The sequence below is a fragment of the Pseudorasbora parva genome, chromosome 14, assembly GCF_024679245.1.
Source record: "Pseudorasbora parva isolate DD20220531a chromosome 14, ASM2467924v1, whole genome shotgun sequence".
NCBI lineage: Eukaryota > Metazoa > Chordata > Actinopteri > Cypriniformes > Gobionidae > Pseudorasbora > Pseudorasbora parva.
The window spans coordinates 26,052,547-26,340,904 of NC_090185.1; the positions used below are offsets into that span (position 1 = coordinate 26,052,547).

The 288,358-nt window shown below is 41.9% G+C and overlaps 3 protein-coding genes, 3 long non-coding RNA genes and 1 pseudogene across 7 annotated transcripts; 1 reads left to right on the forward strand and 6 right to left on the reverse strand.

The window, feature by feature from the left end:
• Window positions 1-12,107: 12,107 nt before the first annotated feature.
• On the reverse strand, window positions 12,108-15,194 carry LOC137040450 (complement factor H-related protein 1-like). Its single transcript, XM_067416094.1, has 3 exons — window positions 14,990-15,194; window positions 12,858-13,043; window positions 12,108-12,732 (listed from the first exon to the last, which is right to left on the reverse strand). The coding sequence occupies exons 1-3, from the start codon at window positions 15,174-15,176 to the stop codon at window positions 12,542-12,544; spliced, it is 564 nt and encodes a 187-aa protein (XP_067272195.1). The 5' UTR covers window positions 15,177-15,194; the 3' UTR covers window positions 12,108-12,541.
• A 64-nt stretch (window positions 15,195-15,258) lies between these two features.
• On the reverse strand, window positions 15,259-24,494 carry LOC137040452 (uncharacterized). The gene is made up of 3 exons (XR_010897902.1): window positions 24,448-24,494; window positions 16,515-16,703; window positions 15,259-15,429 (listed from the first exon to the last, which is right to left on the reverse strand). It is a non-coding gene; the product is annotated as an uncharacterized lncRNA (long non-coding RNA).
• Window positions 24,495-29,654: 5,160 nt separating this feature from the next.
• On the reverse strand, window positions 29,655-160,466 carry LOC137040451 (uncharacterized). Of its 2 annotated transcripts, XR_010897900.1 has the most exons (4): window positions 160,370-160,466; window positions 30,160-30,339; window positions 29,917-30,078; window positions 29,655-29,791 (listed from the first exon to the last, which is right to left on the reverse strand). It is a non-coding gene; the product is annotated as an uncharacterized lncRNA (long non-coding RNA). The 2 variants fall into 2 exon arrangements; XR_010897899.1 differs by lacking the exon at window positions 160,370-160,466 and having other exon boundaries at window positions 30,160-30,399.
• Window positions 100,686-114,005, forward strand: LOC137040741 (zinc finger BED domain-containing protein 4-like; annotated as a pseudogene).
• LOC137040448 (complement factor H-related protein 2-like) lies at window positions 132,596-139,224 on the reverse strand. Its single transcript, XM_067416091.1, has 8 exons — window positions 139,020-139,224; window positions 138,777-138,938; window positions 138,475-138,651; window positions 137,968-138,159; window positions 137,227-137,415; window positions 136,930-137,121; window positions 133,349-133,534; window positions 132,596-133,223 (listed from the first exon to the last, which is right to left on the reverse strand). Exons 3-8 carry the CDS (start codon window positions 138,536-138,538, stop codon window positions 133,033-133,035), a joined length of 1,014 nt encoding a protein of 337 aa, XP_067272192.1. The 5' UTR covers window positions 138,539-138,651; window positions 138,777-138,938; window positions 139,020-139,224; the 3' UTR covers window positions 132,596-133,032.
• On the reverse strand, window positions 142,490-143,672 carry LOC137040453 (uncharacterized). The gene is made up of 3 exons (XR_010897903.1): window positions 143,452-143,672; window positions 143,261-143,359; window positions 142,490-142,538 (listed from the first exon to the last, which is right to left on the reverse strand). It is a non-coding gene; the product is annotated as an uncharacterized lncRNA (long non-coding RNA).
• A 21,919-nt stretch (window positions 160,467-182,385) lies between the features above and the next one.
• LOC137040445 (complement factor H-like) lies at window positions 182,386-201,177 on the reverse strand. The gene is made up of 8 exons (XM_067416088.1): window positions 201,058-201,177; window positions 192,587-192,760; window positions 192,321-192,497; window positions 190,291-190,482; window positions 189,999-190,178; window positions 183,132-183,311; window positions 182,865-183,047; window positions 182,386-182,772 (listed from the first exon to the last, which is right to left on the reverse strand). Exons 1-8 carry the CDS (start codon window positions 201,131-201,133, stop codon window positions 182,747-182,749), a joined length of 1,188 nt encoding a protein of 395 aa, XP_067272189.1. The 5' UTR covers window positions 201,134-201,177; the 3' UTR covers window positions 182,386-182,746.
• Window positions 201,178-288,358: the final 87,181 nt, after the last annotated feature.

Genomic DNA, 288,358 nt, shown 5'->3' on the forward strand with positions numbered 1-288,358 from the left:
AGATAAATAAAAATGGGTTTTAAAAAACACATTAACATCATATTAATCCATTCACAGCTGCTGAAGCCACACAAATGAGTGCCACATAATCCCATCCAGTCAACTATGATACAGAAAACAGATTTGATATAGTGTTGGAAAATAATGATTCATTATTACAATTAGACTGGTTTCTGTCTCTTCCCTCTATCATGTTCATGTTCTTCTTCTTCTAAACAGTTCGCCCACTTGTACCCTACAGTATAATCAATGTACAGATGATGTGATCACTGATGTTGTGTAGCCTTTTCTCAACCAGAGGAAGAAGTCGTATAATCCGGCGTTCTCCAGTCCTGGTCTAAAAGTAAAACAACAAACACAATTCATATTAAGTTTAATGTACAGTCAGGTTAACCTATGTTCTTCAGTAAACTCTCCACCTCAAAATGGGCAGAAATGCCAATTCCTGATTTAAATTTACAAAGCAGCAGTCAGTACATAAAATAATATACACATTGAAGCATTATGTATAATATTTCAGCCCATAATATTAGCCAAGTACTGATCAAAAACTAATTTACCAATATCAACAGCAACCTTTTAAACAGTAGATCTTTTAGAAAGAACTAACCAGATATTTCAAAGAACATTTACTATTTGATTCCTAATATGTCCCAACTCATTATCTTCTAAAGCTACCCAGAACCATCCATGGTCTACAAAACAATGGAGAAATACATGGAGTTTATAACAACTAAATGCTTTTTCCCACACTTGTCTACTTTTAAGACAAAAAGACGGTGCAGTTTTTAAGAACTGAAGGCCAAAAGTGTAATAATAATTGTATCAAAAAGGGAAAACAAATATTTACCATTTTAAATAAATCCAAGATACAGAACCTCATTTGCTTATTTTAGGAGTTGGTACGTATTTTATCAGAGTAGAAAGAATGATCACTGTTGAAATGAATAGTCCTTTGAGAGATCAACATCAAATGTTGTACTACATATTACAGCATTGCTTCAATACAAGACATACCAATGGACTTGCGCACTTTTCTGTCTTCTTCGGGCACAAGATGTCCATCTTCCTTCCTCACCCTAAACAAAGGACTTATTTTCTTAGCTTGCTTCGTTATAAGGTCTGGTCTTTCTTCTCTTCTGTAAAACAAGAAAGTATCATTTACTCTGTGCAAATACTATTGTTTTTAAAACATATAAATTAAGACAGTTAAAAGTATGTAATAGCAAGCTATATCCTAAGAATTTGTTTGAAAATGTAGATAACTCACTTGATTTTGTGATCACATAAATTATTTACATGCAAACGGGACGTTATAAACAGTGCAAGTGATCTGATTAAGAAAAAATAATTGAATATCTGATGTCATGTGACCGAAGTGGCTTTTTGAGGCTTTTGCATCTGAACTCTTCATATACAAATACAGCTCTGGAAAAAAAATTAAGAGACCACTTAACATTTAGAAATCCATGTTAAGTGGTCTCTTCATTTTTTTCAGAGCTATATGTACGAGAATCATACGAATTTGACAACTTGTTAAATCTTGTGAATTATTAAGACTTCGGGAATATGTTATTACTGATTGAGATATGGGATTTGTAAGAATAAGTAACAACAAATGCTAAATAAATTGTTTGATAAAGGGTTCAAACCAACACATACATACCATTACAAATATTTGCTGTTGCAGCTTTTGGTTTTCTCCGTTACTTCTCCACAAACAAGAATGGGTTGAGTCCGAGAGGCCCTTTTGGTCTTTTCAGGTAAAAAAAAAAAAAGAAAGAGAGAAAAAAGTCATAATATATAATATATAGCATTATAAAGTATACTATTTAAATAACAATATTTGGATTTTACATTAAAATGCATTTAAAGCATGGTAATTGTTGTGGCTACTGTTTATTTACAACAAATATCACATTAAAACTACCAATACTGTGGTAAACGCATGACATTTTTTTTATTTATTTTTATTGTGCTTCTACTACAAATGCCACGTTGGAACTACACTAGTAATTATTATTAAATATTAACAAATGTTTAAAGGTCTATAGCACGTCACGTGACAGTGTTTAATCACCCTATTAGCAAGGTGTGTTTATTTAGAAAGCAAAGAAATGCAAAGCCTCAGTGGAGATGATGACAGATACAATGCAGTGACTGAACATGATCGATAACGACAAGCAGAAAATACTTTATATCATATATTAGGACATAATATGTATGACTACTCACCAACATGTGGCACACGTGATCTGATGCCAAACATCGCGATGTGTTCTGAATGAGACTTCTTCAGCGCGATTTCATACCGATAGAATTGCCGTCTAATGTTGACGCCAAAGGTTTCCCACTGAAAGCAATTGGGTTCCCAGTTCGTCCATCGCGTGACGCCGAGGGGTCTACCTGTGGCGTCTTCAGTGTGACGCCGGGGCGCGCGCGGCGCGCGGCGCGGATAGAGACGGTGATTGCTTTTGGGTCTTTTCTTCACACAATTCAATCGTTTGGCCTCGGAATAGTTGGACTTTTTCAATAAAGTGTGCCTGTTGTCTGTTACAGTCTGTGTTTTATATCATTTAATACGCAAATGGGTAGGTTTAGGGCGGGGTGGGGTTTGACTGCTGTTTCAAACGTGTATCATAGCGTAAATAAATGTAAATACAATTGTGCTGGCTGATTAAATTGAGAATCACACTCCAACATGTCATAATGTAAAAATTATAACCCAATATATTCCATCATAACGATAACATTCACATGCCCAACACGTCTGTTTATGACGTCCTAGGTTTCTCATTGAAATCAGTGGATTACCCAGTACGTCGAAAAATGGCGATTTAGGGGTACCCTGTGCGTCAACAGCTGACGTCAGGGTCCCTTGACCGTTCGGCAACATTTGACGAGTAGGGGTGAGACTGTGTTGGAAATAATGAGGGGGACAGATGACACATGATAATTAACTAAACACAGCTGACAGAACTAAACTAACGAGGGTGACTATGGAAACGGACAAGTGGCGGGAAACAGGTGCTGAGTCCCAATTCGCCTATTTATACTACGTCCTAAAATGATGTGCTCTTTTTGTGAAGAAAAGGTATATACTTTTGAGTGTGTAACAGAAAAGTATGCAAGCTTCGGGACATACTACTTCGCCATCTTTAACGGACTCTGTCGCTTAGTTATGTGTATCCCGTCACCGTTTATCTGCCCTGTCAATCATCGTCAGGTTCGACACAGTTCAAATCCTCCACATTCAGATTAATCTCCTACCGTATCGGAGAGAAATGTAGCCGCTCGTTGATCTGCCATGTGTGGGTCTTTGTGGGTCAGAGACTCTCCTCATGTGTTTGCAGTTTAAATATAATAATGCATTTAAAAGTTAATGGCCAAACGTGTCATTAAAATAGTTCACAATGCTGCTGCAGGTGAAATATAATGTGGCCAACACTTAATAAATATATTTTTGTCAGGTTAAATATTGATAGTTGGTCACTCAAACCCCTTTATCTAAACTTCTCTACTTAACCGGTGAACTCGCACAGCCGTCATGTTTGTAGTTTTATAATGCTTTTTATCTGTGTTTGTAGTTCTAATCAAATCCTCGTCCAACTCGCGTGGGCAATATCAGCCGTAAGAGTGCCCATCGATCCATACTTCGATTTCGGACCGGAAATAGTAAACCATCCGGGAATCTTTGGAATACTCTTTTCAACATACTACGATTTGGGACATATTAATTCTATTTTCGAATACTATTTAGGATGGATATTATGCGAATTGGGATGCAGGGAGAGAACAAAGAAACATGTGACCTAAGCAAAAACCAAGCAACAGAACAAGACAGAAATGTGACAAAAAATTGCTATAAATTGTTGTTGTCTCTTATGACCTCTTAGGAGATTGTCCTTATCTCACACTGAAAAAAAAAAATTGGAAATGTAAAAGCTGGATGTCATTTACTGGATCTTACGTCCTGGACTTTTGGTAAACACTGAATTGTTAAACTCAAAGGTCTTGATTTGCAAATGTTTGTCATGATAACAGATTCTTGGCACACAATATGTTCAACATAGGACCAGAAACTCTTTTTTTCAAGAAAAATTGCTATAATTGCTTAACTTTCAGAAAATGCTGACTCTTAACATACATGTTGAGTCATAAAATAAACAAACATTTTCTAATGTATTTTTTTTTACCTGAGTAATAACAGAGTTGTAGGTTGAGCTAAATGCAGTGATGTTTGATAAAATGTATATATATGATGGGGGTGAAACATCATGGGGGAGTTAATCTTGAGTACCTATAGAGTAGTAATGCATCCTTCATATTTCTAAAAAGTCTTTAGTTTTATTATATTTATAGAAGAAAGATACACTGTACCGAGTCTTTTCGAGAAAAAGAAAAGAAAAAGAAAAAGCGATTGGAGGTGTATCGTGTGGGCGGAGTGAATGACGAGCACGCGCAGCTATTGCGTTGGGAGCGTCTGAAAGCTCTGACATCCTTAATCATGGAGAATTTTTTTAATCCTAAATAAACCATTGAGATCAGTCAGATTTAGCCATTCATATATGATCCAGAATCAGATCTAGAGGCTAAAAAAATGACAGCACAAGCAGCAAAGGCGACTACAGCAGGACGCCTTAATGGCATATACTGGAACTGTATTTGCGTATCGCCGCCAAGGCTTGTCATGCTTGCGAGTTTGACAACATTTGTGTGTGTTTACTCGTGGTTTATGAGGACATAATTTGGTAAAATTTAATGTTAGCAGTAGCAAGCGGAACAGTTTTACCCGTCAGACTAGTGTTTACACAGAAAAACAATGGAATAGTAGCGCATTTGAATGATTTGTGCTTTCATTCTAGTTGTGTGGGAGGATCCCATACAGCCCATACAAGGCCCATACTTGAAAGAAAAAAAAAAACCTTTCCGAAACTTATGAGAAACCGGAAATAATATTTTTGGGACAAAATGTGCCTCTTTCTGTCAGGACGTTATCATTTGAAATGAAAAATGTATTTAAAAAAAAAGAAAAAAAAGAATAAGTGTTATAAATCTGTTTTGAATTAAGTTGTTTTTCAAATAAATATTTGAGCGATATCAGATTGTATTTCTGTTTTTGTTGTACTTACCCCGTAACTACATGAAACAAGAGGGGAACAAGAGCCACTTTAATTTCCAGCCCGCACATCCATACTTACCCCGTAACTACACCGATAATTACCCCTTAAATAAAAAATACTTACAGTATAATTACCCCTTAATTAAAAAATACTTACTGTATAATTACCCCTTAATTAAAAAAAAAAACAGTATAATTACCCCTTAATTAAAAAAAATACTTACAGTATAATTACCCCTTAATTAAAAAATACTTACAGTATAATTACCCCTTAATTAAAAAATACTTACAGTATAATTACCCCTTAATTAAAACATACTTACAGTATAATTACCCCTTAATTAAAAAATACTTACAGTATAATTACCCCTTAATTAAAAAATACTTACAGTATAATTACCCCTTAATTAAAACATACTTACAGTATAATTACCCCTTAATTAAAAAATACTTACAGTATAATTACCCCTTGATTAAAAAAATACTTACAGTAGAATTACCCTTTAATTAAAAAAATACTTACAGTATAATTACCCCTTAATTAAAAAATAATTACAGTATAATTACACCTTAATTAAAAAAATACTTACAGTATAATTACCCCTTAATTAAAAAAAATACTTACAGTATAAATAATTTGTTATTTTTCCTGATAGTTACCCCTTTATTCCCCAAATATTACATATTGTTTTCTTATACCTACACATACTTACTTAATAGTTACACTATAATTACTGAAAGTTATGCTGTAAATACACTTTAATTATGCAGTACTTTCTGGACCGTAGTCTAAAGTGTTACCGATTATTCTTGAAAGATGAAGCAGGTCCCTTTTTGTCTGGAGAAGGTGTTGTTAATGGACCACAACCGGTAAGTGCATTTTATTATTTAAAGGTAGGGTAGGACAGACTGATCTAAACATTTTTATCCAAATTTGTTTAAACTTTCTTTATATGTCAATCCATAATTAAAATGTAAGTACTCTGAAAAGGAGAGTATAAAAACCGAGTGACTCTAGACTTTTTAATCTGCAATAAACACCGCTCATTATTTTTGTTCAGGACTAAACAAATGATTGGCTTGGGCGACTGTCACTCTCTCTCGCTACCATGGCAACCACCGCTTATTCGAGCAGTTCAAGAGGCAAGAAACCTAGGCAAAATAATGGCAGAGAAAGAGCATTCAAAATTCACAGTGCAGGGTTTTACAGTCAGCGAAGGCAAACAATGCAAAAGGAAGACAGTACGAGAAAAGGCAATGCACAGAAAGTCTTTGGATAAACAAAGAAATCAAACGCGAGTAAATATCTGCGTGGCTTTTCAACGATGGTGAGAACTGAGGGACCTGAAAAACGACTCATTGCTGGCTGTATTTCTGCTGGACAGGTAATCTTTCATTTTGATTCTAAATTATTTTGGTTTATGTTTTCATGAAGCATGTATCAAGAGCACATGAAGCTGCCTAATATAGCTAACCTGACATTACTTAGCATAAAGTTACAATGTTATACACTTCGCCATTAGTAGAGATGATAAATACTCAATATGCTTAGCTCAAGTTGATCGCTGTTGTGTTGAATTTCGCAAAATTCAACTTTAGATAACAAAATGCATGTGTAAAAGCCAGTACACCGCATCCAGGAACTTTTTTTAGAGCTAAGTTAGCTTTAGCTGCTACTAATCAGCAATGCTTTCATCATGGAAACTCTTACATGTAAAACACTGTATATGTTATGAATCTTACACGAAATTCATCTTCATTAAAATATAATTGATGTTATTGAAAAAACATGATGGTACCCAGCTCCTTACCAAATCAAAAAAATATATTTTTTAAACTTTACCATTCTAGCTTGATAGTGAGTATTAAAAGACATCTTATTTGTTTATATTCATTTTTTTATTACATGTGATTCTGACATGATGTCACTACATGCACACCGCTCGTCTGAGGTAAATACTGCGTCTTCCAGCTGAGCGGCCAGCGCGTTTGTGTATTTTGGGGGCGTGCCTTTGGAAAAAGCCCAGAAGGGAGAAGGTGGAGTGAATGGAAATAATAAGCTGTCTTTAAAACAGTCGTGAGAGGTCTACAGACACTCAAGTTTTATATTTTGGAAAAAAAAGTTTTTTAACCAATTCCTACCTTTCCTACCTTTAAGTAGGTGCATATAACAGTTTATGTAACTCATTACACAAAGGGCAACTCTGTTTAGCTTTGTTAACTAATGTTAGATGGTAATTGAAACTAATCCGACAAACTTTTTTTAAAAGTGTAGTAATTCAATCAGACACCATCGATTGTTGGTTGTGTGTAATGATCAGTTTAAATGATTTATTATATCTGTTGTTTACTGTTTAACCACATGCTGGTTCAGCTGCAGCCACGCCAATCATTGTTCTATGTTTATGTGACGTAACTTACTGTAGTAAAGCCATGTTTGTTTCCGATTTATTGCGAAGCTATTATTCTACAGTAGTCATGTATATATGGAAATGTAAATGTGCTAAACAGTAACAAACACTGCATATCCATGGTCTTTGATCTAATAATCTGTTCAAGGAACATATTTATAACAGTTTGTAACATTTAACATTGCAATTTGTAACAGCCAAACGTAAAAGTATGTCTACTACTAAATAAACCGCTTACCATTATGAAACATCCTGCAAAAGTCTTTCCTGAGCAGGTTGTAATCGATCCTCTTAGATATTCTCCAGGTCTGAATACGGCTCAAATTGATAAGGTAATATAGACATTTTTACAATAACATTGAGCGCGTTCATCTCCCTGTTATGGTAACAGGCGAGACCTTTCTGGGCAACGTGCGCTAAGCTGCTGTCGACCGGGAACCGCTGGCACAATCAGAACTCGTTACGTTTTCTGAAGGAGGGACTTCATAGAACAAGGAAATCATCAGGCCGTTTTTAGGACAGAGGAAACAGCGGTATACAGATAAGTAAATTGTGTGAAAATTACAGTGTTTTTTTACACGCGAAACATGAACTGTAAACACAATCAAAGCTTCAAAAACACATGGAAAACGGGACCTTTAACAGACAATCTATACCTACCAACAAAATTATGAATTGTTTTTGTAGTATTTAAGAATGCTAACACACAACATCCCACAATAGCAAAAACTATATTCCAAACCTTAGATACAGTATAAAAACCTCTGCTTCAGCAATAATATCAGTTCAAAAATAATATATCTCAGCTAATAATAATTCTATTCTCACTTGACATGTCAATATGTCAATAGGGTCATACAGTAATGCATATGTAGAATTTTTTGTTCCTCTAAAGAATGCAACGTCTTCCACCCTCTTGCGTACAGCAAATCCGTATATTTTCTGAAACGGTGATGTCATCACACTACTTCCAGCACGGTGAAAGAGTTAAGGGATACAAATACAGGCACTGGGCATGTGCACATCAATATCGCGTCATTTAATTACCGTATCTACATTATTGTAAGGGTATGTTTTGGGTTGGGGTAGGTGTAGGCATTAATAAAACACATCTGTTAAGTAGCAAATGTATTTATTGTTATTTTATTGTGAGATTTTGCCTCACCTCCAACCACTGCTATACCGCTTCTGGCCACAACTCTTCTTCTCCGTTTTTAGTGTATTTCTCTGGCAGAATTACAGCGCCACACACTGGCCTGGCATGCAAACAACATCACTTTTAGTTAGTTTCGGTAATCTTGCGTATTTCTTGAAATGAGGGGAAAAAAAGATTGGATTGGGAAAGCTCTGGCTTCGTGTGGATGGGGCCTAATACAGTTTGTGATTACACGGAACCATGATCCCCTTACGAAAATTAACCCTGGTTTTATGTAGGGATGTCACAAGTACCGGTACTTCGGGGGAACCAAGTACATGTATAGCATCGACTCAAAAGTAGACTATATTCGGTCCCGCAGCTGCGTTCAGTCACGTCACGCAGGGCTCCAGACTGCAGCCGAATATACCAGTGTCTGTGTATATTAAATACTATTTTAATATTACTATTCCATGTTTTGCGTCTCTGTGTGAATGACGGGGGCGCGTGCGCACGCATAATGCCGTGTCAAGCTAAAAGTTAGTCAACTAGCTAGTGCAGTATAATAATTCAGATGTGTAACATTAAAATATATGAAATTGAAGTGGATGGATGAATACATGAAACTGAATGCTTGAGTTTTTTTTCCCTCTCATGTGGCACAAATCGAATATGACATATGAACGTGTAAGCAGGAGAAAAATATCCGATATCCTCAGATTGGGCCTCACTCATATGTGGTAATAAATCTGAAAATGAATCGGATAAGTGCATTTGCGTCTGCCATGTAAGAGGTCAACTCGGATATTCCCCAGTAAATGCGAGTCTTATGTCATTAAAAAAAAGGACGGAGACGAATGACGTCAACTCAGGTGGTCACAAACTGCGATCAAGTGCCAGTGTTGCCAAGTCTGCAGTTGTCATGCCGAATTTGGCTATTTTAACACATTTTTGAGTAGCAAATAGGTGGGTTTTGCTGTGAAAACCTGGCAACCCTGTCAAGGGCTCTCCTGTTTTTCTCCACCTTATGAAATAAATGTTTTGCTGATCTTTAAAAACCTCTTAAGGTCCGCGAGGACGTGGACGCACTGAAGCTCTCTTTCTAAAATTAGCTCAAAATTACTATCAGATGTAAGTAATTACCTTGACAAACTATACATCATTAAACAGATCTAAGAACAAAGTAAAAAATGTTTTACCTCTGTTTTATTCTGAAAGTCTTATAGTGACCGTAATGTGTTAATATGTGCCAGGAGTTATGAATATGATCTTGGGCGTCGCTACCTTTTGATTGTAATATGCGCGTCATTTACTCCCATTCATAAAAAACTCCTCTGTGGTCGTCATGAAGACTCTCGACAAAACAACATCCCTCAGGGCTCCAGATGTGGAGAAATATTGAAAGATTCTCATATGATCGAGTCAAATTTCTATACATTATTTATTTAATCTTTATCAAAAATCCACGGATGTATCATTATGAGTACAGTAGACTGTGATGTACTGTTTTCAGTTCACTCTGGCAGCCGGAGGGCGCTGGCCTGACAAGCCAGACCCACATCAAGATGTTTGGTCTGGAAACTCACCATTGACAGCTCAATCTGAGGGGCGGGATAAACGGTTGTCTTTCAAAGTCCCTCTGCATGCGATAGGATAGCACTACAACCAACCAGAGCAACGAAGGTGAAACGGAGCTCGTTGATAGATTAAACATTCCGAACACATCTCCCCCTTTTAAGAATGACTTCAGTGCCGTTCTTTGTTCTTTTCTCAGAGAAAAGCTTAACTCCAAGTCTTCCAGTGTCGCGGTCAAAGCTGATTCGAAAGACCGCCGTTCGCCAGCTTCTGTGTTTACTAGAAGCACGCAAGCAATTTGGCTGTCGTCATTATGTTAAGCCCCGCCCACTGACTCTATACACGATGTGATTGGCCCGACCAGAGTTTGGCGTTTACAGCTCAGAAGAGTATTGAGAGTTGCTAGACAACACTCGCGTCAGATTAGATTTGCTGCCGCTAGGGTGCGTCTAGATTTCTGGGCTAGGAGGGCGCTGGAGCTGTACTAGTGAACAATTCAGTCTATATGGAAAGTGCAGAAGAAGAAGAAACCAGGAACTATATGACATAAGACAAAGCTGCCAGAGATCGTTAGATCGTTATTTCATGCAGAAAGACACATTTGAAGACAATAAACACACATTTGCGACAAAATATGGTTGGTCTGTGTTGTTTATGCCATGTTGGGTGTTCATAATAGATGATATTTATAATGCAATGCTATTCCACATAGCTTTTAGCATTGTGTATTTTCTGTCAGATTTTTTTTACCCGAAGTTACATGAGATCACAGATTGTTATATAAAACAATCGACTTATAAAGTATAAAGTGATATGAAGCAAGTTTTGAATAAAATGTGATTTTAATCTTATAAATTGTTGTTTTGCTGGTGTGCTAAGCTAACATGCTAGCTTGCCCTAGATGCACCTGCCACTGAGTAAATACTTTATTTTTATGAACATTTTTTAAATGTAAAACTACTGAAATGCTTAATTGGACGAAATGCATTCGATAGAGTCTCAGTGAGGGTAAAGTGAGAGGTTTTAATTTAGAAATGAGGTTTGAATAGAACAGTTTGAATAGAGAGTCGTTAGTAATTATAATGCAGACAAAAGAATAATAATTGGAGCCATAACCAGTCCGCAGAAGTGTGAATGTGTGCCGGGGAGACAAACTGAATGGGGCAGTTTGCACCTCTAAACAATAGAGGAAATACACTGAATGAAAGCTCAGAAGACATGGCAATATACATCAGTTGATAGTTTAGAGAAATCTCAAAATAAAATCACATGAAACGATCTTGTAAAACGTTTAATAAAATTCAGAGTTTTAGACTGATCATCTTCAGATCTGAAATATAACATGGTCAGACTTGTGGCTTTAGCTGTAGTGCATTTCTAGATTCTTCCAAGGCCAACTTCAGTTTTTGTTCATCAAGATATTTCATACAAATAAATTTCTAATAACTTTACAAAACTTTGAAGCTTATTATAGCTATTTTTGATTATAAAAAATGATATAATTTTGACTTTCAAATAAGACCATAATTATGCTTTTAGTGCAAAGGATTCACAAACTGTATCTGTTTTTGTCTGAGTATACATTTCTTGGGATTTTTAAAAAAAAGTTGGGATGTAGCTTAACAGGTTAAAGATGTGTGGGTCGCTTTTAAAAGATGATGTAAGTGGGACATCAAAATGTGGATATAGTCACCAATATAGAAAAGTGCATCAAGACCTGCAGTGTAAATGCAGGCAAAGAGATAAACCCAAATAACTTTGAGATGAATTAATTGGGTCACTTAAAATGCATTCATTCATGATGTTGAAGTTTGTTTAACTTAATTGATTCATGTCGAACCAATATACACAATTAATAAAAACATATTTTTATATATGTTTATTATTGCTCTGTCTCCAATAAATCATGATCATACTACATATAGACATGTCAGTGGTCATATGTTAATAGCAGAAAACCCAGAGCAAAAGGAAAGTTTAATAACACGTGTTTCTTTCCCCTCATATTTGAATACTTAATTATTTGCAACTTTCTCTTTAGTTTTACAGGCTTTTTGCAATCAAGTTTTGAAAGGTTTTTCATTGTACTCTCTATAATACACACGTTCACTTAGCTCATTGTCATTTTTATACATGCACATTTTAAACATGTTGATTTGATTAAATCATTTATTTAGTTTTAATTGCATTCAAAATGTAGAATCGAAATTTGGGAAAAAAGGGTTTATATTTTGATTTGCTTCATTTGTTTTGGCTTATTAATACAGCTGATGCATCAGTGATGTTTTATTCTCCTTGTCACTCACACTGAGGTAAAATCAACACTCCATCATTACATATTTGTATTAGCTCATTGACTGTTAAGTATTTCCCCCTCTGACATGCAAAGGTGACTCTATCATGATGTGATACAAATATCTTTTGCCGTCCGCCCCATCGCAGCTCTATACCTCTTTTATCCATTTCCTCCACCGTCACTGTACAGGGCTCTGAAACAAACACATCTCACTGTCAGTGTTACAATATTCATTCATTGATTTAACTTCAGTTACAAGATACAGTGTGAAAAGCCTCACATGTCTTTGATGTATGTGGTGTAGATGTTCATACTTACTTAAACACCTAATAGTCCCTCTCCATTCACCGTTTTCACAGGTCAAGTATTTGGTGTAGGGGGGATCCTGAACCAGTGTGTATTTATTAAAGCAGATGTATTCAACTCTCTCCTCTGAATCATATTCCTTTTTTATCATTTCTATTGTATCTGCAAAGTCCACATTTGGGGGTGGCCCACATTTCCCTGAGGACAAAGCAAAGTTATTTTTTATTTTTAGACTTTTTTTAGATCACACAAAAAAGGCAATTGGCATTAATAAATCTGAATATCAGCCACATGCTTTTTTATCCACCCTTATTTTTGAGAATTTTCTGAAAACGACACACCCAAATAAATGTCTGCAGCTCTTAAAACCCCTTGGTCTATATTCATAAATCTAGACTTATTTTAAACTAGACACTTGAAATGTTGTCACCCAAGACTCATAATAACTTAAAGTAGTATAGGAACAGAGTAATATACAGCCATAGAGCCATTTTTTATTGAAATTCAATTATGATACTTTAATGTTGCAAGTTAGAGACTCCAGGGAGTCAATCTATAGAACAATAATGTAGGAACTAGATTTTAAAATTATCTAAAAATGGTAAAAACCGGAAGTGACATAACGGGAGGGAGTGCGGTACATTTCAACGATAGCAACACAATGAAAGTTTTTGATGATGAACAATGAAACAATGAAATTATGAATGTTTATTAATAATAATATGACAGACCACAGCCATACAGTTATGACACACAATTAGAGACAGGCCATATAGCGTTATTGTGTGATTCATGTTTTATTTCGTGCCTATTCACAGATAGTGTGAGGATGTACATGACGTTATGAGTATGTATTTGAGTGAACTTGAATGTGCATACATGACATGAATAAAATATTTACATTACCAGCACATCATTCAAAACTTTTTTGAAAAGTGTGAGACTGTATGCATTTGTGTTAATGTACAAACTTTGTATTCATCAATGTTGAAACTGATTGCCATGCTAATGCTACATAAATATGGCAGACCAGCAATCGTTAGCCTCCATTGGGACGATTTGGGCGGCCTTACAACCTTTTGAGATTAAATATAGCAGATTTAGTATTTTCTAAGTTTGATAAGGATGATCAGTGAAAGTTATGAAAAACTAATCCTGTGGCTTTCAGTCACACACACACACACACACACACACACACACACACACACACACACACACACACACACACACACACACACACACACACACACACACACATATATATATATATATATATATGTGGCCCCACTTTATATTAGGTGGCCTTAAGTACTATGTACTTACATCAAAAAATAAGTACAATGTACTTACTGTGTTCAAATTGTATTGCAAAACACGTTTGCTGATATTGAGGTGGGATACGGGTAGAGTTAGGGACAGGTGTGGTGATAAGGGTCAGTTTAAGGGTAGGGTTAGGTGTAAGGGAAGTGCCAATTTGTAATTACAAATGTAACTACAGAAATTAATTACAGACATAATTACATGCAGGTATTATTTAAAATGTACAATGTAAAAACATGTATGTACACAATAAGTGCATTGTATCAAATGTTTAATTAAAATGTTACTACATAGTAGTTAAGGCCACCTAATATAAAGTGGGTCCATATATATATATATATATATATATATATATATATATATATATATATATATATATATATATATATATATATATATATATATATATATATATATATATATATATATTTAGTGTACCCTACAATTTATTTAATGCATTAATTATCAAACATGTACTAACATGTATTAACGCTTCAGTTATTCATGCATTAATTCTTATGACTCGTTTCTTAGTTCAGGATAGCTCCTCATTAGGAGTTCATATCTTCACTAATCATGAGTTTATGTTGAATTAACTATTAATTCATGTATTAATACATGATTATTCATGTCTTGTTATAGTAAAAGGTTACCCTTGTTATTTTTTTTTACTTTCTTCCCTCCGAGTTGCTTCTTAGCCCAAGTTAAGAGAGACTTGTGTGACGATCAATTACCTACCAAAGTTGAGCATTTATTTTATTGCAAACACTGATAGTAAAACTCTAGACTAGTATTGACTATAGACTAGTAAATGTGAACCTTACCTCCTGCACATTTAGGGAATGGGGCGTTCCATTCTCCATTTGCCAAGCAGCTGATTTGTCTCTGTCCTTGTAATTCCAGTCCCTCCCGATCACATGAAAGAGTTATTGTTTCTCCAGGTCTGACTGAAACCTCACGCCCCAGGTCTCTGTCTGATCTCATGTTTGCTGGCAGGTATTTAACACACATTATCTCTAAAGAACAGAAAGATCTGATCTATAATCATCCTCCATGAGAACAACAAATCAATCTTTGAACTATCTTTGTCCAGTCTGAGGCTTTACCGTCTGTGATTGACAAATGATTTCACTTTCTCCGTTTAATTTCAGCCCCGGTCTATTGCATGAAAATATTAACCTGTCCCCACGTTTACTGGGACCCTGAATATCAGGGTATCGCTTAATTGTTAAGTCTTCCACTGTGTTTAGAGGACATGTTACCGCTAGAGAAAGCAGACATTTGATCACATATTTATCCACACAGAAGCTTTTAAACTTTATGTGGCCCAGTGTTTAAGAGCTATGTTTCTAATTTACAATGAGAAGTGGTTTAGCATAAAAATCAAATTTTTGTCATATTATATTGCACAATCAGCATTACAGCCAAGAAAAACTGCTAAAGATGGAGTATACTATCGCTAACAACCTTATTAAAAATCAATATGATGCATATCCTGACTAAAGTAATGTAACTATTAATCTAGCACAGATGGATTACAATAAACCAAAACACAAATTCTACATTTTCATATAAAGTTGCATTTATCCATGTAAAACTCGCTGCCACAGTGCTAGTGCAGAGATATGCTGTTGCTAGATTATTCTGGGTGGATGCTAGGATATTGCTTCTTGGCCCAATTCAAGAGAGACTTGCATGCCAATAAATTACTTACCAAAGTTGAGATTTTATATATGAGCATTTACAGTGGAGATCAAAATTAGAGAACAATTTAGAAACAATAGATTTTTTTCAGAAAAATTGTTGATATTCATTGGTTGAAATTTGAAGGAAGATTAGCTTTGGGTATACCATTGTTCTGCTAGCATGTTTTACAAAATACTAAGGTACTTAACCAAAAAACTTTATTTTGTCAAAAACACCATGATCAAAATTAGAGAACAATAACCAATGCAGCACAAACAAAACAAAAAAACATTACAACTAAAATTTGATGCTTACTAGCCTAGAAATGGTCTCGGTTATGTATGTAACCCTCGTTCCCTGAAGGAGGGAACAGAGACGTACTTCGGAACTGACCGACAAATTGGGATCTGACTTCAGATACCAATCTACTTCGAGTATGTAAAAACGAGCCAATTGGAGATTGGCATGTGATCCACGCATTCCACGCTCCACCCCGCAGCGCAGGTATAAAGAAGGAAGTGGAATGGTAGATCAGCGTTTTTTTTTTGCTGAGGAGCCGACTAGTGACTCGGCCTCCTAGCAGAAGCTCTGTATAAATTATATTTCATATGAGTAATAGTGATGCTTGCAGAAGGACTTGACTAGTATACCTGTAAATCTCACCTTTTACACATCTAGGGAACGGGCCTCCCCATTCTCCATTTGCTGAGCAGCTGATTTGTCTCTGTCCTCGTAATTCCTGTCCCTCCCGATCACATGAAAGAGTTATTGTTTCTCCAGGTCTGACTGAAACCTCACGCCCCAGTCTGTCTGATCTCATGTTCGCTGGCAGGTTTTTAACACACATTATCTCTAAAGAAAAGAAAGATCTGATCAATCAATCATCCTCCATGTGCATAACATACAATGGCACTAAAAAAACTCATTTGATTATGATTCTGTAGAGATCATTTGTTAAGAGAAAAAACTATGTAGTGCAGAATGAGTCATCCAGCATAAACCAGAGAAAACGTACTCGGTTACTTTCGTAACCTCGGTTCCCTGAGAGAGAGGAACGAGTATTACGTATGGGAAAAACTCCTTTTCTCGAGAATGTGAAGCAAAACTTTTAATAAAGGTATCTATGTAAAGCGCATCGAGCTGCACGGCCATAGCCCAGCGCGAGGAGCGCTCTGATTGGCCGGGCTGCGGCAACTGCAGGAACCTATGGTGAGGCGGCTGAGAGGAACGAACCAATGGGGCGCGTTCCAGAAGCCCGCCGAAAAAGGTGCTTATATTTGCATACAGGAGGCTATATAAGACCCTAATTCGCCATAGGTGTCAGGTTTTAAGATCGACTGAAGCGATACCTGAGAAGCATAAACACGGCACGGAACGTAATACTCGTTCCTCTCTCTCAGGGAACCGAGGTTACGAAAGTAACCGAGTACGTTCCCTTTCGAGAGAGGTTCCTCGTATTACGTATGGGAACACAATGTAAAGCGCCGTGTGTGCTGACTGACCCAGTATACCCAAAGCACATGTTATAAACCCCCGAGACACCGACAGAGGCGGCTTATAAGGGGAATGAAGAACCGGAAGAGTCGGTTCGTTTGAACAGCTGATCGGACATAGTCGGATCTTATGATGAATGAATAGTGCTTAAGGACTAATGTGTACAGGCCAAAATGTAAGGCAATCTGTTTGCCAGGGTCAAGATAGAGCCTAGATGGAGAGAAGCCCTGCTTGTAGAGCTGGAACCTCCAACTTGTAGAATCTGATAAAAGTGGACGGAGAGGCCCAGCCTGCCGCCGCACAGATATCTTCCAAAGAAATGTCACACGACCAAGCCCAAGATGAGGCCATGCCTCTAGAGGAGTGGACTTAAATGCCTGTAGGACAGGTTAGGTCCTGGACCTATATGCTAGTGGGACTGCATCCACTATCCAGTGTGAGAGACTGTTTCATGACAGCACAAACTTTAGTGCGGCCACCGAAGCAATGAAGAGCTGATCCGACTGCCTGAAGGGGGCGGAGCGCTCTAGATACAATCTCAATGCTCTGACTGGGCAGAATAGGTTTGCGTCTTATTCTCTCTGAGACGCGGGTTAAGCAGTGCAAAGACCTGCATACTGAAGGGGTTGATAGCACTTTCAGCATAAAACCATGCCTCGGTTTGAGCACAACCTTGAAGTTGCTGGACCCAAACTCAAGACAGGAAGGGCTCACGGAGAGTGCAGGTAAGCCACCCACTCGGTTAACCGAGGCCACAGCCAGCAGAAAAACGGTTTTGAGTGATATGTGCTTCAAGCTCGTGTTCTGAAGTGGTTAGGAGGGGGAACCCTTCACGGCCTCCAAAACCATGGCGAGGTATAATCCCCAAATAGGGACCGAGGTAGGGGCAAGGCGAGCTGAATCTCCTGGCCCCTTTAAGAAAACACACAATAAGATCACTTTTCCCTAGTGAATGTGCCGCGATAGGAGCGTGGCTAGCTGCTATGGCGGAGACACACACCCCGAGTATGGAGGGGGGACGACCCGCATCCATTAGCTCTTGGAGAAAGCGAGCGGTTCCGCCAGTTCGCATGAGTGTGCGTCGATGTTTCGCGTAGCACATTGGTTAGAAAACCACTGACCACTTCAAGCAGAGCTGCCAGATAGCAGGGGCTCTAGCTTCCGAAATAGTGTTCATAACTTGTCAGAGAGGTTCCCGGATACCGTTGATGGGCCATACGTGGAGGGCCCACAGCTCGGGATTGGGATGCCAGACCTTCCCTTTCATTGGCAGAATAGGCATGGGGCTGTGTCTGACAGCTGAAACAGTATGGAGAACCATGTGCGGTTCTTCCAAAGTGGGGCTATTAAAAAGCACAGGCTGCAGCTGGATCGCGATCGGAGGGAACATATAGAGGGAGTCTGGGCCAACATGGGCCAGGGCATCCCTGCGTTTGCAGAAAAAATATTGGGCAGCGTGTGCTGTGCAAGCTGAATTGTTTGCGGGTAAAGGGACCATCCCCCTGGGGACATGGGTCCTCTGGATAACATGTCCGGACCCTGATTCAGAATACCTGGCACGTAAGCCGCCCTTAGGGAGCTCAGATTGTGCTCTGCCCATAAAAGGAGATGCTTAGCCATGCAGTGAACAGAGTCTGATCTCGGCTGCCCTAGAGATTTTATGTACATTATCAAGACGTGGTGGTTCTTATGCCGTAAGTCTTGAGTCTATGACAATGACTGTACTGATAAGCCTGCCCCTCGAAGGCGAATCTCAAGAATGGCCTGTAGTGGGGGTGGGGGGTTATCGTAACATGAAGTATGCGTTTTTCAGATCTATCGAGAAAACCCAATCCCCGGGGCGAATGTGCGCGAGGATTTGTTTCACCGTCAGCACCTTGAAACGAGCGTGTCATAAGTGCTTTGTTCAGATGCCTGGAAAATGGGCCTGAGACCGCCACCCATTTTCGGCATGAGGAATTAGCGACAGTAAAAACCTGACTCGCTAGCGTCGGGTGTACTGTTTTCGCCGCTCTCTCCTTTAACAGTCTCAATGCCTCAGCGAGAAGCACGTGACTGACACTGCTTCTTACAGAGGGCTCGACCACGGCTTGAATCGCGGGGTCTGCGAGCAAAACTGTAGCGAGAACCTCGTTTTATATGTTCAACACCCAATATTATATACCAGGAATGGCCTGCCAGGCCTGGGCTCGTAAACCCTTACGCAACAAAAATATATTTCTCAATATATTAGTTGACAATATATTTCTCAATATATTAGTTGACAATATATTTCATGTGTCTCAATATATTGTGAAATTTACATGGTAATATATCATATGATATATTATATAATAATATATTATATATGCAAGTTATATATTGCAATATATGGGACAATACTGCAATTATTGCCGTTTTCATATATTGAATAAATACATATCATTATACTATTCAATATATTGCTATGCATATTGAAATATATCCTACAATATATGAAATTATATATTGGAAGAGTCATCGTATATATATGTAAATATATATGTAAAATTATATGAGATAATATACCTCAATGTACTGGATAATATAATCAGATTTATATGGGAACATATGTCTTATACAATGTCAAATATATTGTTTTATATTACATAGTATATAATTATCATATATATTGTATACATGGTAAATATGAAATAATCTAATGTACACTGTCTGTCATATATTTTAAAATATAACAGATTAAAATATAATATAGAAATTAGGGCCGCGACTCGATTAAAAAAAATAATCTAATTAATTAGAGGCTTTGTAATTAATTAATCGCATTTTAATTGCATAAATATTTGACCTGAGAACAATGAGAAGTAATTTTTCACATGTATTTTTAGTATACCATTGAATAATGACTGAATACATAAGCTTAATCAACAAAATATTGTTTATTTATTTCAGTCCAGCAGACCAGTGCATGTTTGCCAGTTTAGCAAAAGCATTTTTGTGATATTTGAGGCTCGATGTGCTGCGGTGATACGGGAATTCCTTGTTGTATAGCTTGCACACAACCGTGCTCTTGACGACGCTTCCATCCTTTCGTTTTTTAAAACAAAATTTCCCATCCACGAGGCCAAGCAAAGCGGTCTCATTAGCTTCTTCGTTCCATAGCTTCGTTCATGTTCACATGGTTCGTTGTTGTCGTGACTCCGGAGCATAGACAGTAAAAGCTCCGGAGCGCTACTTGGTGTTCCAGTATAATTGGTCCGTCGAAACTCATTCATTGAAAAACGTTCCGCGGTGCAAAAATAAGTGTGGTAATTTTTTTTTTTTTTTTGCGTAATTAATTAACGCGTTAAAGTCACGTAATTATCGCGTTAAAGTCACGTAATTAATTAATCTTAATTAACGCGTTAAAGTCCCGGCCCTAATAGAAATATTTTCTAAATATAGAAAATATATTGAATGTCATGCACCATCATATTTTCTAAATATAGAAAATATATTGAATGTCATGCACCATCTGATTTGGGCTATTGTTAATCAACCTCTGTAAACATATGCAGGAGCTTGCTTAACTCACAAAAAATACTTTGTTTCAATAAACATACATGAAATAATTCAGTTTTGTTTGTATATCAATGTATTTTAATATATGAATCAATATATAGCAATAGGTTGTCCATCCATATATTGCTATATATTTTCAAATATATGAGGAAGTTTCTGATACATTGAAATATATTTTCTAATGTATTGCAATATAAATTCTAGTATATTGCAATATATTTTTGTTTCGTAAGGGAAGCCAGGGGTTGAATTAGATTCGGGGGCTGGCCGCTTAGTAATAGGGGCCTGTTAGCCGGGTTGCTTGTGCTGTAACACTGCTTGTAACACTGTGGGGATAGTGTTAGTTTTGGCGGTGCAGGCTTTGCAGTGGGCGCACGCCTCACATTTATATTGTGTGTGCGAGAGTGAACTTTGTGAAAAGTGCTTGGGTGCAGGAGTGCAGACTGTAAAGTGGGCACATTTCCTACATAGAAAGCTCTTTTGTGTGTAGTGTAAACAATGTGCAGTGGCGCACAACCTACGTAGAATACCCACGGTGCAAACCAGTGAGCAAATCCACAGGGGTAAACGCACACAGCATTAGTGTGCAGACGAGCGTGTTTAATACAGGCTAGTTGACTGCAATATTTCATCTCCAGTCACTTAACTTAAGGGAACTGGGAGAATGTAAGGAAGTGCGGGTGGTATGTGAGCCATTCCACAATGCCGTTATGCTCTAGTCTAGACTGAAAGCGCGCATGCAGACAAGCGTGTTTGACCACAGGCTAGTTGACTGCAATAAGGCTAGTTGACTTTATATGGTGTAATCCGGCCGCGGCGGGATTTATTTGTGATTTTGTGAGGCTGAATTAACAGTGCTTATGTAGGGGTGCACACTGTGTAGTGGACACTTTGTCTACAGTGTAAAAACCTTTCCAGCCGCCTGAATAAAGGGGACTGGAAGTGATAGAGTGAAAAAAGGGCTTAGCTTGGCAGCCATTTTCCGACGCCCTTATGCTCTGACAGTGAGCGCGTGCTATGACGTAAGCCGCGCTCTAGTCAGCAACGCGCTGTGGAAGGGGCGCGCGCTATCATGACAAGGCAGCCATTACAACTTCCTTGGCAGTAAGCGCGCGCTGCAGCGACATTGTTCTTGACATACCCAACAGCCCGAGCTCGCTCGTCTAACTTACTCTAGTATTCTCTGTCCGCAGCGCTTCAGCACGGCGGCGGTAGAATGAGCACGGCGAGAGCTTCGGCTCGAGTTTGTTTATTCACTCTATTATTCTCTGTCCGCGGCGATAGAGCGACAGGACGAGAGAATTGGAAGCGTGAGGAAAAACTCTGTCCGCGGCGCTTCTAGCACGGCGAGAGCTTCGGCTCGAGTTAGTTTATTCACTCTAGTATTCTCTGTCCGCGGCGATAGAGCGACAGGACGAGAGAATTGGAAGCGTGAGGTAAAACTCTGTCCGCGGCGCTTCTAGCACGGCGAGAGCTTCGGCTCGAGTTTGTTTATTCACTCTATTATTCTCTGTCCGCAGCGATAGAGCGACAGGACGAGAGAATTGGAAGCGTGAGGTAAAACTCTGTCCGCGGCGCTTCTAGCACGGCGAGAGCTTCGGCTCGAGTTTGTTTATTCACTCTATTATTCTCTGTCCGCGGCGATAGAGCGACAGGACGAGAGAATTGGAAGCGTGAGGTAAAACTCTGTCCGCGGCGCTTCTAGCACGGCGAGAGCTTCGGCTCGAGTTTGTTTATTCACTCTAGTATTCTCTGTCCGCGGCGATAGAGCGACAGGACGAGAGAATTGGAAGCGTGAGGTAAAACTCTGTCCGCGGCGCTTCTAGCACGGCGAGAGCTTCGGCTCGAGTTTGTTTATTCACTCTAGTATTCTCTGTCCGCGGCGATAGAGCGACAGGACGAGAGAATTGGAAGCGTGAGGTAAAACTCTGTCCGCGGCGCTTCTAGCACGGCGAGAGCTTCGGCTCGAGTTTGTTTATTCACTCTAGTATTCTCTGTCCGCGGCGATAGAGCGACAGGACGAGAGAATTGGAAGCGTGAGGTAAAACTCTGTCCGCGGCGCTTCTAGCACGGCGAGAGCTTCGGCTCGAGTTTGTTTATTCACTCTAGTATTCTCTGTCCGCGGCGATAGAGCGACAGGACGAGAGAATTGGAAGCGTGAGGTAAAACTCTGTCCGCGGCGCTTCTAGCACGGCGAGAGCTTCGGCTCGAGTTTGTTTATTCACTCTAGTATTCTCTGTCCGCGGCGATATCGCGACTGAACCAGAGAAGAGGAAGACTGAGGAAAAACTCCGTCTGTCCGCGGCGCCTCCTCAGCGCGACGGTATAGTGACGAGAGCTTCGGCTCGAGTTCGCCTATTCACTCTAGTATTCTCTGTCCGCGGCTGTAGCGCGACGGAATGAGAGAAGAGTGGGAACAACTCTGTGGCAGCGGCGGAAGAAGAGCCGCGGCGGCGGCAGAGTGAAGAGAGCTTCGGCTTGAGTGTGCTCATGTCCTCTAACATTCTCTCTTTCCGCGGCGCTATTCAGCGCGACGGGACGAGAGCAGAGGGAGAGTGAGAAGAGCTCCGTCTTTCCGCGGCGCTTAACGATGCGGCGGAATGAGAGAGTCCTCGAGTAGAACAAGCCTGTAAGCTCTAGAAGTGGCGTTGCAGCGGCAACACACACACAAACACATATAACACTCAACATAGACACAGTTTAAAGGATATATAACGCCGGATGGCGTAGCTGGAACGGCAGAGAAGGCGGAGAGGGAGTCCGTCGTCCTCAGCTGCAGGTTCCGCTGGTGCCTTTTCAACGGCGGTGCTTCTTCCGGAGACCAGCGAAGGTATCGCTGAAGGAGATAAAATCTGACACCTATGGCGAATTAGGGTCTTATATAGCCTCCTGTATGCAAATATAAGCACCTTTTTCGGCGGGCTTCTGGAACGCGCCCCATTGGTTCGTTCCTCTCAGCCGCCTCACCATAGGTTCCTGCAGTTGCCGCAGCCCGGCCAATCAGAGCGCTCCTCGCGCTGGGCTATGGCCGTGCAGCTCGATGCGCTTTACATAGATACCTTTATTAAAAGTTTTGCTTCACATTCTCGAGAAAAGGAGTTTTTCCCATACGTAATACGAGGAACCTCTCTCGAAAGGGAACTAATAATGTTTAGGCAAGGCAAGGCAAGGCAAGTTTATTTGTATAGCACATTTCATACCCAATGGCAATTTTAAAGTGCTTTACATAGAAATTAATTAAAATAGTGGTAACATATGCATGAGAAAAAAGAATAAAAAATTAAAAACAAGCATAGTTAAAACAGTTGTATATATATATATATATATATATATATATATATATATATATATATATATATATATATATATATATAACGTTTAACAAAAAGTTTATCAGTTAAATATTACAATATCATATTAATGTAGCATTAGCATATTAATCTGATGCTATTCCTAATGACTGATTGACAAATATCTAAGAATCTCTCTTCATTTTTACCTACACAAATGTTTTTATTTTTACTCATCTGTAAGAAGGTATCATCATTAATCAAAACCTCACCTTCACATGTTGGCGTTTCTTCCCAAATTCCATCGAGGCAGAAAACGTCTCAGGTTACGTATGTAACCCTAGTTCCCTGAGGGAACGAGACGCTGCGTCGAAACGCTGTGAGAACGCCTCTGCGTTAATGCGTCGTGAAGCGCCTGTAGAACCATTCCATCGGAAAAAAGATCGATCGTCGCCGACGTGATGACGTCGCCGACGTGATGACGTCATCAACCGGAGACTATAAAAGGTCCGCGAACACAAACAGGAACTAGCTTCTGATAAAGCCTGAAGTAAGTGATCACGGACACGCCGGGAGTATGGCAGAGCGACGCAGCGTCTCGTTCCCTCAGGGAACTAGGGTTACATACGTAACCTGAGACGTTCCCTTTCGGGGAACTCGAGCTGCGTCGAAACGCTGTGAGAACGCTTATACCCACATCGCCATAGGACCAAGTGTCTCGTATGTGTGAAGCCGAAGCGCACACGGTTACGAGAGTACCTGTGCCCCAACTGTAGATGCCAGGTCTAGTTCATAGAACCTGACGAAAGTTAAAGGAGACGACCATCCGGCCGCGTTTACAAATATCGTGGAGGGACGCCCCCGACAAAAGTGCTTAAGAAGCAGCCATACCCCTGGTTGAATGCGTCCGGACAGCCAGTGGAGACTGCTGCCCGGCCGCCTCATAAGCAAGTGAGATGGCCTCGACCACTCACTTGCTCATACTCTGCTTAGATACTGGGGCCCCTTCTTAGGGGGCCCGAAACAGACAAACAGCTGATCAGTTTTCCTCCACAGGCCAGCTCTGTGGACATAGTATCTAGTGCTCTAACAGGGCACAGCAGATTAATCTTCCTGGTCTGACGTCGTGAAAGGAGGAGGACAGAATGCTTGAAGAGTAATGGGGCCCCATGGGCTCGTAGGAACCTTGGGGACATAACCCGGCCTGGGATGAGAAAACCCCGGCGCAAACTCTAGACATGAGTGCATAACAGGCCTCAACCTTAAAGTGCCACGGAGGAAACGTGTAATCAGAGGGTGTCTTCCCAAGACACTCCACCCAAAGGGACGTGGACGGCACCCAAGGCCGCCACGTACGCCTCTATTGTGGAGGGGGTCAACCCTGCCGAGAACCTCGCCTGCAGAAACTCCAGCACTGTACCAACCGGGCAGTTAACTGGGTCCCACTGGCGTTCTCTGCACCATGCTGAGAAAGGTTTCCCTTTCAGAGCGTACAGTTTCCTCGTGGACGGAGCTCTGGAGTGAAGGATGGTCTCTACGACCTCGGCCGAGAGACCTTCCTCTATGAGCCTAGCCCCCTCAGAAGCCAGGCCCACAGTTTCCACATCTCTGGGCGTGGGTGCAGGAATCTCCCGCCCGCCTGAGAGAGTAGATCCCTCCTGGTCGGAATCTCCATCGGAGAGCCTTCCAGGAAAGATATCAGGTCCGAAAACCATACTCGGGTCGGCCAGTACGGAGCCACTAGGAGTACCTGGGCCCCGTCCCGGCGTACCCTCTCCAGAACTCCTGGAAGCAAGACAATCGGGGGGAAGGCGTACAGAGGTAGCCTCGGCCACCCCTGTACCATGGCATCCACCCCAGCGGGGCTGGATGGGTCAGAGAAACTACTGCGGGCAGTGAGAACTGTCCGCCGAAGCGAATAGCTCCCATATACCTTCCATAGGAGCTCCACCACTTCTGGGTGGAGTCTCCATTCCCCGGGCCTCGGCCCCTGCCTCGACAGGCTGTCTGCTTCCTGATTCAGGACCCCCGGGATATATACTGCTCTGACTGACAGCAATTTCCCTTGGGCCCACAGGAGGATCCGATGTGCCAATTGTCCAACGGACGGGACCTCAGACCCCCCTGGTGATTTATATAGACGACCACCGATGTGTTGTCTGCACATGGTGGCCCCTTGAGGTCGGGCAGGAACTGTTTCAATGCAAGAAACACTGCGAGCATCTCTAGCCGATTTACGTGCCAGTGCCGCTGATGTTCCTGCCATAGACCCTGGGATGAGCGACCACTCATGGTCGCCCCCCCAGCCCGTGAGAGAGGCATCTGTCGTTAGCGTTACGCGACGAACATGAGCCCCCAACACGGGACCCTGAGCGGGTTTTTCCACATGACCAGAGCACGTAGGCATCGCCGCGTGACTTTGATCGTGCGGAGCGGATTTCCCCTCGGGGAGAACCCTTTTGTTTTGAGCCACCACTGCAGTGGCCTCATGTACAGTAGGCCAAAAGATATCACGTTGGAATCTGCTGCCATGAGACCTAACAGTTTCTGGAACCGTTTCACAGTGACGGATCGGCCTAGCTTCTGTTCTTTGGCGGCTGCCAGGATCGATGCTATGCGTGTTGGCGATAATTGCGCCCGCATAATTACCGAGTCCCAGTTCACACCTAGAAAAGTGGTTCTCTGAGCCGGAGAAAGCACACTCTTCTTGGCGTTCAGCCTCAACCCCAGCTTCGACATATGGGCGAGAACAGCATCTCGATGCTGAACCGCCATCTGCTCTGTATTCGCTAGAATCAGCCAGTCGTCGATATAGTTCAGTATGCGGATGCCCTGTAGACGCAGCGGCGCCAGAGCTGCATCCACACACTTGGTGAACGTGCGGGGTGACAGTGCTAGACCGAAGGGAAGTACACGATATTGGTATGCCTCTCCCCCGAAGGCAAACCTCAGGAACTTCCTGTGATGTGGAAGGATGGAGACATGAAAATACGCATCTTTGAGGTCTATGGTGACAAACCAATCCTCCGATTTGACCTGCGCTACAATCTGTCTGAGTGTAAGCATCTTGAATTTGAGCTTGGCCACCGAGCGATTCAATAGCCGCAGATCTAATATCGGGCGTAAGCCCCCATCCTTCTTCGGCACGATGAAGTAACGGCTATAAAAGCCAGACTCCCTGCTGGGAGGGGGAACCCTCTCTATAGCCCCTTTTTGCAGGAGTGTCTCTACTTCCTGTGCCATTACCAGAGCCTGCTCCGGGCCCACCTCTGTAGGTAGGACACCGCAGAAAGGAGGTGGCCGACTTCTGAACTGAATGGCGTACCCCTTTTCTATTATCTGCAGGACCCACTGAGATATATTCGATAGACGTTTCCACTCGTCTAGAAAATCTACTAAGGGAACCAGCCTCTCGAGGCTGGCCTCTGGTGTATTTTGAGCAACAAGCACAGTGCCCTGAAGCGGCGGACCGGCAGGGAACGACTGACTTGACTGCTCGGGAGCCCCCCGAAGGGGGAGCGGACCACCCTCGAGTGGCCCGCGGGGACCGTCTGCGCCCCGGCATTGCGGCGGGGTTGGCAGCGCGGCCCCCAGAGGGCGCTGCAGGACAACGGGTACCGTAGGCAGAGGTAAACACCGTTTCCCTTCGGAGGGGACTACCCTCAGCGTCCTTTTGTTTCCCCTGCCCTCCGAGGAGGGGGCGGACCACCCTCAGGTGGCCTGCGGAGACCCTCTGCGCCCCGACATTGCGGCAGGGTTGGCAGCGCGGCCCCTTGAGGGTACCGAAGGAAGACGGGTACCGTATGCTGAGGTAAGCACCGTCTTCCCACGGAGGGGAAACTAAGGGAACCAGCCTCTCGAGGCTGGCCTCTGGTGTAATTTGAGCAGCGAGTGCAGTGCCCTGAAACGGCGAACCGGCAGGGAACACCTGACCTGACTGCTCGCATGCCCTCCGAGGAGGGGGCGGACCACCCTCAGGTGGCCCGCGGAGACCCTCTGCGCCCTGACATTGCGGCGGGGTTAGCAGCGCGGCCCCCTGTGGGCACCGAAGGAAGACGGGTACCGTGTGCTGAGGTAAGCACCGATTTCCTTCGGAGGGGAAATGCCAGGGACGATGCAGCTGAAGGCGAGAGATAGCTCGCAAGCGTCTCTTCGATCTTCGGCATCGCCCCATAACCATAGTGTCTCAGCCCAAATATATTACTATATGCAGATGTATGTGGGCTGAACACTCTATATGATACCGCTTGTTTCCTCCATGACCTAGACACCTCGGTGTGCAGGTCAGGGAAGAATGGCAGGACGTTGATGCTTTGCACGAGAGGGCAGGAATCGCTCATCTAATTTCGTTCTCTCTGATTTCGATGGGATTCAGATATTTCAGCCAGCCAGTCATTTCTTATTTTTATATTTAACCTGGCCACAGCTCTCGTGAGAACCTCAACTCACTAGCGGGTGACTGAAGTGGCGAGTCTTCAGTCGCGATGCTCTCAACGTCCACCTCCTCAGAGCTGGATAGTTGGAGCACCGGTGCCCCGCCCAGGGAGGAAGAGACCGCAGAGCGGGCTTCCAAACCCCGAGACGAGACACTGGACGATACAGGTGAGGGCTGAGATAAGGCCGGGCCCGTCTCAAACCCCTCTGTAAAGTCCACTTTTTTTTTTTTTTCACTCGCAGGGGACTGAAGTGGCGAATCTTCAGTCGCGATGCTCTCAACGTCCACCTCCTCGGAGCTGGATAGTTGGAGCACCGGCGGCTCTCTCGGGGGGGAAGAAACCGCAATGCGTGCTTCCAAGCCCCGAGAAGAACCGCTGGATGGAGCAGGTGAGGGCAGAGATAAGGCAGTGCCCGTCTCAAACCCCTCTGCAACATCCAATTGTGAACCCCACGACTGCAGCCTCCGCTCTGCCTCGGCAGCAGCGGGACCAGAGCCGCGGGGAACACGAGCCGAGGCACCCTCCTCGAAGAGTGCCCGGCGGGAGCGCAGCGTTCTCAGTGGCATACGCTCACAGTGCTCGCAAGCAGCCCCCTCGAGGGCTGCCTGGGCATGCTGCGCTCCCAAGCATGCAACACAGAGAAGATGTGTGTCCCCGCCCGTGATGTAGCGTGGGCAGGGAGGAACACACTTTCTGAAATTGCTGCTTTCACTCGCCATTTCTATCTATTTTATTTTCTCTTTTTTCTGTTAATATATGAAATATTTAACAAAAGGGTGGAAAATCTCTGATAATAGACAGACAAAAACACCAAATAGACAGACAGGTTCACACAGATCGCTTACTGAAGGCACAGAAGCTAGTTCCTGTTTGTGTTCGCGGACCTTTTATAGTCTCCGGTTGATGACGTCATCACGTCGGCGACGTCATCACGTCGGCGACGATCGATCTTTTTTCCGATGGAATGGTTCTACAGGCGCTTCACGACGCATTAACGCAGAGGCGTTCTCACAGCGTTTCGACGCAGCTCGAGTTCCCCGAAAGGGAACTGTGCTTTTCCCATTCATTGAGAATGACTTTTGACACACGTATGTTACACGAGATCCCTCTGCATAAGATTCTTCAGGTTTAGATGTTATGAATGCATTTTCCACCTTTGGAGGAACCTTACAATGCACATCTACTTAAAAAAAAGAGCATTCATGAACTCCAATAAGACTGAGATTAGATTGTCGATAGACTCTATTGTCCACTATATGCTGTCGCTGCTCCTCACAAACATGCAATGAGAATTGAGAAGCTCACCCTCACAGACTGGTGTCTCCCATGTACCATTGACACATTTTATCAAGGGTTGAGTTGGTTTAAACCCTGGAACACATTCCACTTCAACAGGTCCTTGATCATGACTGGTTTGCTTTAGTTTTCCACGGTGAACACTGGGTAAAGCTCCACATTGTCCCACCGCTGTAAAGACAGAAAACAGGGAGCACATTTCAGTACACTATCATTCGTCTAACACCTGAGACTGACAGTAATAAAACTCACGGATGCACCGAGGTTCTTCAGACCAAGAGCCCCTGCTGCATGTCACTGAATCCCACCAGTTCCCAGAGAATGTTTTATATCCCGTGTTGCAGGAGTAAATTAATTTTCCTGTTGATTCATCCCTGTTGTTGTATATCAACCCATTTTCCACAGATGGATCAGGGCACACGTTTTTATTTGCTGCGAGGAAACAGTTTCAAAACTTTTCAAAAGTCTGATTACATGTTTTTGAGTTATCATTGTGAAGATGTAATGATTTGATTGAAGTTCTATTATCTGTAATATACATTATCTATATAATATCTGTAATTATATATTATATAGAACGACGTGGAGAGAGCATGGAGCTGTTGTTTATATTGCTGTTTCCTGTATGTGTAGCTTGTAGAAGTAACATTAACGTTAGTTTGCTGTTTGAGGGAGAAAAGTTTCACAGGCGTAGAGTTACACAGTTTTGTCTTTGTTATTTTACTAAAAACTATTTATACTTTAAACTATTATTTTTATTCCAGTATTTATTTAAAAAATACTGGTAAAGCCTTATACTGATTTTTCATCCTCTGAATTAGCCTATATCTGTTTTTTTATTATCATTAAAAATATAACGTTATATAAATTCAGAACAGGTTTCAATCATGTTCATGTCAATAATGTTCATCACAGAGAAAAGTGTAGCTTTAATGATAATTAATCTGTATTTAAATGTCATTTTTAATGCAAAGATGACATTATGTGAGATATCTTTGTCATGACAACTTTAAATGTTAATGTTTCTCACTATCACTAACAAAGACATCTCACATAAAGTCATCTTTGCATTAAAAATGACTTAATTAACCGAATGACACTGAATGACAATTGTCATAAACATACATACATAACTCCTTCATATTCATGACGTGTCATTTCAGTCTGATGCACACCCCTTCAAGTAAAGTGTTAGCGCTTGTTTTAATGTCTATAGTCTCAGCAGTCTCAGCAGCAACAACAACAGCAAAGGCAGCAAACCCACTAAAGGATTTATTTAGGAATTTAAGATTAAAAGATTTTACCATTTTTTTTAAAGGTTTTAGAAGTTAATGTTAAAAATCTTGTATAATATTGCTGTTTTTTGTTTTGTTTTTTTGCTTGTTTTTTATTTTTATTGCATAAATGTAACTGTTGTATATTTGTAATTCAGTTTTTGCCATGAAAATAGCCACAGATACTGACATGACGTTAAATAAAACTATTCAGTACTGTACGTAACGGGCCACGTTGATTTTGAATAATGACCATGTCCTACCTACACAGTTTACTATAACAGCTGTTATAGTTTTTACTATTCTATATAACAGAATCATAAGTATAACAGTTTCTAATCCCAGAGTTATTAATAGGTGGAAATACATATATATATTTTTACTTTTATGAAATATTTGTTTAACTTTTGACCTTTTAAAGGTTTCTTTTTCAAAACTGCATCACAGCATTTGCTGCCATATCAATACAGAAACATCCGTATTGAAACACTGTGATGTGTCACAATATATTGCTGTATAGATATTTTGAGCACAGCCCGATTAAAAGCCTTGTTCCATGTACCCCTTTTATTTTAGCACCTGCCCCTCCTGCACGGCCCTGTGCTTTGAATAAAGTGATCTATGATCATTGGATGATAATATGGTCAAACAATAAAAAGATAAAAAATTCTCTGCAGAAATCAAACAAGTTTTACTCGGCATAATGACACTGATTTAATAACCAATAAACTAAAAAGCTTTCGCAGCTCGTTCTGTGTGTTCAAGTGTAATGTCCTCTCGTCGACATTCTGAGAAGCACAAACAAACGTTACACATAGACGAAAATAGGAAAAACATTCAGATAAAGAATAACAATGACAATTACTTGCCTTGACATCGGCCACAGTTAAAGAAGAACAACCAAAAGACGAAGCCGAGGAGTTTTACAGGAACTCTCATTTTGAGCTCAGTTCACAAGTGCCTTTTTTTGGTCTGTGTCTGATAATTTTGCCTGCTTGGGGATCAACAAGTTAATCATTTACCAAAGTCAAAAAGGGCTTTTTCTTACACCGGATCACTCGCAAGTAATATTTCCTGTAGATTAAATAAAAAAATGTTATCTGATGCCGCTGTTCGTATTTGCCATTAAGACACACCAAAAGAAAAGTTACTTTAGAGAAGTGAAACATCTAGAGTCCTATTGCAGCACAATTGCTTGCCATGTTTGATGTTCAATTGCTTGACATTCTTTCAAAAGAATACAATCAAAGTTATATATATATATATATATATATATATATATATATATATATATATATATATATACAGTCTTGTTCAAAATAATAGCTGTACAATGTGACTAACCAGAATAATTAAGGTTTTTAGTATATTTTTTATTGCTACATGGCAAACAAGTTACCAGTAGGTTCAGTAGATTGTCAGAAAACAAATGAGACCCAGCATTCATGATATGCACTCTCTTAAGGCTGTGCAATTGGGCAATTAGTTGAAAGGGGTGTGTTCAAAAAAATAGCAGTGTCTACCTTTGACTGTACAAATTCAAAACTATTTTGTACAAACATTTTTTTTTTCTGGGATTTAGCAATCCTGTGAATCACTAAACTAATATTTAGTTGTATGACCACAGTTTTTTAAAACTGCTTGACATCTGTGTGGCATGGAGTCAACCAACTTGTGGCACCTCTCAGCTGTTATTCCACTCCATGTTTCTTTAACAACATTCCACAATTCATTCACATTTCTTGGTTTTGCTTCAGAAACAGCATTTTTGATATCACCCCACAAGTTCTCAATTGGATTAAGGTCTGGAGATTGGGCTGGCCACTCCATAACATTAATATTGTTGGTTTGGAACCAAGACTTTGCCCGTTTACTAGTGTGTTTTGGGTCATTGTCTTGTTGAAACAACCGTTTCAAGGGCATGTCCTCTTCAGCATAGGGCAACATGACCTCTTCAAGTATTTTAACATATGCAAACTGATCCAGGGTCCCTGGTATGCGATAAATAGGCCCAACACCATAGTAGGAGAAAAATGCCCATATCATGATGCTTGCACCTCCATGCTTCACTGTCTTCACTGTGTACTGTGGCTTGAATTCAGAGTTTGGGGGTCGTCTCACAAACTGCTTGTGGCCCTTGGACCCAAAAAGAACAATTTTACTCTCATCAGTCCACAAAATGTTCCTCCATTTCTCTTTAGGCCAGTTGATGTGTTCTTTGGCAAATTGTAACCTCTTCTGCACATGCCTTTTTTTTAACAGAGGGACTTTGCGGGGGATTCTTGAAAATAGATTAGCTTCACACAGACGTCTTCTAACTGTCACAGTACTTACAGGTAACTCCAGACTGTCTTTGATCATCCTGGAGGTGATCATTGGCTGAGCCTTTGCCATTCTGGTTATTCTTCTATCCATTTTGATGGTTGTCTTCCGTTTTCTTCCACGTCTCTGGTTTTGCTCTCCATTTTAAGGCATTGGAGATCATTTTAGCTGAACAGCCTATCATTTTTTGCACATCTTTATAGGTTTTCCCCTCTCTAATCAACTTTTTAATCAAAGTACGCTGTTCTTCTGAACAATGTCTTGAACGACCCATTTTCCTCAGCTTTCAAATGCATGTTCAACAAGTGTTGGCTTCATCCTTAAATAGGGGCCACCTGATTCACACCTGTTTCTTCACAAAATTGATGACCTCAGTGATTGAATGCCACACTGCTATTTTTTTGAACACACCCCTTTCAACTAATTGCCCAATTGCACAGCCTTAAGAGCGTGCATATCATGAATGCTGGGTCTCATTTGTTTTCTGAGAATCTACTGAACCTACTGGTAACTTGTTTGCCACATAGCAATTAAAAAATATATGAAAAACCTTGATTATTCTGGTTAGTCACATTGTACTGCTATTATTTTGAACAAGACTGTATAAAATGTTCTGGCTAATCCAAGCATTATAATGGCAGTGAATGGCAAAATGGTCTCCCAAAAAGTGCACCCATAAGTTATGAAAGTAATCCACACGGCTCTGTAGGGTTTATAAGGGCCTTCTAAAGCAAAGAGATAGGCTTTTGTAAGGAAAATATACATATTTATATACAATAAGCTAAAAATGAATATCTAGCTTCTGGCGGAGTACCTCCAATATTCAAATGATGAAAAAACTGGTGTGATGTATGATGTCAGACGTAGCATTAGCGTTTTGAGCTGTGAGAAGCATTGCACTTTCTGCATAAGTTCAGAAAGTTAGAAACTCCAGTGTTCGTCTGAAAGAAGAATGTCATGCACTCCTAGGATAGCTTTAGGGTGAGTAAATCATGCGCAAACTCACGGTTGCCAACTTTTAACTTTTTAAAGTTAGGTTGGAGTGAGATTTTGAGTGTGTTTTTAAGTACAATACAAAGCAATTCATTGGTTTTGTTTAACACTGAAACAATTTTTGAGTTGCGTTTTGGTAAAAATAGCTATGGGTAGCGCCAGCTGATTGCCGAGTGCAACTATTCTACGTCATCAACCTAGAACACAAAAAAATGGCGCCGCCCATGGTCCAAATATAAATTCTATTTTTTAAATAACGTAGATCTTTCATGGGTTTTCTACTACATATTTCAGTAAGAGACATCATGTAGGTTATATTAAGCCATACAAGTCTCAACACCAGGGGATCCCTTTAAGATGGTGTTACGTGCTTAATTGGTTTCCCTCCCCCTTTCGTTATTGGTTGTTTCTCCCCTTCGCTCTGGTTTGCTTGTCTCTCTTTTGTTCTACTGTCATTCATTTTTAGGTGCTGTGATTGGTTGCTGATCGAGATTACTCCGTATGATGGACAGGGAATTGGACCAATCATCTACTGCGCTTTAATATAAAGGACACCTGGTGGAACAGAAGAAGGAGGGGCGGAGCTTGTGTGTTTGTTGGCTGGCTGTGCCAGTTGTTTGTTGAGGCTACTGACTTAGTGGTGGTTCGCTTGCTTTTGTGTTTCTTCAGAGAACCTGTTCGATCCAGTGCCGGACCGGAGAGTAGAGAAAAGGGAAGTACGTCACGTGACATACATCTTACACACACTTAGGGTTATGTTCTCTGTTAAACACATTAGGTAAGGAGCGGGTGCAACTTCCTGTATGTTTTTGTTTTTAGTCAGTGAAGCTTAGTTATGGCGTGTTGAGCGCTGAAGATCTCTTTGTGTTTCTTTTCTTTTTAGTTAGTGTAGAGGGAGGGGATTAGTTTAACGGGCTTTGGTTTTGTTGCTTTGTTTATTTAGCACCGCTCGTTTTCCTTCTCTCTTTGGTCTGGTTTAATTAATTAAATCTTGGGTTTTCTTTTGTTTGTTTTTTCGCTTGGTTGTGTATAGATGTAAATATTGGTGGATTATTTCCTTGCAAGGAAATAGGTTGTGAAAATAAAGCGAACCACTTTTAGAAACTGCTACCTCGTTGTCCTTGGTTCATTCTTCCCATTTATGCCCCAGAGTTCAGAATGAAGAGTTTATATTATGTGCGTCCTCTTCATACCTCTATGCCAACAGGAGACGTAACATAATTTGGGGGCTCGTCCAGGATCTCTCCGTATCGGGGAAGTTCCGGTAATGAACAACTTTTTGTTTTGTTCTGGGGATGTGTGTGGTTGAGTGAATCAAGTGGTTAGTTAATATTGTAGCATTGAGTTTTGTATAACGGGAAGCCGTATACTTGGGTTTTGGTTGTAACTTTTGGTTATGTCGTTGAATGTGAGTGCGTTTATTGAGAATCCATCATTGGATCTTCTTGAGAAATGTCGTAAGGATGATCTCTTAGTAATAGCTGAACACTTCCAGATCTCAGTTAGTCGGCAGTCATTGAAAAGAACGATTAAAACTGTTGTGTTAGACGGTCTTTTGGAATTAAACGTATTGAGTTTACCAGAGTCGGTTAGAGAAGCAGATCAAATCAGTGAGGGAATGACGACTCGTGAACGCGCTGATGCTGATGTTGGGGAGGTTAGGCTTGTTGAGGCGGAGGTTAAAACAGGTTTACCCCCATTTGAGCCATTCTCCCCGTTCACGCCGGGTTCTAGAGAGAACGCGCAGGTAAAAATTCGTCTTGCTCGACTCCGTATGGAGGCGGAAGACAAAGCACAAGCCCGACGCGCTGATTTTGATCTGCAGCTTGAAATCCGGCGGATGGAGATTCAGGCTGATAAAGAGGTAAAACTACGCCGGTTGGAGTTAGAGGAGGGGAAGCTGTCTTCTAGGTCCACTGGCATGTCTGCTTCGGAGTCACCTGGCCGAAATTCGACGGAGCGTGGTTTGTCTACCACTGCTTTTGATGTGAGTAAAAACATTTCATTCGTGCCGCTGTTTAGAGAGATGGAAGTGGACAGTTATTTTGGTGCATTTGAGAGAATTGCGGGGTCGTTGAAGTGGCCAAAGGAAGTGTGGACGTTGATGTTGCAATGTAGGCTTGTGGGGAAGGCTATGGAAGTATTTTCTACGTTGTCTATGGAAGATAGTTGGAAATATGAGACCGTGAAAGCAGCTATCTTGCGCGCTTATGAATTAGTGCCGGAAGCGTACAGACAAAAGTTTCGTAACCATAGGAAAATTAGCTGTCAGACGTTCGTGGAATTTGCAAGGGAGAAGGGAGCATTGTTTGATAAGTGGTGCACCTCCAGTAATGTTGATGATCTCTCGTCTTTACGCGAATTAATGCTGCTTGAAGATTTCAAAAGGTGTTTGCCCGAACGCATTGTTCTGTACTTGAATGAACGGAAGGTGACGGAAATGTCTGCAGCTGCGGTACTAGCAGATGAGTTTGCTTTAACCCATAAAAATGTGTTTTATACAACGCGGGGTGACAGAAACGTGTCAGCAGGTTTTCTGCCACAAACTGTTACATCTAACACAAAGGTGGAAGTACCTAAAGAGAAGCGTGAGTGTTTCTATTGTCACAAAATAGGTCATGTAATTGCCGATTGTATAATGTTGAAAAAGAAACAGCAAACTCCCAGTGCACATCCTATAGGATTGGTAAAAACTATTCCGGCTCCTGTTGATTCTGTTTATCAACCATTTATGTTAAAAGGTTTTGTGTCTTTCAGTGGCCAAGGAGATGATCAAGTGGCGGTACTGGTGTTGCGAGACACTGGAGCTGCACGCTCTTTTATTTGTGGTGACGTGTTGCCATTCTCAGAGAAGTCCAGTGTGGGGGCTAGTATCCTGGTGCAAGGTATTAGTATGGAGGTATTGAAAGTGCCCTTACATCGTGTTTATTTACAAACAGAGTTAGTTACAGGTTTTGTGGATGTGGGTGTGCGATCTAGGTTGCCAGTGTCTGGGGTTGAATTCATTCTGGGCAATGATTTGGCCGGAGGTAGAGTGCTTCCCGTATTAGAAGTACTGGATAAACCGGTTGTTACGTCTGTTACAGACGATTTAACTTTGAAGTATCCTAATGTTTTTCCTGCTTGTGTATTGACTCGTGCCCAGAGTAAAAAGATGGGGACAGAGTTTACGCTGGATGACACGTTCATGTGCACGGAGAAGGTTACAAATGGAAAACGTGCTTCATGAGACCGGCAATGAAAAGGTTAGTGGTTTGCTGACATCTCTGCTACCTGTTGGTCGTGAGAAGTTAAGTAAAGCCCAACGTGATGATGAAACGTTGACAAAGTGTTTTGATGCTGTGTTTGAGTCAACAGGGAACGCCTCATATTTTCTGGAAGATGATTTGCTAATGCGAAAATGGCAGCCTAGAGTGGTCGAGGATGCAGAGTGTTCCACTGTTTGTCAGGTAGTGGTGCCTTTAGCATATCGTGCACATGTACTTTCCCTTGCCCATGATCACATCCTGTCAGGACATCTAGGAGTGACTAAGACTTACAATCGGGTGTTGCGTCATTTTTTTTGGCCAAGGTTGAAAAGGGATGTTGCAGCTTATTGTCGTACATGTCCTACCTGTCAAATCATGGGGAAACCAAATCAAGTTATTCCTCCTGCACCATTAGTCCCGATTCCAGTGCTTGGAGAACCTTTTGAGCATGTGATTGTGGACTGTGTTGGTCCACTGCCTAGAACTAAGACTGGTCATCAGTTTTTGCTCACGATAATGTGTGTAGCAACTCGATACCCAGAAGCAGTGCCATTGCGAAAAATTACATCCAAATCGGTCGTTAAGGCGTTAGTAAAGTTTTTTTCTACTTTTGGTCTGCCCAAGATCGTACAAACAGACCAGGGCACAAATTTTATGTCTCGGCTGTTTTCACAAACTTTGTGCTCGTTGGGTATCCGTCACCGTACATCTAGTCCATACCATCCTGAAAGTCAAGGTGTGCTCGAGAGATTTCACCAGACACTCAAATCTATGCTGAAGAAGTATTGTGCAGATACAGGGAACGAGTGGGATGAGGGAGTGCCTTTTGTTCTTTTTGCCGTCCGTGAAATCACTCAGGAGTCTTTGCGCTTTAGCCCAACTGAGTTGGTATTTGGACACAGTGTCCGTGGACCATTGAAAGTCCTCAAAGAACAAATGCTTGGTCTGGATGACAGTTTAAGTCCTACCAAGAACATCCTTGACTATGTGGCTCGTTTTCGGGAACGGGTACAGGAAGCTTGTGTTTGTGCTAAGGAAGCCCTCTCTAAAGCTCAGATTAGCATGAAGCAACACTTTGATAAAGCAGCGGTGTCACGTTTGTTCTCAGTGGGTGACCAGGTACTTGTTTTACTACCAATTCCAGGATCTGCATTGTCTGCACGTTTTACTGGTCCTTATGAGGTGATGGGTAAAAGAAGTGACACTGATTATATCATTAAAACACCTGACCGTAAGAGACAAAAACGTGTATGTCATATTAATATGCTTAAAGCTTATCATTCCAGGGAAGAAGCATCTCACTGTTCAGGAGAAAAAACAGGGCCCGTGGTTTCCTCTGTTGCTGTGAGTTGTGAGTTAGTACCATCTCTTGGTGATGCTGAGCTTGAAGCTGATGAGGTGAGATTAAGGGTTGATCCGTTGCCATTCACACCACTGTCTAATTCTGAGATTTTAAGTGACCCTTCAAGGGTGCTTTGGCATTTGCCCGAGGATCAGCGTGTCGACATTGTTAACCTGATTCAGTGTTGTCCTCAGATCTTTGGCGACGTACCCAAGCAAACTGATGTACTTTATCACGACATTGATGTTCACGAGGCTGCTCCTATTAAACAGCACCCTTATCGTGCAAATTCTGCAAAGAGGGCTGCAATGAGAGAGGAGGTTGAGTGTTTGTTGCAGGAGGGACTTGCAAAATCCAGTGTTAGTCCATGGAGTTCCCCATGTATTTTAGTTCCAAAAGCTGATGGAACTGTCAGATTTTGTTGCGACTATCGTCGGGTTAATTCGGTAACTGTGCCTGATTGTTTCCCTCTGCCAAGGATGGAGGACTGCATTGATAATGTGGGTTCTGCTAAATTTGTAAGTAAGTTGGACATGCTCAAGGGGTACTGGCAGGTGCCACTTACACCAAGGGCATCAGATATTTCTGCTTTTGTGACCCCTGACTCATTCCTGCAATATAACGTTATGGCCTTTGGCCTTAGAAATGCACCTGCCACTTTTCAAAGGTTGGTAAATAAAGTGATGGCAAACGTACCTAACTGTAGTGCATATTTAGACGATTTAGTTGTTTATACTTCTACCTGGCCTGAGCATATGGCAGTATTGACGATGGTGTTTCAGCGGCTTGCCGATGCATCATTAACTTTGAATTTGGCTAAATGCGAATTCTGCAAAGCCACAGTGACTTATTTAGGTAAGCAGGTAGGCAAGGGCCAAGTTCGTCCAGTGGAGGCCAAGGTTGATGCCATCAGAGAATTCCCTGCCCCCGTTACTCGCCGTGAGTTGAGAAGGTTTTTAGGCATGGCAGGGTATTATAGAAGTTTCTGTAAGAATTTCTCTTCAGTGGCGAAACCCTTGACCGACCTACTAAGTCCTGCAAAGGAATTCATTTGGACAGCTGAGAGCCAGGGTGCTTTTGAAGCTATTAAGCATTTGTTATGTAGCTCTCCTGTGTTGGCTGCTCCTAATTTTTCTGTGCCATTTAAATTAGAAGTGGATGCGAGTGCAGTTGGAGCCGGTGCTGTGTTGCTGCAGGAAGACGAGGAGGGTATTGACCACCCAATTTGTTTTTTTTCTAGGAAGTTCAATAGACATCAGAGTAACTACGCTACCATTGAAAAGGAGGCATTGGCTCTGTTGTTGTCTTTGCAACACTTCGAGGTCTATGTTGGGTCTACTTCATATCCTGTGGTGGTTTATACCGACCACAATCCTCTCACATTCTTGGGTCGTATGTACAACCAAAATCATAGGCTAATGCGATGGGGCCTAGTGGTTCAAGATTATAATATTGAGATTCGGCACAAGAAGGGAGTGGACAATGTGGTTGCGGATGCCCTTTCAAGGGTGTAATTCCAGTGAGGGGTAATTCTGTGTACAAACATTACAATTTTTATAATGTTTGATTTTTAAGGGTGGGGGTGTTACGTGCTTAATTGGTTTCCCTCCCCCTTTCGTTATTGGTTGTTTCTCCCCTTCGCTCTGGTTTGCTTGTCTCTCTTTTGTTCTACTGTCATTCATTTTTAGGTGCTGTGATTGGTTGCTGATCGAGATTACTCCGTATGATGGACAGGGAATTGGACCAATCATCTACTGCGCTTTAATATAAAGGACACCTGGTGGAACAGAAGAAGGAGGGGCGGAGCTTGTGTGTTTGTTGGCTGGCTGTGCCAGTTGTTTGTTGAGGCTACTGACTTAGTGGTGGTTCGCTTGCTTTTGTGTTTCTTCAGAGAACCTGTTCGATCCAGTGCCGGACCGGAGAGTAGAGAAAAGGGAAGTACGTCACGTGACATACATCTTACACACACTTAGGGTTATGTTCTCTGTTAAACACATTAGGTAAGGAGCGGGTGCAACTTCCTGTATGTTTTTGTTTTTAGTCAGTGAAGCTTAGTTATGGCGTGTTGAGCGCTGAAGATCTCTTTGTGTTTCTTTTCTTTTTAGTTAGTGTAGAGGGAGGGGATTAGTTTAACGGGCTTTGGTTTTGTTGCTTTGTTTATTTAGCACCGCTCGTTTTCCTTCTCTCTTTGGTCTGGTTTAATTAATTAAATCTTGGGTTTTCTTTTGTTTGTTTTTTCGCTTGGTTGTGTATAGATGTAAATATTGGTGGATTATTTCCTTGCAAGGAAATAGGTTGTGAAAATAAAGCGAACCACTTTTAGAAACTGCTACCTCGTTGTCCTTGGTTCATTCTTCCCATTTATGCCCCAGAGTTCAGAATGAAGAGTTTATATTATGTGCGTCCTCTTCATACCTCTATGCCAACAGGAGACGTAACAGATGGCAAAATTGTTGCTATACACTGCTATATGGATCGATTCTGACGGCCAGGACGAAATAAATGAAACGGTTGCCAGTCCCTTGAAATACGGAATCGTTCCTTATTTACAAGCAAAATGACGCGTGCCGCAAGATTGCGTTTTAGCGGCTTTGCTGCCATAGCGACGGAGTCTAGAGAGTATGCGCTGGAAACCTGCGCATTTTTTAAAAACATGTAGAGCTCGTGTCAACCATTTGAACGCAAGAGAATTTCCAGATATAGGGCTGAATAGAAACAAAGGTGTCTGTCAAAGGATCAGGAAGTGGAGGACCCAGATGTAGAGTGAACAACAAGGACAGTTTATTAACAAGACAGATCAACAGACACAATGGGGTAGTGGATGAGTGACAGTCCAAACACCAGGGCAGGGGAAAGACACCACAATGACGGGCAGGGGAGGATGACCACTGAGACCAGTCCAGGCAGCCAATGAACTTGACGACAGCTTCGGAGGCAACACCAGGCAGGGCGATGGTGGACCAATCCAGACAGGAACCTGAGGCTTGATGTTCTCATAGAATCAGCTCCCGTCTTGGCTGACAGGCAGTGGAGACAGCGGCCAGGGAAAAACTTAGGACAGAAAACAACACAGGACACACACGACAAGACTCTAGACAAGACAACAAGAAACAGAGACACTAAGAACTATGACTAAATAAAACAAAAACTTAAATAATAACTGGAGCTAGAAAACGAGAAAAACAAAAAACAAAACCAATCTCTATAAAAAGACTGAACTGAAAATAAAAGTGGAAAACAGGAAAAATAAAATAAAAAAGGTAAGCTATCAAAACCAAGAAAACTAAACAATAAGGCTAGAGAAAATACCAAAATAAAACCTGGAGAAAACGAGCAAAATAAAGACAGAAACGTCACTAGACTCAAACTCAGGAACAAAGAAAAAACTGAAAATAAACCCAAAGCTAGAAAAACAGGAGACACTAAATCTAGAACTGACTAGACACTGGGCTAGAAGCTTGCACGGACAAACAAACGCACAAAAATGCAACGAACCAGCAAAGACAAGAGGGAAGGTAGCACAATATAAAGGGAGCACAATTAGTGCACATGAGGAACAGGTGAGCACAATTAGTGAAACGAGGACTAGACCAGACTAAACAAGGGGGCGTGGTAACAGCAAACAAGGAGGCAGGACAAGAGGAACACATGACAAACACAGAGAGAGACAGATCCAAGTACTAAGACACAACAAACATAGAAACATTAAACAAAGACAAAACAGACAGAGCTGCCAGGGCAGAACCCTGACAGTACCCTCCCCCCAATGGGCGCCTCCTGGCGTCCAAACTAGGCAAGGGAAACAAAGGCGGTAACACTTGGGAGGGTGGGCGGGGAACAAAACTAGGAGTTCCAGGGCAGACAGGAAACATGGGAGGCAGAACTGGGGAGGAAAATAATCTAGAGGAGTGGTTAGGGGCTGACCAAGGGGGTGCCGAAATAGGGAACCCACAAGGACTAGGAAACAGGGAGGGTGGGATGGGAGGGGTATTAGGCACACGACCAAGGGCATGGGGCCTCTTCAATGGTGGGGACCTCTGACTGGACATGATTACTGGGACAGACTTGGAGACACCTTCTGGAACTGCAGAGATATCCTCCAGAAGTTCAGGGACAGATACTGGACTTGACTCTGGGGCCTCCTCCTGGGCTGCACTGGCCTGCTCAGGGACTGACTCGGGAGCGCCCTCCCAGGCTTGACTGGCGTGCTCAGGGACTGACTCGGGAGCGCCCTCCCGGGATGCATTGGCGTGCTCAGGGACTGACTCGGGAGCGCCCTCCCGGGCTTGACTGGCGTGCTCAGGGACTGACTCGGGAGCGCCCTCCCGGGCTGCACTGGCGTGCTCAGGGACTGACTCGGGAGCGCCCTCCCGGGCTTGACTAACGTGCTCAGGGACTGACTCGGGAGCGCCCTCCCGGGCTGCACTGGCGTGCTCAGGGACTGACTCGGGAGCGCCCTCCCGGGCTGCACTGGCGTGCTCAGGGACTGACTTGGGAGCGCCCTCCCGGGCTTGACTGGCGTGCTCAGGGACTGACTCGGGAGCGCCCTCCCGTGCTGCATTGGCGTGCTCAGGGACTGACTCGGGAGCGCCCTCCCGGGCTTGACTGGCGTGCTCAGGGACTGACTCGGGAGCGCCCTCCCGGGCTTGACTGGCGTGCTCAGCGACTGACTCGGGAGCGCCCTCCCGGGCTTGACTGGCGTGCTCAGCGACTGACTCGGGAGCGCCCTCCCGGGCTTGACTGGCGTGCTCAGGGACTGACTCGGGAGCGCCCTCCCGGGATGCATTGGCGTGCTCAGGGACTGACTCGGGAGCGCCCTCCCGGGCTGCACTGGCGTGCTCAGGGACTGACTCGGGAGCGCCCTCCCGTGCTTGACTGGCGTGCTCAGGGACTGACTCGGGAGCGCCCTCCCGGGATGCACTGGCCTGCTCAGGGACTGACTCGGGAGCGCCCTCCCGGGCTGCACTGGCGTGCTCAGGGACTGACTCGGGAGCGCCCTCCCGGGATGCACTGGCGTGCTCAGGGACTGACTCGGGAGCGCCCTCCCGGGCTTGACTGGCGTGCTCAGGGACTGACTCGGGAGCGCCCTCCCGGGCTGCACTGGCGTGCTCAGAGACTGACTCGGGAGCGCCCTCCCGGGATGCATTGGCGTGCTCAGGGACTGACTCGGGAGCGCCCTCCCGGGATGCATTGGCGTGCTCAGGGACTGACTCGGGAGCGCCCTCCCGGGCTTGACTCGGGAACGCCCTCCCGGGATGCATTGGCGTGCTCAGGGACTGACTCGGGAGCGCCCTCCCGGGCTTGACTGGCGGGCTCAGGGACTGACTCGGGAGCGCCCTCCCGGGCTTGACTGGCGTGCTCAGGGACTGACTCGGGAGCGCCCTCCCGTGCTGCACTGGCGTGCTCAGGGACTGACTCGGGAGCGCCCTCCCGGGCTTGACTGGCGTGCTCAGGGACTGACTCGGGAGCGCCTTCCCGGGATGCATTGGCGTGCTCAGGGACTGACTCGGGAGCGCCCTCCCGGGCTTGACTGGCGTGCTCAGAGACTGACTCGGGAGCGCCCTCCCGGGATGCATTGGCGTGCTCAGGGACTGACTCGGGAGCGCCCTCCCGGGCTTGCCTGGCGGGCTCAGGGACTGACTCGGGAGCGCCCTCCCGGGATGCATTGGCGTGCGCAGGGACTGACTCGGGAGCGCCCTCCCGGGCTGCACTGGCGTGCTCAGGGACTGACTCGGGAGCGCCCTCCCGGGCTGCACTGGCGTGCTCAGGGACTGACTCGGGAGCGCCCTCCCGGGCTGCACTGGCGTGCTCAGGGACTGACTCGGGAGCGCCCTCCCGGGCTTGACTGGCGTGCTCAGGGACTGACTCGGGAGCGCCCTCCCGGGCTGGACTGGCGTGCTCAGGGACTGACTCGGGAGCGCCCTCCCGGGCTTGACTGGCGTGCTCAGGGACTGACTCGGGAGCGCCCTCCCGGGCTTGACTGGCGTGCTCAGGGACTGACTCGGGAGCGCCCTCCCGTGCTGCATTGGCGTGCTCAGGGACTTACTCGGGAGCCCCCTCCCGGGCTTGACTGGCGTGCTCAGGGACTGACTCGGGAGCGCCCTCCCGGGCTTGACTGGCGTGCTCAGCGACTGACTCGGGAGCGCCCTCCCGGGCTTGACTGGCTTGCTCAGGGACTGACTCGGGAGCGCCCTCCCGGGATGCATTGGCGTGCTCAGGGCCTGACTCGGGAGCGCCCTCCCGGGCTTGCCTGGCGGGCTCAGGGACTGACTCGGGAGCGCCCTCCCGGGATGCATTGACTTGCGCAGGGACTGACTCGGGAGCGCCCTCCCGTGCTGCATTGGCGTGCTCAGGGACTGACTCGGGAGCGCCCTCCCGGGCTTGCCTGGCGGGTTCAGGGACTGACTCGGGAGCGCCCTCCCGGGATGCATTGGCGTGCTCAGGGACTGACTCGGGAGCGCCCTCCCGTGCTGCATTGGCGTGCTCAGGGACTCACTCGGGAGCGCCCTCCCGGGCTTGACTCGCGTGCTCAGGGACTGACTCGGGAGCGCCTTCCCGGGATGCATTGGCGTGCTCAGGGACTGACTCGGGAGCGCCCTCCCGGGCTTGACTGGCGTGCTCAGGGACTGACTCGGGAGCGCCCTCCCGGGATGCATTGGCGTGCTCAGGGACTGACTCGGGAGCGCCCTCCCGGGCTTTCCTGGCGTGCTCAGGGACTGACTCGGGAGCGCCCTCCCGGGATGCATTGGCGTGCTCAGGGACTGACTCGGGAGCTCCTTCCCGGGATGCATTGGCGTGCTCAGGGACTGACTCGGGAGCGCCCTCCCGGGCTTGACTGGCGTGCTCAGGGACTGACTCGGGAGCGCCCTCCCGGGATGCATTGGGGTGCTCAGGGACTGACTCGGGAGCGCCCTCCCGGGATGCATTGGCGTGCTCAGGGACTGACTCGGGAGCGCCCTCCCGGGATGCATTGGCGTGCTCAGGGACTGACTCGGGAGCGCCCTCCCGGGCTTGACTGGCGTGCTCAGGGACTGACTCGGGAGCGCCCTCCCGGGCTTGACTGGCGTGCTCAGGGACTGACTCGGGAGCGCCCTCCCGTGCTGCATTGGCGTGCTCAGGGACTGACTCGGGAGCGCCCTCCCGGGCTTGACTGGCGTGCTCAGGGACTGACTCGGGAGCGCCTTCCCGGGATGCATTGGCGTGCTCAGGGACTGACTCGGGAGCGCCCTCCCGGGCTTGACTGGCGTGCTCAGGGACTGACTCGGGAGCGCCCTCCCGGGATGCATTGGCGTGCTCAGGGACTGACTCGGGAGCGCCCTCCCGGGCTTGCCTGGCGGGCTCAGGGACTGACTCGGGAGCGCCCTCCCGGGATGCATTGGCGTGCGCAGGGACTGACTCGGGAGCGCCCTCCCGGACTGCACTGGCCTGCTCAGGGACTGACTCGGGAGCGCCCTCCCGGGCTGCACTGGCGTGCTCAGGGACTGACTCGGGAGCGCCCTCCCGGGATGCACTGGCGTGCTCAGGGACTGACTCGGGAGCGCCCTCCCGGGCTTGACTGGCGTGCTCAGGGACTGACTCGGGAGCGCCCTCCCGGGCTTGACTGGCGTGCTCAGGGACTGACTCGGGAGCGCCCTCCCGGGCTGCACTGGCGTGCTCAGGGACTGACTCGGGAGCGCCCTCCCGGGCTTGACTGGTGTGCTCAGGGACTGACTCGGGAGCGCCCTCCCGGGCTGCACTGGCATGCTCAGGGACTGACTCGGGAGCGCCCTCCCGGGCTTGACTGGCGTGCTCAGGGACTGACTCGGGAGCGCCCTCCCGGGCTTGACTGGCGTGCTCAGGGACTGACTCGGGAGCGCCTTCCCGGGATGCATTGGCGTGCTCAGGGACTGACTCGGGAGCGCCCTCCCGGGCTTGACTGGCGTGCTCAGGGACTGACTCGGGAGCGCCCTCCCGGGATGCATTGGCGTGCGCAGGGACTGACTCGGGAGCGCCCTCCCGGGCTGCACTGGCGTGCTCAGGGACTGACTCGGGAGCGCCCTCCCGGGCTGCACTGGCGTGCTCAGGGACTGACTCGGGAGCGCCCTCCCGGGCTGCACTGGCGTGCTCAGGGACTGACTCGGGAGCGCCCTCCCGGGCTTGACTGGCGTGCTCAGGGACTGACTCGGGAGCGCCCTCCCGGGCTGGACTGGCGTGCTCAGGGACTGACTCGGGAGCGCCCTCCCGGGCTTGACTGGCGTGCTCAGGGACTGACTCGGGAGCGCCCTCCCGGGCTTGACTGGCGTGCTCAGGGACTGACTCGGGAGCGCCCTCCCGTGCTGCATTGGCGTGCTCAGGGACTTACTCGGGAGCCCCCTCCCGGGCTTGACTGGCGTGCTCAGGGACTGACTCGGGAGCGCCCTCCCGGGCTTGACTGGCGTGCTCAGCGACTGACTCGGGAGCGCCCTCCCGGGCTTGACTGGCTTGCTCAGGGACTGACTTGGGAGCGCCCTCCCGGGATGCATTGGCGTGCTCAGGGCCTGACTCGGGAGCGCCCTCCCGGGCTTGCCTGGCGGGCTCAGGGACTGACTCGGGAGCGCCCTCCCGGGATGCATTGACTTGCGCAGGGACTGACTCGGGAGCGCCCTCCCGTGCTGCATTGGCGTGCTCAGGGACTGACTCGGGAGCGCCCTCCCGGGCTTGCCTGGCGGGTTCAGGGACTGACTCGGGAGCGCCCTCCCGGGATGCATTGGCGTGCTCAGGGACTGACTCGGGAGCGCCCTCCCGTGCTGCATTGGCGTGCTCAGGGACTCACTCGGGAGCGCCCTCCCGGGCTTGACTCGCGTGCTCAGGGACTGACTCGGGAGCGCCTTCCCGGGATGCATTGGCGTGCTCAGGGACTGACTCGGGAGCGCCCTCCCGGGCTTGACTGGCGTGCTCAGGGACTGACTCGGGAGCGCCCTCCCGGGATGCATTGGCGTGCTCAGGGACTGACTCGGGAGCGCCCTCCCGGGCTTTCCTGGCGTGCTCAGGGACTGACTCGGGAGCGCCCTCCCGGGATGCATTGGCGTGCTCAGGGACTGACTCGGGAGCTCCTTCCCGGGATGCATTGGCGTGCTCAGGGACTGACTCGGGAGCGCCCTCCCGGGCTTGACTGGCGTGCTCAGGGACTGACTCGGGAGCGCCCTCCCTGGATGCATTGGGGTGCTCAGGGACTGACTCAGGAGCGCCCTCCCGGGATGCATTGGCGTGCTCAGGGACTGACTCGGGAGCGCCCTCCCGGGATGCATTGGCGTGCTCAGGGACTGACTCGGGAGCGCCCTCCCGGGCTTGACTGGCGTGCTCAGGGACTGACTCGGGAGCGCCCTCCCGGGCTTGACTGGCGTGCTCAGGGACTGACTCGGGAGCGCCCTCCCGTGCTGCATTGGCGTGCTCAGGGACTGACTCGGGAGCGCCCTCCCGGGCTTGACTGGCGTGCTCAGGGACTGACTCGGGAGCGCCTTCCCGGGATGCATTGGCGTGCTCAGGGACTGACTCGGGAGCGCCCTCCCGGGCTTGACTGGCGTGCTCAGGGACTGACTCGGGAGCGCCCTCCCGGGATGCATTGGCGTGCTCAGGGACTGACTCGGGAGCGCCCTCCCGGGCTTGCCTGGCGGGCTCAGGGACTGACTCGGGAGCGCCCTCCCGGGATGCATTGGCGTGCGCAGGGACTGACTCGGGAGCGCCCTCCCGGACTGCACTGGCCTGCTCAGGGACTGACTCGGGAGCGCCCTCCCGGGCTGCACTGGCGTGATCAGGGACTGACTCGGGAGCGCCCTCCCGGGATGCACTGGCGTGCTCAGGGACTGACTCGGGAGCGCCCTCCCGGGCTTGACTGGCGTGCTCAGGGACTGACTCGGGAGCGCCCTCCCGTGCTGCATTGGCGTGCTCAGGGACTGACTCGGGAGCGCCCTCCCGGGCTTGACTGGCGTGCTCAGGGACTGACTCGGGAGCGCCCTCCCGGGCTTGACTGGCGTGCTCAGGGACTGACTCGGGAGCGCCCTCCCGGGCTTGACTGGCGTGCTCAGGGACTGACTCGGGAGCGCCCTCCCGTGCTGCATTGGCGTGCTCAGGGACTGACTCGGGAGCGCCCTCCCGGGCTTGACTGGCGTGCTCAGGGACTGACTCGGGAGCGCCCTCCCGGGCTTGACTGGCGTGCTCAGGGACTGACTCGGGAGCGCCCTCCCGTGCTGCATTGGCGTGCTCAGGGACTTACTCGGGAGCGCCCTCCCGGGCTTGACTGGCGTGCTCAGGGACTGACTCGGGAGCGCCCTCCCGGGCTTGACTGGCGTGCTCAGCGACTGACTCGGGAGCGCCCTCCCGGGCTTGACTGGCGTGCTCAGGGACTGACTCGGGAGCGCCCTCCCGGGATGCATTGGCGTGCTCAGGGCCTGACTCGGGAGCGCCCTCCCGGGCTTGTCTGGCGGGCTCAGGGACTGACTCGGGAGCGCCCTCCCGGGATGCATTGACGTGCGCAGGGACTGACTCGGGAGCGCCCTCCCGTGCTGCATTGGCGTGCTCAGGGACTGACTCGGGAGCGCCCTCCCGGGCTTGCCTGGCGGGTTCAGGGACTGACTCGGGAGCGCCCTCCCGGGATGCATTGGCGTGCTCAGGGACTGACTCAGGAGCGCCCTCCCGTGCTGCATTGGCGTGCTCAGGGACTGACTCGGGAGCGCCCTCCCGGGCTTGACTGGCGTGCTCAGGGACTGACTCGGGAGCGCCTTCCCGTGCTGCATTGGCGTGCTCAGGGACTGACTCGGGAGCGCCTTCCCGGGATGCATTGGCGTGCTCAGGGACTGACTCGGGAGCGCCTTCCCGTGCTGCATTGGCGTGCTCAGGGACTGACTCGGGAGCGCCTTCCCGGGATGCATTGGCGTGCTCAGGGACTGACTCGGGAGCGCCCTCCCGGGCTTGACTGGCGTGCTCAGGGACTGACTCGGGAGCGCCCTCCCGGGATGCATTGGCGTGCTCAGGGACTGACTCGGGAGCGCCCTCCCGGGCTTTCCTGGCGGGCTCAGGGACTGACTCGGGAGCGCCCTCCCGGGATGCATTGGCGTGCTCAGGGACTGACTCGGGAGCGCCCTCCCGGGATGCATTGGCGTGCTCAGGGACTGACTCGGGAGCGCCCTCCCGGGCTGCACTGGCCTGCTCAGGGACTGACTCGGGAGCGCCCTCCCGGGCTGCACTGGCCTGCTCAGGGACTGACTCGGGAGCGCCCTCCCAGGATGCACTGGCGTGCTCAGGGACTGACTCGGGAGCGCCCTCCCGGGCTTGACTGGCGTGCTCAGGGACTGACTCGGGAGCGCCCTCCCGGGATGCATTGGCGGGCTCAGGGACTGACTCGGGAGCGCCCTCCCGGGCTGCACTGGCCTGCTCAGGGACTGACTCGGGAGCGCCCTCCCGGGCTGCACTGGCATGCTCAGGGACTGACTCGGGAGCGCCCTCACGGGATGCACTGGCGTGCTCAGGGACTGACTCGGGAGCGCCCTCCCGGGCTTGACTGGCGTGCTCAGGGACTGACTCGGGAGCGCCCTGCCGGGCTTGACTGGCGTGCTCCGGGACTGACTCGGGAGCGCCCTCCCGGGCTGCACTGGCGTGCTCAGGGACTGACTCGGGAGCGCCCTCCCGGGCTTGACTGGCGTGCTCAGGGACTGACTCGGGAGCGCCCTCCCGGGCTGCACTGGCGTGCTCAGGGACTGACTCGGGAGCGCCCTCCCGGGCTTGACTGGCGTGCTCAGGGACTGACTCGGGAGCGCCCTCCCGGGCTTGACTGGCGTGCTCAGGGACTGACTCGGGAGCGCCCTCCTGGGATGCATTGGCGTGCTCAGGGACTGACTCGGGAGCGCCCTCCCGTGCTGCATTGGCGTGCTCAGGGACTGACTCGGGAGCGCCCTCCCGGGCTTGCCTGGCGGGCTCAGGGACTGACTCGGGAGCGCCCTCCCGGGCTTGCCTGGCGGGCTCAGGGACTGACTCGGGAGCGCCCTCCCGGGATGCATTGGCGTGCTCAGGGACTGACTTGGGAGCGCCCTCCCGGGATGCATTGGCGTGCTCAGGGACTGACTCGGGGGCACCTTCCTGGGCTTGACTGGCGGGCGCTGGAAGGCCGACACTGGACTGCGCTCTGGGGCTGGAAGGCCGACACTGGACTGCGCTCTGGGGCTGGAAGGCCGACACTGGACTGCGCTCTGGGGCTGGAAGGCCGACACTGGACTGCGCTCTGGGGCTGGAAGGCCGACACTGGACTGCGCTCTGGGGCTGGAAGGCCGACACTGGACTGCGCTCTGGGGCTGGAAGGCCGACACTGGACTGCGCTCTGGGGCTGGAAGGCCGACACTGGACTGCGCTCTGGGGCTGGAAGGCCGACACTGGACTGCGCTCTGGGGCTGGAAGGCCGACACTGGACTGCGCTCTGGGGCTGGAAGGCCGACACTGGACTGCGCTCTAGGGCTGGAAGGCCGACACTGGACTGCGCTCTGGGGCTGGAAGGCCGACACTGGACTGCGCTCAGGGGCTGGAGCCGACACTGGACTGCGCTCAGGGGCTGGAGCCGACACTGGACTGCGCTCAGGGGCTGGAGCCAACACTGGACTGCGCTCAGGGGCTGGAGCCACTTGATTCCGGCCCTCCTGGACCAACAGGCGAGGGGCCTCAAGAAGGGCATCTGACTCGCCAACATGGGCTCTCCCTTTCTTCCGCTTTCGAGGGCATGACAAATTGTAGTCGACTGACTCTGGCCTGACAGATACGGGCTCGACTAGCTCTGGACTGACAGGTGCGGGCTCGACTGGCTCTGTGGAAACAGAGACTGATGCAGCACTCAGAGCAGCCCTCTTCCTTCTCAACCTATGTTTCTCTGTAGGATTCACAATAGGATCAATACCTTGTCTTGACGAGGGATGAAGGGTGAGGTGGTTACTACAGACAGGCTCGGGTGGTGTCAGGATCTGCCAATCCCTGCGGTGATGCAAGTAATTGGAGAAGTTCCAGAAATCCAGGATCCTAATTTGTTCCATCTCCCACTGTGTTAGGGGGTCATCCAGACAGATGTTGAAGGCAACCTTGAGGGCTGCACCATCATACTCAAGGCCCTTAGCCATTGTCCAGAAGAACTGGGCGAAGGACCGCACTTCCAGGCCCTGTTGGCGAAGGGATGCCACACCCTGCTGGAGTGCCAAACTCTCTTGAGCAGTCACACGAGGAACGATACGGAAGCTCATTCTGCTGGGTCCGATCTTGGCTGGTTCGTTCTGTCAAGGATCAGGAAGTGGAGGACCCAGATGCAAAATGAACAACAAGGACAGTTTATTAACAAGACAGATCAACAGACACAATGGGGTAGTGGATGAGTGACAGTCCAAACACCAGGGCAGGGGAAAGACACCACGATGACGGGCAGGGGAGGATGACCAGAGACCAGTCCAGGCAGCCAATGAACTTGACGACAGCTTCGGAGGCAACACCAGGCAGGGCGATGGTGGACCAATCCAGGCAGGAACCTGAGGCTTGATGTTCTCATAGAAGCAGCTCCCGTCTTGGCTGACAGGCAGTGGAGACAGCGGCCAGGGAAAAACTTAGGACAGAAAACAACACAGGACACACACACGACAAGACTCTAGACAAGACAACAAGAAACAGAGACACTAAGAACTATGACTAAATAAAACAAAAACTTAAATAATAACTGGAGCTAGAAAACGAGAAAAAAATAAAACAAAACCAATCTCTATAAAAAGACTGAACTGAAAATAAAAGTGGAAAACAGGAAAAATAAAATAAAAAGGTAAGCTATCAAAACCAAGAAAACTAAACAATAAGGCTAGAGAAAATACCAAAATAAAACCTGGAGAAAACGAGCAAAATAAAGACAGAAACTTCACTAGACTCAAACTCAGGAACAAAGAAAAAACTGAAAATAAATCCAAAGCTAGAAAAACAGGAGCCACTAAATCTAGAACTGACTAGACACTGGGCTAGAAGCTTGCACGGACAAACAAACGCACACAAATGCAACGAACCAGCAAAGACAAGAGGGAAGGTAGCACAATATAAAGGGAGCAGAGCACATGAGGAACAGGTGAGCACAATTAGTGAAACGAGGACTAGACCAGACCAAACAAGGGGGCGTGGTAACAGCAAACAAGGAGGCAGGACAAGAGGAACACATGACAAACACAGAGAGAGACAGATCCATGTACTAAGACACAACACAAACATAGAAACATTAAAGGGATCCCCTGGTGTTGAGACTTGTATGGCTTAATATAACATAAATGATGTCTCTTACTGAATTATGTAGTAGAAAACCCATGAAAGATCTACGTTATTTAAAAAAATCGATTTTATATTTGGACCATGGGCGGCGCCATTTTGTTTGCGTTCTAGGTTGATGACGTAGAATGGTTGAACTCCTCAATCAGCTGGCGCTACCCGTAGCTATTTTTACCACAACGCAACTCGAAAATTGTTTCAGAGTTAAACAAAACAAATGAATTGCTTTGTAATTGTACTAAATTACACTAAATTTGTAATTGTGGTAAAACACACTCAAACATACATGTGCAAACAAACTCACCTACACAAGTCACAAACAGATCGACGGGCGGGCACACACACCTGACAGATGGCGCTGTCTCAATCGAGATGTTGGGCTGCTCAGTCTCCACGTCAGGGGCTGAATCCGAAATCGACCCCCTATACCTTGAAATAGGGCATTATTTGAAGGGACGGCCATTTGTCCGACACCATAGGGACATGTTCAAGTGCAGTCATTCAGTCTCACGTTCACCGCAATAACGAGTGTACAGCCGATTTACACACAACAGCTGTCCGACTTCACGCACTCGATCGTCTTCATTAACTCCTTCAAGTTGTATTAGTGAACAAAAGTAGCGAAAGTAATTTGTGTCTTAAAAGTGAAAGTTTAAAGATTGAGGTTAATTCACTTAACTTGTGCTCAAACTTTAATGCACAAACAATCCCATGCATCATCACCAAAACATCCTGCCTCTCTTCCTCCTCACGTTAACTTATCCCATCATCCTACCTAGATATTTCCCTCTGCTGGATACATTAGGCATTACAGTTAATCTACTGCATATCAACAGTCTATGATATCAAAACAGGGAATAGTGATTGAGGGTTATGTATGCGCACACGCAGTGCGTGTGTGTTCGCGCCGATCTGTTGGGGTGTGTGTGTGTGTGTGTGTTCGCGCCGATCTGTTGGGGTGTGTGTGAGTCTGTGTGAGCGAGAGCGTTTGTGTGCACATGTATGTTTGGGTGCGTGAAGTCGGACAGCTGTTTGTAAATCGGCTGTACACTCGTTATTGCGGTGAACGTGAGACTGAATGACTGCACTCGAACATGTCCATGATGTCGGACAACACTACAAATGGCCGTCCCTTCAAATAATGCCCTATTTCAGGCTATAGGGGGTCGATTTCGGATTCAGCCCCTGTCGTGGAGACTGAGCAGCCCAACATCTCGATTGAGACAACGCAGTCTGTCAGGTGTGTGTGCCTGGCCGCCGATCTGTTTGTGACTTGTGTAGGTGAGTTTGTGTGCACATGTATGTTTGAGTGTGTTTTAAGTACAATTACAAAGCAATTCATTGGTTTTGTTTAACTCTGAAACAATTTTCAAGTTGCGTTGTGGTAAAAATAGCTACGGGTAACGCCAGCTGATTGAGGAGTTCAACCATTCTACGTCATCAACCTAGAACGCAAACAAAATGGCGCCGCCCATGGTCCAAATATAAAATAGATTTTTTAAATAACGTAGATCTTTCATGGGTTTTCTACTACATAATTCAGTAAGAGACATCATTTATGTTATATTAAGCCATACAAGTCTCAACACCAGGGGATCCCTTTAAACAAAGACAAAACAGACAGAGCTGCCAGGGTAGAACCCTGACAGTGTCAGAGTTTGTCCAGTAACTCACGATGAACCTAAGGCTAACTGCACACTTTGCAGAGAAGCATTTCAATGTCTCAGACTGTCTGACTTAAAGCATGCAATGACAGACACATCCGTGAACTAAAGGTAGGCCTATTGTGTTTTTTTTAATGGATAATATATTCATATATTATTCCATACATTATCAGAGACTGGTTAATTCATAGATTATAGCCTAATTAATGTTATTAACTTTGTTATCATTTAGCAGTTTGGCATTTAAAATATTTTTAATATTTAGATTAAAATAGGACAGATAATTACATAATAATATAGTCATAATAGTAAATGAATAAACAAAATTAAACATTTTTGAATTTCAGATTTGTCAGTGAAGTGGTTACTGGGTTGGAATGACTGCTTAAAGAGACAGCAGCCTGGTTACAAACTTTCTTCAAAATATCTTCTTTTGTGTTCAGGAGAACGAAGAAACTCATACAGGTTTGGAACATCATGAGGGCGAGTAAATGATGACAGAATTTTCATTCATAAAGAGTTCATTAGAAATTAATAAATTAATCAAATGTAAAATAATATAAAATGTGCTCTGTTGCAAGTTTAAATACAGTGCCTGACAAAAGTCTTGTCGCTTATCTATTTTCTAGAAATACCTGATATTAACCTGACTTTTAATTAATTCACTGGTGTTAGAAATAGCTCATATGAAAAGCTAAAACCCTCCCAAATGATGTTTAATGCACTGAAATAAATCATTTTCACAGAAAAAATATTTATCATTTAATCAAGACAGAAAGGTCCAATTTTGGCAAGACAAAAGTTTTGTCGCCTATACAGAAATTGAACAAATTTACTGCAAATACAAAAATATGTCAGCAAATTAAGTTGTGGTGCTGTGAGATCCAAATTTAATATCTTGTATGACTTCCAAGAGCTTGAAGGACTGCATCCATGCGGTTTGGCAAGGATTCATACAATTATTGATGAAGTCATCAGGAATAGCTAAGAAAGCAGTCTTGCATGCCTCCCAGAGTTCATCAATATTCTTTGGTTTCGTCTTCCATGCGTCCTCTTTCATCCTACCCCACATATGCTCAATGATGTTCATGTCTGGTGACTGGGCTGGCCAATCCTGGACCATCTTGATCTTCTTCGCCTTGAGGAACTTTGATGTGGAGATGGAAGTATGCGATGGAGCACCGTCCTGCTGCAGAATTTGGCCTCTTTTATGGTTGGGAATATAAGAGGTAGCCAAGATTTCTTGGTATTTTATACTATTGATGTTGCCTTCCACCCTGCAGATCTCTCGCACACCCCCATACTGGATGTAACCCCAGACCATGATTTTTCCGCCACCAAACTTCACTGTTTTCTGGGTGAATCTCGGATCCATTCGGGCACCAGTAGGTCTCCTGCAATATTTGCGGCGACTGTGGTGTAATTCAACAGAGGATTCATCTGAAAAATCCACCTTCTGCCACTTTTCCTGCATCCATCCTTTTAGCAGGCTGTGGGCCTTGGCAAATGCCACACAGTTTTTCAATTGTCTTTTGTATAGTGCTGGCTTCTGGGCACTGATTCGACCATGGAGGCCATTTCGAGACAGAATCCGACAAACTGTTCTGGTTGACACAGGGACTTCAGGTGACCAGGTCTCGTGGAGCTCTGCTGCAGTGGAAAATGGGCTGGCCTTGGATTTTCGAGCCAACAAACGGTCCTCTCGAGCAGTTGTCTTGCGGGGTCTGCCTGACCTGGGCTTGTCAAAAATGTCTCCAGTCTCTTCAAATCTTTTTTTTATCCTCTGTACTTGACGCTGAGACACATTGAAGGTGTCTGCCACATCAGCAGTGGATCTGGTCTTCAGCCTCTTGATAATCAAAACTTTAGTCTCAGGGTGAATCTTAGGCATGTTTGCAGAGGTCTAGTTGCAGTTGATGTGAAGGCCTAGCGTACTGGGGTTCTTTTTATACACACTTGAGACCTAATTGATCCATTATTAGTCACAGGTGAAGCTCATGTGACAAGGTGACAACACTTATGTCTTTGCAAAAATTGACTCAATGGGCTTTACCAAGCTGTGAATATTAGAATACTTTTTGAAAGTTTAGTTTTTCACTGAAACATTATCACAAAAGCTGGTGGGATTAAAATGAGCCATTTCTTGTAAAAAAAATCTTGATTAGAAATATATTTCAGCGGCACTTTAGGTCAATTTTTACACAAGCGACAAGACTTTTGTCAGGGACTGTACTTGATTCCACATTTATTGTTGAGCTGTTGTCATTGTTTAATTGTCACTCTTATCACTCTTATATTGCCAAGTCCATAAATTATTTTCAAAAACGGATTCACAACTGATTTGGTGGAAAAAAACATAAATAACTTATTTTCAATATAAAAAGTGATTGTGGACTGGATATTTTTTGACATTTAATCACAGTCTTGGGCATGTCAAAGATTAGTAACAACACTGGCTTTTAAGCATTGTTAGTTTGTGTGCAGCATCAGATTTACATGTTTTTTCTCCCTCATTTATATGCAGTTATTATACTCTATACAAAAGCCAGAAATAGTTTTTTATTTTTTATTTATTATTTTTTAGCACAGGCCTATCTAAAGGGTTAATAGGGCCACCAGGTTATCAACTGTAAAAAATACACATTTTTTGTATTTTTTTGCTCCCAATCAATTCAGCTCTATCAATCTATTTGAATAGGATTAAGCAGGTTTCACTATATTTGCAGCAATTTCTGGCAAATATTAACACAATATGTGCATCGACTATAGGCTTATAGCATTTTATTCTGGGGAGAGGTAGAAGATATAGGCCTAATTTATGTTTTTATTGAGTGATCTGTTTATTTTCTTCGGGTCACAACAAGAGTGCGTGATTTTACGCTCCAGAACAATTTTGATTGGGGGGGGGGGGGGGGGGTCAATGGGGGGTCCTGGTCATTTCAATGGGGGGTCTCATGAAAACCAACAAAAAAAACAGTGGACACAGCTAATAACTGCATATTACGGCTACTAAACAACAAAAACAACACAACATATCAACTACTTTGTTTTAAATTTGCAGTTTGCAAACAATATGCTCAATTTAGCGTATCAGTTCTTGCGGGTTCATGGGCGTAGGTTTGGGGGGGGGTTACTAGTCCCAATCAATATTTTAAGATGGCAAAATTGTCCCCACCAATATTTTTAGCAAACTCCTTCTGCTATATGGATCGATTCCTTATCGTTCCATATTTACAAGCAAAATGACGCGTCCCGATGCTCAAGATTGCTTTAGCGACTTTGCTGCCATAGCGACGGAGTCTCGAGAACATGCGCTGTAAACTTGCGTGCTTTTTTAAAAACATGTCAATCTCGCGTCCACCGTTTAAATGCAAGAGGATTTCCAGATATAGGGCTGAATAGAAAAAAAGGTATCAGTGGGTCTGTCCAGTAACTTAAGATGAACTGCAGCCTTTGCAGAGAAGCATTTCAGTGTCTCAGACTGTCTGTCTGAAAGCAGCAGTGATGACGGACACATCCGTGCTTCTAGGTAGGCCTATTGTTTTTTTAATGGATAATATATTAATATAATATTCCATACATTATCAAAGCTTGGCACTTATTTTTCTAGACATTAGACCGGTTAATTAATAGATTATAGCCTAATTAATGTTATTAATTTATCATTTAGTTATAGGCTATATTAATAATAAATAATCCTGTCATATAAAGTTTGACATTTAATAAATATTTAGATAAAAATGGGAAAAATAAGTGCATAATAATATAGTCATAATAGTAAATTAATACAGAAAATTTAATTTAATTTTTGAATTTCAGAACATTTTTGTCAGTAAAGTGGTTACTGGTTCAAAATGACTGCTTAAGAGACAGTGCACCAAAAAATTAAATATCTGTCCATTTCCTTTTTAAACCTGTATACATTTCTTTGTTATGTTGAATTCCTACCATGGAAGTAAATGGTGCCCCCAAAGCAGCCTGGTTACAAACTTTCTTCAAAATATCTTCTTTTGTGTTCAGCAGAACAAAGAAATTCATACAGATTGACAATACAGATTTGGAACATCATGATGGAGAGTAAATGATGACAGAATTTTTAATCTTGGGTGACCCATCCCTTTAAAGTGCACCAATATAGGCTATAAAGAGTTCTTTAGAAATAAATAAAATAATCAAATGTAAAATACTATAAAATGTGTTCTGGTGCAAGCTTGCATAGGCCTACTTGATTCCATGTTTATTGTTGAGCTGTTGTCATTGTTTAATTGTCACTCTTATCACTACTATCACTCTTTAAATGCCAAGATCATAAATGATTTTCAAAAACTGATTCAAAACTGATTTGGAAAAAAAAAACTTACACACAAAATAACTTATTTTCAATATAAAAAGTGATTGTGCATAGAATTATGGCTTTAAAATCAAAAAATGTGGTTATAATGGAAGTCAATGGGGCAAAACGTTCATAGTGTGGCACAGTAATTCTTATGTTTATATTTTTTTAGGGCTGTCAATCGATTAAATATTTAATCGCACATTCCTATCAGTTCTATATGTACCTTAAATGAACATGTTTCAAGTTTTTAATACTCTAATCAACATGGGTATGGAGCGCTCTTGTCCAGAAAAGTAACCTGCTGCTTATTCGTTTTAGCCGATTGTAATGTATTTAGTTTAATAAAACACATGTACTGTAGTGATGATGGTGTTAATGATTTACTTCAGATATGAGCGAGAGTGAGCTGCAGTGCATCGCGCCCGGACTGCAGAGAATGTTTTTTGTGAAAAAAACTATTTTCTTTCGACCTGCGGAGCCTAATAAAAGTTAAGCAGAAAATATGGTAGCTTATGAAGGCAATAACTGCACTTGTTTCAGAGTAATGTTAACCCTTTTTTTCCCCTATTAATGTTTGCTGAAGCATCCTTTGCGTCTATGGCTGATCTAAATTTCTATATATATATAGAATATATTTTATACATATATTATATATATGTAGCGACTCAGGCGAATCAAACACACAATCGCCCGTTACATTTAACAAATATGTTTTGAATGCTTTGTGCTTAGTAACAGACCTTCCCCCAACACAACAGAGAAAGATTCTCCGTTACCCTGGAAACCATCTGATAAGAAGTTTTACGGCCCAAAAGAATTTGGCCACATGAAAAGTCCAGAGTCAGAGCTTGTAAAACACACGTTTTTGCCTCAAATTATAGACAACCATCTATAAATGAACATGCACCCCAGGACATTGTATGTAAACACATAACTGTCTTGTAAAATGTTTCTTCTGTATGATATTTTGCATCTTTTTGTCTTTGTCTTAACAACTTACTAGTTCAGGTAACCTCATATATGTCATGTCTCCTATCAAATTAATGCTCACTTCACGACTTACACTTCCATGTATATCACTTATTCAGAAAATGCAGTGTGTGTTTGTTGCATTAATTAGAATATGAATTCTCCATGAATTCTCCATTACGTCCATGAATCCTTGGACGTAATTTTTCAATAGGTGCTTTGAAATTGTTTTTATTCAGTTGTGAATATACCTGTGTGGTGAGATATTGTAATGCCTTGTGGCCGTGTCTCTCTCTCTCTCTCCTCTCTCGGCTCCTCACCGGCAGGATGACGTACACCTGGAGCTCGTTATGCCAGCGTGTTTATCGGCTGAGAGTGGAGCTTATAAGGCCATTTGGAGGTGTGCTGCGGTGGAACACACTTCTCTCCTGGTCCAGACTGAAAATGGTGTAATTGTGGGTTAAGAGGTTGAGATTCTCCTGTGTTAAGTTAGCAAGTGGCTAAGTGTACGGTGGTGATCAAGAGTTTTATCTTTTTCGTCTCAATTATTTTTGTTTTCTGTTAAAGATTGTTGTAAACCTAAAAGGGAAGCTTTTTTTTGTTGACTACCATTTCATCCCTGTTTTTGGTACAGTTAAGGAGGTAAGGGAAGTTTTATGTTGTTTATTTTCCCATTTTCTTTTGGGTATTTAGGTAAGTTAGCTGCCCCAAAAATTAGTTAGTGATCGTTTTGTTTGTTATTTTAGGCCTTGCTCTCCCCTGAGCCAGTGCTCCCAAAGATTTCTCTGTTAATTTCTGTTTCTTTTGTTGTAAATAAATTCCTACTTTTTCTGCAATTTAGGAGACTCGAGTTGTGAATTCCTTCACTCTGGGACAGGAGACTGAAGTGTTACCTTTTAATTTTATTATTAATAATTAATTTTCTTTGTTACTTCCCCTGACCAACCCCTAGAAAAGAGGGGGTCGTAACAAGTGGGGGCTCGTCCGTTCGTTTTTAGAAACGACTACGTTGATTTGGTGAGTACAATTTCTCTCTTAAAAACGTGTTCTCTCTGTCTTTGCTTTAGGTGAAGGGGAGAGTCTCTGTGGTAGTAAAAATGGAGTTTGATTTATTGGCATTCACGCTATCACCTACCACAGAGGTCTTCCAAAAGTGTAGGAAGAAGGATCTGATTTCGATTGCAGATTTCTTTAATATAGATGTCCCGAAAGAAGAAAGAAAGCAGATAATTAAGGATTTACTGTTTGAGCAGCTCGTCTACAATGGTATCTTCCCAGAGGTTGAAGAACAACCTGCAGTTATGAAAAAGACAATGACTGAGGAGGTTGTTTCTGGTTTTGATACCATTGAAAGTACTAACTTTGATCCGGCCTTAGCCATCCGTCTTAAAGAATTAGATCTTGACATAAAGCAGCAGGAAAATGAAAATTTACGTTTAAAGCTCAGAGTAGTAGAGGCGGAAAGTGATAGAGATGTTAAAATTCACACGTTGAAATTAAAATCTGAGGAGGTGAGACGACAACCTATTCCTCCTCCACGCTCTAGACCTCCCTCTGCTTCTTTTTCTTCTCCTACGTCTACTCCTGCTACGCCGGCTACCTCAAATAGGGAAGGAGATGCTCAAGGGTTTGATGTTAGTAAATACATCAAATTTGTGCCTCCCTTCCGAGAGTCAGAGGTTGACGCATACTTTGTTGCTTTCGAACCCATCGCAGGTAAGCTTAAATGGCCGACTGATTCGTGGGCACTGTTACTACAGTGTAGTTTAACAGGTAAAGCTCAAGAAATCTGTGCGTCATTGCCCATTGAACAGTCCCTCGATTATGACATGGTCAAAGCCGCTGTTCTGCGCGCATACGAGCTCGTCCCGGAAGCGTATCGCCAAAAGTTCAGAGGACATGCAAAGTCAGAGAGACAGACTTATGTAGAGTTTTCCAGAGAGAAAAGAGTATTGGTTGAGAAGTGGTGTCTCTCCAGTAAGGTTACTACTTTTGAGCAGGTGCAAGAGTTAATCTTACTGGAGGATTTTAAAAGTTGTCTTCCGGAGGGTATCGTTGTTCACCTAAATGAGCACAAAGTAACGGCGTTGTCAGACGCTGCTGTAGTGGCGGATGAATTTGTTTTGACGCACCGAAATGTTTTTCCATTTAACCGTTCGTCAAACATGCCGTAGAAATACGGCGCAAGGTTTTTCACGTGTGCCTTTGCACACGTTGAAAAGTAATGGTAATCGAGATAGGAAACCTGTCTCTTCCATGGGAAGAGATGGACGTTCCTGTTTTTACTGTCTTGATCAAGGACATCTGATTGCGGAGTGTCAGGCCTGGAAAAAGAAAAATGCTGAAGCCAAAAGTAAAAACTGCGTTGGCGCACGCAATGGCTATGGATAAGAATGAGTCTATGCAACTGTTTCTCTTTCCTGGCTCTGTTTCCTTGTCTGACACTGCACATCAGCCTGTTGTGATCTTGCGAGATACCGGCTCGGCGCAATCCTTCATTTTAAAAGAGGTACTACCCTTCTCACAAAATTCATACACGGGCACAAATGTTTTAATTCGTGGTATTGAGATGGGGTGTGATAGTGTTCCTCTCCATCAGGTACACTTAAATTCTGATCTTGTGACTGGATTAGGTAATCTGGGAGTGCGTGAACAGTTACCATTTGATGGCGTAGGTCTCGTGTTAGGAAATGATTTAGCAGGTGGTCAAGTTTTCCCAAGACCGGTCGTGACAAATAAGGGTGAAACTGATGAAACTTGTACTATTTCCCAAGAGTTCTCATCTACCTTTCCTGTGTGTGCAGTCACTCGAGCACAGTCCAAAAAGTTTGAAGATGTTGTAAGTCTTACCGACTCGTTCTTCCAAATCTCCTCTGAACCTCTCCAATGTGACTTAACAATAAAGCCTGAGCTTAGGGAGCGGATGGAGGTAAACAGCCCCCATGAGACTCTTAGTGTTGATAGAGATCAGTTAGTTGCTGCACAAAAGACAGACCTATCCCTTGTTCCTTGTGTTGAGGCAGCCCTCAGCGGTAAAAAATGGTCCTGATAGGAGAATTTGCTATTACTATGATAGTGGAGTATTAATGAGGAAATGGAAGCCAGAGGATGATGATTCTGATTGCCGTGAAGTTCATCAAATAGTTCTCCCTGCTGATTATCGCCCACAGGTTCTGAAGCTTGCCCACGAAAATCTACTTGCGGGGCATTTAGGGGTCAATAAAACTTTTCGCCGGGTAACCAAGTATTTCTTCTGGCCCGGTTGCAAGTCTTCAGTAGCAGAGTTTTGCCGAACTTGCCCTATATGTCAAAGGTCTGGCAAGCCAAATCAGAAAATCCCTGTTGCTCCTCTACATCCCGTGCCAGTTATGGCTGAACCATTTGAGCGGTTGGTATTAGACTGTGTAGGCCCCCTTCCCAAAACCAAAAGTGGTTACCAGTATGTACTGACTATAATGTGCACCGCAACTAGGTTCCCTGAGGCAGTTCCCCTACGCACAATTAAGTCCCCAGCTGTAATCAAAGCTCTTGTAAAGTTTTGCACCACTTTTGGATTGCCCAAAGAAATCCAAACAGACCAAGGGTCGAACTTTACTTCGAAGAAGTTCACACAAACATTGGGTGCATTGGGCGTGTCGCACCGGATGTCAACTGCATACCATCCTGAATCACAAGGTGCCCTGGAACGCTATCATCAGATCCTAAAAGCAATGATACGTGCATACTGTGTTGAAACTGGAAGGGACTGGGATGAGGGACTTCCTTTTCTTCTGTTTGCCACCCGTGAGTCTGTGCAGGAATCAACTGGGTTTAGTCCTGCTGACCTTGTGTTTGGCCACACGATTCGCGGGCCCTTGAAGATGCTGAGTGAACAGCTATTGTCTGTGAGTAATTCACCTAGACCAGTGGCAGAATATGTCAGTTCTTTAAGGAAGCGTTTGCATGCTGCCTGGAACATTGCACAAAAGCATTTGGGTGCTACCCAAGTAAAAATGAAGTCCCGCTTTGATAAGAAGAGTGTTGACCGTGAGTTCCGACCTGGTGAATGTTCTGGTCTTTCTGCCAATTCCGGGGTCTGTGTTTGCTGCAAAGTTCTTCGGGCCATATACAGTTATACAAAAACTGAGTGACACTAACTACGTGACTGCCACTCCTGACAGACAGAGACGCAAACGTGTCTGTCATGTTAATATGTTGAAACATTATTTAAAACGTCAAGAGACAACCTCTTCCACTACTGCAAGGGTTGCCCCCGCAGCTACTGTCTCTAGTGCCAGTTATGGTCTTGCTGAGGATGGCTTGGTAGACAAGGTCCCTGCAAGCTCCGGTGGAAAGCTTAAAAATTCAATGATTCTGAAGGACTTGCCTAACAGTCTTGCCTACCTAACAGGCTGCCAACGACAAGAACTTCTTCAGCTGATATACAAGTACCCTACCCTATTTGCAGATGTGCCTGGCAGAACTTCAGTGTTAACCCATGATATTGATGTAAGTGACTCTCTGCCAATCAAACAACATGCCTATAGAGTTAATCCAAAAAAACGGGCTATAATGAAAGAGGAGGTTGAGTACATGGTACATCACAATATTGCCATACCCAGTCATAGCCCGTGGAGCTCCCCCTGTATACTTGTGCCCAAACCTGATTCATCTTTTCGATTCTGTACAGACTACCGTAAGGTGAACAAACTCACTAAAGCTGACTCTTTTCCGTTACCACGAATGGAGGATTGTGTGGACCGGGTGGGCTCTGCTAACTTTGTCTCAAAATTAGATCTTCTTAAGGGCTACTGGCAGGTCCCCCTCACTCCTCGTGCCTCTGAAATTTCTGCATTTGTGACGCCAGATCATTTTATGCAATACCAGGTTCTAGCTTTTGGGATGCGGAATGCTCCTGCTACATTCCAACGCCTGATGCAGAAAGTCCTGGCAGGAGTCAGAAATTGCGACGTCTACATTGATGTGGTTGTCTATTCAAATTCCTGGGAAGAGCATGTGAAAAAACTGGAAAATGTGTTCAGGAAGTTGGCTACAGCCTCGCTAACTTTGAATGCTGCCAAATGTGAGTTTGGTAAAGCTGTAGTCACTTATTTGGGAAAACAAGTGGGACAGGGATGTGTGAGACCTGTTGAGGCCAAAGTGGAGGCGATCCTACAGCTCCCTACCCCCAGCAATAAACGAGAGCTACGGCGGTTTCTTGGAATGACAGGCTACTACCGCGGTTTCTGTAGAAACTTTTCCGCTGTAGTATCCCCGCTCACTGATCTTTTAAGTAGTAAGCGAATGTTCGTCTGGGACAGTGACTCTTCGCTAGCTTTTGAGGCAGCAAAGGACCTGTTGTGTAACGCTCCTGTGCTCGCTGCCCCTAACTTTGAAAAAACATTCAAACTGCAAGTGGATGCCAGTGCCACAGGGGCAGGCGCTGTATTATTACAAGAAGATGAACATGGTGTTGACCATCCCATCTCCTATTTTTCAAAGAAGTTCACGTCTTACCAGAAGTGCTATAGTACTGTTGAGAAGGAAGCTCTTGCTCTCTTACTTGCACTTCAACACTTCGATGTTTATGTAGGAGGTCATGCAGCTCCTCTTCTGGTGTACACCGATCACAACCCCTTAACTTTTCTGGCCCAGATGTCAAATTCTAATCAACGATTAATGCGGTGGGCTTTAATTATACAAGAGTACAATCTTTATACATAATCTAAGAGGGTCTGAAACAGAGGTGTGTTAATTTTTCTTTTTTGTCCTCCTTTTTTGCATTGGAGTTAAATTAAAAAAAAAAAAAAAAAAAAAAAAAAACTTAGTGGTGGGGGTGTTACGTCCTTGGACGTAATTTTTCAATAGGTGCTTTGAAATTGTTTTTATTCAGTTGTGAATATACCTGTGTGGTGAGATATTGTAATGCCTTGTGGCCGTGTCTCTCTCTCTCTCTCCTCTCTCGGCTCCTCACCGGCAGGATGACGTACACCTGGAAATTGTTATGCCAGCGTGTTTATCGGCTGAGAGTGGAGCTTATAAGGCCATTTGGAGGTGTGCTGCGGTGGAACACACTTCTCTCCTGGTCCAGACTGAAAATGGTGTAATTGTGGGTTAAGAGGTTGAGATTCTCCTGTGTTAAGTTAGCAAGTGGCTAAGTGTACGGTGGTGATCAAGAGTTTTATCTTTTTCGTCTCAATTATTTTTGTTTCCTGTTAAAGATTGTTGTAAACCTAAAAGGGAAGCGTAGGGGGAGAGTGCCTTTTTTTTGTTGACTACCATTTCATCCCTGTTTTTGGTACAGTTAAGGAGGTAAGGGAAGTTTTATGTTGTTTATTTTCCCATTTTTTTTTTTGGGGTATTTAGGTAAGTTAGCTGCCCCAAAAATTAGTTAGTGATCGTTTTTTGTTATTTTAGGCCTTGCTCTCCCCTGAGCCAGTGCTCCCAAAGATTTCTCTGTTAAGTTCTGTTTCTTTTGTTGTAAATAAATTCCTACTTTTTCTGCAATTTAGCAGACTCGAGTTGTGAATTCCTTCACTCTGGGACAGGAGACTGAAGTGTTACCTTTTAATTTTATTATTAATAATTAATTTTCTTTGTTACTTCCCCTGACCAACCCCTAGAAAAGAGGGGGTCGTAACAGTCAGAGACCCACTGATTCAAGCTTTGAAACAAAGAGCCATAAAATCTCCGGAGGAATTTCCCGCCTGGAAATCCCAACAATCTCATTGGTTAAGTCTAACCCCGGAGGGTGGGACTACTCCCAGACTTTAAAAAAGGGGGTGCTCGGATGCCCTCTCCCTCCTCTTCTCTTCTCTCTCTGGCTGAACCAACACGTCACCGTGGCTGGCCCTTGAGCCAGGCCACCAATGCAGGCCCTCCAAGCAGGCCCCAACTCTTCCCCTCTTCCTCCTCTTCCCTCCTCGCTTCGCTTTTGCATCGCATCAAATTCCTAGCCCCGAGGGCATTTCTTCAGGGAGAAAACAGAGCATCTCTAGAGCAACCAGCCGCTCCCCCCGACCTCGGAAAGAACCGCCGGACACGCAGGACATTTGAACTCGGAACACACGCACACACGCGAGAAGCCAAAACTAAAGCAAGTATTCTTATTTCCAAATTCAAACTGCTGTTAAGAGGGTGTGTTATTTTCCCATTGGGACAAGTTAACTCCGTGAAGGTTGTATTTGATGAACTGAAGGAAAGCTGTCCCCCCCCCCCACACACTCTTTTTCTCTCTCTCTCTCTCTCTCTCTCTCTCTCTCTCTCTTTATCTCTCTAAGTTCAGTCTATTCATTATCTTCGTTTATGTACCATATTCTTTCGTTTACTATCTATATTTCTACTCTCTCGATGCATATTTAGTGTGTACTTTCTGTGTGAATTGTAGTGTTATTTTTAGTCTGTGTTTATTAAACCTCCAAAAGACATTTAATGAGTTGAATCTGTTATTCTGCCACATACACGAAGTCAATGAAACTTACGATCTAACGTTACCTAACTGCTTATGCTACTATTTTAGTAAAGTAAACTGTACGACCACTTGAAATATTGATTTTGTCCTGATCAGTAAAGTTAATGTTTCTTATGTGCTCGTAAAGTAGTAATCCCTTATTGAGAATTGATTTGAGAGTATAACTAATTTGCAGGACAAACTTAGTAGGATAATTTCAAGCAATTCCGTAAAGGGTTACTTGTATTTAATTAAACAATTTTCCCTATCGGAAAATTTTAATACGTAATGAACGACTAGCAAATTATATTCATAAATTCATGAATATTGAATATTAAATCCCTTTTGAGTAAATTATTCCCCGAGACATTAAACTCATAGTCATTGTCGTTACATATATATATATATATATATATATATATATATATATATATATATATATATATAAACATCTTATAAATCATACAGAATGAGTTTTTTTTAAGAAAGTAAAAATGCAGAATGTTTCCTGTGATGGGTTTGGGTGCAGGGGCAGTGTAAGGGGATAGAAAATACGGTTTGTACGGTATACAATCCATTAAGTCCCCATAAAACATGGAAACACAACGCGTGTGTGCGTGTGTGCGTGTGTGTGCGTGTGCGTGTGAGCCTGTTTATGTGGTTTATGAGGACACAAATTTGTATAATTACATGGGTATTACACTGGTATTACACTATAAATGTGGTTTATGAGGACATATCAAATGTCCTCATAATTCAAATAGCTTTATAAACATACTAAATTATGTTTTTTTGAGAAAGTAAAAATGCAGAATGTTTCCTGTGATGGGTAGGTTTAGGGGCAGGAGCAGTGTAAGGGGATAGAAAATACGGTTTGTACAGTATAAAAACCATTACGCCTATGGAGAGTCCCTGTAAACCACATAGACCAACGTGTGTGTGTGTGTGTGTGTGTGTGTATTCTGACTGATTTTCTTTTTTCTTTTCATAATTAACAGGCTGCAGCTATGCGATGCTATATGTGTGCGTAAGGCCCGGTGCGACAGAACAGCGGAAAAAAATAAGCCTAACTGTAAAATATAATCCTAATGTTATGGAAAATATACGTAACGACTATAAATATAAATAACGACTTATTATGTTGAAATAACGATCGTTATTTCAACATAAGTCGTTATTTCAACATAAGCCGTTATTTCAAGATAATTCGTTATTTCAAGATAATAATTCGAATTATTATCTTGAAAAAACTAATTATTATGTTGAAATAACGAATTATTATGTTGAAATAACGAGAAATTATGTTGAAATAACGACTTATTATGTTGAAATAACGAGATATTATGTTGAAATAACGAGATATTATGTTGAAATAACGAGATATTATGTTGAAATAACGAGATATTATGTTGAAATAACGACTTATGTTGAAATAACGACTTATGTTGAAATAACGACTTATGTTGAAATAACGACTTATTATCTTGAAATAACGACTTATTATCTTGAAATAACGAGATAAGGTTTATTTTTTTTTTTCTCCCACCATTTTTTTTTTTTTCATTTTTTTTTTTCACCATGTGGTTCAGGGCTTCCGTACTTCCGTACTGTGATAAGAGGTAAAAAAAATAAAATAATCCAGTCTACAATCACTTTTTATTTTGAAAATAAGTCCTTTCGTGTGTGTGTGTGTGTGTGTGTGTGTGTGTGTGTGTTAAAATCAGTTTTGAAAATCATTTATGAACTTGAAAATTAAAGAGTATTTTGTTTTATTATTATTTTGGTACTGGATAATTTGAACTGAAGAGAGTCATAAATTAATAGACGTATTAATAAACAATGGTGCATTTCCATATTCAGTAACATAAATAATAGACTATATAATCTGGGCAAACCTGGTGGGATGTCCCCACCAAAGCTGAGACCAAACCTACGCCCTTGCCTTAAATTTTTGTGTCTCTTATGACCTCTTAGAGGATCGTCTTTATCTCACACTGAACATTTTTTTTGGAAATGTAAAAGCTGGATGTTATTTACTGGATCTTACATAGGCCTACTGGACTTTTGGTAAACACTGAATTGTTAAACTCAAAGGTCTTGATTTGCAAATGTTTGTCCTGATAACAGATTCTTGGCACACATTGAATATGTTCAACATAGGACCAGAAACTCATCAAAAAATGCATTACATTTTTTTTCAAGAAATATTGCTATAATTGCTAAACTTTCAGAAAATGCTGACTCTTAACATACATGTTGAGTCATAAAATAAACACAATTTTTCTAATGTTTTTTTTTAATAACATAGTTGAAGGTTGAGCTACTGAATGCAATGATGTTTGATAAAAAAAAAAATATATATATATATATATATATATATATATATATATATATATATATATACACAGGTCCTTTAAAAAAATTAGCATAGTGTGATAAAGTTCATTATTTTCCATAATGTAATGATAAAAATTAAACTTTCATATATTTTAGATTCATTGCACACCAACTGAAATATTTCAGGTCTTTTATTCTTTTAATACTGATGATTTTGGCATACAGCTCATGAAAACCCAAAATTCCTATCTCAATAAATTAGCATATTTCATCCGACCAATAAAAGAAAAGTGTTTTTAATACAAAAAAAGTCAACCTTCAAATAATTATGTTCAGTTATGCACTCAATACTTGGTCGGGAATCCTTTTGCAGAAATGACTGCTTCAATGCGGCGTGGTATGGAGGCGATCAGCCTGTGGCACTGCTGAGGTGTTATGGAGGCCCAGGATGCTTCGATAGCGGCCTTAAACTCATCCAGAGTGTTGGGTCTTGCGTCTCTCAACTTTCTCTTCACAATATCCCACAGATTCTCTATAGGGGTTCAGGGCAGGAGAGTTGGCAGGCCACTTGAGCACAGTAATACCATGGTCAGTAAACCATTTACCAGTGGTTTTGGCACTGTGAGCAGGTGCCAGGTCCTGCTGAAAAACCAAATCTTCATCTCCATAAAGCTTTTCAACAGCTGGAAGCATGAAGTGATATTTCATAATCATATGATCGCCACCATCATAAAACTCTACAGGATTGAGACGGTCCCTAATTTTTCTGCGAGGAACTCTTTCATTTTCTGCAATCCACCAAATAAGTGCTGCCATTTTGACGATTTAAACCGCCTCAGTAGCAAGTTTAAATTTAATCCCTAACTGAAATTTTAATCTGAGATTAAAATTATGGAGCAACAAGATTATAGTAAATCCAGGTTTATTATGAAAATAAATCCAGGATTAAAGTCATGGTTTAAATTTAAGCCTGCTTATTTTTAAACAAAGTTTAAAGTTTGGTGCAACAGAATTATAAGATAAACCTTGATTTAATCTAGATTTAAAGTTAATCCTTGTTGGTGCAACCCACCCTTAAAGTTGAAGGGGATAACCCTGAGGAGAACTTTTCTTGCATAAACTCTAGTACTGAACCAACCGGGCAGTGAACTGGATTTAAAGAACGGCCTGTGCACCAGGTGTCGAAAACTCTCCATTTTAGGGCATATCATTTCCTTGTAGAGGGTGCTCTGGAGTGCAACATGGTTTCTATTACCTCATTTTTTACCTCACAGTTTCCATAATTCCGGGCATGGGTGTACCACCGAACCCCCCCCCCCCCCCCCCCACCTGGGAGAGAAGGTCCCTCCAGACCGGGATTTCCCACGGGGGACCTTCGAGGAGAGACACAATGTCCGACAGCCATACTCGGCCCGGCCAGAATGGTGCTATCAATAACAGCTGGGCCCTGTCCCGGCGGACTTTCTCCAGCACTCCTGGAAGCAGTGCCAGAGGGGGAAAGGCGTACAGACGTAGCCTCGGCCACATCTGTACCATAGCATCCAGCCCCAATGTGGCTGGATACGTGAGGGAGTAAAATAGGGGACAGTGATGCGCCAACTTCCACAAACGGCGCGATCTTACACCCCCCTGCCGATTTCTATAGGAGACCACCAATGTGTTGTCCGAACGTACTAACACATGGTGGCCCCTGAGGTCTGGGAGAAAGTGCCTGAGTGACAGGAACATGGCTGGGGGGTGGTCATGAGTGGCCGCTCAGCTCAGGGTCTGTGGAGCGGCCATCAGCTTTCGTGGCATATAAACCAGCAGGAGCTGATGGCCGCTCCACAGACCCTGAGCTGAGCGGCCACTCATGACCACCCCCCAGCCATTTAGGGAGGCATCTGTCATTAGCGTTAAGCGACGACAAGGAACCCCCAGAACTGGACCTTGGGATAGGAACCAAGGATCCTTCCACTTCACCAAGGCACGTAGGCATCGCCGCGTGACCTTGATCAAGCGAAACGGATTTCCCCTCGGGGAGAAGCCCTTGGTCCTGAGCCACCACTGTAAAGGTCTCATGTACAGCAGGCCAAAGGGTATCACGTTGGACGCTGCTGCCATTAGCCCCAGAATTCTTTGAAATTGTTTCACAGTGAATGACTGACCTAGCTTTATCTTGTTTACGGTATCCAGGATTGCTCTTATCCTGGGAGGAGATAGCTGAGCCGACATTTGTCTTGTGTCCCAGTCTACCCCCAGGAAAGTAGTGCTCTGTTGAGGTGCGAACACACTTTTCTTCATATTTAACCTTAGCCCCAACACCTTCATATGGGCGAAAACAGCATCTCGATGCTGAACCGCCAACTGTTCCGACTGCGCCAATATGAGCCAATCATCTATGTAATTGAGTACGCAAATGCCCTGGAGTCGCAATGGAGCCAAAGCTGCATCCACGCACTTCGTGAAAGTGCGGAGCGATAAAGCTAGGCCGAATGGCAGCACACGATACTGGTAAGCTTCGCCCCCGAAAGCAAACCTGAGGAGTTTTCTGTGACACGGAAGGATGGAGATGTGGAAGTATGCATCTTTTAGGTCTATTGTGACACACCAGTCCTCGGACCTGATCTGGCACATGATCTGTTTCAGCGTGAGCATTTTGAATTTTAATCTCTTTGCTGCCCTGTTTAACTGACACAGATCTAAAATAGGCCTTAGCCCCCCATCCTTCTTTGGAACTATGAAGTACCCGCTGTAAAACCCTGACTTTCTGCAGTGGTGAGGGACCCTTTCTATAGCCTCTTTTCGCAGAAGAGTCTGTACCTCTTGCTCCATGACCAGAGCCTGCTCGGGGCTTACTACTGTAGGAATAACCCCGCTGAATATGGGTGGGTGTAACCCGAATTCAATTATGTGCCCTTTTTCTACTGTGAGCAGGACCCATTCTGAGATATTGGGCAGAAGTTTCCACGCTGCCAGAAAATCTAAGGGAACCAGCCTCTCGAGGCTGGCCTCTGGTTTTCTCTGAGCGGTCAGCCCGATGTCCTGTAACAGCGTACCGGCAGGAAGCAAACAAATTGACCCCCTGAGGGCCCTCCTGGGAGGGCACGAACATCCCCACGTCGCTATGTTTCCGGGCTAACATGGAGATATGAGTTCACTGGGGACCACTGCGCCCTGAAATACCATAGGTGGCAGGGTTGGCAGAACGGCCCCCTGATGGCATCGAGAGAGAACGGGCGCCTCGGTGAGTTGCACTCTCCCGAAGGGGACTGCCATCGGAAGCCCTGACCTTATGGCGACAGGGCTTCTTCGCCGAGGCCTTCCTGGAGATAATGACAGACCTTAAGTCTGCCCTACCTTGGGAAGACCTCGGTTGAGCGCGCTGCCCGGACCCCCAGTTTTCTCTCTGTGGAGGAGCCCATGCAGCCATGCTCTCTTTTTGCTGTGCTCTGTGCGGGGAGGACGCACGCGGCTGGGGCTGCTCCCACCCAGCAGCGTATAATGTGTATAATATTTTGCGTATATTTATTTTTATTATTACTTTATGGTGCATGTGAGTTTTCAAATGTTTCTGGAGTTTGTTTATGTGAGTATTTTTTCCCAAAATGTGAACCATAAGATGAGACATTTGTGAGACCCCTGGGTAATGCAATGGTTTGGTCTAATTTCTTAAAAATTATTTTGTTTTCGATGGAGAGTCAGTTCTGGTGAGGGATCCCGGTCATAGAACATCAGAGACCCAGAGCTCACTTTGCTTTTCCCTTGCATTTAGTCATTTGTTTAATTTGATGTGACCCTTGTATAGGTAATTTGTTTTTTTCTCCCTTGAATAAACCAATATTTTGTTTACTTTATGAATGCCTCCTGAAAAGTTTTTGGAAGAACCTGACAAATGTAAACGGTGAAGGAGGATGTTATGATCAACAGTACCAAAAGCTGCAGTTAAGTCCAGGAGGATGAGAAGGGATGGGGAACCAGCATCTGCCACCATCAATAGATCGTTTGTGACCCTGACCCAAGCTGTTTCTGTGCTGTGTCCTGAACGGAAACCAGACTGAAATTTCTCATATAGATTGTTTTGCTCCAAATGGACCTGAAGCTGTGCAGCAACAACTTTTTCCAGCACCTTAGAGAGGTATGGGAGGTTGGAGATGGGCCTGTAGTTGTCAATAACATCTGGGTCTAAAGTGTTTTTTTTTTAAAGAAGTGGTCTGATGATAGCAGTTTTTGGAGATGAAGGAACATGGCCAGCCTGGAGGGAATTATTAATACTCTTGGTTATAAAGGGACTTAAGACACAGAGGTTAGATTTAACCAAGGCTGTTAGATTTAAGGCTTTCTAATAATATTACCAAGTGGCATCATATATATTGAGAATAAGAGGGCCTAACACAGATCCGTGCGGCACCCCATAATTTACAGACGTAGATTACCTAACTTAGATTTTTAAACAGACAAATTGGTAATGTTCTGATAGAACAATCGAAACCACTTTAATGCCTGTCCCCGAATACCAGTGTAATTTTGTAGTTGATCTTGTATTTTATGATCTATGGTGTCAAATACAGAACTAAGATCAAGTAAGACTAGTATTGAGTAATAGCCTTGGTCAGCAGCTAAGAGTAAGTCATTAGTAATTTTAATGAGCACAGTTTCTGTGTTATGATGGGGTCTAAATCCAGATTCGACCACCAATCTCACAGTCGAATCTTCGCGGGTGTTATGAAATGAGGATCATACCATTTTGGCAATATAGGGGTGCTCAATATTAGTGTTACAAAGACGTGGAGCGGTGCCGTACCTTTAAAATTTGAACATATATATATATACACACCGGCGGCGGCATTTGGCGCCTGTCCGCGGTGATTCAATTTATATTATATTTCCCTCAAATCAGTGAATGTACATACTCATTTCACCCTGTGCTACACGATACACTCATCATGCAGCTCTTCTGTCAGAAGTCGATTCAAAATTGAGCTTGCGTGTATATAATGTGCGTGTCTAGTGGCGGTGAGATAACTGAGATGCGGCGCTGAGCTTCGCGTCCGGTGTGCAACCCCAATTGGCTTAAGAACGTGCATGTAAACGCACTCAAAAGTTCTTAAAGTTCGTAAAGTGTTCTTTTCCTCTCTAGGCAGGTATTTTTTGTAGGTTTATTTATCAAAATGTTCTTTTACATATTTGTGTGATGTTCTGTATTTCGATCACAGCTTTAAAATGTTATGAGAGAACGGTTTACGAATGTTTGTCCACTACATTACCTTTTATTTAAACCTAAATAAGAAAGCCATTGTCAGTTTGTTTGCCAGTTGGCAGGCAGTTTTGGTCGCTTTATTAAAAGTGGTTGCTGTGTGCAGTGTGTAAATGAAAATAAAAATAATCCCCTCCCAACCCATTCACACACATAGATGTTTCGACTATTGGTCAACCATAGAGAGATTAGAAAATTCTGATCCAAATGTGTAAATCCTTAGTCGTGGACACCCCTAAATCAGACAATTACCTGTTACATTTGAAAAAAATATGCTTTAACCCTCTGGTGCTCTTCGGTCATTTCTGACCGAAAAAAATTCTGTTTTAAAATTTAAAAAATCCCAGCTTCATCGGAATGATATGAAACTTGGTGACTTTTTTAGCATTAGGTATGTAAACACACAGAAAAATTGGGGTCATGATTCGAGCATGGTAATTGGTCATTAAAAAAAAAGTAACGTTCATTGTCTTCGGTCCTAAATGACCGACCATAGGATATGAATGGGAAATCGGCAAAAATACAAAAATTCTCTGAATATTTGTGTGTACAATCTACAAATCGGCCACGATGCTGAAAAAAAGTACACAGCAGTAAAGGGATGAGACTCTAAAACATCAAGAGTGTGATACTGACACATCCAATCACACACACGCACACACATGCACACTTATACACACACACACCTATGAAAAATTTAACCTATGAACCACATTTTGAATTTTTAAAAATCACAGCTTCATCTGGAAATTATAAAACTTGGTGAAATTATAAAAGTAGGGCATGATTCGGGCCTGCTAAGTGGTCATAAAAAAATGACTTCCACTTGTGCTCTTTGGTCCAAAATGACCCCCATAGGAAATTAATGGGAAATCTGCAAAAACGTCTCGGGTTATGCATATAACCCATGTTCCCTGAGAGGGAACGAGACACTGCGTCATCGTAGATGACACATCGGGGAACGCCCTCGGCGTGACGCTACTGAAATCATTTGAAAAAGCCCAATCTTGATTGGTGTTGCGTCATGACGTAACGAGTGACGGCATACCCGGAGGTATAAAGGGACGCCGGCACAAGCATACACAGATACTGCGATGAAGCGGGACGCTCTGTCGATAGGCGGGGCTACGAGACGCAGTGTCTCGTTCCCTCTCAGGGAACATGGGTTATATGCATAACCCGAGACGTTCCCTTTATCGAGGGAACTCGCACTGCGTCATCGTAGATGACACATCGGGGAACGAGTACCCACTAGTCCTCGCCTATCTTGAGCCCCTTGGTATGGACCGAAGTGCATACTCAGGAGGCGAGCACCCTGGCGCCTGGCGTCGCCGGGAGGTGCAGACTGTAAAGTCTAATGGTCTGACTTCCTCCACTGGGCAGACCTCTCCCGATAGACCTTCAATGCCCGAACCGGGCAGAGGAGGTGAAGCCTGCCCACATCTGCCGTCACATGAGGCGGAGGATGGAATGCCTGGAGAACCACCGACCCTACCATGTTATATGGCAGTTTGGGTACGTACCCGGGGTCGGACGCAAGATGGCCTTCACTCCGCCCGGGGCAACTCCAAACAATTTGGCGTGAATGCCAATGCCTGGAGGACCCCCACTCTCCTCAGAGAAGTGATGGCAAGGAGAAAGGCAACCTTAAGCGGGAGGTTCTTGGCCTCGGCCAGCTCCAGTGGCTCGAAAGGGGCCTCAGCCAACCCTTCAAGCACTACTGCCAGATCCCAATATGGGATCCTGGAATGAGCCACAGGCCTCATCCTCCGTCCTCGGAGGAGTCGTACAACCAATGGTGTCTCCCCAGAGGTCCCTCACCTAACGGTGTGTGGAAAGCCCCTAACACTGCCACATACACCTTAAGTGTGGATGGGGTAAGCCCGGCAGAGACTCGATATTGGAGAAACTCCAGTACTGAAGCCACTGCGCAGTTAACTGGATTTACCTCACGGTCCCTGCACCAAGTGGAAACACCTTCCACTTCAGGTTGTACAGCCTCCTGTGGGAAGGAGCCCTAGAGCTGAGTAGGGTCTCAACGACACGTGCTGACAGACTCTCCTCTATGAGCTGTGCCCCCTTCAGGGGCCAGACCCATAGGTTCCATAAGTCCGGCTGGGGGTGTGCCCCCTGCCTGAGTCAGCAGATCCCTTCTCAAAGGAATCCGCCGTGGAAGGTCGTCTAGCAGAACTAAGATGTCGGAGAACCCTACTCTGGACGGCCACCGGGGTGCTAACAATAGCAGGCGGATGCCTTCCCGGCGGACCCGCTCCAGAACTCCCGGGAGCAGAGCGATCGGGGAAATGCGTACAGACGCAGCCTTGGCCACGTCTGTGATATGGCATCCAGGCCCAATGGAGCCGGATGCCTCCAATCCCCGGGCCTCAGCCCCTGCCTCGACAGGATGTCTGCTCCCTGATACTGGTCCCCAGGGATTCTAAGTGACAACAGTTTCCCTTGGGACCACAGGAGGACCTGATGCGCCAGTCTGCACAGAGGGCGCGATCTCAGACCCCCCTGACGATTTAGATACGATACCACGGCAGTGCTGTCGGATCGTATCAGGACATGGTGGCCGCGGAGGTCCGGGAGAAAGCTCCTCAGAGCCTTCTAGACCGCCAGCATTTCCAGGCAGTAGATGTGCCAGGATGAATGCCGGGTCCCACGGACCTCTCAAGCGGCCTTCCATGACCGTGCCCCAGCCAGTAAGGATGCATCTGTTGAACGGTTTCCGGCAATATGATGCTCCCAACACTAGCCCTAGGGACAGAAACCAAGGTTTCTTCCATATGACGAGGGAACGAACAAACGCATCTGTGCGTTACCCTGCTACGGAAGGGCTTGGTCTTCAGCCACCACTGTAGGGGTCTCATGTGGAGCAGGCCGAGCGGAATCACGCTGGACGCTGCTGTCATGATACCCAGCAGTCTCTGGAACTGCTTCACAGTGAGGCTGCGGCCTAGCTCTACTCCGGAGACCTCCGCCAGTATGGACTCGATACGTGCAGGGACCATAGCGCCTGCCTCGTTGTAAGTCTCATACGACTCCCAGGAACATAGTCCCTTGGGAGGGCGTCAACACTGTTGAGTCCCCACCCCCAAGCACCTCATATGGGCCAGAACGACACCTCGATGCCGAACCGCCCTATCGTACGACCTGGCCAGAATGAGCCAGTCGTCGATAACTGAGTACATGATGCCCTGGAGTCTAACAGAGCCAGAGCTGCATCCATGCACTTCGTGAAGGTGCGGGGTGAAAGAGCTAAGTCGAATGGAGAACCCGATATTGGTACGCTTCGCCCCCAAAAGCGAACCTCAGGACCTCCTGTGGGCAGGAAGGATGGGGATATGGAATATGCGTCTTTAGATCCATCGTGACGAACCAGTCCTCGAACTGGATCTGCGCACGATGTGACAGTGAGCATCTTGAACCTGAATCTCCTCAGAGAACGGTTCAAGTACCTCAGATCTAATAATAGACGCACCCCTCCATCCTCTTTGGAACCACGAAGTAGCGACCGTAACAGCCGAACCCCCTGTCTGGCGGAGGAATACACTATGTAGCCTCCTCTACCATCAGTGAGCACACTTCTGGTTCCATAACCTGCCACTGGGCTGGGCACACCACTATTCAGGCCACACCGATGAACCCCGGTGGTGGAACGCTGAACTGCAGTCCATACCCTTTGCCCATGGTACACAGGGCCCCAGCAGATATATTCGGGAGCATAACCATGCGCCGAGATATTCTACTAGGGGAACCAGCCTCTCAAGGCTGGTCTCTGGTACCCACCGAACCTCCTGCCCGACCCCCTGAAGCGGCCACCCGGCAGGGCTTAGTCGGGGAGGATTTTCGGAGTGCGAACGCGTTCGCTGCCCAGCTGCAGTCCTTCTAGAGGCAGCTCGAGCAGCATGCGCTCGCTGGAAGTCAATGTGGCCCGAGCGTCGTAGACGGCGGGTCGCAGCATCGACTTCCAGAAAACTCCACAGAGGAGGCGACCTCGATCGCTCCTCGGGAGAGGGGGCTGGCCAGCCGGCGACTGGGCTGGGCACACCACTATTCAGGCCACACCGATGAACCCCGGTGGTGGAACGCTGAACTGCAGTCCGTACCCTTTGCCCACGGTACACAGGGCCCCAGCAGATATATTCGGGAGCATAACCATGCGCCGAAATATTCTACTAGGGGAACCAGTCTCTCAAGGCTGGTCTCCGGTACCCACCGAACCTCCTGACCGACCCCCTGAAGCGGCCACCCGGCAGGGCTAGTCAGGGAGGATTTTCGGTGTGCGAACGCGTTCGCTGCCCAGCTGCAATCTTTCTAAAGGCGGCTAGAGCAGCATGTGTTCGCTGGAAGTCAATGTGGCCCGCGCGTCGTAAACGGCGGATCGCAGCATCGACTTCCAGCCAGCCGGCCACTGGGCTGGGCACACCACAATTCAGACCATACCAATGACTGGTATTGGAACACTGAACTGCAGTCAGTACCCCTTTGCCCACGGTACACAGGGCCCCAGCAGATATATTCGGGAGCATAACCATGCGCCGAGATATTCTACTAGGGGAACCCGCCTCTCAAGGCTGGTCTCTGGTACCCACCGAGCCTCCTGCCCGACCCCCTGAAGCGGCCACCCGGCAGGGCTTAGTCGGGGAGGATTTTCGGTGTTTGAACGCGTTTGCTGCCCAGCTGCCGTCTTTCTAGAGGCGGCTAAGGCAGCATGCGTCCGCTGGAAGTCAATGTGGCCCGAGCGTCGTAGACGGCGGATCACCGCATCGACTTCCATAAAACTCCACAGAGGAGGCGACCTCGATCGCTCCCCAGGAGAGGGGCTTCATCTGTTCTTAGATGAAAAACCCCGTGAACACATTTTTGGATGATAGGTTGATAATCTAACTCCTCAAAGTCAGATAAATCCCATTTAATTCCCCAGAATTAAATGCCCCTAATCACCCCTCAAGTGAACATGGTCTGAATGATAGGCTGAATGAACATATCCAACTCCTCAAAGTCAGATAATGTTTCATTTTAATCCCTCAGAATTAAATGCAGCCATAATCTCCAGACGATACTGTTTAAATATGTAATCAACAGATCGCCATCTACACGCTGCCTTTCCGCAACGCGAGATTCGACCCGTTTACAACATATTTGGCTTTCATCCCTCGAGATGAAACCCACAGGCGCGAGGCTGAAACACTCGAAAACGCACGGCTGTGCGCTGCGAGATATCTCAACAAACACAGCCAGCACCCTCAGGCACTGACTGCATGCCTCGCGCCAAACAGTATCACATGTACACCGCGTGTTCACTTGATAGCGTGTGTTCACTTTTGTTGCAGACCCGTCATCCACGCGCTGCCTCGACAACGCGCGATTCAGCCTGCATTAAGAGGTGGCGAGCTCTCTTCTACTTCACTCCGTCGACGCTAAGCACATCTAATTCCTCGGAATCAGATCGCTCAAGCATCTGGTTCTCCACTCCGGGGAAGAGCCGCATCGCGGGCTTCCGCACGGGGACGGAGAACACCGGGCTACTACAGGCAGCCCCCTCGGGGACTGCCCGAGCGCCCCTATTTTATGAATGAAGCAGCGTGCTTGGTGCTTACGTCACCCGCCTCGATGCTGAGCACATCTAACTCCTCAGAATCAGACGGCTCAAGCACCGGGTTCTCCACCCCGAGGGAAGAGGCCGCAGCGCGGGCTTCCACGCGGGGACGGAGAACATCCGAACTCTGTCAGCAGGGACTGAGAAAGTGCCTCCGCAGCCCCAGACCCGCTGACAAGTTCATTTGCGAGCTCGCTGATCTGCCGCCGTGCTGCCTCAACAGACGCGGGACAGAACTAAGAGGCTCACGAGCCTGCCACCTAATCTTATTGGACAAACAACACCAAATAGACAAACGATCAACACAGAGCGCAACCGCTGAAGAGCAGAAGCTGTGTATGCTTGTGCCGGCGTCCCTTTATACCTCCGGGTATGCCGTCACTCGTTACGTCATGACGCAACACCAATCAAGATTGGGCTTTTTCAAATGATTTCAGTAGCGTCACGCCGAGGGCGTTCCCCGATGTGTCATCTACGATGACGCAGTGCGAGTTCCCTCGATAAAGGGAACACAAATATTTGCAGAATATGTGTGTGTACAATCTACAAATCAGCCAGAATGCTGAAAAAAAGTACACAGCAGTATAGGGATGACACTCTAAAACATCAGGAGTGTGATATTGACACATCCACTCACATACACATGCACACTTATACACACACACACCCATGAAAAAATGAACCTATAAACTCAAATCCAGTTAAAAAATGTTATTGAAAGTGTTGAAAAGTGAACTTGGGAATTCACAAGCCCCTCCATAGAGACCTCTAGTGGATTACACCCATGGTTGCATAATTTCTTAAATAATTCCAAAAGAGGGCGCTAATCTGTCTTCAACCATTTTTTTTTGAAGGACTAGTCTCTATTTTAACCTAAAATACTGCAATAAATAAAATAAAAAATAAAAAATATATATTTTTTAATTATTTTATAATTTTAAATGGCAAAAATAGACAATAATTATTGCATTAATATTAAAAATACCATCAAATCATCTCAAAATACAAAATTAAAAAGAAAAAATATTATAGAAGAAAAATAAATTGCATTGGTTTTACTGGGGTGGAGGAAGTTTAATTTTTAGGTGTCCGGTCACTTATGACCGGGAAGACAACCAATGTAACCCCTAAACGAAGAGCACCAGAAATGCTCTATGCTTACATTTCCCTAAAAAAGCAGGAATGATCTCTGTTACCAGAGCTACCATCAGATAAGACTTATCAGATAAGAGGGAGAACCCTAGCCCTTTAACAGACTTTCCTGCATTAATTTATAGAAAAAACTGTTCTATAAATGAATGTGCACCCTAGGACATTGTGCGTATGATTAAAAGTGCGATGTGAAAAGTAAACAATGCGAGATCACATGTGCGTCAGACCGGAGTTCTCGCACAAGACTTGGAATTGTAAAAAAAAATTATAAACAGTAGAAAGTTTGCGCTCCAAATTGTCTGTGTGCTAATTTGTGGTGAAAAAGAAAAGAAAGATTATGAAGGAGGAACTTTTTGGAGAGACAGAGTATCACTCCCTCCACGAAATAAACGACACCATGGTTCTGGTTACTGATGGATTTATTGCAGGTCATCCTTTCTCCGTCATCACATTCACCGTCAATTTAATCCACCGTCAAACTACAGTATGACAATATAAAAGAAACATGTTGACATACACTATAAAGCGGTAAATACAAATAAACTCAGGAAATACAAACGTAATACACATACCTCGCTGGCTGCATATAACCAAGAGGGAATGAGTTGACTTGAAAATACCCGGTTCAAAACACAAAAATGAAAAACATCTTCACTTCTTTGAGCAAACATGAGCAACTATTGTAAACACAAGCTACTCTCTGCACATGGAGAAAAACGCTGCCTTCACCGAAATGTAAACATTTCCTGTTGCACCTTTTAAAAATGTCCGTGTGCAACACAAATGAACCTTAGTTCCTTATTGACATTAACACTCAATATTCATGAAAAGATTAAACGAATATAACAAAAAATGTTAAATAACAAAAATATGTATGGCAGTTATACTCCCACCAAATGACTATTTGTCATTTAACCTCACAACTTAAACCTTTTCACAGCTTAATCTCAACCATACAGTATGCCCTTAAACCTTACAGTAACCAAATACTGTATTAATCAAATGGCAACCATAACCTTTACTCTGCTTCAAGCAGCACAACTGTCTTTTGTACAGGCCTATCAAGGTAGACTGGCTTAGATATGCGTCTGCCCTGGCTGTCTAAGGTCGAGTCACTAATTAACAGTTTCACCTTTCGAACCTTTCCATCAGAGCTCGGATACACCTCTGTCACTCTTCCCAATCTCCATTGGTTACGTGGAGAACTGTCCTCCTGCAGGATGACAATATCATTAACCTTCGTATTTCTCTTCTCTTTCTGCCATATTTGTCTTTGCTGAAGATTAAGGAGATACTCCTTCTTCCATCTTGTCCAAAATTGGTTTGCCAAAAACTGCACCTGGCGCCATCTCTTGCGCAAGTATAGATCCTGACTCACAAACTCCCCTGGAGGTGGGGATATTATCTTAGACTTCATCATAAGAATGTGATTGGGCATGAGAGGTTCAAGGCTTGTTGGGTCATTTAAATGCTCTACTGTCAGAGGTCTACTATTTATAATAGCCATCACTTCATACAGAAAGGTTCTGAGCGAAGTACTGTCGAGTCGTTTAGCAGACTGGTCAAGCATTGCAGTTAAAATACTTCTGATCGTCCTTATTTGCCTCTCCCATACGCCTCCCATGTGGCTCGATGATGGGAAATTCATTATGAACTCACATCCGTATTCCTTTAACTGTTCATGATCCATATTTTTCATTGCATTCATGAACTCTCCTCTTGCACCCACAAAGTTAGTGCCTTGATCACATCTCAACTGTCTTACATGTCCACGTATTGCGATGAATCCACGCAATGCGTTGATAAAAGCATCCGTAGTGAGGTCATCAAGCATTTCAATATGTATAGCTCTAGAGCACATACAGGTGAAAATAAGACCATATTTCTTCAGTTCCTTTCTTGCTTCCTTCACATAGAACGGTCCAAAGCAGTCTATGCCACAATATGTGAAAGGAGGTGTCATTTCCATTCTTTCTTCTGGCAAATCAGCCATTTTAGGATCTTGTGTGTTCCTTCGGTACCTTCTGCATGTTGTGCACTTGTAAATATGTGAGGAAACTGCACTGCTGCATCCTATGACCCACACTCCATTGGATCGCAATTCATTGGCTGTTATTCCTCTTCCTTGATGATGCACCCTTTCATGGTAGTGCTTAATAAGCAGCGACGATACATGACTCTTATTTGGTACAATGGCCGGATGCTTGACATGAGGATGAAGAACAGATCTTGTCAAACGTCCTCCAACCCTAAGCACACCATGCTCATCTACAAACGGACTCAGTTTGTGTAGTTTGTCTTTGGGTTTTACTTCTTTGCCTTGCTTTATACCTCTGATTTCACTGCTGAATGCTTCCCTCTGAACCAATTTGATTATAAACAGCTCTGCTTCTTGCCTTTCCTCAATACTTGTTGCTCCACTTACTTTATCTTTGGTACCCTTGATCTGCTTAGCATGACGCTTTAGAAGAGCAATAGCCTTGACAGCTCTTTTCCAGTCTGAGAACTTGGTTAGGCGGTCTAACAATGTCCTCTCCCCCCTCACCTTGGTGCAGAGCACCAGGCCCTTTCTTAGTTCCGGATCATCATCATAGACTTCTCCCACCATAACATCTCCTCTGGGTAGCTCTCTTTCCCATAAAAAATCTGGGCCAGTGAACCAATTTGAAGCAACAAGCTGCTCTGCGGAAAGACCTCTCGATGCATGATCCGCAGGATTATCTTCAGACCTTACAAAATGCCATTGTGCAGGATCCGTAGTGGACTTGATTCTTTGGATTCTGTTCGCCACAAAAACATGAAACCTTCTGGCATCATTGTTTATATAGCCGAGGACAACCTTTTAGTCAGTCCAAAAATGTTCTTGAAGACCTTCTATTTCAAGTTCATTTCTGAGCATAACACTTATTCTTGCCGCTATCACTGCAGCCGACAACTCAAGCCGTGGCACTGTGGTTACCTTGGTAGGAGCAACCCGTGCCTTTCCCATGACTAATGTGCAGTGAACATCTCCCTTGACGTCGACTGCTCTGAGGTAAGTACATTCCCCATAACCGATGACACTTGCATCTGCGAAGTGATGAAGTTCGTACTGCTTGACATCCTTGAAGTTATCTGGGATATAGCACCTTCTGATCCTTACATCCGATAAGTTTCGAAGATCTTGAAGCCAAATTTCCCACTGTGCTCTTAGCACTTGTGGGAGCGGCTCATCCCAAGTTACTTTGTCTCGACATAGTTGCTGTAGGATCTGCTTTCCACGGAGAATAAAAGGCGCTACGAAACCCAATGGATCATAGATCGAAGCCACTGTAGAAAGTACTCCTCTTCTGGTATTTGGGTGTTCCTTGACGGTCACTCTGAACTGGAAATCATCAGAGGATACACACCATTGAACACCAAGAGCTCGTTCCATAAGTGCCTCCCCCAAAGCCATGTCAATGTCTTTGACACTTTCAGCACACTCGTCCATCGGTATTGATTTCATAACCTCCTTGCTGTTGGAGATGAACTTGTGTAATCTAAGCTTGCCTGTGCTGCAAAGTTCTCTCGCTTCTTTAATCAGTTGGATTGCTTCAGCGTCAGATGTTGCACACACCAATCCATCGTCAACATAAAAATTCCTTTGGATGAACTTAACCGTACTTGGGTTAAATTTATCCTGACCCTGAGCGGCTAGATGCTTAAGTCCAAAATTGGCACATCCAGGTGAGGAGGCTGCCCCAAATAGGTGGACCTTCATCCGAAAAATTGAGGGTGGAGACTCAAGATCACCGTTCTCCCACCATAAGAACCTTAGGTAGTCTTGGTGCTCAGGCTTTACATGGAACTGGTGGAACATTGTTTCCACGTCACACATGATGGCAATTGGGCCTTTGCGAAACCTACAAAGGACTCCCACCAAGGTGTTTGTGAGCTCTGGACCAGTAAGAAGTTGGTCATTCAGTGACGTTTCTTGAAACCTTGCTGAGCAGTCAAAGACCACTCGTATCTTCCCAGGCTTTTGGGGGTGGTATACGCCATGGTGGGGAATATACCAGACTGGTTGATTGTGAAGCTCTTCTCCAGGGACCTTTTCTGCGTCGCCACGAGCAATAATGTCTTTCATAAACCCCAAATAGTCAGTGCAGTATTGCTGATCTCTCCTGAGCCTTCGTTCTAATGACATTAGACGTCGAACAGCACATGATTTATTATTTGGTAGATTAGGTCTGTCTTGTTTGAAAGGCAAGGGCATTTCAAAATGACCGTCTTGCTTCTGTCTGATACCGTCTTTTAGTTTAGCCGAGAAGTGAAGATCTTCTTGAGAGAAGGTGGTCTCGTCTCCAGCTTGCTCACTGAAATCAGATTCCAGCATCTTAATTATGTCAACTGGAGTGACCATCTCACTGATCTGGGTATTGCAAACATAGTGGACTTCTCCTTTAAGCTTGACCATTGCATTAACTTCTGGCATGACTTGTTTTACGATGATGCGGTGACTTACTCCAATTGCATCACCGTAGTGTTCACCGGGGTCACCATAACTCACTATGCTCCATCCTAAGTCGGTCTTCTGAGCAAATGGCTGGCTTTCTTCTCCACAAACGACTTCTCGAGGCATTAGAGCTTGTGGGCAATTGTACCCAATCAACAGACCAATTTCACATTCCTTTTGAGGTGCGATGTGGTCAGCAAGATGCTCCAAATGAGGCCATGCCTTTGCTGTCTCAGGCACTGGGATGTGTGTGCGATTAGCAGGAATGAAGTCACGAGTGTAAACTGTTGGCACTGTTAACTTCTTGGAGGAAAACAGGCCCCTTATTTGTAGGCTATTAAGTCTTTTACAGTGAACGATTGTCCCCTTTGATGACATTGTAGATAGTTTTAACTTAACTTGTTCAGTGTTTGTATCAAGAACATCTGCCACCTCATTAAGAATGAATGAAGAGTCACTCTGTGAATCTAACAGAGCATAGACGAGAACTTCCTTGCCTGGATCACTTGGCGTTGACACATAGACAGGCACTATTGCTGACGTCTGTGTACTATTAGTGTCTTGTACAACTCTGTTAGAGGTTGTTTCCTTTGTGACGTCTGGTGGTTGAGTTCTTTCCTTAGATTGTTCTTTCTTTAGTTCTTGGTCCCTTTTTGAACGTTCTTCGTGCAGGCAGGTGGGGTGCCTCCTTGAGCATAAATCACAGACCATCCGGTTACTGCAGCTCTTCGACTGGTGGCCAGGGCTCAAACAGCAGAAGCACAGTTTTTCACTTTGCATAAATTTTACGCGGTCAGTAACTGGCTTCTCTCTTAATTTATAGCACTTGTTTAAGCTGTGTCCTGATTTTTGACAAAACACACATGTGACTTTTTTCCTTTCAGTGGTGTTTGTTGTGAAGATTTTGGCACCTACAGTTTGGTTCTTGGAGGCCATAATGTTCTGGGTTCTGATCCTTGCTTTATCAGATTCACTTTGCCGTAACGCATGGAAGGATGTAATGGGGTTGCAAGCGATGCTAGCTTCCATTGAAAGGAACGTCACAAAATAACTGAAGCTTGGGAACTTTCCGTGTTGAAGTTGATATTGTGTGGCCTGTCGGTTCCATCCGGAGCTTAACCAGTCAGGTAACTTGGCAGTAAGTTTTTGATTCTCAATTCCATCATTAAGAATGTGAAGACTGTCATTGTTAGCCATAGCACTCTCACAACTGCGTAAAAGGTCCACAAATTTTCTCAACTCAGCACTCTCTCTTGAAGCTATTTTTGGCCATGAATGAAGTTTGTCTCGGAAAGCCTTGGCAATTACAAAGGGTTGGCCATATCTTTCATTGAGCAGGTCCCATGCTGCATTGTATGAATCTTCTGAACCAGCCAGAAAATGACCTTCTAGGGCTTCTCTAGCAGCTCCTCCGACATACCTTTGAAGGAAGAAGACTTTCTCTGCGGTTGGAATATTCTTTTTCTCTATAAGTGTCTGAAAGGAGGATTTCCAGTGATTAAACTTGAGTGGATCTCCACTAAATATTGAAGGCTCTGGAATGGGTAGCCTGTTTGCTGTCATAGCTTCAGCTAAGACCTTCACCAGCTCTCGTATGTCATTTTGAGGTTCACTTTTTGGAGTCACATCTCTAAGCGGTGGTGGATGCTTATCAGCAACACCTGCTTGATAGATTATCTGCATATCTGTCGGCAACTCAGCCTCAGAATTTTGTGGTACAAAATCTTGGGTTGGATAGAACTCATTTGCATTGTACACTTGCAGCTTTGCTTTAGCTGCATTTAGCCTCTTTAGCTCTTCCAAACGCTCAAGTTCTCTTTTCAAAATTTCAACTGACCTTTTCCTTGCAGCATTCTCTTCATGTTGCCTCTTTAACAGTGCAGCCTCTTGTCTCTCTCTTTCTATCTTGCGTTCAATTTCTTCCTTTTCTCTTTGAAGACGGCGAGTCGATGCAGCTGCTTCTTGGTCTGCAACTATCAACTTATCCTCAGCTTCGTGTCTCTGCAGTTCGGCTTGTTGGCTATCTTGCTCACTCATAATCTTCAATACAGCCTGTGTATGTGCATACTCAGCAGCAGCTTCTTGTCTTCTGGATGAGGATACAGCAGAGTGAATGGAATTAGCCTTAGCATTACTGCTCTGAAATGAAACACTGGAGGTTGAAGACGCAAATACAGATGAAGCATCAGGCCAAATAATTTCCTCCTCATTTCCTTGAATTTGAGACTGTGCATTCTGTATTACATTTCTGGTGACGGATACACATCTGTCCAACTTGCGTCTCATGTCATGAGCTGGGCTGTCAATCTTTCGGTATTCATCATAAACACTATTCAGCTCAGTTTCTTCTCTTTGAATACCTTTAATGTGTTCTTGGAGGATATCACTGGGATCTTGTTTGATTACAGATTTTTTAGCCACCTTAGTCAAAACTTTCCAGCGTTCATAAATACTGCCAAAGCGAAGTAATAATCCTTTCACCTTTTCCTTCTGAAATTCCCTTCCTTTCTCTGTTAATGTTCGATCTCTTTCACTTCTACGAGGCTCTGCAGGCTGTACTGCTGGTTGTACATTGCTAGACTTCCCTAACACTTCTTCCCTTTCACTTGTTTGAGACATCTTACATTATCTGGGAAATGCCTGTACACACTTAAATTAGTTGTGTATTAACAGCGAAATCTCCTTTTTCTTTTCTTTTCTTTTCTTTTCTGGTTATCAAATTATGTCAATGTTCAATTAAGCAACTTTCAATTAAAGCAACACTCTAAAGACTTGGTAATATTAAGTGAACATCCTTAGAAAAGAATAAATTCAAAAAACTGAAAAATATTAGCTTGCTTAAATGTGCACAAATTATTTACTCCTTTTAAATAATTAACTTTCTTCAATAGACAATGTCAATAAATTCCCCGTATACAAGATAAATCACAGTTATTATTAAGGTTACACACAGTCCCTTGTAGTGTTCAAACTTATTGTCACCTTTCAGAACATAAGCTTAAGTGTCTGACTTTTGGACGTCTTAATGAAACACTGATGAACTGCAGGTCCTTAACGTAAACATGGGCTTATCTGTGTAACGTTACATCCCGCCTTGCCGAGTGTGACGCAGTTGGTCTGGGCCGGGCACTAGCAGCTTCGGGAACGTTGACGCAGGTCCGAGTTTGACTATCACTCCCTCCACGAAATAAACGACACCATGGTTCTGGTTACTGATGGATTTATTGCATGTCATCCTTTCTCCGTCATCACATTCACCGTCAATTTAATCCACCGTCAAACTACAGTATGACAATATAAAAGAAACATGTTGACATACACTATAAAGCGGTAAATACAAATAAACTCAGGAAATACAAACGTAATACACATACCTCGCTGGCTGCATATAACCAAGAGGGAATGAGTTGACTTGAAAATACCCGGTTCAAAACACAAAAATGAAAAACATCTTCACTTCTTTGAGCAAACATGAGCAACTATTGTAAACACAAGCTACTCTCTGCACATGGAGAAAAACGCTGCCTTCACCGAAATGTAAACATTTCCTGTTGCACCTTTTAAAAATGTCCGTGTGCAACACAAATGAACCTTAGTTCCTTATTGACATTAACACTCAATATTCATGAAAAGATTAAACGAATATAACAAAAAATGTTAAATAACAAAAATATGTATGGCAGTTATACAGAGGGAGCAAGGATTGTGTTCTGCAAAGAGAGTTTGAGGTAAATAAATATTTTTGTAATGGGCTGCTGCTGCGGCTGGACGTGCAAATGTTTGGGCTTTGTTTCTGTTTGATATAATTGTAAATATATCTATTAAAATACTGATATTCTGGTCTATATACCTCCTGCTACCCTGTATCTCATGCTTACATTGGCTGTCGGTCATCGCAATGTCATTTTCAGTCAGAACTCATTTCACACAGCAGGAGTTTGAAACGCCGACAGGTCCAGATAATTAGCATGCCAAATATCTAACGGGCGTCAGAGATTCTCTCTTATCGCGTCTCTGATCATTCACACTGCGTGATTGTCACTCACATGCATGAGCACCGATTTGCCTATGATCATTTGTCTGCGATTTTGCAAGACCTGTCGGTGAGCCAAAATCGGGGCTAAAATCAGGCAGTGTGAACTCGGCTTAAAAGTATGTGGCCACGGGGAAGGATGTTGGGGAATTTCAGGTGGTAAACATGGAAACTTTCCACACGGGGGATTCTGGTAATGTGTCAGATGTGTCAGGGTTGTACCTTTGGAGCAGCTTTCGGAAGTTCCAGAGAACACTACCTTGTTGGGTAATGGGGGCTCCTGTCATTAAATTTCGGGTGCGTCATCATGTGAATTTTCTATTAACGATGTTGGCGATCTCTTGGAGTCTGATGTGAAAGTTTCTCTGTCTGATTTATTTGATGATGTCAGTGGAGATGGAGTAAGCGAGTGTGTTGATCATGCCATTTCCTGTGATTTGACTGTGTCAACCAAAGATATAATCTGCAACCTCGACTTGTCCCCAGGTTTGGGGTTGGGCAAAAAATAGATGGACAATTTCATTTCACACAGACATGTTGGACTTAAAGTGAGCATATGATTGAGGTGTGTATTTTAATTTCTACACCACTGTAATACAATGCCACTTTACTATATTGTTAATGTTTTTTGTTGACTGTTTCTAGGTTAATCAAAGTTGTGTTTTGTTCTTGTGAACATAATACAAGATTTTTTCCTGTAAAAGGTATTTTTCCATGGGTTTATGCCTATGAAGAATCTGAACTGTGCATGTGCATAGAGTGCGCGCGTCTGTGAGGGAATGTCAACAGTGCAGAAGAGGAGATACCGTTCTATTGACTTTGTACTTATTTCGCTTTTATTTTTATTTTCTATTTGTGACCCAAGTTGAATGTTTATTTGTATCCTTTTATCTCACTTATCCTCATGTACCAACATTTCAACATCACCTCAGCCTCTTCATTACAGCTATTATGTCTATCTATTCAAAAATAAAGGTGATGTTATATTTATGTGGGTCCTAGTACATATGGGTATTATAGGAAATGAAAAGGTAGAAAAAATAGCAAAGAAAGCATGGCAAAAAGAGAGTATTGAAGTAGATATCCACCTTTCAAGATCAGAAGGAAAGACTATAGTGTGTGGGAAAATTATTATGGCAACAAAGGTGGGACCAAGAAATAAAAGGAAGACATTTATACTCACACTCTATGATGCTGGGTTGTTTTTTAACCCAAAATGCTGGGTTAAGACTGTTGGGTAATTTTTGTTGGTTTATTTGATCACATTTTAAACACCATTTGGTAGTATCAAATTTCCAGTATTTGGGCTAAACCTGCTGGGTTGCAATGCTTGGTCGATTCTACCCAGCGCTTGGTTGTTTCGCGTGCTTCCCGCCTTTATTCGTCTAAATTCGCTCCCAAACTGTCATTTTGAAAGGACAATGCAAAAGACACAGCTACTGGTTGCAGATGTTTTAAGATAAGTTCATATGTTTGCATTAATAATCATTTTAATTAGCATAATTATAGTTTTTTTCTTCCTCGCAGCAACAATTCTTACGCTTACATGACGTTGAGACGACACAATTTTACCTCAGAATCCGATGCACGTTACTGAATCGTGTTAGTTTAGGTAGGCATGTGAGACGATAGATTAATGCAGTTTGTGATTACATGGAACCATGATCCCCTTACGAAAATGAACCATGGTTTTATGTAGGGATGTCACAAGCAGTGTTGTGCAAGTTACTTCCAAACTGTAATATATTATAGATTACTTATTACTGCTATTTAAAAGTAATTCATTACATTACAATATTACTGTCTCAGAATTGTAATGCGTTACATTACTCCTGTATTACTTTTGAGTTACTTTCACCAAAATAACTTCAGAAGTAGCCTAGCTCTTAACATTCTAAAATGTAGGCTACCAGAGAGCATTTTACATCCAGTAGAAGGCGATATGATGAAGCATAATGACATGGACTATCCAGGCTAACAATAGAGAATTGGCAAAAAAGTGAATGCTGAAGACAATGCAAGAAATCATGACGATCCAACTCTGTTATAAGTATTATTTTAGAGGTAAAGTGATTATCTGGCAATATCTGGGAATAGCTTCTGTTCATAGACAGAACAGAACTGTGTAAACTCTAAGTTATGACAATATGCGCATTTGTTCTTTTCTTATTGTTGCGACATAGTTGTGAGATAGTTATTTCGGTTTTAGAAAAAGGTTGCATTTGACTGCATTTGCATTTGACTAGCCTACGTTCTTGTCCTTATCTCTGATAAACTAAGCAATGCGCATCCATCTCGCGAATGTACAGTAGGGATGAGACGGTGCATGGGACATTTTCCCACCGGTTAATCAAAGTGTGATGACCACCGGTATCTGGGCTTTTAAATCACTATTCTATTTAACCGAAAGGAACATGCGCACTGCCGCTTGGGCATTAATAACGGGAGCGGATGCAAAGCGAGTGCTTTCAATGAATTCCTATAAAAGTTAAGCTTCCATATGAACTGAAAACGCGCCAGTGCGCGCACACTGTGAATTACAGCTCGTTAGTAAATGCGCGCTCTGTGTGGCCAAGCAGATTTTTAGTTTCGGTTTAAAATTAGCCTATTATTCTTAATGAAATACACAACACAATGACAAACCCCCTTTAATAGGTGCTTTTACATTTTACTTTAAAACCAAATCTTCCGCGATCATCTGTCAGCTCAAGATCACGTTCTCATGCTTAGCAGACACCTTCCGTTTTTATTTGAACGGTCTGTTCTCTAACTGAACTAAATTACTTTATTACTATAAAAAAATCTAAACGACGGTGTCACGGTGTGCAGTAGTCTTATTCTGTCATCTTCACCCAAGTGTTGTTTATAGGCATTAGGCCTATAGTTTGGCTCAGCAGCGCGCACCTTGTCTCTCGTCCGTCCTTCGACGCGCTTGCCGTTGTGCTATTCTTTGAAACGACAGAGCCTTTAAACCTTCTTTAGCCACTTTTCTACTGGCCAGCGCGAGCACAGAGGCTGAAATCATGCCTGCGGCACTTTTGTAAAATCCGCAATAAACACGTACGCTTTCACTGGACTATGTCACACAATATCCAAATGTACACCAGCAAGAGGGAGATGAATGTAAGTACTAAATTGAAGGAAAATGAAGTAAATCACTATACAAAAATATATCAGAAGCTGTCATTTAGTATTTAATTACTAACCTGGACACCACACGCGGCTATTGAATGACCACGAACAGGTAATAACTTGCATTTTTCCTGCATTAATGTATCGCGCCTTTTTTTCCTTTTCCTTTTCCTTTTATTGTATTTTTTGGGGGGGTAACGCAAGCGTTACTGGAAATGTACCGAGTAAAATATTACTGAAAATTGATTAGTAATGCCTTACACTACTGCGTTACAGCAAAAAGTAATAAGTTACTGTAATGTATTACTTTTGTAATGCGTTACTCCCAACACTGGTCACAAGTACCGGTACTTCGGTACCAAGTACATACTGACATTTTTAAAATGTGACGATAGCCTGTATAGCATTGACTCACAAGTTTGGTCCCGCAGCTGCGTTCAGTCACGTCACGCAGGGCTCCAGACTGTAGCAGAATATATACCAGTGTCTGTGTATATTAAATACTATTTAAATATTTATATCTCTTCATTACTCATTACTCTTCCATGTTTTGCATCTCTGTGTGAATGACGGGGGCGCATGTGCTCCTACACACGCGCGCCACACACTCGCTGTCTTTTTAGCCTCTGCCATGTCACTGAGGACATGAGAATTTACTGTTTCATTTGAGAAAATCATATCATGAACACAAATACTCATGGGTCAAAATAAACCCGTCAAAATAAAAGTTTGATTTAAACGTGAATAAACTGACAGAATATATTAGGTTTGTAGTTGTCATTGTTGACAATTTTAACACATTTGTGTGTTGTACCATTTGTCAAGCAATAAAAATGATTGTTTTAACAGTCTAAACATGCATTCTTCATTTGTTCTTTCATGATTGTCTAGTTTTACAGTAGGCTAATGCACAGGATGAATTTTAAGAACAACCCAGCAAGAATAACCCAGAATAGCAAATCCATTAATGGTAAAAATTGACTACAGTTTGGGTTTTATCAACAGCCCAGCCTGCTGGGTTAAAATGCCATTCGGTTAATTTAACCCAGCTTGTGTACTGTCCAATATTTACCCAGCGCTGAGTTGCCAATTGGGTTGTTTTTAACCCAGCCATTTTTAGAGTGCAATTAAAAAAAAGAGTTGGCACTGTGGAAAATAAGAGAGGAAACAGAAGAGAATAGACTACTGTAACCAGATTAAGAATAGGACATACTAAATGAAATTGAACTCTTCATATAATGGATAAACATCCTACTGGGTTTTGTGACCAAGACTGTTAGGTGATTTTTGTTGGTTTATTTGATCACATTTAAACACCATTGGGTAGTTTCAAATTTCCAATCGTTGGGTTAAACCTGCTGAGTCACAATGCTGATTTTACCCAGTGCTTGGTTGTTTCATGCACTCTAAAAAATGCTGGGTTAAAAACAACCCAAGTTGGGTTGAAACTGCACCGACCAAACAATTGGGTTGTTTTAACCCAATGGTTGAGTTGTTCTTACCCAGCAATTGGGTTGTCTTAAGCAACATTTAACCCAACCACTGGGTTAAAACAACTCAACCATTGGGTTAAAACAACTCAATTGATGGGTCGGTGCAGTTTCAACCCAACTTGGGTTGTTTTTAACCCAGCATTTTTTAGAGTGTGTGCTTCCTGCCATGATGTTTAAATTCGTCATTTTCAAAGGACAATGCAAAAGGCAAAGCCACTGGTTGCAGATGTTTTAAGATAAGTTCAAATAATGTTTTCATTTATAGCCATTTTAATTCTGCCTGAAGGACTCGGGATAATTAATGCTGTAACAATAATATTTATTTAGGAGCTCAGCAAGTGTCACGTTACACACACAAGAAAACAGGTGCGAGGACTCAAGTGCAAAGGAGTGTATTTATTATAACAAAAGAAACATAAACACAAAACAAAAACCCACAATGGGGCAAAACATAATCATAATCAGAGAACACAAATAAACTCAAAAAAACATACCAGCGGGGAAATAGGAGACGTAGACATACAAGGATCCAACAACAGACTGACAAACACAAGGAGCTATAAAGGGAAGAAATCAAGAGGGGAATCAGGGAACACAGGTGGGGCCACTAAACACTAATCAGATAATAAGGGGGAGGGATCTGACAATGATACGAGCACATGCTCAACATAAACCCACATGTGCACACAAGACAGGACAGGCATGTGACATTACCCCCTCCTTAAGGAGCGGCTACCAGATGCTCCACTAGGGACAGGGAGAAACATGGGAGAAACAGACCAGGGCGGGTCGGGAGGGACAGACCAGGGCGGGACGGGAGGGACAGACCAGGGCGGGATGGGAGGGGCAGACCAGGACGGGGGCGGGACGGGAGGGACAGGCCAGGGTGGGGCGGGACGGGAGGGACGGACCAGTGTGGGACAAGAGGGACGGACCAGGGGGGCACGAGAGGGACAGGGGAAACAGACAAGGAAGGAACAGACAAGGGAGGGGTAAACAAGGGAGGAAAAAGAAAAAAAAAAGTTCAGGAGGCCATGGTGGCCCACAAAGTTCAAATGGCCAGGGCGGCCCGCCGAGTTCAGGTGGCTGGGGCGGCCCGCAGAGCTCAGATAGCCAGGGCGGCACGGGCAGAGCAGGGTGTCAGGGAGGGATGGGCAGAGCAGGGTGCCAGGGAGGCACGGTGAGAGCAGGACGCCTGGGAGGATCGGTGAGAGCAGGACGCCTCAGTGGCGCAGGGAGAGCAGGGCGCCTCAGAGGCACAGGGAGAGCAGGGCGCCTCAGTGGCGCAGGCCGACCAGGGTGCCTCAGAGGCGCAGGCAGAGCAGGGCGCCTCGACGGCGCAAGCAGAGCAGGACACTGGGGAAACTTCTCCGGTCCAGCAGTGTCCAACGGAACAGAGTCCACCGGCATTGGGACCACTGGAATTCGGACCACCGGCACAGGGACCACCGGAACACGATCCACCAGCACTGGGACCACCGGCATCGGGAACACCAGAATACGATCGACTGGAACACGATCCACCGGCATTGGGACCACCAGAACACGATCCACCGGCACAGGGACCACCAGAACACAATCCACCGGCACAGGGACCACCGGAACACAATCCACCGGCACAGGGACCACCGGAATACGATCCACTGGCACTCGATCTGCCGGCACTGGGACCACCGGAATACGATCCACCGGTACTGGGACCACCGGCACTGGGACAGAAAGAGTCTCTCTCCACCTCCTCCTCAGTTTCTGGGCCATCAAACTTAGGACCCCCGGAGCAGGGACCACCGGAACTACATCCACGGGAATAGGAACCACTGGAACACGGACCACCGGAGTTATCGGAACCCTGGTCCTAGGAAGACTGGAGTCCAGCCGATCCACGAACTCCCTGAAACCAGGAGTCCCCATTCTCTCTTATCTCTCTTTTATCTCCCTAGGACTGAGAAGCATATCCAGACAGAGGTTAAACACCTCTTTGTCCTTGGCAGGCAAACTCCTTTACACCCGCCCCCTGTTGACGGATGTACTTGGAGTTTACCTGCCACATCACCTGTAAATGTCTTTCAAGGTCCATGTCCACAGAAAACAAACAATACACGAAACACCTCCTGCTGAGTCCTCCTAGTAGGGTTGGATCCTTCTGACACGTTACACACGAGAAAACAGGTGCGAGGACTCAAGTGCAAAGGAGTGTATTTATTATAACAAAAGAAACATAAACACAAAACAAAAACCCACAATGGGCCACAGGCCATCCTTTGATAGTACACATGGGCCACAGGTCATCTTTTGATAGTACACATGGGCCACAGGCCATCCTTTGATAGTATACACGTGGGCCACAGGTCATCTTTTGATAGTACACATGGGCCACAGGCTATCTTTTGATAAGACACATGGGCCACAGGCCATCTTTTGATAAGACACATGGGCCACAGGCCAACTTTTGATCGGACACATGGGCCACAGGCCATCTTTTGATCGGACACATGGGCCACAGGCCAACTTCTGATAGGACGCATGGCCACAAACCATCTTTTGATAGGACATATGCACCACAGACCATCTTTAATATAATATAAGACCACTGAATCATTCGGCTCAGAACACCACCAGCAATAGTTGAATAGGAATTTATCTGAACCATTACTGGCGAGCTTGTTGAGCTTCGAGGATGATTTTTGAATCAGGTTTTATACAGACTCGAAAGCAGAAGAAGACCATCTGCCCAGGATTTTGATGGCTGCTGTAGAGATGCCGCACTCGGCTGCTGAAGTGGCTGCCCTGATCCTAAAGAATGTCTGGTATAGAGGGGTGGAAAGACTGCAACTTACAAGGACAGATGAGAGGTGTGGGTCTGAAACCCGGCCTTAGAGAGAGGAGCGCCGTTGTGAAAAATATTTATAAATCTTAGCCGAACATTAAAATAAAAGATCATGGATGTAAGGGTAGAATACTTACCGTATAAGATTTAATTAAAAGGATTTTGTTGATAAAGTGTTACTTATCTGATGCTTATTACGACGCATGGGTAATCTTAGTATTACCTGAAGGTTAAATCTTTACTATAGATTTAAAGTGCTGAAGAAATCCATCTTGACTAGGGCTGCATGATAATCCGCAATATCGCACGCAATTTGGCAGAGGCTGTGATAATTGCCTGTGCAGCTTCTCAGAGTGGCACAGCCACGATCGGCAGCAGCGCTGCTCCGCAAGCCAGAGGGCCCTCTCGCGCAGAGAACTCCAAGTGCTTGGAGAATATCTTTACAGGAACAAAGCCGCACAGTTAAATCAACCATAGCCTCGTGTTGAAAAGGCAAAGTAGAGATGAAGGCTACGATAGGCCACCTGCACAGAGATCATGTTAGACCACTGACAAGTTCATGAAAGCTTATAGATACTAATGAAAACAGGATCAGTGAGCAGTAGTAAATTCAAGAAGCATACCGCCACCTGTGATTGCATGACAATTATTACTTGACGTTGGAGTGTTTGAGCAATTTGCGTCAGAACTTGCTTGTACTATATACTGATGGCGACGATGTACACAACACCATGATAGAGGAAGCAGACTCTGCATGTTTATGCTGCATTTGTAGCAACCTGATCCAAGAGAATGTCCTATTCATATACGGGTTGGAGAACCGTAGTTCTTTGTATCTGCAGTTGGAGGAGTTGAAATCATAGGCATGCCTTCCGCTTACGGCTTGATAAAACTAGCCATCAGAACCTAGGGAACCCACAAGAGAGAAACCTGAACAGCATGACCGATGAGTAAAAGAAATAGATCAAAATATACAAACTATTGAGGACCTAAGGATATGCCCTTGTAGAAAATAAGTGTATAATTATATGATGGCACTTTACTAGCTAATGACCATAGCTAGCTGCTGGACCCTATAAACCTATGAGAACGATCATCAATGCAGTAATCATCTTTGATACCCTACTCCGGGTTCGTACTGTGCAATTGAGACAAATATCGCGATCCTGAAAACTTTTTCCCTAGCTGACATGTATTTAATAGTTATTTGATAATTCACTAACTGCTAATTTTGCCTGCGAGGGAACACATTCAACCGATGTAGAGTAGACGTGTAATAGATTCAAACTGCAGTGTGGTCAGATTAGACAAAACAGTTTACGTTAGAGAAGGATTTTGGCTGCAATTAAGCATTTGACAGTTCATGCATTTATAAAGGGAGCACCCTTGCTCACTTACTGAATTCATAAATGATTTGAATAATTATGTTTCTGCGCTGTGGTTTAATTGCTATACAGGATGCAATCACAGTTACTGATGTAAAGACAGTTAATTTGTGCAGAGAAGAAAATTAGTGCTGCTATCAAATAACTAGTTAAACCTTGTTGTAAATGCGAACCTTAACCAGAATTTGGCGCTGTAAATACAAGCGAGAATACACATATGTGTTTTATTATAATTGAAGCACTGTGTCCTAGCGCATCTGACAGAAAATATACTAATACAGCTGATAAAAGCTATGTCGAATAGCATTGCATTATAAAATAATCTATTATGAAAACACCCAACATGGCATAAAGAAAATAGACCAACCATATGTTGTCGCGATTGTGTTTATTGACTTCAAATCTGCATGTAATAGCGATCTCATGAAGGTTTGTTTATGTCAGGGAGTTCCTGGAATGTTGCATGTTTTGCATAGACAGTAAAAGAAATGGACACAGCGACCCCATAGACTTCAACGGCGAGACTGAAGACAATTAGAAGCACTCACTTCCCGATGGCTGAGCGAACTGCGCAGGCTCAGACTGAGTTTGATGACGTAGAAGTGACATAAGGAACCTGTCTGACAGTTGTAAGTCTCTAGTAGTTGTGGAAAGTGAAATCTGAATAACGTTGTTTAAATGTTTTGTCATTTGTAAAACATTTTTGTAAAATGTTTTGTGATACTACATACAATGTAGTATCACTAATAAAATAAAATAATTTGTATTTAAAAACAAACAAAACAAACAAAAAAAATAAATACATTTATTATAACTTCAAAAACGCAATTTACTAGGATTCCCCCCCCCCCCCTTCATTGCACTGTGCCTACTTCAGAGATCACTTTTCCCACCTAATTTTGCCTACCATTAAATGCCTTACCTCTTTAGAAAGCTGAGACCCTGTAGTTTCTTAGGAAATAAGCAGAATAATTGTGTGAAGTACTGGCACAGAGTTATAGCGGTTCGAATTTTTTTTTCTTTACACAAGCTGCACGATTAAGTCGTTTATCGAAACAAAAAGCTGCAATTTCAACAAGTTAAACATTCATATTTGTAGCAATGTTAATAACGTTTGTAAGAAACCAAACCATTTGTAAATCCGTCAAGATTTCAGCGAGATAAGAGTATTTATGTTCGTACAGATCACTCATCTTACATCAGGTTCCACAGAGCCCGACAGAAAGCTTGCCTGTGACAAGATGGCCGCCGGTGATGACGATGGTGACTCCGCAGTAAGACATCTAGCCTTTAATATAGATATCTATGAGCAATGCCGCCCCTTATGGGTGGTATGCTTTCCAAGTGCAAGATTACCCCCTTGATGGTTTGTCTGTTCTTTGTGTGTTTCGGTATATGGACTGAATGTGGACTAGTATAGCTTGCCAGCACCCTCCAGCTGCCAGTATGAAGCTGAAAACACAGTGCACAGCACTCATAATGATACATCTGCGGATTTTGAAAAAAAGTTTGAATGAATAATGCTTCTCTGTATAGAAATTTGACTCAAACGAAAGAATCTATCGATATTTCTTCACTCGTTTTAAACTTTTTTTTTTTTTTTTGAATGGGAGCAGATGCATTAACGTCAAAAGGTACAGACGCCAATCATTGTATTCATAACTCCTGGCACATATTAAAGCTACACTGTGTGATATTTTCCCCCATCTAGTGGTGAAAAGGTATATGACCATCCAGTGAATAATAGTTTCTGTTCCTCTCAATTTCGATTTCGTTTCAACTCCTACGGTGGCCGATTTAGTCATGGCTTCCAGTTCGACCTCTTCGGTGAGTGTTGCTTCAAGTGACCTAAATGGTAAATGGCCTAAGTATCTCTCTCTCGTTCAGACTCAAAACAGCAACTCGGTCAGTGAAGTTCGTTCAGTAGCTCAGAATGCTATTTACTGACGTGACACACAAGATATTTTAGGCCACTGTCACATTTTTGTTTTGTTTTACAGATTTTAGAGAAGTGCATGACATGACTCTAACGTAATGAAGAAAACGGTTCAAACATAAGATAAAATACAAACACACTTTACTCTGTAGTAATAATGTAACCATCAACCTGCATTATTACACTGTTTTCATTACAGTGGCAAAGTTTATTTCTTTCTTTGCTGCAAATATGTCACCTTCACGAGCCGAGCTGTTCGCTATCAGTATCCTTCAACAACTGGTTCATTTCGTTCACGAACGAACGACCTGTAGGCTACCAATTCGTTCACGAACTACATTTCTCATTCAGAGTCAGACTCAAAGCCTCTCGGTCAGTAAAGGGCGTATTCGTTCACTGAATTCAACAAATCACATGCTCCGTCACATCTCATACTCGAACGCTATTGGCTTGAGGTTTTGTCATTCTTTGACAGAATGAAACCGTCGACAGAGCTGCGCATGCGCTCGCTGCTAATAGCGCTACGCTGCGGTGGAGGGAGGAATTTCAGTGAACGAGAAACATGAGTGAATAGACTACGTGAACGAGAACGATTCGTTCACCTAAAAGATTCGTTCAAAAAGAACGATTTGTTCACGAACATGTGTAACATCACTAATTTCGTTTCAACTCCTACGGTGGCTGATTTAGTCATGGCTTCCAGTACGACCTCGGTGAGTGTTGCTTCAAGTGATTAGGTTACTTTTGAAAACTAAATTTGCCAAATGATCTAGGATCAAATTAATCTACGTAAAATGAATAATAGTTTTACATTTTCGTTATTTTTTTACCATTTCATTGCTAACATCAGCTATCAGGTTCCCAGACGAATGCAAGCTAATCTAAGTAATTGTAATGCAATTAAAATATTAATCTCATGTTATCCGTCATAGAACACGGATTTATGTTATAAGGTAAACAATACTTTTTCATCATTGACGCGAGGAAAACTATCCTAGACGTCGTTCTAGTGTTATGCACAGCACACCATGATATTATTAGCCAAGCAACAATAAAACTTCCAATATACACAAATAGGCTGAAGAAAGCAGGCAACGTCGGCGTTCTTTTTAAAATCGTTGCTCCTCATGAGCTCTTTCCATCTTGGAAAGGCCACTCCAATATTTTACTTTTGTCTTGTTGATTTGCCTGTTGCGTTGCCGTCTTAATTCTCTTTTCCACTTCCTTGGCGACTCTGATACATATCCCGCAATGTTACTAGGTCCCCGACCCGGGTCGAATTCGGTAATCAATTCCGGGACGTGGTTGCTTTCACATAAAAGGCGACCTGGCAATGTTCCGGGAATATTGCGGGTCCGACGTGCAGTGTGAAAGGGGCTTAAGAGTGATCCTCCATCATCACAATCCTCCTCTTCACATTCGACACAGTGCCATCGAGTGTAAAAACGCGAAAAGCGAAGCTTGAATTTACGGGTATGTCCCTCTTTGGCAAATGTACTTTCAAGATGGAGGAGCAACATGGCGACCGCCATCTGAACCCTCACCCGTATGTATTTTCAATGGTATATTATAAAATTACAAGAATACATTATTACTTGAAAGAAGTAAACAGAGGTGGTAAGTAAGGAAGTAAAAATACTTCGTTACTTTACTTAAGTATTTTTTTCGGGAATCTGTACTTTACTTGAGTATGTTTTATTTGTATTTACTTTCACTCTTACTCCACTACAATATTAAAGACAAAGTTTACTTTTTACTCCGATACATTTCCCCATGCCCGCTCCAAGTATTTATTACACTTGCTTCCCAAACCAATGAAAAAACATGGTTTTCTTTTGAATAAAAATATCGCGCGAGGCGCCGCACGCGAGCTCTTTCCCAGCATACACACACATAGCAGTCAGTTCACCATTGCGAATTTGCGAAGTGGAAGATAGCCGCAGAAACTGGTGAAGGGGCGGCTCTCGCTGCCAACAATGGTCCCGAGATACCCGAGAGATATCACCCATGGCCATATCTCAAGGATATGTTCGAATTCACTCAGGTCAAGGGAGATTCTTATCGGCTGAAATGTCTTCTTTGCCTGCCACGGGTGAATGAAATTTCAGCATTCAAAAATTCACCCTCAAATCTGAGAAAACATGTTGAGGTGAGTTGATGTTAATGTTGTTACTATTGTAACTATTGTCAGCCGAATGATTTCATATTGAAACGTCAAACGTGGCTTGTAAACAGCTAACGTTAGTAAATTTAGCTAAAGCATAACTTATTAATGATAGCTAACAGTCGTGGTAACGCACTAATATGCATTAACAAGCATTCATGCTTAACTAATGAAGAACTAAACCATTTATTAATGATCACTGCATCAGTAACTAATGAACATTCTGTATGATTAAGTAAAATATGAATTTATATTAATTACATGTGTCATGTAATTCTCTAATAACATGTTATATTAACTAATAGTGTAAATTAATCTGTTAATTACTGTATTATTTAGAAAAAAAGACAACTAGAGTCGAGGATCACTTCAAACACATGTGGGTGTCTATATACAGGAACTGCTTAACATGCAGAATTACAGATCTATTCAAACAACTTGAATATTACAATTACCACAATGGGTCAATTTGCAAAGGTATCATTATGTTATGACTTTACTTGTTGAGGCACATGACTATTAACTAACTGTTACGTAAGATTTCATTGTGGTTATGGCTTTTGAATTAATTTTGAATTATTTAATATAGTCATGTGCGTCAACAAGTAAAGTAATAACAGAATGACACCTTTTCAAATCATTAGCTAATGATTAATTAAAGCAGACAACTGGAAACTGAACTGCATGACTTTGACCCGTTTTGGTAATTAACATATGCATTTACACTATTAGTTAATATAATGTTATTAGAAAATGATTATGACAAATTTAACTAATAACATATGATTACTTAATCTTTTAATCATATAGAATGTTCATTAGTTGCTGATGCAGTGATCATTAATAAATTATTTAGTCATACATTAACTCATATTTATCTTTGCATTAGTTAAGCATGAAATAAAGCATATTAGTGCACCCATATTGTAAAGTTTTACCCAAACATCTCACTGCACACCACCATGACATTAAACAGCTCACAAAATAACAGCAGATAACCATAGTCTATTGAATGCAGCTATGTTGCCTGTTTCTATGTAGCCTATGCAGTTTTTATTAGAAATAATTACATTAAAATGTGATTTATAGAAATGGTAAGCCTACAGTTTCAGCCAATAAAAATATTTTTTAAAAAGTGAATATGGATTTTTCCTGTGCTACATCTGGGCAGTAAGGCAGCACACCCTTTGGGTAACACAGTGTTAGCTATCACTGCATTGATAACTTGGACCATGTTTCAATAAAGCTGGCAAGTCACATGTAGGCTATATGGTTGTTATTAACAGTTTTATACTTAGGGGAATGCACATTTATTAGGGTGCGTTCACACTTGTAGTTCGGTTCGTTTGGTTAGTTTGGTCCGGACCAAAAAACAAAAACAAACATAATAGTCCTGGTCCGCTTAGCGTTCACACGGGCATTTTTAACAGCGAACCTAGTTACCCAACCAAAGGCACAGGGAGACGCTCACAACCTGATTGGTCGGTTTATATGACGTAGGAGCTCGTTTACCGAACATGCAAAACAATGCTGTGTGCGGATTACACGCGCGGGCATTTTATGCGTGTACATATGGCATTATTTTTTACCAGAGAACTCATGAAGAGCTCATGAAATGTTCACAACATTCAAAACAACGCTGTGTGCTGGATTAAACGCGATCATTTTATGCGTGTAACACATGGCATTATTTTTTACCAGAGAACTCATGAAGAGCTTATGAAATGTTCAAAACAACGCTGTGTGCTGGATTAAACGCGATCATTTTATGCGTATACATGTGGCATTATTTTTACCCGCTGAGAACTCATGAAGAGCTCATAAAATGTTCAAAACATTCAAAACAGCAGCAGGATTTCCTCCGTTGTGCAAAAGAGACGGCCGTTCTGTCGTCTGTACCTGCTAATAATGGGCAACACAGGAACTTTGATGAGAAGAGCCAGGTATGCTTTTTGTGTGTTTTTTCTAGCATTTTCGAAACATGCTCATCAGACCAAATATTGATGAGGCTCTTCCTCGTTGCTCTACGTTTGCCCTCTAACGTTAAAGTTACTCATTTTGGATAACGTACACCGATCTTTCCGCGTCGTCAAATCAGCTGCATTATGCGTGGCATCTTGTGACATTATACGTCCGGTTTTTGGTCCGTTTACATGTCTTTGGTCCGTGTTGCTTTCATATATCAATCGAACCGCACCAGAGTTCGTTTGGAAGCGGACCGAGACCCATCTTTTTAGCGGTCTCGGTCCGCTTGTTTGGTGCGCACCAGAGTTCGGGTGGCAGCGTTCACATATGTTCAAATGAACCGCACTAACCGAGCAACCGCACCAGGGTTCGTTTTAATCGAACCAAACATGACAAGTGTGAACGCACCCTTAATTAATTATATCTTTCTTGCAGAGAAAACATCCCCATCAGTTAGAGAGTTACTCTAAATTGACGCAGTGTCATAACAGCTCACAGAAGAGAAACTGGCACGAAAATCCTCCTGCCAGTACTAGCAAACAGCTCAAGTTGGATATGTCAAGCAAGCAGGTGTCACAAGTGAAAATAAACAAAGCAGTGATTAAGTTTGTTGTTAAAGGCCTTCAACCATTCAGAGTGGTGGACCTACAAGCATTCAAAGACCTGATCCACGACCTCCAACCCAATGCCACCATCATGTCACGCCCCACTCTACGATCAAGTATAGCTGAAGCTACAAAATCTATGAAGAAGAAATTGATTGCGGCAATGAGTGAGGTGGAATACATTGCGACCACCACAGACTGCTGGACCACCAGAAGGCGCAGCTTTATTGGCATAACAGCTCACTGGCTTGATCCTGACAGTTTAGACAGGCGCTCAGTAGCCCTAGCATGTAGGCAGTTAAAAGGCTCCCACACTTTTGACGTTTTAGCGGCTGCATTAAACGACATCCATGCAGAGTACCAGATCTGTGATAAGATTGTTAGAACAACGACTGACAATGGGTCAAATTTTCTTAAAGCATTCCGCATTTACGGAGAGCAGGATGAAAACAACAATGTGACTTACACTGAAGAATTAAGCAACTCGGGCGAGGGAGATGAGGAGGAGATTCAAGAAGAGGAAGATGTTAACTTCCAAGAAGTGGCAAGTGTGCTTGATGTAGGCGATGGTTTTGACTATCATTTACCCAAGCATCAGCGTTGCGCGTGCCACCTTCTCAATTTGGTGTCAATGGTAGATGCTCTAAAGGCAAATTCGAATGAAGCCTACAAAAAAGTGTCCAGAGCCACATTTTCAAAGTGCCAGGCACTATGGAACAAAAGTGCACGATCCTCTTTAGCTGCAGAAACCATCATAGATGCATGCAAACTTGCCCAATGCAACCAGATGGAACTCGATGTTCTTTGCAGTGGAGAGAATAGTGAGGATCGTCAAAGAACAAGGAGAGGGAGCCATCCGAGATGTCTGCACAGCATTCAAAATTCCAATGTGAGTACTGTATCTTTGTTTATTGGGATTGTTTTCCGATGCCACTACTTCTACACTATAAGCTAGACACATCACACCAACTTTATTGTAGCCTCTCTACATACTTGTAACTAATACATACTCACTAAATTGCCCCATTACAACTTTCCCACTCCTAACCCAACTCTTAAGCTTATTAACTACTCCAGCACAGTTATTCACTGAATCTACCCCACACTAATCAACCCACTACAGTTGCCCCACTCTTAACATCCTAAATTCCTTAATCCTAAATCCCTAATTGAAAATTCTATTCCATTCTAAAGCTACTACCTAACATTTGATTAAACTATCACTATGACTACCCCAGATTTAAATTAACTGTTTTGTGTTTCAGGCTCAATCCAACAGAATTGGCCTTTCTAACGGAATACTCAGCAATAATGAGTCCAATGGCCAAGGCCATTGATATTTTGCAGGCAGAAACCAACATACAGATGGGATGGCTTCTTCCCACTCTGACTCAACTAAAGACAAAACTTGAAAGGATCAAGCCATCATTAAAGGTTTCCAAGCCACTTGTTGATGCCATTCAACTGGGTTTGAAGAACCGCTTCAGTGAAATCTTGGAAGACCCAGAGCTGATTGCAGCCGCCATCTTGCTGCCAAAATTCAAAACGATGTGGACCAAAGATGAAACTATCCTCAAAAAGGGTAAGGCAAAGTGTGTTTCTTTTGAACAGATATTTAGTATTTATTTTCAAAAACCTAAATACTATATGTTTATATACACATACTATATACTATATTATATAAATATGTCTACTGTGCATTGATGGTAGTTCATGCATTAAACCTCACATTAAAGGTGCACGGTGGTCATAGGTATAATTATTTATTTGTAATCGTTATATTACAATATGATACCAGTTCATTGTTTGACCAGTGCAATACCAATGTCCATGTAATGGCCAGGGCTCATTGGCCGGGCTCGTAGCCCCACTCCATTCTAGGGCTGTTTCGAATGCCATTTTTTGAGCTTCGAAGCTTAGGTGGCAATCAATATCGAATATTCGAAGCTTCGGTGGGTGGGGCTAAATATATAATAATAGTGTCGGTTTGCATTTGTATCATCTTTCACGACTTCACTTTTCACTCTTTGGCATCGTAAATGTGTTGCGGCAGACCCAGTGGAGTGCAGTGTTGCATTTGGTGCAATATGATCAGGTGGCACACATTCTTTAAATATTAATAAACATTTAATAATCTTTTAAATAGAACAGTTTCCGGTACGCATTACACGGGCAGGTTTATGCTCCGAAAACGGACAGTGCACAAGTGATACAAAACACAAAGTCTGTTGAGAGCAAGAACTTTAATAAGGTATTAATAACGAACCTTTCTTTAAAACAAATGAATCCCAAAACAGAAATTAAATTAGTAACACACAGTGATTTCAATGAACTGTAATAAATAAAGAACACGGTAGCATGCTTATAAACAGTTGAATAAGAATAAATGAATTGTTTTTAAAATGACACAAAATGTAATATCTATTACAATTAGTTTTATTCTAAATAAGGGATTTATTTTGTCTTATTCTGACTTTTTGTTAATTTAAATCTTTAAAATGCGCGATGCTTTTATTGAAAGCATGTTGCGGTGTTTTTTTAAATTTATTATTATTATTTCAAGCATGAGTGAGAATGAGTCCGCGACGGAATTCACGTGTTGAAAAAAAAAAAAAAAACGAATATTCGAATCTCAAAACTGAAAATCGAATGCCACCTCACCGAACGAATATTCGAATATTCGATTATTCTAGTACAGCCCTACTCCATTCCTCTTATTAAAGGTTAGGCTGGGTAAGAGAACGATATAAAAAAATTAAAATATAACCTATGCAATAGATTAACACACAATAACGCAAATAGGAAAGGAATTACATGCCATGATAGGTTGCATGCATTCTATGACAATACAACTTGGGTTCCTATGCATCCCTGAAGTGGAAGTTTATAGAAGTTTATGGAAGTTTTCGACTTTTTCTCATCCATCAAGTCCAACGCACAAGAAAGCTCCAAATAACTTGAGGGATATTTGGCATGCTCTGCTGACCACACTGGCCTGCTGAAGACCTTTCCCTCCGTCTGCAAGTTGTACATCAGGTTAAACACACCTCTTCCTGCCTTAGCGGCATGTGAGAGGCTGTTTAGTACGGCAGGACTTTTATTTAGCCCTAGGAGAGCCAGGATGGACTCTAGCAATTTTGAAAATCAGCTTCTGCTAAAGCTGAACAGAAGCTTTTACGACCTTGAGTAGTATTTTGTGTAGCTTAATGGTGTGTTTTATAAGATATTTCAACTTAAAGAGGTGGTTCTTCCTCATTGATATTCTGAAAAAGTCTTTCCTTGTACCTTTGCTTATCTTCTGTTTGAAGCAGCTAATGTTATGGAACATGTCTATTGCTTGTTCAACCTCTATACTGCGTTAAGGTGCTTCATTATCTCTTATGATTGCAAATCTAACAAATTCTTAATTGCAGTATCTAATCTTATCATTTGTTCAAATAAACCATTGCATATCACTTCCAAAACAATTGACCTGCTTAATTATTGATATTTACAGTCAATTTGAATATTTACTTTTTACTTTCGGTACTTGAGTACGTTTTAAATTGGATACTTTTGTACTTTTACTCAAGTGATTTTTGAATGGAGGACTTTCTACTTTTACTGGAGTATTTTTTTATTTAGGTATATATACTTTTACTCGAGTATAACTTTTGAGTACTTTTACCACCCCTGGAAGTAAATATACATTAATGAGCACATATATTTTTGAAAGAACTAAGTGATTTTAGCTAAGAATAAACTAAAAAAGTTACACAGTGTAGCTTTAACGCATCACGGTCATTATAAGACTTTGACAATAAAACAGAGGTGAGACATTTTTTTTATTTAAACTTTAGTATTAGATCTTTATAATGATGTATAGCTTGTCGAGGTAATTACTTACACCTGATTTGAGAGCTTCAACACGACCACATCCTCGCGGACCTGTAGAGGTTAATGATGCCCTTATTTATAAAGCAATATGAGAGCATCTTCAAGGAGCACATTCACTACATTTCTTCCTCATAAGAAAGGAAGCAATGTAGATGATGCAAGACGTTTGCCAAAATTGGGACCCTAAAAAAATGGAGCAAAACATGTCTGCAGGAACTCCCCAGGATCACAGGCCCACTTTAAATTTTATGTTGTATGGCGACTCACTGCTTGAGAGAACAGCATTAGATGAGATATCCATGAACTGATGTCAGTGCTGTATTTTTGAGAACTACTCAGAGCACATTAACATGTTAAGCAATCTCGTAATGCTGAGCCGTTCCGTGATTCAGCTTACTTTAGAATGATAAAATGGGTGCATGTTACTTTAAACCCCGTGAGATTACCACGCATTCATGGGGAGACAGATAGAGGATATACTGTACCATCTGTTCTGTTCGGCTAAACAATTATTAATGATAGCCTGTGCGTAGTGTTTTCAAGGCATTATGGATAGTTTACAAAACAAACAAGCCACAACACAACCGATCGCGTTGTGCGAGCAGGTGCTGCGTCCTATGTGCGTGCGTCTGAAATACATGCTTGCAACAAATTAAGGAAAGATACTACACCCGATCGTCATTGAAAATACATAACCATATCCCTGCGATGAATGCTAATGTAGGACGCCAGAATGGTGATCAAGACCCAGATAGCAAAATTGCTCTGGCCCAGATCCGGCCCACACTTTACACTTTCATCTGGCCCACTACCCGCGTGGAATGATGGCACTTGGGCGGTCCGCTCCCGTTTGCCAGATTTAGGCCGCAATCAAGCCATAGCAACGCCGCATGTCAGCCATGAACAAAACGCATGAAGCAGAACTGGCCCACATCTGGCCCAGATAGCAAAATTGCTCTGGCCCAGATCCGGCCCACACTTTACACTTTCATCTGGCCCACTACCCGCGTGGAATGATGGCACTTGGGCGGTCCGCTCCCGTTTGCCAGATTTAGGCCGCAATCAAGCCATAGCAACGCCGCATGTCAGCCATGAACAAAACACATGAAGCAGAACTGGCCCACATCTGGCCCGATAGCAAAATTGCTCTGGCCCAGATCCGGCCCACACTTTACACTTTCATCTGGCCCACTACCCGCGTGGAATGATGGCACTTGGGCGGTCCGCTCCCGTTTGTCAGATTTAGGCCGCAATCAAGCCATAGCAACGCCGCATGTCAGCCATGAACAAAACGCATGAAGCAGAACTGGCCCACATCTGGCCCAGATAGCAAAATTGCTCTGGCCCAGATCCGGCCCGCACTTTACACTTTCATCTGGCCCACTACCCGCGTGGAATGATGGCACTTGGGCGGTCCGCTCCCGTTTGTCAGATTTAGGCCACAATCAAGCCATAACAACGCCGCATGTCAGCCATGAACAAAACGCATGAAGCAGAACTGGCCCACATCTGGCCCAGATAGCAAAATTGCTCTGGCCCAGATCCGGCCCACACTTTACACTTTCATCTGGCCCACTACCCGCGTGGAATGATGGCACTTGGGCGGTCCGCTCCCATTTGCCAGATTTAGGCCGCAATCAAGCCATAGCAATGCCGCATGTCAGCCATGAACAAAACGCATGAAGCAGAACTGGCCCACATCTGGCCCAGATAGCAAAATTGCTCTGGCCCAGATCCGGCCCATACTTGACACTTTCATCTGGCCCACTACCCGCGTGGAATGATGGCACTTGGGCGGTCCACTCCCGTTTGTCAGATTTAGGCCACAATTAAGCCATAGCAACGCCGCATGTCAGCCATGAACAAAACGCATGAAGCAGAACTGGCCCACATCTGGCCCAGATAGCAAAATTGCTCTGGCCCAGATCCGGCCCACACTTGACACTTTCATCTGGCCCACTACCCGCGTGGAATGATGGCACTTGGGCGGTCCACTCCCGTTTGTCAGATTTAGGCCACAATCAAGCCATAGCAACGCCGCATGTCAGCCATGAACAAAACGCATGAAGCAGAACTGGCCCACATCTGGGCAACAGTTCATTTGAATTCTGGCCCAGATCCGGCCCAGATTTAATACCTTGCTTTGGCCCACATACCACGTGGAATGATGGCACTTGGGTGGTCCACTCCTGTTTGCCAGATCTAGGCCACAATCAAGCCATAGCAACGCCACATGTCAGCCATGAACAAAACGCATGAAGCAGAAATGGCCCACATCTGGGCAACAGTTTATTTTAATTCTGGCCCAGATCCGGCCCAGATGTAATACCTTGCTTTGGCCCACATACTGTGTGAAATGATGGCACTTGGGCGGTCCGCTCCTGTTTGCCAGATTTGGGCCACAATCAAGCCATAGCAATGCCACATATCAGCTATGAACAAAACGCATGAAGCAGAACTGGCCCACAACAGTTGCCCAGATGTGGGCCAGTTCTGCTTCATGTGTAGGTATTAGATCCGGCCCAGATCTAATACCTTGCTCTGGCCCACATACCACATGGAATAATAGCACTTGGGCGGTCCGCTCTTGTTTGCCAGATTTGGGCCACAATCAAGCCATAGCAATGCCACATGTCAACCATGAACAAAACACATGAAGCAGAAATGGCCCACATCTGGCTAACAGTTAAATTTAATTCTGGCCCAAGTCTGGCCCATATCTAATACCTTGCTCTGGCCCACATACCGTGTGAAATGATGGCACTTGAGTGGTCCACTTTTGTTTCCCAGATTTGGGCCACAATCAAGCAATAGCAATGCCACATGTCAGCCATGAACAAAACACATGAAGCAGAAATGGCCCACATATGGCTCACAGTTAAATTTAATTCTGGCCCAGGTCAGGCCCAGATCTAATACCTTGCTTTGGCCGATATAAACCAGAACTGACCCTAATGTGGGCCACAGTTGGTCTTTTACACAATCCTCATGTGGCCCACATGCTGTTTGCCAAATGTGGTCCACAATCAGGCCATTGCACAATTCAAGTTACCTTTCTTTGTTAATGCTTTATAAAGTTTCAAAGCAGATTTACAGGAATAAACATGAAAATAATTATTTAATTATTCAAACAGAGTTAAATTCTGCAGTAAAGCAGCCCTAAAAAGAAAATAGTGTCACAGCTGAAGTCAGGTCAGTGTTGATTCAGTTCTGTTCAATAACTGTGTAAGGTTCATCAATTATGAAATCAGTTCAATTTGCTATAAAGCAGCTTTGCAGAAAACATGATCCAGCGCAGTTCAGTTCTCCTCCAATAGCATCAGTGCAATTAAATCAATATTATTAGACATTAGACATACCATAGACATTTTGTAATTCTTGCTGCCAATGATACAAAAAAATTGTGCTTAGAAACAGTCTCTCTGACAGCGTGCACATGTCGTCAAATGAGGTGTCTTTCACTGCTTACTGCACTTTAGCAGTTTAAAATCCCTTGTTTTTTAACCATAATGCTTAAAAATGCAGGCAGATGATAAGATTTCATTACCACACAAGCAGAACAGCAACGTAACTACGAAAGAGATGATGGTCCAAAATCAGTAGCAGTTGATACATTTCTACCAGTTAATCATATCTACCAGTACACCCCTATTGTAGAATATTAAGCGTCCCAAACTAAGCAAGCCTAAGGCGACAGTGGCAAGGAACCCAAAATCCATCAGGTGACAGAAATGGAGAAGAAAAAACCCTTGGTAGAAACCAGGCTGAGTTGGGGGACCAGTTGTCTCTGGCCAACGAACATGGTGTGAATATGATTCAGGCTGCATTACAAGTCAGACTAGGGATTGCAATAATTCAGAATATTTCATCTAGATCCACCAGCTTGAAGATCAGGATACAACATGCCGACATGGAGTTGAAGCTGGCCTTAGGGGTCTGTGCAGAGGACAGAGGATCTGTGTTGATGGCTGTTAGCAAGTTCCTCACAGGGGATCCGTCTCTAGGAGTTGTCTAGTTGACATGTTATCTGTTGACATTTAGGGCTGCGTTGATGTCTAGGTGCAGGTCCACCATCTGATCTGGAATTGGAGCAGATCCAGCTGACAATGGTAACCTCGGGATAAGAATGAAAGATTGTTAGGAAAGAATACACCAAATAAAACCATTACTGTACCTTATTGCTGCCATATTTATATAAAAATGTGTATGTCACTTTTATGTATATAGATTATAACATCCTAAACACTAAAATTAGGGTTTTATTGACATGATTTATTATTTTGTGCAAAAAATACTGAAAATTTGGCTTCCCAAACGTTGATTTTAATCGTGTCTGGATTTACTTTCAGTGCAGAAACAACTGCTGATCCTTGTATCATTTGGTTAATTTCTACAATTCAGAAAGATCAAACAGATCTTAATATTAATCTGCACCAGCGACAATCAGGTCAGTTTTGGGAAAGATCTTGGGACATGTGGTCTTCACCTCACAGCCGGTAAGAAAAAAATCGGGATAGGACTCAGAAATCATGTTCATGGAAGTGATTATTAACGTTTAGGGGTGTAACGATACACTCGTGTCACGATTAAATATGTATCTCGATACTGAACTCCCGACACGATATGTATCCCGATACGATATGTATCCCGATAAGCTGAAATAAAGTTTTTATTTTTATTTTGTACTTTTTTATTGTTATTATATTATTATTTGTGTATTATTATCAGGACCCACAAATATTCCCCCATTGCATTATTATTAATTATATTTAACATTATGTTTTGTCATTGTATGATTCTATGTAATGAGATTATTAATGTAATAGTGTCACTGAAACTCAAAGTAAATTAAAAAACAAAAATCCCTCATGAATTACTCGCACTTTCAATGCAGGCAGCATTGCTCATGCTCGCTATGTCCTGCTGTTCCTGCTATTAATGCAGTATAAGAATGAACCATCAAAACTGCTTTGAATAATCATACTACTAAAACTAAATGTGATCTGGTGATTTAAATTATGTTTGCGCTTTCACTAAGGATTGCCGCTTTAAATGGTGTTTGCACTTTGACTTTGGAGGAGTGCCACTTTAAATAATGTTTGCGCTCTCACTTTGAAGAGGGTCATTCCAGCAGTGTATGCATTTCAGATGATCAATGCAATCAATCACAGTTCTAATCGCAAGAAAGTGTGTCAAAATGGCCGCTCTCAAACTGTAAATGTTTAGCTCATCCAAGAATTTTACCTCACTCTCATGTTGTTTTCGCACGTCACGCAATCATTTGAACGTCTGTGTTTACTACAGAATGTTCACTGTGTTAAAGCTACACTGTGTAACTTTTTTAGTTTATTCTTAGCTAAAAACACTTAGTTCTTTCAAAAATATGTGCTAATTAATGTATGTAATGTGATGTAATGCACTTCTTTCAAGTAATAAAGTATTCTCGTAAGTTTATAATATACCATTGAAAATACATACGGGTGAGGGGTTCGAATGCCGGTCGTCATGTTGCCCCTCCATCTTGAAAGTACATTAGCCAAAGAGGGACATACCCATAAATTCAAGCTTCGCCTTTCGCGTTTTAACACTCGATGGCACTCATGGACGAGGTTGAACTGGATGCCATGTTAATCTTGGACTAAATTGGCCACTGTAGGAGTTAAAACAAAATCGGAATTGAGAGGAACAGAAACTAATAATCACTGGTTGGTCAAATACCTTTTCACCACTAGATGGGGGAAATTATCACACAGTGTAGCTTTAAATATTTTCACCACATAAAGCCATTGTGTCTATTCAGAAGACTTGAAGATTTCAGAAGATTTGGATTAGACCACTTGATTACTTTATTTTTTGCATCGTTTAAGTTTGAGAGTAATGGACTTTAAAATGGGTTTCATAAAGAATATCTTCATTTGTGTTTGGAAGTTAAACGAAAAACAACATTATGGTGAGAATTATGACAGAATTTACATTTGAGGTACATTTGTAAATTTGTGTCTGGGTAAATTGTACCTTATAAATAGGCTTACTACAGCAAGTTGAGTCTTGGATAAAACAACTATATTGCAAATCATATCGTTTCCATCAACGATACATATAGTCACATTTTATTAATGCGATATAACAATTTATCATTACATCCCTATTAACGTTGCTGCAGTGTGAAGCAGAGCAGTAGCGAGTGTTGTGGAGCTAAACAAGGCTGCTGGAGTGATTGTTAATGAGATGAACAACACAAGCCTCACGAGCAGCGCGAAAAACTTTGATTATGCCATAGTCGCCGGCACTATTTCTGCTTTTCTGGTAATGAGTATGAGGTAACGCAGCTCTGTTTATCATATAACACATTTGAGTGAGTTTTAAATTATGTTATGACGTTACTCTGTGCGTTCACTCAGCGGCTGCTGTGACACTTGTTAACACTACAGTCGGAGTAAAGCGCATCAGCAGAATAAAACCAGAAACCGAGGGTTAAGAGATATGATGACATCGTTAGGCGACGCCCTCACACGTCCCGGTTCCTTGGTTAAAATAGCAATCTTCTCACGATTTACAAATAGTTGGAAACATTTGGGATATTGAAGGTTCTCAACTGAACAAAATATGTAGTATTGGCCTAGTGGTTTTGGGATATCTTACTGCAAATGTTACATAATGCTATTTTACAAATCTAGACGCACCCTAGCGGCAGCAAATCTAATTTGCCATGAGTTTAGTCTAGCAACTCTAAATACACTTCTGAGCTGTAAAAACCAAACTCTGGTCAGGCCAAACACATTGGCCCTCATTTATCAATCTTGCGTAGAAACTGGTGTATATGTTGGCGTAAGATTATGCTTACACTCCTCTCATCGCCTGATTTATGAAGCTGTGCGCACCTCTGCAATCCAGGTGTACGCAATACCTGCCCTTGATAAATGCGGCGGCTGAAAACGATCGTCATTAGAATAACACGCCCCTATATATTCAAGTCTCCGCCTCCCCCACGCCCTCATTTTACGCCATGGACAAACAGAAGACGGCAAAGAAGCGAAACTTCTCCGACGTGGAGATCGGGCGCGTCTCAATCATCTCACTAGTCAGGGCACTGATTAGGACATAAGTCAATGGGCTGACTCCCTGATCAGTGCTCTGACTACTGAACTAGTGAGATGATTGAGACGCGCCCATCGAGACCATCACCAGGGAAGTGGGAAAAAACCGAAATTGTTTTATTTGGGAGTTTAAAGAGTGGAATTAAAGGCACCTACAAAAACAAAATATGGACACAAATAACGAGTACTGTTATAGTGTGGAGGTTGAGAAGCGCACTCCAGCAGTTTAAAGCTGTTTGGATGATAAATTACCATCACTGCATTATTTTACAACACATTTTGAAAAAATTAGCATTTAATTTCGTATCACGGCAGATGTATTGGGGTGTACAATAGTGATGATGATGTGATGTGGAGTAAGATTCATTCACATTAATAATTACATGACGATTTGTAAGATTATTCTTATTATTATGATTATTATTCTTAATGACGCTTGTTATTCAGAAGAAGAGTGTCGTTTTTATTGATTTTATTATTAATTAAAAGAAGAAGGTCATTTTTATTATTTTGTCAGTCTGAATTATTTTAGTCCCAGTCCGTGCGCAGCTGCTGGGCCAGGCGCGGGCCTGAAACGTCAGATAAAGCGCACAGGCTCGCGACTGGAGGAATACATATGCCTACAAATCAAACGCTTTGGTACAGTCACACAAATTAACCATTGACGTTCATGTTACACAAAAATAAACACTGAATGTTGTTGTTGTGGTTTTTAACAGTGGGTCATATAGCATATCTTGCCAGTGCGTTTTGTGGTGTTAGGAATTGCTTTTCTGCGCATTTTCACGCTAACTCAAACGTGCGTACACCACCTCCTGAGCTGGCGTAGGATTTGAGCGTGCCGTACGCCAACGTCCATATTGATAAATCTCAAAGTCACCTTGGGTTTGGGTGTACGCAAGGTGTACGCTGGAAATTTGGTGTACGCACTTTTGATAAATGAGGGCCATTGTGTGTAGAGCCAGTGGGCGGGGCTTAACATAATGACAGCAGAGAAGGTTCCGAGAAGGTTGGTTGTAGCGCTATCCTATCGCGTGCAGAGGTAGTTTGAAAGACAACCGTTTATCCCGCCCCTCGGACTGAGCCCTGTCAATGGTGAGTTCCCAGAGCTAACTTCCTGATGTGGCTCTGGCTTGTCAGGCTAACTTAATGCAGTTTTAAGTGAACATTTGGGGAGCAGTTGGGGAAATGATGTCTAACATTATATTAGATCTGTGAATTAGGTCTTTATATTTATGTTAATGAAACAATAAAAGAAAAAAGGTAATCACTCACTGTTCTTAACTGAACTACATTTGTAGCTTTAATAATGATCAATTAATTTGTAACAAACACACTAAAGACTAAACATTGATTTTTATTTTATTTGATTATTTGTTTTTCTTCCCTAAAAAGTTTAGATAAGTAAAACACTACAATATCTATACAGCTCTGGGAGAAAAAAAAATTAAGAGACCACTGCAATTTTTTTCTTAAATCAGCATCTCTACAAGTATGGAAGCCTACAAGTATATTCTGGCTTTACTGGCATAGGGATACAGTGAGCGTTGGGTTGCTTCCATCCTTAAAATTTTAAAGACGGCGGTTCATAAGAACAAGGTCAAGCAGCAGACATTGGGGACAACAAAGTTACAGACTGGCAGAGGGCGAAAATAACTCTACACTGACTGGAATGACCACCAACTCATTCGAATGTCACTCAACAACCATAGGATGACCTACAAAAAGAATGGCAAAAGGCAGCTGGGGTGAAGTTCACGGCGAGGACAGTTCGAAACAGGCTCCCAGTGGACAGGGCTGAAGTTGTGGAAAGCTAGAAAAAAGCCCTTCATCAATGAGAAGCAAAGAAGAGCCAGGCTGAGGTTTGCAAGAGACCATAAGGATTGGACTGTATAGGACTGGAGTATGGTCATCTTCTCTGATGAGTCCAATTTTCAGCTTTGTCCAACACATGGTCTTCTGATGGTTAGACGGAGGCCTGGAGAGGCCTACAAGCCACAGTGTCTCACACCCACTGTGAAACTTGGTGGAGGATCGGTGATGATCTGGGAGTGCTTCAGCAATGCTTGAATTGGGCAGACTTGTCTTTGTGAAGGACGCATGAATTAAACCACGTACAAGGTTGTCCTACAGTCTAAAAAATGCTGGGTTAATAACAACCCAAGTTGGGTTGAAAATGGATAAACCCACACATTGAGTTGTTTGAAAAGGTCCATTCACTGGGTTCAAACAACCCAATTTCTGGGTTTGTCCATTTTCAACCCAACTTGGGTTGTTATTAACCCAGCGTGTTTAGAGTGTAGAAGAAAACATGCTTCCTTCTGCTCTGACAATGTTCCCCAACTCTGAGGACTAGTTTTTTTGCAGTGGTCTCTTAATTTTTTTCAGAGCTGTATATATATATATATATATATATATATATATATATATATATATATATATATATATATTAGGGATGCCACAATACTCAATATAATATTGAACCGTTAGGTACGCATTCATGGTTCAATATGGGCTGGTGAATTGTGTTTTTTTTCGGTTTTGCATTTAATTATTTATTTCCATTTCCCCCCGTTTGAAATATTCCCATAGACAGTAAAAGAAATGGACAGAGCTATCCCATTGACTTCAACGGCGGAAAAATGAGGCCAATCAGAGGCACTCACTTCCTGATGGCTGAGCGAACTGCGCCGGCTCAGACGGAGCTTGAGGACGTAGATGTGACGTGAGCCTCCTGTCTGACAGCTGTAGGTCTTCTAGTAGTTGTGGAAAGTGAAAGCTGAATCACATTGTTTAAATATTTTCTCCCATTGCTTTTGGTTCACTATGGGCTTCTCCCCATTCTTCTCCCTTGACTTTATCAGACTTTATGTCTCCACGTCCCCCCGACGGCCTCATAGACAGTAAAGATTGCCTGCGAGTGTCTCCTCAGGTCTATACGGTAATTTCTCAACTGTGCGACAGAGTCGCGTTGGTTATGACGCAATAGTTAGCCTATTTTTACAAAAACAGCTTCTGCGGGGCGATAGTGTGAGATACAAGGTAATGGAGCCTTTTATACATTGTCGAGTTTCTTTAGAAATAAACAATGGACAAATTGAGTCTTTAAACGCCTCTGATGTAAAGTTATTCACTGTCAAAGACGCAAAAATGAATGGGAGTCAATGGGATGCTAACAGCCGGTGATGGCTTGGTTAGCAATGGTCTGATCAAGTCAAGGGAGAAGAATGGGGAGAAGCCCATAGTGAGCCAAAAGCAACGGGAGAAAATATTTAAACACCCTATGGGTGGAACGCTTTCCGAGCGTTAGATTACCCCCTTGAATATTCCTCTTTATTTATTCTGCTCTTTTTTTAATGGTTTGCCTGAGTCTATGCGCTGATTTGAGCAAATATCCAATCATATGCACTAAAGTTAAGGGTGTTTACCCGCATTTACGTTTATACTCTACATTTATTCATTCAATTTCATACTTAAATGCTACTGTACATCTCTGAGCTGCCACTGTAAATCTTTATATATATTTATTTTATTTAATACAATACACTGGGAATGTGTATACATTTTTTTTATGTAAAGTTTTAAGTTTAAGTAAGGGTTTTCAAGTCTTTTAAGTAAAATAAAGAAAGAGTATTGCAATAAAAACCATTTTCTCCTTTACTCTCCTTTATTACCTTTTTCTGTTCCTGTCACCTAAGAATAGAAGAGCAAAAAAAAAACCCGAACCGAACCGGAAAACCGTGGTTAAAAACCAAAGTAAGGTTATGTATTGAACCATGGACTAACTGTATTGTTGCATCCCTAAAATATATATATATATTAGGGCCGGGACTTTAACGCGTTAATTAAGATTAATTAATTACGTGACTTTAACGCGTTAATTAATTACGCAAAAAAATTAAAAATTTAACCGCATTTATTTTTGCACCGCGGAACGTTTTTCAATGAATCAGTTTCGACGGACCGATTATACTGGAACACCAACTAGCGCTCCGGAGTCAAGACAACAACAAACCATGGGTGCGTCTCAATCAGCTCCCTAGTTCAGTAGTCAGGGCACTGATCAGGGAGTCAGCCCATTGACTTATGTCTTGATCAGTGCCCTGACTAGTGAACTAGGGAGCTGATTGAGACGCAGGGCATGAGTGAACATGAACGAAGAAGCTGATGAGACCGCTTTGCTCGGCCCCGTGGATGGGAAATTTTGTTTTAAAAAACGAAAGAATGGAAGCGTCGTCAAGAGCAGGGTTGTGTGCAAGCTATACAACAAGGAATTTGCATATCACCGCAGTACATCGAGCCTCAAATATCACAAAAATGCTTTTGCTACACTTAATGGCAAACATTGCGCTGGTCTGCTGGACTGAAATAAATAAACAATATTTTGTTGATTAAGCTTATGTATTCAGTCATTATTCAATGGTATACTAAAAATACATGTGAAAAATTACTTCTCATTGTTCTCAGGTAAAATATTTATATGCGATTAAAATGCGATTAATTTAGATTAATTAATTACAAAGCCTCTAATTTTTAATCGAGTCCCGGCCCTAATATATATATATACAGTTTCTATTACTGTTTTTTATTGCATATTTCTTCAAATTTTTATTAACAAAGATGAAATAGATGAGATAGACCTAACAAGTGAAGTGAAGTGTACGTAGTCCCGGATTTACTCCAAATGATTACAAACAATTAGTAAAATAGACCGTGTAAATTACTTGCGTGTCCATTTTCGTTACTCCTTTTCTCTTCTCCCTCTGTCTCACTTGCAATTTGAAGCCATCTGTTGAAGTGGGATTCTACAGCTTACTCGCTTGCTCTGTGATCCGGTTGTTTCTGTAATACAAGTAATACAACTAGTTAGTGCAGTTTAATGTCAAATTTATACATAGATGAATTTCTTTATACATAGAATTTATACATAGATGAAATTATACATTATAATTATAACATTATAATTGGGAAAATACGTTGACCATACAGAACTGACTGCAGGTTGGTATACAGTGAGTGAAAGTGAAATCATGCTGGTCTATGCTTTTTTTTCAGCAGAAGACAATGTGATTTTCAGTTCGAAGGACTTCTTTGTAACGTTAGTGATGGGAAGATCAGATCATTTTACTGACTTGGATCTTTAAATCATTTAGCAATCACCTCAAGTAGCGCAAACTTTGATAACAACTTCATATTTAAAATAAATAATAAAATAATGATAATAAAAACTATACATATTGCAGGCAAAATAACAAATTATGAGAAACAGATGATTCATTTAGGTTATTCTGGTAACGTTAACGTTAGGCCTTGTTCATACGTTACTTTTGTCGCATAGACTAACGTTAGTACAGCAATGAAACAGACAGATATTAATATTTTATCACCATTTATTTAGCAGTTAGTAATTATCAAAAATCACGTGACAAATGTATGAAAGAGAGGTGAACTAACGATAATCAACTTGAATTGCTAACGTTATGTCACTTACAAAATCCTTCAGGCAATGGCAAAAGTTTTGAATTGACAAATTAACTAATGTTTGATAGCTAACAATTGTAGCTTTCATTAGCTAACGTTTTAATATCACATAACATGCAGTAAGTTACTCCAACTGAATATAACGAAGCAATATTTTTTTTATTAAATCTTACCTTAACTTTCTTTGCCGTTTTCCACCGTCAAATCTCCAAACAATTATCCTCCTCTGCAGCTCCGTCTTTTGGGCGCCTTTTCCGCGGCTATTTTTTAAATTTAAAGGGCCGGAAATAGGAACTCGAACCAGTTGATTTTAAATATATATATATATATTATTATTATTATTGTTTTATATATATATATCAAAAATCTATTTTTATATATATATATATATATATATATATATATATATATATATATATATATATATATTCTAGCAAGGGATAAAAAATGTTTTTTGTAATGAAAGCATAACAAAAAAAAGGGTTGAAAAAAGTTGGCTTCAAAATAACAATAAAATGTTCTCATAGCAGGTTTTGCTAATTTGTCATTCATTTAGTCTACTCTTAAATGCATATCTCAATTAATATACTGACAGGTTATAGGACAGGACATATATGATACAGATAATATTAAATATTTAAGTCAATATTTAGCAAAAATGAAAGACAAATTGAGTATTTTATTTAAATAATTTAGAATGCAGGGTCACTTGAAGCGGTTTATAAGATGACACTGCCTTACAGTTCCATACATTTACAGGTGAATGTGATTTCAACAAGACTGTTTCTGGATATTTATAACATTGTTAATCCTGCATTCCAATCAACAAATCATATTTCAGTGACAAGCTTAAAGTTTATGTCAAGTTTATGTTTAAATGCAGGGTTTGGTGCTAGTTATTTACCTATCATTTCCCTCTTTGGTAGGGTTAGGTTAGGGTTAGGGGGTTAGGAATTGTGTTCCAGGATAAATATATACATATGTTGACCCAGGAATATGTCCTACTTAAAATCATGACAAAGATTTTCACATACAGCAACTCAAAATGTATCTCAGCCAAATATTCAAGTCAGGACCATTAAAAACAGTTCACAAATTTGACCTGTTGCAAACAATTCATAATCAGACACACACACGCACGCACGCACACACACACACACACACACACACACACACACACACACACACACACACACACACACACACACACACACACACACACACACACACACACACACACATATTTTCAACCTACTGTAGCTGTCTGTGTGTATACACAGTATACACACAAACATGATTTTTATTCTGTAAAAACTGTATATTGTATCACCCTACACTAAACCTACCCCTAAAACTTCTACCCTTCACAGAGAAATCTAAACTTTTTTTTTTAAATTTCAAAAAGCATAATTTTTAATTTAGTTTTCTTCATAGAGACCAAAAACATCCCCACATGGACAAGGATTTCAAATATTGCCATTTTTGTGTCCCCATAACATAGGGTTTACCTAGACCACACACACACACACACATTGTTTTTTGTGTGAATTGTGGGGACTTTCCATAAGCGTAATGGATTTTACACTGTACATTCTATCCCCCTACACTGCCCCTACCACTAATCACAGGAAACATGCTGCAGTTTTACATTTTCAAAAAACATAGTATGTTTATGAATCCGTTTACATTGTGGGGACCGCTGGCTGGTGATCTCAGGTTTATATGACATTGTTTGGTCCCTACAATATAATATAAACAAGTACACACACACACACACACACACACACACACACACACACACACACACACACACACACACACACACACACACACACACACACACACACACACACACACACACACACACACACACATTGCCCCTAAACCTACCCATCACAGGAAACATTCTGCATTTTTATTTTCTCAACAAAAAAAAACTCATCCTGTATGATTTATAAGCATTTTGAAAAATGGGGTCATGGGTAATGTCCTCATATTTCACCCTCTCCCACATGTGTCATACCCATGTCATAGTACACATTTAATCAGTGTCCTGATATTTAACAAAAACATGCCCACACACACACACACACACACACAGACACACACACAAAATTAAAGTTATGTACTTTTTTATCACAAGGCAGGCCAATCCACAACTGATATAGTCTTTTTGTCCAGATTAAACTGTACAATTAAGAGTTGCATCCTATCAAACATAGCCCAATTTCGTTACAAAGTATTATGCCATATTTTCAAATGTGGGCGTTTTTAGCTATACATCTAAATTAACTGTAATTATATTTATGGCATATTTTCCATGTCAGCTAGCCTAGAAATCTAGACACACCCTAGCGGCAGCAAATCTAATCTGCCACGAGTGTCGTCTAGCAACTCTCAATACCCTTCTGAGCTGTAAACGCCAAACTCTGGTCAGGCCAATCACATCGTGTATAGAGTTGGTGGGCGGGGCTTAAAATAATGACGCCAGAGTTGCGCTTGCGTGCTTCTAGTAAACAGAGAAGCTGGTGAACGGCGGTCTTTCGAATCAGCTTTGACCGCGACTCTGGAAGACTTGGAGTTAAGCTTTTCTCTGAGAAAAGAACAAAGAACAGCACTGAAGTCATTCTTAAGAAGGGAAGATGTGTTCTGAGTTTAGCCGACCGGATACGGTGAATGTTTAATCTATAAACAAGCTCTGCTTCACCTTCGTTGCTCTGGTTGGTTGTAGCGCTATCCTATCGCGTGCAGAGGGAGTTTGACAGACAGCCGTTTATCCGCCCCTCTGATTGAGCTGTCAATGATGAGTTTCCAGACCAAACATCTTGATGTGGGTCTGGCTTGTCAGGCTACATGTCAACTGTACTGTATATTTGGCAAACATGGCTGTAAATGTTATTAACTATTAACAGGCTTACACCCTGGTTAGCCAGTGCTGACTTTGCTGTACATTTACCAAATGTGGCCCAAATTTGGTGTAATGTATTCGGGCCATATTTGCTATGCCATGTCTGGGCCACTTTAGGTTCACATTCAGATTTGCCAGTGATTACTGTCCCTCACCTTTGCCAAAACTGCCCCAGTTATGTTTTAACATAATTGGGCCTCATTTGCTGCACTATTTATGGGCCAGTTTAGGTTTACAGCCTGGTTAGCCAGTGCTGACTTTGCCATATATTTGCCAAATGTGGCCTAAATTTGGTGTAATGTATTCTGGCCATATTTGCTAGGCCATGTCTGGGCCACTTTAGGGTCACAATCAGATTTACTGTCCCTATTGGCCAAAACTGGCCCAGATATTTTTTAATAAAACTGGGCCACATTTGCTGCATAATATGTGGGCCAGTTTAGGCTCACGCTCTGGTTAGCCAGTGCTGACTTTGGCGTACTTTTGCCAAATGTGGCCCAAAGTTGGTGTATTATGTGCAGGCCATATTTGCTATGCCATGTATGGGCCACTTTAGGTTCATATTCAGATTCACGAGGGATTACTGTCCCTCATCTTTGCCAAAACTGGCCTGGATATGTTTTTAAGAAAACTGGACCATATTTGCTGCATTATATGTGGGCCAGTTTAGGTTCAAACCCTGGTTAGCCAGTGCTGACTTTGCTGTACTTTTGCCAAATGTGGCCCAAATTTGGTGTAATGTATTCGGCCCATATTTGCTATGCCATGTGTGGCCCACTTTAGGTTCATATTCAGATTTGCAAGTGATTTCTGTCCCTCACCTTTGCCAAAACTGGCCCAGATATGTTTTAACATAATTGGGCCACATTTGCAGCACTTAATGTGGGCCAGTTTAGGTTCAAGCCCTGGTTAGCCAGTGTTGACTTTGCCATATATTTTCCAAATGTGGCCCAAATTTGGTGTAATGTATTCGGGCCATATTTGCTATGCCATGTCTGGGCCACTTTAGGTTCAAATTCAGATTCACCAGTAATTACTGTCCCTCACCTTTGCCAAAACTGGCCCAGATATGTTTTAACATAATTGGGCAACATTTGCAGCACTTAATGTGGGCCAGTTTAGGTTTACACCCTGGTTAGCCAGTGTTGACTTTGCCATATATTTTCCAAATCTGGCCCAAATTTGGTGTAATGTATTCGGCCCATATTTGCTATGCCATGTGTGGGCCACCATAGGTTCACATTCAAATTTGTTAGTGATTACTGTCCCTCATCTTCTCCAAAACTGGCCCAGATATGTTTTTAAGAAAACTGGGCCACATTTGCTGCATTATATGTGGGCCAGTTTAGGCTCACATCCTGGTTAGCCAGTGCTGACTTTTCTGTACTTTTGCCAAATGTGGCCCAAATTTGGTGTAATGTATTCGGGCCATATTTGCTATGCCATGTGTGGCCCGCTTTAGGTTCATATTCAGATTTGCGAGTGATTTCTATCCCTCACCTTTGCCAAAACTGGCCCAGATATGTTTTAACATAATTGGGCCACATTTGCAGCACTTAATGTGGGCCAGTTTAGGTTCAAGCCCTGGTTGGCCAGTGTTGACTTTGCCATATATTTTCCAAATGTGGCCCAAATTTGGTGTTATGTATTCGGGCCATATTTGCTATGCCATGTCTGGGCCACCATAGGTTCAAATTCAGATTCACCATTAATTACTGTCCCTCACCTTTGCCAAAACTGGCCCAGATATGTTTTAACATAATTGGGCCACATTTGCAGCACTTAATGTGGGCCAGTTTAGGTTCAAGCCCTGGTTGGCCAGTGTTGACTTTGCCATATATTTTCCAAATCTGGCCCAAATTTGGTGTAATGTATTCGGCCCATATTTGCTATGCCATGTCAGGGCCACCATAGGTTCACATTCAGATTTGTTAGTGATTACTGTCCCTCACCTTCTCCAAAACTGGCCCAGATATGTTTATAAGAAAACTGGGCCACATTTGCTGCATTATATGTGGGCCAGTTTAGGCTCACATCCTGGTTAGCCAGTGCTGATATTGCTGTACTTTTGCCAAATGTGGCCCAAATTTGGTGTAATGTAGTCAGGCCATATTTGCAATGCCATGTGTGGCCCACTTTAGGTTCATATTCAGATTTGCGAGTGATTTCTATCCCTCACCTTTGCCAAAACTGGCCCAGATATTTTTTTTAAGAAAACTGGGCCACATTTGCTGCATTATATGTGGGCCAGTTTAGGCTCACATCCTGGTTAGCCAGTGCTGACTTTGTTGTACTTTTGCCAAATGTGGCCCAAATTTGGTGTAATGTATTCTGGCCATATTTGCTATGCCATGTGTGGCCCACTTTAGGTTCATATTCAGATTTGCGAGTGATTTCTATCCCTCACCTTTGCCAAAACTGGCCCAGATATTTTTTTAAGAAAACTGGGCCACATTTGCTGCATTATATGTGGGCCAGTTTAGGCTCACATCCTGGTTAGCCAGTGCTGACTTTGCTGTACTTTTGCCAAATGTGGCCCAAATTTGGTGTAATGTATTCTGGCCATATTTGCTATGCCATGTGTGGCCCACTTTAGGTTCATATTCAGATTTGCGAGGGATTTCTATCCCTCACCTTTACCAAAACTGGCCCAGATATGTTTTAACATAATTGGGCCACATTTGCAGCACTTAATGTGGGCCAGTTTAGGCTCACATCCTGGTTTGCCAGTGCTGACTTTGCTGTACTTTTGCCAAATGTGGCCCAAATTTGGTGTAATGTATTCGGCCCATATTTGCCATGCCATGTGTGGCCCACTTTAGGTTCATATTCAGATTTGCAAGTGATTACTATCCCTCACCTTTGCCAAAACTGGCCCAGATATGTTTTAACATAATTGGGCCACATTTGCAGCACTTAATGTGGGCCAGTTTAGGTTCAAGCCCTGGTTGGCCAGTGTTGACTTTGCCATATATTTTCCAAATGTGGCCCAAATTGGGTGTAATGTATTCGGGCCATATTTGCTATGCCATGTCTGGGCCACTTTAGGTTCAAATTCAGATTCACCAGTAATTACTGTCCCTCACCTTTGCCAAAATTGGCCCAGATATGTTTTAACATAATTGGGCCACATTTGCAGCACTTAATGTGGGCCAGTTTAGGTTTACACCCTGGTTAGCCAGTGTTGACTTTGCCATATATTTTCCAAATCTGGCCCAAATTTGGTGTAATGTATTCGGCCCATATTTGCTATGCCATGTCTGGGCCACCATAGGTTCACATTCAGATTTGTTAGTGATTACTGTCCCTCACCTTCTCCAAAACTGGCCCAGATATGTTTATAAGAAAACTGGGCCACATTTGCTGCATTATATGTGGGCCAGTTTAGGCTCACATCCTGGTTAGCCAGTGCTGACTTTGCTGTACTTTTGCCAAATGTGGCCCAAATTTGGTGTAATGTATTCGGCCCATATTTGCTATGCCATGTGTGGCCCACTTTAGGTTCATATTCAGATTTGCGAGTGATTTCTATCCCTCACCTTTGCCAAAACTGGCCCAGATATTTTTTAAGAAAACTGGTCCACATTTGTTGCATTATATGTGGGCCAGTTTAGGTTCACACCCTGGTTGGCCAGTGCTGACTTTGCCATAAATTTGCCAAATGTGGCCCAAATTTGGTGTAATGTGTTCGAGCCATATTTGCTATGCCATATGTGGCCCACTTTAGGTTCACATTCAGATTTGAAAGTGATTACTATCCCTCACCTTTGCCAAAACTGGCCCAGATAGGTTTTACCATAATCGGGCCTCATCTGCTGCACTCAATGTGGGCCAGTTTAGGTGTACACCCTGGTTAGCCACTGCTGGCTTTGCCATATATTTGCCAAATGTGGCCCAAATTTGATGTAATGTATTCGGGCCATATTTGCTATACCATGTGTGGGCCACCTTAGGTTCACATTCAGATTTGTTCATGATTACTGTCCCTCACCTTTGCCAAAACTGGCCCAGATATGTTTTAACATAATTGGGCCTCATTTGCTGCACTTAATGTGGGCCAGTTTAGGTTCACTCCCTGGTTACCCAGTGCTGACTTTGCCATATATTTTCCAAATGTGGCCCAAATTTGCTGTGATGTATTCGGCCCATATTTGCTCTGCCATGTGTGGGCCACAATAGGTTCACATTCAGATTCGTCAGTGATCAATGTCCCTCATCTTTGCCAAAACTGGGCCAGGTGTTTTTTACTTAATTGGGCCGCATTTGCTGCATTATATGTGGGCCAGTTTAGGTTTACACCCTGGTTAGCCAGTGCTGACTTTGCCATACATTTGCCAAATGTGGCCCAAATTTTGTATAATGTATCCAGGCCATATTTGCAAATTCCATGTGTGGCCCACTTTAGGTTCATATTCAGATTCGCCAGTGATTACTGTCCCTCACCTTTGCCAAAAATGGCCCAGATATGTTTTAACATAATTGGGCCTTATTTGCTGCACTATGTGTGGGCCAGTTTAGGCTCACACCCTGGTTAGCCAGTGCTGACTTTGCCATATATTTGCCAAATGTGGCCCAAATTTGATGTAAAGTATTCGGGCCTTATTTTCTTTGCCAAGTGTGGGCCACTTTAGGTTCACATTCAGATTTGCCAGTGATTACTGTCCCTCATATGTGCCAAAACTGGCCCAGATATGTTATAACATAACTGGGCCACATTTGCTGCAACATATGCGGGCCATATTTGGTTTACACCCAGATTAGTCATTGTCGGTTTTGCCAGATTTTTCCCATAGGTGGCCCACATTTGGTTTGTGATATTTGGGCCATATTCATTAATTATCATATGGGCCACTTTAGGCTCATATTCAGATTACACATTGCCATGAGTGCCGCATCTTTGCCTAAAAAGGCCCACATGTGATTTAAAATATTTGGGCCATATTTGCCATTTTACTTGTGGGCCACATCAGGCTCACATACATTTTATCCGGGCCATAAGAAGGCCTGCAGTGCCGCATCATTGCCTGAAGTGGCCCACATCCGCTTGCTATCTGGGGAGCGTAGCCGTATCTTTAGATTACATGCAAAGATACTCCTCCATGGAGCAATTGTCTGAAACTGAACGCGATATTTGCTCTCCTCAGAAAGGAACGGGCGTCTGTTGCCGTAACACCCCAAGGAAATGATTGCTGACGAGGACTTAAACTCTACTGTATTGCAAGTTGTTACTTTATATTAGGCCCGTCGATCGACTGCGACGAGGCGTTAGGACTGTCAACTAACTGTTGGCGTCAGCATCTGCGAACCATGCTGAAGCATCTGCAAATTCAGACATGAGTAAGTACAACCTGTATATGCTACGGTAAAGGATATGATTGGATAGATGAGAAGGTAATTAGTGACATAACGATTGAGTCTTCCTGGCAGAACTTGCGCTAGCTTCATTTAGCATAATTATAGTTTTTTTTTTTCTTCTATAAGAAAATAATATATAATATAATTGGCAGTTGCCAATTTTAACACATTTGTGTGTTGTACCATTTGACAAGCAATAAAAATGATTTTAACAGTCTAAACATGCATTCTTCATTTGATCTTACATGATTGTCTAGTTTTACAGTAGGCTAATGCATAGGAGAAATTTTAAGAACTCAGCAAGAATAACCCAAAATAGCTAATCCATTAATGGTAAAAATTGACTACAGTTTGGGTTTTCTCAACAGCCCAGCCCACTGGGTTAAAATGCCACTAGGTTCATTTAACCCAGCATGTGTTCTGTCCAATATTTACCTAGCGCTGAGTTGCCAATTGGGTTGTTTTTAACCCAGTCATTTTTAGAGAGTGCATGTATTTATTTATTTTTAATTTTGACGGACTTTGCATTCCATATTTTCGTAGCTTGTTGTTACAAAATACAAAATCTCTCTCACCTCAGAAAAAGTGAAGCCAATGTATAAAGTTAAGTTAAATTATTGTTGTTGTTATTAAGTTAAAAGTTAATCTAGTGTTTTTATTGCTGTGGACCTGCCATGAACCCTGCCTCCACAGCAAACAGAACCGAACCGAACCAAACCAAACCATGCAAACCAAACCGGGGCATTGGTGTATCGTTACGCCCCTAACAGTGGGTTGCCATTGTGGAGAAGCGTGGAGCATTTGCTAGGCTGTGGATAAATACAACTGATGACATAACGGCTTTGCTGAAGGATTTTTTTTTTTATTCTTAGCATTTAAGATGCTAATGGGTGCTATTGCTATCTAAAAGTTAGTCAACTAGCTAGTGCAGTATAATAATTCAGATATGTAACATTAAAATATATGAAATTGAAGTGGATGAATGAATACATGAAACTGAATGCCTGAGTCATGTCAGGGAGCCATATAAAATAAACGTTGAGATAAACATGTTATCTCAAAGGTCTCATTTACACCGCATGGTTCAGATGACCCAATTCCGATTTTTTTTTTTCCTCTCATGTGGCACAAATCGAATATGACATGTGAACGTGTAAGCAGGAAAAAAACGCATGGATTCCGATATCCTCAGATTGGATTCAGGCCTCACTCATACGTGGTAATAAATCTGAAAATGAATCGGATAAGTGCATTTGCGTCTGCCATGTAAGAGGTCAACTCGGATATTCCCCAGTAAATGCGAGTCTTATGTCATTAAAAAAAAGAACAGAGGCGAATGACGTCAACTCAGGTGGACACGAACTGCGATCAAGTGCCAGTGTTGCCAAGTCTGCAGTTGTCATGCCGAATTGGGCTATTTTAACAAATTTTTGAGTAGCAAATAGGTGGGTTTTGTTGTGAAAACCTGGCAACCCTGTCAAGGGCTCTCTTTTTCTCCGCCTTAAGAGAGAAATGTTTTGCTGATCTTTAAAGATGTGTGGGTCGCTTTTAAAAGATGATTTAAGTGGGTCATCAAAATTCGGATATAGTCACCAATTTAGAATAGTGCATCAAGACCTGCAGTGTAAATGCAGGCAAAGAGATAAACCCAAATAACTTTGAGATGAATTAATTGGGTCACTTAAAATGCATTCATTCATGATGTTGAAGTTTGTTTAACTTAATTGATTCATGTGGAACCAATATACACAATTAATAAAAACATATTTTTATATATGTTTATTATTGCTCTGTCTCCAATAAATCATGATCATACTACATATAGACATGTCAGTGGTCATATGTTAATAGCAGAAAACCCAGAGCAAAAGGAAAGTTTAATAACACGTGTTTCTTTCCCCTTATATTTGAATACCTAATTATTTGCAACTTTCTCTTTAGTTTTACAGGCTTTTTTGCAATCAAGTTTTGAAAGGTTTTTCATTGTACTCTCTATAATACACACGTTTACTTAGCTCATTGTCATTTTTATACATGCACATTTTAAACATGTTGATTTGATTTGATTAAATCATTTATTTAGTTTTAATTGCATTCAAAACGGCGAATTGGAATTGAAAAAAAGAGTTTATATTTTGATTTGCTTCTTTGTTTTGGCTTATTAATACAGCTGATGCATCAGTGATGTTTTATTCTCCTTGTCACTCACACTCGGGTAAAATCATCACTCCATCATTACATATTTGTCTTAGCTCATTGACTGTTAAGTATTTCCCACTCTGACATGCAAAGGTGATTTTATCATGATGTGCTGAGAATATCTTTTGCCGTCCGCCCCATTGTAGCTCTATACCTCTTTTATCCATTTCATCCACCGTCACTGTACAGGGCTCTGAAACAAACACATCTCACTGTCAGTGTTACAATATTCATTCATTGATTTAACTTCAATTACAAGATACAGTGTGAAAAGCCTCACATGTCTTTGATGTATGTGGTGTAGATGTTCATACTTACTTAAACACCTAATAGTCCCTCTCCATTGACCGTTTTCACAGGTCAAGTATTTGGTGTAGGGGGGATCCTGAACCAGTGTGTATTTATTAAAGCAGATGTATTCAACTCTCTCCTCTGAATCATATTCCTTTTTTAACATTTCTATTGTATCTGCAAACTCCACGTTTGGGGGTGGCCCACATTTCCCTGAGGACAAAGCAAAGTTATTTTTTATTTTTAGACTTTTTTTAGATCACACAAAAAAAGGCAATTGGCATTAATAAATCTGAATATCAGCCACATGCTTTTTTTATCCACCCTTATTTTTGAGAATTTTCTGAAAACGACACACCCAAATAAATGTCTGCAGCTCTTAAACCCCTTCGGTCTATATTCATAAATCTAGTCTTATTTTAAACTAGACACTTGAAATGTTGTTACCCGAGACTCATAATAACTCAAAGTAGTATAGGAACAGAGTAATATACATGTAAATATACATGTAAGATACATTTTTTTTATTTATTGAAATTCACTTATGAGTAGGGCTGGGATAAACGATTATTTTTTAAACGATTATTTTTTCGATGCATCGATTAATCTAACGATTAATTTTTCCTGTCCGATTCGGTTACGATTCGATTCGATTATCGATTATCTCCCCATTAATTGCCTAATAGCAATTTATACATTTTGATTTAATTATCTGAATGAAAAAACAAATTCCTTAACATTGCAATATATGTTTATTGCTCTTAAAATTCCAAAGTAAGACTATACAAGATTAACTATTAAAGTATTAACCTACAACAAAGAAACATATTATACGATTTTTCTATGTATGCAACTCAGCCTACAGGCTATGCCCATCGATTAAATATCAACAAGTTGGTTAATCAAATCCGGGGACACACTGCAAGCGTGAGCGTCTCGGCTGCGTGGCGTGTCCGTTTTTGTTTCGGCTCACATGTTAAGAGGTTGGAGTTTGCACACTGACTGTGACGCGCGGAAAACGCGTGCATGCTAGAAATAGAAGAGCGCCTATTTTTCACGTGTGTTGGGAGCGTCGCAAAATAGAATAGGAAAAGATGTTTATATATCATTTTGACACGAATACATATTATTAAATTACATTTTCATGTTTGAAAGTCTGTAGGTTTACATAAATGCAGATATAGGCCTAATTGTAATAATAAAAAACGTCAATTATCGATTTTGAAATATTGCAACTGTCAATACAGAACGAAATATTATGTAGCCTATTTTGCCATCAATACCATAGATATGTGGCTACTCCCGACGTTTTCTTAGCTGTATTAGTAGGGTATTTATGTTTAACATTAGGAATAGGGCTTCCCTCCGCATCAATAGCAGCAGCAGCGCCGCGTCAGACACGTTTCTTCTAGTGTGCAAAGGCAGAGAAAACGCCACGCAGCCCCGTGGCTGATCCGCAACAGAAACGCCACGCGCATCCGCGGCATGACAGTGAAAAAAGTTACATGTAGAGTGCATTATGGGCGCCAATATTCCGTTTAAAACCGGAATAGTCCTGGGATGAAACTGCTCACTTAGAGGATGGATACCCTCGGTCACATCAGCGCGATTAGACATTGAACATTTTAAATTTAAAACAGCTTATTATGTAGGCAACATAGCCAATGTGTCCGATGCTTTCACTTGATGCAAACGTTTGTTTTTGTGATTAAAATACATCAAATATTACCAAAACATCTGTCTTCCTGTGTGCAGAAATTTGTTTATGTAGCCGTGACAACAAAACGCATGCGCGCATGCCTGTGATGCTCCGTGCGCAACGCGCGCCAACCCCATAGACTGTGGCCAACCCGCAAGCCTTGCACTTCTGAAAGTCTGAGGAGCTACTCGTGTTGCTACCATAGATACACATAATAAATAATATACTTAATAACATAATATACTTTATTATGTACATCTATGGTTGCTACTACTCTCCGGCGCCGCCATCTTTATTTTGAGTCTGACAAATCGACGCGTTAACGTCGACGCGTTGTCCCAGCCCTACTTATGAGACTTTAATGTTGTGGGTTAGAGACTCCAGTGAGTCAATCTATAGAACAATAATGTAGGAACTAGATTTTAAAATGATCTAAAAATGGTAAAAACCGTAAGTGACATAATGGGAGGGATTGCGGTAAATTTCAACGACAGGAAAACAATTTTTGACAATGAACAATGAAATTATGAATGTTTATTAATAATAATATGACAGACCACAGCCATACAGTTATGACACACAATTAGAGACAGGCCATATAGCGTTATTGTGTGATTCATGTTTTATTTCGTGCCTATTCACAGATAGTGTGAGGATGTACATGACATTTTGAGTATGTATTTGAGTGAACTTGAATGTGCATACATGACATGAATAAAATATTTACATTACCAGCACATCATTCAAAACTTTTTTGAAAAGTGTGAGACTGTATGCATTTGTGTTAATGTACATACTTTGTATTCATCAATGTTGAAATTGATTCACGTAAAAATGGCAAAGAAGCACCTTGTGTGTATGTTTATTTGTTTAATATCATCTTTTACATATTGCATGTTGAATTCCATCATATCACCGGGATGATAATTCTCCGGTCTAAAGTGAACACTATACACACCACCGTCTTTTTAAAACAGTTTAAATCCTGCATTACCTTTTCATACGGCATTTTCATACACGGTCATATTTATAAAAAAAAAAAAAAAAAAAAAAATACTGCAATATGCCCTTTAAAGCCATGAAAATAACCTAAATATAAAACTGAATGTCTGATCATGTTTTAATTAAAATAACTTCAAACGCAGCACGTTTCTAATTCACGCATGTAGGAGATATGATCAAATGTTTATTTTAAAGCACTGAATTGTTATTGAATCACGATTAAATCACAGTAGGTTTAATTTGATGGGAAAGAGAATATCACAAAACAGACCTTTTAATATTAAATATAGCAGATTTAGTATTTTCTATCTAAGGATGATCACTGAAAGTAATGAAAAACTAATCCTGTGGCTTTCAGTCACGTATATATATATATATATATATATATATATATATATATATATATATATATATATATATTTATCTTTTTATTATGACAATACATTGTAAAATGTGTTTCAAAGTCAACATATTTGTAATTCCTTCTAAGAGAGCCTGTTTGATTTAGTTAACCATACATGTTAATTATTGCATTAACTATCAAACATGTACTAACATGTATTAATGCTTCAGTTATTCATGCATGAATCCTTATGACTCCTTTCTTAGTACAGGATAGCTCCTCATTTGTTCATGATTAGTTCATATCTTCACTAATCATGAGTTTATGTTGAATTAACTATTAATTCATGTATTAATACATGAATATTCATGTCCTGTTATGGTAAAGTGTTAACCTTGTTATTTTTTTTTACTTTCTTCCCTCCGAGTTGCTTCTTAGCCCAAGTTAGGAGAGACTTGTGTGACGATCAATTACCTACCAAAGTTGAGCATTTATTTTATTGCAAACACTGATAGTAAAACTCTAGACTAGTATTGACTATAGACTAGTAAATGTGAACCTTACCTCCTGCACATTTAGGGAATGGGGCGTTCCATTCTCCACTTGCCAAGCAGCTGATTTGTCTCTGTCCTTGTAATTCCACTCCCTCCCGATCACATGAAAGAGTTATTGTGTCTCCAGGTCTGACTGAAACCTCACGCCCCAGGTGTCTGTCTGATCTCATGTTTGCTGGCAGGTTTTTAACACACATTATCTCTAAAGAACAGAAAGATCTGATCAATAATCATCCTCCATGAGAACAACAAATCAATCTTTGAACTATCTTTGTCCAGTCTGAGGCTTTACCGTCTGTGGCCTTACCTTCACATTTAGGAAAAGGGCTGCTCCATTTTCCATTTGATTGACAAGTGATTTCACTTTGTCCTTTTAATTTCAGCCCCGGTCTATTGCATGAAAATATTAACTTTTGTTCAGGTTTGATGGGACCCTGACTATCCGGGGATCGCTCAATTGTTAAGTCTTCCACTGTGTTTAGAGGACATGTTACCGCTAGAGAAAGCAGACATTTGATCACATATTTATCCACACAGAAGCTTTTGTGGCCCAGTGTTAAAGAGCAACTATGCTAGTGGCTTTTAGCTAAGTGGTTTAGCATAATCAAATTTTTGTCTTATGATATTGCAAAAGCAGCGTTACAGCCAAGAAAACTGCTAAAGATGGAGTATATCATCGCTAACAACCTCATGAAAAAAATCTATATAATGCATATCCTGGCTAAAATAATGTAAACATTAACATATTAGTCTAGCACAGATGGATTACAATAAACCAAAAAACAAATTCTACATTTTCATATAAAGTTGCATGTATCAATGTAAAACTCGCTGCCACAGTGCTAGTGCAGAGATATGCTGTTGCTAGATTATTCTGGGTGGATGCTAGGATATTGCTTCTTGGCCCAATTCAAGAGAGACTTGCATGCCAATAAATTACTTACCAAAGTTGAGATTTTATATATGAGCATTTATATATTATATTTCATATGAGCAATAGTGATGCTTGCAAACAGAAGGACTTGACTAGTATACCTGTGAATCTCACCTTTTACACATCTAGGGAACGGGCCTCCCCATTCTCCATTTGCCAAGCAGCTGATTTGTCTCTGTCCTCGTAATTCCAGTCCCTCCTGATCACATGAAAGAGTTATTGTGTCTCCAGCTCTGACTGAAACCTCACGCCCCAGGTGTCTGTCTGATCTCATGTTCGCTGGCAGGTTTTTAACACACATTATCTCTAAAGAAAAGAAAGATCTGAACAATCAATCATCCTTCATGTGCATAACATACAATGGCACCAAAAAACTCTTTTAATTATGATTCTGTAGAGATCATTTGATTGGAGAAAAAACTATGTAGTTATTGTTATGTTATTGTAATGTGTATTTTTTACATTAAAATAACATATTAATCTAGCATTAGCATATTAATCTGATGCTATTCCTAATGATTGATTGATAAATATCTAAGAATCTCTCTTCATTTTTACCTACACGAATGTTTTTATTTTTACTCATCTGTAAGAAGGTATCATCATTAATCAAAACCTCACCTTCACATGTTGGCGTTTCTTCCCAAAATCCATTCCGGCAGGAAACTGTGCTTTTCCCATTCATTGAGAATGACTTTTGACACACGTATGTTACACGAGATCCCTCTGGATAAAATTCTTCAGGTTTAGATGTTATGAATGCATTTTCCACCTTTGGAGGAATGTCACAATGCACACCTACTTAAAAAAAAGAGCATTCATGAACTCCAATAAGACTGAGATTAGATTGTCGATAGACTCTATTGTCCACTATATGCTGTCGCTGTTCCTCACAAACATGCAATGAGAATTGAGAAGCTCACCCTCACAGACTGGTGTCTCCCATGTACCATTGACACATTTGATCAAGGGTTGAGTTGGTTTGAACCCCGGATCACATTCCACTTCAACAGGTCCTTGATCATGACTGGTTTGCTTTAGTTTTCCACGGTGAACACTGGGTAAAGCTCCACATTCTCTCACCGCTGTAAAGACAGAAAACAGGGAGCACATTTCAGTACACTATCATTCGTCTAACACCTGAGACTGACAGTAATAAAACTCACGGATGCACCGAGGTTCTTCAGACCAAGAGCCCCTGCTGCATGTCACTGAATCCCACCAGTTCCCAGAGAATGTTTTATAACCCGTGTTGCAGGAGTAAAAGATTTCGTTCTCATTGGAGGGGAGCCTGTGTGTGAACCCGTTTTCCACAGATAGATCACGGCACACGTTTTGCTTGACTGTGAGGAAACAGTTTCAAAACTTTTCAAAATTCTTATATACTATAAAATATTTTTTAGTTATGCAGATGTTTAATGATTTGATTGGATAAAAAGTTCAAGGTAAAGGCTAATTGTCAATTTCTCTGAGTATGACTGAGATAATTCAAAGATAAAAAAAAAGAAAGCGTACCCTCACACACAGGGACATTATTATCCCATCTGTGAGCTCTGATTTATTCTGTTTGTCATTTCAAAACTATGAACAAATGTTTTTAATCTTTACAAGTACAATATAACCTTTCATGTAGTCCACTTTCACTATTTTTCACTAGTTTCACCATCAGCATATGAAGATTTTGAACTGATTCTATGTTTTCATATGTAATGTTTTCTCAAAGACATTCTGAGAGCACAAATGTTAAATAAAGGCATAACGGTGTATATCAAATGCTAAAGTAAATGCACAACTAGTCAACGCTGTACAGTTAAATGTTTTAGGATGTGTATATAATATAACATTTATGTTCTAGTCAATTAAATCAAAATGAAAAAGACATTTCAATAAAAAACAACAACAAAAAGCACTTGCCTTGACATCGTCCAAAATTAAAGAGCAACAACCAAAAGACGAAGCCGAGGAGTTTTACAGGAACTCTCATTTTGAGCTCAGTTCACAAGTGCCTTTTTTTGGTCTGTGTCTGATACTTTTGCCTGCTTGGGGATCAACAAGTTAATCATTTACCAAAGTCAAAAAGGGATTTTTCTTAAACCGGACCACTGTGCACAAGCACAAAAAAAAAAAAACAATCTGATGCATCATTTCGTATTTTTCATTTACCAGAAGAAGAGTCACTTTAGGGAAGTGAAACATTTTGAGTCCTGTTTATGCAGCACATAAACAGGAAGCAAAGGGAATGCTACAAAATAATGTTTACCTCTGAACTCTGTAGCTTAATCCTGTTAATGTTTTTTATTGACTCAAATTTTGACTGGCTCTAGTATGATTATGAGGTGAATGAATAAGTAAGTGTGAAGAAGAGTCACAAAATTTTAAAAGTACAGTCATTGTAAAATTCATTTGTAACTGCCATTGCAAAACGTGTCCATTATAATTGAGCAGTCTATAACAGATGCAGAAGCAGAGTTTGACCGACGTCTGTGCTTAAATCGTTGTCTCTTAGAACACACACACACAAAAAAAAAAGAGTTGGAAATGTAAAAGCTGGATGTCATTTACTGGATCTTACATTCTGGACTTTTGGTAAACACTGATTTGTTCAACTCAAAGGTCTTTGACTTTATTTGCAAATGGTCTTCATGTGATAACAGATTCTTGCAACATTCATTAAATATGTTTAAAATGGGACCTGAAACCATTTTTTTTTTTAATAGTGAGAGTGCTTAACCTTCAGAAAATTCTGTCCGTGAAATAAATGTCAAACTTAATACTATATGGAGTTACTATATTTTCTTTGGGTTTGCAGTTTTTGCAACCCTATATAGCTACCAAACTTGAGACATGTCTAAATATTAGAACCCCTAATTTGATTTGTTTATTTTATAACATTATAAGCCTAACATGAATATAAAAATTAAAAAGACAAAGTTCATGATTACAAAAAAAAAAAAAAAAAAAGTGTAACAAACTGATCCAAGACAACAAAGGCTGAAGATCCAAATGCAGCTTCTATCAAAGGGACAATCCAGACACATACAAAATACAGGCAGGTCAAACACCAGCAGGCAGCTCAAACAAACACAACAAGGCAGAGAACACAGGCAAAAGAGTTATCCAGCATAGTGATTTGACATTTGAACCGAGTCGGAGCTTGTGTCGAGAATAAATGGGCGTGCCAGATGACGGCCCTCGATTCAAGGCTTGTGTTGTTAATGGAGAAATCCCATGACCAATGACAAATGAGGCCTCGGCTTGTGTGGAATACATCATCATTTTGGTCACCGTCAGGTTTGAAACTCGCGCCTTAAGGTTTTTGTGGTGTTTTAGAGAAGTGTCAGGAGTAGTAGAAGTGTGTGTGTCAGAGAGTTGTGTCGTTATTGTGGTTCATATGTGGTAGCTATATATATTACCACATATGAACCACATCTATATATATACAGCTATATATATTAGGCTGTATATTATTACATTATACTACATTATTACTACTAGTAAAGATTCTCTAATAGAGTTGACATCTGCTGGTAGTGATGGCAAAATGAGGCTTCCTGAGACCTCGCAGTCCACTGCTTCACCAAAAGTTTTATTTCCTGAAGCTTCATTCATCATTGCTCACTAGTGACACCTAGCTACTGTGCAAAAAAAATAGCAGACAAATCCATTAATCCTGAGCAGACATTTGTCCACTGCCTGGGTATAAAATAAAATGTGTCTTTCTCTATCAGACTGAGTTGGAGTAAATTTGAAGGCGTGCATTCAACTTGTGCCAGCTGGTCAGTTTAAAAACACTGGTCAGTGGAAACTGTTGCAGAATGTCTTGCATTGATGACAATGAAGTAAAGCTGAGCCTCTCTAAATCGTAATATGCCTCTATAAATTAGACACAAATCCACATAAAACTTTAGTCAGTATCAGAAAATGTAATTAAATAAAAAATACAACAGCAAAGTAAAATCACAAACAATATGTTACTTAAAGCAATATCAACAGACACAGAGATATCATAAAGCCCATTTAAAACTTGTGGTCATGATAACATGCACGCTTCACCTCTGTTGCAGAGATTTAAGGAAATTAGAAGTTGTGCAAAATGCTGCATGCCAGGACGACTATCACAAGTGACCTGCGGCTTTACCAAAAAACAAAAACAATTAAATAACACAGATTTGACTCAAAGGAAGCACACAAATGAGCCATTTGGAGCCAGTTGCTTTCATTTTCCTATCAAGACTTAAAAGGTCATGATTCGGATCGCCAATGTCACGTGATTTTAGCAGTTTGGCGGTTTGACCGAATCGATACACTGATTCATAATGGTTATGTACTATTGTAGAACCACTTTAGTGAGATGGGCTTTGTAACGACATCTTTAGTGCCTTTTATGGATCTTGAGAGACAAAATGACATTGTTGCCAATGAAGGCCGTTCTGAGCCATCGGAGTTCAACAAAAATATCTTCATTTGTGTTCCGAAGATGAACGGAGGTCTTACAGGTGTCGAACTACATGAGAGTGAGAAATTAGTGACCAAATTTTCATTTTTGGGTGAACTAACCCTTTAACGAAACACCCTCCATTAGGGCTGATTCAAAATATCTACAACAGAGGTGATCATGAGATTAAATCATACTTACTACTCTCTTCTTCGCTTGTCTCTGCACTCTGTCTTCTATAGCAACTGATCTGAGGGGGAAAACAAATGAATTAATTCCTCAAAAAAACAAGCAGATGGTGATGAATGATTTGGTTTATTTTTAAGAATTATAGAATGCTGAGTACAATGAACCTGGTGGGTAATATAGTAAAAACATTCACGTTCGCAACAGTTTCAGATGAACACTCATAAGCATCCCATTTTACAATTTAATCTCTGTACTTGTCTGTAATTAAAAATATATTTTAGAAAAATTTTTAAAAAGCGCGTCGTCAAGCTTTTGACGAACAAACATCAATGCACATCAAATGTTGCCACAGTTAGCTGGTCAGCTCAAGACGGAGTACATTTATGTTCATAACAGTTATTTCAAACTTTTCAAAGATCATTTACCTCAATACTATTTAGTCACATTTCTCAGAAAATCAGAAATAAACTACATTTTGCAAATAAAATGTTAATGTAATCTTGTAACTCACGTGTTAAAATGACTTTACGTAATTATGCTTTCTGCCGATGCATTTTATAGTTGTTTTAAGACAGCACATCACTTTTAAACAGATTCATCAAAGTCTTTACAAAGGGACTTTATATATTATGATTACCCAGTGCTGAAGTTGCTAGATATATACCATTAACTGGTGTCATGTTAACTATCATCACTAGCTAGCTAGCAAATGCATAGTAGCCCTATCAACCTAAGAAAACACTGAACAGTGAGCCATGTATGCAAAAAGCTACTAAAACTTACCAGTAACTTCTGAGAGAGTATCTTCATCTCTTCGTGTCCGCTTCGATTCGCTTTGGTTCTGATGGTCAAATTGAATGTAGCTATTACCGTTAACGTTAGCTGCAAACGAAAAAGAAGTGCTGTTACAATTACATTTTGTGTCAGAAATACAACTGGCACAAAAAGTAACGTTAATTAAATACAAATCTTACCTGGAGTCACAAAAGTAATGAGAGATGTACGCCGATGAAAGACAACTTGCCTGAAGTAAACTTCCAAAAAGCTTGTTGCAAAAAACAACAACAGCGACTAAAAAACATTGCCAAAGTAATCCATATAAATCACATGGTTTCCTTCAAGTCCTCTGAAGAGACACGGTCGCGTTTAAATTTAGATTTAGATTGTTTTTTATCGCATGCACAAATGCACAGCATCTGACAAACAGAATCTCCGAGGAGAGCTCATTATTATGAGAACCAATCAGAGTCGTTTAACGGCTCTGGAACCAATCAGGTTTTATCATGTGTGGTTTGAATTTAAACACATGTGAAAACAGGGGGTGACGCTGATCCAGTGTGTATTTATTAAAGCAGATGTATTCAACTCTGTACCCTGAATTGTATTATTTTTTTAGCATTCCTACCCTTGTGAAAAAGTAGTGTGCTTAATTGTATTGAAAGTGTATTTTTTGTGCACTTAATATATTTAAAGTATATTTTTTAAAAACTGCACTTGTAGATAATATGATATAATTAAAATTAAGTGCCACTTAAGTGTACTTAAAGAGAATACACTTTAATGACAATATTTCTAAACACACTTAAGTACACTTTTTTAAAATTCACTTTGTAATAATATCTAATTAATTTGTATTTTTAAAAAGTACACTTTCATGACAATATTTATAAACACACTTTAGTGCACTTACAATAAGTGCACTTTATAATAATATCAAATTAATGTGTACTTTAACAAAGTACACTTTCATGACGATATTTATAAACACACTTTAGTGCACTTACAATAAGTGCACTTTATAATAATATCAAATTAATGTGTACTTTAACAAAGTACACTTTCATGACGATATTTATAAACACACTTTAGTGTACTTATAATAAGTGCACTTTATAATAATATCCAATTTATTTGTATTTTTAAAAAGTACACTTTCATGACAATATTTATAAACACACTTTAGTACACTTATAATAAGTGTACTTTGTAATAATATATCATTAATTTGTACTTTAAAAAAGTACACTTTCATGACGATAATTATAAACCCACTTTAGTGCACTTTTAAAAAGTGCGCTTTGTAATAATATCTAGTTATTTTTCACTTAAAGAAAGTACACTTGTATGACAATATTTATAAACACACTTAAGTGCGCTTTTAAAAAATGCACCTTGTAATAATGTCTACACCTAAATTTACTTAAACCATTTTAATTATGAGTTTGTTTCATAAAGTACACTTATTTTACTAATGACAAAGCACATGGAAAATAAATGATTTTTTTTTTTAATTAGTTGTCCAAATTTACATTAATTTAAGATAGGCAGCTGTGTTTGCATGTACAGTTATACATAAAAAGTCACATAAAAAACATAAAACATACAACCAGTCAAAAACAATTACACACCATTAATTTACTCTCAAAATTATGTAGTAAAATTTTAAAATGACTAAATGTCACCAGATCTTTTAGCTTCAACTCGGTCTGGAGCAAATTCCAATCTGAGGCTGTGACATATCTGAAGGACGTTTTACCAAGCTTAACTCTAACAAAGGGCACACAAAGATTATAATTTGATTCAGAATGTAATATATAATTGCCTTGTTGTTTCTGTTTAATCAAACGACAAAAAATGCTGTATAGTGTAGACTATATAGGGAGGCTTACTTGCACTCGCATTGTATGCAAACGTGTAAACTTCTCATAAGACCGTTTTTGCATTAACTTATAAATCTAATTATAGGTTAGATTTTTTTCAGGTTTTCAGGTTAAGTAGAATATGATGAATATATAGGCTAATATAATGCATACATTTAGTGAAAGAGTTCATCTCTCTCGTGTTTTATCGACATCTTTCTGCTGTTGAAACACTGAACGATTACACAATGTGATACATTTTAGTAAGTTGTAATGTATCCTTAACATACCTTCTGATGTTAATTCATGTTTATTCTTTGACTATGACAAGGTGATCACATTCACTCGTGCCGCGTTGCTGCTTGAACTGATGTGTCTTTACAATGATCTGTCATGTCACATTAAAGAGCATCAATATGGCATCACTTGAATTTAATGATGAAAACTTGTATTGAAGTGTGTTCCACTCATTAAACAAGCCGTCTGTTAACTGTTAAAGATTGCATTCGTGCCGCTCGGTACACACGTGCACTGTACCGGAAGTCCTTTACCGAACCGGTTCGGTATGAATACATGTGCCGTTACACCCCTAATTAGTAAATGTTGAAATTAACATTAACTAAGATAAATAAATGTTTATATTATTATTCATTCTAAGTTCATGTTAAATTAAATAGTTAACTAATTAAACGTTACCCAAAGTTTTGAATCTTAGTGTTGTACATGAAACGATTATTTTCTTTCCATTTGTTTGTATTTATTCATCTGTTGTGTGAGGTAATTTTCTGTGATGGGTAGATTTAGGTACCTTTGAATGAGGGAGATATATAATAATGCATACAATTACATATAATTGCATATAATCCTCATTGTCCTCCAGACTCTTTCTAAATGAATTTGTGTTTGTGTAAATAGTTTTTTGGGTTTTTCTTGGGCATCAAAAAAAAGTTCCCATTCAGTCGGTCACTCTCGACGCCACGTCGGAGTACCGACGAATAGGAATCTCGCTTGCGAGAGCCAATCTACTTCGAGTCTAAATAAACGAGCCAATGCACATTGGCATGCAATGATTGCACCAGGTGCTCATGCCACGCCACGCGGGTATAAATGAGACACAGGTGATTGCATCAAATTATCCTTTTGCTTCGGAGCCGAGTGGTATAGGGTTATGCCAGATATCACTCCTCACTTCGCAGTTCGACTGAGAAAGAGCCTGCCTTTTGGAAGAGATCTCTTCGGTCGGTGTTGGTGTGACAACACAGCAGCGGGTCGTGTGTTCTTCGGATCTTCTCTCTTCGTTGTCTATAAGAGCAACCACAACGGCTGTTTTCACAGCTGGTACGATGCGCTAGGTGGAGAACGCTAAAAAGCCGTTCTCACGGCTTTTGAAGGCGTCCTGTGAGAGAGAGCGTGCACGACAGGTTGCACTACATTCCTGTCTGTGTCGCCGCGGCCCCACCCCCTGCGTGTTTCAGCACCAAGGAGAGCATCATTCTGAAAGAGCAACACAGATAGAGCTTGCGTCTTTTTAAAGATGACATTCTATCTGTGTGTTTCTGGGTGCGGTGGTTTCATTTCACCGCGGGATGGTCATCAGCGCTGTATCTCGTGTTTGGGCGTGCAGCACGCTGAGGCAGCGCTGATGGATGACTCATGTTCTTACTGCGGGAACATGACCATCTCGGAGTTGCGGTCGCGGCTCCGTCTTGCAAAAGGCGGAGTCCCTGTGCCTCTGCCGCGATCTAACCCTCCACAGAGGGTTACTTCCTGTAGTAGCGCTGCCGATTTGAGGGTGACGGTGAGTGCGCTTCCTCCAGGGAACCAACCCGCGGGGAATCCTCACTCCTCCCGCGCTCCGCAGCCAGTAGATCTGCCGTTGGAACGAGGTGGGCCGTCCTCGAGATGCGCACCACCCGTATCCTTCGGGGCTCCCCGCGATGACGAAATGTCCATCGCTGCATCGGAGGGAGGGTCAGAGTTGTCTGGAGATGACGTGTCGGCGCAGGGGGCTCCTTCGGGAAGACCCGCTGTGCCCGATACCGATCCGGAGATGATGGCCATGCTTTCCCGGGCCGCCGAGAGGGTCGGGCTCGTGTGGAACCCTCCACCGTGTCCCGAGCCGTCGAGGTTGGATGATTGGTTTCTCGGGGTGGCCCGTGCTGGTTCTCAGTGCCCCACCCCGGTTCCTTTCTTCCCGGAGGTGCACGAGGAGCTCACTAGTTCATGGACGGCACCTTTTACTGCCCGAAACCGGCCCAGTGGGTCCTCCTCCCTCACCACCCTTGATGGCGGACCTGCAAAGGGTTACACGCAGGTTCCTCCCGTGGAACGGGCCGTTGCTATGCAACTGTGCCCTAACTCCACATCAAGGGGGAACCCGTGTCTCCCCTCCCAGGCCTGTAGGTACTCCTCCGATCTGATCGGGAAGGCCTACCAGGCTTGTGGAGAGGCAGGCTCCGCCCTACACGCTATGGCGTTGTTGCAGGTTCATCAGGCCCAGGCACTGAAGGACCTGCACGAGGGTGGTCACGATCCCGCGGTTCTACAAGAGCTGAGGGCGGCGACGGACCTCGCGCTTCGTGCGACGAAGGTTACGGCGCGTGCCGTGGGACGTGCAATGTCCACTATGGTGGTCCAGGAGCGCCATCTCTGGCTGTGTCTGGCGGACATGAGGGATACCGACAAGATCAGGTTCCTTAATGCCCCCGTGTCCCAGACTGGCCTCTTCGGCGACGCGGTGCAGAACTTCGCCCAGCAGTTCTCGGCCGCACAGAAGCAGACTGAGGCCATTAGTCACATCATGCCGCGGCGGTCAGCTGCTGCCTCCACCCCGCCACTGGCAGCGCCTCAGCCAGCTCGTCGCCGAGGGCGGCCGTCTGCGTCTGCCTCCGCTCCCGCGTCGCAGCAGCAGCCTCCACCCAAGCGGCGTCGTGGAGCCGGGCGCAAGCCGGCCGTCCCGCCCGTCCAGGCAGCCCCGAAGAGGGGCAAAGGCAAGGGGAAGCGGTCCTGAGACGGGCGACCCGGAGATGAGGAGGACTGCTCTCCAGGAGACGGTGACCGCACCGCTCCATCCCCCGGAGGAGGGCCGGGTGGAGAATCTTGTGTTCCGTTTTGTTTCTGTTCCGCCGCTGGGCTCAGCCCCAGCGGTACCCAAATTTTCAATAAAAGAGCAGTTTCCTTCATCTCCGGGTCCCCAGGGGGCTTGGAGAGTTATGGCCGGTCAAACACCGGACCACACTCATCCTCCTCCTGTGTCACCAGTGGGCAGCAGCGGACGACGCACGGACACCCCACAACCTCCGTGCGGACCCTCTGCCCAGCCGTGGAATCAGGTAGGTGTCGCACGGCACACTCACACCTTTCTGCGGGCCGCCTCCACGAGACAGCCGCCCCAGACCGGTGCCTGTATTACACCTCGCTGCCCCTCGGTGGGTACGCCGGTGGTCCCGATGATCCCGCTTGTTCGGTCTCTGCGAGCCTGGTTAGAGCTTCCCAGTCCGTCTCGCTGGCTCATTCGGACCATCAGGCTCGGCTATGCGATTCAGTTCGCCCGGCGTCCCCCCAGGTTCACGGGCGTCCGCTTCACTTCGGTGAAAGCTGCAGACGTCCGTGTCCTGCGTGCGGAAATTGCAGTCCTACTGGCGAAGGACGCGATAGAGCCGGTCCCTCCAGCCGATATGAGGACAGGCTTCTACAGCCCGTACGTCATTGTACCCAAGAAAACCGGTGGGTTACGGCCAATCTTGGACCTGCGAGTACTGAATCGGAGCCTTCACAAGCTACCGTTCAAGATGCTCACGCAGAAACGCATTTTCGAGTGCATCCGTCCCCAAGATTGGTTTGCAGCGATCGACTGCATTGGCTTCACGGCCGAGTCCCGAGATGGGCGTGGACACGCGGCACGTATCGGGTGAGCATCACTCCGTCCTGCCGCAAAACCTTCAGCCCGTGGTCAGATCCCGGGTTCCTTCGGGCCGGAGTGCCGTTGGAACAGGTATCCAGGCATGCTGTGGTCTTCACGGATGCCTCATCCATGGGCTGGGGTGCCACGTACAACAGGCATGCAGTGTCAGGGGTTTGGACGGGCCCGCACCTGCAATGGCATATCAATTGCCTCGAGTTGCTAGCAGTACATCGTGCACTGAGCCGCCTCAAGGGCCGGTTACGGGGCAAAGATGTACTGGTCCGTACGGACAACATGGCGACCGTTGCGTACATCAACCGTCAAGGTGGTCTACGCTCACGTCGCATGTCGCAACTCACCCGCCATCTCCTCCTCTGGAGTCAGAAGTGTCTGAGGTCGCTTCGGGCCATTCATGTCCATGGGGTGCGCAACCGGGCGGCCGACGAGCTGTCACGAGCTGCGCTTCCGGGAGAATGGCGGCTCCACCCCCAGGTGGTCCGGCTGATCTGGGTTCAGTTCGGGGTGGCACAGGTCGACCTGTTTGCCTCCCCAGAAACGTCCCACTGCCAGTGGTTTTATTCGCTGACCGAGGGCACACTCGGCACGGATGCACTTGCGCACAGCTGGCCCCAGGGCCTACGCAAATATGCGTTTCCCCCAGTGAGCCTACTTGCACAGACACTGTGCAAGGTCAGGGAGGACGAGGAGCAGGTCCTGTTGGTGGCCCCGTATTGGCCCCACCGGACTTGGTTCCCAGAACTCATGCTCCTCGCGACAGCCCCTCCTTGGCCGATTCCTCTGAGGAAGGATCTTCTAACTCAGAGACGGGGCACCCTCTGGCACCCGCGTCCAGACCTCTGGAAACTTCATGTCTGGTCCCTGGACGGGACGCGGAGGTTCTAGGTGAATTACCTCAAGAGGTAGTTAACACCATCACTTCAGCTAGAGCACCGTCTACGAGACGGGCCTATGCCTTGAAGTGGAACCTGTTCGTCGATTGGTGTTCTCTCCGCCGGGAATAGAAATAGAAATAGCAGCAACGTAAACCCTGAGGGTGGAGGGCGACAGCCTCCGCTCCAACCCCTGCTGCAGGAAGGAAAGCACTGACACAATCGAACATCTTCGGGGGTCCTCCCGGCGGAGAGAACACCAATCGACGAACAGGTTCCACTTCAAGGCATAGGCCCGTCTCGTAGACGGTGCTCTAGCTGAAGTGATGGTGTTAACTACCTCTTGAGGTAAGTTGGGATCTTGCTCTGGTGCTCCGAGCACTTCAGAATGCCCCATTTGAGCCTTTGCAGTCAGCAGAGCTGAAGATTCTGTCCATGAAAACTTTGCTGTTGGCTGCATTGGCCTCCATCAAGAGGGCAGGGGACCTGCAGGCATTTTCGGTCGACGAATCGTGCCTGGAGTTCGGGCCGGGTGACACCCATGTGGTGTTGAGACCCCGGCCTGGCTACGTGCCCAAGGTTCCCACCACTCCCTTCAGGGACCAGGTGGTGAACCTGCAAGCGCTGCCCCTGGAGGAGGCAGACCCAGCCCTAGCTTTGCTCTGTCCCGTCCGCGCTCTGCGGATCTACGTGGACAGAACCCAAAGCTTCAGGACCTCAGATCAGCTCTTTGTCTGTCACGGAGGCCAGCAGAAGGGAAAGGCTGTCTCCAAGCAGAGGATGGCCCTCTGGATAGTGGATGCCATCACCTTGGCTTATCAGGCACAAGGCGTGCCATGCCCGCTCAGGCTGCGAGCACACTCTACTAGAAGTGTTGCATCCTCCTGGGCACTGGCACGTGGTGCCTCGCTGTCAGACATCTGTAGAGCTGCAGGCTGGGTGACACCTAACACGTTCGCTAGGTTTTATAGCCTACGTGTAGAACCGGTATCCTCCTGTGTTCTCACCTCAAACGGGTAGAAGCACTGAGAGGCCCGGCTCTTGTCGGCTTGCTGCGCCTCGGCGCTTAATTCTCCAGAAGCAAACTCTGTGAGTCCTCCACCGCCCTCGGTGCCGGGCGTGGCGGAGCGTCCGGCATCAGGCCCCTTACCGCTGAATCCTGGAGAACCGGTAATTGGCTGGGGCCATGTGAGTGACCCTACGGGGATCCCACACTTCTTCCACGGTTGCTCCTCTCGGAAGCCCGTGTCTTTCCCTTGGGAGAGCTCTCCATTTTAGGGATGGAGCCCCCCTCACGGCGGCGGGCTACGGCTCAACTCGGTCCCCACATAACTCCCGTGGTATGATGTGGTTCCGCAGCGGCCCCCCATTGGGCACGCTTTCCCAGTGTTATCCAATAGTCACTGAGCGGGTCATGCGGAACAGCAGTGATGGACTTCTCGGTGTGAGCCCCATCTCATCAGGTAAGAGAGCTCAGGAGGCTCACACAGGGCACTGGAAGGGGGCAGAGTCCATGGCGCTTTGGTAGAGATTCCTATTCGTCGGTACTCCGACGTGGCGTCGAGAGTGACCGACTGAATGGGAACGTCTCGGTTACGTATGTAACCCTTGTTCCCTGAAGGAGGGAACGGAGACGCCACGTCCCGTCGCCATGTCCTCTGTCCCTGCCGGGGCGCCAGTCTACCTACTCGGCTCCTCAGCAAAAAAGATAATTTGATGTAATCACCTGTGTCTCATTTATACCCGCGTGGCGTGGCATGAGCACCTGGTGCAATCATTGCATGCCAATGTGCATTGGCTCGTTTAGTTAGACTTGAAGTAGATTGGCTCTCGCAAGCGAGATTCCTATTCGTCGGTACTCCGACGTGGCATCTCCGTTCCCTCCTTCAGGGAACGAGGGTTACATACGTAACCGAGACGTTTTTTTTTTTATATTTGTTTTACAGATTGTTTTGTCAATAAATGTAGAGGATTTAAATTTGGATGTGTTTATTATACGAAATTGCAGCTGTATTATTTGAAAAATGTAATTATGAATGTATTTCATTATATTAGAGTGTACATGTAAATTACGTTAAGGTATATTTTAGTTCATATTAATTGCTTGTTTTTAAGACAGTAGAATGGATGTCAGTACATTGAGCAGTGCACTTTAATTACAATTTTAATACACTAGAAGCGATTATGAAAGTACATATAAAGTTGTATTTAAGTACCACTTAAGTTGTTCCAAAAAATTACTCTTAATTGCAACTTATTGTATTTTATTTCAACTTAATATGTGATAAATTTGAAATCAATTACATATAATGTGTGTTAAGTACACCGAAAACATTGCATTTAATTCACACTTAAGTGCATATTTAGCTGACATTAAAGTATGTTTTAGTTCACATGAATTGCTTGTCAGTACATTGAGCAGTGCACTTTAATTACAATTTTAATACACTAGAAGTGATTATGAAAGTACATATAAAGTTGTATTTAAGTACCACTTAAGTTGTTCCAAAAAATCCATCTTAATTGCAACTTATTGTATTTTATTTCAACTTAATATGTGATAAATTTTAAATCAATTACATATAATGTGTGTTAAGTACACCGAAAACATTGCATTTAATTCACACTTAAGTGCATATTTAGCTGACATTAAAGTATGTTTTAGTTCACATTAATTGCTTGTCAGTACATTGAGCAGTGCACTTTAATTACAATTTTAATACACTAGAAGTGATTATGAAAGTACATATAAAGTTGTATTTAAGTACCACTTAAGTTGTTCCAAAAAAATCACTCTTAATTGCAACTTATTGTATTTTATTTCAACTTAATATGTGATAAATTTGAAATCAATTACATATAATGTGTGTTAAGTACACCGAAAACATTGCATTTAATTCACACTTAAGTGTATATTTAGCTGACATTAAAGTATGTTTTAGTTCACATTAATTGCTTGTCAGTACATTGAGCAGTGCACTTTAATTACAATTTTAATACACTAGAAGTGATTATGAAAGTACATAAGTTGTATTTAAGTACCACTTAAGTTGTTCCAAAAAATCACTCTTAATTGCAACTTATTGTATTTTATTTCAACTTAATATGTGATCAATTTGAAATCAATTACATATAATGTGTACACCGAAAACATTGCATTTAATTCACAATTAAGTGTATTTAGTATAAGTATATTATCTGTGTAATAAGTACACTTTATAAAAGTACACTAAAGTGCACTTTTTTTTCACAAGGGTATTGTATCTGCAAAGTCCACGTTTGGTGGTCGACTCGCCCACATTTCCCTAAAGGCAAAGCAAAGTTATTTTTAGATCATCAAAAACAATATGGCATAAATAACCATTTTTCTTAAAAACATAGAATGTTATTAAGGTTTTATTGTCATCTGAACATATCAAAATACAGCAATATAATCTCCTGTATCATGCAGTTCACTTTCACTGTCTCATAGTGAACACTCTAAAAACTTATACTATGATTTACTCAATTTTTTTGGTGAAACATTTTTACACTAAAAAAATTGAGTAAATTCTAAAGCAGTGTAATCAATTATAGACACCATATGAACTGAGTAAATGTAAGTAAAAAAAATTAAGTAGATCTGAGTAACTGCATTTGTTACATTACAAATTCAATTGAGTAGAAAAAATTGGGTAAAAAGCATTTAAAAACCAATATTTATGACTAATATGAACAGCTTTTATTTATGAGTATTACTAACTTGTATAGTATAACTTTAATTTCCTCTAAACCTTTCTAAAATACTCCACAGTCCACACAAACACACTGACATGGCCTTTATTGTCGACGAGTAACTTAAAGCAATAACGTTAACGTTACAGCATATATAACTGTTTTGACATGTAAAGAATAACAGTTATTTTACAACATTTAAACTCATGTAACAAACATTTTAGAAGTAAAAATTAAAAATTTAAAAGTAATTCAAGTGTAATCAACCGGTCTGTTATCCCATTTCCACTGTATCAGCGCTGTTTCTCGAGCCTGAGATGGACTAACGTTTTGGCCTGCGGGTGGACTTTGATCTTGAGACCGGTTTCGTAGCTGAAAGATGCTGCGAGGTGCCAGACTCCATAACCTGACAATAAACAAACAGTGCCCAGTTTTAATAAGATTTTATCATCCAAATTCATTATATTCATTATCTTTACGAATAAAGTTGTGTGTTTTGAGCAACACAGCAGGCGTTTCAAAGACCAACGCCACACGTTAACTTAAGGTGACTCACACTGTCCCTGTATGTCGTTTTGAATTAAATAAAATGCCTTTTAGCACAGTAATGATTATATAGATAAAACAAAACATACAAACCTGAATTTCACAGAGGAAAATGCCCCAATTCTGCGAAGCTGAGAAGAAGAAACTGCTCTGGTGACTGAGGAGAATTCAAATATATCCGCACTCACTCAACCATCGAGCTGTCATCACGTCAGAGGGTGGGGGAGGGGCGCATTGTTTTAATCGAGTAAACTTACTCAATTTCTTCAGTGTGTGTTAAATATTAATAATCTTGATTTTAATTAAGTAATATTTGTGGTTCTTGAAACAGATCGGTTTAATTCTCCATTCTCAAATATTTTGAAACTAATTTCACAAATGTATTAAGTATATTTAAAATAAATAATTGGTTATTTGAATACTAAATTATTTTAGTGAAAAAAACTTTAAAACAACTATAAATTTTAGACAAAATTAACTGTTGGATTTTTAGTCAATTATTTTGGTATGTTTAACTAAAACCATCAAGTAAATGACATTGAGAGATTTTATTAAGTTAATAAAGTTAATTATTAATGTGATATTTACTAAGCCACTGAATTATTTTTTTAGAGTGAAGTTTGCGGGCAAAAAAATTCTGAGCCCGGAGCCCTCCCCTGGACAGCATGCCAAATAAGCATTATTTTTATAATTTGATGTAAGTGTGAACTCGTGAAAGTATATTTTGCAAAAGGATTTAGGTTTGTATATGTAACATGTAAATTAGTCATATCCCTGCTGCTTACACTGTAAAAAATGTATAATCTTCACAACTCAAAATTTTCTAGTGACTGGTCACATCTAAAAAAAATTATTGGCCCAAGTGAAATTCTGTAAATGTAATGTAATTTTATCAATTGTAGCAATAGTCTGTTAACATTGGCTCAATGAGAAATAATTTGTTAAAACAATTGAAAAGAAATTAGTTTACCAACCCATGTTATTGGCCCAATTGTACATTTTAAATTGTAGTAGCATTCCTTTTTAGTTTTATCTAAACTAAAAATGTATTTTGGTAAATTTATATTAGTAAAGCAACTTCATTGTATTGTTTATTCCCCGTTGCCCCAAAAGAAAAGATATATATATATATATATATATATATATATATATATATATATATATATATATATATATATATATATATATATATATATATATTAAACACTCAAGCCATACTGCCACATGTTATTTAATACATTTTATTAAATCTACAACAGTATTGTAAAAAATACCTTAAATGGTAAATACAATGAACATTTCTGCACAGTAGACCTTAGTGGATAAAAATCTTAAAAAGATAAAAAATCATGCAATTCAGGATTCTAAGATACACAAAACTCATTAGACCTTAGATCTTACATTAACAAAACCACAAATATTTTAAAAACATGTATTATCAGTGTTCAGAGAAATTAATATAAATTAAATAAGACCGTAAAAAAATATGGATGACGCGACATCATCCGTTTCCGCTTGGACGATTTGAAGCTTTCAGGCGGCCTGCACGGCGCGATATCAAAAGCCCGTCCACACTCTCGCAGATGCAGAACAATGAATTATGTTGGTGTGAAATAAACAGTTATGAAAATGTAGAAATTAAAGCTGAAGCTCCAATCTGCTCCCGAAAAAGTCTGTTAGTGCCTCAGTGACAACTTCACTCAGAGAAGACATCGATCTCAACTGTCAATCATAACGTCACATCGGAGATGGATCTTGAAGTGGAACTGTCGCTGCTCACCACTTCGAGAATTCCCATTTTCATTCCAACTTTGTGATGCTCCAATGCCTCTGAACTCTGTTAAAAGTATAAAATAGCAATATTAATACTGATACTTAATAAATCCAGAACAATACAGAACATCTTCATTCCCCATTTTCTCGCTATATTATCTGAAGTCTAAAATATGTTTTATTTGTCTGTACAATCCGAAAGAGACTCGAGCCAATAACACAAAAGCTGATTGGCTGCAATATAAGAAGCATGTTGGTCTCATTTATAGTTGTAATACAGCGAACTAGTTGGACTAGCGAGAGAAAGAACTACAGAACCACGGAATAAACACACACACACACACACACACACACACACACACACACACACACACACACACACACACACACACACACAAACACACACACACACACACACACACACACACACACACACACACACACACACACACACACACACTAAAGAGCTGCGGGAGTACTTCAATAAACATTAGAGCCAGGGCCGGCGTTTGCTATAGGCGAGCTAGGCGGTTGCCTAGGGCAACAATATAGTGTTGGGGGCGTGAGCACGCTCTAGTCTCTAGTGCCGCCCATTACTTTAAGCATAGAATCAGAACAAGCGAAATACAACATAATGTTTATTAAACATGATCATCATAGGGCGCCCCCTCAGCCACACGTTTAATTCCTTTTCAATTATTAGATTGAATTGATGATGATTATTGATTATTGTTTCAGACGTTAAAGGACAACTCCGGTGAGAAATGAACCTAGGGGTAATTAACAGATGGTTACCAAGTAGATCGTTCTCTGGGATGCGTTTTAATGAAAATCGAACGTAAGGAGTTTTATCTTTAAAAACAGATTATCTTATAATGCTTGTCTATGGGGCACAGGGTAGACACAGAGTGGTAAAATTAAATCACTAGTTAATACCACTAACAAGGCTCAAAATAGCATCACACTTACACGGTAGCATAAGGAGGGTCCCTACATGCAAACCGAAGCATTGAGAACTTTGTAAGTGTACAAACAGTTTAATAATAATATAATTTATAAACATAGTGCCTTACGCGTTCGCGGACAGGCACCATCTTGGAAAACAGTCTCAACAAATCAATCCACGAGCGCTGTTCTTAGTGAGCTGGTCGATAGAAATTGAGTTTGTGAAATGTAATAACATGGACATTTTTAGTTTTATTTATTTATTTTCTCTGTTGTGTTCAGTGTTTTCTTGCGGAAACAACGGACCATATGAGATTCCAAGTCACAGTTCATCACTTAGCAGAGCGCTCGGGCTCGATGAGTCGAAGTCCAAGATGGCGCCTGTCCGTGAACGCGTAATGTACTATGTTTATTAAGTGTCTTATTATTAAACTGTTTGTACTCTTACAAAGTTCTCAATGCTTCGGTTTGCATGTAGGGACCCTCTTTATGCTACTGTGTTAGTGTGAGGCTATTTTGACCCTTGTTAGTGATATTAACTAGCGATTTAATTTTACCACCCTGTGTCTACCCTGTGCCCCATAGACTAGTGTTATAAGCTAATCTGTTATTAGAGATAAAACTCTTTACATTCGATTTGAAAACGCATCCCAGAGAACGATCTACTCTGTAACCATCTGTTAATTACCCCTAGGTTCATTTCTCACCGGAGTTGTCCTTTAAGTCAGGCAAGTGCTCATCCCTTGCGCGTTCATCAAAAATGAGGCGTCTAAACCCGCGGATGCACAGGGATGGAAAAAGAGAAAGGAAGAGGATCAAAAGAAAGCCCAGTATAGAGATTAGTCTTCTTATCTCAGCCAATAAGTTGTCAAACGAAATAATTTTACTTTTATCAATATTATTATATTAGTATTATCAATATTATCAACTAATATTGGACGCATTGGACATTTGATTTCTGTCACTAAGCTATCACTTGCTTGTTTATACATATTATTACGTATTACAAACATAACTTCACTGACAATAATCTACAATAACCTACATGGATGTAATTTAAATATCAAAGTCCAGTATGTTATAAATGTGGATAACGTATCATATGCATGCTAGTTATGAAAAGTACAAATGCTCTCATGGGTGTCGGAAGCAAATAAAAAGTGTTTCCTCTCTCTCAGTTTTTTTTTTTTTTTTTTTTTTTTACTGGAGTAACGTTAGATGCCATATTATTTACATTCTACTAAAATATATACTGTTGTTTACTAAACAATAGATTGGGTCATACAAAAATCAGAATCATCAGAATATCAGAATAGTCTTGCATATGGTTCCATGTTCCTTGAAAAAAAGAGGAAGACCCGAAGAGCAGTAGCCCTTCTCTGCACAGTTAAGTCTGCCATCTGTACAAGGGAATGAAAATATTAACATCTGATTAATAAAAAATTTAAATGTATAAAAAAAACAGACATTCTCTCAGATTTAATTTAATTTGTGTTCTGAAGACAAATGAAAATCTAATAAGTCTGGAATTGCATGAGGGTGTGTAATTAATGACATAATTTTCATTTTGGGGTGAACTAACCCTGTATTGTCACAACCCTACTGGTCAGCTAACAAGGAAGGAATTTGATCAAGGAAGGATGCTTGCTCGAAATATTAGAACCAACAAGGTTCTCGCATACCGTTTCTCATACATTTAACACAATCACAACAATATAGTTTGATAAAGTTATTCAGTTCAATAATCAGTAAATGAGATATTAGCATCGGGCTAAATTAGTTTATGAAAGGCTTAAGGCGTGAAGACACTGTTATTCTGTAAATACAGTGTTATGTAGGCTATGGAAAATATTGTAGCGCACAGACTCTTCATTGTGAAATTGCTGTTTGTTTTGCACCGGCAGTTATGGGGTTAGCAAAGTAAGTTCGGAGGGCCGGCGGGACAGTCTTCATCTCATAGACTGTCTTCGTTCTGATTAAAAGTTCGGAAATAGAGCTTCACTTGTCTGTCATTTTTCAGACATTACAATATACTATGTCCTCCTCAAGTAAAACATTCGGAGAGTCGTTAATTCGTTTAACCTGCTAGTGCACTGGCCGCAGTAGTGTAACATTAATGCCCATGTTTTACCGTTTTATGCTGAAATATTGAGACCTGCACTCGGTTTAACGTAAACAAGACTTAATAAATACATATTTCAGTATTCACCATAACTTGAAGAAAAATCAGTTTGAAAATGATGTCTGATCTTCTGTCGACGTACTTCAGCATCGACTCCTCAGTCTCCCGCGCACATACATTTGAATCCACGTTGGATCCAACGGTGTCTCTCAGGTGCATGAGCATGTCTGGCATGTGCATGTGTTTTTTTTCTCCGCAAGGCTTGTTCGGCAAACACAGATTGTTCACTTTTACTTGATGAATTGGCTGAACACAATTTAATATGAATCAATTTAATATGAATCAGTGAATCTATTATTTTATTTTACCTTTACACCATAAGCTAAAATTGCCCCAATGCATCTTTTTGTTTGGGGATAATTATTTGAAAGCAATTTGTTGAGTCAATATTTAATTGTCAGTTTCCACAATTCTTCATTAAATTTTTTTTTACAGTGTACCTAAGGACTCCCTCAACCCAAGTTACCCGTCTCCAATGTCTTCCTCGAGTCTTCTTTGTTCTCCAGCGTCAAGTGTGTGTGTGTTCCGTATCCTCCAGTGTCTATCTCCACGAAGTCTCCAGCGTCTCTCTGCATCTCCATCCTATTGACAACCCACCCAGGACTTCACCTCTGCACTCCAGAACTTCAGTCACATCTGCTCACATTACTGGTTTTGCTCAATAAACATTATACTTACCATCTTTGTCTCCGTAGCTCTGTACCGTAACAGATACGGCATTCAAGAAGATATTTTCCCTGTGCCGTGGACTAGAGGACATTGCATGTGATGTAGACTACATTTTGTCGCTGGTCCCAAAGAGACGGCACGATGTAGACTGATTTTGTTCCTTTTTTTGTCTCTTTTTCTCTCTTTCTCTCTCTCTTTTTCTATTGTGTTTTCACTTGGAAAAAAACACTTGTGTATGTTTTGATGTGTGTAAATAAACACCAGTACTTGAAGTTTGGATCCCTGTATGTTTACAGAACTATGACAAAAGTATGACCTCAAACTGTGCACAGAGAAAGGAAAAGTCAGATGTGTTTTTTATTCATACCATCAGTGTGTAGTTGGTGCATTGTGTGATTATTTATGTGTTAACTGTTTGATACAAAAATAAAAAATGTATTAAGGTTTGAAGAGTTAAGCAAGGTTTATTAGCTTTTGCTAGAGAATTACAATGTTTTGCTATATTGGTGAAGGGTTTTCTTATGTGTGTGTAGAGTTTTGCAAAAATAGCCAATAGTTACAAAAATGTGCTTAAGCCATCAGAAAAACTGTAGTAATAATACAGTAATAACAACAATTACAAAATCATACCAGTGCATTGCCGTATGCCTGTCCATTCAGTCTGGGAATTACAGGTGATGTGAACAGGCTGCTCTGGTTCAAACCCAGTATTACATTTATATTATATTCTTGAATTGATTCTGTAGTTTGGTCTCCGAACTCAAAAAAATCTCTGCATTTGGGATGTTTGGCGCGGCTCACATTTCTGTAAAACAAATATCCATCATTAATTAATTCATATTGTATGGTAAAATATTTCATACAAACTGTAACATTAATATTACAAATAAAATTGTGTCCCAAATTCAGACAGATTAACCTAAGTGATATGTTAAACTGGGCTTATTTTCTTAAGAAAATGTGGAAAAAAGCTGATTGGATCCAGATTCATTCCTTTAATGTTCCTCATTAATAGTTTTGGATTTATTCAGGTTTGTACATTATACTTGGTGTCTTTTATTTGGATTAATGTAACAACTTTAAACCACTTAGCCCTCTTTCTCTATAGTGCACACTATAATCAAGCTACACTGTGTAACTTTTTTAGTTTATTCCTAGCTAAAACAGCTTAGCTTGTTAATGGGATTTAATGGGATTTATCTGACATTGTGAAGTAGATATTTTATGCCTATCATCCAAATTGTGTTCACTTATCTATATTTTAATCAAAAAGAAAATCTTCAGGAGAGCGATCAAGGTCGCTTCCTCTGTGGAGTTTTCTGGAAGTCGATGCTGCGATCCGCCGTCTACGACGCTCGGGCCACATCGATTTCCAGTGAACGCATGTTGCTCTCGCCGCCTCTAGTAAGACCTGCAGCTGGGCAGCAAATGTGTTCACACAACGAATATCCTCCCCAGGAGTATCGGTGGGTACCAGAGACCAGCCTCTAGCTGGTTCCCCTAGCAGAATATTTTAGTGTATGTTTATACCTCCCGAATATATCTGCTGGGACCCTGTGTACCGTGGGCAAAGGTTACAGACTGCAGTTCAGTGTTCCACCACCGAGGTCATCGGTGTGGTCTGGACGGTGATAGGCCTAGCCCAGTGGCAGGTTATGGAACAGGAAATGTGCTCCCTGTTGGTAAAGGAGGCCATAAAGTGTTCCCTCCGCCAGACAGGGAGTATGGCATTTATGGGGGGCGGGGGCGGGTTGGGGGGAATCTAAGGATCTAAGGTACTTGAATCCTTCTCTGAAAGATTCAGGTTCAAGTTGCTCACTATCCCATCATGAGCAGATCAGGTTCGGGGACTGGTTCGTCACAATAGATCTAAGGATGCATATTCCGCATCTCCATCCCTCCTGCCCACAGGAAGTTCCTGAGGTTCGCTTTCGGGGCGAAGCGTACCAGTATCGGGTTATTCCGGTCGTCCTAGCTCTTTCCTCTCGCACCTTTACCAAGTGTATGGATGTAACTCTGGCTCCTCTCAGACTCCAGGGCATCCGTATACTGAATTTTATCAATGACCGGCTCACAATGGCCCAGTTGCGAGAAATGGCAGTTCGGCATCGAGATGTCGTTCTGGCCCATATTCGGTGCTTGGGGTTGAGACTCCCAGAGAAGCATGTTCCTGGGAGGTGTATGGAGGATGTGGGCACAATGGTCTCCGGAGAAAAACTAGGCAGCAGCCTCACTGTGAAGCAGTTTCAGAGACTGCTGGGGCTCATGACAGCAATCATCCAACATAAAACCTTTTGGTCTGTTGCACATGAGACCCCTACAGTGGTGGCTGAAGACCAGGGGGTTTTCCCCGAGGGGAAATCCATTCCATATGATCGGGATAACGTGCAGATGCCTTCGTTCCCTAGCTATATGGAAGAAACCCTGGTTTCTGTCCCAAGGTTTCTGGGAGCATCATGTTGCCGGAAATCCGTTTCAACAGACGCCTCCCTCACTGGTTGGGGCGCAGTCATGGACGGCCGCTTTGCGAGAGGTCTGTGGTAAGCTCAGCATTCTTCCTGGCACATCAACTGCCTGGAAATGTTGGCAGTCTACAAAGCTCTAAGGAGCTTTTTCCTGGACCTCCACGGCCACCATGTCCAAACACGACAACGAGGCCGTAATATCGTATCTGAATTATCAGGGGGGCCTGAGGTCACGCCCTCTATGCAGACTGGCGCACCAGGTCCTCCTATGGTCCCAGGGGGAACTGTCATCCCTCAGGGCGATGGACATCCCCGGGGACCGAAACCAGGGAGCAGATGTCCTGTCGAGGCAGGGGCTGAGTGGTGCATCCACCCAGAGGTGGTGGAGGCCATGTGCGAGAGGTTCAGTCCAGTGGAAGTGGATTTGTTTGCATCTCGAGAGACGGCCCACTGCCCACTGCGTTTTTTTCTTTCACGTATTCAGCCCCGCTGGGGGTGGATGCCATGGTGCAGACATGGCCGAGGCTGCGTCTGTGCACTTTCCCCCGATCACTTTGTTCCTGGGAGTCCTCTGCGTGGCAGCTCCCTCTGAGGGGGGGGGGGGGGGGCACAATATTCCAACCCGGCTAGGGATTTGGAGCCTTCCGTCTGGCCCCTGAGGGGGCCAGGTATCTAGAGGCCGGCCTGCTGGCAGATGTGATTGAGAGGGCTCCGTCTTCAAGGAGACTGTACAGCCTTAATTGGAATGTGTTTTCTATTTGGTGTAGAGAGCGTGAGGTGGAACCAGTTAACTGCCCAGTGGCTTTAGTGCTGGAGTTCCTCCAAGAGTGTTTCTCTGCGGGTCTTACCCTATCCACACTCAAGGTGTACGTGGCTGCAGTTGGGGCTTTCCACGCTCCTGTGAGTGATAGGCCTTTGGGTAGGCACCATCTGGTTGTACGGTTCCTCCGTGGGGCCTGGAAGATGAGGCCTGCGGCTCGGCCAGAGTTCCAACCTAGGATCTGGCAATGGTAATTGAAGGATTGGCTTGAGGTCCCCTTTGAGCCACTGGAGTTGGCTGAGGCTAAGAACCTGACACTTGAGGTGGCCTTTCTCCTTGCTATTACTTCTCTAAAGAGAGGGGAACCTTTAGACCTTGGCGGTGACACCAACTTGCCTGGAGTTTGCCCCTGGCGGAGTTAAGGCCATTTTACATCCCAAACTAGGTACCTAAGGTGCCATCTAGTGTGGCCAGGTCATTGGTTCTTCAGGTTTTTCATCCCCTGCCCCATGTGGCGGTGGAAGAAAGGAGGCTTTTCCTTTTATGCCCGGTCAGGGCCTTGAGAATATACTTGGAAAGGTCAGCGGCACCTCCCTTCAACGCCCGATGCTAGGGTGCTCCAGTCTTAATTGTGCCTGGTCTCCAGCTTCACAATAGGGCAGGCATACCCTTGGTGTGGCCTAGTGGGTACTCGTTCCCCCAAATCATCGTTCCGACGCAGTGCCAAGTTCCCTCGATATAGGGAATGTCTCTGGTTATGTATATAACCCTTGTTCCCTGAGAGGGAACGAGCACTGCGTCGGAACAACGATTTTGGGGAACGAGTACCCCGAGTAAGCAGGTTTAAAAGATGGTGTTGAGTCAAGAAAATGGTTTCGTCTTAAGTTCCTCTATGTTCCTTTTTTATTTTCGTCATGGGCTGTTGGTTTGGAGAGAGTCTTCTAAGAACAGAGCAGATCACCTGCTAGCTGACTAATTATCTCAGTATTTCCAATATGTAGGCCTTTTAGATGACTTGCTTTGATATATGAACTTAGAAAATGTGTCGCAATCAAGAAAAATAGGGAGAGACTGGATATCCCTGTCTAACACCCCTTTTTAAGGAGAATCTGGGAGATGTACTATTACTTAACTTAATTGAGCTATAACTATTCACATGTAGCATTTCACCATATTACAAACAAGATCCCCAAAGACAATTTTGTGCAGTGCTTGAAACATAAATTCATGTTCTAGTGTATCAAATGCTTTATAATTATCTAGAAATAAAATAAAGCTATCATTTTGAAGTAAATATGAATAATTTAACATATATAATATTAAACGTATGTTATTCAAAATATGTCTGTTAGGTAGAAATCCTGACTGTGTTTCATCAATAATGGAGTTTAAAATACATGTTAAGCTTTTAGCTAGAACTAAGGCTATAATTTTGTAGTCATTATTTAGCAAGGAGATTGGACGACAATTATCTATGAGATGGGGATCTTTGTTTGGCTTTGGGATTAGGGTGATTATTCTCTGACATAAAGTGGGGGGAAGAGAAGTTCTCTCTATGCTTTCCCTAAAAACCTCTAACAGATAAGGTGCTATTTTTTGTTGAATAATTTATACAACTCTGAGGTGAGTCCATCATTTCCCGGAGATTTTCCATTTTTTAACAAATTAATTGCGTCAACAATTTCTTTCAGGTTAATAGGGGCGTCACAGAAGGCTTTATCTACCATATTCAACTGTTGTGTATTCTGGAGAAAAAAGCAAAGCATCTGCATCTTGGTGGCAAAATTTGGACATATATAAATCGAAATTAGAAATTAGCACAATACTTTGCAATAAGTTTCTGATCTTCACTTAGTGTTACATCAATTATGAGTTTAATTATATATATATATATATATATATATATATATATATATATATATATATATATATATATATATATATATATATATATATATTGGCTTGCTCCGTTTCTAATCTAAAGAAGTATGCAGAACTTTGCTCTTTAGAAGCTGCATGTCACTGAATCTGACCAGTTCCCAGAGAATGTTTTATAACCTGTGTTGCAGGAGTAAATTAATTTTCCTGTTAATTCCTCCCTGTTGTTGTTTTTCTTTGCTGTGACGGTTTCAAAACTTTTCAAAAGTCTGATTACATGTTTTTGAGTTATCATTGTGAAGATAATGATTTGATTGAATATTGAAAAAGTTCTATTATCTGTAATATATGTAACTATATCATACCAGTGCATTGCCTTTTGCCTGTCCATTCAGTCCGGTAATTACAGGTGATTTGTACAGGCTGCTCAGGTACAAACCCAGTATTACATTTATATTGTATTGTTGAATAGATTCTGTAGTTTGGTCTCCGATCTCCCACAATCTCTGCATTTGGGATGTTTGGTGCTGCACACATTCTTTCTGTAAACAAATATATATCATTGATGAATTCGTATTATATGGTAAACAATTTGCACAAACTGTAACATTAATATCAGCACATACCAGCACACAGTGGATTTGGTGTCCATCCGTCTAGTGTGCATGTGGCCTCTGCTGCCATTTTATCATATCCAGCCTCACATGAGTAAGATTTTTTTACTCCCAATGGTATATCTCCACTGAAGTAATAGGTTGGTAAATTCACATGCTGGTTAAGTGGAACTTCACATCTAATTTCTGAAACATGATTCACATGAACCACATCAGTGATATCTTCCATATTTTTAGCTAAAAGATTAGTAATTTTAGAGATAACTTCATTCTCATAGGACTTTATTTTTTTTAGCCAAGTCACTACTGAATTTACAAAAATATTTACAGACTTCATATTTAGTTAGCTCCTAATTACTACTGTAATTATTTTTTTCTTTTGCTTTATTCCAAAATTTACTAATGATGTCATCAATTTTGTTTCTGATGTCATTATAAGAGAGGACTGAACTATTAAGCTTCCAATAAGAGGGAGTTTTATATGAAGTAACATTATTTGAAAGAGGAATACGAATAGTAATAGACTTATGATCAGATAAGGTATAGGTGAAGGTATAATGTCAGATGAAATATTGTGTAGCTCTTTAGAAGCAAGCCATAAATCAATGCGGGATTGTCATGAGAGTGAGTTATTACTCCATGGCTGCATCTGAAACCTGCAAAATGCTGCCTTCGGAGAGAACATTTCAAGGCAGGAAGGCATCGAGCCATGTCCACATCTAATGTTTGCTTCACTTCCTGTCTCCTGATACCTTCATCTGATCGATTTTTGAAGGCAGCACACGTGTCCTTCGCTGCCTTCTGATATAATTTCTAGCGAGAAATCACTACTGTAGTCGTTAAATATGTGTTTAGTTATCACCAAAGCTCGCTCTATTTAGCTGTAGATCATTAAACTGTTACACTGCCTTAGAAGTCTGTCCGAAATTAGTTTTGTGAGGTGCCTTCATGCACAAAGCGCTGCCTGCAGAGTCATTGTCTGATGAGGCAGCAAGACCACGAGTCAGCTGCCTAGGTTTTCGGACGCAGCCCTCGTAAATTTATTTAACAGTAAAAGAATGTGTTTTTCCAATCGATAAAAGAAACTTTCGTAGTCTTTTTGTTGATTGAATCCATAGAGATTGGTAATAATAAACATCTTATCTGAGATTTCAAGTAAAAGACAAACATAACGTAGCCAGTTCTTACCAGACTCTTGAACATTTTATTTGTACATAGAGTCTGGCCTCTCTCCATTGACAAGGGTTTATTTCCGCGAAGGCGGGTGCACTGTTGAAGTTTAAAACTATTGGATCTGTCCTGAGCCGCTCTAGATCTGTCATAACCAATCGCTAACATGACGTTTGGTCATGACGTATGTCATGTGCCCTTTGCCTGTTTCACACCAATCCGACAACATAAATGTGTGCACTTAAGCTTGTGCAGACCACCTCAGTGATAAAACCATAGGATAAAACCTAAAACTCATGCATTCGGATTATGATTTCCAAGACGGCGCCTGTCCGTGAACGCGTAATGTACTGTCTTTATAAAGTATCTTCTTATTAAACTGTTTGTACAATTACAAAGTTCTCAATGCTTCAGTTTGCATGTAGGGACCCTCATTATGCTGCCGTGTTAGTGTGAGGCTATTTTGACCCTTGTTAGTGGTATTAACTAGCGATTTAATTTCACTACCCTGTGCCCCATAGACAAGCGTTACAAGCTAATCTATTTTTAGAGATAAAACTCTTTACATTCGATTTTCATGAAAACGCATCCCAGAGAACAATCTACTCTGTAACCATCTTTTAATTACACCTAGGTTAATTTCTCACCGGAGTTGTCCTTTAAGTAAAAGTGTAAAAGTGCACTCTAAAAAATGCTGGGTTAAAAACAACCCAAGTTGGGTTGAAACTGCACCAACCCAACAATTGGGTTGTTTTAACCCAATGGTTGAGTTGTTTTAACCCAGTGGTTGGGTTAAATGTTGCTTAAGACAACCCACTTGCTGGGTAAGAACAACTCAACCATTGGGTTAAAACAACCCAATTGTTGGGTTGGTGCAGTTTCAACCCAACTTGGGTTGTTTTTAACCCAGCATTTTTTAGAGTGTACTGGTTTCAAAACTACTTAAAGTATAAAAGTAAAAGTAAAGTAAGGGAAAAAATGCCATTAAAGACAAAAGTTTAGGCCACATCACAGGGGCCCATAGTGCACTACCCCACCTCCTCAAAAAACATTTTTCTAAAGGCCATTATGACTATAATGTCATATTAAAATTTTTATGTTGAAAAATTTGGCCGCATATATACCCATTGAAAATGAATTCAAGGAGTGTCATAAGGAGGATTCAAAAAAAGAAACTAAACACTGGCTTCAGTCAGACTCGAGCCGGGCTAGGGTCTAGAATTGAGGCATGTGCAGGCCTAACCATATATATATATATATATATATATATATATATATATATATATATATATATATATATATATATATATATATATATATATATATATATATATATATATATATGCCACTTTAGCATAGCGATCACTTGAATATACAGCTACGACAAGTTATCGCTAAAAACCGGGCTGTCATGAATGAACGCGTCTGCCTGCTGATCGCTGATTGGCTGAAAGTGTGTGCTCGTCCTATGAAACCGGCCCAATCTGGCCACACAATGTATGATTTGTGCTTTGAATCATGTGCAAGCGCGATAGATCTCGTAGTAACCAATAGAGTGTTGGAATGGTATATGTTTACACTTCTCATCCAACCACAATCAAATTCACATTATCCGGATATTATTATTATTTTTTTAAACAAGATGAAATGAAAGAGTTGTAACGAGGCTATTTTTAAAAAGTAAGGAGTAGAAAGTACAGATAATTGCGTGAAAATGTAGAAGTAAAAAGTAGTCTGAAAAATAATTACTCCAGTAATGTATAGATACCCAAAATTTCTACTTAAGTAAGGTAACAAAGTATTTGTACTTCGTTACTTGACACCTCTGCAGATGGTTAAGGCTGCCACATACTCTCATAAACAGAAAAAAAAGTTCCCACTCCCAGGGCTGCGAGGAAAAAAATGACGTCATTTGTTTTGTCATTTGTTTTTGTTGAATTTACTTAAAAAATATGTGGAAAGTGGTTGTACATTACTATATTGAGCAATTTTTACAAATAACAATTTAGTTATATGAACAAACAAAAAAAATAAGTAAAACAGGCACAATTTCTTTGAGTAAATACAAACCATTTGAATTTGTCACTGTTACATAATATTTATATGTGCCGTTTACTTAATTATGTTATGTTAAATTTATAAAAGTTTATTATGTAAGGTGAACACTTTTATCAATTTAATTTGCCTTTAAAAAAATTAAATAACAAGCATATTTTTAAAAATAAAATGCAAAATTAACTCAATTGGACAAACTAAAAATATTTAATTGAGAGCAGGAATTCCATCCAATGAATTTGTATATATAGTGCCCACAGCCTAAACACAGGCACACTCTTCTGCATAATGGTAACCACAAAATTACAGAAACTCCTCAATGTCCAACATAACTGACCATTAAACACTAACAAAAACTAATAACATCTTAAATAACACTTAACACAAAATAACACATTATTCCATACATTTTCTCTCCTAGCGCAGTCCCTTGCAAGGCATGCTGGGAACTACAGATCCACTGCCCAGTTAGTTATGTCAGCACAAATATTTCATGCAGTTTTAACGCAAATTAACGATGAACACATTTCGACAGAACTTAATTTAATTAGGTAAAGTAAACGTCCCCGGTTACGTATGTAACCTTAGTTCCCTGAGAACAGGGAACGAGACGCTGCGTCAGCTGACGCTACGGCGTGCGCTACGACACCTTCAGCGTGACAGGTGTCTGAAATCGCTATCAAATCACAATCCTACTGACCGTCGGCAGCTGGTGATGTCATCACAGTGCGACCAGGAAGTATAAAAGGGCACCGTGCCAACATGACACTATCCGCTTCGTCTGAAGGGACTGTGGGCAGGCACACCTTGAAGCATGGCCATGTGACGCAGCGTCTCGTTCCCTTTTCTCAGGGAACTAAGGTTATATACGTAACCGGGGACGTTTCCTTTCGAAAGGGAACTCGAGCTGCGTCAGCTGACGCTACGGAGAACGATATACCCACGCCGCCATGCTGAGGGGAGTGCACGCACCTTACTGGCAGTGAGAACTGCCTGGACGAGAGTTCGCAGAAAGTCTGAACCACTCCCCCTCTAGCCACACAGGCTGCCAGTGACATCATTCCCTACGGTCATAGCCCAAGCTATATGCCTAAGAGAGAACCTTAATAAGTTTTATCTGAGGTTTCCTACCCTCGGCTTGCTCGAAGGCCTGGGACCTACTACTTCGACAGAAGGAGTCCCTTAAGGGAATGTGGCTAGAGGACCCGAGGGTGCCCCAGCCCGTCACTTTATTCGGGAAAAACCTTCACCGAACGCCACTAGGGAGGCCTCACCTGGCATGACTTCTGTGGGACACCCCAGCTTGGCCAACCCTGTCTGTGAAAACAGAGCCTCCGGACATCGCTCTTACTCATGAGCATCCAGACTGAGGAACTGCAAACTGGCAGTGTCCTCCTCAGACCGGAACTCGGAGACGGGAATCCTGGAGAACAGTACTCAGCTTAGTGCTTCTTACCCTTGCCAGCGAGGGGAGTCTCTTCTGCTCGATCCTAGGATCTAGTGAACACATATATTACAGGGGTGCTCAGGAGGCCAAAAAAAGACCTATGGACTGATCTACCCAGGAGGCCCCGAGGGGGGCCTGCCCGTCTGATCAGACTCAAGCGGCCGTAAGCTCGCAGACGACCCTCAATGAGTGGAGCTCTTAAGCCAGCTTGGTAGGTAAACCATGCTGTAGGCTAGCCAGTCCCTGTCCTGAAGGGACTGCGCAGCAGAAACGGAGTCTCGTTGTTCTAGGGCATGAGCCCGCCCTTGAGTTATAGCGGCCCAGGCCGGGACCCACCGGCGGGCAGCCGCTAGCTGTCAGCCCAAAGCCAGTTATACTTTCCCGCTTAAGGGAACCATTTCCCCTCCAGGGAGGCCAGGAGGCGCCTCTACCCGGCACCGTTAGTGTTAGCTGTTAGCTGTTAAGAGCCGCAGGAAGGTGGCTTTACTGGTTCCTCAGGGGGCTCATGAGGCTATAACGCAAGAAGCCACCCATGCTAATGGCTAGCTTGTCACCGAGACCTTTGGTCCGGGAATCCCTTCCCAAAAAGGCCCAAAAAGGCCTGACAGCATAATACACTGGCCTACCGAGCGTCCCAGCTCGGGGGCTCACCCTCAGGCGGCCTGCAGGAAGGTGGCTTTACTGGCTCCTCAGGGGGCTCATGAGGCTATAACGCCAGAAGCCACCCATGCTAATGGCTAGCTTCTCACCGAGACCTGGTCCGGGAATCCCTTCCCAAAAAGGCCCAAAAAGGCCTGACAGCATAATACACTGGCCTACCGAGCATCCCAGCTCGGGGGCTCACCCTCAGGCGGCCTGGAGCGGCCTACTTCCTGCCGGCCAATGTGCAAACTGTTGGGAGTTGATGTGTTCCCGGGGCTCGCCTCCAGGGAGGCCTGTTTGATGCCTACGTACAGTCCGGTCTTTTTAGGGCGGCCTGGAGAGGCCTATTGCCGAATGGCCGTTCCCTATTAGATTGGTGACAGACGGTGCTTATCCGATGGCAAATCCCACCGGAAACCCCGCAGGGCCGGGAAACGACCTAGGACGGCCTGAAGCGGCCTGTCCCTGATAGCAGACCAAGCTAGCCGCCTGGCTAGTACCCACGCACACTGTTGCAAGACCTGGGAACCGGGGCTCACCCTACAGGCGGCCTACAGCGGCCTAGATCCTGTCAACCAATGGTCAGGACCCTAGGTCACCCCCTCAGGGGACGCCATCTGAGGCGTGCTGAAACTCAGCGAGCCCTCATAAGTTGGGCTGACAATGGATTGTCTGCTGGCTGATGAGGACTGGGTATCCAGTCCCTCCCCAGGCATAAGGGGCCTACTTATGACGAGATTTCTGCTGCAACCGACATCGCTGGGGAGAACTCACCCGCAGGGAGGCCTACTGAGGCCTACCACCTGACCCAGAGTTAACTGCCCGGACTGCCTCGGCTGGCGTCTCCCGCCAGCCAGCCTTCTATAGTCGGCCCGCCCCAGCGGCCCATAGAAGCCTTCTGCGACGGCGCAGTCTCCCAGGCAGCGCCTACCAGCGTGGACCTAAAACACAATGCCCACAGCAGTGCACTCAGCATAAAACGCATTGAACCCTCTAAAGCGAGGGGAGTACAACTTACGCCACCTGCCTCCAGGGCGGCCGTCTGGTCGTCCAGCGGTCCGCCGTCCGCGCAAGGGCATCAGCCATGGCAGTGTTTCGACTCCAGGGGAGCATCCTACCAACCCATGCTTTCCGATGGTTGCGAAGTACAGCTCGACCCGAGCCCTAAAAGGTGAAGCAGAAGACACAGAGCAAAAGGTGAAAGATATTGAACACACACACCCGGCCATATCCTGAACCAATCCGGGGGGCCGCCCAGAAGTGACGGCGGCACTATCTCTGGGGGGCGGGGCTAGCAAAACCAGTCTGACTGCGCACCGCGAAGAGATGCCTACCCCGTCCCCACGACCACTGGCTGAGTCGCGATTCATTCTGCTACACACCTTTTTGCATTAATAACAACCCCCAAATGCAGAAGGGGGGTGGGCATTGGCCGGACGACCCTAACTGTGGGGAGGCCGGATAGGGATACAAAGCTCCTGCGGAACTACCGACCGGAGCCCGGGGCAACTGCCAGGGCGATATGCCACCGCGAGACGCCCCCGCCATCCCATCAACAGCCTAGGCCAACTTGATGCACTAGCATCGGTCTGATAATCCCACAAACAACGGCCCTAAAAAGGACTGGGACAGACCTTACTGCAGTTCATGCGCTAGCCTAACCTCACATATTCATCTAGATATTTTCACTAGCAGAGGTGCCAACACTACCCGGAGGTGGCTACAGCTAAAAAAGTTCGCCAGGAGATCGCTCAACTGCTCATATTACACATATCCAGATGAGAAACAGCCTTATAAACTACTGTTGCTACACTAGCAAACATACAGCCTACAAACATTGTTCTATTGATTTCTGCGGCCGCGAAATCCTGCCCAGAGACGATGCACTATGTGCGGGCAGAGCACACACCGGCCTGGCAGGCCGCCAGAGTCTCACATCCGCTCATCATCGGCCCGCGCGGCCTGGTGTAAAGCACGCCCAGGGAGAGAAAAGAAAAACAACAGAAAACAAAGGAGAGGACACAACATCACTTCCGCGCCCTCGGGGGCGGAGACTCACCACCTCGCTTCCGGCGCTGGAAGCGGTTCTTCTCCCCGATGTCCCTCCTCCTGTTGTGGGTGTCCATCCTCTTCAGCGTCCTATTCCTCCATGGAGGGGGCGCACGAGAGGCCACCCTGCTGCGTTGGCCCAGTCGACGATTCTCGGATCTCGAAGGGCCAGGGACAACCTCCTGCCTGGGCGCCACCCCGGACCTCAGCGGAATACACGTTCTATATGCCGCTGAGCGCGCCCTCGCCTCTCTGAACTTTCCCACCACCGCCTCGACGGAGGTGCCGAAAAGCTCAGAGGGCGAGACCGGGGCATCAAGGAGAAAAGCCCTTTCTTTCCCCCCGATGTCCACCAGGTTCAGCCACAGATGCCTCTCCGTGGCGACCATAGCCGCCATCGACCGTCCGATGGCGACTGCTGTGTGTTTGGCCGCCCGGAGAGAGAGATCTGTGGTGCGGTGTAACTCAGCCATCGCATCAGGGGGTAGGCCCTCCCCCTGATCGAGGTCCCTCAGCAGATCAGCTTGATAGGCCTGCAACACCGCCATTGTGTGCAAGGCCGCCGCCACTTGACCCGCCGACGTGTATGCCCTGCCGTTAAGACGCGAAGTCGTCTTTAATGGTTTTGACGGCAGGGCTGGAGCTCTTAGTGTCGATGGCCGCCCGGACGCGAGATAGTTTGCGAACGTCTCGTCGATGGGCGGCATCGACACATACCCTGCCTCGGCCAATCCCTCGACATCAGCGAAGTTAAACCACTGATGTCGTTGGATTCGCACCGAGTAGGGTTTCTTCCATGCCTCCACGACCTGCTCGTGAAGGTCGGGGAGGAATTGAAGGCTCCCAGGAGCTGGGCGGCTATGGTTGGGGAGAAACCAATCGCCCAATCTGTTAGGGCGGGCGGCCTCTCCCCTGGCTCTCTGCCACGGCAGCTGAAGTCTCAGCATTCGTCATTCTTTAGCTCCGCCCACACGATACGCCTCCGATACTTTTCGGAGATATGAAGGATGCAATGCTACTCTATAGGTACTCAAGATTGACATGAGATTGACTGAAACTGAGTGTTTCACCCCCCCTTTAATGCACCTACTGACACTCCCCTATTTATGCAAACCATTCCCTCTTTCCACACAGTACCATCCCCCCTTTTCACAGGCGACCACTCCCCTTTTAACAAGCCTTTTCAAATCGAAGGTGTGAAAAAACACCACTGCAGCAGGGGGTTTCATTACCCTTTAAAGTTGCACTTTGTAACTTTTTTTATGTTCAGAATTGACGAAATAGATACAATGAGCAAGTACTTTATGAATCCATTTTTCAAACCGTGTTTTTTTTTCTTATCTTAAATCATTACGCTACACCTATAATACATCTTTATTTTGGGACTATTTTAGCTCAGTCGGCGTCGATGCGGAGTAGCACAGTACTTTTGCCGTGACTCGTCCTCATAGACATAAACAGAGAGAAGTAGCTCCGACTACAATGTTCTTCCGCAAGACGCATGCACACCGTTTTGTTTTTATTAACGCGCCAAAAGTTACAGTTTCAACGTCATTGACAACTTAGACAAGTGTGAGGAAACATGCTTGAACGAGAAAAGAATAAGAAGGACGTGCATGATTTTAAAAATGTTAAAGACAGCATGTAAGTGCTAATCTTTTGTGTTTATTGCAATTTGATAGTGAAATATACCACAATCTAATATTGCCAAAAAGCTCACAGTGGGTAGCATTACCACACAGTATATCTTAAGACTTAAGTGAACATAAATAATTCAGTGAATCCAAGATTTTTCAGTAGGCTGTATTAGATATGTGCCTTAGCAGCAATTTATGTACCTGCCGACTCGTTTTGTTACTCAAACAACAAGACAAAATCACTTAATGGTCTTTTGTATCTTTATAAATACATTTATATTTAATTAATACAGTGAAGACTGTGCATTGGGTTGTTCTCACATTTTATTATTCCATTTCTGTACTACGTATGTTAAATTAACACACTGTAACTGCTTTTTCGTTTGTTTTTGTATTTTTCCTTTTTAGAAAAAAAAAAAAAAAAAAGCAACAACATCAAACATCAGTGATGCACTGACAAAAATCTGGCAGATGTGCAAAAAATGTGACCTTTTGAAAGATCAGTTTATTATTAGAAAGGTGAGTTTATTATTTTTAGATCTAAATGAAGTGTACACTTAATTCTTCCTGTTTTAACAGTGATTTTTTTGTGTGCTGAGTATTACAGGAGAGCACCTTTTCCCTTCGTTGGATGAATACACGTCTAGTTGTACAGAGTATGGAGATGAGAAGAAGTTCTTACTAGACCAACTTGAACATCATCATGTAATTGTTTAGCATGTGATATATGTTTGATTAAAGGTTGAATGGTGCCATCTCTCTGTCAAGCTAAGTCCCATACCTCTCTTTGGATATAACTTGTTCCATATTTGTTTTTTCTATCTTTCAGGCACATACACTCCATTGTACTTGCTTAAAGAAAGGCCACAACTCTCAGAGGGACCTTTGTTTATGAGAGAAAAGTTTGGAAACATCTTGAAGACTTGCCTGGTAAGAAGATGTGTGTCATCATCAGCATGTACACTCACTCATGCCTGAAATACTTTACCTTTTCACCTGTTTATCAGGTCCTTTTAGGTATACAAAACTTATCATTTGCTCTCTGTCAGCCAAGAGGCAGAGTAAAGAGACGAAAGCAGGGTATAAAGTCATGGTAAAAAATACTAAATTGAAAAATCATATTTGAAACTTTCTCAGTAATCAGTTTGACTTCATCTGAGAGCACATATTCAACAAGTTGTTGAAACATTGAATCAGCATTGTAAGTACATCAATGCTGAAATGGCATCTAACAGCACAGGTTCAGGTGTGGCAGTTTGGGCTTGGGAAATATTTATCAGTTTTAGTTCAATGGCTGAATTTGAACAAGCTTAAAAGGTTAGTTCAACTAAAAATGAAAATTAGCCCATGGTTTGTTCACCCTTAAGTCATTCTAGGTGTATAGGACATTCTTCATATACGCAGAGTTAAATAAAAAATATCATGGCTCTTCAAAGCTTTATAATTGCATTGAATGGTGGTTTCTGTTTTGAAGTCCATAAAAGTGCATCTATCCATAATACAACTGTATCTAGCCTTCTGAAGCGAAGTAGCGTGTTTGTGTAAGAAAAATATCCATATTTAAAACTTTATAGACTAAAATATCTAGCTTTCAGAGGTATGCAAGTCAACATGCGCGTGTGTGTGGAGCAGTATGCTATGGATAGAATAGCTGATGGACGAGTAGGTAAAAATGTGCTTTTTAATATATAACTGATAGAACTCTGACACGAAGAATGTCATATACACCTAGGATGGCTTGAGGGTGAGTAAATCATGGTCTAATTTTCATTTTTGGGGGAACTAACCCTTTATAATCAGGGCCACCTTTACTTTTCAAATAAAGTTACATGAGCACATGTTTAGGAACACTGTGGTCTATTGGAAAATCCCTAATTTTATGCATATTATTTTCTATTGCAGGACATAGAGCCAGGATAAGGGGAGAAGCTGAGGATCTTAACCATCTTTGAAAATGATGCCCCCATCCACTCAAACCCAAATATAAGGTGCCTCTCTGTAGTACTAAGAGTAGATTGGACCAGGTAATGTGCAATACCTTTGCTGCAATTGTTACTAAATATTTTTTTCAAAAGTGTTTAATGTTCTTGACCCCCAGTGCTCAGCAAGAGTCTGGTCCTTAAAAAAATGCTGCAGTCTTTATGGATAATCATAAGGTTGAGCATTTATTTATTTCAATTTTTACTCTAATTTAGTGCATAATCTTTTTTTGTTTATAAATATTGAAGAGTGGAGTAGAAGTTCATCACCTTCTAACGTACCTATTGGAGACAGAAAATTCTGTTTTGCAGAATTGTCAATAAATATTTTCTGTAATGATGGCAATGCATTTTGCATTGTGTTGTATTTTCAGTGTGATTTGTACTTGCTGCATTTGGATTCTTAATGTGAGGGCTATACAAGTATCTGGGTTAGATATTTGAAGAAAGTTGAATCAACTTATAAAAAATACAAAGTTGAGTTAACTTAAAAAAATTAAAGCAACCAGCTGCAAAGCATTTTTGAGTTTACTGAACTTCAAGACCTCTGTAGTTGTGCTTACATGTTTCTTTGAGTTGGACTGGTAGTTAGATGAACTTAGTGAGTAAAGTATAATTAACTTAATCAAATGAGTTTAGTAAACGTTCAAAAATGATTTGGCATAACTTCAACCACTGAAGTTGAGTAAACTCAAAAATGCTTTGCAGCTGGTTGCTTTAAGTTAACTCAACTTTTTATTTTTTACAGTGTAAAGGCTGCCGTGAATTCAAATTTCCAACTTTAAAAGGCAAGTATAATTGAGTGTTGTCGGCATACATGTGATGAGATGTCATGACGACGGCAAATTGAGCCAAGAGGGCTCATGTACAAAGAAAAAAAGAAAATTAAATAGAAATTAAAAATTCCTTTACACCTCCAGAAAATATCGCTGCGCAGTTAAATAAAACTAAGCCTCTGCGATCTGTTAAATTTTCTGTAAAGTGTAAATATTGCTGAATAAAAATGTATTCTTAATGAATTTAAGAATTTATAATCCCTAGGGTTTAATATGGAGTTGGCCCACCCTTTGCAGCTATAACATTTTCAACTCTTCTGGAAGGCTTTCAACCCGCGGACCCCGTATGTTTAATGGTCGCGGGTGCGCGGCGGGCTGTAAAAATATATACAGTGGTGCGGTGCGGGCCAAATAACTTCATAAAAGCGTCCCACGGGTCGGTGCAGCACTAACAGTTCCCCTGAAAACTGCAAGAGGAGTTCTTCTGGCGTCGCGTGTGAAATGTCTTCATCCCAGGTAACGTTACAGTCAGTGGCATATGTTTCAGCATGTCATATGAATATAATTTCATGGGTTTTATTTTTTTCAAACGCCAAATAATCACGATGCTCACGTTTACAAGCCAGCGTCATTATAGTAGTCTATTGGTTACCGTTTTACAGAATGTATATGATACTTCAGTTCAATGTTTGAGTGGTAGCTCACCGTAACAAGCATGACAGCATCGGTCGGGCACGCCTCCTTCAGCTCACGCCGACGAGCAAACCCTGGTCAAATTTTGATCCTCGTCCTGCCTTTAATCCCATAATTTTTTCATTTCCTCTTATTGCTTTCCTCCAACAAAACCTTCTCTTTCTTATTTGTCTCTGCTGCTTCGGACATGACTATATTATCCGACGAACAAAGTTGGGCTCGCACGTCCGAATGTAAGGAAGTGTGTGTGTTGGTGGAAGTGACGCATATGCCGTAAAGCAGTCGAATTTTGTAGTTCTTTTCTTTTTCTCGGGTTACTACCCGAAACCCGAAGTTTAAAAGTACGATTAAAAACGATACAGACCCCATCAGGCTATGGCAGACGTGTCATTCAACCTATTGTAAGTCGATGTATCATCACAAGAGTCTTAAAAAATATATTATGAAGGTTGAAAAGTTACCTAGTGCTGCTTTAATCACAGTCTTGGGCATGTCAAAGATTAGTAACAACACTGGCTTTTAAGCATTGTTAGTTTGTGTGCAGCATCAGATTTACGTTTTTTCTCCCTCATTTATATGCAGTTATTATACTCTATACAAAAGCCAGAAATAGTTTTGTTTTTAGTTTTTTAGCACAGGCCTATCTAAAGGGTTAATGCTGCCACCAGGATATCAACTGTAAAAAATACACATTTTACCTCTTCCCAAAAAGGGAAAACCACCAACAACCAAGAATTTGTGTTTATATGGTGTCATGGCTTTCCAATCAAAAAATGTGGCTATAATGGAAGTCAATGGGGCAAAAACAGACTGTAAATGAGGGAGGAAAAAAATTGATCCTGTACAAAAACTAACAATGCAACAAAGCTAAAGTTGTTACTAATCGATGACATGCCCAATACTGTGATAAGAGGTAAAAAAAAAAAAAAATCCAGTCTACTATCACTTTTTATATTGAAAATAAGTCATTGTGTGTGTGTGTGTGTGTGTGTGTGTGTGTGTGTGTGTGTGTGTGTGTGTGTGTGTGTGTGTGTGTTTAAATCAGTTTTGAAAATCATTCATGTACTTGAAAATTAAATAGTATTTTGTTTTATTATTATTTTGGTACTGGATCATTTGAACTGAAGAACAGCGTCATAAATTAACAGACTTATTAATAAACTATGGTGCATTTCCATATTCAGTAACATAAATAATAGACTATATAATCTGGGCAAACCTGGTGGGATGTCCCCACCAAAGCTGAGACCAAACCTACAACCTTTACTTGCAGTCTCCAATATAATTCATTTCAAAGGTATCGGGTTGAGGTCAGGACTCTGTGCAGGCCAGTCAAGTTCCTTCACACCAAACTCACTCATCCATGTCTTTATTGACCTTGTTTTGTATACTGGTCTGCAGTCATGTTGGAACAGGAAAGGGTTATCCCCAAACTGTTCCCACAAATTTGGGAGCATGAAATTGTCCAAAATGTCAGGTGTGCTGAAGCATTAAGAACTCCTTTCTCCGGAACTAAGAGGCCACGCTCAACCCCTGAAAAAAAACCCCACACCAATCAATCCCCTTCCACCAAACTTTACACTTGCCACAATAGAGTCAGGCAAGTACCGTGGCATCCACCGAACCCAGACTCATCCATTAGATTGATTTTATACACCTGTGGCCATGAAAGTGATGGGAACACTTGAATTGAGAACACATTCAGATAAATAATAGCAATGAAAATGACTTGCCTTGACATTAAGTTAAAGTATAAAAAATAGGTCTTTCTTACATTAGATCACTCTGTGCACAAGAATCTCCTGTTAAAAAAATGTTGCAGCAAATAATATTTTTAATTAAGACCCATCAAAAGTTATTTTAGCGAAGCAACACATTAATTAACAGGAAGCAAAGGGCAGATTCCAAAATAATTGCCATGTTCACCTCTGAACTCTTCAGCTTAATCCTGTTTATGGTTTTCTCTGGTTTATGTTCTTCTTGAAAACAATTTTAAAGATGATTATGTGGTGAACGAATCTGTCCCATAGCATTTGAAATAAGTGAGATTGAAGGATTACAACACATTCAAACTTTTAAACATTGCAAAGGGACAGTCATTGATAATGTATATGTAACTGCCATTGCAAAGAATTGAGCAGTCTATTGAATTGATTATTAAAAATAGTAGAAGAATTTGCTCCTTAATGTATTTGACTGACTGAGCTGAAATTTTTGTTGTCTCATATGACCTCTTAGGAGATTGTCCTTATCTCACACTGAAAAAAAAAAATTGGAAATGTAAAAGCTGGATGTCATTTACTGGATCTTACGTACTGGACTTTTGGTAAACACTGAATTGTTAAACTCAAAGGTCTTGATTTGCAAATGTTTGCCGTGATAACAGATTCTTGGCACACATTGAATATGTTCAAAATAGGACCAGAAACAAGTGCTTAACCTGTAGAAAATGCTGACTGTGAACATAAATGTTTAAATATTATGAAGTAGTTAGTTTTCTGTTTGTTATTTTTGCAACTCGGTTCCCAGAATTTGAGAAATACTAAATACTAAACACCCTGAACTGAATAGATTAAGCAATACGCATTACATAAATGTTTAAATTGAATTAAAAAAAAATTCATAAGATAATAAAAGCTTGGTTTGTAGTCTGATAAACCTATTTATATTTATGTAGGGAATATTAAGTTTATTTATTTCTTAAAATAACTGGAGTAACAAAGTTGAACATTGAGCTATTGAATGCAGTCAACACTGGGATGTTTGTAAAAGAAATTGAGAAAATAGAATATGATTATTTGTCTTGTTGTTGTGCTATATAGAAAGCATACAAATGCCATAATTTTAACTTCTTTCTCCCCTCAAAACAATAGATACCTACCAAATATACTTTCAGAATCTGTTGATCAATTGCACCACCAAGTGGTCTCTATGTGAAGTTTTAAATTTATGATGGAATTTATTACCAACCAAAACCTGAACCATTGTTTAATATAAAAATAATAATATGAATAAATTGGATAGAAGTGAGCAGTAGTAAGGAATTCTTGAGCAGTTGTAATGTCACATATATTAACCAAGTATTTATAAATGAGATTCATTTACATGATGCCCATATTATATGATGTTGTAGTAAAGTGTCCCAGCACTTAACCACTTAATATAATAAATAGCTAACTGTACATTATTGGTTGGAGTTAAGGTTATTTGATAAACCTACCTGTATATTACTCTAAAGCTTATGCTAAGAAAATATTAATATTGAATTAATCTGATGTCATATGTTGCATATGTTACGTAAGGGATAATGTACACCCAGCCGGTTGTTATCGCAGAATAAACCCCGACAGAGTGATCAGGACCCTGACGCGAAGCGGAGTTGACTTCCCACACGTAGTAGAACAGTCCCACGATGATGCAGAGACCTTGGCTCAGTCCTGAAAGCACTCAACAGACATATGATAATACACAGAGACAGCACATAAGCTCCTTCTACGTAGCAGCCCATTCAGACTTCCCTTCCTCTGATACTCCATACAATATTCACAGAAAGCTCTTACTTCATCCAGTTGCCACGCCACCACCAGGTGGGGGAAAGGGGTAATGAGTCACAGTCGGGTGTATATATATATGCAACAATCGCCCATCGTCACCAATCCACTTCCTCTAATGGGGAGGGATCACTGACAACATTGGCACAGCACAACACTACAATTCATCAGGTGTACACACGTCAAAAAGACTTACCCACTGCACTCCACACGCTCACGGTGAATTAGGGTCAGGATCACCAAGTTGGGCCGGAAAATAGGTCCTGGATAGTGAAAAGGGTCGGTGCAGAGGATGACCATATGAAAATGTCAAGACCACGACCTTTCAGCACACTCTTCCTCTTTTCAATACATTTCCGGTGATTTCTCAGTGTAAACAATCTCTTCAAGGTAATAATAATACATATCAACACAATTACTTCAAAAGGAATGCTTCAAACACTTAACTCTGCGTTTTCTTCAGCCCAGTACTCTGTTTTGACTTTGCCCAGCCTGTAATATCCACCTCAATACGTCCCTCCAACCCACCGATCGCTCCATCTCACCCACGGCGTTTGCCGGAATAAACTTCACCCTCCTCCTTCTCCCTCCCCCTCCCTCCTCCTCCCTCCCTCCTGTGAAAAATGTGGAGGTGTGAAATGTATATTATGAGAAAATGTATGTTTTTTTGACCTTGGATGCATGTAAACATGATGTAAGAAACCTCCAAAACAAAATCTTTTAACCTTTAAAATAGCATAGGAGGAACTTTCAACAGGTGCATGTGCAATAATTGTTAAGGTTCAGTGAACAAGCATGAAGTTAAACAATTAAAAAAAAAATTGTACAGCTTATTTGGGTTTTTACAAAAACCTTAATTTTTTTTTTTTTAACTCTTTACAAAACAAGATACATGTATACACATTGAAATAAAATCCACACCAAAGTCAGTCTAATTAACATGTTTTTAATCTCAAGGGTTGTTAAAGGAATGTTGACACAGATAAAATGTACAAATAATTTCTGAGATAATTTGGATGGGATATGGAAATGGGATATATGCACACACTTGAGTGTGTGTGTGTGTGTGTGTGTGTGTGTGTGTGTGTGTGTGTGTGTGTGTGTGTGTGTGTGTGTGTCTCTTCGTCTTCACAAACATGTATTAAATGCAGCATTTTTACATTAAGCCACTGAAAATATTTAATATTCATGGGTTTGACTGTAATCTTTTACATCAACATTTCGTTCTACAAAACATCTGAAATCAAATAACAGAAGTCATTCTTAAAATCAAACTCAGTTACCACTCAGTTTATGTTCTGTTATTTTGTGTATCACCTGAAGGAAACAACCAAATAAATATATTAATAAATGCGCAGAGCACCAACATGACTATTTCAGGTTCTGAAAGCGAGACAAACTATACTCACAACTTTTGTCAATCTGTAGATTCCCATTAGAACACGACAAGTCCACAAACGCTCTCATCTCACTTCCAGTATTCCATCCATCTGTACAGTTAAGTCTATACTTGTTGGCATGTGCTATATAGACCTTTTCTGTAGGGAGCATTAAATTGTACTTCTCAACTATGTCATTAACTTCACAAGGCCCTATGACAGAGACAGCATCCAGTGAAAAACACTTCAAAACAATTAGAAAAACAGAGAGAATTCATTTCTGACTGAATGACTCACTCAGACATTTCGGAGGAGTCTCCCATTTTCCATCCACGCACTTATACGTTTCCTGTTGCTTGTCCAGCACATAGTAAGACTGGCAAGTGTAAGATACCTCTGTGATCACGTTTTTTTCCGTCTTCTTGATGATGCTGTAGTCTCCATTCTGAAGATATGGCGGTATTGGACAGATCCCACCTAAACAAATAAAAACAAATAAAAATAAGTCTGTGGGCAGTGATAACTCGTTTCTGTGTTCTCTTCTTTTGGTGGTCAGCATGGACACCCTGACTGGTCTGCAGTTATGCAGCCCCATACGCAACAAACTGCGATGCAATGTGTGTTCTGACACCTTTCTATCTGAACCAGCATTAACTTCTTGAGCAGTTTGAACTGCAGTAGCTCATCTGTTTGATTGGGCAACACGGGCCAGCCTTCGCACCCCACGTGCATCAATAAGCCTTGGCCTCCCACTATCTTGTCACCGGTTCACTGAAGACCAGGAAAAACCCACAAGTGCTGCAGTTCTGAAGATGCTCTGACCCACACTCTCAAAATAAAGAGTACAAAATTGTACCTTTTACGGTACAAGTGGCTGTCACTGGCGCTCTACTCTTATGGGTACATTAGTCAGGGGTAGGCAAGTTCAGTCCTAGAGATCAGGGCTGCATTTCCCGATAACGTTGTCTCTTAGAGCGCTACGAAGACTCTAAAGGTTTAACTTAACTGAAGGTATACCATTTCTAGGTGTGTTCCCCGAACTATACCTTAGTAGGTCGCTTAAGGTATACCTTCTTAAGTACGACGTTAGCGGGTGCTGTCCGTGGCGGCGGTGCTGAATTGGCTTATATCGATGGCTCAATAATCGATTATTTACTCTATTCAGGGGCTGTTTCACTGCGTTATGCGAAAAAATTATGTTCTTTATAAAATAAGCACTTCAGAAATAGTTGAACTTTCATTTATCATAAAAAATTGCACCTACATTTTACATAATTCTGAAATGAGTGCATGAACAAGCAATCTCATGCTCAACCCCATCATGAGCATCACGCGTCATTTAAGTTATTACAATATATTTTCCACAGTGTCTTGATTTACTCCACAACCAGGGATGATTGCCCATGTAGCAGCTGCATCACATTATTGTGTAAAAAACTAAATTATATTATTAGATGGCCTAGTCAATAAAAACGCAACACGCAAAACATATAATCAGCTGATATGGCGGAGAAAAAAGAAAGAAAGAGAAGAGCCGCCAGCAGCTGATTTTAGGGCTGAGGGAGTAGCTGTCCCTCAGCCCTAAAATCCAACAACAAGTAGCTCCAACAAGATCTAAAAGCTGCTGAATTTGCTTTCGTGGTAGGTGAAATTTCTTTTAATAGCAGCTTCTGACATGGTAGCCAGGGGACTAAAGTTTTCATGTATGAAATAGTGCACATACACTAAATGGCTCTGCGGACGGCGCCGTTTTTGATTTAGCACAATTCTATTCGCTGCCTCCCTGCCAATGTTTGACTAAACCCTCTTCCACAATCATTCCCTTTAAATAGGCTCCTAAGCCTTTCCTGTCTAATGGTTAGCCAGGTGATGTACCTTTGGATAATAATATCATTAAAAAGCTAACAACCATCAGTGTTTGTAATGACATTTTTTATGACAATTTTAATCCTTGCATAAAAAAAACAACAACAATTCAATTAGCCTTATTGAACACTGGGTGTATATTGCAACTTCGGAATTATATTCGTATAGACTGACATATAAAGCAGTCTATTGACAGTGGTGGCCACTAGTGGAATGAACTGTTAATAGTGATAAGGTATAGCTAAGAGTGGTCCAGACCAACCTTACGAAAGTATGACTTAAAGAAGGTATTCTTAACTAAGTTCGTTTCGGGAAACACATATTAACGTTAAGGGATACCTTAAGGTATAACTTAAGAATGACACAGAGTTAAGAACGTTTCGGGAAATGCAGCCCTGATGTCCTCCAGAGTTTAGCTCCAACCCTATGAAGCCACCACAGTATAAAACTCATTGCTCCCAGCATGCATCACAGAATTAAGTATGTCAACATTGTTGTGATTCGTATGCTGATTCCTGATATCTAAACTCATCCTCTCTTAGAAATTAAAAATAAATAAATAAATTAGAACATCTAATCTGTGGCAAGAAAGTTTTGTTGGTAATACATCTTTATTATTATTTTTATTCAGTGATGAGTTCAGTCAAACATTAATCTTTATGATACATTTTGTTTATGGTTTATTTTGTTTTGAATGATTATGTGCTTTGTTTACACTGTAGCAAAAACCACAAACTTACTAAAATACAAGTCAAACTGCCCAACTAAAGGACACACTGATCTCCATAGTGGTGACCAAACATTTTTTTTCAATACAACACCACAATCTAAACCTCTGTTAATTCTCAATAAAAGCTTTTATAGATGTCTTTCAGGGTTGGAACCAAACTCTGCAGGACAGAAAATCACCAGACCGAACTGAAGAAAACAATGGTATAGTTGTACCTTAAGGACCAATTTTGTACCTTTAAAGGTACAGTTATATGTTTTGTTCCTGAAGAAACGAAATTGTACCTCCACTGTACCTTTTTTTTCTGAGAGTGCAGTCGTCTAGCCATCATAATTTGGCCCTTGTCAAACTCACTTAAATCCTTACGCTTTGCCCATTTTTCCTGCTTCCTGTACATCAACTTTGAGGAATGTTCACCTGCTGCCTAAGATCTCCCACCCACTAAAAAGTGCCATGATAAAGAGAGAATCAGTGTTATTTACTTCACCTGTCAGTGGTCATAATGGTGTGTGTGTATATTTTATGGCTCTAATGGTTCTCTGTAAAAAATCAAACTATGCTGTTCTCCACCCATGGTTTGACATGCACTTGCACCTTGGTTGATCTTGGATGATATTTTACATTTGATTACTTTATTCATTTTCTATGCCTGAAAACGCTTCGGTTACTAACGTAACCTCGGTTCCCTGAGAAGAAGGAACGAGTATTGCGTTTGCTAACGCTATGGGGAATTCCTTTCCTCAAGATATTGAAGAAAAATGTATCCTAAAAATGTACCTTATAACTCGCAGTGCAGCTGCAGAGCTCTCAGCAGGAAGCTACTGCGTGCTGATTGGCTGTGCCGCTGCAACTGCAGCAACCTATGGCGAGGTCGCTGGGCGGGACGGACCAATCAGGTCCCACTAAATTCCCGCCACCAGGGGCAAACAGAATTTGCACAGCCAAGGGTATATAACTCCCTGTCTCGCCAGGTTAGTCAGGTTAATCGGCTGAAGGACTCCTGAGAAGCAAAAGCACGACAGCAAACGCAATACTCGTTCCCTCTTCTCAGGGAACCGAGGTTGCGTTAGTAACCGAAGCGTATCTCGTATTGCGTTTGCTAACGCTATGGGGAACCAATGCAAAACGCTGTACTTGCTTAAGGCTCTGAAGCCCGGAGACACCATACCTAAGACAACCTAATTGAGCCGGTAACATGAATTCTCAGTATGAGCCAGATCTGAGTCGGGCCGTTTAATGAGAATAACACATAAGATGTGTAGTAATAGAGATGTATATATATATATATATGTGTGTGTGTGTGTGTGTGTGTGTGTGTGTGTGTGTGTGTGTGTGTGTGTGTGTGTGTGTGTGTATGTGTGCGTAGACCACACGTAGTCGGGCCAAGAATAATGAATGACTATACAGTGAGTCGTAAGGTGAATGGTTATGACATATACAATTACTTAACCTAGGCCAGATTATCGAGCCTAAGGGTCAACGTCTCACACAGCAAGAAGCCCAGCCTGCAAGGCAGGAACATCTAAATGATAAAATCTGATTAAAGTGGATGGCGAGGCCCAGCCTGCACAGATATCATTCAGGGAAATGCCAGTAGACCAAGCCCATGAAGAGGCCATGCCTCTAGTAGTATGGGCTTTGATGCCCAACGGGCAGCTGAGATTTTTAGACTCATAAGCCAGCGAGATAGCATCAACTATCCATCTTGACAGGGTCTGCTTTGTAACTGCACACCCGCGGGTGCGGCCACCAAATCACATAAAGAGCTGTTCGGTTTGCCTGATAGCAGCGGAACGCTCTATGTAAATTCTCAGTTCTCTGACGGACAGAGCAATTTAGCGTCTTCCTCATCTGACGATGATGAGAGTGCTACAAGTGAAATTACCTGTGCCCTGAACGGGGTCAAGAGCACTTTAGGTACATATCCATGCCTTGGTTTGAGGATGACTTTAGAGTCGTTTGGCCCAAATTCCAGACAGGATGCGCTCACTGAGAGCTCGTGCAGGTCGCCCACTCGCTTAACTGACACGATAGCTAGCAGAAAATCGGTCTTGAGTGACAAGAGCTTTAAGCTCACCGATTGCAGAGGTTCGAATGTCGAGCCCTTCATAGCCTCCAGGACTGTAGACCATATAGTCCCATATGGTAGACCATATGGTCCCATATATGGACTGAAGGGGGGAGAGGTGGGTGCAGCCTTCTAGCCCCTTTAAGGAAGCGAACGATAAAATCGATCTTCCCCAGTGACAGTCCGTTCACTTGAATATGGTGTGCATCTATAGCGGCCACATAGACTTTGAGCGTGGAGGGGGAACGACCCGCTTCCAGTAGCTCTTGTAAAAAAGTGAGCATTTCTGATATTTCACAATTATGTGGGGTCAGGCTTTGTGCTTTACACTAGCCCGAAAAAACTGACCATTTGCCTGAATAGAGCTGCCTGGTTGCGGGGGCTCTAACTTCAGTAATAGTGTTTAATACATTTTCAGAGAGGTTCTCATGTATCCGTTGATGGGCCAGACATGAAGAGACCATAGATCGGGATGGGTATGCCAGATCTGCCGCTTCGCCTGCATGAGGAGGTCTCTCCTCAGCGGAATCGGCCATGGAGCTGTATCTGACATTTGACTCAGCAGTGAGAACCATGGTTGATTCCTCCACAGCGGGGCTATTAAAAGCACAGCGCATTTGCTCTCACTGATTCTCTCTACGACCTGAGGTAGCATTGAAACTGGGGGAAAGGCATAAAGAGGGAGGTTGGGCCATTCATGGGACAACGCATCCCGTGCTTGGAGAAATATGTTGGGCATTGAGCATTGTCTTGTGAGGTGAAAAGATCCACTTTTGCCTCTCCAAACCTGCCCCAAATTGTCTGAATTTTATGTGGGTGAAGAGACTACTCTGCTGGGGACACTTTGCCTCTGGACAGCATGTCTAGACCCAAATTCAGGATGCCTGGCCCGTGAATCGCTCTCAGCGAGCTCAGGTTGTGCTCTGCCCATATTAGGACTTTTTCCGGCATTGTGTGCAGATCGCTCAGATCTCAGACCGCCCTGGCGATTTATGTACGTTACCACTGACCTGCTGTCCGTTCGGACTAGGACAGGTTGGTGCTTTATGTACAAAGGCAAAGCTCTTAGCGATTACGTGACTGCTTCCATCTCCAGACAGTTTATGTGAAGGCTCTTCTCCGAGTCTGACCAGAGACTGGAGACTGGCCTGCCCTCGTGAAGGGCTCCCCAACCTAGGTTGGATGCATCTGTCAAGATAACTTTCCACTTCGTAACAGTGCCCAAGCTCACGCCCGTCTGATAACAGACAGGATCTTTCCAAGGAGCCAGAGCCAACATACAGCTGTGATCTACCTTGATTTTCAATCGGCCCGAGAGCCATGCGTGAACTGGAACGCGGCGATTCAGCCAGCGAATGTGTAACAGACCTAGTCTGAGAACTGGTGCCGCCGAGGCCATGAGACCCAACACCCTCTGAAAGTGTTTGTGCGGAGCAAATGCACCGGACCTGAGTGAACCCACTCGGTTCTGAACAGAGAGCATGCGCTGTGACGTCAGTCGCGCGTTCATCTGCAGTGAGTCTAACACTGTTCCCAGAAACGAAATGTTCTGTGTGGGAGACAATGAGTTTTTCGCCATGTTGATTCTGAGGCCCAAACATTCTAAATGGTTGAGAAGCCAAGATCTGTAGTTCAATAACTGTGTCTCTGACTGGGCTATTATGAGCCAGTCGTCGAGATAGTTAAGGATTGCGGAAACCCGCACAAGGCTGTTGAGCTGGTTGCGCCGCCTTGGTTGGCTGGGCTGGTCCAGTCTTAGCGTGACGGCTAGCGGAGGAGTTGGAACGCTTAGGCAGGAAATGTTGCATTACCTGAGAAGCCTTTTGCGCCTTGGCGAAGTGTTCCGTGAACCCAACCACAGAGGGACCGAATAGTCCTGAAGGCGGCATGGGCGTGTCCAGGAAAGAACTCTTGTCCGCATCCTTCATGTCCATTAAGTTGAGCCACAAATGGCGCTCCAACACTGTCAAGTTGGCCATACACCTGGGCGAGCAAAGGTGTGCAGCGACGGCTTCCTCGAGGGAAGGAAGGGCTTTATATCCTTTTTTCTCAGCGCCATCGACCACCGAGAGTGCTGGAGAAAAAGAGGATTTGGTGCAAGAAGAAAATGGCGACTTCTGGGAAGAAGGGATTGGGCTTTTGAGTGGTCGGTTGAAGGCGGTTTTCGAAAAACCACTCATCTAGTCTGCTTTTCGTGGGCTCCTCGGGTTGTGACCAGTCAATGCTGAGGTCGTCCATGGCCTTTGAGAGCAAGCGTATGAGCTCAGCGTCCACTGAGGTCTTGCCGCCACTATGCAATCCGCGTTGATGTAGCGTGATCCGAGACGGTATCTGACCAGGTTTCCTGTACCTGAAACCTTTACACCCCTAATATATATTGTATCGTGTATAATATTTTTGATGCACCTATAGTCCATATTTGGGATTGATTGATCATAGATCTAGTTGGATTTGCTGCTGGTTAATTAAATGTGAATGCAAGATTTTGTGGGGGACTCACTTGTGCAGACAAATGTTCCGTTCCATTTTCCATTCTGACACATCAAAACTCCTTCTGCAGTTTTATTGTATGGTTCGTTGCACTTGTATGTCAGTATCTCAAAGTTGCTGTACACAGTTTTCTCCTCTGACAACGTCACAAATCGCAAGTTCCTTGTTGGTTGGGAACACTCAATTGTTCCTAGAGGAGTAATTTGATGCAAAATATATGAATGATACTGTTAGTTTTATAGAAATGTTTCCAAATATTTTCCAAACAGTAAACACAATCAGTTGATGGAATATGTCTGTACCCCCACATTGTGGATATGGGTAATTCCACCTCCCATCTGGCTGGCATTCAATTGCACGTTGGCCGTAAAACCTCATGTTGACATCAGTGCATTGAAAAACTAATATTTGTCCAGATTTATAAGGTGAAGTGATGCCTGGATGTCCAAACAGAATTTTTACATTTCTCAGTTCTTGCTCCTGGCAGGTCCCATCTGTATATAAGAAGGTCATTTATATTTAAATACTCAACAAAATGAACATTAGTGTATGTAGTGTCTGCCTTAATTTTTAATAAGAATACTATTTTTAATATAGGACACATACAATGATCAGGCATAACATTATGATCCCCTGTCAGGAAAAGTGAATAACAGTGAATAATCTCTTCATCACGGCACCTGGTTGTGGTTGAATATATTTGGCAGCAAGTGAACATTGTGTTCTCAAAGTTGATGTGTTAGAAGCAAGAAAAATGGTCAAGCGTAAGGATTCATGCGAGTTTGACAAGGGCCATATTGTGATGGCTAGACGACTGGGTCAGAGCATCTCCAAAACTGCAGCTCTCATGGGGTGTTCTCGGTCTGCAGTGGTCAGTATCTATCAAAAGTAGGGGTGTAACGATTCGTTTTAACAACGATTCGATTCGACTGAAATAAAACAGTACACATATTTAAAATTTTGTCTAAAAACTTACTGAATCAATTTCAAGTCACTGAATCGTTTTGGATCATATCGTTCTAAATGAACCAATAGCTGTGTCTCATTTCAGAAGGCTGCGTCCTCCGGAGGTTGCATTTGAAGGGTGCATACGTCATAAGGCCGTCTCATTTCAAAAAAGTGAGTAGGACACTCCAAATGCGACCTTCGAATGCGTCGTTCTTTCACAGGAATTCGGAGTGTGCATGAGGTGTAGCCTTCACGGCTGAAGATAACCCACAATTCTTTGCGTCTCCGTTAACAATTTTTTTTTAATATTATATGAAAAAACGCCATCCCAGGCAGATATACATGCGAGCGTAGGTGTGTTGTTTAAAATAAGTAGTTCAAGCTTCTTCTTTTTTTAAGCTCTATTACCTCAAACTGATAAACAGGATTACAACTGTTTAGTGCATTTTAAACGTTTACAACAGTACATTGCTGTCAAGACAAAAAACATTTCATAGTCATTTTCAAGTTATAAATAATTTTCATACATATTCCTGCCGTGAGAGCGCAACGAGGCTGAACTTGTTGGCATAGCAACGTGATACTTCCTGCCTGTGTGTCCTACGAAGGACGTCTCATTTAATTCTGATTGAGGACACTCCGTATACTGCATCCTACACAGGACGTATCCTCCGGAGGACGCAGCCTTCGAAATTTAACGAAATGAGACACAGCTATTATTGTCCTTAAATCGTATCGACAACCTCAAATCGTGATACGAATCGAATCGTTGTTAAACGAATCGTTACACCCCTAATCAAAAGTGGTCCAAGGAAGGAATGCTGTTGAGCCAGCGACAGGGTCATTAGTGGCCAAGGCTCATTGATGCATGTGGGGAGTGAAGGCTGGCCCGTGTGGTCCGATTAAACAGACAAGCTAGACGAGTGGCCTCTTTCAGCAGGATAATACGCCCTGCCACAAAGCAAAAATTGTTCAGGAATGGTTTGAGGAGCACAACAACAAGTTTAAGGTGTTGACTTGGCCTTCAAGATCCCTAAATCTCAATCTAATCGAGCATCTGTGGGATGTGCTGAACAAAACAAGTCCGATCCATGGAGGGCCCATCTCACAACTTATAGGACTTAAAGGATCTTCTGCTAACACCCTGGAGCCAGATACCACAGCACACCATCAGAGGTCTTCAGGAACTAGTAAGGGCGGTTTTGGCAACAAAAGCAGGACCAACACAATATTAGGTCATAATGTTATGCCTGATCGGTGTATATTATTTAACTATTGCTTGGAAATGGTTCATCCAATCATCGTATCAGTTTTTCATTCTAGGTATGTATTCATAAGCTTATATGATACAGTAAAATCAAAACAACGTCAAGTTGTAACTTTCCATTGCAGGTCTGTATGTCTGTCCATTGGCCCTTGGAATCGCAAGTGATTTGTACCGGCTCCTCTGGTTCAAATCCAGGATGACATTTATATTCTATTCTTGTAGCGATTTTGTACTTTCTTCTCTGACCTCCCACAATCTCTGCCTTTGGGATTTTCGGTGGGTCACACATAATTTCTAGAAAACAAACATACACATAATCACAGGATTTATATTAAGTGACTTTGTGAGTAGTGAAGATTTAAAAACTTTACAGCAGAACATACCAACACACAGTGGTTTTGGTGTCCATCCATCTTGTGTGCATGTGGCCTTTGCTGCCATTTTATGATATCCAGTCGCACAATTGTAAGATTTTTTTGCATTCAAATTCAGTTTTCCACTGAAATAATATTCTGGTAGATACACATGCTGGTTCCGCGGAACTTCACATCTAAACTCTGAAAACAGATGTACATGCACAGCAAATTACTGAGGGATAAAAACCTGGTGTTGGGCATCTAGTGATAAAATCTGGTGTTAATTTACAAATATTATATGCTTTATCACTTGTTTAGTGATAAAGCACAGTGTTTCCTTTGGGTGATAAAGCACAGTGTTTTCTTTGGGTGTTAACAATCAACATCTGCGCATGTGCAGAGCATTTTAAATTTCCCAGCTCATCCTTCGGTCTCTCCATCTTTATGGATTTCCCTGCACACACAACGGTTACAAGGACAAGGTATAGTATAGTATTATTATCTTATCAACTTGTGATTTATTAATGAGCTTGTATAATGAGTAACGTAGCCGATGTGGTTGACTTAACTCTGTTAGCGTTTTTTTTTTTTTTTTTTTTTTTTTTTTTTTTACCTCAGTTTAAATTTAGCGCGCTTTTGATCCGCCATTCAGTTTAACATAACTGAATAACCCCCACTAACACACTAAATTCGTTAATGGAGGACGAGATTTACGTAAGTGACTTAATTTCGTTGTACTAATTTTGTAATAATGTAGCAGCATTAACATTATGTGTCATTTTTTAACTCACTGGACTTGGATAGTTATTTCTTCTCATTTGGCATAACGTTAAATATCTTTAGGGCTTCCAACCTTTATAAGACCGTTTATATCTTTCACCCCGTAACTACGAGTTAATTCTGGTGTTTTGAAATGTCATTCAAATGAGAAAGCAGATGTTAATCAAATGAATTAATTGCTCTTAATTTTTTTTTCTTGTGTGACGCCGGGGCTCGATCCCTAGCCGAGCACCCACGGATAGCACGGTCCATCATTGTCGGCGCTGCGCATACTGATCGGCCTGCAACATTTTGAGAGTGAAATGCTCTGTGTGTTCTAGCAATCTTCTCGTTGTACTTTGATAACATACGCCGACCATTCTGTACAGCGCTCCAAAATGTCGAAAACATCGTAGGACACGCTTTTCTTCATGAACTGCTTCAGTCAATATATAGAAACTCAAGATCGAGTATGAGTGTGCAATGTCGTGGAATGTATACGCCAAAACTCATTTTGGCGTGCATATGATACGCTGTTTTTTGCGTGCATATGATACGCAATTTATGGCGTATTATACATACGAACACCCCACCCCACTACCCTAAACCTACCCAAGAGAGCGTGTCATATATACGCCATAAAGTGCGTATCATATGCACGCCGAAATGAGTTTTGGCGTATACATTCCACGACATTGCACACTCGTACTATTTGACATTTTTCGTCTTATTTTGTATTACTTGAGCAGACATGCATTAGTGCCCTTCCATGCGCGGTTTTTTCTGTACAACTTAGTTCTAGCCTTTTCTAGTTGTAGCATTGTAAATCTGTAACAGTAGTGACCTGATTATTTTGAGTCTTTTAGCTTGCTTTCTTAAGACCACAATCTATGTATGCCCTTGGCATTTTTACTCTACAAACCTAAACGATCCTGAAAGGAAGACAGGCTATGTAAGTATCTCTACTTGTTGATTGAAGATGTTTGAAACTTTAAATCTTAGATTTTTTTAATGTGTTTGTTTTAACCAAATTTGTCTCTTTAACAGGAACGATACTATGTGTTTGGATCATTTTGAGGAGCGCTATCAACGCCAAGATCGTGGGATTGATGAATTGGGAAAGCAAGAACTGACAAAATGTAAAAATGTCGCTTTGGATAAAATCATCTGCCAAATGTAAATGTATTAATTTATAAAGGAATAGTATTTTTTATCAGAATGAATTACAAACCAGACAGTTTTTTAACATTAAGGTTGATTTAATATATACAATGTTGAATTTTTGTATTTTCAATTAAAACATTACTTGAGGAATGTTTCTTTGTTTAATCTTGTTTGAAACGCTGTAGAGATTTATCATGGTAAGATGTTATAGCATTGGAGTATAACAAGAAATTGTTTTATTCAATTGTATGTGTGACAACAATGGCTTTACTGTAGCGATTCCCGGGGAAAGCAAGAACTGACAAAAATGTTTTTTTTTTAATTAAAAATGGTATTGAATGCAGTGTAAGTCGCATTGGATAAAAGTGTCTGCCAAATACATAAATGTAATGGAATTGATATATTACAATTTCAATAAATATTCAAATCAATTTGTAGTCACTTGATTTTTTGGGGGAAAAAAATAAAATAATATATATAAATTGTTTTAAATGTCATTCACAGTGCCATTTTAGTATTTAAGTATTTACATTAAATAAACATTAAATACACTGGGTGTGTGAGATTAATCACCATAAAGTGTTAAATGTACACTTATGAGTAATACATTTCTCAACACCTTGAGTGACTAAAAAGAAACACTAACACAGTGTTTGTATAACGAACACTTTCGTCAGTGTTGTTTTAACACTAGCAAAGATGGACCTGTATGTTCACCCGGAAAGTGATAATTTTAACACCCGTGGTGATAAATCTCCCAACATGATTTTTGCTGTGTGCTTTTGATAATATACAATGAATTCAGCATCAAATCCACAAGTGTTTCTCTACATTCTTACCCTCACAAGGTGGCTTGTAATCCCACTTCCCATTATTTCTGCATGTAAATGTTTTAACCCCTTAAGTGTCACCCCCCTTTTTGAAAATATACATGAAAATTCACTATCCAAACTTAAATGGTTGCAATTCAAGAATGCTTTGGAATATAGACATAAGTTTGGTCTCATTTTAAAGAAGACAGTCAGCAGAGTATTGCTCAAGTGAAATCACTTCAAAAAATTTAAGTTTAAAAAAGTTATGGAAGTTTAAATGTACTGTAAATCAAATATACTGTACTAGATATTTAATATTTAATATAAAATATATGTTACAAAATAATGTGGACTCTAAAATTACTATCAAATCAAAGCCATATGTCTTATGAATTTGTGTTCCAAATTTGAAGTTGATATCACAAAAATTGAAGTTCCCATGAGATTTTGTTTAGGCGTTGTACCACAAATAGCCACCGGGTGTCATTGAAATTCCATTGATTTTTTTAATGCAATTTCCTGTGTCAAATGTATATATTTTTGTGTAAATATCACAAAACAGTTTGCAGATATAGAACCGTGAGATTAAGACCTTTCCGACGATATGCGTTTTGTCAAGATTAGAAAAGGTTTTTATTATAAATTAAATAAATATGTTAAATAAATATGAAACATGACGACGCCACTTGGGGAGGAGCCCGCTGGAATAATTTAGAGCACCGTTTCCATGGTAACGCAAGGTCCGATTTCAAATCGGTTTGCACAGGATGAATCTTGAGTTCGTAAGCTTTCGAATGATATATAGTTTGTCAACATTAGATCAGGACAAATATAGGATATATTGTTTTAAACATGCAGTGGCAAATGGGCCCACCGGTGGGCCAGTGACACTTAAGGGGTTAAGGTTGTAAATGTCATGGTTTTTGACAGGGCAGAAAAATTTTTTTTTATTTAACCTTTATTTAACCAGGTTAGTTTCATTGAGATATAGAATCTCTTTTTTAAGAGAGACCTGGCCAAGATAGCAGTACAAATTAAATCACACAATCACAAAAACAAAATAATAAAATAAAATGAAAAGACAAGTCAAGTACATTTCAATTAAATAAAAGTGGCATTAATTAAAACATTTGCATGTGTGGATGGAGTCATGGGCTGTGTTCGAAATCGCCCTCTATACCCTTAAATAGGGCACTATTTGAGGGGACAGCCATTTGTAGTGGTGTCCAAAACCATAGTGGACGTTTTTGAGTGCCCTAATTCAATCCCACAATGCACCGCAATAATGAGTGTACAGGTGTAGTACGAGCAATGGAGGAAGAGGCTCATTTGATGCAGCAGCGCTGCGCAGACCAATCGGCTCATAAATACCGCGAGAGCGTTTCGAGAGCAAACGACTCCTTATGCTTTTGAATCGCTCTCACTCTCAACGCACTGTGAGAGTCGCGCGCTGAACGAATTACCGCTGTCCGATTCACCCTGTATACCCTCATTCATTCCCCAATACTCCACTAGTTCACCTAAAGGAGTAAACGAAAACGAGTGAGCGAATTCTGACACTAAAGGCGCCGGAGATAATGTAGTTTAGTTTGAAATTTGCTTGTTTGTTTGTTAAAATAAAATGAATGCACAGTGTGGTGATTGATTTTTTTCACACGCAGACATGCTTATACCTTTTCCTAAGAGAACAGCTGCTGCGTCATGTTGTGCTTTTACGAAATATTATTTTAAACTGTTCTTCAAATGATAGAATTGAGAGAACAGCGAAATTAAGAACCTTTAATACATCAGCTGAGGCGTCCTATTCTCTTATACAATGGTCATGCATGTCACGTCACAGACAAGGGAAAATGGTGCGAGGACTCGTGCAGGAGAATGATAATTTATTAGCAAAAACAAAACATAAAACTCAAAACAACAACCCACGAGGGGGGAAAACACAAAATAGAATAATAAAATACAAACTTAAACAAACCAACAGAATCACGGGGAGGACGGAAGACGCAGACATTACACAAGGATCCAACACAGACTGACAAACACAAGGAGCTTATAAAGGGAAGAAATCAAGAGGGAACAGGTGGGAGAAATCAAACACTAATCAGATAACAAGGGGGGAGGGATCATACAAATACATGAGCACATGCTCAGAATGACAAAACCCACATGTGCACACAGGACAGGCATGTGACACTACCCCCTCCTTAAGGAGCGGCTACCAGACGCTCCACTAGGGACGGGAGGGACAGACCAGGGAGGGACGGGAGGGACAGGCCAGGGCGGGACGGGAGGGACAGACCAGGGCGGCATGGGAGGGACAGACCAGGGCACGGGAGGCACAGACCAGGGGGGCACGGGAGGGACGCACCAGGGCGGGACGGGAGGAAAAGGGGAAACAGACAATGCCTCAGGGGCGCAGGGAGAGCAGGACGCCTCAGGGGCGCAGGGAGAGCAGGACGCCTCAGGGACGCAGGGAGAGCAGGACGCCTCAGCGGCACAGGGAGAGCAGGATGCCTCAGGGGCGCAGGGAGAGCAGGACACCTCAGCGGCGCAGGCAGGGTGTCGGGGAAACTTCTCCAGTCCAGCAGTATCCACCGGCAATGGGACCCCCGGAATACGATCCGCCGGCAATGGGACCACCGGCACACGATCCACGGGCACAGGGACCACCGGAACACGATCCACCTGCACAAGGACCACCGGAACACAATCCACCGGCACAGGGACCACCGGAACACGATCCACCGGCACAGGGACCACCGGAACACGATCCACCGGCACAGGGACCACCGGAACACGATCCACCAGCACAGGGACCACCGGAACACGATCCACCGGCACAGGGACCACCGGAACACGATACACCGGCACAGGGACCACCGGAACACGATCCACCGGCACAGGGACCACCGGAACACGATCCACCGGAACTGGGACCACCGGAACTGGGACCACCGGAACACGATCCACCGGAACTGGGACCACCGGAACACGATCTGCCGGAACTGGGACCACCGGAACAGAGGGCAGGGGACCTGCAGGCATTTTCAGTTGACGAAGCGTGCCTGGAATTCGGGCCGGGTGACTCCCACATGATCCTGAGACCCCGGCCTGGATATGTGCCCAGCACTGATGACGCCGACGCCAGTAAGTCTGCCCTTTTCAGCCCAGACACTCATGTGCATGGTTCCCCCTCCGGCAACCCCCACATTTGTATTTCCACCATAAGCCTCCCTTGAGCAGGTGTCTTCCCTTGGCAAGCTTGCCACCTCATGGGGTTAAAAATCCACCTGCGGCTGGTACCCCAGTGATCTTCTGTATGCAGCCCTTAGCAGGTCATGTGTATGCTTAAGTCCTCCCTACGGGAAGGCATTATGGCGCATATCTCCACCTGGAATATGCCTCCCAGTGTACCTTGGTATCTCCTGTGTTAAGTGGAGGCCTTCGGCCGTACTAGTCATACACCAGGGCACTCGCGCTTGCACAGAGCACTGGAAGACAGCTGAGTGAGGTGTCTACATTGGGACCCCCATTCGTCAGTCACTGACGTTACTCGGAGTTACTGAACGAAAGGGAACGTCTCGGTTACGTATGTAACCCTCATTCCCTGAGGAGGGAACGGAGACGTAATGTCCCTCTGCCACTTTCCGCTGGAACGGGAGTTCAGCTTGGCTCCTCAGCAGGTAAACATAATGCGATCATGCCATGACGTTACATCTCCGTTCCCTCCTAAGGGAACGAGGGTTATATACGTAACCGTGACGTTTCCCAAACCAGCATGTAGATGCCAGGTCCTCCAATTTTCACCAAGTTTACCTCCCCAACACGAACATTTTGCAGTATCAGACTCCCTGTCCATGTTATATGAAGGTCTAAGCACTGTAACTTTACTACTAGTGTGACTTTTCATGTGTGACTGCCATGCTATGCGTGAAGACCGATTAACACAAATGGACACTGACGCATGGCAATGACCAGATTACAGAATATTTCTCAGACATTCCACAACCTGACAAAAGCCAATTCAACATGTTCAAACTGCAAAAAACAACAATCAACCATTTATTATTAACTCTTTATTAACTCGTGGAACCAAAGTGCAACAGTTTACTGAGCTTTTTTTTTTTTTTTTGTATTTTATATATTTGTATTCTTTGTATTTTAAAATTAACTTCTAAATGTCTGTTTACTTTGTTACTTGTTACTTTGTAACAGAAGACAAAAATGTACAAAACACACATAGCCTACTCATCTTTGTACCAATAAAATTTGCAACACTTTGTTTTATTACCAAATTATATGTAATATCTAATTAATTTAACTTACAGTGGAATGTTTTGCTCAACATGTTGTGATTCTGTGGCACGAGATCCTGAACATAATGTTTGATGGGATATACTTAGCCTTGAAGTGTGGGTTTAGTGTGCATTAAAGGCATAGTTAACCCAAAAATAAATATTACCCCATGATTTACTCACCCTCAAGCGATTCTAGGTATGTATGACATGGCGGTTTGGCGGAAGCTACACTGTGGCCGTCACTGGGGTGGTACCCTTTAAGGTAAATTTTTGTACCTCTAAATCAGGGGTAGGCAAGTTCAGTCCTAGAGAGCTGATGTCCTCCAGAGTTTAGCTCCAACCCTATTAAGCCACCACAGTATAAAACTCATGGCTCCCAGCATGCATTGCAGCATTAAGGATGTCACCATTGTTGAGATAGAGCAGTTTTTAAAATCTTTCACACTCTGTGTCCGATTCCCAGTGTATGGAGTGCCTGCTGTGAACATGCAAAAATGATTGGCAGTCTGCCAAGCATGACTGGCAGTAAGCACCTTAAAAGCTTTCTGATTGGCTAAACTGTGAGAGCTGCAGACTCTTTTAAGTTACTGACTGTCACCCTAGTCTATGTAAACGGTTTACGTCATCATTGCTCGATTTCTCAGGACAGTCATTTCAGTGATATTTTTCAGAGAGTAGAATTGCTCTCTTCAGGTCTTACTGCAACAATTGCTTACAGCACCTTTATGAATCAAATGAAAATAATGAAAACAGATTTTCAAGATAGCCTTCGCTCATAGACAGGGATAGAATTATCCCACTCATTCATTCTACAGTGAAGCCGATTAATTCTGCTTGCCATTTTGTATCTACATTATAAACACAAAGTATAAGTGTAAGCAGTGTCAAACAGGACAGATCTGAAATGTATAAATTAGTAAGGAGAAGGGAACAAATAAATACTTTTTCACATTTACCCTGTCTTGCAAGTATACTCCACTGTTGCTCCATAAGTGTAATCTCTCCCCTCTATACGTTTAAAGTCACCATTTGGTGTTTCTCCTGGGTGACCACATTTTTTCTCTGCAGAAATCAAACAAGTTTTACTTTGAAAGAGAACATTTAATTAAATGAGCAAAAATGATGTGGTCACCGTATTGACAATTTTCTTACTTGAGTAGCTTCGTGCAATGAACGTTAGCCATTGTCCATTTTTACACTTTAACCTATAAAAGCCAATATAACCTGTCTTGCAGTTCAGTTTCACTGTTTCATCATCATCATATGAAGCTTTTGTGACTGGTTCTATATTTTCATATGTAATGTCCTCTCGAAGACATTCTGACAAGCACAAACAAACGCACGCAAAGATGTACTGGTCAACACCAGCACTTAAAGTGCAACACACTTTAAAACCACTTAAGGTCACTTAAAAGTGTTGAAAGTGCACATAATATGCATGACATAGTGAAAATAATAAACTCACCTTGATCTTGTGCAAAGGTAACAGACAATAGGAAACAGGAAAAGCAGATGACTTGTACAGGAACTCTCATTTTCATCTCACAAATGACTAGCTATTGTTTTCTGGTTTTGGTCTCTGTTTGTATTTGAATGAGGGAGAAATCAAAAAGTTAATCATTTGCCAAAGTCAAAAGGAGGACTCTTTTATACCAGAGCACTCAGTGGCCGTGCACAAGAAATATTTCGATTAAAAGTTTTATCTGATGTTTACATTTGACAGCTGGACAAAACCAAAAGACTCTTAATCAAGCTTCTTGATTCACGTTTTCATGTCATACAATAACAGAAGATCAAGCAAAGGGTAAGTTAGAAAGTAATTGCTGTCTTCTTTTCCCCCTGTCTTCTTTTACTTCCTCACTGATTATGACAGTATCGTTTTAAATTATCATATAAAAGTATTTAAGGGGGCTTAAATTCTCCCATTATACTGCGTAAACAAATGCCCCAGAGATCATCTTCCTTATCTCACCAAGTAAAAATGTAACTTGTTGCATTACCCGCTGGTACATATTTTTGTTTTGTGACAGGAAACATTATCCTGCCCTGAAGAGGCCACAGCCATCAGGGAATACTGTTTACATGAAAGGATTCTACAACAATACTTGAAGGTGGTACGTGTCAAAGTATCATCCACATTGAAGGTTTTCTAGCAGAACATTGGCCAAAGTATCACACTGCCTCCACCGGCTTTCCTTCTTCCTGGCCATAGTGCATCCTGGTGCCATGTGTTCCCCAGGTAAGCAACACACATGCACCCTGCCATCCACGTGATGTAAAAGAAAACGTGATTCATCAGACCAGGTCCCCTTCTTCCATTGCTCTGTGGTCCAGTTATGATGGTCATATGTCCACTGTTGCCAGTTTCGACAGTGAACAGGATACAACATGGGCACCAAACTGGTCTACGGCTATGAAGCCCCATATGCAAAAAAGGTGATGCATTGTGTATTTTGACATCTTTCTATCAGAACCAGCATTAACTTCTTGAGCAATTTGAGCTACAGTAGCTCGTCTTTTTGATTGGACCACACAGCTAGCCTTCACTCCCCCACGTGAATCAATGAGCCTTGGCCACCCATGACCCGGTTCAACGCGGTTCCTTCCTTGGACCATAAGGTCCTTGGACCTTGCACCCCACAAGAGCTGCAGTTTTGGAGATGCTCTGACCCAGTCATCTAGCCATCACAATTTGACCCATGTCAAACTCCCACAAATCCTTACACCCATTTTCCTGCTTCTTACACATCATATTAGAGGACAACATATTCACATGCTGCTTAATATATCCCACCCACAAACTGGGGGTGTGAGGAAGAGATAATCAATGTTATTCACTTCATCTGTCAGTGGTCATATGTTATGTCGGTGTAGACATCTGTCTGGTATTGTTTGATCTTTTGTTATATTCATATCATATTCAGACCCACTTTCAACAAGTGTTTGTGACATTTACTCTCGGTTACCATCGAACAAGGCTTAAACTAATCCCAAACTAAAATGCATGTATGCACTGACATATCTTATGACATTGTTTTGTCTCAAGATGTAAATCAGTAATTGTTTTTTTCTAAGGCATCTAAAACATTTGGATGCAATAAGCATTCTTTGAGTATGTCTGTAAATCATCATTTGAGCGCCACCCTGAGGCTGAATAATGCAAGGACATTAGAATTCTGCCAAAAGTGTATCTGATGTGTTCAGTGGTTAGAATATAAAGCTTACAAAATATTTATCATAAACTAGTGCTGAGATCCAGAATCTGCCAAATTTACGTCCAGGGGCCACTATACTGAATTAATTTTTATAAAAAGTAATTGAACTAAGGCATAATCCTGGCTTAATCTAAGCTCTGTCTGTGAAACCAGGCCTTCATTTTCAAAAGCATACAAATATTAATTCTGCAAGAAACAAAAATGTTATGATTAATTCAAATAAGCAGGATGAGGATGATCTTCAGGAAGACATTTATGATATCAGTAAGTCCTCACAGAGGCAAAACTGATATGAGCAAAAATACAATTAAAAAAAATAAAATAAAATAAAAATTATATATATAACCCTAACCCTAACCCTAACTTTTTATCTTTTCTTTTTCTGGTGTAAGTTTAAGGCCATTTTTGATCAACATGTATGTATGTTGATCCAAAACATTTAAAGAGAAGTCATTTATTGACCATTAAAAGGGGTATATAGCCCACTGAATCATTCTCATACTTAACACCCCTTAAAGAAAAAGCAAATGAATTTCACAGGTGCAAAAAAAAAAGGAACATGTGAAATTCATGTGGTTTTTCTGTAAGGGGCTGACAACAATGGGGCCACTTGGGAGAGAACTGTCAGAACACTTATTTCTTAGCACAAAAGGGGACAGTGGACTACCAAATCATTGTTTAATGTGAAAATATAGCAAAAGTAACTGAAATTTAAAAAACAATGGACTTCTGACAAGCCCCCTGAACTAATCAGACCTTCATATTAAGCTTTCATTTAGTGATGACTGATGAGTGATTTTATTTTCCTAGAAAAAAAGCATAAATACCAACCAGGTGTCTCATAGTCTGCAGAAGACTTATCTCTTCTCTCAATCTTATCTCAAAAGTAAGATGCAGCCTGCATAAGTGACATTATCCACACTGGAACTACCTACTGTAGCCAAAGCACAATAGTCATTTAGCATTTTCTAATACCCATATTTACAAAATAAAAACTTTTGGGAATCCATACTCTGGTATCATGAGACAAAGTCGACCATCTTAAGACTCTTGAGCACCTGTGGGGGATTCTGTAAAGATGAGTTGAGCAACACCCCATTAAAGAACAGGGCATTTAAGGAAACCATCATCCAGGAGTTAAGCAGGACACATGTGACAATTTGTCATGAACTTGTACACTCTATGCCAAGAAGGGTCAGAGCAGTAGGCTTAAAATTATGCAGGACATACTAAGTTCTAGAATAATATGCATTTGTTTAAATTAAATCTAGGGTCTACTCCTTCTGCAATCCAGCTTTGTGCACTGGAGCACAGTCATGTTGGAACAGGAAGGGGCCATCCCCAAACTGTTCCCACTAATTTGGGAGCATGAAATTGTCTAAATAGTCTTGGTACGCGGAAACATTAAGACTTTTTTTCACTGGAACTAAGGGGCCAAGCCCAACCCCTGAAAAACAACCCCACACAATAATCCACCAAACTTTACACTGCAGTGTATGCAGTGTACTTATGTTACTTATGCAGTCAGGCAAGTACTGTTCCCCTGGCAAATCAGACATGTCCATCAGATTGCCAGACAGAAAAGCGTGATTTGTCACTCCTGAGAACACACTTCACTGTTCTAAAGCCCAGTTGCGGCATGCACACCACTGCATCCGATGCTTTGCATTGCACTTTGTGATGTAAGGCTTGGATACAGCTGCTCGGCCATGGAAACCCATTCCATGAAGCTCTTTACACACTGTTCTTGAGCTAATCTGAAGGCCAAACAAACTTTGGAGTTCTGTAGCTATTGACTCTGCAGAAATTTGGAGACTTCTGTGCGCTGTTCATCTCAGCATGTGCTGTTCCCGCGCTGTGATTTTACGTGGCCTATCACTTCGTGGCTGAGTTGTTGTTGTTCCCAATTGCTTCCACTTTGTTATAATACCACTAACAGCTGACCGTGGAATATTTAGTAGTGAGGAAATTCCTGAGAGTGACTCATTGTTGTGCCTACGTGCTTGATTTAATACATCTGTGGCCATGGAAGTGATTGGAACACTTGAATTCAAAGATTTGGAGGGGTGTCCCGATACTTTTGGCAATATTATTATGGTTATATTTTATTATTTTCCATGTTGCACTTATAAAGGACCCCAAATATAATGCTAATCAGTTGTTGATTAAATATGAGGAATGCTACATTGTCTTCTCACATCTCTGCTGTTGTAGTACTTTAGATTCGCCACTAGAAGGCAGAGATGACCCTTAATTGGAATAAGCTCCTATGGAACTGTCCAAATGCTACAAGAACTGCGGTATCTAAGCCACAGAAAGTAGCATGTCTTAAAATGTTTCCTAGTTTATACAAATATGTTGTGAATGTATATGTCCTCTTATTGTGAAGATGTGGAATTGGAAGAAAAAAAATCTCTTCAGGCACATGTGTATTTACATTTGAAAGACAATGGAAGAAAAAAAAAATCAATTTTCAAACTTTTCAATTTTCAATAGATAAAAATCAAGTTCTGCTTGACATTTTTTTCCTCATGGAATATTACTCAGAGTCACAAACAGTTAAATCAAATACAAGATTACATTTGATTTGTCTGTATGACTTTACATCTATGAACAATGGCCTACGTAATGCGCAGTAAGGTCAAATGCTAAATGCATGGCAAGATTAATGGCTCCATCAATTTCCAGACAGCTGTAGACGTGAAGGTATTTGCGCACTGTTTGGGCTACAGTGGTCCTCCTCGGCGTCAGGCCCGGTCTAAAGGTTTCCTTTGGCCGGAGGCAAAGAGAAAACTCCTGTTTTACTCTCTGCCATAAAGGTAACAGAGAATAATGGGTGGGTGGTTGACAGATGACCTACATTAGACGTCGCCACGAGAGGAGGAGGAGGAGGAGAGAGAAAATGAAAGCGAGAAAGTATTCATGAGCCACACTAAAAGACTTTAACACACCTTTTTATACACAGCTGCATTCATCAGCCATTAATGAACAGCAGAGCGGGGCAGGAATGCAAATTCAGAGAGTGCGATGCATCCTCCGTTCATTTAGATAAATGAAAAACACAGTGCTGGCGCAGGCCTCGAGGCCATCTCTTAGTCACCCTCACAGTCAAGTGCTCTCCAGCGCTGTTGACATGGAAGCTTGTCATTAAAGTGATATCAGAGCCCACTATGGGTCAGTGGTCTCTCTGTGCTGAGAGGCTCTTCACTACCATCTGAATTTTGCACATTTTTAGCATGTACTTTTACTTTTTTGATGGTTGTATTTTATGACTTTGGATAGGATGTTTGGTGTTTAGTAAGAATGAAGAAAAACTGATCATCAGGGGCTGCCAATCAATAGATCTAAAAAGAAGAACACTACAGCAAAACAGCTAAAATTACCATTGGATTTATGAAATTATGGTTGGGGAAGAGTGATCTTTAGGCCTGTTAGTGTCGGGCAAGCAAGTTTAAAGGGATTTCACAACATAATGGATTTAGCAAAAAAAAAAAAAAAAAGTCATCATTTACTCACCCTTGAGTTTTTCCTGTAACCTGTAAACCTGTATGAATGTATTTGTTCTGCTGAACACAAAAGCAGATGTTTTGAAGAATAATGATAACCAAACAGTTGATGGCCCCCATTGACTTCCATCATATTTTTTTCCCTTTATGGAAAGTCAATGGGGCCCATCAACATTCTTCAAAATATCGTATTTGCTGTTCAACAGAAGAAAGAAATTCATACAGGTTTGTAAAAACCTAAGGGTGAGTAAATGATGACAGAATTTTCTTTTCTTCTTTTTATTTTGGTGAACTAACCCATTTATGTGTGAAAATAGTAACATTTGTGGTTTGCTATTGGTGGATCTCATGTGAGTGACAGGTTGCCCCGCCCTCATGCCAGTAAACAAATCATCAGAGAAGGAATTATGCTGCATGAAAGGGGGAGGGGAAGTTATTTTGATAAAACAAATTGAAGGCATATAAGTTATTAAAAATAATAATGATGTGCACGGTAGTAATTATTAACAAATACTTTTTTAATTATTAACAAAATAATTTATAACAATGTTTCAAAAAACTAAACAAAAAAAAAACATTTTGATTTCATAGTGACTTTTAAAGGTGTCATGAACTGGCTTTTTAATTTTTTTATACTGTTGTCTGAGGTCAACTAATGATGTTCGTGTGGTTTTTACATTCAAAAACATCATAACTAATAAGTAATAGGCTATTTTCTACACTGGTTTTGAGGCTCTCTCCAAAACACTTGGTTTTGGTGGGCATGACGCACTGGAGACGTGGAAGTAAAAGCCCACGGCTAGGATAATATTTGCATATTTAATGAGCTTCGGCTCCCCTGTCAGTTTACATGACGGAGAGGAGAGAAGGAGGGAGAAGCGGCAACCGGAATGATTATCTCGATCACAGGGCTCGTAAACGTCTTTATCAAACAAACACAATGTTTTATTTCTCATTGACCAGTGATTGATTGGACTATTATTTTCATATTACACATAGCCCGCAAGATTGGACGATATAAGCGTGAATCGCGCGCACACACACACACATACACGTTTGGCGTGCGCACCGCAATTCAGATGTCAACGAGAGAGAGAGAGAGAGAGAGAGAGAGAGAGAGAGAATAGCAGAACAAGAACGGAATAATAAGAGATTCATCGGCCTGCCGGGCTTTGCTAGTCCTGGCCCATACGTGTCTGAATCCAGCGTGCTCAAGGTATGCTCTTTTAGACATACACATAAGAAAAACGATCTATAACAATGCAATACTATAACATATAAAAACACGTTTTACTCACATCGGTGTGTTGCACAATTCCTGTCGGATCCAAATCCAGCATCGACCGGAGATTTGTTTACAAACGATCCCGCAGTGAACTGAAGTGAACATGTCTTCCCCACGTGAGCTGGAACTTCATTAAAAATAAAGTTCAACCACTCATTCCTAATATTAGGCTCAGAAGGAAGCTTATGCAGTGACTGTGTTCTTCCACAACCAGGAATAGCGCAATATCTTGCTATCTTCCTCGGCATGTATTGTTGTTGACCAGCTAGCACGAGCCCTCCATGAGTCGGTGGGCGGGGCTACTGAACTAGACGTGTTCATTATTCTGTATAGGTGGTGTTTCGTCACGCACTGACGTAAATATAAAGCACAGGACCGTTTTCTGGGCCTGGTGTCTATAAAAGCTTTTCTTTGACTAACAAGGAAGTTTTCAGCTCTGAAATTTACAGGATATTCTTATATTACCATGACCTTTTATATATCAAAAGCTCAAGGAAAAGTTGAGTCCTAAATTCATCACCCCTTTAAGTAACTGTGCTTTTCTTTTCTGTCACAGCCATGCTATTTCAAAACGTCATCTAAATGGCAAAGACGTAGGTTGGATAATTTCCCTCATTTTCCTTAGAAGCAGCAGTGTGAAAATGAAACATTTGAACCTAATTTACACCAGTTCTGTAGCTTTTATTGTGTTTGTTTCTAATAATTTGCTTCAAATGTGATGGTTTACATGCTCTTCGTACTAAACTTAACCTAAAATACATAATTAAGTCATATGAATCATCCTTGAAGCTAACCTCACTTAACTAACAAGGCTTTTTTGCATCCACTGCTAGAAATCATTGATTCTCCACGTCTCTTCCTCACCAAGAGCAATTAGTTCCAGATCGTTTTCTGATTGCCCGGCGTTTGATTTATCGAAGTGTCACCCGCGTGTTGGCTAACTGTCTTACAGCACCCCTCCCCGCCAATAGACCCTGATTGGGCCTAGCGCTAACTACCCACTACCTATCCAATCACAATCACCATGGAAACAGCAGGTGCATGAGGAAAGCTGCTCATAACCTGACTGTTTTGCAGAAACCAAAAACCTATCCTGATAGCTTTCTGTTATAATCTACCTAACCAACCTAAATGTGCAACAAAGCCCCCTTTTATTACACATGTCAGTGTCTTTCCATGCCCTGTAAATTGGGATTCAAGGTGAATAAACTGACGGAATTAAATATTCATATCCTGATTAGCTATTCCCCTCATTCAGAATGAGGACGTGCATTAAATATGCAACAAATGTCTTGAAAATAGAGTGGATTCAAAATGAAAGATTGCTTCAAACTCGGAAGTGTGGCTTCTTTCAAATTCACATTTGATTGCTAATGCATAAGGCAATAATAAAATACATGTTTTCTTTTCTTATTTTCTCACAGTATATCATATGATTTTTCTGTCTGTGCTATTGAACTCAATTATTAGGTCACATTTAATTGAAATTTTATCCATTTGGGCTTACTAAAAACTCTCACTGTTCTCATCTAACCATAACCCTCCAAAGTGCAGATCTAAACCTTGAACACATTTTTTTTTTTTTTATAGCGTGCCTATTTACTCCAATTGCTATTTACACTAGCTCCATCTAACAACTAGTTATCCATATTTTAATGTCTGCAGTGGGGTAGTCAGTAGAGCAAAAGCTCATAGAACTTAATTTTGACATGATCGACCTGGGTTCAAATCCGCCTTTTGCTGTGCTCGCTGTTCTCCCTTTTCCCCTATCACATTGGAAATATATTTATGTTCAGTAAAAATTAAGAACATTTTCAAAAAAAAAAAAGGAAATAAAGTGCCTATCGAAATGCTTAATAATAATATGAGTATTTATTAGGTATGGTTAGGGGTAGGTGTAGGGTGGGCTGTTATTGTCTCATTAAGGTGTACTGTAAAAAAAATAAATAACTTAACTTAAAAAAGTAAGTAACCTGGTTGCCTCAAAATTTTGAGTTTATTGAAATTAAAAAGTTGAGTTGATACAATGAAGGAAATTAGTTTAATAAATAGAAACTCAAAATATTATTATATCTGAACCACATAAAAAATGGATAAATCATGAAAATAGCACTATTCGGCATGTTTCACTGCGTCATCAGAAATAAAACACACACAATTACCCAATATGCAAAATCTTTTAATAATATTTTTATAAAGCTTGTCAAATATCCAAAAAAAAAAAAAAAAAAATCATTTAATTAACTCAAAATTTTAATTTCAATGAACTCAATTTTAAGGCAACCAGGTAACTTTTTTTCTAAATAATTTTTTACAGTGTGGGATCCATTTAATAATTTTAATAAATATAACCATTTACACTCAATGGTATTATTGCATCCTGTTAACGTACAACCATACTGAGGTGCAAATGTATCTTCCAAAATAAGGCATCTCATTATTATTTACCAGAATCCCTATTGCAAAGAACCAAATGGTGTAAATAGAATACATCACTATTTTCACTTAGCAAACAGCCACTGCCTTTTTTAACCACAACCAATAAGAATTGCTGTAATGATCCATTAAAACAGCAGTTCAGTTAAAAATTCATTCTGTCCCATTCAGTCCATTTTCATCCCACAACTCTCACCACTGCGGTAAAAGTGACTGACGGGTAAATATTGTGAAAATAACCCTGTTTGATCCAGTTTGTTTGGCTGTTTGATGAGCGAGAAGGCATTGCATGTGCATCTGGCTTAATCTAAACCATTTCCTGCAAATTTTGCAGTGACATTCAGGACTGAAATTTAAGCAGAGAAATGTATGCACCTCTGTTAAAGCTTAAACTATTACCGGCACTGTTGTTTTCCCAGCAGCCTCGTTCAAGTAGATTTCACAGACGGCCATCTGACAGACGTGGAGTCTGAAAACGACGCTATCCGTCCTCTTTTAGCATCCTGCTGTGTTGAATTGGTCTCTGTGGATGGTTTAGCCTTTGATTCTAGGTACAGGAAAAATGATATTCCAGTTGCAACTAAACATGGCTGAATTTTACACCAGTGACAGGGGAAAAGCAGTGAGTGTAAAAAATGCTACAATACACAGAGATCTGTCGGTACTTAGAAGATTTGGAGTACTTTTGAGCGAAATGTTGTTTTTATTTTGGCTACCAAGGCAACCCAATCTCATTTTTGAGATTTTATGCGAGTTTGTATGAATTAGAATGATGTGATTTGTATCAAGTCAATGATCAATGAGGCAAACAGTGTTCATTTTGGTCTGCACCACAGCTCTAAAAGAGTGTTATTGAAGTTAGTTTAGTCTTTGTCTTTTATTTACCCGTTATCATTTTCATGTCCGGCGCTACGTTGTTTTAAAACCAAATGCATTTGCACCCATTTGTGTGGCCATGGACGTGCTGGTCTGAAAACGAAGTGTGTTCAGGCGCATTGTTGGCGCGTTGCTATTTTGAAGCAAATTAAATAGACTGCACCATTTACCAACAAAAACCCGGTCTAAATCAATGGCGCAATATTTTTTGTGTTATTTAAAGAGCGCGTTAGTAATATGCGCAAATTAATTTTAACGGGCACTAATTTTATTAACGCGCTAAAGCGCGTTTGATTCATGGCCGGTGGCCTAGCCCGTAGATGGAGAAATCAAGAGCAGCCATAGACATTAAAGGGGGGGTGAAATGCTGTTTCATGCATACTGATCTTTTTACACTGTTAAAGACTTGGAATCCCATACTAAACATAGACAAAGTTTCAAAAGTTAAGGTGGACGTTTGATGGGAGTATTTCTTTGTCAAAAATACTACTTCCGGTTAGTCATAAGTTTCGGCAAGTTTTTTGCGATCATGCGTCCCCTTTGACGTTAATAGGTCGGAATTTCCTTGTATGGGCCTTACGGACAATTCTACCGGAAGAGCGTGAGAGAGAGAGAGGGAGAGAGCGAAAGTAACAGGCTACGCCCATCAAAGCGCTGGCTCGTAGGCTGCGCTGCACAGGTGATGTGACTTCAAGAAATTAACAATGTCACCAAAAAAGTGCGTTTTTGGTTGCCAGACCAAGACAGTCCTGTACAGATTGCCAAAAACCCCGCGGTAAGGCAACAGTGGATGTAATTTGCTTTTCCGGATCAGCAACTGAGTTGCGCAAAGGTTTATGTCTGTTCACTGCATTTCGGTGCCGACTGTTTCATAAACAAGGCCCAGTTCGACGCCGGATTTTCCGATCGCCTAATGCTGAAGGATGGAGCAGTCCCAACGACAAAAGGTCCCAACGTTAGAACCGCAGGCGGTGAGTAAGACTGCTTCAAATGTCTGTGTTTTTGCCTATGCTCATCAAGTAGCCCAAACATGATCACGTATAGTTAATTGATCAATGGAGCATGCGATGTGTAGTGCGTGTACATTTGTTTAGCTGGCCACTATATGTGTAACTTTATGTTTGTGTATTGTAAAAGCACTCCAAACAACAATACACAAAGAGGGGGGAAATATGTTGAACTAAATAAGCGCGCTTCTTCATTCAAATGCGCTACTATTCCGTGTCTTTCTATGTAAACACTAACTTAGCCTGCCGTGCAAAACCAGTCCGCTTACTACAATTGTCTACACAAACCACGCGTAAACACACACACACACGTGCACAACTGCACTTCCCACATGTACACCTTCAAAGACAAAAATACGACGATATAATTCAAGTATAAATATGTAAATAACACAAGTTGCTAAGCATATTATATAGTTAGTGTATAACTTGTACCACATAGAGACGTCCTGCTCTAGTCGTTTTTGCTGCTGCTCCTGTTCAACTGCAGCCTCTGGGTCTGATTCCGGATCATAGATGTATGGCTGTATCTGATTAAAAGCCTTCTTTTTTTTTTGAATACAGTTTTTTCCCGCTGTTAGGGATGACACAGCTTTACGACGCACTCAACACAATAACAGCGGCGCACACACGTCATTATTTAGCTCCACTCACAAGATACGCCCCCACCCGCTCTGCTTTTTTCGGAAAGACTCGGAACAGCGCATCTTTCTTATATAATTATAAAAAAAATAAAGACTTTTCGGAGATATGCAGGATGCAATGCTACTCTATAGGTACTCAAGATTGACATGACACTGACTAAAACTGAATGTTTCACTCCCCCTTTAAGGATCAAGTGACGTTATACATAGCCTACATAAGCTACCATTGTTTTCTGCTTAACTTTTATTAGACTCCAGGTCAAAATAAAAGAAAAGGGCGCGAAGGGCGTTCTCGGTTTCCCCCGCAGCGCTGGTCAACTTGATTCTGTTGAACCCTGGTGCATTTGCGGGCATCTTACATAATCACAAACATTAATAGGGTATGATAGAACACAGAATGTCGGTCAATATATTGGATGAAGGGGGCTTTTGTTGCATGCCTGTTTGCATACGGGATACGGGATACACTGCAAGCTCGCTCTCGCTCATATCTGAGGTAAATCATTAACAGCATCACCACTTAGGTGTTTTATTAAACTATACATACCAATCATCCGAGTTCGTGTTTCTCACACTGTTCACGTGAATCGCGGCACAGTTCGCATGCAACCGAACTCAGAGTACCTCCTCCAGGATTCGGTACCCTGGTGAGCTCCCAGGTCCGCATGACAGCTTTCACATTACCAATTCTTCCTATTGTGAACTAAACTGTCAGTGTAAAAACTCCCATTATTTAAATTCTTAAAATGAGAGAAATCACTGCTTATTCAGAATTTTTAAGCTTAGGCTTAAGAGACATGAGAAAAGTTCTTTGAAAAACATCTATGACCTTTGATACATGTCTAGTCTTCATGCTCTGAGTATGGTTTCACTAATAATAAATGTACATTTGCATAAAGCATGCATATTTCTCCATACCCATATTGATTAGAGTATTAAAAACGTGAAAAATATATATTTAAGGTACATTTAGAACTGATAAAAATGTGTGATTAATTAATCACGAGTTAACTCATGACAATCGTACGATTAATCGCGATTAAATATTTTAATCGATTGACAGCCCTAATTAAAATGTAAAAGATTATTACTGTGTAGCCTACATAAATATACAAAAAAGCCTACATGTCATAATGGATAGTTAATAGGTATTAACCTACCTAATTGTTGTAATGACGAATGAAATTGGCTTATTATTTGACCAATCGTAGCAATATACACATGAATTTAATCCGACTTGAGGTCGGATTGAGGGTTTCAATATTTATGCCATTTAAAAAGCGAATCCGTCATGCAGCGAGCGCAACTGGCCTTTATAAGGAATGGGATACGAGACTCTGATTGGTTTATTATACATTACGCCCCAAAACACACAGAATGGTGGGAAAAAAAACTGGAAGAAATGAGGTTCAGTCAGGGGGTGGGGCTCGGGTTTCAAACATACAATAAAAATGTGGTCTGCCACAAAACCTATCCATCAGTGGGGTTTACAAATTAGATCTTACAAATTAGCCAACAATTTGGCAAAAGCATACAATAGTTATAGAGTGCTTATACACTCACCTAAAGGATTTTTAAGAACACCATACTAATACTATGTTCGACCCACTTTCACCTTCAGAAATGCCTTAATGTGGCATTGTGGCATTGATTCAACAAGGTGCTGAAAGCATTTTTTAGAACTGTTGGCCTATATTGATAGGATAGCATCCTGCAGTTGATGGAGATTTGTGGGATGCACATCCAGGGCACGAAGCTCCCATTCCACCACATCCCAAAGATGCTCTATTGGGTTGAGATCTGGTGACTGTGGGGGCCATTTTAGTACAGTGAACTCATTGTCATGTTCAAGAAACCAATTTGAAATGATTCAAGCTTTGTGACATGGTGCATTATCCTGCTCGAAGTAGCCATCAGAGGATGGGTACATGGTGGTCATAAAGGGTCGGACATGGTCAGAAACAATGCTCAGGTAGGCCGTGGCATTTAAATGATGCCCAATTGGCACTAAGGGGCCTAAAGTGTGCCAAGAAAACATCCCCCACACCATTACACCACCACCACCAGCCTGCACAGTGGTAACAAGGCATGATGGATCGATGTTCTCATTCTGTTTACGCCAAATTCTGACTCTACCATCTGAATGTCTCAACAGAAATCGAGACTCATCAGACCAGGCAACATTTTTCCAGTCTTCAACTGTCCAATTTTGGTGAGCTTGTGCAAATTGTAGCCTCTTTTTACTATTTGTAGGGGAGATGAGTGGTGCCGAGTGGGGTCTTCTGCTGTTGTAGCCCATCCGCCTCAAGGTTGTGCATGTTGTGGCTTCACAAATGCTTTGCTGCATACCTCGGTTGTAACGAGTGGTTATTTCAGTCAAAGTTGCTTCTATCAGCTTGAATCAGTCGGCTCATTCTCCTCTGACCTGTAGCATCAACAAGGCATTTTCACCCACAGGACTGCCACATACTGGATGTTTTTCCCTTTTCACACCATTCTTTGTAAACCCTAGAAATGGTTGTGTGTGAAAATCCCAGTAACTGAGCAGATTGTGAATACTCAGACTGCCCCGTCTGGCACCAACAACCATGCCATGCTCAAAATGACTTAAATCCCCTTTCTTTCCCATTCTGACATTCAGTTTGGAGTTCAGGAGATTATCTTGACCAGGACCACACCCTAAATGCATTAAAACAACGGCCATGTGATTGGTTGATTAGATAGTTGCATTAATGAGAAATTGAACAGGTGTTCCTAATAATCCTTTAGGTGAGTGTAGTTTCTTGTTTTAGCCTTTTTTGACAAAAAACAAACAAAAAATCCTTTACATTTAGTAAATATTAAGTAAATTTTACTCTGAATTTTAGATGATAAGAAATGGAAAAATGAAACCAAATATTCATCATTATTAAATCATTTATAGATGTGTAAACAAATAACAAAACCACATGAAAACACAAGCTCTCACAGATGGCTATCTGACACGCCGCAGACCTGGAGTCTGAAAATGATGCCCTCCTGCTGTGTTGAATTGGCCTCTGTGGATGGATTTAGCCTTTGATTCTAGGTACTGGAGAAATGTTTTAGCGTATTGTTTTGGGAGAAGCGTATTCCGAATGTGTCCAATTCACATCATCATCATGATTTGAATGTTACAAACCAAATTGGCGAGACAGCTGTTGAGAATCGAGGGGATCATTCGCAACGGTGCACCTGAATATTTTTTCACAGTCGCACGCAGTAATTTTCAGTCGCAAATGTGCCCGAAATAAGTGCTATGTAGAGCCCTGAGTAACCAATGAGGGCAGTGCTTAATGAAGAGCTAATTAAGAAAACGGTATGCTGTTAGCACAGCACAAGTAGGAACACACTTGTTATTGCACTGGCATTAGCAAAGGTAATGCTTATTGAACAATGCAACATACATCAATATTTTAACACATTTAGTTATCCACAACATGGGGTGGTGGGGGGAATGACAAGACCCATGATTCATTTTACAGTGTACTGCTACTGTTATTGCTGACGCTATTAATTGGTGCTGCTGTTGGTTATTGATGGTGCTTTTATTGTTGCTGCTCATATTGTTATTGCTTCTGCTGAACAAGTCCAGAACTTGCTACAGTTAATACACAACACGCTGCTGTGAATAAGACATGTTGTTGGACAAGATCACCTGTAGCAGATCTACACAGGTGGAGCTGGGGAAGGTGGAGGGTTTCTGAAATTGTGCTGCAACTTCTGCAGCAAAAGTTAACCAAGTATTTGAAGGTTAAGCGCCGATTTCATTGGCTACTCATAAAGCAGGAACCAATCTGCTGTGCCCTATTTATTATAGAGAATAATGTGATTGCAAGCAGACTGAGTAAAGGACCTATCAATCTGTACCATCTAGAGCTTCATGACAGAACTTTGTATTAGTGCATTGTTATTATATATATATTTTTTTTCTTGTCATATTTCCATTGTCAACATTATGTTTAAATTTATATAATTTTATAATCCTTACACTGCACTTTTTTGGTTTAATTCCCAGCATGGGAATCCATGAGCTGCAGCAACATAAACACACACAGTGGGAGTTTCTACCATTTGACATATGTAGCTCCCGATACACACACACACATGGTGGCTCTTATAAGGGATTACTGTCAGACCAGATGACAGCTATGTGTCGCCTTACAGCATTTTACAGAGCATAAGTGAGATAACTGCTCTTTGAATGTGATTCTGGCCTGCTGAGCAGTTCATTGGGCTTCCCATCCCTGGAGCTTTATGGTCTGTAGCATGACAAAAACTTCATCTTGAGATGTACCTACTCAAAGCTGTCAGTGACTGCTTCACATTTTGTTTATCGGCGTCTTTAAAGGGACCCTCTCCTCGTGGTCTTGCTATTTGGAGGTCTGCACACATTTACCAGCTCTACCTGATCTGATTGTGTGAATCTCTCTAAAACTGTCTAGGTATATCCTGCCTTGTGTGAATTAAATGTATTGTTTTTTTGTTTGTTTTTTAACGAATTGAGCACAGAGGTCAATTGTGAAGTTGCAATAGTGAATATTAATTAATGTTAAGGTTTATTGTATTAATATTATTTTGCATGCAGTTTTAGTAATGTTGAGGAAAAATAGACTTAAACCTTTCTGGAAAATACTGTAATGTCTAATGTCTTGTTTTTTTTTTTTTCTTCATGTTTTCTGTCCTGGTTTGTCATGTGACTCCATTGCACCCAATAATAAAATAATACAATACAAAATTAAAAAAAAACATTTTTAACATCTGTCTGACATCTACTTAGTTTTGTAACCTTTAGCCTCCTCATTGTAAATAACTTTATTTTTATAAAAATTTTCATGAAAAATTAAGATTAAAATTAAATATTAAAAGAAAATAAAGCCACACTGTTTCATTTGTTACATACCATTTTTATGCAAAATATGAATTGCTCTGCTGTTGAAGGACGTAGTCGACTTTTGCACGATTTTTTTTTTAGCAAGTACATATAAATGAGGAAAAATTACTGAAAATTAAGTTAATGGATCAAACATTCTGTGCCAATACAATACACAATACACACATCTCACTTTATGTGGTGTTTCCAAATGGAAATGCGCCCACACCAGATGCTCTCTTATGTGGAGTCTCCATATCTATCTATATATCACCTATGAATATCTTCTACATCTATGTTATGCTATACATTCTATATATATAATTCTAACGTAGCCTATATCTATCCTATTCCTAACTATCTGTAACTCTCTTGGCCTACCGGTCAATATATCTCATTTAAATCTAGCCTAAATATAACTAACCAAAGCGCACTACAAATCTCACTTATTTCACAAAATCTCTCTCCTCTCACAAAAACCCTTGATGTGAAAATGGATTAACGTCACTTTTAAACTGTGGGGAATGAGGTTCATTCAGATGTGTGACTGTGTGGTTTGTTCCCGCCCCTTTTAATCAAAGCAGTTTTTTCGACACGCGCACCTGTGCTTCGTTTAGCGGTAGTCACGTGACATGGGTGTGTCGAATCACAGCTCAGAGCAGTGTTTCGAAGCATCTGCGCTTCGGGATCTCGACACAGCGTCGAAATGTCAGCTTCGCGTCATCCATCCCTAATCTTAGTCAAGTGTTGTTTGTGTCACTGCTGTTTTCCGAGTCCGAGTCTGCTCCTGCACTTGGGTTCTCATCAAGTTTGCCTTCAGTGGATTCCCTTCGTGAGAAATATTAATTTAGCTGACTACATTTTCCATCATTCTGGCTAAATTTTTATCCAACACTGATACAAAATTAAGTGCAATAATATGAACAAAAATGAAATGGTGATTTATGCCACATCATAAATTTTGATGACTCCAAGTTTAAGCTCAGAATCTTGGGACGTGGTTTTCACCTCACAGCCCTTGGAAAAGAATCGGGATAGGACTCGGGCAGAAATCATGTTCATGGATGCGGTTACTGTAGTATGAAGCAGAGCAGGACTGAGTGTTGAGGATCTGAGCAAGGCCGCTGGAGCAATTGTTACCAAATATACGGCTCGCGAGCAGCGGGACTTTTATTACAATGGGACAAGGTCGCCGGGGCCATTTCTGCTTTACCGGTCATGGGTATCAGGTAATGCAGCTCTATTTATCTTATTAGATACATTTAAGTGTGTTTAAAATTATGTTCCCTTTCGTTCAGTCACTCCGACGTAACGTCAGTGACTGACGAATGGGGGTTTCGCTTAGAAGCCTGTCATCTCCGAGACTAGAAAGCGCCCAATGGCAGTGCCAATGCCATGGGCATGCGAGATTTGCATGCATAACTCCGCCTACCCACGTGGGTATATAAGGAAGTAGCTGGCATCATCACATTATGTTTTAATGCTTCGGAGCCAAGGGTTACATACCTTTCACTCCTATAAGCCTTCTGAGTTAAGTCAGTTCTTCGAGACGATCAGGATCTTCCAGTCGATGTTGGTGTTCGGCGCGTTCCAGCGGTCACATACTTCCTGCCTGCTGGTCATACGATTGGTTTCCAGTTGGTGTGTGGTCCCCTGGGCGCTTCGGCATCGACTGCGAGGTTAATCCTCTCACAAAAGAGCTCACACGTGGCACGTCCTTTTCAGGATGTCTCGCCCGTGTGCTTCTGGGTGTGGCCGGTCTTTACACTCCACTGATGGGCACTCGCACTGTCTGGCATGCTTGGGCTTCCAGCATGCTCAGGCGGCGCTTGTGGATGAGTCATGTTCTCACTGCGGGAACATGGCCATCTCCGTGTTGCGGTCGAGACTCAATGATCTCCGTGCGGCCGCCGGAGTGAGAGTCCCCTCCGTCACCCCCCGATCTGACGTGTCCGCGGCCTCGGTCTCATCCGGTCCGCGGGGCGTCTCTTCGGCTGGTGGCCAGGGTGACCTGAGGGTGATGGTGTGGAATACAGCTCCGACGCTCATGCCTCGGCCCACACCCCCCTCTGTTGCACCGGTACCCGCGAGCGTTGTGATGGAGCCCGCGGCCTCGGTCTCGGCCGGTCCGCGGGTTTCGTTCGGCGCTCCAGAGGAGGACGAGATGTCGGTAACCGCATCGCAAGGTGGGCTAGAGTCCTCCGAGGATGAGGATTCGGCTGTGCTGCCGCCTCCGGGCGCGCCAGCATTGTCCGAGTCGGACCCGGAGTTGACAGCCATGCTTGCCCGGGCTGCCGCGGCGCTCGGTCTGGAGTGGAACCCTCCACCCCGGCCGGAGCGTTCGCGGTTAGATGATTGGTTTTTGGGTGCGCCACGACAGGACAGCCGTCCTGCCGTGCCCCCAATTCCTTTCTTCCCGGAAGTGCATGAGGAGGTTGCGCACTCGTGGAGGGCCCCCGTGTCTTCTCGCGAGCGTTTGGCAACCTCTTCCGCCTTCTCCGCCCTCGATGGGGCGGCTAGAGGGTACACTGGGGTCCCCCCGGTGGAGCGTTCTGTGGCGATGCAACTGTGTCCCCAGAGCGCCTCCTCCTGGCGTGGCGACCCTAAGCACCCCTCCAAGGCCTGTAGATTCACATCTTCAATGGTGTCGAAGACCTACAGAGCTGCGGGGCAGGCTGCCGCTTCTCTGCATGCCATGGCAACCCTCCAGGCCTACCAGGCCAAGTTGCTGTGCGACATGCACGAGGGTGGAGCCGACCCAGGGCTCAGAGATGAGCTGCGTGCCGCGACCGACCTCGCTCTCCGAGCGACGAAGGTTACCGCACGCTCCCTGGGCCGGGTGATGTCCACTTGTGTGGTCCAGGAGAGACACTTATGGCTCAACCTGGCCGATATGCGGGACGCCGAGCGGACTCGTTTCCTCGACGCCCCCATATCCCAGGCTGGGCTATTCGGCGGTGCGGTCGAGAGCTTCGCCCAACAGTTCTCGGCCGCCCAGAAGCAGACTGAGGCTATAAAGCATATATTGCCCCGGCGGCCCGCTGCTGCACCCCAAGCGCCGCCGGCACAGTCGCCTCAGCCCCCCCCGCTCCCGCGCGGCCACAGCAGCAGCCTTCACCCGGGCCGCACCGCGGAGCGCGCCGCAAGAAGCCGCCCCAGTGGCGCTCCTGACGCGGACAGCTCAGAGATGGGCAGTTCTTTCCAGGAGACGGCAGCAGGGCCGCTCCTTCCCCCGGTGGAGGGCCGGGGGAGAATCTTTCGTTCACCCTAATGTGGTTAAAGAAAGAACTGACAAACCCATCTCTGAGCACCCAGAGACCGGTGACGGCAGTGTGCGCCGCCCCCGGGCCACGCCGCTCTCGTCCCTCTCTGTCGCCAGCCCCCTCTCAGAGCAGACCCCAGTGGAACGCGAGTCCTTCCCTGGTCTCCTCTGTCAGGGCGCAGCCGTTACCGCCGCCCCGACACCGGGCCGCTACGCCACCCGAGTCCGGGCCGGTAACGCTGCCTCGCTGCCCCACCGAGGGTACGCCGGTGCTCCGCATGACCCCGTTGGTACACTCCCTGGGAGCGTGGCTACAGCTGCCGGGACTGTCCCGCTGGGTCGCACGGACCATCCGGCTCGGCTACGCGATTCAGTTCGCGCAAGCTCCTCCCCGCTTCCGGGGTGTCCGGTACACCATGGTGGGGTCCAATGCCCCAGTCATGCGTGCGGAGATCGCAACCCTACTGGCGAAGGGTGCGGTCGAGCTCGTCCCTCCAGCCGAGATGAAGTCCGGCTTCTACAGCCCTTACTTCATTGTACCGAAGAAATCCGGTGGGTTACGACCGATCCTGGACCTTCGCGTCCTGAACCGATCCCTTTACAGGCTTCCGTTCAGGATGTTGACTGCGAAACGCCTTTTCGAATGCGTTCGTCCATGCGATTGGTTTGCAGCGACCTGAATCGACCTGAAGGACGCGTACTTCCATGTGTCCATCCTTCCGCGACACAGACCGTTCCTACGGTTTGCGTTCGAGGGGCGGGCATATCAGTATGCTGTACTACCATTCGGGCTAGCTCTGTCCCCTCGCGTCTTCACGAAGATTGTCGAGGCAGCCCTTGCGCCGCTCAGGCAACAAGGGGTTCGCATCCTGAACTATCTCGACGACTGGCTCATACTGGGCCACTCTCGGGACCGGGTGTGCGAACACAGAGACCTGGTTCTCCACCACTTAGCTCGTTTGGGCCTTCGGGTCAACTGGGAGAAGAGCAAACTCTGCCCCGTGCAGAGGATCTCTTTTCTCGGTATGGAGATCGACTCGGTCGCCATGTGCGCGCAGCTTACCGGCTTGCGCGCGCAGTCGCTGCTGACTTGCCTCAAGCAGATAGAGAGCAAGAGGGCGGTTCCACTGAAACTGTTTCAGAGGCTCCTGGGGCATATGGCATCTGCAGCCGCGGTAACGCCGCTCGGATTGCTTCATATGAGACCGCTTCAGCACTGGCTTCGCGATCGAGTCCCGAGATGGGCATGGCGCTCTGGCACGCTCCGGGTCCCAGTGACTCAGGCCTGCAGACAGACACTCACCCAGTGGTCGAACCTCAGTTTTCTACGGGCAGGAGTGCCCTTAGAACGAGTTTCCCGGCATGTTGTTGTGTCAACAGATGCGTCCACCACGGGTTGGGGTGCCATGTGCAATGGACATGCAGCCGCCGGCTCTTGGTCAGAGAGCCAGAGCCGCCTGCATATCAATTGCCTCGAGTTGCTGGCAGTACGGTTCGCCAAGCGTTGCTGAAGGGTCAACACGTACTAGTCAGATCGGACAACACGGCCGTAGTAGCGTACATCAACCACCAGGGCGGTCTACGCTCCCGCCGCATGTCTCAACTCGCCCGCCATCTCGTTTTATGGAGTCAGAAGCGCCTGAGGTCCCTTCGTGCTGTCCATATCCCGGGGATCCTGAACCGTGCAGCCGACGAGCTCTCACGGGTTCAGCCAATCCCTGGGGAGTGGAGACTCCATCCCCAGTCGGTCCAGCTGATTTGGGATCAGTTCGGGGACGCACAGGTAGATCTGTTTGCCTCCCACGACTCGTCCCACTGCAGCCTGTACTATTCCCTCACCGAGGGCACGCTCGGCATGGATGCACTGGCGCACAGCTGGCCGCGGGGCCTACGCAAGTATGCGTTTCCCCCAGTGAGCCTTCTTGCACGTGTTCTGTGCAAGGTCAGGGAGGACAAGGAGCAGGTCATTTTGGTCGCCCCGTACTGGCACGGCCGGACCTGGTTCCCAGAACTAGTGCTCCTTGCGACAGCCCCTCCCTGGCCAATTCCTCTGAGACAGGACCTACTCTCTCAGAGACGGGGCACCCTGTGGCACCCGCGTCCCGATCTTTGGAACCTCCACGTGTGGCTCCTGGACGGGACGCGGCAGGTTTGAGTACCCTACCACCTCCGGTGGTGGCTACCATCACTTCCGCTCGGGCCGAGTCCACGAGACAGGCCTATGCGTTGAAGTGGAACCTCTTCGTCAATTGGTGCTCTTCTCGCCAAGAAGACCCCTGGAAATGCCCGATCGGGTCTGTGCTCTCTTTCCTCCAGGAAGGGTTGGATCGAAGGCTGTCTCCATCCACCCTGAAGGTTTATGTGGCCGCTATCGCCGCCTACCATGACCTCCTGGACGGGAAAACGGTAAGTAAGCACGACCTGGTCATCAGGTTCCTGAGGGGTGCGAGGAGACTACATCCTCCTCGTGCTCCTCTCGTACCCTCTTGGGACCTCTCAGTAGTTCTAAGTGCTCTGCAGAGGGCCCCATTTGAGCCTTTGCGGTCAGTAGAAGTTTAGTTCTTGTCTATGAAGACAGCGCTCCTGACCGCACTGGCCTCCATCAAGAGGGTAGGGGACCTGCAGGCATTTTTGGTTGACGAAGCGTGCCTGGAATTCGGGCCGGCCGACTCTCACGTGATCCTGAGACCCCGGCCTGGATATGTGCCCAAGGTTCCCACCACTCCGTTCAGAGACCAGGTGGTGAACCTGCAAGCGCTGCCTTTGGAGGAGGCAGACCCAGCCTTGGCACTGCTCTGTCCAGTACGCGCCCTTCGCGCTTACGTAGACAGGACGCAGTGTTTCAGGACCTCAGACCAGCTCTTTGTCTGTTATGGTGGGAAGCTGAAAGGGAAGGCTCTCTCAAAGCAAAGGCTGTCTCACTGGATAGTGGACACCATTGTTTTGGCTTACCAGCAGCAGGGACGCCCATGTCCCCTTGGGGTCAGGGCCCATTCCACCCGGAGTGTGGCCTCCTCTTGGGCTTTAGCACATGGCGCTCCGCTGACAGACATCTGCAAAGCTGCAGGCTGGGCGACACCAAACACATTCGCCAGGTTTTATAACCTCCGAGTGGAGCCTGTATCCGACTATGTACTCGCCTCTACAAGTGGCCGGTAATGGATTGGCTCAGGTGTCTTCGCTTGCTCGCCATTCCACTCCACGGACTGGATACGTGCGATATTCTTCTCAGGTGAGTTCCCCGAGAGCCCTGAGCTCCTCCAGCACTGACGACGCCGACGCCAGTAAGTCTGCCCTTAGCCCAGACACTCGTGTCCGGCCAGGTGCCCCATGTGCATGGTTCCCCTCCGGCGACCCCCACATGTGTATTTCCACCGTAAGCCTCCCTGAGCGGGTGTATTCCCTTGGCAACCTTGCCACCCCCTGGGGTTAAAAATCCACCTTCGGCTGGTACCCCAGTGATCTTCCGTATGCAGCCCTCCGGGGTCATACGTGTTTTCCTAAGTCCTCCCTACGGGTAGGCATCTTGGCGCATATCTCCTCCTGGAATATGCCTCCCAGTGTACCTTGGTATTCCTGCGTTAAGTAGAGGCCTTTGACCGTCCATTCTTGCATCAGGGCTCTCACGCTTGCGCAGGGCACTGGAAGACAGCCAAGTGGCGTTATTGCATTGGGACCCCCATTCGTCAGTCACTGACGTTACGTCGGAGTGACTGAACGAAAGGGAACGTCTCGGTTACGTATGTAACCCTCGTTCCCTGAGGAGGGAACGGAGACGTAACGTCCCGTTGCCACATCCGCTGTACCGCTGGAACGGAGTTCAACTTGGCTCCTCAGCAGGTAAAACATAATGCGATGATGCCAGCTACTTCCTTATATACCCACGTAGGTAGGCGGAGTTACGCATGCGAATCTCGCATGCCCATGGCATTGGCACTGCCATTGGGCGCTTTCTAGTCTCGGAGATGACAGGCTTCTAAGCGAAACCCCCATTCGTCAGTCACTGACGTTACGTCTCCGTTCCCTCCTCAGGGAACGAGGGTTACATACGTAACCGAGACGTTATGACGTTACTCTGTGCGTTTGCTCAGCAGCTGCTGTGAAACTTGTTCACACTGCTAAAAGTAAAGCGTTTCTGCCAAATTAAACTGGAAACCGAGGGTAACGCAGATATGACACAATTGACAGGTGACTCCCTCAGACGTCCTGGCTCCTTGGTTAAAATAGCAGTTCTCACAATTTACAAATAGTTGGAAACATTTTGGACATTGAACTATATATATATATATATATATATATATATATATATATATATATATATATATATATATATATATATATAATAAATTAATAATAATAATAAATTTGATTTGTAATGCACTTTATATTAAACAAAATCTCAAAGTGCTACAGAATTTAAAAAAAACAAAAAACAAAAAAACAATCAACAACAATAAATAAATAAAACTGAAAAATAAAATAAAATAAATTAAACAAGTAGCAAGTCAATTAAAAGCTCTGCTAAAAAGGTGGGTTTTAAGGTGGGTTTTAAAGTATCTATAGTCTGTGGAGTCCGCAGATGGTCAGGGAGAGCATTCCACAGACTGGGGGCTGCAGAGCAGAAGGCCTGATCCCCCATAGTACGGAGATTGGCTGTGGGAGTTTTGAGCGATACAGCGAAACAGAGCGGAGGTTACGAGTGGCTGTTTGTGTGGTGAGGAGTTCCTTGAGATAGGAGGGAGCATCACCATGGATGCACTGGTGGGTAAGGAGAGAGATCTTGTACTTGATCCTGAACGACACAGGAAGCCAGTGGAGTGATTTTAGAATGGGGGTGATGTGGTCGTATTTGCGCACCCTCATGAGGATCCTAGCAGCGCTGTTCTGAATACACTGCAGCCTCTGGAGATTTTTGCTAGGGATGCCAATAAGGAGCGCATTGCAGTAGTCCAGCCTGGAGGAGATAAAGGCATGGACAAGCTTCTCCGCATCAGCCAGTGATAGAATGGGACGAAGTTTGGCAATGTTTCTGAGGTGGAAGAAGGAGGTCTTACACAGGTGTTTGATGTGCGATTCAAAAGTAAGCTGTGATTCCATTCTGACCCCCAGATTGGTGACTGAAGTGGAAAGTGGAATGACCTGATCAGAGAAAGCAATGCTGGTGATAACGGACTTCTGGACCTGAAGTGGAGTGCCGACTAGGATAGCTGTTTAGCTGAGCAGTCTTGGAGCTGTTTAGCTGCAGAAAGTTTTGCTTCATCCACGCCTTTATCTCATCCAGGCAAGTGATCAAAGTGGATGGTGTGAGGTCAGCAGAGGGAGATGAACTTGTCCTAAAGTAAAGTTGAGTGTCATCAGCATAGCAGTGAAAAGAAATCCCATGCCGGTTGATGAGACGGCCAAGGGGGAGCATGTAGAGTATGAACAGGGTGGGTCTGAGCACAGAGCCTTGAGGGACACCGCAGGTGACATGTGTGACAGGGATGTAGCTTCTCCTAACGCAACATATTCAGTTCTCCCAGTGAGATAAGAAGAAAACCAGTTGTGGACCGAGTCAGAGAGACCAATGGTGGAATGTAAACGGTGAAGGAGGATGTTATGGTCAACTGTATCGAAAGCTGCAGTTAAGTCCAGGAGGATGAGAAGGGATGGGGAACCAGCATCTGCAGCCATCAAAAGATCGTTTGTGACCCTGACCAAAGCTGTTTCTGTGCTGTGTCCTGAGCGGAAACCAGACTGAAATTTCTCATAAAGATGGTTATGCTCCAAATGGACCTGAAGCTGTGCAGCAACAACTTTTTCCAGCACCTTAGAGAGGTATGGGAGGTTGGAGATGGGCCTGTAGTTGTCATTAACATCTGGGTCTAAAGTAGGTTTTTTCAGAAGTGGTCTGATGATTGCAGTTTTAAGAGATGAAGGAACATGGCCAGCCTGGAGGGAATTATTAATAATCTTGGTAATAAATGGACTTAAGACACTGAGGTTAGATTTTACCAAGGCTGTAGGAAAAGGATCCAGTGCACACGTGGATGGTTTCATTTTTCTGATGATGTCCTCAACCTCGAGCTGTGTGATGATGGAGAAGCAGCAGAGATGTTGGAAGGTCCCTGGCTGTGGATCAACAGACGGGACAGGCAGAGCGGAGGTGCTAGATAGGAGCAAGTGGATGTTGTCTACTTTGTTCCTAAAAAAGGTCATGAACTTATTGCACCTCTCTTCTGTGGCTTCTGAAAAAGAGTGAGTTTGCGGTTTGAGGATGTGATTTATAGTGGAGAAAAGCTTCTTGGAGTTTCCAGGGTTATTGTTGATGATGCTAGAGTAGAACTGTGACTGAGCATCTCTTAAAGACCTTGCGTAGGCCTTCTGATGAACTCTATAGGCTTGCCTATGAACAGTGAGTCCTGAGAGCTTTAGACACCTCTCAAGTACACGCCCAACCGTCTTCATCTTCCGCAGTTCGCTGGTGTACCAGGGTGCTGAGCGCGAGAAGGTGACCATTCTAGTTATGACAGGTGCGTGAAGATCTAGAGGGCTGCTCAGAGACTTGTTGTAGAAGTCAACCGACTCAGAGACTGAGGAGAGATCAACAGAGGAGAATTGCTGAAGGTCTGTAGTTAAAGAGTCTTGGTTAATCTTTTTCAGGTTCCTGAAGCAAATTTGACGGGAATCTTTGGTAAGGGAAGAGAGGCGTGGCAGCTCCAATGAGATGGCCTGGTGGTCAGACACACCCAGATCATACACCAAGAGGTTTCTAATATGAGGAGAGTTGGAAATGGCCAAGTCCAGAGTGTGCCCCCTAGAATGAGTGGGTCCATCCACATGCTGTTGGAGTTTGAGGCAGTCCAAAAATTGCAGAAACTCAGCTGCCAGGGGGCAGAAGGGGGTATCTACATGAATATTAAAATGTTGGCAGAAGTAGAGCAGAGTGTTGTGAGAAAGTCATGCATCTCAGAGATAAAAACTGAATTTGTTTTTGGAGGCCGATAAATAAGCAGTATTGTCAAAGAAAAAGGGGGTTTACATTTAAAAGCAAGGTATTCAAATGATGACACTGTGGGCAGAGGGAGAAAAGACAGCTCCAATGATTGTCTATGAATTACAGCTAAGCCACCACCACGACCAGTGTAGCGGGCTTTCTCCAGATAGCTGTAACCAGGAGGACAGGCATCATTAAGTGCTGCGTAAACTGCAGGCTGATGCCATGTTTCCATTAAGCACATAAGGTCTAATCTCTTATCAGTGATGTGGTCTTGGATGAAAGATGACTTATTTGTGAGGGATTGTGCATTAAAAAGTTCTATTTTGAGCGTTGATGGGGTGGTGAATCTCATTATTGGCCGTAAAACACTAAAATCCACTCCATGTTTTCTGTCATGCGCTGTGCTAAAAGATCTCGCAGTGTTTCCCGTGCAATCCAGTTTAGATTGGTGAGATCTCGCGGTGATTCCCATGTTACCAAAACGGAGAGCAAAACTGTTGTGATGACGCGGCAGATGTGCGACGGAGGTCCAGATGGATGGTATGGCTGATGCAGAGTTTTCAGGCTGATGATAAACTAGCCCGCGACGAGAGCCTCTATGGATGTAACGCCGTCTGCGCAGAAGTCCAAGTTCCTTAATGACCGCGATGCACGCCGGAAATGTGCGGTCGTTGAAATTTAGCATATATATATATAACCATATATATATATATATATATATATATATATATATATATATATATATATATATATATATATATATATATATATAACCATATATATATATATATATATATATATATATATATATATATATATATATATATAACCATATTAACCACTATAGTTATTTTCTTTTTTTTCTGTATTTTTATATCAATATTGTACAAGATTACACTATTCTAATAAATGTTGTTAACAAGCTGGGTAAAGTAGGCTACCTAAACTTATGTACCTAAATTGTTTAATGCAATACACCACATTACTAAAAAACACAAAAAACAAAAAAAAACATATATATATATATATATATATATATATATATATATATATATATATATATATATATATATATATATATATATATATATATATATATATATATATATAATTTAATGTGTATTTAGTAATGCAGTAATGGACGACAAACTATAAGCAATCTACCCAGCACTGTCAGTGTGTAATGCATGAAATTTTACACAACTGTGAGCATAATACTTGATTCCTATATTTACGTACAAAGTTACTACATAACTTAGCAACTGAAAAAAAAAAAACAGTTACACAAGCAAATGATCTGAAAAAAACAACAATTTATTGGCATGTTTAGTTCTTTTAATGGTTTATTGAACATCAGTGTATTTTATCATACTGCCATTGCTTCTGTTAATGAAAGCCATAAGGCACTTGAAACCGTTTGTTACATTGATTTTTACCATGATTAAGGGGGGGTTTAATAGCCCTAAACTATGGTAAAATTCATTGTAATGCATGGCTTCAAGTGGCTTATCGCTTATTAAAACCATCTATCAAAGTTCATCCGTGTGGAGTACATTTCTAATGATGTGTTACTTGGCATAAATACGTCAGCACACAGCACGTTCTTCACACAGCCGACCTCCAGTAGTTCTCTGGCACACTAAAATCCAATGTACCGGGAGTTCTTAAACTATGAAAGAAACCTTAAATCACACTCTGACCTGGCCCGCAGCCCAGCGATCAAAAGCCCACCAGACTGACGTGCGAGGTGAATGACAATGCGAGAAGAACCTATCAAGGATAAGTGCAAGTCCATTTGAAAATGACTGTATCCGCTCCCATTATCAGCACTGCAATTTAGAAAGCGATGGCATCAGCAGAGCCAGAGCTAAAGCAGTGACGCAGACGCCGGGCTGCTCTTCTATTTCCAGAATAATAGAGATTCATGAGGTCAGGATCTTCTTTCTTTATTTCTAGCGCATTGATGCGTTTTTTATTTACAGTGGGGTCCAAAAGTCAAGTGAAAATGCTGCCACCTGCATTTCTTTTTAATTTAATACGAATTATGTCATGCTAAATATATTGTCGAACAGGGAATTTTACCTGCATTTCATTCAGAATGTATTTGTTTTGCCTCCCTTTTTACTTAATGACAGCTACATGAACATTTTGCATAAAATCTGATGATCATATTCATCATTTGAGAATCATCAAAAGTGTTTTTGCGCTCAGCTAAAACTGTTGCTGTTCAGCGCTTTTTCTCCACATCCCATATTATAATAGTCTTACACTGTACACATTTTTTGTTGGTTTAACTTAAAAAAGTAAGTAACCTGGTTGCCTTAAAAATTTAGAGTTTATTGACATTAAAAATTTGAGTTGATACAATGAAGGAAATTTGTTTTATAAATAGAAACTCAAAATATTATTGTATCTGAACCACATAAAAAAAATTGATAGATCATGAAAATAGCACTATTTGGCATGTTTCGTTGCTTCATCAGAAATAAAACAATTACCCAATATGCTTACAAAATCTTTTAATAATATTTTAATAAAGGTTTTTGAATCTCAAAATATGTTCATTGTATTAACTCAAAATTTTAATTTCAATGAACTCAAAATTTTACGGCAACCAGGTAACTTTTTTTCTAAATAATTTTTTTACAGTGTAGGTTTAGGTTTACAGTGTAGGTCTTTTGCATATTAAAAAACAAGTTACTTCGTTTAAATTTGAAAAGTTTAGGTTACTTCGAAAAATATGTTTCAAACAATACAACATGTATAAACCTGGAAAAAAGTAGACATTATTGTGTCTGGAAAAATGGAAAGAAATTGCCGTTCTGTCAGTTCCGCCCAACCCACCAAAGCAAAACACTGTCGCGTACAGGTAAGAAAGCTGTTACCATAGTTTTCCATTTTTACCTTAATGCTGTTTAAAGAGGAGTCATAATACAAATAGTATGAATGTATGTACACTGTAAAAAAATATTTAGAAAAAAAGTTACCTGGTTGTCTTAATTTTGAGATCCGACAACCTTTATTAAAATATTATTAAAAGATTTTGTAAGCATATTGGGTAATTGTGTGTGTTTTATTTCTGATGACACAGTGAAACATTCCAAATAGTGCTATTTTCATGATTTATCAATTTTTTTATGTGGTTCAGATACAATAATATTTTAAGTTTCTATGTATTAAACACATTTCCTTCATTGTATCAACTCAACGTTTTAATTTCAATAAACTCACAATTTTAAGGCAACCAGGTTACTTACTTTTTTAAGTTAAACCAACAAAAACCAACCAATTTTTTTTACAGTGTCGTATGAATGTAATCTGCACACACTACATTTGCTATGTTGCCCTTATCATGTAACCTACCACCATCAATTACATTGCTTCACAGCCATTCATAAATCCTCTCCAGTGGCCTCATGGGTTAGTAAAGTGCCCATCATATGCACACTTCAGAATCAGAGCACTTTTGCCTACTCTTTTATGAGTACTGTCAATTCGGACATACTACTTTTCCCACATTCTGTGTTTCGCCTACAATACATGTATTGTAGCCAATGGAGCCAGCAAACAAACTAGGTCAGATATTGCAGATTCTACCCAACATAAGCTGCAGTATCCATTTCAACCACTCACTGTCAATATTGCATTATTATATTGCACCTTTAATAACCCTCTGTAGACTGTCCATGTGCAGGATAAAAAATAAATAAATAGCGGAAATGCGAAAGTCCTGGAGCTGTCAAAAGTTTCGCTGAAAATTAAACATGAATTTCTTGGTCCTAGTAACACAGACACATATAAACATATTTCATTTACACTGATCAGGCGTACCATTATGACAGGTGAAGGGAATAACACTGATTATCGCTTCATCATGGCACATGGGATATATTAGACAGCAAGTTAAGTTTTTGACCTTAAAGTTGATGGGTTAGAAGCAGGAAAAATGGACAAGCATAAGGATCTAAGGGAGTTTGACAAGGGCCAAATTGTGGCTTGACGGCTGGTTTTGAGCATCTCCAAAATTGCAGATCTTGTGGGTTTTTACCGGTCTGCAGTGAATGTCATAGTGAGATTGACTTTGTAACAACGTCTTTAGTGCCTTTTATGGGTCTTGTGAGTGGGTCAGTGGAAATATACTAAATGTCAATGGAGGCCTTTTTGAAGCCTTTCTCAGCCATCAGCTTTCAACAAAAATATCTTCATTTGTGTTCCGAAGATGAACGTAGGGTGTTACGGGTGTCCAACGACATGAGCGTGAGTAATTAATGACATAATTTTCATTTTTGGGTGAACTAACCCTTTAACATCATGTGGATGGCCAGGTGTGTGTGTACCTGGGGAACACATGGCACCAGGATACTCTATGGGAAGAAGGCAATGAAATGCATTTGGGCAAATAACATGGGACCATTATGGAACCTACGGACAATCAAATACGGGGCCAATTTTTCAGTCAATTTCATACACATATGGGCCCCACATACAAATCATATTGATAATGCACCCTTCAACAAAGCAAGGAATGGTTTGAGGAGCACAATGAGTTTGAAGTGTTGACTTGGCCTCCAAATTCCCCAGATCTCAGTCCAGTCGAGCAGCTGCGGTATGTGCAGAACAAACAGTTCCGATCCATGAAGGCCCCACCTTGCAACTTACAGGACTTAAAGGATCTGCTGCCAACATATTCGTGCCAGTTACCACAGCACACCTTCAGGGGTCTAGTAGAGTCCATGCCTTGATGGGTCAGGGCTGTTTTGACAGCAAAAGTAGGACTAACACAATATTGGGATAATAATGTTATGCCTGATTCGTATACTGTATATATACTACCAAAACTGTTACAAAACATAGTGGGCTGAAAATAGATGTAAAATAATGAAAATGATTCTGCACAACTGATGACCTCACTAGTATTGGATCAGTAAACCACAGCTGCCTGGTGACTAGTAAAGATATGGACCCTTCGGACTACGATCTCTCTGCCATCACCTGCAGCTACTACAAAATTGGTCTGTCTATCAAGAAAGCAATGAATGAAGTAGGCTATAAACTTGTGGGAACGTATCTGTAGTGCACTTCCCATGTCAAGTACCTTGAGAGCAACTTGACAGCATTGATGAAGAGATACAATAAGCAAACCACAGTGACATTCCGGTAGGAAAAGTGTTCTCTCAACAACCAAGGACAGTTGAGGAAGCTTTGTATGGAACAACTAGGGTAGCAAGAATATGCTTTAAAATTCATTTATAATGACCTAAAATTGAGTCTAGTGTAGAATATATTTTATTATTATCATTATACACCAAATTCACCTTAGATGTGTTGCTATTCAAACAGATTGACCGTATGAATTAACCAATGTGTCAATCCGATCAATTATTCCTCTGATAATTTTTAAATAAATTAAACATGAAATATTGATTTGAGCTTATTAGCTTGCAGTATGTAACCCTCACTAGATTCCCTCATGTAGTTTTATATTGGAATCCAATTCAGAATTATTAATTTTCCACTCAGGGCATGATGTTTTCTTAAGAGTACTCTTTATATTTGTATTTTTTATGTGCATTTTGAGTCAATTGTACCACAGGTTTTGTAAATCCCCCTTACTTTTTTTTTTACTGACAAAGTAAAACATTAAAATATTCCCAATACTCTTTCTAATGGTTCAGGTTATATTTTCTGTTCATTCTTTAAAAAAAACAACAACAATGCACTTCATAAAACATCCCTCAAGTCAAATCACCTTAATTTATGTAATGCTTTTTGCAACACAGATTGCTTCCAAGCAGCTGTACAGCATCTCTAAGTTGCAGTAGCACATACCGGTGTGTCCAGGTGTCCTTGAAATGTTTCAGTGAGCTCAGTTTTGACTGGCATCTGTTGGTTCTCCTTCGCAGCGCACCGCACTCTCTGGGTAAGATTTCTGGAAAATAACTTCAATTCATTCATGTCACTGAGGAGTTTTCCTCAGGTTCAAGGGTGTGCAGCTAATTATTGAGCTTACAGAGGATTTCTAATTTGCCGGCCGCCTACAGCCTGTTCCACACTACCAATAGAACAAGCAAAAAACAAGCGCGCGAAATCAACAGCGTTCATCTGCACGTCTCTGGAGGGCTGCGTGAAGCTGTTAATTATCACAGGTCACGTGAAGGGAAACGAGGAATGAAGGTCAGTGAAAAGAGCATTTCATTCCCTAGAAAAAAAGAAATGCATATTTCCCAAGATACAATTACTGCAAAATATATTATTTATACTGTATATATTATATTATTTGATTCAAATACTGCATTTCTGTTGTTTTTTGTTTGTTTAGTTTTTTATAAAAGATGCAGCCTGTGAAAATGAAAATGTTTCACTGCTGAATTCCTAAACCTCCAAAGCAAAATGCCAAATGTGTGAAGTCTGTCATTTCCAAGTTTGAAATAGTTTTGCATGTCCCAATTCAATATCCATGTTTCGATACATTTTTGGTAGGCTTCCATGTATAGGTTATTATAAAACCATAAAAAGACTATTTAAATATGAATCCTGCATGTTCTGCGTGTCTCTGTGTGAATGAATGAAGCAGACGTGCTGTTTCACACACACACACACACACACACACACACGCACACACACACACACACACACACACACACACACACACACACACGCACGCACACACACAGAGAGATAGAGAGAAGCAGACGCACTGTTTTACACACACACACACACACACACACACACACATACGCGCACACGCACAACACTCGCAGTGTTATCAGCCTCTGTAGCCTTACAATAGTACATGAGGACATGAACTTAATCTCCAGAGCTGCTCTGAGATTCACTTCATGAGCATTTTACCAAAAACTATCGTCATATAATAACTCAGAGACTGAATAAATGTGCGGTTTAACTTGACAGAAGTATATTACTGCTGAACAGTAGAATTTAGATATGTCTCAAAGTAATAATAATACCAACATTAAAAATATTAAAATACAAGTAATTAAAGTTGTCTTCCATGTTTTAATTTTAACAGTAGAGCTCATTGTGCAGCACTTTGTACTTAAATTTCATACGTCACAGTGATGTGGCATCTGTGCTGTCTCAAGTCGGACAGAATTTCGAACCAGCATGCCTTGCTTCAAGTCAATTGTACATCAGTCTATATAGCGCCGCATTAAGCAAAACACACCATTTGGCTTCGACCATGATGTTCGTTTTAGGGCGGGGCTGGTGTTTGTTTAACCAATGTTTGTTGAGAATTGCATTTGCTGCTGCACACGATTGCTGTTAGTATTCAAAAGTACCAATGTAATGTAATGCAATGTAATACAAATATGACATTATATCCTAGTAGAATATACAGTTTAAAATGGACTTTTTTTTAAATTCCATGCAGTCTACAAATATCTCTTATTTTGCTGTTGTTGTTGCCATTAAGATAGCAGTAGATGTTCTTGCACCAGACATCATCCCATTCTAGGCGATGAGTCTCTGCAAAGGAAAAGTTAATGATGTTATGCTTTAATGTTGAACAGTGCAGTATAGGGTCAGAAGGTGAATTGCACTGGACTTAGTACAAAGCCCATATGAACAATGACTCTTTGCTGCACATAAGACGCCTATATTCAACTGTAGAAGGGTTTAGTCCAGGATATTTGTTTTTGGCTGAGTGTGTGTTGTGTTAAATGGCAAACTGAAATCAATGAAAATCAATAAGACAAACAGTGGCAAATACACTACTCTAATGCAGCATTTTTGCATGTAGTATTAAAGAGTGTGCTTTATGCACAAAAGTCATTGCAATTTGCATTTTATCATTGTTTAAAGCAAACAGTAAACAGAATAAAAAATAAAAAAAACTTTACATTTAACATTTGAACCATATCTAAACCTTTTCGCATTTGGATAGACAATTGCCTGATTAATCTTTTATTAAGGATAATTGCAGTAAGACTTGTTTAATGCTTGCTTTTTAAGCAAACCACAATGAACACAGCAGGGAAATGGAAATCTAAGAAATATCCCTGCAGAAACGGATTGAATTACTTTAGAACAAGAGCTTTAAACAACATTACATCTTTTGAAGTAAAAGGATTTAAAAGCATTTCTAATCAATCACAACCTATTTATTTTCCAAGGTGAAACATTTATTTTGTTTTGATTTTCATATAAATAATTTCACTTGATGCCTAAAATGATCAGTTTAACTTGCACATGCCCATGGTGCACAGAGCTACCTTTGAAAAAAATCTTGATCCCACAAGCCATGACAACATATGAATTAATGAACAAAGTTGCCTTATTCAATGCATTATTAATATCCTGCAGTCAAACATTGGGGAGATGGCTTTCCAATAGCACTATATGACATTTCAACTCATGAAAACTCATGGACTCTTGTTTTTGCTCTCTCTATACACTCCTAAGCAGAAATACACCATAAAATCAGTTGCTGGGTACAGATTTCTTTCCTGAGTCGATCTAATTCAATGTTGTGTCAAAGGTACAGCCTGTGCTACTTTTTACTCAGTTATAGGGAGTATATGCTTTCCTACTGGACAAAAATAGAATAAAAATAATAACATGCATATATAGTTTCTTAACTTTTAGGAGAGCAATCTGGTTTCAAAGCAAATAGACATGAACTTGTAGCCCTTTGAATTTGACAGGGTTTACCGACAGTAAAAGAAATGCAGCAACCCTATTTTTCTCTAGATGGCGTTTTTCTTCTTCTTTTTTTCTTTTTCTTGTTGTGCTCATTCGGTGGCCATTTTGTTTGTTGTTGATTATTAATTCCGTTTCAAGGGAATATGATAGAATATACTACTTTGAAAGATTTTATTTCAAGAAATTCTGATATTTTAATGTACTCTCTACTTGATTAAACCTGCGTGCCTGAAATTTAGATCTTAGGAAAAATAAGACCAATAGCTGATGATTGATTTGAAAATATTGAAGAATTAATTGTTCACTGTTAATGTATCTTACTATAAATTAAACTACAAATCAGTTCACTTAGCGCTTCAACTATTTCCAGTCATGTAAGTACTGCTCCTACCAAAATGAAAAGACTGAAAAAACAGTCTGTACATGTTATGCCTCAATATTGTTATTATATTGTGCTTTTTAGCTTAAATGATTGTCTCCCCTGTTGGAGAAAAAACAAAAAAAACAAAATGCATATGCTGGTTAGGTGTGTTTTGAAGCATGGCAGCTGGTTTAACCTGGTTTAAGCTGGCCCTTAGTTGGTCATGAGCTGGTTTAAAGGCCCACCAAAATCAAAATGCAAGTTTTTTTTTTTAGCCCAAGTGTTAGCCTTAAAGTTATAAATAATGATATGTTCCAAAACAATGACAAAATTTGCATTTAGGATATAAAACCATTCAAAACTTTCAGTCTCTCACTTCCGTTAAAACAAATCTCAGATTTTGATGACATCATCGCAGACTTCACCTTCGCATCAAATCTTCTGTCCAATCAAAATGCTCTCTAAAGCCCGCCCCCTACACTAATGAAGCTGCGGCTGAAATCGCTCAGTTGGTCACAAATGTACTAATTTCTACATGGTGAAAGGCACATAGAGCATTATATATGCGATAGGAAACGATTCAGTGTTAATATGCTTTCATTTGTGGCGAATTAAGTCTATTTTCACGTTAGTTTCACGCACCGCAGCGGCGCACACATCAACGGCTCTGGTCTAAAGTTAGATACAGACACGAGAGCGCAGCCCGGATCATATGCGCGAGTCCACGCAGTCAACAAAACACATCGACCTATCTGAATTCTGCACAGAATGCTGCATTTCAAAGTGATATGGAGGAGATTATGATGATAGCAGTTAGAAGAAACTGGCTTTACCAAACAGAAAGGGCCGCTCTACTGTAGTCAAACTATATTAACAAAACGCTATTGGCTGTTTCAAAAAAGGGGAGGAGCTGCTAACAGCTGGAGCCGTTTCAGGGGAATTTACGTCAACACATTGAATAATGTGGCGCGTTCCTAAGCACTTCAGTGGGCATTAAAACTGTTCAACTCCTGGTCCAAAGCAACTAGCTCCAGCTCAGGACCATCTTAAACCAGCTCAAACCAGCTGCCATGCTTCATTTTTCAAAAACTTCATGCAATGAGATGACATTCTACTCACCCTTAAACCATTGAACATTAAAACAAAATATTTTAAGTGATTTCTGTCATTTTGACAGGCAATAACTATTGCATTTGCCTGCTTTAAACAACATTCCAGTAAACACTGCTAGTATTAGAAAAATATAGGGTGAACAATTACATTTTAAAGCATCCATGCGTAAAAAAAACTTGGAAAGAGAAGTGAGGATCTGGGGAGAAAGATTAGAGATTTTTGCATTCCAGTAAATTATGTATGGGATATATCATAAATTGATAGAAGAACAGACCATTCATGTGCAGTGTATGTTCAGCCTATTCAGTCAAACTCACGGATATGGATTATTTGAGGCACAACCTTATGATCCGATTTGTTTCAGTCCTTTTCGAGTGGAACTTCCCCAAACTGGAAGTGCCTCCCATGATCTAAAACACAGTAGGAAAAAGGTGAATACAGAGTGCTATTAAGATTTTTTTTTGGACTGTTGTTGGCTACTGTGGTGCTGGGGGATTCACTGAGGTCTTCTTCAAATTGTCATTCAGGCAGCGAAGACCTTGTTTTCTCATTATAGAACAATCGAAAGGTAAATCATTCTGGGTGTCCCACATTTACCAAAGGAAATGATTCCAAACTAATCATATTGACGTAACGAAGTTGAGCTTCCCGGCTTTCCAGTTGACGAGTCATGTGCTGCAGTCTCTGCATTCTGAATGTTTCCGTGCTGCTGACTCAACAGATGGCACCGTTCAAGCGTCCAGACGTCTGCCTGAAGTGAGTGCATTCAAAATGAACAAACACTCAACTGAGAAATGCTACAATGAACTCAGACAGGAATTCAAAAGCAGAGATGTGAAGCCGTAAAATGATGAAACATGTCCTCGACTCTATTCTTGGCTTCGTAAAAGGCGTGAAATTAAATATTTTTTACCTTATCTTTGGACTGAATGGAGACACGACTAGTGACTACTGGAGAGAAATGCAAATTAAATTTAGCTTATGACATACCCTTTGAATGAGCAACGGTTGCGTCACTTTCACACTTATTTCAGCTCGAAACACCAACTGAATTTATACACCAACCACCACTGGTATAGCGCCTTGAAATGCGTTATTTCTAATGCTAAATAATTATATATTACATATTATGGTTTATCACAAAAGGCGATGGACAAAAGAGAATGTGTGTATATTTTCTAGTGTCACACAGAGCATGCAAAGTGTGTGTACCACACATATTTTAGGGGGGTGTTCTGTGTTACCTTATTTGCATAATTCCTTTATCGAGTCTGTTGCTAAAATGACAGCGTTTGCAAATAAAAAAATTCAAAAGTAGTAGATTAATACATCTAGTGCTGTATGAATATGATATCTAATATGAAATGTGTTTATTTCTGCTTATTTGGCATATACCTTGAAAAAGTATGTGCTTATTTATTTATTTGTGGAATGCATGCGAACCATAATCTTGTGATTAGTCTATAAATATGCAATATTGCCCAAGGCAGAATTCTTGTGGTACATGAAAGCATATCTGCCTGCCAACAGCAGTTGATAGTTGAATGAATTATTTGATTATTCAGCATAATCAATGCATTATTGCCATACGTGGCAGAAAGGGTGACTGCTCCATCAGTCACAACTTCAGGCAGGTGAATGCATTAGCACAGGACAAACACCATTTCATTTCAAACAGTTCAGTGATGCAAAACCAATTTTTTTGTTTTTCTTCATTAGCATTCAATTTCATTAATAGGTCAGTTCCTGTAATACACCATCACGTGTCTGCTCACAGACAACATGTATATATTACAAACTGTGTATGACCACAAATTTATTTTTAAATTTAATCTATCCCATCCATCCATTCGTCTTTCTGTCTATCCATCTATCTACAAAAAATACGTGGTTTCTCCGCTATTTTTCATAACAGGAAAAGGACATGACCTTCATGAATTCTACAATTGCTCTGTGAGATCCGCAAGGGCCTGACAACACGTACATAAGTCCCTATTAGGTTGGTAAAAAAAGTTAAGAAGCAGGGAGGTCGATTTGAAAAGCTATATAGCAAGTTTTCAGCTTTCCTGCAGCTCTTGAAATATGGATTTCTGGGTAGAATTCTGTGAAAGACATCTGAGATGTCTCCTTTGCACCTAAAAAAAATCAATTAGCCTGCTTTGAAACATGAAACAATATTTTGAAACGGACTAAAGTCACCTTGTAATGATGCCTGAACCTTTGTCTGTCCAGTTGTGTTAGAATAATTAAACATCAGTGTACGTGTTGTTCTGGATGATGGGGTGGCTACAGCTGGAAAGTAGCTGTGAGTCACTCCGAGATGTGTCTTTATAATCATGTGCCAATAAGTGTGTTTTGACTCTGTGTTAGAGAGTTCAACAATGACTGTGTGCATGTCCATGTGCCCTAACCTCCAGAAATAACCATGGCAACGTGTGACGGCGAGAGGGCTTGGGGCTGAGCTCACCTGTGACTCATTTGCAATAGACTTTCAGGGATATACACAAAAACACGCGCAACATTCCTTCAGCGCACTCATAATATGCCATCGTGGGGTTTGATTCTCCCCCGAGGTTGCACATCAAAGAGAATATATGAATATCCACTTGCTTATTTTCACAATGCTTATCTAAAACATTCTCAAGAACTGACCTAATTGAGATCCGACCCTGTCCCATCATATTTGCGCGTTCGCTGTTTTTTTTTTCTCAGGGAGGTTGAGCAATCAAACACACTTGTTGGCCTTTCTAGAGATACATTTTACATCAAAAATGTGTCAAAGTGGCATGCTGTCCACTCTTTTTTGATCTATTAAACATGTTGAATCGGAGATTGTTGGGTCGTTGAATGACTGAGATGTGACGTACTGTAATCTGGTGATTTTCGGCGTTGGTTGTGGAATGTCTGTGTAGCGTGAATGGGCCTGTTGGTGCCTAAAATGGGACCTGCCAAGTCTCTATGGCTAGAGTTCTAGCTCTATGCACATTTACAGTGTTTCTCAATTGTCCGTTGTTAACCACATGTGCCTGCAATTATTAAAACATTTCGTACCAAAGATATTTACTCTTACTTTTAAACAAACCTCTGTTATAGGGCCTTTCATGCTGCTATTTCTGAATTATGCAGGCAGGTTTGATTGTGCTGTCCCAGGAGATCAGCAGGAGTGATACAGAGAAAAAAACACATCAATAAAACACAAATATCATGTTCTGATATAAAAGCTGGAAAACCATGAAAGAAAAAAAAGTGTTTGTATTTCAGCACTGGGATCAAATGCCTTCAGCTATGTCACACAAGCACACGCAAGCGGCCAATTTGTAACCTTTAGCCCTTCCCAGCACCATTGTTGCCCTGACACACAAGCAATCCCATTTCAAAAGCTTCTGCGGTTCACAAATTCATCAAAATGAGCCTGTCTGTTTTACCATCCTCCATTTGCAACCTACAGTTCTGCAGCGACCATTAGATCAAGTGTAATATCGCAGTGGGGAAATGGGTGTGAATATGTATGGGGAATAATCCAATTATTGAAATGCTCAGGCACATTTTGGCTCCATAAGTAAAAAAGGCTAGAGGAAATGCAGTGTGGGCAGTGGGTTCTGTAATTTCATTTTTAAATGAATGACTGTGTTTAGTCTTTCCACATGGCTCATCAGCCTCTGAACCTCAGATGGGTTTTGGAAGCATATGCCCCATAAGTGGAGAGATGAGCCAGTTAGAGCGTTGGGAAGGGGTGGCATGGCGTTAGTTCTTGACTGAATTTGACGTTGCCCAGAAACGAAGCATAATTACCATCCTCAATGAGGCGACTGATATTTGGCCTTAGAACATTAAAGCAGCCATTGCCAGGCACTGATGGCCCTGCGATTAGTGGCAATTTGTCGATTTCACAGAAGTAAACAAGGGTAAATTGATATTGTTATGCTAGATTTGTATCAGGATTATACGCATATATGTAGTTTCATTGTAACTCTGTTTGATTATGCTATTCTGAAAGGGTAAGTTCACCCAAAAATTAAATGTATGTCATTAATGACTCACCCTAATGTCGTTCCACACCCGTAAGACCTCCATTCATCTTCAGAACACAGTTTAAGATATTTTATATTTAGTCAGAGAGCGTATCCAAGTGTATGCACACTATACTGTCCATGTCCAGAAAGGGAATAAAAACATCATCAAAGTAGTCCATATGTGACGTCAGTTACTTTTAGAATCTCTTGAAGCTTTGAAAATACATTTTGGTCCAAAAATAACAAAAACTACGATTTATTCAGCATTGTCTTCTCTTCCGTGTTTGTATTCAATCCTCAAATAAAGATTCAAAAGGTTATGAATAAGCATATTGATTCATGATTCGGACCACGTGTCAAACTGCCAAACTGCTGAAATCACGTGACATTGGCGGTCCGGATCATGCATCAATACGCTGATTCATAACCGTTTGAATCTTTATTAAGTAATTAAATGTATCCGGTTATAGATAAACATGCCTGTTGACAGTTTTTTTTTCAGTGGGAAGGGTATGAAAAGTCTTCACGTCCCCTGCACAGCCTGGAACATAACATCTATATCCATGAACTGCAATTTTCGCTGTCCTCGCGTGATGCATGTGTTGCCGTATACAAATGTTGGGGGCATACATATGATCCCAGCGATTGCGTCACAGATGGTGTTATGTCGAGAATCGCCTGTTTTTCTGTGTTTTTCACAAACAAGATTTACATATGAAGGAGGAAATAATGGTGTTTGAGACTCACTGTGTGTGATGTCCATGTACTGACCTCTTTTTATTCCACTATGCCATGGTTAATTTAATTTTTTACTCTAAGGCACCTTAAATAAAATAATTCTGCTATAAAACTTCAATTATAATGCTTTTGTAAAACTTTTTGTTTGATTGTTTTTTACCATCTGCTTAGTCAATACCATCAGTCTATGACTAATCATGACTAATTGGCCATCAGTGTGGCAATAGACAAGAGATAGGGTCTATAGTGTTCACCTATAATGGCACTCGTGTATCAGATTTGGGGTCTATCTATCATGAAACTCCAGCCAGCAAGTGACCTTTCTTTGGCAACACCTTAGAGTGAAGTCATCTGTGAGAAGAGTGGAAATTTATGAGTAGACTCAAGGCTGAGGCTAGCCACAGCTGACTGTGAAGCCTTCACCTTTGGAAAGATACTGCTGCAGGCTTGAAGATGTAGGGCAGTGGCGACGTCTTTTTTTCTTGCTTTCCCGGTCTGCTTTCACCTTCAGGAGCTGATCTATCACATGCATGCAGGCGGCAGTAATGCATGTCATTACTCTGTGTGTAGTTTTATTGGACTTTCGGCTTCCTGGGAAGGATGATCCCTGGGGCCTTCGAGAGAGGAATACATGCATTTTAAAACCCAGCTTGAAACCAAGCACCATCCCGCACCTACTTGAATGATTAGCGGAAGGGTATTATCAAGTTGAGGAGATAAGAAGGCACATCAAAGAGGTAAGCAAAGTCCCTCTTAAACATTTTGGGTACACCTTGTAAAGATATCAGTACAGCTTCCATTTTCAGCAAACTTGGTCCATTTTTTCACTGACAGGATGCTGACACTATAAGTTTCTACTGGTAGTATGGTAGTTCTGGGCCCAAAAGTTTTGCTCCTCTGTGTACCCTGCTTATCTTAAACAAGGAACCTCGAACATCACTGGATTGGGGGCAGGGTAGTCCTTTCCATGTATGTTTTTTAAACCAACCATCTGACAAGACTGACACTAGTTGCTCCTAAATCATACTCTACATTGGAAACTCCTGGTCATTTTTAGAGTAGTTCTACCAGAAAGATTCGGGAAGCTACATGAATTGCAAAAAGTAACAAGTTTATTGATAGCCCAGAAAGTATATTAATTAGATGTTCTTTGGTGTAGCCCCCACCTTAGCTTTCGGAGGTAACAGACTCTGCATTTCCTGCCTGAAGATGAAGGAAGGGGCACAGCTGACCCCCGGGAGGTATAGGCGGGGACCATCCTGGTGGTGGTGGGGACGTTAGAGGTAAATGTCGGCGTCAGCATCTGCGAACGTCTTGGACAAATGTGTAAGTGACCATCTTTTATACTCTGTGAATTAGGACATGATTGGTTAGGTCTGAATGTGACGCATGACATAACAATGAATCTTGCTGGCAGAACTTACGTTAAAGTTTTTATTTCTGAGAGTGGTTCCGCCAGTCTTTTGCTTGCTCTGATAGAAGAACCATCAACATGTTGGTGGGTAAAGGTGTATAAGTGAGTCTCGAAAGTTCAGATAAGGTGTTTTGTAATCAAAAATGTCTTGCGTCTTTGGAAAGCAAGGTACCTTCTAAATGGTGTATTGAGATAGCAAGTTCCTTTGTGGGTTGTGGATGTTAGCACTGTTGGGACCCGAAGCAAGCGTCCGGGGTCATTCAGCATTGTAGCACCAATTCACAGTGGAACAATAAACCCATTTAACAAAATGCTGAGACGACTGTAGTGTCTCGTCTCCACTCCATAGGTTTTGCCCCTTCTGTGTTTTTTCCTCATCAATGCACATTTGATCAAGTTGCGTTTGCCCCTACTAGTCGATTAATCTTTGCCACCTTTCCAAGTCTTCGCCTGCTGCCCACTACTGTCTGGGAATCCCTCTGCGGCAGCGCGCTCTGACAGGAACATAAGTCACAGGCTGCATTAAAAACACATTAGACTAGCGGATGGAATTAGGGAGGCCTCTCTTCTTATCTGACGGCAAACCGCAGTGCACACCCCCTGCCTGAAGAACCTCACATCCCACCCCCACGACATGCATCACCATCTGCTTGTGACAATCGCATGACTTATGCATCCATTCCTTATACTCCCCTGCACTTCGGCCATGCCAACATTATAAATGTATGATACCTCGGAATAATCTGAGCAACGTTCCCACAACTCCCATTTCTCTGGGGCCCACAGTGTCACTTTCCCCCAATAGAAAGTGTGAGAAGTTTTGCTTGCAGTAATTTAATTTGCCATGACTCGTAATGCTGCCATGCCCAGATGACTGCACTGAGAGAAATCAGTCAGAGCAGTCCATTAGCGAGCAAACTGTGGCTCTGTTGATTGATAGTCAGAAATGAGACAGCAATTGCAATATTTTATGATTGAAGAAGGGCCGCGTGTAGGCCAGACAGATAGATAATGAAGCACTACCCCACTCGTGCCCCTGCCTCCTGCATATTTACGTTGCTGCTCTGCGGTAATAATCTTCACTGTTGCATTCATTTTGAGTCTGGGAGTAGGGGTTTTGTGCACTTCATAAACACCCATTTAAATAAAGAATTATCATGCTAGCTCAGAAGCAGTGCAAATGATGCATAGTCACAATCAGTAGCTCTGAAACATCTAGTTTTTTTTTTACACTGTTTTGAAGCTAAGTCAAAACATTATCCGCATGAATGTTGATGTTATTCAGTGTGATTTACGTACAATTCTGTTGTCAGTGTCGCAAACAGGAAAGCCAATTAAATTTAAGACTAATTAAACTGGTTAAATGGCACAAAGGTGGGATGGTCTGTTGCTTTATCATTAGAAGTATACTCTTTAACTGTAGTTTTACCTGTCACTTGCTCACAAATCCCTTAAGTATTACTTTCTGGGATATTAATCTCAGAGGCTCTTATTATTTGAGTCATCATCTCACAGGAAAAATTACAGATAACACTAATTGGGCCCATTGAGTTTCTGTTAGTCGGGCTTAATACATGTCAAACCTGCTAAACCGCTGATAAATTGGTTTTTGAGATATCTTAAGGGTAAAGCGATATCTTGATCAATGACTGAATTAACTATCTTGTTTCCTTTCTAGGTATCTACAGGCTTTAAATATGTGCGACTAGGGAGTGTTCACTTCCCAGATAACACGTACATCTCAGAGACGTCTATTCGATGTGCGTTTACATCTAGAGTGTTTGCTCATCTGCAGATGTCAAATAGACGTTTATAATAATAATAATAATAATGTGTTCGATTTATATAGCGCTTTTCAAGGTACTCAAAGCACTTTACATAGAAGGGGGAATCTCCTCAACCACCACCAATGTGCAGCACCCACCTGGATGATGCGACGGCAGCCATATTGCACCAGAACGCTCACCACACACCAGCTGATTGGTGGAGAGGAGACCGAGTGATGAAGCCAATCAGGAAAGGGGGATTATTACAATGGGTATATAAACAATGTATTTAAGATGTTTATGACTAATGATTGATGTATGTAAAACCATATGTTTGTAAACAGCAGATGCTTTCCAGATTAAGTGATCTTTAACAGACATCTTGCAGACATACGTGTGCTATCTGGGTTTGGACCCACACTTGCTAAATTGTAGTCTAAATGTATAACTACACGTTTCGTGTTCTGGTACTTCTGTTTGGTTAGTAATCGTACATAAAATGTAGGAATGCATACAGAGCCCCGCATGTGACATGTAAGCAAAAAAGGTAAATAGTGCGCACGATTAACTATTTTGTACCCTCGATTTATAAGTCGTGTTCACGTTTTACTAATTCGTTTCCTCAATTTATAAATCGTGTGCACGATTGAGCAAATCGAGGGAACAAATTAGTTAAATGTGCGCACGATTTAGCAAATTGAGGGAACAAATTAGTTAAACATGCGCATGATTTAGCAAATCGAGCAAACTAATTAGTAAAACGTGCGCACTATTTATAAATCGAGGGAACTAAATGGTAAAACGTGCGCACGATTTATAAATCGAGAGAACTAAATGGTAAAACGTGCGCACGATTTATAAATCGAGAGAACTAAATGGTAAAACGTGCGCACGATTTATAAATCGAGAGAACTAAATGGTAAAACGTGCGCACGATTTATAAATCGAGAGAACTAAATGGTAAAACGTGCGCACGATTTATAAATCGAGGGAACTAAATGGTAAAACGTGCGCACAATTTATAAATCGAGAGAACTAAATGGTAAAACGTGCGCACGATTTATAAATCGAGGGAACTAAATGGTAAAACGTGCGCACAATTTATAAATCGAGAGAACTAAATGGTAAAACGTACGCACAATTTATAAATCGAGAGAACTAAATGGTAAAACGTACGCACAATTTATAAATCGAGAGAACTAAATGGTAAAACGTACGCACAATTTATAAATCGAGAGAACTAAATGGTAAAACGTGCGCACAATTTATAAATCGAGAGAACTAAATGGTAAAACGTACGCACAATTTATAAATCGAGAGAACTAAATGGTAAAACGTGTGCACGATTTATAAATCGAGGGAACTAAATGGTAAAACGTGTGCACGGTTTATCAATCGAGAGAACTAAATGGTAAAACGTGTGCACGGTTTATCAATCGAGAGAACTAAATGGTAAAACGTGTGCACGGTTTATAAATCGAGAGAACTAAATGGTAAAACGTGTGCACGGTTTATCAATCGAAAGAACTAAATGGTAAAACGTGTGCACGATTTATAAATTGAGAGAACTAAATGGTAAAACGTGTGCACGGTTTATAAATCGATGGAACTAAATGGTAAAACGTGCGCACGATTTATAAATCGAGGGAACTAAATGGTAAAACGTGCGCACGATTTATAAATCGAGGGAACAAATTAGTAAATTGTGCACACGATTTAACCTACTAGTTTTTTACTGCATGTGCGTGGCTCCTTAGAATGCACCTTATTGGCTCTCAGTAGATATTCTTTTTAATGTATCATTATTAGTTAATATTGAATGTTTTTATACAATGTCAAATGTATTAAAGGTACAATAGGTAGTTTATTGCCACTAGAGATTGCCTCTTCAAAACAAAGGTGTAGCTTGATGACGCAAAGATTGACCGTGGATTCATGAGAGATGTTGTCTTTACAAACCTTTTTTTATGCCACAGTCTGTGCTCCCGATTCCAGAAATCGAGTTCCCTTATCGAAAGGTTCCTCGTATTGCGTATGGGAAAAACTCCTTTTCTCGAGAATATGAAGCAAAACTTTATTAATAAAGGTATCCATGTAAAGCGCAGTGCAGCTGCACGGCAATAGCCAGGCGCGAGGCGCGCTCTGATTGATCGGGCCGCGGCAACTGCAGGAACCTATGGTGAGGCGGCTGAGAGGAACGAACCAATGGGGGCACTCCAGAGAGCCCGCCGGAAAAGGGGGCTTATAAAAGACCCTGCTATTGCCATGCAGCTGCACTGCGCTTTACATGGATACCTTTATTAATAAAGTTTTGCTTCATATTCTCGAGAAAAGGAGTTTTTCCCATACGCAATACTCGTTCCCTCTCTCAGGGAACCGAGGTTACGAAAGTAACCGAGTACGGTATGATGTCATTGATAGGCAATGCACAGACGACTGGCTTATTTCCTAAGCCATACTGTAAGTACACAAGTCAACAAAATATATAACACTGTTCTTGTGGTTTTTAGATATTTTAATATTGACCGTGGATTCATGAGAGATGTTGTCTTTACAAACATTTTTTTATGCCACAGTCTGTGCTCCCGATTCCAGAAATGGTTTTTAGATATTTTTGGTTTTTAGATATTTTAATATCTAAAAGTCGTTTAGTTTCGAATCATCCGCCATTAACTTTGTCTGATAGTCGAGATACACTAAGATTCAGACTTAGGGTTGCATAGTTATAGCCATTTTTTCAAGGTTTTTTTCCATGTTAAAACTCCACCAAGTGTCCAGTCGCCCTTTTTCACACGCCCACAGATTGCGCTCTTACATATGTGTGGAGTTTGGTGGAAATATCTAATTCTACGCAAGTTATAGCCTTTTTAGTAAAAATGGCTCACCCACTTTGAACATTTTGTTCTAGTAGGTTTTTTTGTCAAGTAGGTTTTGAAATACCCCACAATTTTACCCCACCATTTTACAGGGAATGCGTGTTTATACAAATTTCACCAGTGTGCAATGCATCATATCGCAAACAAGATGAAAGATTATCAATGCACGAATCAAAGAAGACTGAGAGTTTCTTACATGGTTTTCCACAATCATTTTTTTATTATATTGCTTTATGTGGACAGAGACAAATCCTTTAGAACAGTGAAATCACTCACGGTAACAATAACTTCTCCGTCTTGTCCACACTCAACTACAGCCTCTCACAGGAGACTGAGTCACCGACTCGCATTCAAAATAAATGATTTCAGGACGCCACGTCCCTGATGATTGCTGTCAGTGTGAAGGCTCCTCAAGAAACTGAAAACCCCTGCATTAGACAACCGAACTGACATGTACATACACCTGTAGTACAAATGACCTGTGCTTGTTCTGTTATTTAGGGAATAATCTACTGATTAGTAATTTATTATTTAGCTGCCATCTTAAGCACATTTTTTTGTGTTTTTTAAGAAACTAATAACCGCATATGGCATTGAACAACATGAGGTTGAGTAAATACTGTCCCTTTAAGGCTTGCTGGCGTTGTGCATGATCAGCTACCAGTCCTGGCACTTGGCATTTAACGTGTCTTGTGCACTTTATTGTAAGTCACTTTGGTAGGAAGCCATATGCTGAGAATATAAATGTAAATATAATATGCCAGTTGCACAGATTCTCTGCATGTGAGAGGAATAGACTGCTGCAAACCCAAGGTCAGTTTAAGCTGCTGTAATGGGACATTGTGGACACATTGGTAGGAATGAATCTTTGTGGATGATCATGGAGGGAAATGTGAGCATTAACTAAATTATACGGAGATCAATCTAAAGTAATCTCCCCAGGGAATATTGTGATTTGTGCATACCCAAAATCAGATTGAACAGATGTTTGTTGTTGGAGAATTAGGTTTATTGATTGCTTGTTCAAAGCACGTTTTGATTCGTTGACTTTCATACTAAAGCACATCCAAAATAATATCTTACACATGTAGTGTGCTATTTAATTAATATACATTTAAAGGTATAATATAGTATAAATACACCGATCAGGTATGACATTGCTAATATTGTGTTGGTCCCTTTTGCTGCCAAAACAGCCCTGACCCGTCGAGGCATGGACTCTACTAGACCCCTGAAGGTGTGCTGTGGTATATAGCACCAACATATTAGCAGCAGATCCTTTAAGTATTGCAAGTTGCAAGGTGGGGCCTCCGTGCATCGGACTTGTTTGTTCAGCACATCCCACAGATGCTCGATTGGATTGAGATCTGGGGAATTTGGAGGCCAAGTCAAAACCTCAAACATGTGCTCCTCAAACCATTCCTGAAACATTTTTGCTTTGTGGCAGGGTATATTATCCTGCTGAGAGGGCCACAGCCACCAGGGAATATGGTTTCCATGAAAGAGTGTACATGCTCTGCAACAATGCTTAGGTAGGTGGTACGCGTCAAAGTATCCACATGGATGATGCTTTAGTATTATCCACAAATAATGATGTACAGATGGTGTACAGTGGCAAGATTATAGAAACTAATAGAACAGAACTTACTTGATACTGAAAGGTTTCATTTTGTGTGACCAGATTATTGTGTTATCTTCCATATTACATGTCCATTTATTTACTCACTCATTAAGTCGCTCATAAAATATTGATTTGTGCTGTAATTATATTATTATTTGAGAAGGAAAGACCATAGAGCACTAGAAAAGGCAGTGTTGGAGACTGGTTGCCGGGGTGACGGTCAGGTTAGCAGGCCTTGTTAAATATTTGATTGCAAAATGAAGAGAGCCATGTAGGGAATTTATAAATATGTTCAGATGTTTCTAACAATACGATAAAAGGATAAATATAATTTGCTGCCTCATTATCTTAATTTAGTTTATTAATGTGGCTTCTGTTACGCAATAAATCTACCAGGAAAAAATACAGTTTGTTTACATGTGTACAGACTATAAGGATCGTAAGCATTTTTATTGCAATCAGGATAAATTGACCCAAATAATTTAATGATTTTCTTTGGCAGATTGTTTCACATAATTTCAAAGTGTCTATAATCCTTAGTCATTAATTATAGTTGATAATTTAATGTTTACATACAGATGGTCTATTATGCATAATATTTTCATCTACGACACATTTGTATCTGTAAGTACAGTTAATGCTACTAGAAGCAGCGAGTGAAAGAAAAAAGTACTACAATAATGATAATGAAATGACTAGTTATATTTGGCTTTGTACGTCAGTCTTACTAATGGCTGTGCAGAAACTGCATTTTCAGAAAAGCTGTAATTATTGAGATCAAGGGTTTTCTTCTAAATCATTGCACTGACTCATACTGAATCAAATTGAAACAATTTAACATAGTCGGAAAGAAAATCTTTTAAGGTTTTTTAATCCGCTTAATTAGAAAGGGTAGTATCAGTCCACTCATGTCAATGGCAGTTGCTCGGCTGGAGCAATCCTTCAAGCAGGAATAAGCATGGAAAAGCAATTCTTTCGTAAAATTCCACTCATGATTTTTGTAAATTTATGATGTTTTACACAAATAATTGAATCTCGCTTCTAAAATATGTTATAATAACATTTGTCAGTATCCGAGACCACAAGGATAAAAAAGAGCCAGTAAACCAAACAAAAACTTACTGAATGCAAGTCATTTCCCTAGATTTTATAGTGGAGAATTCTTGTCTTGAGGAAACAAGGAAACTGTTTGGAGAATCCTTCCTGTCTTCTACAATATTTAGAATCACAGCTGATGTATTATATTTCAAATTCGACCATATGTTTGTTATTTGCTCGGGATTTCATTGATAACAATTTACAAATGGCATTTTCTGATTCAGTCAAACAGTTGAACATCAGAGCTCTGTTCTAAAACCTTACTGCCCGCGGCTGTGGTCTCCAACATTCGAATATACGATTGTTGCATTACGTCCCTGATGACAGTCACAAAGAACTTTCAATTTTGCCCTCCACTTATATAAAAGAGTCACATTTGGTTTTGAAAGCCAGTCTAACAAATTTCAGCAGGTAATTGCTGTGCGGAAACCCCATTTTCAGAACAGCAGTAATTGGTAAAATGCAAGGTTTTTTTCTTTGAAAATCATTCCACTGACTCAAATTGAATCAAATTTATAATTATTGAAACAATTTACCATTGTATGAGGATTTCTTCCCTTCCCCTTAATTAGAAAGTCTAGTGTCAGTCTATTAATGTCAATGGCAGTTGCTTGGCTGGTGCAATCAGGCAAACTGGTATAAACCACATCCAATGCTTTTTTCACCTTTAAATGCAGGACATCATTCACTACCCTCCTCCTTATTCATTTTTTAAAGTCCACCTTCTTAACATTCCTTAATTAATTCATTATAAACAATATCACACGTATATTGAATATAACATTATTTTATATAATGAAGAAGAATGCCTAATTTCCCTTTTTCTTTTTGGGTAAAAAATGAAATAGGGTCTTTAATGACCCAATGTGTGTAACAGTGTTTCTGCACATCAATAATAACATTTTTGATGACTGAATAAGTGCAATTCACCTTTATTCTTCAAGGTGGTGATGTATGTTACACACTGATGAAGTGACGTTTCACAAGAAGAAGAAGTTTCATCAGCAAAACTTAAAATGGCTCAGCGATTTACGGCAGAGCAAGAACTGAACGCAATCAAATATTAGAGTCACTGCCACATGATGGTGGATCAAAATATTGATTTTGAAGATGTTGAAAATGATAGTTTTGAGAATCTGTTTGAGATGGCGAATATGAGCCAGATGCTGAATGTACTGAAATGAGCTCTGACGAGGACATTGATGATGGTATAAAACATCTGCTCAAATTGAACCCTTCCAAGCTCTAAAGGAATTTAGAAAAAAAATTTAAAATTTTAAAAAAAATTAAAACAAAATATGCGTTTTTAATTCTTCTGAGTTTTATACTATTGCAGCAGGTAGAGATCCACCCGTGTTAGATATAGTAATATTGACTGGTCAAACATTCATGCATTAAGGGTTAAAGGTGTACTAAGTCATTTTGGTTAATTTAAGAAATTGAACACATTTTCACTATGGTAAAATTAATGAATAATGAATGTATAAATACATTCTCACAAAACAAATGACTGCCAATGTGTTTAAAAAAGCATAGTAGGTTTTATGGGGCTAATTAATGTAAATACTAAAAATACACACACACACACACACACACACACACACACACACACACACACACACACACAAAAATGACCTTTTAACAATGATAAAATAATTAATTGGGACCACTCATTTTACAGAAATAGAGTTCAAATCAGCTCAGCTCAAATCAGATTTGGAAATAACGCATATGTCTGGAACTCCATGTAGCACCCATACTACTCTCTTTTGGAAATAAATAACTTTTGTCAGAGATAGTGAAAAGCCCATATTAATGAACAAAATAATTTGGCATGTAACTTCAAAAGTAACCGATCTGGAACACACTACTTTTAGGTAGCAACTCCACATGCCATACAAACACAATTTACTATATTAGTAACAACTGGAATTCAATTATTTCTAGGTATATGCAACAAATCGTATGGCAATTCAAAACTAAATTCTTTAAAAATATGGTTCCTTACGTGTTAGTATCTTTCCTAAGAAACCTTTGGGGATTAGAGTCCTTTTCTCCTGCTCTTTTTGTTTTTTAATATATATACCAAAGCTAATGGCTTTACTCAGCCATCCAGCTGTGTACTTCTTGATACATACATTAGTGGTTAGATTTAGGGGTAGTGCTCATTTATGTATAAAACAACGTATCATTTTTTTGTCATTTTACATTTCTTGTTAAATCAGGTTGGTGTATACATAACCATTACTTGGGTACCATTTTGGACATTTCAACTGAAGGGTACATGAGATTCTAACTTAATATTTGACCTTAACAACATCCAGCATGCACTGATGACCTTTAGAGCTGTCTATGTAGACTTCTCACTAGGAACAGATAACTGGTCCTGCGTTACAATGGGCAGGATGATTCACCATATATATATATATATATATATATATATATATATATATATATATATATATATATATATATATATATATATATATATATAAAAGGATGAAGACCAAAGATAATCAGTTAGCCCCGGAACAGGAAACCAAGTTGTCTCGAGGTAGCCAACTTTAGGGCTGGTATTTTTGATAAAGAAAGAGGGACTCGGCACATAATCCATTTGACTGGGAAGATAGAGCTAAACATACAACCAAACTTTTATGCAAATCATTGTATTTCAGTTCTTTCAACTTAATATTCACCACTAAGATGTTGTGTTATTCTTCCTAAGGGTGTATGCTTCCTATGGGTGAAGGCAGCGTGAATGACATGAATGTGATTTTTTTTTTTCCCTCCCCGTTTTTGCCCATTAAGATTCTAGAGGTATTTTGAAGTCTGTCAGTAATGTGAAACAATGCATCCGTAATCAAGGACATACAACTTGAATGGATGCCGTTCAAAAGAGCTCTCCCGCATTGTATCGTGGTGATTAGGAGACGCTACAGCCGAATTCAATTTGAGTTTCTTTTCCACAGTATGTGACACTTCTCCAGGAGATAAAAATGACGGGCCTGTGTGGCGCTTTGTGTATTCCCTGGATTCGCTAATTGCAGCGACCGTCTCTGCCTGGAGACGGCCGAGCAATTAAAAGTTTATCGCTGAGTAATCGTTTTGCAGGCCTCAACTTTAATGACACTGGATGTTAAAAGCCAGTCCAATGGTGTAAAATCACTCAAAGCAGACCCTCATGCTAATTACCTCTGCCTCAGAAATAGCTTTCATTGAAAAACATGTCACGACAATATTCAACTCTGACTTACACGTAATGTTCCCCTCCCAAGTCAATTTATAAAAACATTTTTTTTACAAGATCTGATGAGATTAGTTTGAGGGAAGGAACACAATGTTTGACTGTTAAGTTGTGTTTTTTCCTTGGTTCCTTTCTTTTATCATAAAGAAATCAGGGGTGAATTAACAAAACAAAAAAAATTGTGCAGGTAGCATTTATTTGCATACATTGTTTGGACAAGCAAGGTAACCTACTAAACATGCTAAAAAAACTGATACATGAATATGTACTGATACTGATACTGAATGCATACTGATTTCACCCTGTGCTACAAGATACACCCATCGTGCAGCTCTTCTATCAGAAGTCGATTCAAAATTGAGCTTGCGTGTATATAATGTGCGTGTCTGGTGGTGGTGAGATAACTGAGATGTGGCGCTGAGCTTCGCGTCCGGTGTGTGACCCCCTTTAGGCACAATCGGCTTAAGAACGTGCATATAAACAACTCAAAGTGTTCTTTTCCTCTCTTGGCAGGTTTTTTTTTAGGTTTATTTATCAAAATGCTCTTTTACATATTTGTGTTATGTTCTGTATTTCGATCGCGGCTTTAAAATGTTATGAGAGAACGGTTTATGAATGTTTATCCACCACATTACCTTTTATTTAAACCTAAATAAGAAAGCCATTGTCAGTTCGTTTGTCAGTTGGCAGGCAGTTTTGGTCGCTTTATTAAAAGTTGTTGCTGTGCGCAGTGTGTAAAGGAAAATAAAAATAGTTTTACCCTTCTACTGACTAGTGTCATGCCCCTCCCAACCCATTCACACACACACAGATAATTCGACTATCGGTCGACCATAGAGAGATTCGATAATTCTGATTAGAATGTTTAAATCTTAGTCGGGGACAGCCCTACTACAAAGCAATTTCTGAATGATGCAGGATTACTCCAAAATATTAGCAAATGTGTTTTATTACTAGGACATATACGCTGTAAAAAAAATTTGGTTGGTTTTTGTTGGTTTAACTTAAAAAAGTAAGTAACCTGGTTGCCTTAAAATTTTGAGTTTATTGAAATTAAAAATTTGAGTTGATACAATGAAGGAAATGTGTTTAATAAATAGAAACTCAAAATATTGTTGTATCTGAACCACGTAAAAAATGTGATAAATCATGAAAATAGCACTATTTGGCATGTTTCACTGCGTCATCAGAAATAAAACACACAATTACCCAATATGCTTACAAAATCTTTTAATAATATTTTAATAAAGGTTGTCGAACCTCAAAAAATTGTCATTGTATTAACTCAAAAATTTAATTTCAATGAACTCAAAATTTTAAGGCAACCAGGTAACCTTTTTTCTAAATAATTTTTTACAGTGTAAGGATAGCAGTATATTCCCAAAAGAATGAATGCTTCGATTCAGAGGTGTTGAAAATCAACTCAACCAGAATAGAAATATACTATTTCCAGAATAGTATTAACTCTTTCCCCGCCAGTGAAAAAAAAGTGTTTTATTCAAGCTTCTTGCATTCCTTTTTTTATCACCACTTGATATGGGTAAGTTTCATTAAAAAAAGCTAAATTTAGAACAAAACGCTGAGAAAACCAAACTGTTTTTGTGAAAGACTGACTCCAGATCAGATTCAGAGCGATGATCAAACACAGATGGAGATTGAGTCCATCAACACCCCTAATGCTTCACAGTCCTGTAGCTCCTCCTGAGTCTACATTTCATTCAGTAACATTAGACAGTTTTGATTCATATGCTGTTTAATGATGATGATCACGTTATTTGTCATATGCATATGATTACATGCAATCGCTCATTTTACTGCATCTTACTCGCGTGTGTTTTGATAAGGAGATTCAGAACTCATTCAGGAGACACGTAATAGCGCCCCCTATCGTCTAACAGTGGAAACACGAAAACATGGAAAATTATGGCCCGGAAGCGCATTCTCACAAGTAACGGAAAATTCTGTGTTTGGTGGGGAAAGAGTTAAAGGGTTAGTTCACCCAAAAATTTAAATTAGCCCATGATTTACTCACCAAGCCATCCTAGGTTTATAATATGACATTCTAAATGTTAGAAATGTTATATTAACCTGTTAAGCTGATTTCTAAATTTTGAAAAAATCCTAAGAAATGTATACTCAGACTAAAACAAATACAGTTTGTGAATCCTTTGCACTAAAAGCATAATTATGGTCTCATTTGAAAGCAGACACCTGGCAGTTTACTGTAAAGTCAAAATGATAATATTTTTTATAATAAAAAAAAGCTATAATAAGCTTCAAAGTTTTGTAAAGTTATTAGAAATTTATTTGTATGATATATCTTTATGAAAATAAAATTGAAGTGGGCCTTGGAGAAATCTAGAAATGCACTACAGCTAAAGCCACAAGTCTGACCATGTTATATTTCAGATCTGAAGATGATCAGTCTAAAACTCTGCATTTTATTAAACGTTTTACAAGATCGTTTCATGTGATTTTATTTTGAGATATCGCTGAAATATCAACTGATGTTTATTGCCACATCTTCTCAGCTTTCAGTCGCTGTATTGCCTCTATTGTTTAGAGGTGCAAACTGCCCCATTCAGTTTGTCTCCCCGGCATTCACACTTCTGCGGACTGGTTATGGCTCCAATTATTATTCTTTTGTCTGCATTATAATTACTAACGATTCTCTATTCAAACTGTTCTATTCAAACCTCATTTCTAAATCAAACCTCTCACTTTACCCTCACTGAGACTCTATTGAATGCATTTCGTCCAAATAAGCATTTCAGTAGTTTTACATTTAGAAAATGTTCATAAAAATAAAGTATTTACTCAGTGGCAGGTGCATCTAGGGCAAGCTAGCATGTTAGCTTAGCACACCAGCAAAACAACAATTTATACGAATTAAAAAAATCATGTTTTATTCAAAACTTGCTTCATATCACTTTATATTTTATATGTAGAGTGTTTTATATAACAATATGTGATCTCATATAGCTTCGGGTCAAAAAATCTGACAGAAAATATACAATGCTAAAAGCTATGTGGAATAGCATTGCATTATAAATATCATCTATTATGAAACCACCCAACATGGCATAAAGAACACAGACCAACCATATATTGCCGCGATTGTGTGTTTATTGTCTTAAAACGTGTTTATCTGCATAAAATAGCGATCTGACGATCCCAGGGAGCTGTGTGGATATGTCCATATGTCAGATACTTCCTGAATGTCACATGGTGTGTCTGTTCTTCATGTGTTCCCCATGGGGTGAATTTTCAGTAGTACAGCTTTCCAGCGCCCTCCGGCTGCCAGAATGAATTGAAAACACAGCATATCACAGCCTACTGCTATCATAATCATACATCCGCGGATTTTGGATAAAGATTGAATAAATAATACTTCTCTGTATAGAAATTTGACTCAAACGTGTGAGAATCTATCAATATTTCTCCACATCTGCACACTTTTGAAGTAAAAGCCCTGAGGGAAGTTGTTTTGTCGAGTGTCTTCATGACGACCAAGGAGGATTTTTTTATGAATGGGAGCAAATGACGCGCATATTACAATCAAAAGGTAGCGACGCCCAAGATCATATTCATAACTCCTGGAACATATTAACACATTACGGTCACTATAAGACTTTGAGAATAAAACAGAGGTAAAAAAATTAAACTTTAGTCTTAGATCTTTTTAATGATGTATAGTTTGTCAAGGTAATTACTTACATCTGATAGTAATTTTGAGCTAATTTAAACAAAGAGACCTTCAGTGCGTCCTCGTCCTCGTGACGGTTATCAGGTTAAAACATGTCCTGGCTTAACTGAAAAGTAGAAACTTAACAGGTTATAATGATGTTTAACACTTGCCTGAATGATAAAAATCGACAGAGTTATTTGAATATCTTTGGCACTAAGAAAGGTAGAGTGGTGCACGATCATCAACCTCTAGAGGTTAAAAGTAGTAGAGGCAATTTATACATTGAAAAAATTATTTAGAAAAAAAGTTACCTGGTTGCCTTAAAATTTTTAATTCATTGAAATTAAAATTTTGAGTTAATACAATGAACATTTTTTGAGATTCGACAGCTTTTATTAAAATATTATTAAAAGATTTTGTAAGCATATTGGGTAATTATGTGTGTGTTATTTCTGATGACGCAGTGAAACATCCCAAATTGTGCTATCTTCATGATTTATCACATTTTTTATGTGGTTCCGATACAAACATATTTCGAGTTTCTATTTATTAAACTAATTTCCTTCATTGTATCAACTCAAATTTTTAATTTCAATAAACTCAAAATTTTAAGGCAACCAGGTTACTTACTTTTTTAAGTTAAACCAAAAAAAAACAACACAAATTTTTTACAGTGTAGAGTGGTGCAGGTATGACGTCCCTTTGTAGGCCAACCGCCTGTGACCATCACACTGGTTCCCTCAGCGAAAACCCAATAGGATTTTTTCCCCATATACTTTTGGATTAACGCAAAAATTGTCCATCAAGATAATTTTCAGAGATTTGTATGCATTCCGAAGACTTAATGCACTAAGGCCTACAAACTCATTGGGAGACTTGAAGAAAGCTTCACCTGTTGAAACTGCAAAACTATTCTTAAGTAAAATTTTCTTTTAATCAATTACACTCCTGACTTAAGGATTTTTCACTAAAGTCACTTTTCACTTGGGTCATATGCTGTTAACCCCTAAAAGTTTTCCCTGAAAGTTTGAGTTAAAATAGATTATAAGAGAACAATTATGAGCATAACTTGGCTGTAAAAGCAGACTGAGTCACATATTTTAAAAGAAAAAGCAGCTAAATGATATCTTGATCAATAATAATAAAGCCTTGCATACTTTATATGATTCCAAACGTCTGGAATTGAATATCTCTAGATATTTGTTGGTTGTATAGTTGCATTGCAGGATACAAATCAGTGAATTCTAAAGATTCATCATATGGCAGGTGTGTTTTAACAAGCCTGCGGCTGTTTCTAAGGATAAAACTACTTCTACTTCACGAAATACCAAACACCCGAGGCAATAATAGACAAGGCTCTTTTTTTCACGCCAGTGTCAGAGTGGAAGAGTGATAATAACTATGAAATGGGAGCTGGGATGAAAGTACTCCTAACGAGGGAGTGCGGATTGGACTCCGGGTTCTAACTTCAAACAGCGGCAGATTGATTTTCCTGCAAATGTGCTCAATTACAGTATGCCTGCTTTCACTGGTCTTGACAAAGGTACCATGGAAACGTACGGAGATTTGGACATGAGAGGAGTCCCATAGCTTTATCTTGTACTAAAACTGTAATTATCTCAAGAAACCCTGTGACAATTAGTGGACAGTGGTGATATTGACACTGCTGGACAACAGTTATCTGAAGGGTATTTTTTATCAGTCTTCAATGTAAACACGACAATGTTAAAACGATCCCCGTTCGGATAGGCTCTATCAGAAATCAACCACGATTACCCTTAAATAGGGCACTATTTGACGGGATAGCCATTTGTAGTGGTGTCTAAAACCATAATGTACAACTATGTATGCGCAATGGCTAGATAATTCCCATAATGCACTGCGACAGTCACACCAAATTAATTCCCGCATTTCGCCAGAAGATGGCGAATTGTCCATCCATTTTCCAAATCCTGTCCATTGTGGCTATAGCGTTATATCATACAGGTATGCATTAATTTAATTGATTATTACATTGTTTAGTTAAGGTTAATAAGGTTTCCATGATAGATTTCAAGATAAACCTTTTCATCACTTTTGAAGCTGCCAGTTCCCTTTATCGAGGGAACTCGCACTGCGTCATCGTAGATGACACATCGGGGAACGCCCTCGGCGTGACGCTGCTGAGTTCATATCAAAAAAGTCCAATCTTGATTGGTGTTGCGTAATGACGTAACGAGTGACGGCATACCCGGAGGTATAAAGGGACGCCGGCACAAGCAAACGCAGCTTCCTGCTTTCAGCGGTCGCGCTCTGTGTTCTGTCTGTCTATTTGGTGTTGTTTGTCCCGTAGGGCTTATTATATCTTTAGATATGGCGAGCGAGCAGTTTAGACGGTGTGTGCCTCCCTGTCCGCGCTTTATTTCGGGCACGGACACACACCAGCTCTGTGTGCAGTGTCTCGGCGTGCAGCACGCCCGGGCCGCTCTCGAGGGAGCGGCTTGCGGCGAATGTGATAAGCTGCCGCTGAGAGTACTGCGCTCGCGGCTGGCGGTCTTTGACGAGGCCGGTCAGCCTCGCGAGCCTCGCGGTTCTGGGCCCGCTGTTGCCGAGGCAGAGCGGCGCCGCAGGTCGTGGGGCTCGCAGCTGGATCTGTCAGCGGGATTAGGGAATGTTGAGGCATCTCTCTCTTCCTCTGACGATTCAGAGGATCTTCCGCCACGTGTGGAAGCCCGCGCTGCGGCTTCTTCCCGCGAGGCGGAGGATCAGGTGCTCATGCTGTCCGATTCCGAGGGATCGTTGACAATGAGCACCGAAGCAGGCGCAGTGGGGCAGTCGCCACCCCACTCGCAGGCTATGGAGGAGCTCGTGGAGGTCTTGACTCGCGCTGTGGCCAAGCTGAGCTTAGATTGGCCACAAGAGGAAGTGCACGTCCAGCCGCCAAGCAAGCTGGACGAGCGCTTCTTCAAGCGTCGAGCCCAGCCTCCACGCCGGGGTCTGCCGTTTTTCCCCGACCTGCACAGTGAGCTGTGTAGGGCGTGGGAGAAACCCTTCTCAGCACGTTTGACTACGCCCCCTGCACTTGACTTAACGCTAACGTGCTGGGAGCGTCTGAGAAGGGATATGTTGCGCTGCCGAGGGTAGAAGAGGCGCTCGCGGGCCACCTCTCTCCCGAGACAGCAGCTTCATTGAAGACCCCGGCATTGCCCTCGAAACCATGCCGAGAGACTTCGAAGCTGGTGGCGAGGGCATATAGTGCGGCTGGTCGCGCTGGTGGGTGCCTGCACACTCTTGCGGTTCTGCAGGCCTACCAAGCGGACTTGCTGAAGGAGCTCGATGAGGGCGAGGGCCCCTCTCCGGAGGATGTGACTGAGCTGAGGAAGGCAGCGGATTTGTCTCTTCGTGTCACCAAACAAGCGGCCCGTGATATCGGCCGCTCCATGGCGGGTTTGGTGTGCGCGGAGAGGCATCTCTGGCTGAACCTGTCGGGGATCAGGGAGAGAGACAGACACTTTCTCCTTGATTCCCCGGTTTCGCCTTCTGGCCTTTTCGGCGGCGCTGTGAGCACCGTCGTCGAGAGGTTTCAGGAGGTGAAAAAGCAGGCGGCCGCTCTCAGCCAGTTCATCCCTCGCCGCTGGGGCTCCTCCAGCAAGGCTGCCTCGAGTGGGCAGTCTCGGCCAGCAGAGGGCTCCTCGCACCGTGAGGTGCAGAAGCAGAGCGTCGCTTCTCGTGCCCCTCCTGAGGGAGCTTGGCAGAAGAAGCGACGCTCTCGCGGGAAGTCTTCAAAGCCGAAGACCGACCTGAGGGAGGTTATTCAGGCCAAGAAGGCTTCCAAGCGGTCCTAGCTGCGGCAGGACCGCTGAGAGCTGTCCCCCACGGGGCGGAGCGACCGAGGTCGTTCTCCCCCCGAGGCTCTCGGGAAATCGATGTTGTGCTCTCGCAGTCAAAAGGGCTCCGGACCACGTCGTTTCCCCACGTTCGCGCGCGGCTCTGGCCAGCACATATAGAATCTGCGGCAGAGCAGCGACTGCGTTCACACACCGAAAATCTGCCTCGATTAGTCCCTGCCGGTTATCCGCTTCAGGGGGTCGAGGCAGAGGTTCGGTTGATACCCCAGACCAGCCTCGAGAGGTTGGTCCCCTTATCAGAGTATCTCGGCGCATGGTCATGCCTTCCGAATATCTCTGTGTGGGCCCTGCGCACTGTAGAACGGGGATACAGACTGCAGTTCAGAGTTCCCCCCCCGAAATTTGGGGGGATAGTCTGGACAGTGGTCGGTCCCGAGCAGGTGGGGGTAATGGGGCAGGAAGTACGCTCTCTGCTGGAAAAAGGGGCGATAGAAAGGGTTCCCCCGCCAGAAAGGGAGGTCGGGTTCTACAGCCGGTACTTCATAGTCCCCAAGAAGGATGGGGGGTTGCGTCCAATATTAGATCTCAGGCTTCTGAATCGGTCTCTGAGGAGATACAGGTTCAGGATGCTAACCATTCCTGTTATCGTGAGTCAGATCCAGTTCGAGGACTGGTTCGTCACGATAGATCTAAAGGACGCTTACTTCCATATTTCCATCCTTCCCAGTCACAGGAAGTTCCTGAGGTTCGCTTTCGGGGGCGAAGCGTTCCAATATCGGGTCCTTCCCTTTGGCCTAGCCTTGTCACCTCGCACCTTCACGAAGTGCATGGATGCAGCCCTGGCTCCGCTAAGACTCCAGGGCATCCGGGTACTGAATTATATCGACGACTGGTTGATCATGGCCAGGTCGTACGATATGGCAGTTCAGCATCGAGATGCTGTTCTAGCACACATGAGGTGTTTGGGGTTGAGACTCAACGCGAAAAAGAGCACGTTGACGCCCTCCCAGAGAATTACGTTCCTGGGAATAGTGTGGGACTCGGTAACGATGCGGGCACACATGTCACCCGCGCGTATCGAGACCATACGGGCGGAGGTCTCAAGTATAAGGTTGGGCCACAGCATCACTGTCAAACAGTTCCAGAGACTGGTGGGTCTCATGGCAGCAGCGTCCAGTGTGATTCCACTCGGCCTGCTCCACATGAGACCGCTACAGTGGTGGCTGAGAACCAAGGGGTTTTCTCCGAAGGGGAATCCCTTTCGTATGATCAGGGTAACGCGCAAATGCATTCGTTCCCTGGTTATATGGAAGAAACCTTGGTTTCTGTCCCTGGGGCTAGTATTGGGAGCATCGTGTTGCCGGAAAACCGTTTCAACAGATGCATCCCTTACTGGTTGGGGCGCGGTCATGGAAGGCCGAGGGGCGAGAGGTCCTTGGACAGCCCAGCATGCTTCATGGCACATCAACTGTCTAGAGATGCTGGCTGTCTGGAAAGCTCTGAGGAGTTTTCTCGAGGACCTTCGCGGCCACCATGTCCTGATACGATCCGACAACACTGCCGTGGTATCGTATCTAAATCATCAGGGGGGTCTGAGATCGCGCTCTCTGTACAGACTGGCGCATCAAGTCCTCCTGTGGTCCCACGGGAAACTGTCTTCTCTCAGGGCAGTTTATATCCCGGGGGACCAGAACCAGGGAGCAGACATCCTGTCGAGGCAGGGGCTGAGGCCCGGGGAGTGGCGTCTCCATCCAGAGGTGGTGGAGGCCATATGCGAGAGGTTCGGCCGAATGGAAGTGGATTTGTTTGCGTCTCGAGAGACGACCCACTGTCCACTTTGGTTCTCCCTCAGGCATCCGGCTCCGTTGGGCCTGGATGCCATGTCACAGGCGTGGCCGAGGCTGCGTCTGTACGCATTTCCCCCGATTGCTCTGCTCCCGGGAGTTCTGGAGCGGGTTCGCCGGGAAGGCATTCGCCTGCTTCTGATAGCACCCCGGTGGCCGACCAGGGTATGGTTCTCCGACATTATGGACCTGCTAGACGACTTTCCATGGCAGATTCCTCTGAGGAGGGATCTGTTGACTCAGGCGGGGGGCTCGATATTTCACCCCCAGCCAGAGTTATGGAACCTGTGGGCTTGGCCCCTGAGGGGGCAGAGCTCATAGAGGAAGGGCTGTCAGCAGGTGTCGTGGAGACTATACTCAGCTCCAGGGCTCCTTCCACCAGGAAGCTGTACAACTTGAAGTGGAGAGTGTTCTCCATATGGTGTAGAGACCGTGAAGTAGACCCAGTGAACTGCGCTGTGGCTTCAGTACTGGAGTTTCTGCAAGATCGGTTTTCCGCCGGGCTTACCCCGTCCACACTTAAGGTGTATGTGGCAGCGATAGGAGCTTTCCACGCACCATTAGGTGAAGGACCTCTGGGGAGGCACCATCTGGTTGTACGGTTCCTCCGAGGAGCGCGGAGGATGAGACCTGTGGCTCGTTCTAGGATCCCTGCGTGGGATCTGGCAGTGGTTCTCGAAGGGTTGGTTGAGGCCCCCTTCGAACCGCTGGAGTTGGCTGAGGCCAAGAACCTCACGCTTAAGGTAGCTTTTCTCTTAGCCATCACCTCTCTGAGGAGGGTGGGGGACCTTCAGGCATTGGCAGTAACCACCAATTGCTTGGAGTTTGCCCCAGGCAACGTGAAAGCTATCTTGCGGCCGACCCCGGGATACGTCCCCAAGGTATCGTCTAATGCGGTACGGTCGGTGGTTCTCCAGGCTTTTCATCCCCCGCCTCATGTGACGGCAGATGAGGGCAGGCTTCACCTTCTCTGCCCGGTGCGGGCATTGAGGATTTATTTGGAGAGGTCTGCCCAGTGGAGGAAGTCAGACCAGTTGTTAGTGTGCTTTGGTCCACCTAGGAAGGGGCTGCCTGCAGCGAAACAGACAATTAGTAACTGGATTGTCCAGGCAATAGCAACGGCCTATCAGGTGCGCAACTTGCCTTCACCTATAGCCGTGAGGGCTCATTCTACCAGGGGCATGGCCTCCTCGGTAGCCCTCCTTTCCGGAGCTTCTCTGCAAGAGATTTGCGAGGCGGCTGGGTGGGCCACACCGCATACCTTCGTGAGGTATTATAGTCTGCACCTCCCGGTGACGCCAGGCGCTAGGGTGCTCGCCCCCTGATTATGCACTCCGGTTCATGTCATGGGGTGCAGGATAGGCGAGGACTAGTGGGTACTCGTTCCCCGATGTGTCATCTACGATGACGCAGTGCGAGTTCCCTCGATAAAGGGAACGTCTCGGGTTATGAATATAACCCATGTTCCCTGAGAGGGAACGAGACACTGCGTCTCGTAGCCCCGCCTATCTACAGAGCGGCCCGCTTCATAGCAGTAAGCTGCGTTTGCTTGTGCCGGCGTCCCTTTATACCTCCGGGTATGCCGTCACTCGTTACGTCATTACGCAACACCAATCAAGATTGGACTTTTTTGATATGAACTCAGCAGCGTCACGCCGAGGGCGTTCCCCGATGTGTCATCTACGATGACGCAGTGTCTCGTTCCCTCTCAGGGAACATGGGTTATATTCATAACCCGAGACGTTTGCTACGTTTCAAATGATTATAAAACGGTAAGCACAAACTATTCAAAAGCGGTAGCCCTTCCGGGGGTTAGATTTTTTTTTTAGGATTTATTGATAAAAAGAAAAAGCACAGCGTTTATTAGAAATATAAATCTTTCATAACAATACAAATGATTTATTGTCACTTTTGATCAATTTAATGCAGTCTTGGTGAATAAAAGTATTAATTTCTTTTAAGAAAATTGTTAATTGTTTGTATTTGAAAATATATGCAAATAGGCTATTGACAGAATCTTAAAGAGAAGGTATGTACGTCTGTACATTCAAGGGCGTAGGTTTGGTCTCAGCTTTGGTGGGGACATCCCACCAGGTTTGCCCAGATTATAAAGTCTATTATTTATTACTGAGTATGGAAATGCACCATAGTTTGGGAATGAACGATTATTAATTTATGAGGCTTTTCAGCCCAATCCAGTACCATAATAATAATAAAAGACAAAATACTCTTTAATTGTCAAGTTCATAAATGATTTTCAAAACTGATTTGGAAAAAAAACACAACATGCACACAAAATTACTTATTTTCAATATAAAAAATGATTGTGGACTGGATTTTTTTTTTTTTTTACCTCTTATCACATTATTGAGCATGTCAAAGATTAGTAACAACTTTAGATTTGATGCATTGTTAGTTTTTGTACAGGATCAGTTTTTGTTTCTCCCTCATTTACTGTTAGTGGCTGTTTTTGCCCCATTGACTTCCTTTATAACCACATTTTTTGATTTTAAAGCCATAATGCTATATAATCATGCACAATCACTTTTTATATTGAAAATAAGTTATTTTGTTTGTAAGTTTTTTTTTTCAAACCAGTTTTGAATCAGTTTTTGAAAATCATTTATGAACTTGGCATTTAAAGAGTGATAGTAGTGATAAGAGTGACAATTAATCAAGGACAACAGCTCAACAATAAACATGGAATCAAGTATACAAACTTGCAACAAAACACATTTTATATTATTTTACATTTGATTATTTTATTTATTTCTAAAGAACTCTTTAATAGCCTATATTGGTGCACTTTAAAGGGATGGCTCACCCAAGAATAAAAATCCTGTCATCATTTACTCGCCCTCATGATGTTCCAAACCTGTATGAGTTAATTTGTTCTGCTGAACACAAAAGAAGATTTTAAAGGAAGTTTGTAACCAGGCTGCTTTGGGGGCACCATTTACTTCCATGGTAGGAATTCAACATAACAAAGAAATTTATACAGGTTTAAAAAGGAAATTGACAGATTTTTCATTTTTGGGTGCACTGTCTCTTTAAGCAGTCATTTTGAACCAGTAACCACTTTACTGAAAAAAATGTTCTGAAATTAAAACATTAAATTAAATTTTCTTTATTAATTTACTATTATGACTATATTATTATGCAATTATTTGTCACATTTTTATCTAAATATTTTTTAAATGTCAAACTTTATATGACAGGATTATTTATTATTAATATAGCCTATAGCTAAATTATAAATTAATAACATTAATTAGGCTATAATCTATTAATTAACCGGTCTAATGTCTAGAAAAATAAGTCTGCCAAGCTTTGATAATGTATGGAATATTATATTAATATATTATCCATTAAATGGCCTACCTAGAAGCACGGATGTGTCCGTCATCACTGCTGCTTTCAGTCAGACACTGAAATGCTTCTCTGCAAAGGCTGCAGTTTGTGTTAGGTTCATCATAAGTTACTGGACAGACTCACTGATACCTTTGTTTCTATTCAGCCCTATATCTGGAAATCCTCTTGCGTTTAAACGGTGGACGCGAGCTCGACATGTTTTTAAAAAAGCGCGCAAGTTTACAGTGCATGTTCTCGAGACTCCGTCGCTATGGCAGCAGCAAAGCCGCTAAAACCCAATCTTGTGTATCGCGTCCCTTATTGGTTTGATACGGCGGGACGCGTCATTTTGCATGTAAATACGGGAAGATACGGAATCGATCCATATAGCAGCACGAAGGAGTTCGCTAAAATATTGGTGGGGACAATTTTGCCATCTTAAAATATTGATTGGGACTAGTACCTATAGCGTCCCCCCCTAAACCTACGCCCATGTGTACATTGATCAATAAGTTATGACAATGTGTTTTTACATTGTTTTAACTCATTGAGATGACTCAATGGCAAAATATTGGGGAAAGTATCCCAATCACCCTACACCCTATTGAGACTACAAGCTAGTAAAAGCCGTCAAATTGAGCATATTCGCCATATTTTAAAACAATTCATGTCAGCCATTTCACGAGACAAGCCGCCTGGCAGAATCCCCTTCCATGACGCAAATTTGCGTCTGTTGTGAAGTGAATTTCACGCATGAATAAAGCAAATTTCACAAGCGAATTAAGCAAGTAAAATCAAAATGTTCAAGCCTCCAACTACGTGCGAACAGCACAATATATCCCCGCAAGTCCCGTCTAGTGTGAACACAGCATAAGATCTTTGTTCATCTTCAGAACACAAATGAAGATATACTGATGAAATCTGAGAGCTCTCAGACCCCTCAATAGAGAGCAATTTAATAACGCTTGCAAGGCCCAGAAAGGTAGTAAAGACTGTTAAAATCGTCCATGTCACTACAGTGCTTCAACCTTAAAGGTGCTGTAGGTAAGTTTTTTACTTTACTAAAGCTTTACTAAACCATAAAAATACCATAATATGCTTGCAGGTATGTATTTGGAATATTTCATGAGGGTTTATGAGTGATTAAAGACAGAATCTTCTTCTTTGGGTGGACTATCAATTCACCCATTTATGAGTGATTAATGACAGAATATTAATTTTTGGGTGAACTATCCATTTAAGTAAGTTTAATGTAATTTAAGTTGAAATGAAGTTCAAGTAAACATCCAGTTGATTGTAAAAATAAATAAATAGTTGCCGTATATTTTTGAGTATATTGTATATAATTCTTAAATACTTTGACAGCAGTTTGAATAATTGGAATCTCGTCTCAGGTTTGTCATATGTCGTTAAATGATGGGAGAAACTGTCAGCAAAAGACCTTTCTCATTTAAAAAAGGCACATTTATTTAGAAACGAAATGCAGATGGCTTGATAATCATTTGCACTCTTTGTATGAACTTGATTATCATCAATTAGCATGATGCCGCCATGATGATTCCAACAAGTCTTTAAATATCGCCCCATGAAAAATAGATACAATACTAAAAACAATTATGTAAATGTGTTAAATTCGTGTTAATTGATTGAATTTGCTCTAAATATAATAACGTGTGCTAGGAACCTCAAAGGCTTTGTAAACATTTGCACGTTTCTAAAGTTGGCAGGGTTGTGAGATGCAACACGAATTCAAAAGTCGACTTTTAAGCGGTAACACATCTGATGTAAACAGACAAGTCTGTGTTTTTGATTTCCCTGAACTGTCATTCTCATTGCCAAGTTTAGCCTGAACCACCTCGCCCTCCGCTTGCCTCTGCCGAAGAGACAGAGGTGTTAAATGATCGATGTACGATGTGGGGCGAAGGCCTTCCGCAAACAGATCTCTGAGCTTAGCTTTTGGATATTTCGGTGGTAGATCTGATAGACAGGCTCAGCTGTGATCGCGACTCCGTGGGATGAGAGGTCAGGATTAGTCTGACTTCGTAAGGAGTTATAAGGCCGGCCGGCCAATCATCACCCCTTCCTCGAGGATATCGTGGAGACAGATGCCTTTTTTTCAGAAATGACACCCTGTCAGAGCTGTGAAACATGTACAGCTGATTGAAAATTGCCTTCCTGTCACACTTTGCATTTAATCACCTGAGCATGTCGCTCAGTTGCATGCGTGAGATGATTTTTATTGGGAGTGACGAACAGTCGGGTTCCCTCGGGGCGACCTGGGGTTAGGCGTCTTGCTCAAGGGCACAGTTGAGGTAGGGGATCTCAGGAATTTTGCAGACTTTGTGTTACCTCCACAATTTGATTAGCTATGGCATCCAGGATCCACATGACAAAAACTGAAAATCCAAGTGGAAATATATGCAAAGAAATGACAATCGTAATCACATTGCTGTCCGACACGCATCTAAGCAAAACGCCCTCAGACAGTATGTCTTCGTTTCAGCCTGTATAAGATATGCAACTCATTAAAGCTACAATAGACTCATCTTATAGCATTAATGTCAGGTTATATTTTCATCAGCCATAAAGAAGAAAACTTAGAGCTGTCAGGGTTTGTTGAACGTGTTTGCCTGTTTCTTTAGATTACTCAGTCATGTTTGACGCATTCGTTTTTTCCTGAGGGAGTGCCGGAGTAGCCATCGACAAACACAGTGAGGAGAGAAAGACATTACAGGAGTAGTGCACCAAATATGAAAAATCTGTCATTATTTACTCACCCTCCTGTCGTCCCAAACCATGCTGTTTTTTTGTGTGTTGTGCACATATTTACACAGCTTTTTTCATACAACAATGCTTCGCAGTAGTGCATTCAATTATGTGCCATGTTTCATGTCTTTACATGTAGATAATACACTCATCTAAATGATTATTAGGAATACCTGTTTAATTTCTCATTCATGCAATTATCTAATCAACCAATCAGATGGCAGTTGTTTCAATGCATTTAGGGGTGTGGTCCTGGTCAAGACAATCTCCTGAACTCCAAATTTAATGTCAGAATTGGAAAGAAAGGTGATTTAAGCAATTTTGAGCGTGGCATGGTTGTTGGTGCCAGACGGGCCGGTCTGAGTATTTCACAATCTACTCAGTTACTGGGATTTTACAACAATTTCAAGGGTTTACAAAGAATGGTGTGAAAAGGGAAAAACATCCAGTATGCGGCAGTCCTGTGGGCGAAAATGCCTTGTTGATGCTAGAGGTCAGAGGAGAATGGGCCGACTGATTCAAGCTGATAGAAGCAACTTTGACTGAAATAACCACTCGTTACAACCGAGGTATGCAGCAAAGCATTTGTGAAGCAACAAAATGCACAACCTTGAGGCGGATGGGCTACAACAGCAAAAGACCCAACCGGGTACAACTCATCTCCACTACAAATAGAAAAAGAGGCTACAATTTGCACACACTCGCCAAAATTGGTCTGATGAGTCTCGATTTCTGTTGAGACATTCAGATGGTAGAGTCAGAATTTGGCATAAACAGAATGAGAACATGGATCCATCATGCCTTGTTACCACTGTGCAGGCTGGTGGTGGTGGTGTAATGGTGTGGGGGATGTTTTCTTGGCACACTTTAGGCTCCTTAGTGCCAATTGGCCATTGTTTAAATGCCACGGCCTACCTGAGCATTGTTTCTGACCATGTCCATCCCTTTATGACCACCATGTACCCATCCTCTGATGGCTACTTCGAGCAGGATAATGCACCATGTCACAACGCTTGAATCATTTCAAATTGGTTTCTTGAACATGACAATGAGTTCCCTGTACTTAAAATGGCCCCCACAGTCACCAGTTCTCAGCCCAATAGAGCATCTTTGGGATGTGATGGAATGGGAGCTTCGTGCCCTGGATGTGCATCCCACAAATCTCCATCAACTGCAAGATGCTATCCTATCAATATGGGCCAACATTTCTAAAGAATGCTTTCAGCACCTTGTTGAATCAATGCCACGCAGAATTAAGGCAGTTCTGAAGGCGAAAGTGGGTCAAACACATTATTAGTTTGGTGTTCCTAATAATCCTTTAGGTGAGTGTATATCCATTATGCAGATGTTCACTGTCAGTTATGTGCTTTCATTGGTATTGAACCCATAACCTTCTCCTCTAAATATCATTCTCTATTCTGTGTATTCGAACTTGCACCACACGAAACATTGTTTTTCAGTTAAAGCCATGATTTAACAAATTAAATATTTAACATAATTAACACGTCCACTAATGTTTTGTTTTTTCAGTTCATTGCATCCACAATTCAGCTCATAAATATTTAGAATCTAAACATCAACATTTACACTTCTGGGAATCTAACTCACAACCTTCTCCTCTAAATGTCATTCTTCATTCTAAATATTTGAACTTGCACCAAACTAAACTATTTTTTTCCTCCAGTTTGTTAAAGCCATGATTCAGCAAATAAAGACAAACAAAACATTAAAAATAATTAGCATGCAGACTAAACTGTTTTGTTTTGTTTTTCACTTTGATGCTGTCACATTTCAGCTCCTAAAAACAAACTTTTTTTTAGAATCTAAATATCATTAGTATTTACACTAAACTGTTTTGTTTAGCATTTTGTTTTTTCAGTTTGTTACAGCCACAATTCATCTCGTAAATACAAACAAACAAATATTTAGTATCTAAACATCATTTGTAAACTGTTTTGTTTTGTTTTTCACTTTGATGCAGTCACATTTCAGCTCATAAAAAAACAAATGTTTCAAATCTAAACATGATTAGCACTTTGTTCTTCAGTTTTTCTGCAGCTACGGTTCGGCTCATAAAAACACAAAATATATTTAGAACCTGCATATATAATTTGCATATAAACTATTTTATTTTTCAGTCTGTTGGAGCCACAATTCAACTCATGAAAACAGAACAATTCGCATTTACACCAAGTTGCAGCCAAAATTGGATAAAAAACAAAAGCATATATTTAGAATATAAATATACTTTGCATATTCACAACTCTTTTGTTTTTCAGCTCATAAAAACAAACAAAACATTTTTAGAATCAAAACATAGTTAGCATTTATACTAAACTCTTTTGTTTCCCTGTCTGTTGCAGCCACAATTCAGCTTATGAGGGAAAAAATAGATTCTAAATATAATTTGCATTTAGAATAAACTCTATTTTGTTGTTGTTGTTGTTGTTGTTTTCAGTTTGTCTTAACCATGATTAATCTTATAAAAACTAACACAAATATTTTGAATCTAAGCATCATTTGCATTTACAGTAAACTCTATTGTTTTGTTGTTGTTGTTGTTTTTAGTTTTTTCCAGCCATGATTTATCTCATTTCAAAAAAGAGCCAAAACATTTTACTTTCTTTTTTGTTAAGGTTCTTGATTCAGTGAGTCACTCAAGATCTCGATTCTGAGCTTTCCCTTTTATTATAGGGATTGGTAGTTTTTTCCAATTGATTCTTGAAACAGAACAGGGTAAAATTATTATTATCTATTAAAGAATCACTGCAGTCCCTGTGAGACGATCGCATCCAAATACAGGGTATGAAACAAACTGAAATTCTTATAGAAAAGAAAGGAAAAAAAAGACAAGAAACTGTTATTTTCTCTTGCTCATTTTAAGGCAAAGAATTGCATTCCGTAGATCATCTCTACTGCCGACTTATCTCGCTGTCCTGCACAGGAGCTGCTAAAAGCAGGCCATGAGCTCCTGGGAGGTGCCGTCCCGGGGTGCTCCGTGTGGCTTGATGGTGTGTTGTCATTGTGTCAGAAAAATTACAGATGTGTCGGAGATGGGTGACTCGCAGTTCAGTGTTGCAAGAAGTCTTTTACAGCAGTTGGATGTTTTAAAATGGAGGAATATTGGACAGAGAGAGAGAGAGAGAAAGGTGCTAGAGCTATTTATATGCACCCTGTCGATGTCTGCTCTTCTTTCCCTGTCTTTAAAGGTCAGGCTCATTAAAGATGCACACCATGTATTGGATCTGCAGTGCCGAAGTATTGCAGCCACTCAAAAAGAGCGTTTATTGATATAGTACTGAGTGTAATAAAAGAATTTCTTTGTATTGCCATCCTCGCTCATTCACACCAATGATATGCATGGTATGAGTCTGACGCCTCGGATTATGCCTTTTTGAAAACGTTATTTTACTAATGGAATGAACTGGGATAATCCTTTCCACTGATTCACTGTCATCCCAGCCGATTTTCTACAGCATATAATCTATTTAACTGGATTTAATGACCCTCAAAATGGGGTTCATTGACCATTTCTCGGAATGCTTAGGGAATAGATGTAATCCTTAATAGTCTTAACAAAAATCAATTTTGAATAGTTAACGGACCAATTTGGTTTGCAACATATTTTTTAGGTTTTTGATTTGAATCTGCAGTCTCTTGTAGCATGCATTCCACACAATATTTTCAGCATTTATATAGCTATAGACTAAATATATGCTGAAACTATGGGTCAAAGGTAGACTTGGGTAAACATAGCCTGATCTGGACTATCCAATTGCGTAGAGTCATTCAAATAATGCTCATTTATCGCGCCTCTTGTGCAGTAGAAAATATAGAGCAGACTCCCCAGACCAATGTTCAATTGAGCTGGGTCTGGTGATAGCCAGATAATGTTATAGGTGCACTATGTAACTTTTCATTCCACTAGAGGTTCCGTTTTCAAAACAAAGCTGTAGTTTGATGACGGCAAGTTTTTAAGCGCAGAATCTTGGGACATGTGGTCTTCACCTCACAGCCAGTGGAAAAGAATCAGGATAGGACTCGGGCAGAAATCATGTTCATTAATGTGATTATTAATGTTACTGCAGTATGAAGCAGAGCAGAAGCGAGTGTTGTGTAGCTGAGCAAGGCCGCTGGAGCGACTGTTAACTCTTTCCCCGACAAACACGGATATTTCTGTTATTTGTGAGACAACGCTTCCAGGCCAATAACGGAATTTTCTGGGTTTCCGTGTTTTCACTGTCGGACGCTAGCGGGCGATATTGCGCATCTTCTGAATGAGAGTACTGAATCTCCTGATCAAAACACACGTGAGTAAGACGCAATGAAACGAACGATCGCATGTAATCATATGCATATGAAAAATAGCCTGATTATCATCAATAAACAGCATATGAATCAAAACTGCCTAATGTTACTGAATGAAGTGTGGACCCAGGACGAGCTACAGGACTGTGCAAGCTTTAGGAGTGTTGATGGACTCGATCTCCTCCATCTACGTTTGTTCGTCGCTCTAAATCTCATCTGGAAACAGTCTTTCACAAAAATGTGATTTTTCTCAGCTTTTTGTTCAAATTGTTGCTTTTTTATGAAACCTACCCATATTCAAGTGTTGATAAAAAAGGAATGCATGAAGCTAGAATAAAACGCTAGAATTTTTTTTGTTTGTTTGTTTAAAAGAAGAGGGTCAGCTCTTTATTTTGATATATTGCATGCTCAGATATTCATTAAACACAATATTCTATTGGCTATTAAATTTTTTGTGAAAATTGTCAAAAAACCCTGGCGGTGGCTGGTGTTTCTGCAAAATAAAACCGGTTACGTAGTAACGCAGATATGACGCAATTGACAGGCGACTTCCTCAGATGTTCAGGTTCATTGGTTAAAATGGGAATTTGCTCATGATTTACAAAAAAACTGAAACATTTGGGATATTGTAAGTACTCAGTTGAACAAAATGTTCACACTGGCCAAGTGTTTTTTTACTTTTATTTTACTGTTTTTTACACAGTGCAACTTTAAATCATTGATTTTTTTTTTTAATCTTAGCAAGTATATTTGTCTATTTTTCTAGTTAAAATGTATTAAAAAAAAAAAAAAAAAAAAAAAAAATTACAATATGCATTGACATGCATTAACTAACATGCATTGACTAACATTAATTATCCAGTTTGCCGGAACCAATGTACCGTTATTTTTTTGGAAAAGGGCGTGTTAACACATGATCTGTTGCCGGTAATTTTGCAATAAAGACTGTATGTGTGAAAGGGGCTACTGAGCAATACATTTGTTAATCTTTGTTAATTTTAGTTAATAAAAATCCAGCTTTTAATTGTTTGTTCATTAGTTCACAGTGCATTAAATAATGTTAACAAATCCAACATTTGATTTTAATAATGTATTAGTGAATGGCGTAGAAGTATTCTTCATTTTTAACTAATGAAATCTTGTTACCTGTATCTTTAATATGTGTATGTAGTAGGACTGTCCCCGACTAAGGATTTACACATTCGAATCAGAATTTTCGAATCTCTCTATGGTCGACCGATAGTCGCATCATCTGTGTGTGTAAACCATAGACCGGAAAAAAATAAAGGGTATAAATAAAGGGCAGGACACTAGTCAGCAGGAGGCTAAGACTATTTTTATTTTACTTTACACAGGGCACACAGCCACCACTTTAAATAAAGAGATCAAAACTAGGCTAGACTACACATTCGTAAATTAACCGTTCTCTCATAACTATTAAAAGCCGCAATCGAAACACAGAACATCACACAAATATATAAAAGAACATTTTGATAAATAAACCTAAAAAAATACTTGCCAAAAAGGAAAAGAACACTTTGAGTGTGTTTATATGCACGTTCTTAAGCCGATTGTGCCTGACGGGGGTCGTTACACCGGACTGAAGCTCAGCGCCGTGTCTCAGGGATCTCACACCAGGCAGAAGTGAACATTACGCGCAAGCTCAATTTTGAATCGACTTCTGACAGAAGAGCTGCACGATGACGAGTGTATCTTGTAGCACAGGGTGAAATCAGTATGTACATTCACGAATCGAGGGAAATATACATTTAATCGCCGCTGACAGGCGTCGAATGCTGCCGTCGGTGTATGTTCGAATTTTATAGGCGTGGTGCATCCGGTGCGAAGTTCAGTGCCCTTAAAGGGGCGATCGCTCAGCGCCGCGAGTCGGGCAACACGTCTTTATAACACTAATATTGAGCAGCCCCATATTGCCAAAATGGTATGATCCTCGTTTCATAACACCTGCAAAGATTCGACCATGAGATCAGTGGTCGAATCCGGTCCTGCATATCGATACTACGAATCTTCGACTATTAGGGGTCACCCCTAGTAATTTGTCTTATTTCTTAGACTTGTTTCACAAATTTTAGGTAAATTTAAATAGTTTAAAAAAAAAAAAACTTTAGATACTGTGATGAGTTGGCTTAACCTTAAAGAAAGTGGGAACCTGTAACCTTATAGTTATTAAGAAAATAAACTTCATGCATAATTGAAAAAAATAAGTTAGGACAATGTAGAATTGTCAAGTTCACATAACTTAATTTAAGTTTATTAATAATATTAATGCAACGGGTTTCCTTGCCTTTTCAAGTTAAGTCAGCTGATCACTTTTTACTGGAAAACAAATAAAATAAAGAGTAATTAAAAATGTAGGAAGTCTTTTTTTCTGTGGAAATTCTGTATTAGTGGTATTTGTTGAGGCATTGAACTGCATGTAACAGCTGCAGTTAGAGTTAGAGAAGTCAACGCTTTTATAAAATTTTGAGTTTGCACCGTATAATCACAAATTTGCTGTGAACACACCAGTACTCACCAAACCTGTTAATAACTATTGCTTACTTGTGGGTGTCAGTGGAGGCTGTTTTTCCCCGTCTCTCGGTTCTCGTCGTCATTTATTCTTGAATGTTCCAGTTGCCTGATTCGTACCTGCCTCATCCCACTTCCACTGGAGCGGTGCTATATCATTCTGTCGTTTCAATAAATAAATTAGTTCCAGTCAAATTATTCTCCAACTTATCCATGTAAGAGCTTTTGTACTCTTTGGGTGCTTCAGTACATCACAGGAAACAGATAAAGCCAAGCAATAATTCAAGAGCACTGTACCTGCTCTAATGATGTCGCTTTGCTTTCTTCTGTCCTTGAAAAATGAGGTAAATAGGGGCTTTATGGGATGTGCTATTACACTATACATTACCCAGCCCCAAAACAACAACAAAAATCGCTGTTTAGATTTAAATTGGCAAATTCTTAAGAGTCTATGAGTGTATCATTATTACCGTGAGAGTTAGGTCTCTAGCATGTTATTATGTTTGGCGACAGTTCTTCTAACTCTAATTTATGGAGTGTGTCACTCCCAACTCGTCACATATTGACATTTGGTCAGGACCCTTTAGCATCTGGTTTCAATGCACAGGGTACCACATTGTTTTCAATGAGAAACCTTTGGCGTCATACACAGATGTGGTGTGCATGGGGATGTTATTGTCATGATGAAATTATATATTTGGTTATGATATTGCCATTATGACATGCTGGAGTGTGATTCTCAATTTAATCAGCCAGCATCGTTTTATTTTCCACTCTGTTCTTCACATAAAGATATCATATGGCTTCTAAATGGATACCATGTGCATTAAAAAGTGACAAGTTAGGTGTGAGAACATGTTGAGCGCACTGCTTTTTTTTTCTTAAACAATCATGTATGAAGACACATAATTGCCATATTCCAGGATGACAAACCCAAGATTCATCAGGCTCAAAATGTGAAAAAATGGCTGGGATGGAGCATGAAGAATCATTTTTACACATGAATTGGCACCTCTGTGCTGGAGGAGACTTTACAGAGTGTTGGACTCTTGGATTGTCAATACAAGATCTTGAATAAAAATTGATGCACCTCTTGATGGAAATATCATTACAACATGTATTTCCATTTTCCACAATTTGAGCCAAATAAATCTTGACATTGTCATGTTTGAATATGACCATGATGTGTCTTCCTACATGGCTGTTTGAGAAATGAAAAGCTTCACACTCCATCAGTCAGGGTTAGATGAACTGTTGCCAAATACATAACATTCTAGAAACATAATAATCACTGTAATAATGTTCCAGTCTCTTAAGCATTTGCACATTTTAAATGTGACCCATCACAGAAACTAGGGACACAAGTCAGCAGCTCTACTTTCGAGCAAAATGTGAAAGAAGTGTTTTTTTTTTCTTTTTCTTTTTTTTGCTTTACGGGGTATGGCTTATCTAAATGAGATGTAAATGAGCCCTATTGTCACTCCCAGCAGGTGAGAACAGGTGAGAAGTGCAATACTTCAGAGGTTATTTTCTCTCATTTAAAATTTTCTAAATGCCTACATTCAAATGGCCACAACTTCTCCAAATATTATCAGATTTCCATGTGTTACACATCGTTGGAAAGCTTGGAGACTACACTTTCAGAATCTGCGAATCACTCAAAATGCCTGATAACCGACTTGTGTCCCTGCTGTCCGTGATTGGTCACAAATGTATATCTGTGTGGTCCTGGTTAACCCTACGTTGTGATATTTTTTTTAATTCGGGGGACTTCTTTGGTGCCCATGACTTTTCTGTGAGGGTTGTGTTCAGGTGTGGATTAGGGGATAGAATACACAGTTTGTACCTTTTAAAATACATTATGACCATGTAAAGTCCTCATTAAATATAGAAAACCTATGTGTGCACAACAAATGCTGGGTTGTTTCAATCTATGTTTGGCTCGCTATCACAGTTTTCATTGGCCAAGGACCCCCCAGAGGCCATCTGACTGACCTGTAAACCAACCAATCGTTTTCTTCCACATCATGCTTAGGGGCTTAAAATGTAAAGTTGTTATGATAACAGACCAGCATGCATCTAAAAAAACAAATTCAAGAAGGATGTACAAGTTTACTGCAACAATGGCGCAGCAAACTTCACATACTTTTGAAATGCCAGCGTTTAGTGGATGGCTTTTACACAACGGTTTTCATCTTCCATGAGGGGGTTTGACATCATGACTTGTATAATTCATCAGATGACGACTTCGAAACTCCTGTAGTGTTTTCAATTTTGTGTGCCTTATGCATATTCAACCAACAGTCCGTGGGCGTGACATCTGAGGCTGAGACTAAGCCCAGCCTTTTAAATGAAAGAGCCAATCACTGATTAGTAAAGTCATCACGTCACTGCAGCTGTTAGAAGCTCCGGTTGCTCCAGTCAGCTGAAATGTGTTTAGTATTGCAAATGCTCAATAGCTGTGTCCAGGCTTAAAAAAATAAATAAAAAATGTCTTGATTTGAGCATTTATCAACAACATTTGAGACAATTGTCAGATTTCACTGGATATTTTAAATATAAAAATATAATCGTAAGCTTGGCAAACCGTTTTGGAGAATTTGAGGATGCCTGAAAGGCATTTCATAGATGGCCACAGAGTGAAATTCCTTTTCTTAAAGGGACTTTGCTATTATTCAGTACTTAAATGTATAATTACCGGGGATACTTTAAGATAATGTCCTAGTGTGACTGCATAGGGACAAACTGAAGAATCAGAAGATCTCAATTAAATATAAACCTTAATGTGAACTCTCAGGAACAAGGATGAATGACAAGAAAAAACACACTCACCCATAATGGTTGCCAGACATAGAATGAACTTAAAACAGAAAAAAGAAACAAAAAAATTAACTGGACACAGCTGAACTAAACTAAATAACGAAGGTAACCAAGGAAACAGACAAGTGGCGGGAAACTGTGACAAAGGAACGTGACAGAAATCAAACTGACAGACCAAAATACAAACAGAACCGTGAGGGATAAATTGCAACCAAATTTTTAAACCCAATAGGTGAATTTGTCCATATTTGAACTAAACATGGGTTGAAACAACCATTGTGTGTGTGTTTGTGTGTGTGTGTGTGTGTGTGTGTGTGTGGGGGGGGGGGGGGGGGGGGGGGGTCAGGTAATCCCTATGTTGTGATGTCCCCACAATGATGTTAATACATGGACATTTTTTTCTGGTTCCCATAAACCATAATTGAGGTATTTTGAAAATGTGAAAAAGCAGAAAGAGTTTTGCAGACTATCTGAGCGTGTGCTGTTCTAGCTGCTGAAAAAAATATAGTTACGGTAGTTGTCACTACTTTGTGTTAATTATTTCTCAAAGGCGGATATTTACTGCTCTCTGGATTTATTGAGATTATTACTAAACAAACCCAGCGAATCGCTGGTTATCACTGTTGTCATTTGTAAAACACTACCTAATTTCTTTCATAAAGAGAAACTAAGCCATTTTACGGACTAAAGCTTATGCCGACTGAGCATGCATCAGTGATCAAAGTGTTTTAGTTTCAAATTAAGCTCTGTTCCTATCAGGACCAAACAGAGTGTCTTCTCGGGGAAAGAAATGCTCCATTCAAAGCCTCTTTGAAAGTAATTACATTTTTTGATTTGCAAATGAGCCCATTTTCTTTCTTTTTTTTTCTTTAAAAAAAAAAGGTTGGTTTTAATTATGAAACAAGTTCAAAAATGGAACAATTCTGAATGAACTGAGGCTTGAATAACCTGTGAACATACTGTAAAATTAGCACTTTATTACTAAATCCCTGAATATACTGTGGCTTTATTTATCACAAGAAGTGAGTTCTTCTCAATCCTTAAGCTTTGGTTCTCTTCGATCGATCACTGACCTTTTATGGGCTAAATCTACTGTGCAATGACAGTTTTAGAAAGTTACTTTTTGGCTTTTATGCTTTTAAGAAGCAAATAAGGAATCCTTACAAGAATAGAAAAACATGACAAACATTGGAGTCACCTGTTAGATAGTTTGTTTGTATATTTTCATTTGCATTGTATTTTAATGTAATTGTATTTATTTTAAAATATTTTTATTTGTTTATTTGAATTAGAATTAGATTAAAGCATTATTATTTATATTCTATCTATCAATTTGAGTAGTTGTTTGTTTATTTATTTGTTTGTTTGAACAGTTTTAAGATCTCTTAAAACTATATAAGATCTTATATCTTATATATACTAAATTAGATCTCAAAAAATTAGCATATCATGAAAAGGTTCTCTAAACGAGCGATTAACCTAATAATCTGAATCAACTAATTAACTCTAAACACCTGCAAAAGATTCCTGAGGCTTTTAAAAACTCCCAGCCTGGTTCACTACTCAAAACCGTAATAATGGGTAAGACTGCCGACCCGACCCTGTCCAGAAGGCCATCATTGACACCCTCAAACGAGAGGGTAAGACACAGAAAGAAATTTCTGAACGAATAGGCTGTTCTCAGAGTGCTGTATCAGTGGGAAGTCTGTGGGAGGGAAAAAGTGTGGCAAAAAACGCTGCACAACGAGAAGAGGTGACCGGACCCTGAGGAAGATTGTGGAGAAGGACCGATTCCAGACCTTGGGGGACCTGCGGAAGCAGTGGACTGAGTCTGGAGTAGAAACATCCAGAGCCACCGTGCACAGGCGTGGCCTGGAAATGGGCTACAGAGAATCAGCACTGGACTGTTGCTCAGTGGTCCAAAGTACTTTTTTTCGGATGAAAGTAAATTTTGCATGTCATTCAGAAATCAAGGTGCCAGAGTCTGGAGGAAGACTGGGGAGAAGGAAATGCCAAAATGCCTGAAGTCCAGTGTCAAGTACCCACAGTCAGTGATGGTCTGGGGTGCCATGTCAGCTGCTGGTGTTGGTCCACTGTGTTTTATCAAGGGCAGGGTCAATGCAGCTAGCTATCAGGAGATTTTGGAGCAATTCATACTTCCATCTGCTGAAAACCTTTATGGAGATGAAGATTTGGTTTTTCAGCACGACCTGGCACCTGCTCACAGTGCCAAAACCACTGGTAAAATTTACTGACCATGGTATTACTGTGCTCAATTGGCCTGCCAACTCTCCTGACCTGAACTCCATAGAGAATCTGTGGGAGATTGTGAAGAGAAAGTTGAGAGACGCAAGACCCAACACTCTGGATGAGCTTAAGGCGGCTATCGAAGCATCCTGGACCTCCATAACACCTCAGCAGTGCCACAGGCTGATCGCCTCCATGCCACGCCGCATTGAAGCAGTCATTTCTGCAAAAGGATTCCCGACCAAGTATTAAGTGCATAACTGAACATAATTATTTGAAGGTTGACTTTTTTTGTATTAAAAACACTTTTCTTTTATTAGTCGGATGAAATATGCACATTTTTTGAGATAGGAATTTTGGGTTTTCATGAGCTGTATGCCAAAATCATCAGTATTAAAACAATAAAAGACCTGAAATATTTCAGTTGGCGTGCAATGAATCTAAAATATATGAAAGTTTAATTTTTATCATTACATTATGGAAAATAATGAACTTTTGTCACATATGCTAATTTTTTGAGAAGGACCTGTATATTTATTAATGTATTTAAATAAATAAATAAAATAAGAATAAATTAATTTTAAATTCTATTTATATAATTTTTATTATATATGTAAAACAGAAAGTCGTCTAATATAAATATATAGTTATAATTTATATTTTTACGAGTAGTGAGTATTAATAAATAACAATGTCAAAGGCAAAGGGGTTTTATCATGCAAATGTGCATTTTTACATAGTCTGTGTGAAGCTTATTCTCTTCTGATGATATACTATTTGCAACAACTTCCTGTGTGCAACAACCAGTGCTCGCCAGCTCAGGTACTACTTCCCACAATTCAATGCTTTTATCACTTTCATTCAGCTTGTAGTCAATGGCAGTCATCCAGGACCGGTTGTAGGTCATGTGCCGTTGAATTACTACAGAATTCATCATGTGTTGCACCTAGTTGCCTGAGGGTGGGATAAAGTTTGTAAGTAAGAGAATGACAAATTACTTTTTGTTGTTAATATATAGTGATTAGGAACAGCTCTAACCCCAATTTAGAGCTGTTCCTTGGGCTTGAAACATTTGTGTCGGTGAAACAAAATCTGCCATCTGTACAAAATCCACGTTGTCACTGGAGCAGAATCTAATGATGTGCAGTGCTTTTGAAAAAGATTTGACTCGCTGTCAGAGGGGGAAAAAAACAATCACGCATTCTTATTCAACTTCGAGTTCACTGAGTCTGTGGTAATTGTGCTTTTAATAAGCAGATCAGAGAGAGAAAGACAGCTAAATATTGAAGACAGTTACTATTCACATTCCTCGTAACTCGTTTCCTTCATTTCATCTTAGCACTGAATGAAAGAAGATGCCTTGATTTGAGCGTCTCATTAAAATAACCGCAGAACAGGTCGTCATCTGAGAGAGCATTTCCAATGAGGGAATACACTCGGAGATATGCCTTTTCATAAATAAACACTTCCGCCAGAGCTTTTTACATTCCGGTTACGCTGCCGCGGCGTTGTTCGGAGTGTTTGCAGAGAAAGCTAAGTTTAACAAGCCTTTAAATAATAGAGGTTGCTCAGATCAAGCACATTCTGAGGCTTCTTCAAAGACTTGTTTCAGATGATTATTGTAAATGCGGTATGGAAGACATGAAAGATACTGTCAGACTTGTTTAAGCGTTTCATCAGCCATGTTCTTGACCCTAGGACATTTTTTGGAAGTCTGGATTTTTATAAAAGAATACATGTATGTTGCTGTGAGGCCATTTGCGAGTTTGGTTTTTCATCTTAAAAAGCTTAATACAATTTTTGGGGTCTTGATACTGTCACTCAATGCCTAAAGTGTTAATGGAAAAAGCTAGCCATTAGCATTCCCATTCTTCTCAATGGCATTTTTTATCAACTGGCGAAGGGTTTCAATTTGTTCATGGATGCGCAGTTCCAGATTTTTATTTTGTTTCTTTTCACTTTGCTTTTGGTTCGTTTTTTTTTTTTTTTGAGTTTTGTTGTGGTGTGAGCACAAAATCTGCTGGGATGAGTAAAATTATGCGCAATACACGCAATCCCATGCCGAAATTCAATCCATGTAACACCAACCCTATTCTTCCGGAGCAAATGAAAAAAGTGAGTGAGGGGAGTGAGTGTTTTGCCAATCAAACCAATAAAGGTGTAATGGTTGCATATCCATGTAAAGCTCGCATTCACAATGTTTATTTGTTGTGGGTGGTTGCTAGGGTGTTGCTATTCAGGTGCTAAAGTGTTCTGGTTGGTTGCTAAAGAGTTTTTTGGTAGCGTTTTGTATTTTAATTCATCCCAGTGACTAGACTCTTGTATACAATTCGACAAAAAAAAAAAAAAAAAAAACATTTCTATTGGGAGCACTATTGTGAAAGATGATTGATTGATTGCTTATTAGCACACAGTTTGTATTGGCGGTATTGTTCTATTCTGGGCAGGAGAGCAGCGATAACCCACCAAAGGGAAACACAACAGAACCAACATAATGTATTTGTAGATATCATTCATGTTGATAATTAAATTTGGGAATTTAGTCTGATTCAAGAGGAATAAGAAAACCAAATCCTGACTGGACAAGACGAGGAGCTGGGGATGGAGGAGGGTAAATAAGCTCCAGAGAAACGCAATAGCTGCGATAGTATTGAAGGAGCTTTAGTGTGTGTGTGTGTGTGTGTGTGTGTGTGTGTGTGTGTGTGTGTGTGTGTGTGTGTGTGTGTGTGTGTGTGTGTGTGTGTGTGTGTGTGTGTGTGTGTGTGTGTGTGTGTGTGTGTGTGTGCGTGTGTGTGTGTGTGCTATTATAGACGTCATATTCTAGCTTCATACGTCTTTTATCACCACTTGAATGTGGGGAAGTTTCATTAAATAAAGCAACATTTTGAGCAAAAAGCTGAGAAAATAGCATTTTTGTCAAAGACTACGTCTGGATCAGATTCAGAGCAATGATCAAAACACAGATCGAGTCCATCAACACCCCAAAGCTTCACAGTCATACACAGGGCTTGACATCATTTTTTTTTTTTGCTCACCAGCCACTATGGCTTGTGGTTTTCCAAAGTTACTAGCATTTTCACTGGCCACAATTTTGATATTGATAGCATGGGAAAACTGCCATCAAGATATTTTTATTTTATCTCCTAATTTGGCAGCAGGTATATTAGGCTTCTGTCCCTTTATGACCAGAAGCACGGATCCATTATACTGTAGATGCGTTTTCTTTCTCAAAAAAGTTCTAGTGACTGATCAAATCCAAATTTTCAAGTTGGCCAAATTGAATTTCTGTAAATTGATGCAATTTAATTCACAGAAAATCAATTTGGCCAACTGAAAAATTTAGATGTGATCAGTCACTAGAGCATTTTCAATTGGAGAACTGATATTATTATTATTATTATTATTATTATTATTATTATTATTATTATTATTATTATTATTATTATTTCAGTGTGCTCATTTTAGGTTGGAATTAGGCACAATTTGCACAATTCTACAGCGAAATTCAAGCACCAACAATATGTATCCGGAGCAAATGAAACAACAAGTTAGGGGAGGAGGGTTTGTGTGTAAATCGTGGTTGGAAAGATGAGAAAGCGCAGCTGGTGTCATGTAATTACCCTGCCGTATAACAGCAAAAACACGGAAAGAAAATCTGTCAATGGCGGGGAAAGACTTAAAATATGTCAGTGTTATTGTTTTGTCTCAAGATGCATATCAGTAATGTTTTTAGGCATGTCTATAAAAGCTACTTAAATTTTCCTAATTGAACTAATTCTGGCTTAATCTAAACCCTGTCTGTGGAACCGGGCCAGAAGTTTCAGATTCATCCAGTGAGCATTGTTTTCAGATAACACATATATGCTAGTAGGAGGAGGTTTGTTTATATGTTTTTTTATTTTATTTTATTTTATTTTATTTTATTTTATTTTATTTTATTATTTTATTTTATTTTATTTTATTTTATTTTATTTTATTTTATTTTATTTTATTTTATACTGCATATATTATTACAATTTTATTATTATGAGTGCACTCCAAAAAATAGCACATTGGTTGAACATGATTTAATCGTGGACAGTGGTTCCATGTGATTACACCACATTATCTTAACAACAATGGATGATGTTCAACCAGCTTGAAATATGTGTGTTCATTTAAGTTAAGTTAAATCAGGTTAACATTCTTAATTTTGTCCAAAACTATTAAATTTGATTACTCTGAAATGAATATAAAAAACAAATCAAGTAATCCAGTTTAATTGATTATTTTTATTTAGTGAAATGCTATTTTTTACAACATTTAGAAAACCTTTTACATTACAAGATTGTATTGGCTCGATGGTTTTGTTACATCCATGGCATGCCCAAAAAAAGTTGTTTTTTATTATTAAAACAACTTTAATTGTTAAGAGCAGATCCTCAGCCCAAGCACATGCTCTACACTTCACCACAATGGTAACAAAAACACTAACATAACACAAACTTTTAAATAACAACAAAACAAAACATTAAACATTAAAAAGTCTCTCCATTTTCTCATCTTGTTAGAAATGCATAAAATAGCACTTTATTTAAACATTTACTCTCCAAATTCAGCCCATTTCCAAAGCATGATGGGAAGTGAAAGTCCTGTTTGTTCAGCTTACTTGATTCAATCATGCTATTTCAAAATAAACACATCAAGTTATGTCAAAGAGTAACAGTTTTAAGTCAGTTTAACATGAATCAATTACATTTGAACCAGAAACCTGATATAATGGTGTTAAACCAATATGAATTGCTTAAATAAAGTGAACAGCATCATAAGTTCATGTTTTTGAGTGTGAATCACTGAGTTAATTCATAAAGTCAAAGGAGTTCTGTAACCCTAAACCAATGTTCTCAGAACATTACATACATAGTATTTAGAGTATTTTGGTTTTAAAAAATATTTTCCAGTTTACCAACAGAGAGCGTTAGGATGCTTGTTTTATGAATAGAAAATCAGCAGATCTTCATTCACAAACAAGAAGCTTATTTCATTTATGAACTTCTATGATATGTTCTGATATGTTGGACCATTTCAGTCTATGTGAGGCGAAAAATCACAATCACTTAGAAAATGAATACCATGCTTCTCAACATTGTTCGCAATTTGAAGTGTCATTCATGTCAGAAGCACAGGCAAAGTGGGATGAGTTATGCGCTTAAGTTTAATACTCAGCGATAGGGGTTAATTTAAGTGCTCTAAGTATAAGCAATCGTTATAGTGATGCTTGCCTCAGCAAGCAGCGCTAATTAAAATGTCTATGAGCTATAGTCTCACCTTGCTCTGTGCATATATGTCGAGTGTGTCTGTGAGGGTTTGAGGGTTGGGGTTAGTATCTCACTGTAGATACGTCCTGTCGGTACGAATTAAGCTCGGCTCAGAGCTGCCTGTCAGTGTTAACCCATGGCTTTCTCATAATTAATCACAGAGCGGGACAGATCCATACCTCCATTTAAATGGCAGGACTGGAGCAGATGTCAGAAGACATTATTCAAAAATAGACATTGCAATAAATCACTCTAGCACTAGATTGGGAGCATGGATGTATAGTTTTGTTCTGCACCCCGGCAAAACTGAGTCAGCCTATATTCTGGATGTGGATCATCTGTAGTGCTACAGTACGTTTTGTTTAACTTGTTGTAGAAGAGGATAATATGCAAAAACAAAATACAGGAAAGAACAACATGGTCCATGCATTTCATTTGTTAATGATTTGATAACCAACCAGCTCGAAAACTTACTAGGGAATTCCGATGAAATAAAAGCTTCAGTAAAGGATCCTTGAGTTTGATTTAAATGCTAACTCCTAAATCATTAGAAGATCTAGATCATAAGAATCATTTGTTCATGAATCGGACTACACTGATAGTGCAGAATTGTTTTGATTAACTAAGGAAATGTCTCAGAACAAAAAATGTTTTCTTGATTCAAATAATAATTCCTTAGTTTGTGGGTGTTTATCAAATAATTAATTGGATCTGACAATTGGATCTCAATCTGACAGTCTCTAATTCAGCGCATGTCTGTTCACTAATGCCTAACCTATATACTGTATCCACAACTTTCGCCATGACACTCGATACTTCCGGTTGACGGTATCTCAGTTCCGGTTTAGCACACATAACAGTTATGCTGCGTTCACACCAGACGCAAGTGACGCGAATAAATAGCGCTATTCGCGGGAACTTGGACGTTTTGAATCAACCTAATGTTAAATAGAGACAAGCACTCCCGCGGGACCCAGCACAACTGAGTGCGGCACGGGATAATATTTGATGGGTGAATGCGGGCGGCAAGATATTATTGTGTGCGAGTTGCGGGAAAATACAATTATTTTGCGGGACTCC

What these genes read in the sequence shown, in the direction of transcription:
- LOC137040450 (XM_067416094.1), bottom strand. Translation starts at nt 15,176, where the DNA reads ATGTGTGTTAAATACCTGCCAGCAAACATGAGATCAGACAGAGACCTG. An exon ending in ATTCCCTAAATGTGCAGGAG is followed by an intron (nt 13,044 to 14,989) that starts GTAAGGTTCACA and finishes CTTTGTCCTCAG; the next exon opens with GGAAATGTGGGCCACCCCCA. An exon ending in AGGGACTATTAGGTGTTTAA is followed by an intron (nt 12,733 to 12,857) that starts GTAAGTATGAAC and finishes TGTTTGTTTCAG; the next exon opens with AGCCCTGTACAGTGACGGTG.
- LOC137040448 (XM_067416091.1), bottom strand. Translation starts at nt 138,538, where the DNA reads ATGAATGGGAAAAGCACAGTTTCCTGCCGGAATGGATTTTGGGAAGAA. An exon ending in AGAAACGCCAACATGTGAAG is followed by an intron (nt 138,160 to 138,474) that starts GTGAGGTTTTGA and finishes TCTTTTCTTTAG; the next exon opens with AGATAATGTGTGTTAAAAAC. An exon ending in GTTCCCTAGATGTGTAAAAG is followed by an intron (nt 137,416 to 137,967) that starts GTGAGATTCACA and finishes TGCTTTCTCTAG; the next exon opens with CGGTAACATGTCCTCTAAAC.
- LOC137040445 (XM_067416088.1), bottom strand. Translation starts at nt 201,133, where the DNA reads ATGAAAATGAGAGTTCCTGTACAAGTCATCTGCTTTTCCTGTTTCCTA. An exon ending in ACCAAAACCACTGTGTGTTG is followed by an intron (nt 192,498 to 192,586) that starts GTATGTTCTGCT and finishes TTTGTTTTCTAG; the next exon opens with AAATTATGTGTGACCCACCG. An exon ending in CCCATATCCACAATGTGGGG is followed by an intron (nt 190,179 to 190,290) that starts GTACAGACATAT and finishes TTACTCCTCTAG; the next exon opens with GAACAATTGAGTGTTCCCAA.